At 39.5% G+C, this 248,846-nt stretch overlaps 5 protein-coding genes across 14 annotated transcripts; 4 read left to right on the top strand and 1 right to left on the bottom strand.

Moving 5' to 3' along the window:
- Positions 1-1,725: 1,725 nt before the first annotated feature.
- Positions 1,726-70,775, top strand: LOC137176120 (proton myo-inositol cotransporter-like). 3 transcript variants are annotated; one of them, XM_067582189.1, is made up of 11 exons: positions 1,726-3,129; positions 3,252-3,804; positions 15,460-15,619; positions 16,918-17,126; positions 43,869-43,977; positions 61,620-61,783; positions 61,860-61,980; positions 66,617-66,742; positions 66,934-67,052; positions 67,453-67,605; positions 68,707-70,775. In XM_067582189.1, exons 2-11 carry the CDS (start codon positions 3,279-3,281, stop codon positions 68,931-68,933), a joined length of 1,914 nt encoding a protein of 637 aa, XP_067438290.1. In that variant the 5' UTR covers positions 1,726-3,129; positions 3,252-3,278; the 3' UTR covers positions 68,934-70,775. The 3 variants fall into 3 exon arrangements, with proteins under 3 accessions (XP_067438290.1, XP_067438288.1, XP_067438289.1); XM_067582187.1 differs by having other exon boundaries at positions 1,728-3,804; XM_067582188.1 differs by having other exon boundaries at positions 1,728-3,804; positions 16,918-17,123.
- A 958-nt stretch (positions 70,776-71,733) lies between these two features.
- On the bottom strand, positions 71,734-78,920 carry LOC137176119 (uncharacterized). Of its 5 annotated transcripts, XM_067582183.1 has the most exons (16): positions 78,892-78,920; positions 76,664-76,702; positions 76,514-76,553; positions 76,279-76,426; positions 75,737-75,869; positions 75,409-75,466; positions 75,199-75,313; positions 74,971-75,104; positions 74,221-74,348; positions 73,912-74,072; positions 73,750-73,822; positions 73,618-73,651; positions 73,288-73,315; positions 73,100-73,194; positions 72,251-72,884; positions 71,734-72,110 (listed from the first exon to the last, which is right to left on the bottom strand). In XM_067582183.1, the coding sequence occupies exons 2-16, from the start codon at positions 76,684-76,686 to the stop codon at positions 71,917-71,919; spliced, it is 1,998 nt and encodes a 665-aa protein (XP_067438284.1). In that variant the 5' UTR covers positions 76,687-76,702; positions 78,892-78,920; the 3' UTR covers positions 71,734-71,916. The 5 variants fall into 5 exon arrangements, with proteins under 5 accessions (XP_067438284.1, XP_067438287.1, XP_067438286.1 ...); XM_067582186.1 differs by lacking the exon at positions 78,892-78,920 and having other exon boundaries at positions 73,975-74,072; positions 76,664-76,831; XM_067582185.1 differs by lacking the exon at positions 78,892-78,920 and having other exon boundaries at positions 74,971-75,080; positions 75,205-75,313; positions 76,664-76,830.
- Positions 78,135-95,994, top strand: LOC137176118 (ATP-binding cassette sub-family D member 2-like). Its single transcript, XM_067582181.1, has 10 exons — positions 78,135-79,198; positions 79,656-79,836; positions 80,493-80,614; positions 85,171-85,333; positions 86,143-86,237; positions 87,649-87,794; positions 88,809-88,954; positions 90,097-90,181; positions 90,426-90,551; positions 90,712-95,994. The coding sequence occupies exons 1-10, from the start codon at positions 78,257-78,259 to the stop codon at positions 90,914-90,916; spliced, it is 2,211 nt and encodes a 736-aa protein (XP_067438282.1). The 5' UTR covers positions 78,135-78,256; the 3' UTR covers positions 90,917-95,994.
- Positions 95,995-97,294: 1,300 nt separating this feature from the next.
- Positions 97,295-134,919, top strand: LOC137176117 (kinesin-like protein KIF21A). 3 transcript variants are annotated; one of them, XM_067582177.1, is made up of 36 exons: positions 97,295-97,791; positions 114,749-114,971; positions 117,314-117,496; positions 118,008-118,157; positions 118,883-119,017; positions 119,120-119,284; positions 119,679-119,794; positions 120,788-120,983; positions 121,086-121,275; positions 121,698-121,761; positions 121,959-122,162; positions 122,704-122,748; positions 123,394-123,451; positions 123,539-123,650; positions 123,800-123,988; positions 124,146-124,345; positions 124,471-124,578; positions 124,863-124,931; positions 125,044-125,189; positions 125,277-125,421; positions 125,610-125,804; positions 127,484-127,585; positions 128,188-128,353; positions 129,726-129,783; positions 130,886-130,940; positions 131,178-131,392; positions 131,585-131,758; positions 132,386-132,418; positions 132,649-132,785; positions 132,982-133,066; positions 133,179-133,268; positions 133,369-133,527; positions 133,641-133,758; positions 133,899-134,069; positions 134,247-134,446; positions 134,543-134,919. In XM_067582177.1, the coding sequence occupies exons 1-36, from the start codon at positions 97,748-97,750 to the stop codon at positions 134,598-134,600; spliced, it is 4,758 nt and encodes a 1,585-aa protein (XP_067438278.1). In that variant the 5' UTR covers positions 97,295-97,747; the 3' UTR covers positions 134,601-134,919. The 3 variants fall into 3 exon arrangements, with proteins under 3 accessions (XP_067438278.1, XP_067438280.1, XP_067438281.1); XM_067582179.1 differs by having other exon boundaries at positions 134,250-134,446; XM_067582180.1 differs by lacking the exon at positions 122,704-122,748 and having other exon boundaries at positions 97,296-97,791.
- An 11,029-nt stretch (positions 134,920-145,948) lies between these two features.
- Positions 145,949-243,226, top strand: LOC137175730 (copine-8). 2 transcript variants are annotated; one of them, XM_067581561.1, is made up of 21 exons: positions 145,949-146,256; positions 173,049-173,089; positions 175,654-175,700; positions 177,342-177,445; positions 183,147-183,186; positions 188,535-188,611; positions 202,662-202,725; positions 203,602-203,705; positions 204,384-204,488; positions 208,528-208,569; positions 210,781-210,856; positions 213,967-214,020; positions 214,267-214,328; positions 223,663-223,709; positions 224,915-225,096; positions 226,701-226,828; positions 229,455-229,557; positions 233,068-233,125; positions 233,313-233,386; positions 237,676-237,898; positions 237,999-243,226. In XM_067581561.1, the coding sequence occupies exons 1-20, from the start codon at positions 146,159-146,161 to the stop codon at positions 237,862-237,864; spliced, it is 1,695 nt and encodes a 564-aa protein (XP_067437662.1). In that variant the 5' UTR covers positions 145,949-146,158; the 3' UTR covers positions 237,865-237,898; positions 237,999-243,226. The 2 variants fall into 2 exon arrangements, with proteins under 2 accessions (XP_067437662.1, XP_067437661.1); XM_067581560.1 differs by having other exon boundaries at positions 237,676-243,226.
- Positions 243,227-248,846: the final 5,620 nt, after the last annotated feature.

Here is a 248,846-nt window from a genome sequence, read left to right on the forward strand (position 1 = left end):
CTTTATATATTTATGTATACTAAGAAAATACATAGGAAACACGTGTAAATCATGTGATATGTTGTCTGTTTTTGATGAGAACATAAATCTGTGGTAAAATGACACATTCTGAACCACTCCATGACTAAAATGAGCACTTCTTTCTTTAGAAACAATATGTATATGCTAAATGTCTTTAAAGAAGCAGCCTTTTCACCACTCAGGGGTTTTTGTTTTTGGAAGTAAATTGTTTTATTGGCATACAAAATTGTCCCACACCCCTCCGATTTCATCAGGTGGGCGACAATGATATAGTTTCATGCAGTTTGTTGTAAGATTACATGTTGGTTTTCCTCCTGTCCTCCCCAATTTTTTGAGTCACCAGCCACCACTGACTCACACCTAGGTGTGAAATCCAGCAGAGTCAACCTCTTAGCTCTCATTGGATGAGACCCGCCGGAAAGGCACAGGGATTTCCTCCCCATGGCCATGACGTCACAGAGAGTATAAACGCTCCACTCACCTTAAGCTATGTTTCCAACTGCTTGCTGGCTAACATAAAGAAGTAACTCCCGTACATATGTGACTGTAACTAGGCCATACAATCTCACCCCCCATGTGCTGACCCAACACCCCTTCTCAAATGGAAAATTATCCCATTAATCCCAGGTAAATTGTTTGCTGTGCCATAAAAAATTTGCTTTGTGGTTCTAAGCTATATGCCTCACAAGATCAACCAGGCCAAGACACAGTGGAACAGTCATCACAACAGTGATTGAAATATGAATAACTAAATACATTTAATACACAAACATTAAAAAATGTTGTATTGCCTCAGGTTCTGAAAAACAGCTATAGATGAGACCTTGGTCTGATGGTGCTAGAGGAAAGATCAGGGGTCACCCAAAGATTTAAGTTTCACTCTCTACATACTGTGAATGTTAAGAGAAAATTATATACAAATGCATCCATTAGCTTTATCTTATTATGGACCAAAATGCAATGGTCAGGTCACCAAATAGTTTGCTATGATCCATATCAAATTTTAGATAATGTAGCCAGTACTTGCCAAGCAATCTTGCTATGGTCCAAAGTGTTTGACAAACTGTCAGATTGACAGATTGACGGACATGGCCACCCTTAGGCCCTGCAAGTAGCGAGGCTAAATCAGCTGGAGTCACAATTTCCCTACATAAGACATTATGGGTTTTCACCCTGAAACCACATAGGCTCCTATGTGTACAGGAACCCTGTCCCATTATTGCCCTCCCTCTATAATGGGCCCAATCATGGACCATTATCAGGCTGTTCTCCATTTTGTGTGACACCACTGTCCACAAATCGATCCCCTCCACACATGAATGCATTTACAACCATGTCATTTCCCCAGGCTGCAGCCATGCAGCATGTTCACAGAGATGACTTTTTTCCTGTGTTTTAAGCTTAATCAATAATGGAGAAGGTTGGCAATGATAAATGCAGTGTGTGAAGGAGAGAGTGCTGAACATGAGAGACGAGGTTTTCCACACGGACGTGGACTTTGATAATCAATTAATCTTTTTTCAAGCAAAAATGTCACACATTCCCTTGTTTCAGGTTTTCAGTTTTGCCACTTTTCTCTTCTGTCTTATGTGATAGTGAACGGAATATCTTTAAGTTGTAGGGTGTTGGTTCGACAAAACTTACCTTGTGAGGCAGCCGGATTTGCGAGATCACACTAGAATTCGTCTTGTCAGGCTTCAAGTTATGTGCTTGTGTCATGAATCCAGCATCATGAATCCAGCTGCCTCGTAAGGTAAGACAGTGAAAGACGGTGATGGACAAATGGTTCATCCAATCACATGCCAAGTATTTTTTGAATGTGCCTGCCCTTTTCCAAACAGTTTCCATGGACGACTTCTCAAATGTTTCTGTGTAACAAACCATCTGACACATCAGGTTAGGACAAAACAAGCTATTTGAAGGCATCATCTTTGGCTTTTGGAAATAATATTGTGATGGGTGTTTCCACCATTTTCTGTCTCAGCCTTAATTTCACTGCAGATGATGATATGGGTGTAGCTTACTTTAGTAAAAGTGAATAATTTGATATAGTAGCTTTATTTCCAAACTGAAATTACTGTGACTCAGAAAACCATCTCGCCTTTAATCCTAAGAATCATTTGTTATTTGCATATTGTGTATGCATAGCAAAATGGATGTCATACTGTATATAAGGCAGAAAAAAACACCCCAGTAATGAAACTATCATTTCCAGTAAAAAAAAAGCACTGACATATGTCTATTTAGTTATTTTAAGATGATCAACTTGTATGTATAGAAAACGCTATCACAGATTCAGAGACACTGTTGCCCAGAATATGACCTCCAGTATGACTGTTAGAGTGTGTGATGTCCCCTGACTCTGTATAATGTGTGTTTGGGTTCACATATTCCTGTCTAACAGAAACATGAACCAGTAATACTAGAGTCAGTCCTGCAGGGGGCAGTCGTTTGCCTATTATGCCAGAGGTAGCCTGATGTAGGTAAAACATGATATGCAACCTATAAAACGTGATACATCATTAAAAAATCTACATTTATTACTTTATATAGGCTACAGGTATTTATATCTATAGCGTAAGTGTTCTATTATTTATGTTTTAACATGCAGATTTGGCTTGAAGCCCAGAAATTAAACATTTTCATCATTTTCACATATGATCAGCTGATAGTGGACAAGATGAAAATCACTATTGTCTTAAATTTCGATGGTAATTTGTGGTGGTTTTTCTATGTCTGTTTTCGGTATCCATTAAGACACTTTTTATGATTTAATTGAATCGTAGCAGAATACATTTTCCCCATATAAATGATCCACTCTCTCCACTCCAGCATCATGCTTTCAAAATATTTCTTTGCGTCATGCCGACGCTGGTAGTGACGAACTGCTCCACTACACTCCTCCTGTCTTACCTTTCCTCCCCACTCTCTCCCTCCACTTACTCTCTTAACTCTCCCATCAGGACCACGGGGATGTGATGCACTGACTGTACACACAAGGCTGGGGAGCAACTTTATTCAGCAGTCAGCGCTACTGTTTGGGAGAGGTTTTGGATAACCAGCGCGACTCTTAACTCTAAACTGAGGGGGGGTTAATTAGTAAATTGGGTGAGTGTGTTTTTGTTTTCTTCTTTGTTTTCCTTTTTTCTTTTTCTTTTTCTTTTTTGAAGCATCAGGTACAACTCAGCAGCCCTGTCCTGTGTTGTATTACCCATATGTCGCGAAAGCAGGTCGACCATGACTACAACCTGCGTAGTATGAGCAACCTGATGGGCGAGCGGTGGAAGAAAGTGAACGATGGAGGAGAGCGGAGTCTCATCAAGGCTCCGTCCAGCGCCAGCATCAGCAGCCAGGGCGCCGCCGCCGGGGCTTCCACCGCTGGTGCCCCGGCAGCTTCCTCCTCCTCCACTGGGGACCTGGAGAGGGCTGCCCGCAAGCAGTTCCAGCAGGATGTCACGCCTGGCTTCGTTTACCTGCTGGCCGTCTTCTCCGCCCTGGGTGGCTTCTTGTTCGGCTACGACACCGGGGTGATCTCCGGGGCGATGCTCCTGCTGAAGAGGGAGCTGGACCTGAGCGCCCTGTGGCAGGAGGTGCTCATATCAAGTACTGTGGCCGCGGCCGCCCTGTCCGCCCTGCTGGGCGGCTTCCTCAACGGGCTGTTCGGGCGCAGAGTGTGCATACTGCTGGCCAGCTTCATCTTCACCGTCGGGGGGATCGTACTGAGCACCGCCCCCGGCAAAGAGGTGCTTCTGGCGGGGAGGCTCATCGTCGGAGTGGGGCTTGGTAAGACTTGTGTCCCTGCAGTCTGTGATAATAGATGCTTGTTTGAGCGTCTCTCACAATCTTTTGGAGCACATATTGCACAGGGTCAGTCCTACAGTTTAGAATTAAGAGTTCTACATCTTGTTTTTGTGAAAGCAACTTAAAAAAGTTACTGGGTTAAGCACTGCCATGAGTTTTAAATGACATTTTTTAACACTAAATCACATTAGACCTATAAAGGATGAGTTGCTCTTAATTGGAAACCAGTGAAAATATCTCACCCAAGTGTCACCACTAATGATAATGTGATAGCCTGCTTTATTGATTTCCACTGCACTTGCTCTCCGTAAAAGAGTTCAGAGGTCAGAATCATCTTAAGTGCCCCTTAAAGCCCACTTTTTCCCCCACATTGAATGGGTTTGGTTTGTTGCTCACTCTCTCTCCCTCCTCTTATCCCTAAGCCTGATATTTGCAATTACTCACAGCTTCTAATTACACAGCATAGCCCTCTGCTTGCTCAATCTGCATGCCACTGGCTGTTAGACAAGTTGCTGTCTTTATCATTATCATCATTATGATTGGTATTAGATTTGGTTGGGTACCATTAAATGATAAAGGGAAAACACATTCTGAATGATAAACAGGAGACGGATGTGATCTCAGCACGCCCAAAGGAAGCCAAGATGAATCTACAAAGCAGACTGTCAATGAGGTCGCCCCGTTATACACTGATGTCAGAGTTACATTTATCTGATTGGCTGGCTGTCTGCCCCAATCCCTGCTTCCTTCCCTGCAAACACACCTTTGCACATTCCCCTTTTCTACCACTTCCTTCCCCGCATGAACATTTTTCATTCCCTTGCTTTCTTCTCCATTGAATCAGCCCTCTCTCTCTCTCTCTGCTTGTTCCTCCCTCCTCTCTGTGCATGCTTTTACATGCAACCCACTTTTTGATCAGAATTCAATGTACCCCAAATTATTTACAGTGGCTGCTGTTACTTGTGAGTCATAACCTCTGTGGAAAGGGCTGTTAAAACTGGCTTTCCACATTGATAGCACTTGTCTGCTGCCTCCTTTGAGAGTAGTAAGCGCTTTAGTCTGTGATACACGGAGGAATTACAGACCATTTTCTGTCCTTAGTCAACCACTGGGATCGGAGAGGAAGCTTAATTTTTTTATAAACATCTCTGACAGAGTGATAAGCTCTTTGTTTACTTCCTAAGCCCCTTACTACTCATGGTTGAATCAAGATTTGCCTTCTTTTAGTACCACTTCTAATACTTTTTTTGTGGTAAATGGCTTTGATTTGGATTTGGACTCTTGTTGTGTGATATATAAACTAACCATACTATACTTAGCATATATTTGTTTATCTGGCATCAGGGATGTGCATATGAAGAATGTTCATTGTCTTAATGTGTTTCTGGTACTGTAGTTAATTTTCCACCAGGTGGGAAGGTGGTGGGGACATCGCTGCTGGATGATTGGTTGCGAAAAGCAGGACATAATCATTTAAAGGGGAATTCTGGGAAAAGTTCTGTCTACACCTAGTTTGCATGTATCATAATAATTTAGCAGTGCTTGTTGTATGCAGTGTGAATTTTTCCTTTAGTTCTAAAAGGCATCCAAAGTAAGAAGTCCAGGATGTGAGAGTTTAAAGTGTGACATGATTTTAAAGAACTTCCCTTTTTTCTTGTAGGGGTCAGGTGATTGACAGGAAGCGCTTGTATAAAAACTGTCAACTCAGGTGCAATGAAATAGCAACTGAAACTTTGACCAAACTAAATTACAGTTTCTTGTGATAAGTGATCTATCTTGGGTAATTTACAAGTCTGCAGGATGCTTTTCTTACTGGACCAAAATGAAGCAATTTAGTGATTGACAAAGGCAGAAGAGTGGAAAATTAGCCCTAATATCCTCAGATATGTTGTGTGCAGACATCATAAAACTCATATTAGCCTTTCTTTTTTTCTACAACAGTTTGTAAGAAAAGGCTAGTTGTGTAAAGATGACAGCTCCGCCGCCTCTCTTTTCTCTTATCTTTCCTGTTCTGTCTCAATTCTCTAAACTTGTTTCCTCTATTTAGTCCATTTGAGTGATTAGAGAGGAATTTGACTAAAACAACCTTGGCTCCTAGTAGAGAAAACTGCTGTCACTTTCTCTGATGGAAATAAAGAGAATGTATGATACTGAGTAACCTGCCCGCCCCTTGAATCCCAGCCATCATGCCCTCTTGCACTTTCCATCCACTTGTTGTTGGGCAGATTCTAAATTTGCGCACAAAGGACATGAAGGAAAATCTTAGATATTCAGAAACATCGAAGTTGCAACAATTTTTTACACAATACTTTTTAGAAGGAAATATTTGATTAAAGGAGCTTTCAACCATTTTTATCTAATTGGTTTACTTGTCATGAGGAGTACAACTCAGCCTGTGAAATGAGTTGTATCATGACTTCAGTGGCTTTGTAGGAGCTTTGTCATGTAAATAAGTATCATAACTGTAGTGATCAGTTAGTTATCAGTCTTGGGCTTGCATATTTTACACATTTTCAACAAAAAGCTTGTGTTACAAACTGGGGATTTGCAGTTTGAAAGACGTGGCTATGTAAAAGACAGGGAGAATATAATGAAGAGACATCATTAAGATAAATTATGGGAAGTGTAGGATCTAGTGGTTTTGGAGCTTGGCCCATACTAGAGATCAAAAATCAGGATATATCTTGAGCTCTACTGCCCCAACTTTGACCATTCTTTTTAATCAGTCTCTTGTGAGTGCCCCAACTTTATAGTACAATACAAAATCACATGAGTGTCCCTATAACAGTGTGAGACCTGCTTTAATCTGGCAGATTATTGCCATTTACTTTTGCCTGCTTACTTAAAAGTACACAACAAAAACAAGACACATAGCCACTGTATTAGAGACACAGAGCAAAATTCAATTCATCTACTCTAAGTAACAAATACATGAAATGTTGCTGCTTTTTCCTTTTAAAAAAATCACTGTGCGCTTTTGATTAAGGAAATAAATGATAGACTGATTATTTTTTACTGCATTTTTTTTTAAATTTAACGCTGTCACTTTGAAGGGCACATAGTTAATGGACATCATAAACAACTAGTCTGTTACAGAGAGCAGTGACTATCAACAGGCTCTTTCAATTTGAAATGCCAGCCCATAAAATGTACTGTGATATTAAAAGAACAATCTAGTGTTGTCCTTTTTTGTTTGTTTAAAATCAGCAATAATGAAAGCTGAGGGACAAAAACAAATATTTTAATATAAAAAGAAAAAAGTATAGGTGGGGTAATTATACTGACTATTCCCATATGAGTCTGAAATGAGGTTCATTTACACATACCAGCTCTGATTGCTGATATGGGGGGGGGGGGCTAATCACCCAGGTCATTTCAGCTGTTACATTATAAGTATCCTCTCCCCTCCACCATCACCGTCTTTACCCATACGGTCATCTTCATTACACAAGTATGCACGAGCCAGGCCTGATAGATAATGAAGCACATTCTGGCATTGCAATTAGCTGCTGGAGACGCTAATAAGGCAACATTTTTCATTGCATGCAATTATTCCGGGCCGGGCTTGTCACATGCACACTCACATTTACATTACAGACGGTTCTAAGGAAAGCCAACTGCTTAGCATTTCTGAATTGAACTCACCAAAAAGGTCATCGGAGCTGTTTGTCAAACCAGGAAAGGCCATACACCACCAGCCCTGCCTCCATGTATTTCCAGCCATAAGCCTCTGGTTTGTCAGCTCCTGGTCGGTTATTGTTGAGCTGACCTTTGCATGAGCACAGGGACTGTTGTGTGATACGAGCCAACCGTTGCTAGTCTGAGCAGACAGACGATATTGAATCAGCCTGTCAGGATTGACAAGGATTTATTACATAACTCGGCAATTTCAATCAAATTAAGAAGTTTTCTTTCCGCAAAGGATATTTGAAAGACGTTTCAATCGTGAAGGAGAAATGTCCTTTTGCTAGCCATCTTGGATGTGGGATACAGCGGCTGTGGGCTTTACAATGTTGTTTTGTTTTCCTCTTTTAAGAGGGCAAAACTCAACGCTGTAACAGTGTTAATGAACGTGATCATTATCTGATATTTCTCCAGCCAAACATCCTAAAGAAAGTTGTTGGAGGTTTTCTTGTTGTTACATTATATTAGATAGACATTACAGAATTTGAAGGAAAATTCAACTGTAGTACAGAAATTGGAAAGCATCTTGTATTAAAGGATCACTGAGGTCTTCAAAATCTGATTATGTTTGCATGAATATTAATGAAGGTATAATGTCATGTTTTGGAGAGAGGTAAGCTTGTTACAAGTCTTAATCATCGTTTTGACATTATAAAATGTTTGCATTGTTTACATTTGAATTAAGGTAATAAGTTATGCCCTTGTTGGAGCTAAATAAAGGTGAAAGAACACAGAAAAGCAGGTTGATTAACAAGCTTTACCACGTTTTTTCCTTGGAGTTTTAATGTTTCAGTGATAGTTGCATCATAGACTGCTTCACTAATCTCATAGTACAAGCAGATAAGCTAGCAAGGCAACCAAAAATGTGCCAATAGACTACTAGCCTACTACAACTTCTTCTCTGTGTTTTCCTGTGTGGTGAAAGTTAGATTTAAAGGGTTAAAAGGAGTCATAAATGTGTACATTGTTGCATTTTTCTTTTGTTGTTGTTGTTGTTGTTGTTGTTGTGGTGGTGGTGTCTGTAGCATTGGTTAGTCAAATCTAAGTGCACTCATCTTCACAGATATATAATCAGATTTTCTGGCTAATTTATCTAGCTGTTGCAAATGTTAAATTGTTTTGTTCTTGGCAACAGTAGATGAAGGGTCTGGATAAAAATAGTGCTGTCACAATTACATTGTGATAACATTTAATTATGACCTGGAGGCTTGCTAATTAATTGGTTGGTTTATATAATTACTGTAAGTACAATTATTGCCCTAACTAGGTTGGAAGTTAAGTGAAGACTTAATGAGGAGTTTGTTTATGTTGATGTAATGTGGAAATCACATCTTGAAAATGTCAAGTATTTAGGAACTGAGTTGTTTTTGGTTTGACATTTGTGCTCTTAGAAGCTCAAAGTATTTCCTAAATATAAAATAACCAATTTCTTAAGTAAAGTTACATCAGAAAATCCACCACAATTGTGATAATAGAGACAAACAAATCTGTTTTTGGCAAAACCCAAAATGAAATTATGCAGACTTTATTGAATTTAATTATGGAAGGGTACAATCTCTCCTGCTTTTACCACTGAATTTAATCATCACTCACACCACTTATCCATTTGAAAGTCAACAACAGCTTTATCTGGGGGGAGTTTTCTCTTTTCCTCTCTACGCATTTTCAAGGATCCTCCATTAGTCTCTAATTGGCTTCCTCCATCACAACAGCTACTTAGTACCAGAAAATGTCCTGCATGTCTCTTTACTACATCACAGTGATGGAAGCACCAGTGAGGTATCTTTGCTTGTACTCTGATCAAATGAATCAGTCCTGAGCTTTGTACTGCGTGCCTAGAGGCTGCCTTCACAAGACCAGACAGGTCCTTTGTTTAAGTGTGCTGTGCTGCTTTGAGGCCGAGCCTGACCAGACGATGACTTTAGAGTGTGTGTGATCAGTATGTGTTTGTGTGAAGAAGGGAGTGCTGGGAGCTGTCCTTGCTGCTGAAAGGAGAGCTCATTAACGAGAAAGGGAACACAGTGCGACTGTGTTTGTAAAAGATTTGCATTCAAGAAAGAACTAGAAATCTACCCTTGTTCTGATTTTGCTTATTTCTGGTGCAATTTGAGTTCCAGTGGAGAACTTCAGAAGAATATGGATACTTGACATTGCTCCACTTCAAAATGGTGTCACTAGTGATTTGATTCAAGACATGTCCTCTAAGTAGCAATACTGATATAGGACAGAGTGACTCAGATGAAATCTGCTTTGCTTTTCACCATCTAGTAGTTCATGACAATTCAGTTGTACATAGAAAGCTTTTAGATTTTGTGACAGTGATCCGCATTACACTGTGACTTAACAGACAAGAAAAAAAAACGTAATTTAAACTTTTAATACTTTGACTTTTTATATTTTTTACAGAAAATTCTTAAAGGTCTTATTCACATAATTGTGGTTAATTGGTAATTCAAAAAAGGAAAAAAAAAGCTGTTTGGTTAGCTAGCAAGAGATGTAGTTAGCTACCATGGATGTATTATAAGAGCAGAACAAAAATGGTGCTCATTCAGTCCAATAAGAATTGCTCAGCTGGCATATACGCCAAAAAAAAGTTTCTAGCTTCTGGGTTTGCCTCCACGTTGCGCAGAATATGCACAGTGGTGTTTCCACTGCTGGCCTTGCCTGTGAGTTACCGCTCGGCCCATAGACTTTACATTGTGGTGATGCCACAAACTTTTAAATTGTTTTTCTTAGCCCAAGGAAAATGGATGAAAAAGTCAACAGTTTTACAGACTCTTAATAAGTCTCTTTTACAGTGGTGGTCTATGGGGAAAATGCTTTTTGGGCTGCAGGGGTATTTTTCGCTGACCACTGGGAAAAATTGGCTGCAGAGACCTATCCAGCTCTGATAATACATCCATGCTAGCTACAGGCACATCGCACCTGGTCTTAAAGGGATATACACGCAAATGTTGCATCCAGTCTTAATGAGATAAACAAACATTCTGCGGGTTCTGTGTTCTTCGCAGAATGCGTGTTGGGAAAAAAATAACTTAACATAATTGTCATTCACTGAAATACATGCAGGGAAGGCAAAATGCATTATGGGATCCATTTTTTTGTTTCTGTGTTGACAATTCTGTTTTTTCAGAAAAACCCTCAGGTTGGGGTTAGGGTTAGGGGGTTAGGGTTAGGGTAAGAGTTCCTAATGGGTTGTTAGGGAAGCTTTAGGAGGCTTGTGCTGCTTCCCCTGATATATGTTGCTTTGCTGGAGTTGCTTTTCCAGAATCTGTACAATGGAAATGTGAATGCAAAATTGCCATAGCCTCAATTATGAGCATAAGACATAGGTTAAAAAATATGAGTGAAATGATTACATGAGCAGCTAAAGAATTTATAAATTCTTCATTTAAAAAGTCAGTGCGACCTTAAATGACTAGGAAGTTGGATGCCGAGAGGCAAAAACACTAATTTTTACACAGTCGATGAACTGAAGTGAAACATCTACAGTATTTGACCTTTTCACTGGCCTGTAATGATATTAGCTTTAATGGTCTCTAACATATTTTTCCCATCACCACCTGCAGCAAGATGTGAAATGGAAATGATCCATTACTCAGTAAATACATCAACATCAGCTGTAGTATCTCACTTGTAGGCATATGGGCTGTCTTTGGCAGCAGGTGTGGCTCGGACAGTGCCAAGCTGGCTAAGATAGATAAAGCAGAGCAGCATGGAGGGAAAACTAGCAGAGAGAACACGGTGGAGGAAGAGGACTGGCTATATGAGGTGAATACAGATAGAGGCATTTCAGCAGATGACTTGTTTGTGTTAAGTGTGCTGAAATCTGTGCATATGTCTGCGTATGTGTGTGCATCTGCATACTGTCACATAAGTATACAAACAGACACTGTAAACACACAGACACTATTCAGCTGTCAAAAAAATAGAAGTAAAAGCAGATTTCATGGCTTTTGGTGTTTGCTTTTTCCTCTAATTAACTGCTCAGTTGGAAATCTGTCCACTGCTGTGTCTACCTGTTGAATCATGACATGCAAAGATTATTGGGGTTTCAAAAATTAAAGATCTCTTTTCAAGCATGCTTGATGAAACTGCATTCAATGATACAATATATCATATTGTTTATTGTACATACTTATTTATATTACACACTCCAACATGTGTTTTCAGTTCTTTCTGGCAAATTAGATTTCTGCTCGAGTTGAAGTCGGGCGGGGCCACTTGGGAATTACATAAGGTCACTGGAGTCCACTTGCTAATCAGGATGATAAAGGTGTAAGTTGTCCTTCTCTGACAGGTGCAACAAAGCTAACATGAGAACAAGGAAGATGTCAATCAGACAGTCTGTGCTTGCACAGTCCTTAAGTTAGTCCTTAGTCCTTAGTTAATCACATTACACCCACTGTATGCCCTACAGATATTCCCTTCGACTCTCATTCACTTCAATTGAAGCCTTTGCACTTTGATATTTTGCTGATTTATAGATCAGATTTCACCTTTTTTCAGATCTGACCATATGATTTCCTACATTGTCCAGAATTCCTTTCAGACAATCCCAAAGTAATGGAGTCTCCCAAGGTGCCGCCACAGCCTGTCAGGCAAGGGTCAAACTAGCACTAGTGAGCCAATATGCAAGCATGTTCACTGCTGGCTATGCTACATTTTCTTACACTTAGCTGTTGTTTTTTTAAAATATATATTAAAAAAATATTGCAGCATTTCAGTAGGATTTAATGATTGAAAATGATGTTTGTTCTTTGTAAACAGATAGCCCATAGAAACACTGCAATACACTGTGCTTGGAAATTAATATTTATTTTATTATATGCCTTTTTAGTACAACAACACTAACAGACTACAAAAAGCAGGATTGTTATCACAGAGCAGTTTCTGAGTATGTTCGTGTTCAGTATTGAGTGTTTCAGTTTTAGGGTTTATAAGGCTCTTGTATTGGCTCATTGTCACACTACTGTCATGTCTTACTGGGACACTTCGGTAGAATGGAGCCATTGTTAATGTTATTAGTAACACCTGTGAAAAATTCTTGTAAAACACAAGTGCAATGTGACCATACCTGAAAGGTGCCCCGTGGAGTTTTTGACTACTAATTGTGCTGTGGAGTAGTATTTTATCCATATTTTTAAACACCACATTCAATCAAAAATTAAATGCATATGATACCTCTTTGTACCCTGAAATAGGGTTTGGTCTCAAAGTTAGTGCTAACATAACATGACATGGTATTTATAGACATATGTAACTTTATAGTAGCCCTATTCAGAATAGCTCTAGGGTGGAAAAAAAGAGTACTGTATTAAGATGCAGGCCTTTGTTTTAAGACCTAGCAGCTTTGGCAGGAGCAGAGTATTCTTATAATATTTCTCAAGTACACAGCAGGCAGCAACCACAACGGCTCAATGATTAAGTGTATAAGGAAGTCTCCTAAGATGCAGCTCTTACAGTCACTGGCTGCAAGATGTTGGTTCTAAAAAACTCAGACTTGTGTCTTGACAAACCTCCCAGGCTTCTCTCACAAAATACAAAATCGCTGTCTTGTTTCTGTTCCTTAGCTGTGTGTCTGTCTTTCAGCAGGATCTCTCAAAAGCGTATGAATGGATATCCATCTAATTGGCCTAAGCAGATAGGCTTCATGCCAAAGAGCAGTTGATTCGATTTTGATGGTGATCCGGATCTTGGATTTCCGCCATCAGATGATAATCCATAACTAAGATAAAGCCTGCAGTTCCTAGGGTTATGGCCGAGAGATCATTTTGAGTGCAGCAGCAGGCTGGAGAACTGTTCAGCCTTGGCAGAGGCTTTTGGTCTGTGAGTGCCTCTCCTCTGATCATTCAACACTGAACACTGGACTAAGACTTGACCACGGGGCTTTGAACAAGGACTGGTTATTTTTCCCATGTTACCAAGTGGGAAAGAAGTGTGTTTGAGTCTGGGCGAGCAGATTTTCTGCCTAGTGTCTTTAAAAGTACATATTTTTTACCCTCAATTGTATCTTGTATCATCAAAGTGATTTTTATGTTGAGCCATTCAAATGTTGATGATGGTGATGGTGCTTCCCCAAACCACTCCACTAACTCTCTCTTCTATGGAGGTCTTGTGAAAAAACAAAAAAAGAAAGAAATCCTCCTCTCTCTTAGTTATCGATTTGTCTTCCTAGTGCTGCCACAGTGTGGTGCCCGCTTGGAGACAGCTCGGATGGTTTCCCAGCAAGTGGTTTCCATAGCAACAGGTCGCCACGTAGTCAGGGCGGCCATTGAGGGCAGGGTGGTGGCAGTAGGGAGGGGAGGAGAGAGGAGAGGAGGCAAGGAGAGGAGACGGGAAAGGGAGAGGGGTTGGGGGGGGGTTGTATAGAAAGCAATGGCAGACTATTAATAGAGCTTATCAGGAGCCAGCTGCGGAAAGCTGTGGTCTCATGGCACCTTGTCAGATACATCCTTTGCAAACACGCTCTGTTTGTTCTGTGTGTATGTGAGTACAGAAGCATGCATGTGACTGTATGTGTGTGTATGTGTGTCAATGTGTATACAGTGCGTGTGTGTGTGTGTGTGTGTGTGTGTGTGTGTGTGTGTGTGTGTGTGTGTGTGTGACTGGATGTTTTCCAGATCAGATTAGTGCAGAAGTGCCCATTACTGAGATTGACTATAGTATTTCTCTGTGACTCTTGGATTCACTTCACATCCATGAGACGTTGCTGTTGTTGATGTCAGGGTCAGAGGTTAAAGTCACCTTAGATAATACACATTACTAAAATAATGTTAATTAGAAGTAATGATGTAAAAGTCATTCAGTTTGTAAAGCACTTTTGGTTTTGTGATTTTAAAGTTGAGTTACTTTTCAAATCTTTCTGCAACAAAAACAGTATAACTTTGGCCAAAGTGATAACAGCTGAGCAGTCGAGTATGATACCGACTATGTATTTTTACAATGGTTTATATGACTTCATATGCAAAGCACCTTTTCTTTCACTTTTTTTACATTTACAGTATATTAATTAGTATATTTGTGAAACTGCCATGATACCTACAAATTTGTGACAATCTTTGGGATACAGTGAGGTAATATTACTATACTGAAATCAGGGTTAAAGCAGCAATTGTAGATTTTTTTTGACCAGCATAATAAGTTGTAAATACAACATTGATATATTATCACTTTATAGTTATTGTGGCAAACATGCTAGCAAGACACATCCAACTATTTACACATCCAACAGACACAGCAGCTTTAGCATTTATTTGGAGTGTTCGGCTATGTAGCAGCTAAATGCTCCACTGTGTTCACCAGCTGCTCACTATGTTGTTTTTCAGCTGTATCAGAGCTTTTTTTTGCTAAAAATAGCTAGGTTTTGCAGCTGGAAACAAGGGTGATGAGAATCAATCAATCAATCAATCAATTTTTATTTATATAGCGCCATATCACAACAAAAGTCATCTCAAGGCACTTTTCACATAGAGCAGGTCAAGACCGTACTCTTTAATTTACAGAGACCCAACAATTCCCCCATGATGATGATGAGACTGAAACAAAGCAGTAAAGTCTGGAGGTCATAAATCCAAAACAATGAGCTGAATGATACTAAAACACTCTGTAGACCTGAGAAGAACTGCAGAGTTAGTGATCATTTCTTTGATTTTGTCACTACGAGTGGCTCCTCTCACATTACCATTGATTCATTATTAATATAAAAATATTCATTAGTGCATCTTTTATGTAAGTTGGTCATGATTTAGCTTATAAACCTGCCTTAATGTCTTCATATGTTAGTACATACAAATAATACCAACTTCTTTTTATGTGCATTTCCTTTGAGAGCAAGCTGTGCTTTGCCGCACAACCTATATATTTATAGCTTGCTAACAGCACCTCCCGCTAACCATCACCCCTCTCTCTCTCTCTCTCTCTCTCTCTCTCTCTCTCCCTCCCGCTGTGCAGGTATTGCCTCTATGACAGTGCCGGTGTACATCGCTGAGGCTTCTCCGCCCCACCTCAGGGGTCAGCTGGTGACAGTTAACACCCTCTTCATCACTGGTGGACAGTTCACAGCCAGCCTCATCGATGGCGCCTTCAGCTACCTGCAGCGTGATGGATGGAGGTCAGACGCACACCTTTACACACTTTAACAGAGTCTCCCTTTATGATTGTCATATACTCATATATTATATTAGCGTCTTTTCTTTGAGTTTTTATCATATCAAATGCCAGAAAAAGTCAGGCTTGCTCAATCCCTGGTTCCAAATGTCAACACATGCACGGGTCAACCCCTAACATTTGCAGAGAGCAGCTGTACTGTATGTATAGTACTATAGATACAGTACGCCTCTTTCTCTGTCCTTCTTTTCTTTTTTATCTGGTACTTTTCTGCTTCTGTTTGTGTCCTTCCCTGCTGTCACAGTAAATGCGGGTTTACAGCTTTCAGAGTGTTTGAATTTAAAGTCATTGTAGATAACAGTCGTCCTTTTTGCAAGGATTTGCTCCAACTGCAGTTCTGCCTGAGATGTTGGAGATTATTTAGAAAGTCCCAGATTGGTGTGATTCATACATGATAATAGCTTTTTGAAGAGTTTAAAATATGAGTGTTGTCTGATTGACGTCTTTGCCGACGCAGCAGAAGAACAGCCTTATATGGTTGGGTTTTCTCTGCAGTAAAAATATAATCTTAACTGCTTCTTTTTAATTTTTTTCCCCATTTGTCTAGTTCAAAACTCTAACAGTTATCATTATTACAGCCTTTTCCTCCCTTGTTCACCTTCTTTGTACCCTCTTATTCTCAACCTTCCAACCACATCATTTTTTGGATTTCCATAGAGACTCTTTTACAGAATGTGTTGAACCCTGATTGTGTGCATGAGTGAATACAGAGAGCTAGTAAGAGCAATCCTCCTCTCAACAGAGTCCAGTGTATCTGTGGTTTTGTTTGGGTACATTTATTCTGTCATGATATCGGAAATTGACAATATAATTTTGGTTTGCTATCAAACATGAAGAAGTTAAAAATTCATATAATCCATGAGTGTGTGGGCACTAATGATTTGACATTCACATTTTTTTCAATGTATTGAGCTATGTAAATGTATTTTTTTATTATATTATAGAGTTAAAGTTAAATGCTAAATGTAAATGCTACTGTTATTTGGAACGGGAAAGAATCTAAATTAAGCCTTGGCATTTTCTCTAGTGTTTAATTTTAATGAACTAAACCACTTGACACTTGCAAGCAAATCACTCAACATAAATTGACGGCTTTGTGTGTCATATTTTAGCAAAGAAAGGTAAAAGAAATACAGATACGTAGCGTCCAAAAGTTGTCATTATCCAAAGAATATATATCTGAACACTTGGTTATTTGGTTTCTGAGATAATTATTAGATCTCTCCCTCCCTGCCTCTCCAGGTACATGTTGGGTCTGTCGGTGATTCCCGCTGTGCTCCAGTTCGTGGGTTTCCTGTTCCTACCGGAGAGCCCTCGCTGGTTAATCCAGCGCGGGCTGACCCAGAAGGCCCGGCGCGTGCTCAGTCAGATTCGAGGCAACCAGAACATTGACGAGGAGTACGACAGCATCAAGAACAGCATCGAGGAGGAGGAGAAGGATAGTGGAGGTGGTAAGGGGCGGAGTGGGCAGCTGATCATTTCTACTATTTGTTTTACTCCATCGGTCATTAGTTCACTATGCAGGGTATCTGCACATGTCTGAGTAAGGCCTATTAGCCTACTGTCATGGCAAAGTGCATGCAATCATTTATGCTGCTCCTGCCTGTACCTGGAACTGAAAGTACATTACAGTTCAAGGTAAGTACATATTATTAATCAACTTGATAAAACTGTCAAATTAAAGGTACCCTGTTGAGTTTTTGACCACTAGTAGTGCTATGGAGCAATGTTTTTATGACCGGGTCCCTGTTTCGTTCTGATTGACAGTTATGGTAACATGCAATTAGCCAGGTGGGAAATAGGAAGACTGCCAATCCCAACAGTGTGGGATTTAAAGTATTTTCAGCACAATGCTCAATTCATGTAGCCTCAGCTTAATGAAGCCTCTGAAGTACAATCTTTTCAAGGCATTTCATTGGTACAGAGGTAAGTGCTACAGGTTGGAGCTCATTTATCTTCTTTGTGGGACCAGAACAACAAAAAACCTCCTCCACATCGTAATCATATATGACTGTGGGAGTCGAGGGATAATTAGACTTTTTTTTTTTGCTCATATTATTAACACCTCACAGTTGACACAGTCTCGACCCCGAGCCTTGAAGGCAGCAGCCTCCTTTTCAGTCACTTTGATGTCGGCCTTGGTGAGGCTGATTAGACACTTCATGCTCCCCTCCTGCTGTGTGAAGCCTTTCCTATTGAAGCAACAATGAGTTATTCAGTTCTCTGCAGCATTCCCTTGACTCTTAGGGTGACAACAATGACCTGCCAATCAAACAGTGCCAGCAGTGCCATGGCATCTTTTCTCTGGAGTTTCTCTTCAGTTTCTGTAGGTGGAACTCCGTTGTTGGACTGTTCATCTGCAGTTGCTATCGCTGTTCAAGGTGACTTTGTAATTCCCCTGTTTATTAAAAAAAAACCTGAAAATGTCACCAATTACTTCTTTAAGTTTAAATATTTTCAATTCTGACACCCAGCACGTTACATTCTGACCAACATTGCATAATTTTTGCTTTAAACAAGGTGAATCATGGCGGTAAATAGAGATCTCTGGTAGAGTGGCACCTAAACAGAAAGTGGTTAATGTGAAAGAGTAGATAGAAAAATATTTTCTTCTTCGTGGTCAGTTATTGTTTGAGCTGACCTTCGTCTGACCACATGGAGGCTGATATGAGGCTTTGCCAGTGTGAGCAGACAGTATTGAACGAGGCTGTCAGAATGATGGCAGATTGAGGTTTATTAGCTAATATCGCTGTTTCATAACACTGCTTGAGACAATCATAAAAATTGAGACAGTGTGTGTGTGTGTTACATTGTGGTCTGATCCTGAAAACCTCTAATCTGTTTTCTTGTCCAAACCAGTCCAACCAAAGCACTCTCTTAAAGAAAGAAACACGCACACACGTACACACACTAGCATGTGCTCAGATTTTATCATACTATTTCTCTGCCATCTGTTTATGCTCGTGTGTGTGAGAGAGAGCAAAAGTGAAGTACAATTAGATCCACAAAAGAGAGACATTATGCACACACACACTCACACACACACACACAGCATATGGTGTCATAATTACTGCAGTGATGTGAATCCCTAAAACTGTCTTTCTTTCACGCCCTGCGACCTCCCTGCTATTTTCTGGAACTCTCTAACTTGATCAACAGTTCAAAATTCTTTTCTTTTTATTTCATTTATTCGTTTTCAGGATCAATGCACATTGATGATTGCCATTGTTTGCCAAAAGGCTCATTTTCAGCTGTTGTCACTTGGCCAGATGTTAAATAATCCATGAAAATAACAATGAGGAAGTACAATGATGATTGATTTTAGGTTTATTGTCCAGGACATGAAGAGCTTGTTGATATGCAGATTGAATCGGTTTTATTATTGTATCAGTGGTGAGAGACTAAATGGTAATGGTTATTATCATTAACTGCTTATTATAAAAGTATGTGATCATAGCATGAAAATAGATCAGCCAACGTTAAAATTGTATTGGTTGAATTTGTTTTTGTCCACAACAGGCTCAAAATAGTTATTTGAAGCAGAGTCGAGTCTAAGGTAAAACCAAGGTCTTTGCTTGTAGCGTCTAACCTAATACATAAACATAGTGTTGCTGAGGGGCATCATTTGCCATCAGAGCACATGAACACTTTGAAAACTACAGTTCCCACTACTAACTCCACAGATATGGAGCGTGCCTCCCTGATTCAGTTTATGGACAACCAATATCTGCAATGAGCAAAGCCTGGAGAGTAATGGAGGGAAAGAGAGAGGAGATAAAAGAGTGGACTAACACATAGGAAAGGACAAGTGGGCAAATTACCAAAACACAGTCGAAGAAGAAGAGGCTGAGGAGGGGAGAGGAGAGGAGAGTGTATTGGATTCATTCTGCAACTAATCAACCTTGACAACTGAGAACACTGTGTCTCTGGAAGGAGTGGCATCTATAGATCCCCTGGGTCTGTGTGGCCTGCAATGAAGAGGACCCTTTATCACACACACACACACACACACACACACTGATGTATAAAAACACACACTCATACAGGCAGTGGAGTGGGACTCAGTGTGTGTCCAGCTGTTTCATTTTCATTTCAGTGTCTCTCCTCCCCATCACTGTAGCTCATCCCCACAGTCATTGTTTGTTTGCTGCTTGTTATCCTGTAGCTGCTGGTTAACACTAAGCTGCAACCTCCGGTGCTGAAAATGAAGTTCCTCGAATGGCCACTTGAGGCTGCCTCCAAAAGCGAGTCAATCTCCATAGACCCACATGTTAAAATGCCCAATTTTACAGCAGAAATAAACATGTTTACAGCCTGGTACAAACAATGTTTTTTGTCTCTATAGCTAATTAGCTATAGCTAATTTCCCCGTTCATGACAACTGTATGGGGGATGAATTTTCATTTAACTCACCCGTTTAAAATTTATTAAGTCTTAAATTTATGTATAATTAAGTGCATGGCAGCTTTGAGTGACAGGTGGGTGCAGGCAAGTCACTACCATGGCGACAACATTGGTTAGGTAACGTAACCATGTTGTAACCCCAGATTCCCAGAGTACAGGCGTAGCCATAGCTGTCACTATATCAGTGTGTTTTCAGTTCATGAAAGTTAATTGTAACATTTTGGTCGCCTAAAAAAGTCTTACTCAGCATTTGGTCGTACCAGAAGACCCTCTAAGGAGTCGGCTGTTCAGTGTTCCGATAAGCAATTTTTGTTTTAATAGTTTTAAGTCTGTTTTTCGCTAGCTAAAATTAGCATTGCATTATCACAGTTAACCATAGACTGTAAATGCACCGTGTTAACCAAGCTAACAGCTAGCGTTAGGGTCAGCTTCACCCTCTCGTTCAAATATTGTTACTTCTGGCTCCAAAAATCCAAGATGGCGACAGTCAAAATGCAAACTCAAGGCTTCAGAATGGGAGTTCACAAACCAGTGGGTGACGTCATGGTGGCTACATCTATTATTTTTTACAGTCTATGATTAACACTTGACTTTAGTGTTCGTAATAGACACAAGACTTTTTACTGTTTTGTGTGGCTTTTTGGAGTGGAGCTGTTTGGCTTGAGATTGTGTCAAATTTAGGCTTCTCTGTATTTCTCTCTCAGCATGGCAGATGAACCATGGTTTAGGTCTTTCTGCTGATATTCTACTGAGTAGTGCACCTATCATTTGGTTTTGGTTAGCATGATGAACGAGGCTGGAAGATTGAGTTGGCAGACTGCCCGTGGCACATTAATTGAAAACGTTGTTCCATAATGACAGTTACTTTCCACTGAACTCACTCAGAAGCCACTTTCCATTTAAAATCCGTTTTAGACCAAAACTTTACACTCAGTGACTCATTTTTCAATGTTCCTGTCTTAATTCGTGAGCACTCTGCAGCCTAATTGGTCATAAGTTGACGCTGCATGATTCCCTAGAATAACATCAAATGGATTTCTAGTAGTGATCTGGTTATGACAGAAGAAAAAGTTTTTTTGGATGTTATTTTGTGTAAGGCATCTGGAAAGCTAGCATCAACAATCTATAGACAATAATTTATTATTGCCTTCTAGTTATCATGCTGCTTCTTTTAAAACTTGCCACTTAGTCAGCTCTGCAGGCTTAAGAGAATCTGCAGTGATGAACAAGTTTTAATTCAACAGTCAGCTGATATGTTGGATAGATTTAGAGTGTCAGTATCCTGAGCATTGGTTAATGGAAACATACAATAAAGCCATAGACATACAGAGAGAGGCTCTTTTCAGGAAAACACTGAGAGATAAATCTCATTAAGTCAATTGTCTTATTACATACAACCCCTTTGCATCTGTTTTAAGTCTACTGCCTCTAAGCATTGATATATTCTCCAAACAGTATTTACAAATCCTCCAAGGATTACATATAGAAAGGTCCAAAATTTGAAGGATAGGATATAAATGAGGAATTGATTCTCACACCTTTTAAAAAAAATAAAACTCTGATATTTTGAACTGTGTATGACGGCTTGTAGTTTGATGGTTGCAGTTCAGATGTTGGAGTTCCTGATTTGATTCAGTCATTTGTGTAAGTGTATGATTATGTATATATGTATTTTTTGCATGAATTTTGTTTGCTCTTCTATGCTAGCTAGCAGCTATAGATGTTTCATATTTGTTCTTCAGGTTTTCACTGGTTTGGTTTGGTCTTTGTTTCGAGTATCTCTAGTTGACTTGTGTCAGCTCTAATCAATGCCATCTGTACCACCTGCACTGGTCTCATTGTGTAGGTAGCCTGAGGTGTAATACGATTTGTTCACACTGAAGAAGGTGTCTATGCCGAAACATCTGTCTTTGTGCTCATCCTTGTAATTTAATAAAAAGAGAGATTTCTGAGACATCTTTCAGAGTGCGAAAGATTTTCTGATTTCTTGTGGAGCGCACCTGACAAGTACATGGAGCGCAGTGGTTTTTGAAAATAAATACATAGATGCAACCAGAGCATCTTGTACCACTCATGGGGCACATCAGTGAAGCTGCTGACAGTGTCACCACATAGTAACAGAATACATGACTTTCAGCCAGATTTAGCTCGTTTTAGACCTGCAGGGAGACAGCTATGTCCATTAGTACAGTTCTTCTCAGACATTCATACATTTTCAAACATCTCAGCGAAACTCTCAAAATTAATATAAGGAGGTTTTTGAAACTTCTAACTTTGCAATGAATCAGGCAAAAAGTGCAGACACTACATGACACAACATTATTTGACCTTTTATAATTTACTTCCACCTCTCTGCAGAAGTGCAGAATGTTGTTCGTGTCTCTCCCCATTCTCTTTTCCAAAATCAGACAAGTGCTTTGCTTTTGACGTGATGAAACCACTCTTCCTTCTCACTATCAAATTTAGCACTATTAGGTTAAAAAAACTGTTCTGTGTTCATTGTTGGCTTTTGTGAGGTCTTGAGATCCCTCACGACTAAATCCAAAGGGAAGAATCTTGTCATGTGTGACCACCATCTGTGCCACATCATTTCATGCCTGTACTGCGGGTACATTTGTAATTTACATGCTCCTTTTAGGGCCAACATACGACCTGGAGGCCAGCTGTCTCCTAGCAACCAGACAGACAGATAAGCAGATGGAGAGGACAGAGAGATTGTTAGACAGACAGATGGAGAGAGAATTAACAAGAAAAAAAACACTCTCCCGGGTTCAAAACTATTTATTTGGTTTCAGAGACTCGTGATTGGCCCAGTTATGGTCACCTGATTGATCTGGGAGCAGGAAGTTATTGTAGATAGGGCAGTTAAAGTCAGAGCAGCTGAGGTTTGAGGTTGTACAGTAAAAACGTATGTCCTTCATAATCATAGTGAGTGCATATGTTAAAGTCTGTGTAAAAGAAAATCAGAGATTTCTTATGAAACACATTATACATGTTAGAAAATAAATACTATAATAATAAAAGACTGTGAACTATGTGGTAATGAATTGTGGAGTTAGACTATTAAACTGTTCTTCACCATTTCTGTGTTCGGGATTTGTTGGGCGTGCCTAAAACGACCGCACCATGATGTAGAGGGGTGACTAGCACAAACCCCCCAACCCCAACCCCCAACACTATATAAAAACTAGAGTACTTTCATTGCAAGCTTAGCATTAGCATCCTGGTGTATGCTGCTGTCACAACAGTAGATGGAAACTCTCTGGGCAGATAGAAAGGTCTACACTTAACAATGAGATATTCTAGGTTAGCAGAGCAGTGCCATTCAATAATGGCATTGTCAGTGCACCAAGCTTTGTTACCATAAATGCACAGTCCCCAACACCCCGCTTACTGGAGTCACTAGCTGTTGTATCTGCTCCTCTCTTCCCCCATTTGTGCATGCTCTCTACTGGCTGGTGGAGCTGGGTTGATAAACGCTATTGTCATGGTATAAGCTGTTACTGGTGAATGGGGCCATTTTCAGTCAACGGTAGCGCTCACGGAGTTATTTCAAACCCAGCTGAAGCATCCATTGATGGGCAGAGTCGGTGTTAAGCTCCGGTCCACCAAGAGGGTATATCCATGTTCCACTGCTCATGCGCAACCTGTCTGCCTCTCGGTCCAGTCTCACCCTCGCTGCCTCGGGAATTCGACATGAGCGTTGTTGAGTTCAGACCCAACCCAGCTTGTTTTTCCATGATTTTGAAACCTAATTTTATAAACTTGGCAATTTTTTTAATCAGTCAAATTTGGCTGACACATTTGTGTCTGTCTGTGGTGTGAAAAACTCATAACATATTTATTATTGCTTTACACAGACTTTAATGTTGGTTGTAACTGATATCTAAATTGGTGATTGTGCAAGGAATTGTGGGACAATGAAGTCTTCAATTTGTGTCCTTCAAGAATTTGGTCCTATGAAAGAATATATGTCTCAGCTTGATAAACAAGAAACTACAAGTTTCATGTGAGTGGTAGATTTTTTTATGTGCTGTGTTATGCCAATTGTGTTGAACATGACTCCAATAAACAGTTAAGTTTGTAAGGTAATCTGCAAGCCATGATGTTAACTTAAAGAATCGAAAGCGTTTCATCAATTTGTCTTTGCTGCCCTTTCGAGTACTCATTAAGTCTGCTGTTACACTGCAGCCAAGGATTTTCACAGGAGAAACATGGTTCAGTCCTCAAACCCCATAATTAACCTTTTCCTCTGAAAGATCTGGTCCTTTGGTCTGAAATACTCCACTGTGATTGGCCCCTGGCCCGTCTAACTTGTGGTCAGTGTCTCTACTCGTGACTCAAGCAGAGGTGTAGATATTTACCTGTAGCTTTATAGTGTGTGTGTGTGTGTGTGTGTGTGTGTGTGTGTGTGTGTACTCACCTGGAAAAACAAAGGCACACCGTGCCCGCTGACATGTCGGTTACCATAGAAACAGCACTTTTCACTTCCCTTTTTTCCTCTCACCTCAGACATAACAGTGATTAAAATATATATCTCTCTCCCATCCTCCCTCTTTTCCTCTCACACACGCACACACACACTAAACACATTGTGCGAGTGCAAAAGGCTAAGTGGTCAAGAAGCTGATAATGACAGAAAGATTATTACAGAAATGACAGCAGCACACAAAACAATCACACATTATGCTACATATCACATAGAAGTCATCACCTCCTGTCAAAGTCTAGTCAGAATCCTATTAAAGCACCATTTTATATGCAATACAATTTTCACAAGTGTGTGTGCTGACATTTGCTCTGTAGAAACAGAAATCTACTCAACAGGAGTGTAATCTTCAAATACAAATTCCTCTAATCCTCTATTGTAGTTTAATAAAAGCAAAGTTTTTTTTTCCTCTAATCTTCAGGAAACGGTTTAACAGTAACAATTATTGAAGCCAAGACAACTCAAAATATAACTCGAAAGTTATGGCAGCCTTTGCAGTGAAGGTATATCAAAAGTATTCAAATTCTTTGAGTTCAATTTAGTCACAAAAACTATTTGAATGTCAATTTAAATGTAGGTTTCATTTTAGATCTTTGTCGTGATCGAAGCTGGTTATTTCCAATAAAGTATATTGTATCTGTGATTGATTTGTTGTATTTTTGGTGCTTAAACACTAAATTTGTGTGGAAGTAAGGAGTGCCTACTTCAGCTTTGAAACAAGCTAAAAGATGTGATGATGATGCGTTGTCAGTCCCGAGTCAATGAGCTCTGATTACTGTCTTTTCAGCTTGAGAAGCGGAGAGGAGAGGGGGAGTACAGGGGAGAGAGGAGGGCAGGATGGGGGAGGAAAAGAGAGGAGGGGAGGAGAGGTCAAAGACAAAGAGAAATTGGAGTGGAAAATGGAGGTGTTGGGGCAGCAATTATGATGGAGAAGCAATATTGTGGCAATATTGCAGGCTGATTCTGTCAGCCATTCTTCAAGAGAAACTTCATAGTGTACTTTATTGAACACATTGATTTCTTTGGAAAGCTTGTTCATAACAATTCTTGTTCCAAGCAACACTGATCAGACTTAGATGTAACCTTAGAAAAACAAAGGTTGTGTATTGACACTGAGTGATGACAGCAGCATCAAGCAGTATAGATCACTTCATCTACAGCTGTAAAACAGAGCTATGGGAGTTTTTTTAAGTAATAGAGGTTAAAGACAAGCAAATAAAAGTAAAAGGAAATCTACATTTTATTTATTAACATAGTTTACTGCATAAATACACCTAATAAAATTTCTATTGTCTTCTCTTTATCTTAACTTAATGAATGACAGTAAACTGGTATCAGTCAATATTCTACTCATACATGCTCCATTTAATTTTTTAGGAAGTGCAACATCAGGCTGATCATAGGTTGTTTTTTTTTATAGCAGACTTTAATAAGTCATAGTCATTAAACGAGTCAAAGCACAGGTGTATCTAGTAACAATGGCTCTGTTACATTAAGTGGTCTAAGCCACTCCAGTAAGATATCATACACAATACCAACACAGTGGAACAAAGTGGCAACTACCACAATTTGAAGCTGAAGCCAATGCGAAAGTACAATCAAGTAAAAGTGTCAAAGTCAATCATTTTTTTCAACTACTCATTATGGTCTCAATCGCTAAATTCGGGCAATATTAAGTGTGTTGGTGGTCATTTTGGAAAAGATGACCATAAGCCGCAACTCTGGGCTTCAAACCGGCTCCAATGCGAAGCAACGGGTGACGTCACATCTTTATATACAGGTCTATGTACAGAACAGGCCCATCTAAATAGAAGGCAGCCATTGCTGATGTCATTGGGTACAGCAGTGCTTTTCCTGCGATCACATGGTAAAACGTCTGCTGTGAAAATGGTGTAATGAATGAGCTAGGACAGCTAGCATGAGCTAAACATAATGATTGCAAGCTCAACAGCATTGAGGATTGAGAAAGTAGAGCTTTTATTCAGCTACCTTTCAAGTCAAGTGTTTCATATTTAAAATGGCAGTAATAGCTTTTTGTCCATTTTTGGGGCAGTGGAACAAGCTGTGAACACAACATTGACATATCATCACCTTTCTAAGTTGTTGTGGCACACATGTTTTTTTGCTGCATGTTTGTGGCTGGAAACAAGGTTGATGAGAGTGAAGCCAACAATAAAGTTGCAGGCTGTTAAACCAAAACAGTGAGCTGAAAGGTAGTAAAATGCTTTGTGGAGCTCAGGGGAACTGCAGAGTTGAGTGATATTTCTCTGTGGGTCACTACAACCTACCCCTTTTATATTAGTCACTTGATTCGATATAAAAATGTATTAATGCTGCTTGATGGATAGATTTTTGGTGGAGAATGGCTTCATACAAAGTTTGCTTTCAGTCTGCTTATCCAGTCTTAACAGATCAGTTTTTATTTGAATAGCAGTGATGAAAGAAATCACTCAATGTCAAGGACTGTTGATTCCAATTTAAAACACTATCATCACTGCATTACATAGGACAGCTTAGTAGGCAAACAGACACAGCCAGTGACCGAGATGAATGGGTATATTGTGTAAGAATAAATATGGCATCGTTTGAAAGCTATAAACGCAGAGAATGTTCAGACTGATGTAAAGTAGTGTTGCCATTACATATAAAATCACAGAATCAGTTTAAAGATAATGGTTTTTCCCTGTATTTCTTTATGGTTCAAAGCAATCTCCCCTTTAACCTGCTGTTCTGACTGACGCATGCTTGTTTTTAACCATCTGTTTCCAGGTAATTGAACAGTACAATGTGTTAGCTATCAACAAAAGTGGGCTGCATTTCTGTTCCCGAAGCACATTTCTAAATTATTAATTTAATGGCATTATAATCGTTTCTAATTCATATGAACACACAGTCACAAACACATTACACATACACCTGATACAGTAGATGTCTGAGGGGGTTTTAGCGTCTCCCTCCACTGCAGATCATTAATAATTCAGAGTATTTGAACATTTTATGAAACTCCACTGTTGCTCTGTGTCTGTTTAAATCCACGAGGATATCATAACAAGACCAAGGCCTCATATGGAGGAAAAAGTGTTTGGAGTCACCTAACAACAAGCTCAGTATCCATATAAGACGCATCCATCTAAAGTCAAGTTTATAGATTTAATTTTTGTTCAAAATTAATCACATGACCTACATGGAATAAAATGTTTGAGGTGCCTTATTTAATAAATTCAACTGGTTTCAAAGTGGGGTTAGTAGCAGTCAGCTCACATCCAAGCATCACTATTTACTGACGTAAGCTGGGTTCACTGCTCCTCACTCAAATAAGACTTAATTGAATCTAGACATGCCAGAGGCATTGTCTTCTCTGCTAATCTACTTTTCAATAAATATGCTTTCTGCTCTAGTGCTTTTCATTCCCACTTCTTGTTCCACCTCTCATACTTGAGCATTAACAAACCCAAATGGGCTTCCTGAGAAATATGTTCACAAGGGTAATATGAACAAATATTTTGATATAAGACTATTGAAAATGACACTTTTGAACAATGAGGGGATAGCGGGGGTGCAGGGTGGAGTGCAGGGATGTGAAACATCCCAACTGGGAAATTATCATGGAGGCTGTATTGGCAGAGGATGCAAAGCAAGGCAAGCTGCTCCTGATGAAAGCAGAAAGGGGAGATTAGGGAATTATCTTTCTCTTTACTTAAGTAATTGGTTTCTATCTAGTCCTACTTAGTTCTTGTAAGTCCAAAAGCAAAAGTAGAAAATGCTTTCAACTCGAGATTCATTTTATCTAATGTTCTGTTGCTGTTACAAATCATTAACTGTGCTATTCATCTGATGCAGAATTTCATTGATTTTCTGGATATTAGCAGGCACTTGTATGTCTTCACAGTGTTTATTATCTTTGTTGAAAAATCAATACATTCAGTAAACACTGAGGAGCATGGGGATTGCTTTTTTATTTTCAGCAGAAAAAAGTAGGTACGCTGACAAGTTTTGAGACATACAAATCAGCTAACAAGTCGATAATCAGAGATAAGATGATGCATAGAGAATGGTTTCCTCTGGTAATTGCGTTTTTAATAAAGATGTGTTTGTAATGGGGAATGTAATCCACTGTAACAAAGAAACAAAAGTATAAGTTTGGAGTATTGACTGTATTGCATTACAACAAAGAAGAGACCACATTGTCAAGAGGAACTTGACGGCTTAAAGGAATAATTGGACATTTTGGGAAATACACTTACACACTTTCTTGCCAAGAGTTTAACGAGAAACATACTGCAAGTGTCTGTTCAATGTGAAGCTGTGTGTCTAAAGTTAAAGCAGTGAGTTATCGGAGTTTTGTTATTATCAACCAGCGGAGGCTCCAGGAAGTCAGTTCTTGGCTTTCTGCCATGAAATTGTCATGAAATAACCCCCCTTGAAACCACAACTTGACATACTGTATTACTGTATTTAAGATGTATTTTATCTTTGTTCTTTGTATGGATAAAACAAACTAGATATAACATGTTAATCAGTGAGCATTATACTGTGTCACTGTGTGTAGAATGAGCAGTACGTTTAGACAAGCAGCATCAGCAGCAGCAGTGAGTGCTCTGGTTGTGTGTCTACACTGGAGGCGTTCAGGCACAGTGTTGAGCACAGGTCACCCAAATTTTGGAAGCACTCAGAGCCCAATACACAATCACTAGTCAGACATAAAACTGAGAATAATAGACTTGAAGCCGAAAAATACGCTTCGGGTTGTGTTTATGTTCCTATATCGCAAGGCCATTATATGGCCTGTGTATACAGCTGGTTTGATTAAAACAGGAGCGTATCTGTTCCATCAGACGCACATGAGACAGCAACATGAATGAAAACATGAATGAAACGCTTTCGGTGCAGACATGGTGTTAGAGGTGCTGGAATTTTTATACTGTTGGGCAGGCTAGCTGTTTCCTGTCCTTCCTTTTCCTTATGCTAAGCTAAGCTAATTGTTTCCTGACTCGTTTGATATTTGATAGCAGATAAAGCATGATTGTAGTATCAATCTTCTCATCTAACTCTCGGCAAGAAAGCGAATAGCGTATTTCCAAACAATGTAAACTATTCCTTTTATATTATATATGTAGCATCAGTACAGTCTGTACTAGAATAATCAGTGGAACCAAAACAAAGATAAACTTGTTGAAATTGAAAATACTTGCAACTATAAGATAAACAAGATATAATGGAAAAACATTTGGAGTTAAGAGTTTTAACAATGAATGTCCAAATTACCAGCAACATTTTAATGCCATCAGCATAATCCTAAAGATAACCAATAACCTGAAAATAAACAAATTGATTTAGGATTTGAAATGCTACCATAAATACTCTTTTTTTGTTCCTCTCACAATGAATTCCATAATTTTTCATATGTACAACCGAGTGAGATACCATGAAAACCTTCTAAGAATGACTCTCTGAAAGTGTGCGCCCATTTGTATGTTTATTTGTGTTGCCCTTTTCTGTGAAAGCAGGTTTTATGCCCCTGCTTTCAAATGCCATTTTTAGATGTGGTTAGACACTGTGCAACCTAATTTGTTTTAAGAATACTGAGAGATTGTGTGAAAACATGATTTTAAAGGTAGGTAAAACAGTAATAGGGAATATTTTGTGTTGTATTGTGATGTATTTTCAATGCATTGCAATTTTTCAACCTTGAATTATTGTCAGTAATCTTGTCAGCTCAAAATGGAGCACCAACAAAAGGAGATTTTTTAATGGCACCACTTTTCAGTTGTTTGAATCGCAAAGCACAACGTGACTGAAATGAAAGCTACTTTAACACCCAACAGTAATCCTCTGAAGATGATATTCCAAGGTCCCGGTTTCAACATGCAACGACAGCATTGAACCTATGACGCATCCAGAGATACCTTATTCAATTGAAGTGTGCTTGTTGAATTTGTATGTTTTGTGCACAGAGACCCCAGTGAGCTCTGAGTGAAATTAACAAGCACAGTAATGGTTATGACTCAAATGCTCCATTCATTAAAGTAGTTTTATTGGCAAAATTATTATACGAATAGACTTCAATGGGAAACAGAGAAATGAAAAATTCAGATGATATAGGTGACGATGCCTATGTGTCCTGTTTCTCCCAAGCCTCTCTGACTCTCTTATGTCTGTATATGTGCCTCTGTGTGTGTGTGTGTGTGTGTGTGTGTGTGTGTTTGCCCCGCAGGAAGACCCCTCTCATTTGCATTGAGGCAGGTGTGCAGCTGGGAAGTCATGAATCTCAATAACTCATTAGATTGATTACCAGCAGACTTCCAAATGGCTCCAGAAATTGTATTACTGGCCAAAACGCAAATATGGGAATAGATAGATGGATGACTGTGTGTGTCTCTGTGTGTGTGTGTTTGTGTGTGGTCATGTGCATGTCTCAGGCTTGTGAATGCAGCTGTGAAAGCTTTAACTACCCATGAGGGCATATTCATAGCAAACAGGTTTGTAGAGTATTCGCTCATTTGGACTGGCTCATTTCACCTTGTGAGAACAATACCTGTGGCATCCATAATCAAACCAAGGCATCAGAAAATATTTACATAGTTTTTTATGTGAGCTGAATGTTGAAGTCTACTACCAAGCGTTTTCTTTTACTTCATGCATAAATGCATCATGGGAAAACACCATACGGATTGATGCAGCTATTCAGCTGGTACCATGACAGTTACAGGAGCTGAGGTTGGATTTATTTTTATTACAGTAATTCGAAAATCTCTCAGAGGTCATGTTACCTGATACCAAACTGCAGATATGGGAAGATGATTTTTTGCTATGGCCTAACCTTCATCTAATTTACTTTGTACTTCACTTTATAGCAGTAGCTTAATGTTTCTATCATGACAAATTTCAAGAGAGTTTCCCAAAAGCATCTCAAGGCTAAGATGCCTAAAATCTATCTTACAGACCTTCTTAGGTTTAAGAGGTTTTTTTCCCAAAAGCATTGTAACTGAAGACGCTCTTAGAAATTAGATTATTGAGTGATTCCTACCCACTCATAGGAGGCTGAGAGCATTTTAAGAAGCTCCGCAACTTGCAGTACACTACATGTTTTGTTTAAGTTTTCATTGTTTTTGTATATTTTTATGTCTATACTTTTTTCAAGAGCACTGATATTCTTTGTTAAGTGACATTTTATGGGAAACGAGGGATGATGTTTAAATTAGAAAGTAAATCTAAACAAACACACGCAAAAATGAATTCAACAATAGATTTGCAAATTGATCTGCCAGTTTGTGTCGCCTTCCTCTCCTTCGTCTTGGATAATATATTCATCACTTCTGGCTGAGATGTCACTTCCCCCGGTGGTATATTTTCAGGTTGTATTTTCATGTATCCTGTCGTTTCTTTCTTTTTATGGCGTGTGTGTGTTTTCCTCACGATTACATACAGCAATTCTCACACAGCAATGATGACAGAATGATGCATATTCATGACACTTATTATTTTAGATTTAATATCAGATTCAGAGTCATGTCTGCCTTGAGCAGCAGTGTAATCAATCAAAGTTATGTTTCTTAAACTGGCTTCCATCCACTAACATGAATTATAAAGACTGTTTACTGCACATTAAGTTTTGTTTTCATACTGGTGTAGCTTACATTTACTTATTATTTATTATTTGTGATTAGTGTATTTTCATAATATAGCACAGCTTACATACAAGTAATATGCCAAATTAGTTTAAAATGTATTCTGCATCATCTTCATCACCACAAACAGCCGACGTTAAGAAGCTCTTAACGGCGTGAACACGCACTTGCTCTTAAGTACTGCTTTGGGTAACATTACTGTATTTGTATTCTTAACAAATGATCATTAAACTAGCTGATTTCGGCTTTGTTGGTCTGGAGGCTGATTTGTAAACATCACTTTCCTCCCAACTGGATGATATATAATATATATATTGCATCGAATATATAATTTTGAATAATACGCTTGGTCAAATATTTGCTACAATACAGATGTAAGGGTTTACAGGTTTGATTGAACGGATCAGTCGGGCATCGATTTGCTACCTTTACATTCTTTCAGAGACTTTGTTTTGAGCAAGGCTGTCTCGGCACATCAAGAACCGCTGTCTCGTCTCTGTGTGCTACAATTGTTCAGTACAAGTGCTACTAAAACCCACTCAGTTTGTCTCAAGGCTGCTCAGACAAGAGGTTGAGAGTGACTCAAGCAAAGAGGACACTGTTGAAAAAGATTTTTGACAAGATCAAATGTAAGAACTTCTTTTCCACTAAACTCCCTTTTTGTCTCCTGGTGAACATTTAGAAACATGGTGCTGCTAAAACTGTGATAGCAGCTGTGTCATAGCAGATGCCAAGTTAGAAGTTCCCTACCTTGTGCTATTATTGCAATAACACATCGTAAATAATCACAATAATAATAAAAAGTTCCTATTGAAATCATTTTAGCTTAAACATTAAGAAGTCATGGCAGTTAAAACAGCAGCGGGTTAAATATGGATGACAGCCAGTCAATTGCTGTTTCCAATGACAACAGATCCTTTTTTCCCCCTGTGGCTCTTCTCTCACCTCATTTTAACTCCTAGCACTATGGTAGCAGCTTGTTTTCCCTTCTTTCATTCCCTCTCCTTTCCTTTCTTTTCCTTTCCTCTCTTCTCATATGTTAAAATATACAACCAATTAAACTGATCAGGTTGAGATCACAAGTCACCAGCAGGCATGAAGGCCATCTTTGCACCTTGTGAAACACAGATTACACTTTGCACCCCTGCTGCTTTTCACCAGTGAGTCTCTTAGAAACGCTGATGTCGCCAATCACTCTGCTTTTGTAAGTTGTGTTTGGTATTACTCGTCTTTTACACAGATTGGCGCACAGATTGGTCCCACTGTCTGCATTGAAAATATGTGCCATCTGCTTAGTGATTGACTCTTGACTGGAGTGGAAGACTGAGAAATCATATCCCTCTTGCCATTATTATCTTTCACCTATCATTTCAATTATATTCAATTCAGTTTCAGTCATTTGTATTCAGATTTATTTTACGTAGAACGGTTCAGATGAGGCACAGCGCTCCACAGAACAGCCAGGAAATGAAATCACTATAAAGAACTATAAAGATGTAGAAATCTAGAAAGATAATGTGCAATTTCAGACCTGAGGAACAAACTTGCTGCTGAAAGTACTACCTGCTGCAAATTATTAGGTCTGGTTGGCTCAACAAGGGGACTGTCACCTGCAGAGGGAGTAATTAATTAAGAAAGTAAAGATGTTGTATATAGCACTTTTGAAAAAGTTATAAATTGATTTACATTAAAAGCATTAAATATCAAACAGGCAAGATAATTACAACAAAATAGAATTTACAAAACAGAAAAATAAATACAATACAAGTGAGTTTTTAGAAGTTCTTTTTTTAAATTGTAGTTGGACTGGATAATCTAAAGGCCAATTCATAGTTTCTGAGTCCACGTGATATAAATTTTGCCATTTGCCCCTGTCTAATGTGGATGTCCGCGCCCCACATTTCTGACTATCCACACTACAACTGCACTTGTTTCGTGTATTGTACAGTTTGCTGTTCCTTGGTCTTGTTCTCATTAAGCGGTTGCATCCACAAAATTTTCTTTTTTCGACTTTTTCTTGCTTTTCTGTCAAATACAACCAACAGAGGAACTTTACCTCTTGCACTAATGAGATCACCACCTTGTTTTCTAGTGCGTGTAATGCGTCCATGTACGCACACTCCTGATGGATCATGTCCACTGTCTGCATGCATGTTGCCAATTCATGTGGCATCCATGAATTGGCTTTAATAATAAGAGGTAAACTATTCCAAAATTTAGGACCAAAGACAGCAACTGCTGAGTCTGACCTCATCTAAAGTTGAGCTCTGGGAACATCCAGTAGACACCGATTAGCTGACCTGAAACTTTGAGTAACTATATAAACACAATTCAGAAATGTATTCAGGGGCTTCCCTTAGGAGGTCTTACTGTGAATTGTCCAAACTACAGTTTTATTTGACTTGTCTCCTGTTTTTAACATAGCTTTGTTAGTGTTAAAAAAAAAAAAAGTGCAAATACATTTTTATAAATATGATGAGCTAGGTTTGGTGTCAATCCATGAAGTAGATGTTGAGCTATTTTACTGGATAATAGAAAACTTTGACCTGCTGGGGGTGCAGGTTAAAGGAGTAAAGTCAGTAGAAGTCATCCTCTGGGGACCATGAATCTTTGTACAAAATTTGATGTTAATCCGTCCAACTGTTGTTGAGATATTTCGAGCTGGACCAAAGTGGCGGACAGGCCTACCAACAGACAGACATTGCCGTTCTGAGACATCCATGAGTTTGTCTGGTTGAGTAGAAAAACTAAAGATCCCCAAATATCTAACTGTCCCCTTAAATCCTACTACTTAAAACCTGGTGCAAGCTGCACCATTGTAAGGATATTGTGCAAGAAAATATAATGAATAGTAACAATTTTTAAGCCTCTCACAACATTTTTCAACAGTTGACAAACTCACACTGGAGAGTTTGTGCGAGTCACCGCGCTGCAGAATAAGCAGCGAGACAAAGCAATAGAGACAAATACAGAACAAAAGAGCTTCTTTCTCCGAGCTCTCCACTCCGCTGTTCCCCTGTAGGTTTTAAGCAGCTTATTAATAATTGAGCGAGGAGAGTTGTGCGATGGCAGATCTATCATGATTCCCCCTCTGTGCCTGCCAGAAGCCCTGCATGGATAGATGGATATTGAACCAACCTCTTTCACACCCCCTAACTACAGTAATTTTGGGGGCTCAGGCAGGCCAGCTGTACTATTTCACTATTTTAAAAAATAAGTGATAATGAATTTCTGCCGGTGAAAAGTTGGCTCAGACTGTAGAAGAAAATCCATACATGCAAGATAAGACAGAATTGTCGATCTCTACTGCAGAATAATATTATGTGAAATGGTTAGTGTGTGTTTTCCGTGTGTGTTTGTTTCTGCCTGATTAGGCAGGAAATGACAAAAAATAGTTTTCTTTGAACTTTTTGCTGTGTTGCTTCTCATCTAATGACAGACAGCGTGTCTGCTGGGGAAGCTATGTAACCGCTGAATAATAGAAATCTCAGATGGAGTTTAAAAATGTATGCGCGCCTCTGTGTCGTGTCCTCCTCTCAACTTCAGGTAGCACCGTGTCTCTGCCAGCACAATCTGATTCTGGGTTACATAACCAGGCTTTGACTTTTCAACACTTTCAAAGCAAAATGGGAAAAGTTAGACTGTTTGTTCATTTCCATTTCTTTCCTTGTTTGTATCATCTACTTTCTTCAGCCTCCAGGCAACAGAAATGACAAAAGCAACACGGCAGACGGACAGGGAAACCTGAAAGACAGCCTCCTGCGCTTTATTGATTGATTCCTTTGATGTGATTAGTTTCAAACCGGAGAGACGGTGGTTACAAGCAAGTGGAAACACTATTATCTTCAGTTGTGAGAGCAGCACCCCTTGATTCAAAGTTGTCTTTTGCTGCCTTTGTTTAGTACAACAAGAGTTAAGTGATGTTTTCGGGCTGCGTGAACACATTTCCAAACCTGCAACATCTTTTCATTGTTTTTATTGCTGGTGAATTACACTTTTTCATTAACTGATTAATCTGTTTGGTTGCCGAAATGTTGATTATATACAGTATATCAATCCCGAGTTTCTATAATATAGCAGCTCCATAGCCGTGGTTGTGTATCTCTGTCAGTTACTGTGTGTGTGACTCCATTCATTTATCCATCCATCCGTCTGTCTTACGTGTAGCTCCTGGCAACCGCTGGCCCCTCGGTGCCCTTAGATAAACACAGCTGCTCCACTGCGTCTGCAGACAGGAGTCTTGGCTGCTGACAAGATATGACCAGCGCCACTTAAAATGCAGTTTCTCCATAACGTTACAAGTCCAGAGAGATTCCCAATTATGCAGGAAAATCAATCGAGAGCCTTGCTCTCCAGAAAACATGCTACAATATTCTTAGATTTTGAAGCCCTATTCTGTGTTTCCACAACAGCATCTGTACTGTAATTGCTATCACGTCTGTCATATATACCACCAGATATGAGATGGTTTTACACAAATAGCTTCTTCATAATAATATCAAACCAACAGGTCACACATGCCATAAGCTTCACATATGAATACCATGCCTCCACTTGATATCAAGGCGGTCTAGTATTTAAAGAGTACAGATATGAAGGCTTCCTCAAAACGTTTGGTATAGCTAATAAAAAGGTAAAAAAAAAACTGGAGAATACACCCGGAAGACTCCTTAGGTCAGAAAATCACAGATCAAAAAGCTAAAGGACAGCAGTTTATGTTGCTATAATCTTACATAACGTCATTAAGCAGTATTTAAAATACACCAAAATCTTTACTGGCACAGAGTTTACAGTCTTTAAAAATAACCAGTAAGATGTTGTAATCATTCCGTTTCCCGTAATAATATTCAAAATAATCTAAACAGAGTTTTAAGAGTGACTTAACACCCCCTAAAACTCTTGTCTTTGCTGACCTCAAGTGGGCACCATGAGACACCGTGGCGTGCGAGCTACGAGCATGCGCAGAGGCGTTTATGGCTGTTTCATATATGTGTACAAACATAAGAGAGATTTGAATGTTCTCAGCTAACTCTTGATAAGTAAGCAAATAAACACATTTTCCAAAATTCCAAAAACTATTACTTTAACATGAAGGTATTCTTGTATAAAAGCTTGGCCTTGTATAGCTTTAAGAGACATTAAGCTTGATTACATAGTGGCTATTTAGTTGTAACATTAACATTTTAGAAACAGCAGTTTCTTTGTAATTTAGTGAAAGAACAAAATTTGCTGCACAGCAGTTCCATAAACACCCACTGCAGTGATAGACCTCATTTCTATTCTCTATTAGTGCTGACCTTCTGTTCTGATCTTGAGTGCGAGATGTCATGATCCTGCTCTGATGAGGAAGCAGAGAAGAGGTGAGAAAGGAAGTATGTGGAAGAAATAATTAGAGGGGAGATGGGGGTTGAGGTAGGAGGGCTGCAGATTGCCTGCTCGGGCGTCAGTCCTTGATTGCAGCCCGCTCGGTTACATAAGTGAACCCCACTTCCAGCCACTTACTTGCTGCGGACAGGGTGATTGAATGGATGGAAAGAGCTATTCCTGTCCACCTTAAAAGTGGCTGCATTCCTCTTTATAGACCGACTTCTATCGTTATAATTCCTCCTTTGCTTTCATCAACCGTCTCATTGGGCATCTTTGTTTCCTTGATTGGCCATTGTTCAACACTAGCCCCCCCCCCAATACTGTTGACCGTTTATTGACCCATGGATTGAAATACATTTCACTTACGAAGGATTTACAAATCAATACGGGAATCAGTAATCCTTAATCCTGTGGGTGGATCCCTGCCAATGTTCTTGGAAAGAGAGCTGCCTTCTCACTCTTAGTTCCTCTCCTCTAGTTTTCCTCTGCTGTATATTTGATTAGGCTGACTGTGCCACGTCTTTGACACATGAATAAAAAGAAACATCTGACAGGACAAGCGGAGCTAAACGAGCGCTTTAATTGGCCGTGGTGGTTGTTATGCGGAGAAGTTGGGGTGTTTCCTGAAAGCAAGTAGCCGTGGAGAAGAGCTAATTGAAGATTCCTCCACTGAATATCAAAAAGGAGGAGAAGAAGAAGAGGGAGACGTAACTTGTTCTCATTAACCTTTGTGCTTCATACTAAAGAACAAAAATGTCTTTGTCAGAAAACTGCTATATAAATATTATATGTTAATATTATTTTCCAATAAACCAAAACTTTAAAAAAAAAAAATCACATCACATCAAAAATGATCCTAAAACTGCCATAAAAATACTATATATAAATATTATTTTCCACTTTTACTGAGTAAAATTTTTTAACCATCTTTAGTCCACTGCCAAATATTCATTAACTTTCAGAATTTTAACCCTTCAAATGTCAGTTTGTTTACATAATGCCACTGTTGTTTTTTATGAGAAAAAAAAAACACAAAAAATGAATTATTTTCTGTATACTCATTGCTAGAGAGAGTTTTTTCACAGTCTGGGGAAATGTTGATCAACAACAACATTGATTTTGGGGCCTTTTTAAAAAAATTTTGTGCAGTGTCAGATCAAAGATACATCACAGTTGTAGGACATAAATCTTTCCTTCCCAAAACTGATATAAATATACTAAATATTAAAATTATTTTCCACTTTCACTATATTATTATTATTATCAAAAATTATCCTAAAATCTCTCCCATAAAAATACTATATATTAATATTATTTCCCACTTTTGCTAAGTAAAAATTTTTAACCAACTTCAGTCCTGATTATCACTACCAAATATTCATTGATTTTCAGAATTTTAACCCTTTAAATGCCAGTTTTTGAGGGAGAAAGACAGGGAGGGGGGGGAATTGTGACCTTCAGTACCATATAATTTCTATCTCTCTAGCTGCACACACACACACACACACTATGTTCTGACTGAAAACTACTGTGAATAACAGCCTGCAGATACAAAATGATAATGTTTGTTACCACGGCACCAATATATGTATCTTGTGTGAAATGTTAAAAGCATCTCAGAAATGGCATTTCAGGCTTAAGCCAGTCTAATTTTTGTTAACAGTGATTATCCATCCTCTGGACCCTTGTATGCTCAAAGTCCTCTTGCGGAAAGTGTTATTCTAATAACAGGTGTAGGCAGTAATGAAGACTGGTAATGAACACCTTGAAAAAACTATAGGATTCAGTTTCAAATCTGTCAGTGCTAATTCATTTTGTCTCCTTGCAAATCTGCAAAGTGCATTAGCTTTGTTTTTTTTTTCACTCGACAACTCACAGCGTCAAGGTAGAAATAGTTTTTCCACACACACGCACACCACTGTCCGACATCCATATTAACACACACACACATCATTTTAGTTGCATTCATTTGCTACATTGGCATGTAGTGCTCCATAATACAGCAGTAGTGCCCCTAGTGGAAACCAGGAAAATAGCATGTATTTGCCCCGTAGGGTAACATGAGAAAATATCTCAATCTGGTGGATAATAGTAAAAACTACAATTTTGAAGCCAGGTCTCCTTTGGCTACACAGTTTATTATAGACTTGTTATAGGAGCTGAGGTTGAACTTCCAAAATTTGAAAAAAAATCCACACCCTTGTCAAAATCTATGCCAGATGCTAACACAATCAAAATGATCAAAAAATCGCAAATTATAAAGCCAAAAATGTCCCTAGTGAGGCAAACACATCCCAGGCTCCCCTTGCTCACTACAGTTCAGCGTTTGACACCATAGCTCCCTCCAGGCTCGTCACAAAGTTCGAGGACCTGGGATTAAACACCTCACCTCACAGACCTCAGGTAGTGAGGGTAGGCAGACACACCTCTTCTCCCCTCATCCTTAACACCAGAGCACCCCAAGGCTGCGTTTTGAGCCCCCCTGCTGTACTCCCTGTACACACACAACTGTGTAGCCACTTTTGACTCCAACACCAGCATCAAGTTTGGTGACAACACAGCTGTGGTGGGCCTGATCACAGATAACACTTAAAAGACCTACCTGAAGGAAGTAGAGGACTTGACCCACTAGTGTCAGGACAACAACCTACTCCTGAAAGTTAGCAGGACTAAGGAGCTGATAGTGGACTTTGGGAAGAAGCAGGGAAGTACCTACGCCCCCCTTAATATCAATGGGTCCTTGTTGGAGAGGGTGGACAGCTTCAAGAACCTTGGTGTCCACATCACCGAGGGCCTGACCTGGGCACTGTATACTGACTCAGTGGTGAGAAAGGCAAGGCAGAGATTGTTTCACCTCAGATGCTTGAGGAAAATTTTGGGTATCCCGTCAGATACTGAGGAATTTCACTATTTCAACCCACCCTCACCTTACCATCCCTCCAATCATACATATATATTTATTACTATTCCTATTCTTTTTAAACTTTTTTTAATGCACAAATTGAAGGAACTGGCGGGATTACATTTCACTGTGATTGAACCTTATATGATCACAAATAAACTTGATTGACTGTACAAACAAACCGTATCATGGTCTTAGAGTGAGGCTATCAGTATTTGCTGGATTGAATGCTGATAAGATGTGAAATCAAAGGGGATCTGTGCAGGTAGTGATGGTGGAGAAATGATCACAGAGCCCATGTGGGTAGATTGACATAAGAAAAGACAGTCATGCCTTTGTAGTGAGCTTCATAGGTGTGTGTGTGTACCGTCCAAATTCAGGTTTTGTGTGTTTTACAAATGCATTCAGTGCTCAGATCTCATACGAACAGGTATATCATGATATTTATGAATTATGTTTGAATTCAGCTAATTGCACTACTATTGCAGTATGGACTAAATGAAATATACAAATAAACAAAGCAGATAAAGCTGGGTTCAATGTGGAAAACTGACATGCAATTACGGTAGTTCTGTGAGACTTAATCAGTGTGCTTGTAGCTTGCTGGTAGCTCGCTGGCTTGTTTTTCAATGCCATCCTTCTTTTTCAATATCTCATCTGATTAAATTACAGCTGGGTGGTGTTCAGCTGAGGAAATGAAGCTGTGCATTTTGTGTGTTTGTGCATGTATGTGTGCACATACAGTATTTAATCTTACTTGTGTGAATATGCTTGCATATGTTGTGTTTTTTTTAACCCTTTGGTGATTGACCTGTGTTTGAAACAGACAAAGAGAGCAAGAGAGAAAAAAGATCTTGTGTCAGTGTGATTGATCGCATCTGAACGCTTGTGTGTTTGGCTGAGTAAATTTAGCTGTTCTTCAGGCGGCCATCAGGTCTCTACTCTCTTGATAGTTGAGCTCGGCCCATGAATCCTGATTTCCCTGTCGGCTAATCAGATAACAGTCCTCTGCTCTGGTCTCTGGGGATCAACCAATCACACTCCACCAGGTTAGCACTATGGAAATGGCTCAGCCCATAAACGCATCACTTCCTCTTCACTATCTGAGTTTGGTGCTCTGCTTCACCTTAAAGATTGACTTTAAAACGGAGTTAAACTACTCATGGGAAATATACAGTAGCTTATTAAGAAACCCGATTCCAACAAAACTCAGAACTACTTATAATGTTCAAAAATAAACTTTTAAATAAACAAACTTCCGTTACTGCGAAAATAGAATTGAACAATTTCTAAAAACCATCTGATCTCAAATATTCTATGCAATATTTGATGAAATATTTGATTATTTTGGTATAGCGACAACTGCACAAATGTGTGGAGTGAGTTGACGGTTACATACTGTATATAGTATGATATTGTCATATGCTTGACCAACATCTGGCCTGGCATACATGTGAGAACTGAGTAAACTGAGTAATTTATTTTAATTACTCTGTGATACAAGACATATTTCATTATTGTTGCAGAAAATAGGCATGTCTCTATCTGGAAAGGCAACAAGAATTCTCATTATTTCTTGCCACAGAGGATATAATTGCATAAAAGATTCTGTTACATCAAGTCTGATGATTCCACATATGCATGACACAATATTTTATCAGAATGTAATGTTAGCAAAAGCATGGAGAAAATAAAGACAGATTGGGATATGTGAAACGTATGGGGAAAAAAGGGGTTAATAGAGGCTAAATGCAAGGGTTTATGAAAATTACAAGTCATAATGTTATGCTTCTCACTGCTTCAGTGCACCGCTTTTCAGCTTTGTGAAAATTGCCTCTCATTTCTTCAAAAAAGGACATGAAACGGCTTCTGCAGTGAAAACATGGACAAATAGGCAAAAGTTAAAAAGCTGCTTTCACAATATCAGAATTGAAAAGAATCAAAGATGATAATGTCCTTCTAAGAAGTGATGGGCGGCCATCAAAAAGAAAACACACAAAGTGTGTTTGTGTGGCTACAATGTCAGCAGGGGACTCCTTTACTGAGTCTGGTCTTCTTGTCAAACAGCTAAAGGAGATGTTCACTGGTCCAGAGTCCTCCCACACACAGCTGCTCCCAAATAATCAGCCTGTGTGTGTCTGTGTGTGTGATTTCATATTTGCAGGCTCATGCATCCTCGTTATGAAATGTTTGTATGTGCTTGTGTATGCACCGTCACTTGTGTATCTTGGCACAGGGTTACACCTTACCTGTGCATTTCTTTGTGTCTGTGTGTGTTCAGGCTTGTTTGTCTGATCTCTCGGCATTCTGTATGTCTACCTCTTTATCCGACAGCTCCACGCCTGTCCAGACGTTTTCTCATCCTATTAAGACTTCTATTCCCAAAGGAACCACTTGTCTGTGTATATTGAAGATCACAGTCTGGTTCTGCTGCTGAGCCAAGTGGGACTCCATGAGGCCAAAGCGGGCATCAAATATTTGTTTCATCCCAAACCAAGATATTCACCATCTGAAAGAGAGGAGGAGGCAGCTAATGTGTTATGCTGATCCTCAAGAGGGAAATTTTACACTTACACTTTCCCTGCCCTTAAGGGAGCTCAGTATCTAGGGAGCTTCCATTATGAGGACATCATAACTTATTATGCAAACCTGATGTCTAAATAATAAATACATTATGAATAAAGAAATTTATCATCAGCTAACAGAAGTGACAAGTGATTTCTGTATTTTGGGAAGCATGTTTCAATGTTGGTCCCATTAAATAAACTACAGGGATTGCATGTATTTGACAGATTAGCTAGAGTAAAAGTCAGTGGATCACCAAAGTGATCACAACTCATCCTGAAGGAGACCTTGCTGCCAGCTTGGCTAAATACTGGCTAAGAAGGCTTTGTTTTTATCTTGTTTTATCTAGCATTATGTGTCTTAAGAATGCATGATGTAACTTTATATCAAGATCTTCTCTTTCCTGATACTTCCTAAAGTATCAGATAATATGATCATCCAATAAAATGTGACATAGATTTTTTGGCCACCAAGCCAACCACTCTTCAGTCAAACCCCTAATCGGGTCCCTCTGGGTGTTTTAGATCACACCGACCTCCTATTTCATGCAGACACACATTCAATCATAAGTTACGATGTCAAGGTCTATTCTCAGATTTTAATGGCAAATTTGTCATTTAAAACTTCAAAAATTTAGAAATACTTCTGACAGTCTTGCCCTACTGTCTTGTTGCAACACCATTTCTGGTCAGCCATACCTATGTAGCATCAGGGGTCTTGTTCTTCTGCTGACATGTAGCTTGCTTTGCAATAAAACTCTATTAAAGCCTGTGTCATTTTTTGCATTGAAGTCATGCTGAGTTTGAAATTCCTGCTGTGCCTTTGCTTGTGTCTCCAGATGGCCCGGTGATCTGGCGGGTGCTGACCTACCCCCCCACACGACGAGCCCTCCTGGTGGGCTGTGGTCTTCAGATGTTCCAGCAGCTTTCAGGAATCAACACTGTCATGTGAGTCTAAACCTACTTTTAGCTCTGTCGTCCAGCACGGGTCCAAAGTTTACAGCATTAGCGTTGTGAGGTCAGTGGGTCCATCATGCAGCTTTGCATGAAACCACGTTTACTGCTGAATTGGCTTTCAAGTTTCACTATCCCAAAGTAACAGATACCCACCACTGTGTGAGCTTGCTCTGCATTTGCTGCTATTGACTACTAGTCTATTATACATTCAATCTATCAGGGAGGAGCACACTACATTATTTCAAGCCTATTATTCTCCTGGTTTGGCCATGACAACAGCATAAAATAGGACATAATAAACCAAGGACAGTTGACATTTGTAGTCTTGAAGTGACGCTGTGATATTTTATTTATGTTCATATTCATGTCAGCATCCCTGGCTGCATTTATACTGACCTTAGCCACAAAGACGTGTAGGAAAACAAAAATTATATACAGCAGAAGGTTTGTCATATTTAGGTGTAAAAACATCAACTATAATGTGGAAGTTGCCAAAAATTGTTTTTTTCTGACAGACTAGTAAGTGAGCACGAATCTGACCACACAACATCTGTTCTCCTTTGAAGCAAAGCTTTTCAAGTCCTGCCTCTGTTAGACCAGCTGAATCACTGGTCAAGTGCAATGCATGTTGACTAATGAGCCACTGTGTGTTCCCAGTAAAAGAAATGATCAGTGTCAAAAATCAATGCAGTTGCAAAATATAATGAGAAATAATCTGAATCAACGGCACAAGGCGTTATGAAAGAGGTTAATATTTGATAAAATCTATATCTGTTTCAACATTTTCTTTGAGGGTCTATACTGAAGCTCATATTCCATTATTTAACCTTGTTTTGGAAAGCTATAGAAGGTAAATTGTTGCCAACATCTCTAACCTGTACGCGCAACTTAGCAAAACCTTCGAGTTTCTTGAAAATCCTTTTGTTTATAAGCCTGTAATTGCTCAAATTTGAACCTAAGTGAACCAGTAGAAATTCTACACAGTAAGACATGCAACACACATTTTCCCACAATGATTCTAACCAAAGACAGCAGTCAAGTGTTGAGTTTTCTTGCCAGCTGACTGCTCACAGCTACAGAACTGCACTTAAGCCAGCACCTTTTACAGACAACCTTATAATAAAGCATCATCTAGAGTAACTGTAGGGTAGCATGATCTCTGCCTGAGCTATTATTGTGTTGAGAGGCTAATATTATCCAATACCTTACATACAGTACTGTACCTTAGATGTGTACAAGTTACAAGTTATGTGTACAACCTATTAAAACCTATTGAAACTGCATTACAAAAGCTGATCAGTGATTATTTATTGGTCCTTTAATGAGTGGAATCAGGAAAAACGTACCTGTGCCAGTAAGGCTTTGTGCCTTTGTCAGTTATCATTATTATATTTCAAAGTGGAGAGTCTCTACTGTTGCTAGATCATGTTGCCACTGAAAAGGAAGTTCAAGTATGCTTTTATCATTTTAACCTCCAGGGTTAATCAGAACAATGATGATACATGAATCTGTGTGTCACCGGCCTTCCCATTCAACACAAGAGATATCTAGACAGATGTACTTGGCTTAGTACCACAGTATTAAATCACAAAACATTTCGTTCATCCTTCATAACACATCACATACCGGGGATCAGCAGCCTCATCGCATTACTGCCCTAGCTTTTCTCTTTTATTCTTTTTATCTTTCCATCTGAGGAGATTGTGTCATCTGTCTCACTTCCCCTTTGAGATTAACTATATTACAGGCTCTGTAAACAATCTGTGGATATGTGCTGTTGCTTAGCAACCATCAGAGGTGAGAGCGATAGGATAAGCGTGAGCTTGTACGAGCGTTTGTACGCATGTGTGATTTAATGCATGAAATGTGACATTATGGGCTTTGTTGTGTGCGCATGTGCACCTGCGAGACTGCCTGTGACGTGTGCTGTGTGATGTATGTGCTCTCATGTGGATGTGTGTGGTAAGTAACTAACTGATAGCTGTTTGCAAATGTGTATGTTGAGATCTGAGTGGATTGACAGGTGAGGGAAGTGGATCACAAAGAAGAGAGATTCAGCTGTGGTTAGCAGAGGTGACACTCTGGATCTGTCAAAAAATCTCTTGTTTCTCTTCTGTTTCTGTCTCTCGCTGAATGTCTCTTTATTGACTGTCTACCTCTCTTACTGTATATTCATCTTCATCCTGCTGCCAACATTATGAACAGCAGAGGGGAGAGACTAAATCTGTCACGGCTCTGTCCCCATCACTCCATCTTTCTGTCTCTCTGCCAGTCCGTCTGACTGATTTCCAGCTTCTCTGAAAAGGTCCGCCTGCTAGTTAATCTGTGTCAGCACTGACCCATTTACACTGAGCATCGATATGTTTTCAATCAAGATGGTGTTAAGATTGTGTTGTTTACACCTGGCGCTAAAATGTGTCTCCGGTCTACAAATCAAAATCTGATTGTCCTTTTATTTGCAAGAATATTCACTGTGGTGAACTAAAATTGAAATTAAATACTTCATCCTGCTGACAATAATGTTTCGTTTTGTGTTGTTTGTTTGATTTGCTTGTTTTCTGGTTGGAAAAGCTTTACTTAGCTCCTGAAGGAGGACTGGAGATGTGTCCGACTAACAGTTTTTTGTACCACACTAGTACTATACCAATAAATACTATATTAGAAAGAATAATAAAGTTGGAAAGCCTTGTGTTATCCAATCATATTTCCAGAACAAAACAATGTCAAGTTATTTTTCTCTCAAACTATGAATAAGATTGTGCCCACGTCTTTCTATATGCACAAAGCAAAACTAATTAAGAAATTATTTTATTGGCATGTGTCCCTCAGGTTGTTCTGTGCCGTTGGATACGTTTATAATCAATAGAGGCTGCAACAGACAGGTAAAGGCAAGGCAAGTAACACCAAAAAACACCAGGAAAACTCACACAATATGACAGATGACCCAGGACACTAATAGGTGAAGAGCTGCAGCTGTGGAGGCAGGCAGCTGGTCAGGGCTGATGAGGGGATGAGCTACAGATGTGCAGGGCTGCCTGTGTCCAAAGCTGTTCACTATTTACTGTGTAGTCAACTATTGTGTGTTTGCTGTTTTGCTACGGAATGTCTTGTGAGAATGAATATACCCTATATCCCACAATGCAATGTAAAAATGAGCACACAATGTATGGTCACTAACGTAAGAACAAACTATGTGCAGGCAGACCAAAAAAAAAAAGATATTTTTAGTGCAATGATTAAGGAAGGAAGTGCTTTAGCTACTGTACAAGTAATTGTCACTAACAGGGATTTTGAAGAGCAATGACCAAACCAGCATCTAATGGGCCTGAAGTGACATTTGCAGGAACATTTACATGCTGTTAAATGTGCTGCAGCTCAGCAGCTAATTAGCTATCTAGCCTACTAACTGACATTAGTGGTGTGCTTTTCCCCGGCGAATGTTTGTTTGGTGGCTCATTCAACAAGCTAACATGCAGAACAAGAGCTTGTGTTCATGTTTGTAAGTTAGATAAGGAAGAGGCTTCAGCAGGAAAGCTGATGTGGGTTGTTGTTCAGAGTCTGTGGCCCTCGTGTTGTGTAGCAGGATGCTATCAGGCTCAGTGTGACCATCTGCCTGTGATAGAACACCACATTATCGCTTTATGCATGATTTGATTTGTTGTATCGAAATAAAGACTCCAACAACGTAAGCGAATGATGGAATGGTATTTCATTGAAGTAATGCAAAACTTGGAGACACAAATTAAAGAATTTAAAATATATTTTCTCCCTTTTGGTTTCTGATTTTTCCTCAAAAGAGAACACAGGACAAGTGATTTACAGAGCAGATATGTATGCTGTGGTAGACAAAAAAGGCAGAATATTTTCAGTTAGACTTTAAAAGGGGTAGATTACCATGATAACCCTATGCTGCACTGCCAGCCTGCTACAGAGCAGGTTAATCCTCTGAAGATCAGAAAAAAACCTGACAAAAGCCCAACCACTGACCAATCTGCTCACTGGAAAAACTGAGTCATCATTCCTACAGGATCCTGACGTGGACAAAAGAGTTAAAAGTGACAAATGAAGACCAATGGATATTTTTATAGGTCAGTAGAATTAGTTTGATTTCCATGATAATTATATGAAAGAACAATTTTTACACAACCACAGGTCCACTCTGAGAGATAGTTTGTCAGAAACTCTGAACTCTGCTTCTTGCACATGCAGGTTCTCATGCTGGATCAGAAAATCTGGAGTTAACAGAGCCAGTTAACTTGATAACAGCTTTGTTCGTTAATGTTATGATGTAAGAAAATATTGATCTGGTGTTCAACATTGATAAAATTTAGTTTACCATGTCTGTTCTGTCTAGCATTGCTGTCACTCACCTTGTGTACTTAACTCTGTATGCTTTGCCAACCTGTCTGTCTACCACCTGTCTTTTTGTTCCCATGCAAAGCTGCCAGTCTAGCCCCATTAGCTGGTAAAATATAAAAGAGGTCTGGGGAGCCAGTAAATCAGCCAAGTCTCCCTGTCCCCAGCTGCTTTCCCTGATTAAACCACCAGGCTGGCACAGAGAAAGACAGAGAAGGGCATTGAGAGAAGCTGGCAGGCTGGCAACAAAAAAAGCATATATTGTCTGTCACTCTGCTCTCTCAAGTTGAGCTGGGAGTTTGACAGGAATGGATTGATGGAGTTCACAGATTGTTTTTTTCTTCCTCTGAGTCAAATATGCTCACACTGAGGGTACAGTCAAGTCCATATTAGCACATTGTTTCCCTCAATGTCCTCCCTTCAGTGAATTTCAAAGTAAAAGTTTTCTTCCAAACAGTGAGCCCTACTTGTCTTCAGTAAAGGAATAAGGGCAAAGGATCAGCTGAAGTTGAAACTGAAAAGCGAACATAACCGATAAAACGAGTAAAGACAGCCTGCTTAGCCTTGAATGTCACAAATCCCCATGGTCATGAACGAATGAATGAAGAGAGATATTCCCATTATTTTCTTCTGTCATTCAGTACAGTCATCTAACAAATTTTCCTTAGATCCAACCTTTCAAATCTTACTCATTAAAGAGATAATTGCTCTTCTGAGAAACATTTGTATATCCGTGGAATATTCTTACAGATAATTGGAAAAAAAACTCCTGATATGTCACTGTGATCTCATAAGAATTTGTTCACTCCAACATGAATTCAATCAAAACAGCAGTGGAAGCAGACAGTCAGGCAGACTCTGCCTTTCTTTATAGAACAGGGTCATGGATATTAAATTATTATGAGATCTGGAATACATTTATTGCAATGAAATGTGCTCACCCAAGGCACATGCCATGATACGTTTGACCCACTGGTGTCATACTTTATGCTGTGGACTTCATTGCAGATTGTTTCCGTTTTTTATACCTTTCAGTTAGTTTTATGCTCATTGAGCGTCTGCATTGACTCTCTTGTTGTTAAAGCATGACATAAAATAAATTATAGTCTAAAAAGGGTTTTTTTGGCAACAAAATCATCAAAATAATTTGGTCTAGATCAATACTTCAGTGCATTTTTTTTAAATTCTTGATCTGTCTGTGTTTGGAGGTCAGAGTTGTTCGATAATTGGATGGCTCAGGTGCACAGAAAGGGGGAGGCGGTATACAGAGAGGGTGGCAGACTGACAGAAAGAGAAAATTGTGACGGAGGGGCTGTAAAGTAGAGCAAGGGCACAATGGAGCCAGGCCACTCTCATGAGAGTGATGTGAATCCAGTGGTCACTCATCATACAGTATCCTACTGAGATCTCTTTTCAGCCTTTACTCAACATACAGCGCACGAGATCAACAGATTTCTGTCCAACAGAAAATTTAAATTGATCAGGGTACTCTTTTCCTGCTTATACTTATAATCCTACACTTTAAATAAAATGGCAGTAAGTTTCAGAGCCATAAGTGCTTAATATTCCCATGACCATATTTTTTGAGGCCAAGGCAGACGGCTGCTATCAGCTCCGTCTATCAGCTCCAGAAAACATCTTTGAGTGAATCTCAAAGATGCTTTTTTGGATGATCAGTGCTTGTTCAGTCACATACTGTATGTGCAAATTACACTTGGCACAAGTCCACATCACATGCGTGCATGCAAATTAGTTTTCTCAGTGCTGGCAGTGTGCCGTCTAATGACATGCATTTACGCAAGCAAGTTCAGATAAACTTCATCCAAATTCTTAGCAGTGACAGTAAAACATACACTGAAAGACTGAATATAGATATAAGGACCCACAATCATAGTAAACATCTGATGACATAAACCGGCTGAGTCCACACACACACGGGCTACAGGAGAGCTACACTGCTGTTGGTCGACAGTTTGGGTACATTACATCATATGACCATCATCGGGTCAAATAACAGCAAGAACGGTGTGATTGGCAGAGGGATATGTTGGTCCCAGCACATTATAGGATGTCTAGTGACCATAGACATTATGTATTGAGTATGACAGGTATGACAGGTGAGCACAATCATGATCACACACAGCTATTTATTTATTTTTCCGAGGTATATACACATGTACACCGTCTCTCTGTGGACTCTCTGGTTGTTATTTGAATAACCTCCCTGCCCTCACACACACTCAGGCCTGTCAGAGAAGCCTGTGTGATGAGAGATGTATTTGTCAATAATACATCTCTCAGGAACTAAAGAAGTGTCAGGTGGTGGTGTGTCTGATCTGCTTGTTTTTCTGCCTGGATGGGGTATATATAAATTACATAGATAGATGAATAGATGGATACATTCTAGGATGGCACTGCTGGATTTTCTTTCTAAACTCTTCTTCTTTATCCACTTTTCCCTCTCTGTTCAGCCATAAATGCGGAACAATGTGGTACAGCAGTGGGTCAAATTAGATATCATAGCTTCCCATTAGACACTAGATCATTTTGATTCAATTAGCCACATAATCTGGCATGTAAAGGTCACTGTGGGCTGGTGGGGACTGCTGTGTGTGTGTGTGTGTGTGTGTGTTTGCATGTGTACCGTGTCTTGTCAGGGCGGGTCGGCGGGCTATGTTGACAGAGTGGTGACGGAAAGAAGGAAAGGAAGACAGAGGGAGATGAATTGAGCATGAGAGTAGAGGAAAAAGAGACTGATAGGGTAGGACAGAAGAAGAGGGCAGAGGGAGAGATGACAGTGATGGTGATGAGGCGGAGGAAGGTGCGTGTGGTGAGGTGAGGGGGGGTCGAGACAGATGACAGGCAGAGGGAGGGAGGGTAAGACAGATTTATAAAGGGAGTCAGAGAAAGGGACAAGAAATATTGAGTACAGGAGATGTGGAAGAAAAACCCTGTGTTCTTTCAGTCTGCGCAGTCATATTTTTTTGCTGTTCCTTTGATCCATTTTGTCTGTGAAAAGTTTTCCACTCTTGAGACCAGGCTTTCAAGACGTATCCATCAGGTGTAGTTGAGTTGAGGTTAACAGTCCCATAACAGCAGATCAGCTAAATATGGAGTGAGGAGTGTCGGGAGGAGTTTGTTGTGTTGGGAGTACAGAAAGTGTAGCTTAGTGTTATCTACAAGATTTTCAAAGTCATGGCTGAATATTTAGCTGATTTCAACTCGACTCTCCCGAGATTTCAGAATAAAACTTCTCTTTGAGACTTGGTTAGACACAATAACAAACAGATGGGATCAAGGCAAAGAAAAATATTTTATTTCTGTTTGGTCCTTTCTATAATGTTGTCAGACACTTATAATAACAATCAAGATCACTAAAAACAAGCACTTAGTGGGCGTACATTAATGGGGCACTATTGCTCTGTCGGATTACATTACAATCCGTTTCGCGGCTGCTGGCTGCAGCACTCTCGCTCGGTACTGGACCACTTTAAAAAATTGTTGTTTCCATTAGTCCCTTAGACACAAAAAGATGGGAAAATAGGGTTCAGGTTAAAAAATACAGAAGTTTCCCTTTAAATAAGCTATCAAACAAACATGTTCCCCTTTAAGTACTGATATCCACGTTTGTCAGTGTACAGACATATTTTTCATATCTTATGGGATATTTTGTAATATTATGTTCAGGAGTCATATCAAGCCTTACCATTAACCCCATTGATCATCTACAAACTTTCCATAAGTAGCATTTTTGAGACACATATTTCCATCAGTTGTCAGTTTTCTTGTCTGTTTTACCCTTGTGAGGTCTGTTCATGATGTGAAATTGCATCAGAAGGGAAACAAGGATGTGAACTAATGGGGAAAAAGTCAAAAACGTCCACAATAAAATGAAAAAATAGTGTCAATGGCATGTACACTACTTGCTACACTACTCATTACTACTTCCTGTTAACAATTCCACAATGCAATAGGTCACATTTTATAGATGTGAAAATAAACAGTTGGCAGCAGGCTGCTTTGAAGTGTTTTAGATGTTACATACAAAACCCTGACAAGTTTAGTCCTCATTTGTGTGTGCAATAATCAAGGAGGACTAGTAATTACATCAAGTAGTTAGCTTCCTTGGATGGTTAGCTTTACACCAAGATAACATTGTTATATCTTGGATAGATACTGACATTGACTGTCTCTTTTTCCAGCCCAGATAGCTAATCATTTTCTCTATCTGTTCTTAGTTTATCTACATTAGTTTGCTCTTTTTTTGTCTTGTCAGCCTGTTGGAAGTAGCTTTCATGTATTTCCTTCTTTTCAACCGGCATAAGCTAACGCCTGGAAGCTAGTTGGTCAACATCGTATGCTAGCCTGGAACAGCAAATACTGGGGACATGTGGTATTATTAATTCAAATAAATTCTTAGAGATACATATTGAATGTCTGTTTGCCAACATAATGGACATCAAAAAAAAGTCCAGAGAAACCAAATGTGGTGTTTTGTAGTACATATCTTTTTATAATATGACAGGATATGAGAGCTTATTCGTATTAGTGAGCATACAGTTAGACGTTTTGTTTTTGCAACACAGGCCAGTCAACCCTCACAGATGGTCCCACAGACAAGTGTCATGTTGGAAATGTCCCGAAACGCCAGTTTTACATGGTCACTCTGCTGGCGGGCCTGCAAGGAGCTGGCAGAGTTCACTCTCTTGTGTGTTTTTTGTGCACATGTTGAGAGAAATGCCAAAATCTTGTCTTTAACGTGTGACTGTGTGTGTTTGTATGTTTTCAAGTGCTCATAAGCAGCTTAATCATTCCAACCTCCCCCACTGTCTCCCGTGGAGTCACAGCCAGACCTCTTTAATGAGAAATATTCAAATTTTCCATCTAATAAAATGCACACAGAAACACACATACACCCCTCAATTTAGCACAAACATATGATTTGCTTAATACACAGCAAGATGTCATTTGTGAAGCATACTTATTGTGTAAGTGAAGTGATACAATGTGTATAATACATGCTTAAACAAATGCAGAAATTGCATGTCTTGAATGATACAGAGACCCGTGCATAATAAAGAGAACTGACTGCTAAACATAGACCAGCCTCACAGACACATGCTCATTTTGTGTTATTTTATGTTCACCCACACAGGTGTTTTCACTTAGTTTGCTTGATTAGACCTCTTTGCGTTGCTCTTCACAAAAGTAGCCTCAGCATGGGTGCATTCATTGTTAAAGAGAGGTTAATTATATCATATTTATTCTCATTTGCCAGAATCTCCAACTTGACTGGACTGGATTTTGAAAAACCTAGTTAAACTAAAATATAAAACTGCACAAATAAACGGTTCAATTATCATTTGGACCAAAGAAAACGAACAAACTGTTTGTGAAAATGTCAGTAACTAGTGGTGTTGATTGCATGTACTTGTACCTTGAGTCAAAGAATTTCAGATAACACAGATAATATGATTTTTTTTGTCCAAATTTTCCAAAATGTCCTCAAAAACTCTTTAAAGGCACTGTCGAAACAAAAAAATACTGTATGCTGATGCTCACGTGTCATTCTGGCTAATTAGACCTCTATGAAAATCGATTTCGGAAATTGATTTTCCAAGTAAATTTCACCACAAATGTTTGCCATTTTAAATACTTGTGTGACCATGCAGGGCCTTAAAAGAGTGTTAGTAGAGGCTAAGGTAGCTTCAGTCCGCTAACCTCAAGCAGAGGTGAGGAGTGGGCTACAGAGGTCTGGTAACCTCCACAACACCAAGATTTTTTTCATTTTCAAACTTATAGTCTTCAGCCTGAAGGGACATCACTTGAGGAAGTTTATCAGATTTTGTGCAGCTTTGGAGCCACAAAATACTTAGTGGAAACATCTGTAAACAAACTTTTATGTGTTGAATAGGTGAAGCTCCCCTTTAAAATAAGTGAAAACACTTGTGTGGGTGCTGCATGGATGTTCAGATCCTTTAAACGTAACCTGGCCCTTTATATCTTCATTTTTGCAAATGTAATAATTAATTGTGTGTGAAATTTTACTACTTAATTCTACATAGAGCTTTATGTATCTCCAATTTGCAGGAACAATAGCCAACCAAGTTAAACCCAACAGAGACATTGAACAAGTGTAGATTTGATTTCTGTAAACGTACTGTTAAGTGTTGCTGCTGCATGCATGATACATATGGCCATTTTGCCGCTTCATGGGGGGTCAGCCAGAGAAAGCACAGTGTATTTTCCTTCTGTGTTGATGATAGACATCTGCTGATGTTACACCTGATGCTTGTATGTGTGTGCACCGTTCTGAATCAGAACATCTAATCTGCAGTGTACCTATTTGAGCTGAGCGTTTTTTGTTCCAGAGCATAAATGTGACGCAGCTCGGCGTTCGTATGCATTCATTTGTAAAATAGGCCAGTTCCCAAGAGAATCTCCATCTCTCTCACTCTCCCGCCGTCCCCCCCACCCCCCCTATCTTTTCCTGTCTGTCCATTTGTTCTTGTTTTCACACCCACATCCCTTCTTCTCTATTTTCTCCAACCATTCATTCTTCTTCTCGCCTTTCGATCCTTTTCTCACTTCCTTCCTCCTCTCTCTCTCTATTTTTCTCTCAAGCTCTCTCACCCTGCCTCCTTCTGCTTTTCCTCACACCTCGTCATACACTCTCTTACTCAGTGAGTCGGTCACTCACTCACGCTCGTTCGTTCGCACCCACTCACTCACTACTTGCCCACTCACACACACACACACTTGCACTTGTATGCTCGCTCAGTTGTCTTCTCTCGCTGTTGCTTTACAGTTGATCCTTCCCTCCGTCTCCGTCTCCCTCTAAATCCATCTATTAAGTTACATAATTAGATCAGCGCTCCGTCAATAAGTAGCACTCTGTTAGATGATTCAATCCTATAGCTGAAGGAAACATCCCCTGTAGTTTTTCTTTCACACGTTCACACTAGAGTTCTAGACATAGAGGACAACTTTGATGAACTCTGACATGCAAATTTGCACCATTGAGGAATTGCAAACTGTCTTGATCGTGCCAATATTTGAAAGAACAGAGTGAACTGGAGAGGCCAAATGAAATAAGCTATTATATTAGCACAAGACAAATGGAGATTTTTTTCATAGGTAAATCCCTGCAAGTAATTTGGAAGTAAAGTTTTAAAGGATTTATGACATCGCCGGACTGCCATAGTGCTTTTAACATAGGAACGCCATATTTTTAAGGTTTCCATTGTATTCTCCATCATGGATTGTACCTCTGTATATTTTACAACAGGGCATTTTTTTTAAATGACCACAATGACCAAAGAGGCAAGACTCTAATCTATGAATACATATATTGCATGTTCATATTCATCTCATATATTGTAGTACTAGCAGTTAGTGAAAGTTCAACATAGTGCTAGTGAGCAGAACAGTGGGTGGAAGAACGTTATCTAGCAACAGTGCAAGACCCTCAAGTAGTCAATATATGACGGAGCTTCCAGCATCACTTATTTCATGAGAATGTGCAAATGAATTTTGCTGTGTGACTCGCAGTGGTACGACAACGCCGTAAATTCTCCCACCTTTGTTACTGTCGTTCGCACAGCCACAAGAGATAATTCGCAAGTCACAAACATGTCGATTGAAGAGTCGTTTTTGACAGTATTAATGAAGAAAAAACAGCTGAAACACTGAAATGTGCTAAACCACTTGCTGTCTGGGAAGTGGGGAATCACACTCAAAACCCAAGGGCTACTTTGGAAAGTGTTTGGCAGAAAAGTTAAATATATGCACTAAAATTCCAATGGGCGACAACATGCAAAGCAGTCCTTTTAAGACCACATGTCGTGTACTCCCAAGAGTCGGCAGCCTCCAAAATGATCCAGTGATGTGTCAGTAAATGTCAACCATGAGTCAGCGGCGTCCTCGCACCACCACCCATGTAAAATGGGAAGAACAGCGGGGAGAGATTGAAAGCATGAAGATGGAAGAGTCAACAGCGAGCTTCATTTTCATATAATAAAAATTGAGGCCTGTATTAATTTTATACGTTTTTTCACTCATCTCTTGTACCTCCACTGCAAATCCTATGTCTGTTTTCTGTGGAAATGTAAAATAGACACTGACAGAAGTAAACTGACTAAAGCACACACAATATTTGGCTGGAGTCTGGTTTCAGGGATGTGATTTATTCCACTTTTAGCTGCTGATAGGTGTAAATGACTACCTGACAAGGTGATAACATGCAATAGAAGAATGAACTGGTTCAAAAAGGTGTTTGTGTGTGTGTGCATATTTTCTTTTCCACCTCTCGCTCGCTTCACCCGTGTGCTCCCCGCGGCTATCGCTCCCATCCCACTCCCCCGTGTTCCATCCTCCTCTCGTCTTCCTGTCTCTCTCTCCTTCGCGCTGCATCCGTCTTTCTGCCTTGCTGGCCTCTGTGTTGTCACTCTCCTCTAATGTGCTGAATGAGAGGTTTCGAATCGAAGCGTGACAGGAGTGTGGATCCGTGTTTCCATTTTCAGACCGGGGTCAGGGCCAGATCACACCTTCTCTTGTTTGCTTCGCACCGTTCGCTCTGTGGGGTCTCTTATGTAAAAGACAGTGGGTGTGTCTGTGTGTGTTTGTTGGACAGAAACACAGAGTAGTGTGAGCTCCCTAAATCCACTCGATGTATGCTATTTGTTTACACAGGTAAAGATGAACACTATCTGGTCTTTATAAGACATTAGCAGTGCACTGTGGTGCTGTCCTTTGCACATGTAATTATTTTGGCTGTGTATAATGATGGCAAAGTACATATGAAAAGGTATTCTTCCTGTAAATGAGTCTGGATAACAGTTTCTCTTATTCAGAGCCATTTCACACTTGTCTACTAAATTATTTGCAGTTGTAACTGTGTAACAGTGTCATTCTTTTCTGGGCCTTTTGACTCTGTGGATTGACCCTCCAACCAAAACCACAGCAGCAACTGAACTGATTGATTGTCTACATCCGCAGTGAAAGAACTGAAATGAAATCACCATAAAGGCACAGAAGAATGGCTTCATAATTTTTATCCTCTCAGTGTGGTTTATGAAATCACTGTAGGGCAGCAAAAGTTCAGCTTTACTCACAGCAGGTCCCAAAGGTGCAGGTAATTGGACCAAATCCAGTCCTGACCCCCCTCTGACCCCCCTCTGACAACCTCTTATTAAAACCAATTCCCATTGTGAACAGAATTGTGTCTATTTAATGAAAGATCCAGGCTGCCTTTTTCTCCCACTCACAGTTCTTATGGATAAAGGATATTTTTTTTCAGCATGTACCACCAGAGACTGCTCTATTTATACATGTTTATATTTTGGACACTTGATGAGACATCTGGAACTACCTCCAGAGGTCTGTTTCATTCACGTTCTGTTTGACTGCCTGGGAGTGTTTCTTGTCACTCTGTGATGTGTGGTAATAGTTGACAAGTTGTGGGTGTTTCAGACTGAGAGGTGTCACTTTCTATCAGAGGTGACAGCTGAAAGCTTGCAGCTGTGAAAAAAAGTAGTAATAATCATCAATAATACCAATATTATGGTAATATAATGATTGGATTATTTTAATGGAACAGAAAAAAACTTTATTGTCATTCAGATTGATTACATTCACAATAGTTAACTTTCCTTATTAAGGTGCAACCAGCATCATGCACCTTTTTACACATGAACATACAAACAGTGGTGGAAAGTAACTAAGTACATTTACTCAAGTACTGTACTGAGGTACAATTTTGAGGTACTTTTACTTTACTTGAATATTTCTATTTGATGCTACTTTATACTTCCACTCCACTACATTTCAGAGGGAAATATTGTACTTTCTACTCCACTACATTTATTTGACAGCTTTAGTTACTTTTCAGATGAAGATTGGACACAATGGATAATATAACAAGTTCTTAAAATACAACACATTGTTAAAGATGATACTAGTTGTTTCCAACCATTTTGGCTTTTGACGTCTTACAAAAAGCAGTGTGTAGTCGGGGTCACATTTCAGATGTCTAAGAGTTGTTAACAGCTCCACCAAATAGTGATTTTTCCCTCTAAACTTCTCACATGGTTTCACTTCAATAAATGTTCAAATGATCAAATATTTCACCAGAAATGAAAGATCAGAGAAGAAGTCCAGAAACTGAAAACAGAGTATTAGAACTTTTTATCAGAGCTTTTTCTTCCAACCAAGGGGTCAGAGGGGCCCGACCCCTAGCTAGCTAACTGTATATAAAGTAGTTTAAACTAGCTCCACCTCCAGCAGCTACAACAGTAACATGCTGCTCTAACACTGATGCTTCAGTATTAATAATCTAATGTCATTTATAAAAATATATCAGTCAGAGGGACGAAACCACTACTTTTACTGCAATACTTCAACTACATCAAGCTGGTAATACTTATGTACTTTGATCTAAGTAAAGGATCTAAGTACTTCTGTCACTGCAAACAAAATTATCTCCCAGAAATGAACAATTTGCCATTTGGAAGAATTTTAGGCACGGCAAAGTAAATAACAAAAGTCTCTGTGCGTACCCATTAAAATGATGCATTTGCCTCCAGGGAGAAATTTCCACAAGACAAATGTGCTGCAGTAGAACTTCATGCACTGATCTCTTGCCCCAAAAATATCTCCAACTAATTTCACCTTGACACTGCGAGGTGACAAGTGAAAAATAAGCACAAAGCTAATGCACTTTGCAGATTTGCAAGGAGACAAAACGAATTAGCACCGGCAGATTTGAAACTGAATCCTGTATTTTTCTCAAGGTGATCATTACTACCTACACCGGCTACTAGAATAACACTTTTCACAGGAGGACTTTGAGCATACAAGGGTCTAGAGGATGGATAATCACTGTTATCAAAAATTAAACTGGAGCCTGAGATGCCATTTCTTAGATGCTTTTAACATTTAACACAAGACAAACGTCTTGGAGCTGTGGTCAGAAAAAATGAACATTTTGTGTCTGCAGGCTGTTATGCACAGTGGTTTTTAGTCAGAACATAGTGTTTGTGTGTGTGTGTGTGTCTGTAATCAGTAAGATGCAGGGCTGGAGATGGAACACAGCAGGCTGTACTGTTGAGAATAGAAATAGTGCTTTTAATCCCGCTGCTGCTCCAAAACCAACTCATTTCTTGCGTGCGTGTGTGTGTGTGTGTGTTTTTTCTTTTTTTTTTACTGTCTATGTGCATTTATGTGTGTGTGTCCATACAGCACATGTATTTACTGGTGTATATAAGATTACAGATGTATAATAAACGTGTCTGTAACTTCTATCACCTGACAAACCTGACCTTTGACTACTGTATGTCAAGCCTTCTAAACAGACTTTTTCACGCCATCTCATTTCTTTTTCTGTTCTGTCTGACTGGATACATCGGATACAACGGAAAAGTGAAGTGTTATTATGCAAATCTCTCAATTGAATGTCTTTTGTTTTGGGAAAGAGGGACGGAGCAAGAGAGAGGGAGGAAGCAGAGAGATAACGATGCTTTTGAAGAGCTGGAAAGCAGAATGCTAATTCTGAGTTGCCTGTAGAGACTCAGAGAGGAGAAGACAATGCTGGAGACTTTTTATTTAGTCTTTTTTTCTTTAATGAGCGTTATCTTCTTTGTATTTGTGTAGCATTCCCTCTGGGTTTTTGAATTTTTATCTACTGTATGTGTTTGTATACGTACCTCTGTGGGTGTTTTTCCCTTCTCTGGAGCACATAATTCCCTTAATGACAACTTAAATACAGTCCCTTCAGGTGTATGTGTATGTGTGTGTTTGAGGCTACCATACTTGCATACTTACTGCATGTTTTTTCTCCCTCTATCTCAGTTACATGATATCGTGATTGAAGTGGGAACTAGACCCCATGCAGGTGTCTGTATTGTCAAGCGCAGCCTGTTTAGAGCCTCTGTTGATGATGATTGGGAGTAATCTGCCTACGTGGAGCAACATGGTGCTAGAGTTGCCAGTATAATCATATGAGAACAGACAGAGAGAAAGAGGAAGAGCCATTGAGAGTGACTGGTGAGAGACTATTTATAGCTGATCGGCTAACTGTCTGTAGTAGAGTGGTTGGTACTCAAGTAGAGAGGCTGTGATTGGTGGATGAATGTTTGGTTCTCAATGAAGAGAGGTTGGTGGTGGTACTGTTGACTTGTCTTGACTAATAATTGCATTTGCTTATATATATTTTCCATTTTACATACATTTTTTCAGAATATTGTTTTGTGGCCTCTTTATTTTTACTACAAAAAAGTTACATTTAACAATTTATTACAAATTTTATCTCCTTTTTGTAGTTTTTTTTCTATATCTTCTATCATTTGTAACATTCAACTACTGTACTTGTGTACTACTGTACTACTGTAGTTATGCTCACACACAGTTTTCCTGTGCAATGAAGCATTGTTACTGCCTTTTTCCAGTGCACTCACTTTCAGTTTTAACTGCAAATAAAGTGGTTTAAACAGGAAGAAACAGCTAGCCTGGCTCTGTCCAAAGTGAACAAAATCCACCCAAAAGCACCTCTAAAACTCACTGATTAACACGTTATGTCTTGTTTGTTTAATCTTACAAAAAACATAGTGTAAAAACCACAATTTGACACTTTATGGGGTGTTATATGCCAGACTAGTTCTTGTCTAGGAGCAGTTGCCAGGCAACCAGCAGAGACTCTGGGAAGTTACCGCTCCTTGTTACTGGTTTTGTGAGGATTAAACAAATTAGACATAATGTGTAAATCAGTGAGCTTTAGAGGTACTGGTAGGCAGATTTTGTCAACGTGGACAGAGCCAGGCTAGCTGTTTCCCCCTGTTTCCAGTCTTTATGCTAAGCTAAGCTAACCGGCTGCTAGCTGCATATTTACACTACAGACATGACAGTGGTACCAATCTTTTCATCTAGCCCTCGGCAAAAAAGCCAGTAAGCATATTTCCCAAAATGTTTAAGGATTCCTTTAAATAATCTTGCTAAACTGTTAGACTTCTTTACAACATCACTGCTTGTGTTTCTTGCCCCATCTGACTTATTTACCGTGTTTCTAAATAACTGATGTGTTCCCATGTCTCAGGAATAACTTGAGTGAGTACAGCTTTATTATAACTGACGGAAACAATGGCCAAAACTATGAAAAAAAACACAGAAATTGGTTCTTTATATAGCATAGAAAAGGAGTATTTTCCATTATTAGACTGGAAAAGTTGTGTTAATGCCACAACAACAGCTACTCATTCATTTTCTTCTGTCTCTGTGCCTTATAGGTACTACAGCGCCACTATCTTGCAGATGTCAGGGGTACGGGATGACAGACTGGCAATCTGGCTGGCCGGACTCACCACCCTCACCAACTTCCTGTTTACCCTGCTGGGAGTGTGGCTGGTGGAGAGAGTGGGGCGCCGGAAGCTCACCTTGGGCAGTATCATAGGTACGTAAGGCACAAGAAGTAGGCATGTGAGAATGTTGTGATTTCTGCATGTCACGTGTGTTGGTTTCTTTGACAGGAACATGTCTGAGCTTGAGTCTGTTGGCCGTCGGTTTTCTGATGTCAGCCCAGCACAGTCCTCCCGTCACCTTCCACCCATTAGACCCCTCCGTGGCCAACTCTACCTGCTCCAAGTACCAGTGAGTACACATGTCTAATATAGCAATTACTGAGCCACAATGGACATACCGCTGCTAGATATATGAAAACGTTATTGTCTAAGATGTGGAAATTTGCCTTCGGTTTTACCATAAGATATGTCATAAAAAAATACATACTGAAATACATCGTCACAGCATACACATTCTACCGGATCCTAGTTTCATATATTACCTTGACAGCACTTTTTTTTGTATATATTTCTATTAGCTGTCGATATATGTACTAAGGTATTTAAAATCATCAACCATCTCAACCATTTGCCCATTAATCATTATTGGTTCTATTAAATCTTTGCTGTTTTGTGTGATGAGCTCTTTTGTCATGCTGATATTTATTTCTAAGGAGCTTGTTAAACACCAGTTCTGAAGAGTTAACCATGATAAAAATATAAACTCTCTCTCAGTATCCCCTTTCTGCAGTAGAGAAACCAGAGCCATATCATCAGCATACTTAAATAAACTAAAATTAGCATGATCAATCTTGAACTCATTTGTGTACACAGAGAAAAGCAGTGGTGATAAAACTATCCCCCTGTGGTGCTTCTTTGTTCAGCACAATCTCATCCGACACACTACTATCAACCATGACTCCGAGAGTGGTCAGAGAGGAAGTCTCTCATCCAGTGAATGATGCCTCCATTAACCCCTAGATCCACAAGTCTCTTCAGAAGAGTATGTATTTGCATGGTGTTAAAAGCGGAGGTAAAATCAATAAAAAAGAACTCTGGCATAGTGAGTGGAGACTTGTAGATGCTTTGCCAGGTACTAAACAAGTTTACAGTTGCATCGTCTGTGCCCCTCTGGCTTTTATAAGCAAACTGTAGGTGGTCTAAATGCATCTTCTCCACACATTCACATAAGATTGAGGTAAGTGCAGTGGCCCTAAAATTGTTTAGTTTTGAAGCTCCAGGCTTTAGGAATGGTCACAATGTTTGAAGTTTTCCATGATTTGGGTAGTGTACACGTCTCAAGCAGGTGCTGAAATAGCTTAGTCTGAACTCTTTTTAATTAGTGAGTACAATCTCTTAACACTCTACCTCTATCATCGGGCCCTGGGGCTTTGTTAGGCTTACTACAAGCCAAACTTGAGGCAATTTCATGTTCCGTGAGTGTAATTGGAGCGTATTCTGGGACAGATCTACACACTTCATCACACTCACTACAGAAGTTTATTGTATCAAATCGGCTATAAAATAAGTTGAAGTCATCAGCAAAGGATGAAGAAAGGTGAGACAGAGGGAAACGTTTCTGCTTTGCCTCCCTGCCCATCGTCTGAGTTAGACCTTCCCACGCTCTCGTAGCACTGCCTGAATAAAAACGTTTCTCTACTTTATCCTTATACGCTGTGTTCGCTTTCTTCAATTTATGTCTTAGTTCATATCTCTTTTCCTTGGCCAGTTCTGCATTCCCATTAATAAAGGCATGTTTTTTCTCGTTAATACAGTCCTTTGAGTTGGTGCTTATCCATAATTTATCATTTGGGAAAACTCGAACCGTTTTTGTGTCTCAATTCCTCCTTGCAATCATCTGTCCACAGCTTTTCCTGTTTCAGCTTTGCCCTGTATCATGGGAGTAGATTACAATGTTGTGATCAGGCTTTCCCCAAAACTGGCTCCTCAGCTGCAAAACAATGACCATTTATCATCTCCCTTCATTACCAAGAAAAAAATACCAGGCAGTTAGAGCACAATTATTCCACATATCCTGATGTTACTATCCAAACAAAATCAATTTTATGTTATACCTTTATTTGAGCCCTGAAATTAGTCCCACTTCTAACTTCCATCCCAAAGATGAAGAGGGAAAAAACAGATGTACAGTGTTTCAATGTTCAACTGGGGCTGTGTAAAGTCTGATCTGGATAATTCCCTTAATGTCACTTCAGGTTAACATAGATGAAAACACAAAGTGCTCAAGATTTAGCCATAAAAATGACTAACAACATAAAATTAAAGCAGAATTCCATGTTGTTGTTGTTTTTTAAATATTGTAGATATTAGCATGAGAAAGAAACATTCTCTTCACCTGAGAGCACTTCTGTTCTTTATAAAAGCACTCAGTTTTAACAATGTCAGAATATCAATTCAGAGCACAGGAGAACACATTCAATTCAGAGGATAAAACTCTCCGAAAAGGATCTTTGTGTTGGAGTTATTGCATTTTTTTACACATGCATTAATCCAGATTTTCTTCATTTTCAGTAGACCGCTCAGAGATGGGATCAAAATTAGTGCCAGCATATATAAAGATAAAGGTTGGCTAGAGAAGTAATAAATCAAATCTATGGCATGTAGACTCTGCCTGAAGCTCAGATTTGTGCCCTTTACCCACCTGGAAGATCAGTTCATAAAAACTGGATCTGCATGTTTAATAAGAATCTTCTTACCTCTGACATATTTATTAATGATTGCATAAAACAGTCGGTTTTCATGGAAATATACAGTACAAGTCAAAAGTTTGGACACACTCATTCTCATTCATTCTCATTGTGTCTTTACTTTTGATTGGTGTTATATACTGTGTAAATATTCATCTCTGTGTGACTTTCATCATCAAACTCTAGGACTAAATCAGCAACAATTCTCTTCATTGTCTCCATTAGTAACAAAGGGCAAACAAACAAACACACACACACACACACACTGAGACAGAGAGCCCTAGTATGTTTTCATGTGAGGCAGAGATCAGATGCCTCTCTGTCCCAATTTACTCTCACTTACACAGACACAAAATGAAACTCCTGCGTAACAATGGTCTTTCATCATTACAACAAACAACGCCTAATGGACTCTCTGTCCAGCACCCACACACAATAACGCACGCCACCACATACGTACATAAACACAAACACAGAGGTAATTTGAAGAGATGAGTGCTTTTACCACACTCTAGTGGCTTCATTGAGTTCACTTTGCTCCACAGGAGCCCACACATCCCCTCGCTGACCACGGCAACATCATAAGACCACTAGAGCCACCACAGGCCTCCTACCCTCATTATGGATGGGACATCCCATTTTAGGATGCACTCCAGGGGTCCCTGGTTGGGTTTGACTAGTTTACTTGCCTGGGAAATGATGGGCGACTGGGAGATGATTATCCATCCGAAGATAGAGGAATCCCTTGAATACATTACCTTTGAATTAACAATTAACCATTCTCTAAGCCCCGCCGATCTTTGAAAATGCGAAAAAAAGAACAACATTATCCTCCAAAGTGTTTAGCGTTCATGTCATATCAGGTTTACTGTAATTACAAGTTTCCGACTTGTAAATATCATTCACGTAAACCTCCAGGTTGTAATTACGACTGGCAAACTGGGATTTTTGTGAAAGCTCAGATATATCCGACCTGGCACTAAATAATATGGAAGTGCCTGAAAACCAAGCAAACATGAATGCTTCAGTGTATTAAACCCAAAATGAATGGCTACAATGTCATTTCGTAAATTTAAACCTTAAGACAACCAACTCAGTTATCACCTTCCTGAGTTGTCAGATGACATGAAGGCTTGCGGGTCCTTAACATGGGAACCTTTCCGATCTTTCCCATCCACCCGACATAGCGTGAATGCGGCATAATGCCTTGATTGCTAGGCTATGATTGGACAATTGCTGTTGGGGGGATGGGTTTAACAAAAGGCCAATTACATGACAATATCATATAAGTGAACTTGTATTAATTAGGATAGAATAATAAAATGCTGAGAATTTAATAAGTAAGATGTCCACAGAATAATATATGACATATTTTGGATGCTTTATGTTGCCATGATCAAACCTATACAACTTTGCCAATGCTTTACATTACATTATTTACTGTATATTTTTTAAAAGACTATACTGTACACATATTCAGATTTCCCCTGTGCATCATTTAAATCTTAGCTATAGCTGAACTGTTCCATCTCTCTCCACATTATTTACTTTAGCTTCCCTCAGGTACCAATACATGGCTTTATTTTAGTCTGGGTGACCTCAGTATGTAATTAGAGCAAGGTACCCTGCCCACAGGGAGGCTGAAGACTACAAAAATAGACCTCTGAAACAAAACACACATTTCATGCGGTTCCATCGGGATCACACCAGCAACAAACCTGACGAAGCTGCATGGAAAACATATTGTGTGCCGGTGCTTCTTTCCCAGTTGGAATGCACTCAAACCTTCTTCAAACCAACCTTCATGTCTTGTCCACTAATTTACTGTAGCACATGACAAGATGTACTTTTATTCTACTAGGACATAACAGAGAGAGACAAGACATGAGAAAGATGTAATGATAATGGATCCCACATCATTTGGATTTGGCTCTCAATTTTGATTTATCACTTCCTGTATGTGGGGAACTGTACATATATTAATTTCATTTGGTTAATGAGGCAAGGCTCAATTAGAGAGGGTGGAGTGCAGTTTCTTGTGATGTAGTACAGGCGGGTAAGTGTATTTTTCTTTAAAATTTTCCATGTTTTCCTACAGAAATCAATGTATTTTGCACAAAAACACCTAAAACAGTGTAAAGTAAAGGAATGCACCTTCAAGAGCTGGCATGCAGTACGATTGATTATGTTCAGGGAAATTATTGCTAACGCTTGTTGTGTCTGCTGTTCGGCTCGCAGGCTGTGTGAGCCGTGCATGCTGGACCCAGGATGTGGTTTCTGTTACCGTGAGAATGGCTCGGCAATCCTCACCTCCTCCTGTGTGCCAGTCAATAAAGCCTCCACTGAGCAGGCGGCATGGGGCAGGTGAGTCACAGGATACGGCGCGAGTATGTGCATGTGTTTAGGATTCAGCGGTGGGTGGGGGGTGGGGGGCGACGCTGTGGTGGGAAGACTTTTTGATAACATAGGATTAGAATGTACAGTATATTAATTGAGGTCCAATGTCAAGAGTGTTTGCCAAAAGTCCATGAAAATGTCTTTCTGCTCTCCTCCAGATGCTCCAACTCCAGCCAGATTAGAGAGCAGACCTACTGGGCCTACAACTACTGTCCCACATCCTACTCCTGGCTGGTTTTACTGGGCCTGATGCTCTACCTGGCTGCTTTTGCTCCAGGTAAGAGAGATGGTACCTCAGTGTCCGTCTGACCGAGATCCACTAACCTCTCTGTTCAGTTGCAGTTACACGTCATTTCATGTCCCTTTTATCTTTTAGCCATTCACAAATACTCTACACTGTATTAAAGCTAGAAAATGCTATTTTTCATACGGTAGTTAAGTGTTTTGTTAATCCTCCAACTTCATTTGTGCATATTCAGACCCAAACTCTTGGCAGTCATAAACCCGCCACAGGTGTTGAACAAGCAGACAAACGTTACAGCCAACCTAACCTTTGCACCATAGTCCTTTTTCATGGAAGGCATTTTGATTAGTCATGCACTATTTTTCAAGGTTTTTCGGTTTAAACTTGTCTCCACCTGACACCATGAGGCTTATCTCTTATCTCTCTCTCTCAGGGATGGGTCCTATGCCATGGACCATCAACTCAGAGATCTATCCTTTGTGGGCGAGGAGCACTGGGAACGCTTGCGCAGCCGGAGTCAACTGGACCTTCAATATCCTGGTGTCACTTACCTTCCTCCATCTGGCTCAGTATTTCACCTACTATGGTCAGTTTCTGGGCTGCAGGATTTTTATTTTTAAAAGTCTCTAAATAGACCACTTACCTTTAGAGCTTTTATTCTTTACTTTTGTAGAAGGAAGAGAGTAGCTTTGAATTTGGCAGCAAATCAATCTTGTTTCTTTATTACAAACCCAGTCACACTAAACTGAGTGTAATTTTAATCAGACGAAATACTCCTGTCAGGAACAATTACTGTCCATCAGTGCTGTCAGTCCTTATCCAATTATATCAATCCTTATACAACCTTGCAGCAAACGTTATGTAAGATGCGTTCATCCCTACCTTACGTCACGACCAGCAAGGAGGTAACAGCTGACTGATACCCTGAGGCGCTGTCAACCTTTTTTTTTACCCCCCAACCCTCTTCCATACCTCTTCAGTCAATGTGGCTCAACAGCAGGTTTCTCCTCAGACAGGAAGGAACTGACCTTTCGTGGAGTTGCCGATCGATCCATCAGGGGTGATCCTGAGATGTAGCGGGTTAACCATCTATTCGAGTTGTCATTGACTTAACAAGAATCATTCACCAAGAATGAAAAACAGCTTAAAAAAACATAATGATGTTATAAAAAATGGTGATGGTATGAGGCTATGTGTGTATTTGTTTTTTAAATCAGTGGATTTCACATTATGCATGGTTGATTGTAACATGAAAATGTCATTCCGCTTTGACAAGGAGAAAATGGTGATGGCAGTGGGCAGGAAATCTAATTAAATCTCTGTCACTGTTTCTGTACATACGCCTGTTTCTAAATGTCTCTGTGTAATTGTTGCCTTTCCCTGTTAAACCTGCTGTAATGCTACTTTGACAGGGGCATGTTACTTCTACTCTTATGTATTCGTATCCACAACATTGATATTTAATTTAGTAAAACATTTTCATCTTTCAGCCCACACACATCTCTGTAGAAGTTCGTGAGCAGTCAGCATTCAATATTAGCTGCCCTCAGGACCAACGTTTCTTTTTCTGTTGATAAATGAGAAAAACCGAGCCTATTTATAAAAGGTGACAGGGCTCTCAAAAGCCATGGCAGTGTTCCTTGTGTTTGTGGGTGTCATAGTGACATTGTGTTCTTTTGTTTGCCAGGGGCTTTCTTCCTCTACTCCAGCATGGCCTTGCTCGGTTTCTTCTTCATCTATGGCTGCCTGCCGGAGACCAAAGCTCGGCGTCTGGAGGAGATTGAGGCGCTGTTTGAGAATCAGCTTTGTTCCTGCGGCGCCTCGGATTCAGACGAGGGACGGCAGGTCGAGTATATCCGGGTCAAAGGGTCAAACTACCATCTATCGGACAACGATGCATCTGATGTAGACTAGGGGAAGTTTCTGTGTTGGTAAACTCCCTCTGAGTGTTTCAGTAGCTTCCAAGATTGCAGAAACATGCAGAGTTCTTGGGTTTGAAATTTTTTTTTTCTTTTGTGATCTGAGGAGCCACTGGTTTCCCTCACTGAGGTTCAATATCAGAGCTTAAAAAACGTTTTGCTTGTATCACTTTCAATTCAGTCAATTCAGGAATCCAAAATCAGCATCAGTGCTTTAGCAGCTAGCAGGGGTAAGAATGTTTTGTTTTCAGCTTATTCTCTGAATTGAGGGTGACAAATCTTGAGTCTCAACCATGCACCAAAATATCTCAATTAAGACATAATAGTCCTTAAGTGTCTCGCTCAAGAACACTTGGACAGGAAATATGACTGTTGAGCACACACTGCATACACAAAGTAAAAGGGACACTTCCTCTCTCATAGAGCCCACAAATCTTACTGATTTCCTTTCACAAAGGAAGAAACATAAACAAGGACAAGCAGATCAGTTATTATAAAGTATCAGGAAGATGTCCCTAATATTTTGTATATGCTTGAGAATTATAATTTAATATATGATGTTGTGCTTATCGTATAAAAGTACAGCATAACACATCCATCCTACCGCATCATGTCAGAATATGTTTCCATTGCGAACTCCATTGAAAAAGGTACAGTAAATGTGGTCTTAGAAAACAGGCGTCCACAAAACTTATGTCGACGTGACAGCAATTGTGACTCGTTGATCTATAGTACCATTATGCCTTTCTATATGAAAACACATCTCAGTTAAATGTTGTTTATGCTTGTAGCATAGCACACTTGACATCAGTTCCTCATGATGATGGTCTTATGTTGTGATATTTTTATGGAAAGCAAACACCAGAGATGTACAGTGTATTGTTCCAAGTTTAGCATACTTGTATTGTCAGTGGGTGCCTAAACAAAACCACTGACCAGTCTAGTAGCACTGAAAGAAACGTATTTTGTTGTTGTTTTTATTTCTACTTATTTTTTGGAATGTTTGCATTATTTGCAATTTCAAACCTTCAGTTTATTGCTTACCTGCCTTTTAAAAATAGCAGTTTCTAACATAGTGTGGTGAGTCCAGTTTAACATGTCCCAAAACCTGCACTATAAAACAGTGTTTTAAACCAACATGTCATGAAACATTGCTGATTGCTGGTAGTTACTAACCAGTCTGCTCCATCTATAGTAGTAAACTAAACACCATGATTTAAAGATTGAAACTTCACTTGTATTTTTAAGTATCACTTTCTATCTTTAACATGATAATATTAGTGCCTGTGTATTGTGAAGGTGCCTAATGGCCGTTTTCAGTCCAAATCCCCGACGTGGACATGTATGTATTATATCATGTTATGATAATTAGGTTCACATAGCTTTTTTTTTTACTTTACATGTACATATCTGCATTTCACCTGTGATGTAATATTATTTTTTTACTATCATTTTGTGTATTTTTTGATTTGTCTTCCTCCATAGCCTTATGTACAAATAGCAGAGCATATCATTTATGTGGTTCTCGTGTCAAAAGTCGAGGAGTAGGCTTTAGCGTAATTTGCCAGTGTTGTTTTGTAAAATTGTAAAACTGTGTGCGGTTACACCTTGTTAGTCAAATACACATAGGTTTCTGTGTAGCAAACTGTAGACAGCAGAGTAACTGTACAAGAAATTTGTGTAACAAAACAAAACAGGTGAATAAGGCGTTAACAGGCCGTTACTGTGTTCAATTAACAGATTTCTCATGGAAGATCATGTCAATTTTTGGCTTGTGGTTCTGAACCATCATGAATAAGATTTAATACCTCTTTTTAATAAAGTCTGAAATAAGGAACTGTGTAGTGACATTTTCAGTGATGGGTCAAAGTTGAATAGATGTTTGCATCAAGTATTGTGATATATTTGGTATTTTACACAGGGATTGCTATTGAAATGGTAAATCAGTATTAAATAAAGTAGTAACATATTTATCTCATAAATTGTAAGAATGTGGCATAACTGTCCTTTGAGAAACTTTTAAAACATTTTTCTCCAAAAGCAGCTTTAAAGGACCATTTTCAGCTAATTATAGTTTATAACAGCTCGTGATGGTCCCTTAAGCCAACAGGGTAAAGGAATCAAACAGTTAACACAAGTTCTGGTAATGATGAGAAACATCCTGCATATTCTGTTCATTCAGCTATAAGAGAAAGATCTGTCTTTTCTTTAAAAGTGAAGAAAAATAACTATAATTCAAAATGTGAAAGTATTGTTTCAACTGTCAAGAGTTTTGTTTGGTACAGAATCAGTTGTCTTAAAACACACAAAGTAGTTTTGTACTGAAAGTATTATTACAGATAACAAACACACACACACACACACATACATACATACACACACACACACACAAATTAAGCTGTTGCTCCATAACACAGATTGTGTAATGAAAAGTTGTGACAACCAAATATTTACCGTGATTGTTTCAGGCTGCACCTTGTCAAGAGATAATTTGGTGTTCAGCCCTTAACATCCAGTCGTGTTCACACCGTCCTCTACCAACTGGGAACAATAAATGTCTACTTATGGTGAAATGGTTGCAATTTTTTTCTATGTGAGACAATTCCATGTGTTTCTACCGTTTACGAGGAACTACAAAAATACTAATAAAAAAAGAGTGCTGTATAGTATATTTGATTATTGTTCAAGCTGTAAATGTTTTGCTAGAGTTTATATTCTATAAAAAATAAATATCTTCATGAAATCTTAACACTTGAATATGTATATGGGGAAAGAAATAAACTTATGAATCAGAGTCATTACGGCTTTGGGGCTTTATTTCACTGTCGCTATCATAACATTAAGAGCAAATGCTGAATATTTTATGTGGTTTTAAAACGAACTGTTAAATTATCTTTTGAATTAAAACAACATGCTCAGAACAGGCATGTTTCTTAATTTCCAGCTGCCCTCATCTATCTATCTACCTTCCTTCTTTCTCATCCCTCTCTCTTTCTCTGCTTCAGCAGGAGCAAAATGTCGGCTATTTCCTGAAGTGTTTCTGCCTCTTCTGAGAGCCTGTTAACTCTGGTGGTAGATGTGAGCTCCTCCCTCACTTCGTCTGAGAAGTCTTTCATCAGAGGGCCGTTTTCTTGTTGCCCTCTCTCGTCTCTGCCCTCTCCATCCTGCTCACCTAAATCAGATCGAGAAAGGAGAAAACGTCCAAAAAATGATTGTTCATTTCTTTTTGTCAGTGGAATCCCAACAATTTAAGTTCCTCTAAATTAAAACATGAAGTGACAAACTGAATACAACACATATTGCATATTATACCTTTGCCTTCAGTCATGCTCAAAACATCTACAAAGGGGTTTATGGGTCTCTGCAGGATCACTTTGCCTTCACTAATGTTTGCAGTGAATTTGTTTAATATGCCTGATAGGGAGCCAGCCTTGAATTGTGTCTTGCTCCAGGGCGTATGGTTCCCTCCACTCCTGGAGTTGGCTGATGAATCTGTGTGTGTGGTTGACTCTGCAGCAGCGTCTATGCAGCCAGTCTGCCTCCCTGTGGCTGAATGTTGTACTGACATGTCAACAGGTGGCAGGTGCAAGTTGAACCCAGGGGCTTTGCTCACGCTGTCTAATAACAGACTGCACTGAGTCGAAGCGTCGCATGTCTCGACTGTGAAAATGTTGACGGTTTGAGTTCCTGCGTTTCGCATTTCATTGGAGGTTTTCTCGAATTTGCATTGCTCTGAGATTGGAGTTTGAGAGTGAGGAGATACAAACTGAGCTGTGCCATCACTTCTCAAGTCATTCTCCATACATTTCTGATAATCTCCGGTGTTCTTTTGGGGTTTTATGTGTGGAGTGAGAGGCCTGTGTGTTGGATTCCCCTCCGAGCCCAGGTTTGGGTTTACAGTATCTGTGCAGCAGGTGTGGTCCATCGACTGACAAAATTCTTCATCCTGATATTGAGTTAGCAAAAGAAAACATACAAGCGCTTATATCAGACACTGCTTGGCTTAATGTAAGGTTAATGTAAGGTTATCTCTCTGGCAAAGTCATCATTTTTACTATTGACTTGATTTTTACTTCTATTTTTTTTTTTTATTCTTAAGTGAATCTACAATCACAGTACAATAGTAAGATGAACAAAGCATTTGCGGGTAACTTAACTTACATCATTCGAATCTGAACTAAGGTAACCTCCTCTACAAGAGTAACTTGGCGAAAATTCACAGCCATTCATGCAGCCATTGTTGTGTTCAAGGCATGCTGTGGAATATAAAAAAAAACCATCTATTCAATTTACTGTCTTTAAATGCGCAGTGGATGGATAATTACATTGGAGATGCTGAGTGGACTTACAAAAGTTCATGTCAGTGCAGTTGGAGAGCTGTGAATAAAACAGAGGTAACGTAAAACTATAATAGTCCACATTAGAAATGCACTGTATTCTCCACTCATATATACAGCTATAAAATTAAATTAACAAATGCTGTTAGAAGTGCTCTGCAGCTTGTGATGACTGTCTGTGACAACTTTGTGAACTGGTCTAAACTTTCTTAATTGTCTACTTAGTGGAGAATCTTATTATTTATTCACTTTCATTTTAATGTTACATGGCAATTACAAACTCAACCACTTAGTGGCAGTAAAAGGCTGACTTGACACATTCATATGTGTGAGAGAACTTACCTCCACTCCCATGCACTGTGAGTCAGGGACAGTTCTGAACAAAAAAACATAACAACATAAAAACGAATTCAAAGCATACTGCAAATAAATGACGACAAACTGTTTGATTATATTTGAAGTACAAACACGTACTGTGGTGCTGAAGATTTGACTGGTGTTTCCTCTTTGAGATATAGCCTTGTTTTTGCACTCCCAAAATGAGAAGCTGAAAAGAAATTCAATATTGACCTGAAGAAAAACTCACTGTGCTTATTTAAAAGATTCCCAGTGAACCGGTCGATAAGCAGTATTTACCCTCTCTATCATATTCTTCATTGCTGAAGCCCCTAAAGACATCTTCCTCAAACTGCTGCTCACTTTCTGACTGGTTAAGAGTGAAGTCCAAGATGGGGTCCTTGTCCCCCGCTTGGTTTAGAGAGAAGGTGACTTCACGTCTTGCACGGTCCCTGGCCTTACTGAGATAACAGATACATATGGGCTTTGAGTTGCACTGGTAACAAAAAGCTAAGCTAGCTAATAGAAAACAATTGTCCTGTAACACAACAGTTTTTAAATGACAAATAAAAAGAAGATAATCCATCAAAATTCCAGTGTTGTTCGCACTTTGGCTTTGGACTTCCAAACAGGACTTGGGCTGCTGTGGGTGTCTCCAGTTGGTAAAAGGTCGGGTTTGATCCACTGGACCAGGAGACACCGTCTGTCATACCTCTGGGCTGAGAGAAAGGCTGAAACTGACACAATAAATCCAGACTGGATATTAAGAGTGGCATCACACTTTGGGAAGACACTGTCACTTTTTAATGTTCATAACTTCACAGGAGTTCACTCTTGGTCCACACTACAGCAACTACTGGTGAGTGACGAAAGATTACTCTAAAATACTACTTCTGACAGGTCTGCAGACACCGAAAAGTAGATCAAGCTAATATTTTATCATGTGTCCCTGATAAATCTATATTGTTCAGATGATGCATTCTTTATGCCGCTATGCTTTCTTTACTTTACTTACTTTACATTTCTTTGCAAAATATCTCTTTAATGAAGCCAGGCAGGATTCTGGTAGGTTCAACATTGATATTTTGCTATAAGCAAAAAATATGATAACCGGTTTTGTTTCACTGGAGCTATTTTCCCACTGTAATATAGACCAGAATACAGCAGTAAAAAATTGACAAGATGACTTCTTTTTGTGTTTGCACATTGTACATACAGCATGCACCCACCAGGCAGCATCCAAATAAGGCTTATGAGCTACATGAGGAGTCGAATGTTCCCATGCCTTTGTAGTAAATGGAACTATGCAATGTTGTTAATGTGAGATATTCCTTGAAAATGATATTCTGTTATGGCTACCTCAGTCTGCTCCAGTCCCGAGGTGTCCCAGGGTGGAGGGGAGCAGTGAGGAGGTGGCTGTGCTTGTGTCTGGCCTCTCTGCTGGAGATTCAGCTGCAAGGGGAATATTCCTGAAGAGACCAATTTGAGTTGGCCTAAATTCACTGATAGTTTAAAATACGCTCATGTAAAGTAAAAAACAGACAATTATCCCATTAAATTGATCTATAAAATGCTTCACTGCACCACCTTGACCTGAGGAGGCTGATGAGGTGGAGGAGAACGGGCTGAGGAGATCAGCTCTGGGCAGCAGGTAGTCAGATGCACTGTTGTCTGAGAACGCTGACTCCAGCACCGGTGACAGCTTAGAGGACAGAAACATAGGTGACTTTTTAGTCAGAGAGTCCCACTTTTTGCTCATGTTAAGAGGAGAAGTGCCAAAGAAGAAAAGTGACGAACCTGCTGACACTTGAACCCTTGTGGAATGATGTGCTTTCTTTTTCTCGTTCCTTGAACGCTAAATATTGACACAGAATAGACAGATAGATAGATAGATAGATAGATAGATAGATAGATAGATAGATAGATAGATAGATAGATAAGGAGGTTTTAAGTATCCACCACTCTGATCTCTTTGGAGAGTTAAGTTGATGCTATTACTATATAGCTGGGTAAAGCTGACAAAATCAGACGTTACAACATTTCTAAATATCTCAACAGTTACAATGTGATCAATATTCTGGTTGTGACTCTTGGTGGTTTTAGACAATCCACATCCCAGCTCTACCTGTACAGAGGTTGGCTCTCAACCAGACTCAGCTGTGAGGGAGAGCAGGGGCTCATTGGCAGTACCAGTGGCTCATTTCTCTTATGTTTGGATCTGCGATTACAGCTGCTGAGAACTGCTACTTTAGGGGGATCTGAAAAACACAAACACTTTTTTTTATCACATCCATTTGCCATAATGAGGAACTGATGAACATGCACACTGATGGACAGACAAGTTTGTAATCTTATGTATGAAACATAGCATTTATATTTGCAGCACAGTGTTATCTTCATGTGCTCATGTATTCGAGGTGTGATGCATGTTAGTACAAAACACACACATATTTCAGTGCCAGTCAAAAGTTTGGACACACCTGCCATTCACTTGAATGAGAAAGTGTGTCCAAACATTTGAATGTATGTTATTATTTTATTAGCTTTCAGACCTTTGGTGACTTTAAGTTTAAGGGAGTTGCTATCCATTGTTCCCATAAACCTGCTTTTCAGCATCTTTTGTTAGACTGTTTGATTTGGAGCTCATCTACCAGTAAGACTTCTCACCTTTGTTTTCCTTCTTTGCAGCAATCTGGTTCACAACAAACAGGGTCACCAGGTCCATACTACCAGAGCTAGCGCCCTTGGGGGATTCTGGCAGAGCAATCCCCATGTTTTGCAGTTTCTGTTGCATTTTTCTCCTCTCAAAGAACTCCTGGGAGAAAAGAGCAAAACCACATTTAGCTAGACAAAGAACACTACAGCTGTTATTTGACTTGTGAACTGTGTTTGACTGTCTCACCCGCTGCTTTTTCGCATCATTCTTCATCATTAAGCGGTTCCTGCAAATGAGAGTTGTTGTTTTAAAGAGTAACGTTAACGTCTGCTAACGTGTAAGCTAGCTACATGCTAACATCAACTTTAATAACGACAGCTGTTAATTCTGTCTTACCTTGAACCCCCAACCCAGTTCATTTTCTACGGCTGTGACCTATCAGAGAAGTGTGAAACAACACTAATTAACGTGTGTTTGTGCGGGTTCAGATTGAACTGGGTAATATTTTTGCTGAGTAGCAGCTAACGTTGCTCAAAATATGTTAACAAAATGCACGAGGAAATACAACCTCTCACGCGCTGCGCTATTAATAAACGTGTATTTACGTGTATACTAAATTACTGTGTGACATGTATTTGCCGCAGAAGTACAAGGTAACCAGAAAATATAATATTTTTTTTAAAAAAAATTTAGTTTTTATTGAAACAAGTACATGTTTACAGCACTTTGTGTATATAACTTGAGTTTACAATCACAAACACGCCAGGTGGACTAAAGGTTGTAATAGAAAAAAGTAGTCAGAATTCCCCTACAGACATGTTTTAAGATGTATATAAAACACTACTTTGAATAATAATTTGTGTCTGATATGTTTTTCCACAAAAGATACATTATCTTGTTAAAATCCTTAAAATTACGTCTACTCCGCCTCCCTTATTAAAAAAATCCAGAATCTATGACTCTATCTATATATAATCTTCTTGCTGCTTCAGTGAGATGTTTGAACTTCACTGTGCAGAGTGATGTATTTGCAGAGTTTGACACTGGAAGGCTGTTTTCACATTCATCTACTGAAAGTAGAAAGTTTCTCTGTGCTCATTAAAAATCCAATTTTAAGGGGCGGGTGTACCAGCGTTATTTGTGACATCACAACTAGTCTGGAAGCCAATCCTGCTCCAATATTCAATTTACACAAGTGTGATGTGGAAATTTGAAGCCTCCAGTGCACAAACACTGAGAATATTTGCATATTTACAGATTCGGGACTTTCCAATGTGGGGGAGAAGGTGGAGATGGAATTTTAAGGTTTTTAACGGAGTAATTTAACTTTTTTTGTGGAAAAACTGTATCAGACACAAATCATAATTCAAAGTAGAGTATTTTATATAAAACATGTCTGGAGGGGATCTTAAGAATTTAGATTTGTGAATATGAAAGTAAATGAATCAAATAGAACTGCCAACAGAGATTCCTGTCATATTCAGTGAATCCAAACAATACATTTTTCCAAAGTAAGAATACAGTTGATACAGTAGAAATATTTAAATACAGTAGATACAGTAGATATTTTTAGATACTGTAGATACAGTAGATATATTTGTTTACGTCTATCACGGAACCAATCGTGTTTTTGTCAGGGGGCGCGACCAATGAAAAAAGACTGATGTCAAGTTAGTGGAAACAATTACAATGGGTCCGGAAGTTAAACGAATTTGCTCCCAATAAAATAAAAGTGCAAACTCAACGAAATGATTCACATATTATTGTCGAATTGGAGAGGCGGTTTTATTTTGAAATCTATAACAGGAAGTGCTGTTTTTCTAGTATTCCGCAATTGACATTAGTGCAAAAAAAATAAGCAGGATGTAGCGGTACATGTCAACCCCGCCGTCAGAAGTCCTTCTCTATTTCATGTCGACGCGGTGAGAGGAGTTTAGGGGGGATGGGTGTTGTGAGGATTGTCAGCAAGGACGACTAACGGTTGACAAAATGTCGCACATCCTGGATGCGGCGTCCAGAGTGAGATGGGACCGCTCGGCTGCGGCGAAGCGAGCCGTGTTTCTTGCGGCGGCTGCCTACGGTGTCAAAACGCTTTACCCCATCATCTGCAAGCAGCTCCGCAAAGACAAACATCCAGGGAACAATCGCCGGCTTTCCAGGACTGAAAACGGCTCCACATGTGCGGTAAAATCACAGATAGACGCGGCTCAGAAAAAGACAACCCCAGGGGTGAATGCAGAATTTTTCAAGCAGATCCTCGAACTTGCTAAAATCCTCTTCCCCAAGCTTGTGTCCAAAGAGCTCGGTTTGCTCTGCTTGCACTCGGTGGCGCTGATATCTCGGACGTTTCTGTCTATTTACGTGGCCAGCTTGGACGGCAAGATTGTTAAAACGATCGTAGAGAAGAAACCCAAAAGCTTCATCCTCCAGCTGATCAAATGGCTCCTCATCGCCATCCCGGCCACGTTCGTCAACAGCGCCATCCGGTACCTGGAGTGCAAACTGGCTCTGGCCTTCCGCACCCGGCTGGTGAACCATGCCTACCGGACCTACTTCACCGATCAGACCTACTACAAAGTCAGCAACATGGACGGGAGGCTCGCCAACCCGGACCAGTCTCTCACCGAGGACGTCATGATGTTCTCCCAGTCGGTGGCCCATCTCTATTCCAACCTCACCAAGCCCATCCTGGACGTGATGCTGACCTCCTACACGCTGATCCAGACCGCCCGGTCCAGGGGAGCAAACGCCACCGGGCCGACCCTGCTGGCCGGGCTGGTGGTCTTCGCCACCGCCAAGGTCCTCCGCGCTTGCTCGCCCAAATTTGGCAAGCTGGTGGCTGAGGAAGCTCACAGGAAGGGTTACCTGCGCTATGTGCACTCCAGGATCATTGCAAACGCGGAGGAAATAGCTTTCTACAGGGGACACAAGGTACTGTGTGCAGGGCTGGATGGTGGCAATAATGAGGGAGTCATTAAATTACTATATTATAACTATATTATCCAATTGCAATCAGTTTTACATATACACTACAACCAAAAGTGTAAAACCCCTTTAATAAATCTGTAATAGGTCATGTTATAGTATGATTCTCAATATGACATATATGCAGAATGTCCATCTTTACAAAGATATCAGTCTACATAGATGTCTTAACTGTATTAACATTTAACACCTAATTTGTTTCTATAATCCATTGCAAATCTACCATTTCCAAAGTTGACATCTTTTGATGTCATAGCATGTATATATCAATATAATTAGATTGATGATTACACTGCAAACAGGTCATTTGGTTCAAAGTTAAACTTAGATGATTTGAATAGATACATCACAAACAATGAGATGAATATGCTGCTGTGTTATCGTAATACACTGTCCCGTGCAGGTGGAGATGCGTCAGCTGCAGAAGTGCTACCGGGCTCTGGCAGACCAGATGAACCTGATCCTGTCCAAGCGTCTCTGGTACATCATGATCGAGCAGTTCCTCATGAAGTACGTGTGGAGCAGCAGCGGGCTGGTCATGGTGGCCGTGCCGATCATCACGGCCACCGGCTTCGCTGACAACGGTAGGGTGGCTGAGTGAGGTGCCCTGAACGTTTTCTATTCAAGACTCCCAATTAAATCTCTTCTGAGTGTTTGATTTGGTCATAAAACACACCAAAAGATAAGCCCTGGCTATACAGTAGATTAGAAAATTGTGATTTTTGTCATGGGGATCCTTAGTTTGTTTCCTCACTTGATTTTTTTTGCAAGAAACAAACAATATCCGACTTACACTGCTCTTGACAGTATCTGGGGTGTAGTAAGCCTAAGCCTATAATAGCTGTGTGTTTGATTCTGTGGTGTTAGCGGATTTCATAGCACACATAAGGATCATTAGCATCTCCAAACTAACAGCTACTGTTTTCTCCTCAAACAAGAGCTGATTAGCATGTGTGAAAACAGTAGCTACCTCCCACACCTCCCCGCTTGATATTTCAGTCATATAAAAATAAAGCTATAGCTGAATCCCTTTGTTTGCTGATCATTATTACTACTGTCCCGCTGTCTGTGGTATTCTTTATGCTCACAGGCTCAGGTGTGAGAATGTGGTGTTAACAGGCTCTAATCGCTAAGACATCTCAGTTTTGTAAAAGTGTCTGTAGTAGCACAGTTTCTGTGTTTCTCAGTGATCTCACTTTCTCTTCTGGCTTCTGTTTGTGTCTTTCTGTCCATCCTCTAGAAACGGCAGATGGTCAGACGCAGGTGTTGGTGAGCGAGAGGACGGAGGCTTTCACCACAGCCCGTAACCTTTTGGCCTCAGGAGCCGATGCCATCGAGAGGATCATGTCCTCCTACAAAGAGGTGAGGACATTTGGAAATAAAGAAACCTCACATCATGACAACCTACTGATCTTTCTCATTCACTACGGATTTATAAGCCCAACCTTTCACTATCAACCTTCAAATCAATAGTAGCTGTTGTATTTCCTTCTTTTTTATTATTTTATAGAGTAACATGTCTAATACAATTTCCCACACTGGGAATGATCATTTCCAGAGTCAGATTAGATTAATTTAACATAAGACAAGATCTTTCATCTTTATGCAAACAGCAAATAAAGTAAGTACATTATCTCGAAAATATTCATTTAACCACTTACGAGATTGCGTGTAAATGTTAAAGATTCAATAGAAAGACAATGAAAGACTTTAAGAGCAAGATAAAGACGTGAGGACAGTAAGAGCTGGGACAATTCTTAGCACAAGGCCAAATTTTCTGGAGCTTTCAGAAACATCATGTGGCCTTCATTAGCAGATAAAATTTGCTTAATTGTCATTCCATCTTCTGTGCTAATATATATTTTTTGGCGCTATCTGCTAACTACTTTTTCAATAATTAACCTTCAAGCTCAGCACAGATATAATTTGGTTTATTGTAGTTATTAATATTAAGTTTAGCATCTTATTTTGAAGAAAATATATGAGGAAAAGAAATGTTTCAGATGGGCTAGAGTTTTAAATATTCACATGTATGTGTGAGGATGGATGGTTGGGTCAGTTCGTAAACCAGTGTATAAGAGACTGAACAGATGGACGGATGGATGAATCAATGAGTGACAGATGCATACTGTACTGTACATCCACCTCTCTCCTTCCATTTCCCCCCCCCCCTGTGAAAACTCACCATGCATGCACAGGAATGTGTTGGAGTCCAGGCTGAAAAAAGCAAAAGAAAGAAATCACTGAATGAAAGGCCTTGTTCATTGAGGGCCAAATCCCTGATCTCTCGTTGCATTTTAATCCAAAAAAAAAAAAAAAAAAAAAATAGCAAGGCCCATTCATGCATTGTCGCTCTCAGGCTGCATTTTCAGGTCTGTAAGAGGATTTGGCTGCTGCACATTTGTTGTGAAGCTGTATTGCAGTGCGGCCGGTATGTACTTGTCTGCTTTTAATCATGAGCCCACCTGTGTTTTTGGATGGTGTTTTTCCACGCTATCCAGTAATTCCTTTAGTAACACATGTAGTATTTGAGCAAGGGTCAGTTGAACTTGCATATAATGTGTGACTCATCTGTGAACATCAGTGCTCAGCGTTGTTCAGAGGTTAGAGCCTGTGGTGAAGAGGAGGAACTGAAACTCTTTTAGTGCGAGCGTGTCGTCGTGTCAAGTCTTCTTAAAGACTTCCCATTGTCTCAAGAATCTGTAAGCATTATCTTGCCATTTTTCCCACACCAGAATGTGACAAATATTATAAAAATGATTCTTTTCCAAGTGATTTTTTTTTTTTAAATTTCAGTAACATGCAACTCTGTGGAAGAGCAGATTATGACGCCTGTCACTCCATTGCATGTCTGTGGTACAAAACTCTCCCCTGGAGGATACGAGTTTTAGCCTGCACTCACCTCTGTTCTGAATGTGTGCCGAGTACAGTAGATGTGCAACAGCAAGTCCCTGCTTGCAATTCCAAGAGATGTGCGAGTGTGCAAAAATTAACAGGCAGCAGGGATGGAGTACATTCCTGAGGCAGTATGCCCTGCTCACACCTCCACACACTCTGCCTATTTAATATAACAGTGTGTATTTGTTTGCGTGTGTGGTCAGATGGCCCTATGACATGTCCTAGCTCGTGTGAGTTTGCCACTTATCTTGTAAACTTAGCTATGTGTTTTTTCCTTTTTGTTCTACAAAGGCCTGTTTGAACCCAGTCTGGAACTGAGCCCTGCTTATTAGCTTCCTTCTAGGTGTTGTTGTTTTCTTGTTGAGGGAATTTCTCTATTATACAGAATAATCCAAGTGCTTTGTGCCCAAATAATTGCAAAGTGTGGAACCAAATGTTGAATATTTCCATTGATATTTTATACAGTTTCCTCATCATTGTCATTGTTTTGTTACGAAACGCTTAGCACAAAACATAAGCTGCAAAACATGTTGATTTTTTTATATATATATACATATATATATATATGGCATGAGTCTTAACCAGTGGGCTGTCGGGTCATTACCTTGCAAGGCAGCTGGATTTGCGAGATCACGCGAGACTCCATCTCGTCAGGTTTCAGGTTATGCCCTTGTGGCTCGAAGCAACAGCGGTTCGGACCAATCAGCGTCCTATGAGGAACTACTGGCAGTAAAAGTGGTTCAGGTGTGACGACAGCAAGAACTTAGCCTATAATAGGCGGCGATAGACAGATGATTCATCCAATCACCTGCCAAATATTTTTTTAAAGTGCCCTTTTCCAAACCGTTTCCAAGGACGACTTCTCAGATGATTCTGTGTAACAAACCATCTGGCGCGTCAGGTTAACCGGGGCATGCCAGATGTTGAAATTTTTAAGGACGACTTAAGTATGCTTGTGTGACGCTATAGAGATTCTTTTTTTTTTTTGCTTGGAAGACAGCAGAGATAGAATGACTGTTTTTTTTAATTTTATGGTGAACTATCCCTTTAAAGTGGCATGAGGCATAGAGTAGTTACATCAAAGCAAACTGTTAAATATTAGCTTAACATCGTTGTTGTGGCGTTCAGATGATGACAGTCGCTATGACTGCTCACAAAGTCACAGTCACAATCTCTTCCAAGTCATTTATTCATTAGAAGTATAATCAGATTTTATGCTTTGACAAGACAGCTGGGTCAAGTTAGTCCTCTGATATGTGTTAGACTGCATTAAATATAATCATAGTTGCAACACAGAAATCTTTTTTTAGGTATCATTTCCTGAAGATAGAGTATGCTGAAACTCTCATGTCACTGTAGGTCAGCCAGCAGTGCAACCTTGTGCGTTTGAGTGTTGACTGTCCAGAGCTCCTTCCCTCAGGGCTTAGCCTAGCTGTGAATAATCCTCCATCTGTTGATCTTTCAGCCTGCACTTCTGCATCTCTTTCTCACGTTCCCTCTCTCTCTCTCTTTCTCTCTCTCTCTCTCTCTCTCTCTCTGTCTGTCTCTTGCTCTCTCTCTCGCAGCACGTACTGGGAACATGCATGGGAATGAGGATAATCAGATATATTGGCGTGATATATCATGACCACATTTGTACTTGCATTTACTCATTAGAACAAAAAACCACAGCAGTATCCAACTGGTCAGCAAGGACTTCTGTTTTGTGTGTCTGTTTTGTTGAAAAGTTTTGTTTTTCATGTCTGCACGTTTGGTAATTTTGTGGTTCATAATTAACCAACTTAAAGCATAAATTGGTGGAGAAAACACAGCTTAGGTTGTGTTTATGCAAATCAGCTGATACAGTGCTTCCCAATAGTAACATTCAGTCACAACACAAGCTGACATTTGCGTGCCAGTGTTTAGACACACCTGTATGTGGTAGATCAAATGTTCAAAGTGTTTAAAATGGAATTTCCCCAAAGGACAAACATCTCATAACAGCGTTTCACACACAATTGTAAGCATAGCTGGCTAACCCTTAAATAATGAAATACTCATAATTTCATTCATTTTGCACATTATTTGCATGTTTTATGTTCATTTTAGCTTTTGTTTCTGCATGATCATGTGTTTTTTGGCAAGAAGTTCAAACGCAAGTCAACACAGGACTGTCACTACTTAGAAAAATATTTGCACTAACCTGTCATATAGTAAACACTAGCTTATATCTGAAGTTTTTGTCAGGATGGATCCCAATCATTTCAGAGTGGGCAGTCAACTCATTTCTATTACTTTATTTCATCCTCACTGGATGATAGAAATACAAAGTGTTGCATGTCTCCATATTTATTCCCCGTTTTTGGTCCCAGCAGAATTCTACAATAAGCTGTTGAGGCTCTTTAAAAAGAAGTTATTTCCTTCATCATTAGTCATCCTCCACTCTTCAAATATGTCCCGCCCTCATAAGACACATTTCATTTCATTTGTGTTTTGCTTTCTTCTTTTGCTTGCTTGCTTTTTTTCTTCTCTGAGCCAGTCACATCCCTGCAGCTCCACATGGTGTCCATCAATTCCCAGAACTGGTGTTTGTTGTAATGTAATCAAGCTGTGTCAACAGCCTGCATTGTCTCGCCGCAGGGTGCAACACTAAAGCCAAAGCAAGAGGGTGATTTTTCTTTGTTTTTTCCCTTCTTTGACTTTGTGAGTTTCATTCTATATATTAACAAACACAGTTACACTTGCAAAAAGTAAAGAAAGAAACACAGTCCATCCATAACATCATATCCACAGCATCAGCCACTTTGTGACCCTGGTGTTGGCTGTGCATTTTAACACTATTACATATTGTTGCACACACACACTTGTTCCCGACCTTTTTGTCAGATGTACCTGCCCTGACCTCACCACCTGTCATGGTTTATCAGCACATGACCGTGACAATGACCTCTATAACAATCTGAGCTGCTCAGGGTCACACTAACATTCCTCTGACATTTACCCAAGAATGACCTTTAACCCCTGTGTGTGTGTTTGGACAGGTCACAGAGCTGGCAGGCTACACTGCGAGGGTCCACAACATGTTTGTGGTGTTCGAGGATGTCCAGAGGGGTGTTTACAAGCGCTCCTCTCTGTCATCCACAGCAGGAGGGGAGAAGAAGAGCAAGCCTGAGATGCACATAGACGGACCACTGGAGATCAGGGGTAGGCTTATACACTGTGTACTTGTTGTACACACCTCTTTTTGTATCATAATAGGCTGAAAAAGAGAAACAGTTAGCTACCAGCCTAATTGGCCACTCCCAACTTCCACACATGCTTGGTTACTGTTGCTATGGTGGGTTGACTTTTACCACTTCCGCTGTCTGGAGCGTGGAACAAGCTGGTGGCTTTTGTCAGTTAGACCCAATGCATTGTATGCACTTAAATAACCCCGACTCAACCCAAAGTCTTTATTTTCAGCCCTTCTGCTTGCTATTTTTCCATAGATTTGATTGTCTAAATTAGAAAACATCAGCACTGAATTAAATGCATAAAGTGTGAGTTACAGTTACTTAAAATACATTTAGATCTTTAGAGCGTCTCTTTTTATTGGTTGCACAGTGACCTATGTTTTCACTTTTAAGATACACTTACTGTCTAAATTTTGTGCCAAGCAAGCCCTTCGTGGGGGAACTCACAAAACTAGAACAAGCCAAAAATTCCTAGATCTCCAACATTTCAAGGTCAATGGTCAGATTCACTGCATAAACATCCCTGTGTAAACATCCATTTGACGCCAGAATCAATCTCCTTTGAAAGAGTTGTATTAAGCTAAGAGATAAGTGAAGTGCTAAAGCGGGATTTTCTTATTTTTACCCCATAATTCCTGCTCTTTAGGTATTATCCCATCCATATCCATGCTTATGTCTGGACAGAGAGAGAGTTTAATCCTTTATCACTACTCTGATACACTGTCATTCAATTTTCCCGATCTTTCTTCCTCTCTGTCTTTCTCTCTTTTGTCTCTGCAGGTGAAGTGATAGATGTTGACAACGGCATTGTATGTGAGAATGTCCCAATTATCACACCAAACGGGGACGTAGTAGTGTCAAGCCTGAATTTTAAGGTAAGAGAGCTCAACTGTCTATGAGATTCTGATCTACTGTGTTCTGTTTTCTCATTGGAATGGGTTAAAATATGAAAGAGCAGTAAAATGATCTATTAATCTATACTTCAGCATCAAACTCTGATTTATCCCCCCTTTATATTACACTTTAACTGATAGTTTCAAATGTTCTCTGAACCTCACCTCATCATCAGACTCCCTGAGGGTTTTTGTCTGTGTGGCGTTCATTAGCATTTAAGAAGAATCCTCTGTAGTCTCATTAGGAAACAGTTACATCCTTTGGGTGTCAGTGTGTTGCGCCCCTCCAGCTGTGGGCTACCATAATGAGCTACAGAGGATTTGTGATGCTTACCATGACAGATCAGCGCTGGCAAAAGGTTTATATATCACTTTTTGAACTTTTCAGATATTATAAGGACAGCTGCCCCTTCCTGTGTGTTCTGCTCTGTTTATTCTGTTCTGTTGATCTCCCTCTCAAACATCAGAGAGGCTGAGGGTCTGCTGATCCCAGGGGCCTGTTCTTTGTTTGTGGATAATTGAGTTGGATTGATTTCATCGCTGATAATTAGACAGAAGCCAGGATTTTTAAGCTCTTCAAAGCTGGCTTTAAAATATATTTATAACCTTTGTCAGAGCCACATGTCTTTGAACTCAGCGCTGCAAGAGTGCAGGTTTATTCACAGTTAGCTGGATCGTGACAAAGATTTTTCAAGACGATCCCCCAAACGATTCTTTTGCTGAGAGGCACCAATTGAAAAACGTCAATAAAATGATGCTTTTAGATGAGAACATGTAAATTACTAAGGAATCATCAAAATCAGTTGCAATTATCACAAGTTAGCTGATAGAGAGTTGAGAGGATAATTTTAGCTGGGTAACATCATGTTAGTCTGGATAAATTAAGCCACACTTTCAGGTAGCTATGCCCCCTCATGAAGATCAATATCTCCCTGGCCTCAACTTTAAAAATGGCTTTCAAACACTGCTTGCAGCTCATGCTAACAGATCTCTGTCCAGACTAAACCGAACTCCAGTTGCCAAAACACGTGCTTGAGGTGAATACACCTGAGCACCCTGCTGACACTGTGCTTACACCCACAAGTATCATACACCAAAGGTTCAAACTATCTAGAAGTGTAAATATCCAAGAAAAACTTCTACAGGGAGTGACGGATGATATTGAGCTTTGAATCAGGCATTCATGTAGAATATACACTGAACACACTGAAAGAGATGTTGCTGATCAGTTGGTCAGTTATATGTTTGGCTGCTCAAAATAACTGACTTGCACGTGTACATATAATTACTTCTGAAGTAAAACATGTTCACTAATCTGATACTTTCTCACCATTATTCATAATATTTGGGCTACTTTTACTTTTCAGTAATAATACTGATATGATCCTTTCAGGTGGAAGAGGGCATGCACCTATTGATCACGGGGCCGAACGGCTGTGGAAAAAGCTCTCTGTTCCGGATCCTCAGTGGTTTGTGGCCTGTCTACGGTGGCCGCCTTCACAAACCTTCTCCTCAACATATGTTCTACATCCCTCAGAGGTATAGACACAAAGACACAGTCTCACGCATCCCATACTCCAATATCCCACAGCGGTGAGGGGTACTGAAACAACTGTAGGGTATGATCATTGTACTGGAGAACCCTACCAGTAATCTAATCCATTGTAACAGGACCAGTGTGTGTATGTTGAAGAGGAGGGGCTGACAAAGAGAAACCAGAGCCCTGACCACAGTGAAATATTTACCATATAGACATATTGTATCTTTTAATACTCACAGTTACAGCAATATCATTATTATTCATCCTGAAGATCCCGAAAAATGTAGAAAATGACAGAAGCTAAGTTCAGTATCATCAGTTGACTCTGTTCAGAAAGTGTGACTTAGCATGGACATCAAAATCAGCCATGTGTCCCCACAATGTATCTTTTGCTTCACTGATCTGTGATAACTCTGTTGAGTGATACAAGGTAACTAGAATCAGTGTACACAAGGAAAACAGCAGCTAATGGTTCATATAAGCTTGTTTTGTGTCACATTTTGTCAACTTTCTGCAAAAAGCTGTCAGACTGAGCCATATAATATGATGCATGTTGCCTACCATCAGTCACAGGAGTGTATGGTTAAGAGTCAGTCATCCATTGGGGACATGTGGGCAATTAAAGTGTGTATGTTCTGAATTTCTAACAAGTAAAATGATGAGGGAATCCTCCACAAATTCAAGCAGTAGGACTGTAGCGCTTAAACTGAACCGAAGTGAACCAAGACTGTCTAACGTAATCTTATCCAGGGCTGTTTAATGCTGCAGACTCAGCAACTCCCTCCTGCAGAGCAGTAAATATTTTATACATAGGATGAGATGGCCACCTGGTAGCTGTAACAGAACCCAATGCACTTACACTTTTCTATTTAAGTGTCCAAAGGTTATGCCCTTTTGTACACACACCCACATCCTCTTTTTTCAACATCTCAAGCACTTAACGAAATGAGAAGTTCACACTCTTGAGAAACACTCAGTGGATAAGGGGTGTGTTTGTGTGTGTGTTTCTCCAGGCCCTACATGTCCATGGGTTCACTGCGAGACCAGGTGATCTATCCAGATTCGGTGGAGGACATGGCTGCTAGGGGCCTTAGTGACAAAGACCTGGAGGCCATCTTGGACATCGTCAACCTCAACCACATCGTCACCAGAGAAGGAGGTACGACAGTTAGGAAGACAGCTTACAATGATGTGGAGCTGCGTGTTTCAAGTGACGATAGGGGAAGATGCAGATTGAAGATTGAAGATGCAGAAAATTGCACAGGCAACACTTTTTGACAACTTAAACCTACTTCTATAACTAGACAAAGTAACCATCAATTTGACAAAATAACTGTATAAAACTACACAAAATAACCATGGCATAGACAAAATAAACAACATAGCCATCAGACAAAACCGTAAATTTGACAAAACTACCAGAAAAAAATGGACAAAGTAACCATTAGCCTAATCTGAGTGTAATCCACTATAAACAATAAAGTTATTGACCAGTGGTAAGATCCTGTTGGTCTACAACATCAGTCATCTTTTAGTGTTACAGGTTCTGACATGTAATTTTGAAGTTGTTTAAAAATGAGCAAAATTTGCACTGCAAATTATAACCGCGGTGCAAGTTTGCCAGTGTTTTGGGATCAAACAGACTAAGGTAACATGTACCAGCCAGGAGCTTGATCTTTTGCACGTGGGTATTACTTGTATTGCCTAAACTTGAGTCGGTGGCTAATTGGCAGCCACTCCTCTCTCATTGCCAAACAAACAGGCCTATTGTTGTGAACCAACTACTGCACAAAGCTTAGTGCAGCAGGAGGTTTTAATGTATGAATGACTGCACTGTGAAAATGTTGAGAAAGGTCTTGATTGCAAAGGAACTCGCACGCATATACAGTCACAAATCATCAATCACGGATGCGGACACTCACGCGATATAAACTAACCGACAGGGATTTCCTGTCTAGTCACACCGCAAACACTAGATACTGGTCTTTCAGTGCTGTTCTCCTCCTTTATGATGGTTGTTGGTAAGAACAGACATATACAAACAACCTGTTTACATTTAAATTATTCAGTATATCGCTCAAAATGTATATTGATGAACTCTTTATGTACAGGCCTAATGCATCCACTTTAAAATAGGTCTATGTACTTTCGTAGACTCAATGCAGGTCAAGATATCTCTTCACCAATATGAATATATTTGCTCTCAGCATCTATATTTCCAAAATATGAGTATCTGCCTTTCAAACCATCGTAGTGTTTTTTTTTCAAGGTTGTCTGATGCTCTCTTCTTTACTTGTTCAGGGTGGGACACTGAGCTGGACTGGAAGGATGTGCTGTCAGGAGGCGAGAAGCAGAGGATGGGCATGGCCCGCATGTTCTACCACATGTAAGGAGGTCACTGTTTGGCAATATCTATAATTTTAAGAAGCCAAAATTTCCTCTTGAAAGGTAGAATCAAAATGAGATCAAATAATATTCCTGCAGTCTGCTTTTCCAAGTTTGTATCAGATTTTTCTACAGTAAAAGTTGGTAGTATTGTTGTTTGGCACTTTAAATGATCTTATTGAAGTATTAAGATGACAACAGGATGGATAGCGACTATTAAAACCATTCCCCCCTGTGTATGTCAGGCCTAAATATGCCCTGTTGGATGAGTGTACCAGCGCTGTGAGCATTGACGTGGAGGGAAAAATCTTCCAGGCTGCCAAAGATGCCGGCATCTCCCTGCTCTCCATCACACACAGACCCTCCCTGTGGTAAGATACATCACACAAAGCAAATCTGTTCTATGACAGAGTAATTAGCTTTTGATGTATCACCTTCTTCAGAGAACCCACTGATGAAATGGAGTTTCCCCACTTTTCAATCCGTCATGAAGTTGTAAATCGCTGATTCCTCATTCCTCTCCGCCTCCAGGAAGTACCACACCAACCTGCTGCAGTTCGACGGGGAGGGAGGCTGGCGCTTCGAGCAGCTGGACACGGCGACCCGCCTCTCCCTCACTGAGGAGAAACAGCGGCTGGAGGCCCAGCTGGCCGGCATCCCCGAGATGCAGCATCGCCTAAATGAGCTCTGCAAGATCCTGGGAGACGACTCTGTCCTCAAAACAGCCGAGGAGTGAGAGAGTAGGGGAGGGTGGAAAGAGGCCCTGGGGGGAAAAACAGACAAGAGTGGGGGTAGAAGAAGAGAGTGTGGGAGATGAAGAGGCAATGAAAGAAAAAGGAATCTGTAAGGCGAGGGGGTGGGGTTAGCATTTTTTCAGGGTTAGATTTTTTCTTTTTTTTCTTGTTTAGATTTTTTCTTTTCTTTTGCTCTGAGCCTTTCCTGTTAGAGCAGGAGAGCTCTCGACGCCAGCTAGTCTTTCAGCTCTCCTTTCTCCTCTCCCACTTCTTTTTAATCTTTCCTTTGCCCATCTGAGAAGTGAAGGGGGTGAGTGAAGTGGATTCACCAGTATTACCCCTCCCCCTGACCCCCATCACCCCGATTTTAAACGTTTGCTTTTAGCGTGCATCATTTTTCAATTTCTTACATTTGAAAGTGGCAGAACTGAGACATCTAAATTCACCAAGATGGTTCATTTTCTTTGTTTTACACAGTAGCACTTTACTCTGCTTCTAGAGGGCTGTTTTTGTTTTGTTGTGGTAGCTCGCAGTGAAATGAGGCGATAGCTGCGTTTTAGCTGGAAAACTTTTTTAATATTGAACCACTAAATTATGTCCAAAGCAGTATTCCACACCCAATCGCACTGGGTTGTGCAGGATCCACATTTGTTTTTACCTCCTTAATTTTAGTAGTTTTTACTGATCTTAATGCAACCTCTTAGTTTCGAGAGGTCAAAAGAGACTATTTTTAAAAATGTCACTATATGCCTTTGTTTGGTTTTGTGTACATACCGTAGCAGCCATACAATCCCTGTCCTTGTCTTACCTCGTCTTTGCCCTGAATTTTCTCAAACCTTTCAACCACTGGCACAGGCTCAGTTGCAGACTTGCACAGAGCCATCTTGGGTCTATTATTAGAGCGATTAGTGACGCAGGTCTGACTCCGAAACTACAGGTTTCTGGTTTATTGAACAAACACAATGAGCTAAAGAGGCCCTCTTCAGAGGAGCGAGCAATCTGGTAGTCTGGCCTGTCTAGGAACAGTCACATACTATATACTGTACATGGGTGAGCAGGTAGTCATTCAGACTTTGTTACTGTCACACCGGCCACCTGCCGCAGCTCTCCCCCTCCCGGTGTTGACACAAAACACACTCTGGTGTCTGCTGTGTGTCGGATGCCTGCTGGGACTCTGCTTTGTCAGCAGTGCTGATCCGGCTCTGTGGGTCCTTTTGAGCCTGTTGAGATGCACATTACAGCATGGCGGTACTTGACAATAAGCTGACACACTATGCCAATCAACAGCTGAGTGATTATGACACAAGAAATACTTTATTTTTCACCTTTCTACAGTGCAAGCTGATTATCTTTTAATATTTTCAGGTGTGTTTACATGCATCTCAATATTACAGATAATACTTCACATATTATTATGTTATAATACAAGAGGCCTTATTGGGTTGTACCTAATATGAGCATTTCATGATAGGGCTAATATACTGTAGAGGAGAGGTTGGAGTTCAGGCTTGTTAATAGATTAACGTCTTTGCAGCTCATTTTTGGCTCAAGGATACTTCAGCAGGTTGTTCAGCCTCTATCCTTCAGATCTTGGCTATTTACAGGAACAAAAGCAGAGTACTTAGCATAAAATTGTATGATGAGGTACTGGTGTTTATCTACAGTGGCTGTTGTCAAAGTTAGGTTGTTTTTCCTCATTTAGCCTCCATGTTTGTTACCAGCAACTTGTGTGAAAGTATGTACTGTACTGTGAAATTAGGGATTTGTTACATTAACATCATTTTGTTCCATTAGAAAAGTCATAAAAACTGTGTTTTCATGTGGTGGTTCTAAGCTGTGGTTGTGGCTGCTTATATGGTACGTTCTTTTTATAGTTCAGATGTGTTTAGGAACAGTGACCTAGACAGACTTTGCCTCTCAGATTGCATTGAATTGAGTTGAATGGAAAAGTGATAATGTGTGGAGAAGTTGTGGATGTTTGTGTCATTCATTTGCAGTCTTCAGATATCACCATAGATACATAGAGTTCTATATGTGGTTTCATACATTTCAAAATTTGCAATGTGACAGTTTGAATCCCTCAGTAAATTTCAGAAACATTTAAATGTGTAACACCACTTTAGAAACACGACTATAGTGAAATCTGTATGCATTTGTATGAGTGGTTTAGACGCTTCCACAAACAAGGGAAACATCTGTATGTAATGCTCACTCTGTACTACACACACATCTCAATCAATGTCACCTCCGAGGTTGAGTGATTGACAGTGTAATAATATCATGTCATCTCACTGGTTAACACACCACTATTTTGTTAACACGCTTCTGTTTTGTTAGCACGCCACCCTTTTGGTGCCGCAGAGAACCGACAATCAGTCGCATCATCAGCAGAACAGAAACAAGTGCACTGCTATCTTTCAAAGCATACCTTGGCTTGTTGGTATCTTCAAAGAAAGGTGTAAAGGAGTACAGGTTTTAAGAATCTAACAACTTCTGCATTATTTAATTTGGTATGAAACGTAATGTGTATTGTTGCATGTAAAGTTTTAGCAACTCCCTCAGGCCTTTTTGTGTAGTCTAAACTTGGGCTGCATCCATGATGTCTCAAAGCACAGCATCTTTGCTCCATTGAGATTTGAAACCTTTGTAACCTCCCCTCTTGGCGTTAAGCAGACAGTTCAAGAAAAGGACTTTAGATTATTTGGATGCAGCCCTGGTCTGCTAGGTAAGTGAAGGACAGATTGTTTTCCCCCAAACTGTGACTGGAGATGAAAAACTAATGAAATTTTGAAATGTTAACATGTTCCTTTAATATCTAAAGGAATAATAACTTGTATGCTCGTGATGGTCTCGTAATATAATAAGAGGACTGCGGAAAAATGATTACCCTTTCATGTGATAGAGCATCACGGGCATTACTGTAGGCCTTGAAATGGCATGCAAGCCTTTTTAACGACATTCTGTACAGAAGTTTCTGACCAGAAATATGTCATCTATTCTGTGCTGTGTTTAGTCAGACTCTGTTGACAGGAGAGCAGACGAGCCTCTGAATGACACAGAGTCTGCCAAGTGACACTGAAACATGAGGTCAGTTCAAGAGCAGACAGTGCCTGAGAACTATAGGTATGGCCATAGCTTCAATAATTAAGTCAGAGATACTTTTATGTAATCTAGAAATGTGGGATAATAAATGATGAGGTACCCTCTTGCTTAACAGAGTGCTTTTCATACTGCATATTCTGTCCAAGGATTATTAGGCAAAGAGTGGTCTGAGAGCGGATTTGTCCTCTAATCACACAACAAAACTGGGCCCAACTGAGGCTAAACTCTACATTGAGAGGTAGGGCTGGGCAATATATCGATATTATATCGATATTGTGATGTGAGACTAGATATCATCCCAGAGTTTGGATATCGTAATATCATTATGTGGCATAAGTGTTGTCTTTTCCTGGTTTTAAAGGCGGCATTACAGTAAAGTGATGTAATTTTTGGAACTTACCAGACTGTTCTAGCTGTTCTATTATTTGTCTTTACCCACTTAGTCATTATATCCACATTACTGATGATTATTTATTAAAAATCTCATTGTGTAAATATTTTGTGAAAGCACCAATAGTCATCCCTACAATATTGTCGCAATATCAATATTGAGGTATTTGGTCAAAAATTTTGTGATATTTAATTCTGTCCATATCGCCCCGCCCTACTGATAGGGATTATATGAAAATACCTTAAATCTCTCTACATTAATATTATTTATATCTTTAAAGTGACTTATGTTTTATGTTAACAGTGGTTCACATGACCACTTGTATGTAAAAGGCACTTGTAGTAGTGAACCCACGGAGAATTATCTTTTCTCAATCAACTTTCAGCTCATTTTTTGGTTATTGGGGCCGCAACTTCACTGTCACTGCTCTCATAGCATCATTTCCAGACGGAAGGTGGCCACTTTCTTAGATCAACTATACATTACCTGCTTTTTGGCAACTTAAGAGCCAGATGTTTCCCTCAGGAGTTGGTGGACACCAAAGAAAAGCTAAAAAAAGTGAATATTGGATTTACACAACTCCAGAAGAATGCTAATGTTGCTCTCTATCTGCTGGATGTGTAAATAGACTGCTGTTTGCTAACAAGTTTCCATATCAACTTCATATGCTGTAGTCATAGCCTGCTACCACCAAGTGGCCAAAAATACGCTAATGCAGGTTTAATATCAGATTTTTTCAGCCTCTTTCACATAGACAACTGTGAAACTGCATTTAGCCAACCCTCTTTTGTCATGACTGAAGTTACTCCTGGGGTAATTGCATGGAACCTCATCATTTCTTATCCCCTTTAAGAAACAATTAAAGATAGTTTACCAGTGAAGTTAGGCCCATAGTGACCTACTACACTGTATGACCCTGCTATATAATGACATCCTTACTAACAAAACCTTGATCCTGAATCTTTCTCATTCTATCATCCCTTTTGTAAGTAAGAGATTGAATGTATCTATCATGTACGATAAAGCATCCCCTAAGGTTACGAAGACAATGAATACATGTGGTCAGGTCATGCAAGTTTTCTGTTTTTTTGTTTGACAATTGATAATTTTATAATTGTGTTAGTAGTGCATGTTATTATTTTAGTGGAGTCACTTTGTGACATGGGAAAGGAGAATGTTTGAAATTGTCAGCTCAAAAGTGGTGTAGGACAGTCAAATCAATACATGAACCTGAAAAGTTCTCAATCCAGAAACCAGAAAACAAACACATGGGAAGTGGATTTAGACCTCAAGTACAGTAGTTCTCTGGTTTCTAATGTAGTGTTCAAGTTGGAGATGTATTGATTAAAATGTCCTGCACCAACATGCAGTGATTCTCCCTCAAAGCCAGCGATCACTACAGTTTGGAGTTACTACAGAACTGTTTAGAGAGAGCTTTGTTTTCAATCAAACCTCCGGTACATATACCTATTTTATATTTTGACCCCCTGTAACAGTAACCCAGACCTGGAGATCTCATTGTGCATGTGTAGGAACCTGCGTTATTTAACCTTAGAAACAAGAGAGGTACATACATCGACATAACCGTCATCTGTTCAAAAATCATGTGCTAAGGTCACTTTATGTTAAAAGATGAAGATGTATTTTCTTGTAAATAAAACAATACAGAGCAACCGCAAAGAATGGCTCATGCTGCATTCATTCATCACCATCCCTTACTTCTATGACAGGATTTACACCATTTGGAAATTACAATACCTTCAAATAATTGCTGAAGTGCCTAAATTATTGAGATATATTGAGAAATTAATGTCCTATTATTTTTTAATAAGACATTAAAAAATGGGTGCTCTTACCATCTCTTTTAATGTGGGGTTGCAGACATAAAATTAAACCTGTCTCAGTGAGCTAAAGGTCATGCCAATGCATATTAATAAGATTTATTATTAATTTTAATATCTTGTTCACAAGACCTCTAGCTTTGGAAAAAAATATGATTTCACATTGGTGCATTTTTATTGCACATGGCCAACACAACGTAGTGTGCTGCATCAGGGTAAATGATATCTGGACTTTTACCCTGGGAAAACTCATGTAATATGGAGATGATTATTACAGTGTTGACCTCTACTGGTATCTCAGTGTTTAGAGTCACTCTCCAGCTGTGTACATGAAAAGAAACTGTGTTTTTGAAGCCATCTGCTGGCCAAATCCGGTGGACACAGTACTTCAGTGCCTCCAAGAGTGCAATAATAAAAAATGGCCACAAGATGGCAGCATCCCCAAGTAACTGTTCACCTTTTGCTATTTCTGACATCATTGAAAATATCACATGTACATTCTAATCCAGTTTGGTTTATTTTTTATTGATTTTATTCATTCTTAGTTTATGTTTGACATTTTTAGGGCCTCAAATTGAGGTTTATGGTCAAGGACTTGATCTGGGCTTAAAAATCAAACCTGACAACCCTCCAGTCACCCTGATGTTAAATAGGCTACAGTTCAAGTCAATGGCTTGAGTCTGACTGTGCCTTTCTTAAGACATTAGAAAAAACTTTATTGACCAATGCAGAACAGGGCAATATCAGACAAAAGTCTGCATACACATAGCAGCTCTAGAATTGTAAAGCAAGAACAGTATCAAATATAGGTTAAATTAATTACAATCAAACATGTATTTTAAAGACAAATAAGTCTTATACAGTCATCAGCCGTGCTGTTATGAATGATAATGAATAGATAAAAACATGTATTCAGAAAAATAAATTCAGTTTGATAACCTGAAATTTAAAAAATATATTTATTTAAGGGTTTTCATTATTATTATTATTATTATTATTATTATTATTATTATTATTATTATTGCTGCAGTTGTAATGTAAACATTAGAAATGTGTGTACATGTTTCCAGTGTGAGCTGCAGACAGCTTGTGTCTCCTCTCTGCGTCCCAGCAGCTCAGGAGGAGGAGTTTGGTTACGTGCTCCGTCTTGGGAGTCAATCACACGGCAAGTGAACCGTCCACACACACTGTGCTCTACCCGGCCAGCAGCCAGAGACGATGCCTCTGAGGAGGTGACCACCGCCTGATACTCAAACACGTTTCCCCGGCTATGGAAAACAAATCAATCTGATCATAATCAGATAAAACATGGCTTCTATTTGCAGTCGCCCGAGGAGGAGGTGAGAGCGGCGGCGGTGGAGGCTCAACATAGAAGTGCTTTTCTGGGAGGTGGAGGGAGGGCGGCACACGGCGCTCTCTTGTCTTGTAAGAGGATAAAGAAGAAAGGGAAATCAAGCTATTTTTAAGCGGACTGCTAGGGGCCATCCTCCGGTGACACCATGACCAGCGGGCCGGATGAGAGCTCGGTGCGCGTCGCCCTGAGGTAAGGATGCAGCTGCGGTGGACCCTCCTCTCCCAAAGATGCTCTTGTGTCGCACCTGCACATGTTATCCCTGCCTTTATTCCTGCTTCACCATCCACCATTGGACATATGTAACTTAACAGATACTCTAATGTACCAGTGCATCTCCAGCCCATCCAATTTCCCTTTATGTCTCCCCAAATCCCCCCAAAACAAACCTCTCCTCCCCTAATTGTGCTCTTATTTTAAAGCTAATATGGAACAGACATTATTTTCTTCTCCATATTCCACAACCTTGCAGTTAATAGTTACTAGTGGTATGATTTACTCAACAAATATAGAACAGTAACACATGATTACCTGAGCTTCTTTTGTTAATACCTGCACTGCATGTACATGCTGTGTAGTGGATTTATGAATGAAGGTCTCAGCTCTGAGGGATTAGGGCAAGGTAAAGCCACCTTTACAGTGTGTCTCCTGTAGTCAGGACAACATACAGTGGCTGGAGGACACAAATGAGTAAAATACAGGATATTACAAGGCATAAGTTTTGTTTTCAGTCATAGCATTTGTAGCCTATTGTGTGTTGAGTTTCAGGCAGTTTGCATTTGCTGTATCATGCTGATCTGACCCTTGTCCCATAGGCCAATCCACACTGAGATACTGAGACTGAGATAGTCACCGCCTGGTCACCTGTTATATCAGTATGTCTAGTGTGTTTGTGTGTGTGTAACAGGACAGAACAAAAAACATCTGCTCAGACACAGCACCCACAATGAAATACATAACAAATCAATAAAGACATCAATAGACTGACATGATAGGGCGGTAGCTAAAGTCCGGAGCAGGTGCCTGTCTGTATGTGTGTGTGTGTGTGTGTGTGTGTGTGTGTGTGTGTGTGTGTGTGTGTGTGTGTGGTGTGTGTTTTGGAAAGACAATCTGAAATGTCATGTGAACTGGATCAGTGGAAGAGAGAGGACAAAAGCTGGTTCCTCTCATATTTCTCCTCCCTCTCTTTCTCTCTCTCTCTCTTTTTCTCGCTTGTTATTGTGCATTCAGACTTTGACCCAGAACTCTGTTTACTGAGCCAACTCAGTTATACTAGCCTGTGTCTCCACTTCAAAGATAATACAAGATCTGCCGGCATATCCCATTATGCACTCTGGTTGTCCAGTCCTATGTAGTCTCATTAACAAGATTACAATAATACTGTAAGATTACATTTGTCTGGCAGACTTACACGGACATAGATATGTCTTAATTTAAAGTAGTCATGTTTTAAGACATTTATAATCTTTGCAACACTACATATATACATATAATCACAAACAACATAAATGATAATATGACAAATCAGTTTACAGAAAGTTGTGTGTTTGTCTGTTTGAGTGGAAACTACCTGCTACTTTGTCCTGGTAGAAAGCTGTAGTTCATTAATTATTTTGAGAGCTCTGTCATCTTGTTTGCTAGTTGGGTTTCCACCTTTAGTCCTATTGATGGTCAGTCAACTATTCTTTGGTTTATTCTTTCAGTCATTCATTTGTCTTTCATCCATTCTTTTAGTCACTCATTCATTTAATGGGAGCTTTTGAATTTATCATAAATTATATATGAACCAACATACGTTTTCCCATGAGGAAGGTAGGTAAAATGATGTATGATTTAGATTAGAGTTGGGTTTGGTCATTGTGATACGATAACAGCGAAAAATTAATACTTCCTTCACAATGGAAACAATTGTGAATCTTGAGTCAGGGTGTGATTGTAGAAAGAGTCAATAGTTCAGAGCCTCTTCTTAGGTCGGCAGTCAGACTTGAAATGCTTTGTCACTAATCTCTGTTTCTTTTACATACACACACACACACACACACACACACACACGCACAAGGTGAGCAGATCCTTTTCCCGTCACAGAGACTACCATGACCTTACCTGCAGGCTCACAGCACTGCTTAATCTTCTTGCATCACACCAGGCATCATCTCTGTCAAAAATTCAAATAGATAGTATTTACATGAATGAGTGTAGGTCTTTGTTACAGCAGACATTTGGGCTAAAAGCAAGGAAAGCCATTGTGGAACTCATAATGTTACAATGGCTCAGTTTGTTTGAAATGTTTAACAAGTTAAACAGAGAAAACTTAAAGCTGCACTAATCAGTATTTGTATATGAATAATGGGTCAAATTATGATGCAGAATAAGAAAGGTGTGGTTCATGGTGACAAACCCACAGCAAATTATCGCCCCACTATGCAGTTCCCCTCTGCTCTGTGGAGCTTTTTAGCATCTTTCAGCTCATTGTTTTGGGTTGATACGGCCCTCAACTTGACTGTTTTAGTTCAGTGATTGCATTCTCATCAGCCTTGTTTCTTGACGCAGCAGGCACCTGTTTTCGGCAAACTAGCTCTGCTAAAACAACTGAATACTACAGTATCAGCCTAGCAACAAACAGCAAACAAAGTTAGCGGCTAGCTGGTGAACATGGTGGAGCATTTAACTGCTTAAAGGACCAGTGTTTAGGATTTAGTAGCCTAAAGCGGTGAGGTTGCAGATTGCAACCAACTGAATACCCCTCCCCTTTCAAGCATGTAGGAGAACCTACAGTACCCTCAAAACTTGCAAAAAAACATGAAAGGCCCTCTCTAGAGCCAGTGTTTGGTTTGTCCGTTCTGGGCTACTGTAGAAACATGGCAGTGCAACATGAGGACCCGCTTCTATGTAGAGATAAAGAGCTCATTCTAAGGTAACGAAAACATGATTCTTATTTTCAGGTGATTGTACACTAATTAAAACATACTTATGAATATTATATTCCATTTTTGCTGGTCTGCTCGATGCCACTAAATTCTACACACTGGACCTTTAAGTCAGATATTTCCCTTAGGAGGTGCTGGAGACCAAAACACAGCTAAAGAAAAGAGTGAATATTGGACTTACATTCATTGGGGGGACAGAAATATGACCCCAAATGAATGCTAATGTGGTTGCTCGATGTATAAGAAACTGCTAGCTAACACATTACACATATCAACTTGTGTTTACAGTTTGTTGTACTGTCCCCAAATGGCCAAAAAAAGAATCAATGACTGTAGGTTTATCATTTATCATTTATCTTAAACCTCTTTAACTAATTGTCTTGGCCACTTTACTTTAAACAACATACAGTATTATCACCTTTAAATTTAATATGGCAAACTAGTTAGCAGACAGTTGCCAATTTGCAGTAGAGATTCGGAGCAGCATTAGCATTCATTTGGTGTCGAGTTTCTGGTGACCTGGCGGATGTAAGTTCAATACTTTAGCCCTGTTTTACTCTTAACCAAATCCTGTGGGATATATATGGCCTTTTAGGTGCTAAATGTTCCATTTTTTTCATCAACTTTATCTGTCTGCTGGTCAGTTAGGTTTATCAGAGCCTTTTCACTGAGAACAGTAAAGTTGTGGGAACATAGAAGCTCTTTCAAGGAGTCTCAAGTGTAACATTTACAATAAAAACATGAAGACAAGCTAGCAAAACCACTGGAGAACAACTTTTACTGTACCTACACCTCCTTAACAGGGATATGGGATACACCCTTCCACACACCCTAGCTAACATTTTTTGTTGTGATTTTATAAATAACATTATAGCAAATCATATCAAGATTATATGATGAACATGAAGGTTCAGTAACAGATGTCATCTGTTACTGAAAGTATATTTGATTTTCACTTAATAATCACTGCAAGTTGTACCTTTTCATCTGCTACTAAATCACTCTCATCATCTCTTTGAACGTCAAACCACAGCTTTATGTTGCTGTTTTCAGCACGATTTATCGCCGTAGCAACATTCTAATTATTTTGGAGTTTCAGAGTTGCGGTGAACCTGAACCTTACAGCATCTGAAAGACTTTCATTGGTGTGTCTCCCTGGCCTGTAATAGTTTAGTTAGCAGTGTGTGTGTGTGTTTGTGTGTGTCTTTGCAGTAGTCAGCTCGCAGGTTGCCAACCAGTACCTGCCTCAGCCTGCGAGGTTAATGCTGTCTGTTAGCAAGTTCCTAATCCCACCATCCCTAAAGTCCAGAGTGATGAAACGCTTCTTTATCAGCTTAATTCTGCCTTTTTTTTTTAAAGGTAGGAAGAACAAGAATGAAAGGAGTCTGGAGCGAGAACAGAGGGAAGGCGTTTGAGGCAGTTTTTGTCATTTTGATGTATTACTGGAAAGATGATGTAACATAAAAGTCTATTTGCTCTTTAAAAGCATACAGTACTTACCTCTTGATGGATCTTCAGTAAGATTATTTAAGCCTTAGGTGCATGTGCTCTGCTGTCATTTCTGGTTTGGAAGATGTTTTTCACACCTGACAGCATACAGATGGGGCACTTCAGTAGCACATTGTGGGACGACTCAGCAAACACACACAGTCAGCGTACAGTAAGTTACTCCCTGTGTGAACGTGTTTGTGTGTGTTCCACATCTCTTTCCTTATGTAACAGCCCATCTGCGTGTGTGTTTGTGTGTTTGCACATGCCCATGAATGTTTATCTCGTCCCATACTCCATGAAAAAGCAATACAAGAAGTTAACAATTTATCCAAGAAGCAAGTCATGTTGCAGACTTTGCCTGAAGGAGCCAGTCAAGTGACTTATTAGTTTGGCAATATCCTTGAAGTGCAGCTTTAATAATTCAGAGCTTATAGCCAGAAGTAGCCAGCAGTGAGGATTCAGGTTTCATACTGACTGTTAAATTAAGAATAGTCTTTCCTCTTTCATTAGATGAGTTAGAATGACCTTTTAAGAAAAGGAAATGGAAATTGAAATGGAAATCATCTTTAAAAATTATTTTTTAATGCTTGACATAGGAGACAGCCTTTTAGTGAATCTGTTATCACGTGGAAGTAAGGGTGGGCAATTTGAATGAAGTCCTCAGCATATATGCACATACATGTCATTCTGAAATATGATATGGTACACTTTCTGGAAAAATGAACATGGAACTCTATATGGATAAAATAACCAGATAGTGATGTCTCTTTTTGGACAATTCAGCTAATATACCTGATGAATGAAGGTATTTTATCACATTGTTTCAAAATCATATAAAATCTATTGTTTGTAGATTTATACAGTAGGCTATGTATATAATGTCATATCATATTATATATATATATATAATATAATAATATGATTATGTTTAAATTATATGATATGTAAACAGTTGTTATGCAAAATAGCCCACAATGCTCTAATAAAATCCAAGATATTAAAATAATTATAGCTGAAACCATTATTCGATGAATTGATTAGTGGATTTGGAAATCCTTGAAGTATTTTTTTTGCTAGTTCCAGCTTTCAAATTTCTTTGTTTTTTCATACTAGACTGAATACCTTCGGGTTTTGGACAGCTGGTCAGAAAAAACAAGCAATTTGAATGTCAATTTCTGCTCTGACAGACCAAACAATGCATCACTTAATCTGCAAATTAATCACTAATGAAAATAATAATGTTAGTTGTAGCTGTTAAAGGAGTACGAACATGGTTAACAGTATGGCAAAATCTCTGACAAATTTGTATTGTCTTATGGTATATATTATTATATTGTCCAGCCCTTGGTGGAATAAGCAAGTCATATCTGACATCTTGTCAGCCTACAGCATTTAATGTGAAGCTAGATTTAATCCCATGAAGTCTGTATTTCCAAAATAAACAAATACTGTTTTGATATGTAATCTCATGCAAAGTGTATTGCAAATGAATTGGACAAATGCAAACTAGACCTAGTCAAACCCCCACCAACTCTATCCCTTTACTGATATCCAGATTGTCAATTTGCTATTGGCTCCTCTAAGCATCCGTCAGCCACAAGTCCCGCCCCTTTGACCTTTGTGGATTATGTTTGAGGGCAAAGGCTGTGCGCCTGCTGCCACGGTACAAAAGCATAGCGTATGCTCCTATGAGTGTGTGTGCACATGCATAAGCCCGTGTCCACTCAGGCATGTTCATGGTAAATATTCATGAAGCAACTCGAGTGAACTGAGACACAAAGCTAAGCGTGCTACACACCGTCTGCCAGCTGCTGTCATGTGATATTGCATTTACTGAGATATTCAATAACTTCTGTATAAACTAGCATGGACAAAGGCTAATTCAATATGAATTTATTTTTATTTATTTTTTTTGTTTCTCCTGGAATCATATGCTGACATTTCACTTCCAAAACAAAAACATTTTTTAATGTCCCATAAATGTATGCAAAACATGTTATTTTCCTCACTTTTTCACTGCTCTCATCTTTCATTTCCACTGATGTCCCTCGAGTGCCATCATTGGGCTGGACTGTCCTTGTCAAAAAGGAATGTTTCCATTAAGCTGGTATCAATGCTGGAGCCCATTGGTGTGTGTGTGTGTGTGTGTGTGTGTGTGTGTGTGTGTGTGTGTGTGTTATCCTCACACGCCCTCTCCTGCTGCCAGTCGGACTGACAGCCACCTTCCTCTGCCACCCTCTGACCCTACCTCCTTCCTGCCTAGCGACCTTTGACCCAGGAAGCAGTCAGAGATGTGATCAGTGACCCAGTCAGAATTTCCCTGTGGCAGCCTGATTGGGACCAGTGTTAGTCGTCACCATGGTGACCGTGGATCCTTTCAAGGCTTGGGGTGTGCAGTGACGACCATGTGAATGGAAAGGCGCTCATTGGCCAATGCGAAGAACGTCATAAGGGGGAAACTGAAACACTGAGTCAGCAGAACTCTCTCTCTCTCTCTGACCCCTCTCATTCCCAAGTCATTCCCATTGTCACTCTGTGACATTACTGCACAGCTGTTTTCACGCTGGACTTTGAGGGGAAGGATTCAAGGTCTTTGTCATACGTTACATAGGAAGTTTTCCTGCCAACCACAGGATGCCATGAATGCATCCTTTGACTGAGAATGAATGTAAATCCCCATGATCCACTGCTGGAGGCAACAGTTCACATCCATACTGGTTGGCAAAAAATAATCAGTGCCTTCTGTAGTATAGTGTCTTTGAGAAAATTACTTCGTCAAGCACACAACCCATCCATAAGTGTAATGATGCACCTGTTTTACTGCAGTCTTTTAATATCTTTAATATTTTACTATTTACAATGACATCAAACAGAGAAAAAACACAAATCTTCATATCTTAGAAGATAAATGTTTGGTTTTCTTCCTTGAAAATGACCAAAAGTCTGCTGTCATGTGGATTTTATTGGATAATTATTTATTTAAAGATCACAAGAAAATTGTTTTGACCGTCTCTTTGTGCATGATCATGAAATAATCGGAAGCCAAACTTCAGTACGTCAAACTCTGGAAACAAAAAAATGTTATGTCAAGATTACAAGATGAGATAAAAATGGTTCTTTCTTGAGACGTTTTTCATCTCAAAACACAGAGTTTGTTAGTTGCATATTGATCTATGACAAGATTACCTTTTGAATGTTGTCTATCCCTGCATACATGATACATCCTTCATTCTAAATCCTGTACAGATGAATTAGTGAGCCTCTGACAGGTTGCAGACTAGTTTCAGCTCGCTGTCTACAGAAGTGTACTGAAGACAGTGATATAATGAATTGGCCCTTGATGTCAACAGCAACTGCTTGACAATGGAGAGACTGTTACTAAAAACAGAGTCCTTCTTTACAGCAGCAGCCCATTGTTTTCCAGTCTTTTCACATTTTTCACTGTCAGTAAGATCTAGTTTTTTCTTCTCTCCTCTTGCTAAGGGCGGCCGTTAGACCCCGGCCAACAGAAGCTTATTAAACAAGCCTGTCCACACACACACACACACACACAAATACAAACACACAAGTGCACCTGCTGGCAGATGTTTGTGTGTGTATTGTTATGTAAAGGAATCATTATAGTGCACCTGAAGGCTATTTTGAAGCTCACAGACATTTAAAAGGATGTGAATGAATGCAGTGGTGGTGTGATCATGTTTCTGAGGAACAGAGAGAGAAGCTTCTCAGTATTTACACTTCAGTAGAATAGAAGCCTTTGACTGGTAGAAGAAGGATTAGGGCTGTAGTAGCTACCTGTGTGTGTGTGTGTGTGTGTGTGTGTGTGTGTGTGTGTGTGTGTGTGTGTGAAATCCGAGTGATTGCACTTCTCTTGTCTCAGTTACATGAGCAACACAGGGTCAGTAGAGTGTGTGTGTGTGTGTGTGTGTGTGTGTGTGTGTGTGTGTGTAGTACAGTGTGGTCCCTCATTAACTGCTGTTGGATAGCATCACTGCCATCAAGTCATATCAGAGGACTACAATCCAATCACATCTTCATCAAAGCACTCAGACATTCTTCAGCCGCTTAGCCTCAGATGTTATTGAGATGAGACTTTTTATTCCCCGACACATTATGAGTGCTAAAAGGGTGTGGTGCTGATCTGAATTTTTAATTTTTTCCCTCTGGGCTCACAATTTTTAAATTGAAAATGATTTCCGTTTTTTCTTATATACACAGAGATCTTACAAACGGAGATGTAGATGAAGAGAAGCATATAATCTGGAGATAGATTTTGCAGTTTTGAGACAAACATGGAGTGTGTAAATCTCAACTTCAGGGAGACGTTCCTCATATTTTACACAATCACAGACCTAAATGCTGACTATTTGTGTCCCTTGGCTCAGCTGACAAAGAAAGAAAGTTTTTGACCCTTACTTTTTACATTTTTACAAGGTTAAAGGGAAGGAACTAGAGCTGCAGTGATGATTATTAATTGATCATATGATCAACAGAAAATTAAACTGTATATCTTTGAGTTGTGGACTGTTGGTTAGACAAGTCAAGACATTTCAGGTTGCATCTTGGGCTTTGGGAAATCATGATTGACATTTTTCATCATTTTCTGACATTTTAGAGACCAAGCAATTAACGATTAATTGAGGAAATAATTGACAGATAAATCAATAAAGAAAACAGCCTAGCCTACATTACACCAGAAGAAACAATCTCTAAATATATTGTTTTCAATGCTGTGAGCACCAAAAACATAATTTACCTCCATTGTATTGGAGTTGAAGCAGAAATCGACCTCAAAACATTGGGTGAAATGTCCCTTTAAAGCAAAACTGAGCCTGCCTTTCAGGATATAGCAGGAAATGGACGTTACAATCAGATTATTTTACATTAGATTGGAACGAATCTGGATTTGAACTTCAAAGGACATCAGACAGTAGCTAACAAAGACCACAATGTCATATTTTCACAATTAGGACAAGTAAATTATCAACACAAAACAATTTGCCTTGGAGATTTTGTGTTTTAAACGCCGCAAGTCTCAGCCAACTGATGGAATATACTGTATGTTCTAAAGACAGAACAGATACAGTATATCATAGGCGTTTCATGCTGCATTATTACGCTTATTTAACGCCTCTTAGAGTTTTTTAATATCCAAAACTATGTGACTATATGTGATGAGGTCAGGTGGTGAGTCACTGTGCTGTTAGCGGTGAGGCTGTGGAGAAAAGACTCTTGTTGTCTGTTGCCTTGTGGGCTCAGATGTTCCTCTCTGTTTCTGCTGAATCACTCCAGGCAGACTGTGCCAGCTGTACATGATTATTTTAAGTGAGCCACAACAGAAAGCCAAAAAATTTGATTATTGGCGATTAGATTAGATTAGCGAGCCTGAAACATTTTGCTTTGTTGCTGTTGTCAGTGATGACGCAGGGTGATCGGCTGCATCTCCGGGGAGCGAATTGATCGGCTGATTGTCAGGAGGAGTGATGTCAGCATGGGATCTGATTAGCTGTGTTTTCAGGAAGGGTGAGATCAGCATGGTGCTGATGGAGTGACTCATCTTTTTTCTTGTATCCTCTCGATTTCTTTTATTTGTTATGTTTAATAAATTAGCAGAAGACTGATGGTTTATGTGTCTCTCTTCATTGGCAGGAGCAGATCCAAAATGGTCTTTAAAATCAGATTTTGTTTTTCATATTTCAGAATTTTACATCACAGTCATGTCTACTATATTCTAACATACTATCATATCAAAGGTTTTGTCTTTTTGAGTGTATGTTTCAGTGTTTTAAAGCATGTATGCTGTACTGCATGCACACCCAAATGTGGAACTCCTATTTGTCCGGTCATTGTTTGCCATTTTGAATTAGAAAGTCAACAAAAATATTCTTTTTTTTTGTATTCAGACTCAAAACTTGTTTTTCTTAACTTAAGTCAGAGTTACCTGGCTTCTGAAGTTGTCCTTTTCTTTGTACTGTTTGCAAATCGAAGTTAACAAACTGAAACCTCTGACTGTCCCGAAATCCAGGTGAAAGGTATATGATGTCTGGATTTGTCTCCAGTTTTGTGCACGCGTGTGTGTGTGTGTGTGTGTGTGTGCATGCGTGTGTGTAGGAGGCGTCTACAGTTTCTCAGGCTGTCACTGTAATCGCAGTAATGAGACTGAGAGCAGGAGTCTAACAGGACTTGTCACATGGGGAGAGGCTGACAAAGCCCCTCTGTGTGTGTCTGTCTGTAATGTGTGTGTGTGTGTGTATTTGAATAGGTATATATACACATATATTGGCTATACTGTGTGTGCGTGCGTCTCCCTTTCGTCTCTCAGCATCTCTTAGGAGGGTTCAGTGAACTGTATCTCATCACACTGAACTCCTCACATTGGTCACTGCCACTCAGAGGCTTCTCTTATTGAAGTTTGCTTAAAAGCTGCTCAGTTTACTTCTTTATCTCTTGTCATATTGGAATAGAACTGGTGATCTGTCATAGCTTTGATGCACCTGTTTCCCTAAAGTGACCGTAAGCAAAACAATGAACACTCAGCCAGTTTGTCACTTTGACTCAAAGAGGTCAACTAAACAACTAACAGGTAACATAAGGTACTGGTAAGGCACAGTTTCTTTAACAGCAGAGGTTAAACGTTGTATAATATGAATTTGAATTTTTAATTAACACATCATGTCACATTTGTTGCAGATATGAGACTGGTATCAACCTTCTCATTTGTCTCTCAGCACAGCAAATAAGCTTTATTTCCCGTAATGTGGAACTATTCCTTTAAAGTAATCTGTGTTAAAATTGAGATATCTAGTTAAATGATGCTTGGCTCCTTTTTTTCCTTTGTGGTTTTACTGTGCCATAGTTTTTTGTTTCCTTTTTTGGATTGTGCTCCTTCGGGTTGATTCTTGACTCCATCAAAACGACAATCCTTCCTGGATTCTGTATTATATTTGTTTATTATATATGTTGTTTAAGGGAAAACCAATGCAAGTAATGTGCCTGGCGATAAACGCTGAAAAAATCACTATGTAAACGTATCCCTTTAATCCTCCCCAGTCTGGAACTTCTTAGTGATTGTTCCTCTTAGTACCAACAGGCTGAAACTGTCATAGCAGATTAATGTGTTGAGCAGTTATTACACAAAGGTTTTCACTCGGCCTTGGGGGCCTCTGATCTGTGTATGTATGTGTGTGTGTATGTGTGTGTGTGCCTGTGAATGGGAATGTTCACATCTGATAGTTAGTATCAATAAAAGTTGTTAAAGCTCTTGATAATGTTAAAACTGGCTTTATCAACATATCACTTAAATATATGTTACTATACAGAGCAATATAAATAATAGTAAGCACCACAAGAATCACAAATCAATCTCAAACTCAAGGATCATCAAGCTGCTGTACTACCCTAATTACATTTAGTGAAACAACTCCCCAAAAACTAATAATCACAAATGAAAGTATGTGTGTTGTATGTATGTATGAAAGTGCTGAGGCCTGCATGTCTACATGCACGTGTGTGACAGCTTTAATGTGCACGTTAAGGAAGCGGTGGAGTTAAATTTCCTGGAGAAACATCCTGTGTGGAGCCTGTGTGTGTCACTCTAGAAGGTGGATTAGCGCCGTGAGTCTCCGCAGTGCTGAAGGGCAGCCCTCATTCAGCCAGGAGCTAGGAGAGTGTTTTGGGTTGAACCACAGAGTGAAGCCAGCTAAAGTCAGTCACACTAATAATATGCCAGCAGGGCGTGCTTCACACCTCAGCTGTTTATGTTTAGCTGGGATGTCTGATGCCAGAACTTGTATTAGTTGTGACTATATACACATCCCAAAAATACTCAAAATAGAGGTCCATTGTGCCACAGTGCTCAAACATCATGACTGTAAGGCTCAGACATACTGAACATTATCTATTCATTAGAAATCTAATGATGCACAACATTTATAAAAGCAAATGTCTGGAGGCAGTAGCATTGTATGTTTTACCCATCAAACACATATTTACCATTTTATAAAGCATGCTATGTTTTTAAGAATGATTTTTCAATCTTCTAAACAGCTATTGACTTTCATTCATTATAGTACACTATCAACATCTGTTTAGGGTACAATTTTGCAGTGTAATATATGTAATATGCAAACATTTGGTGAAAATGCAGGAAGTAACATGTCTTTATGTAGCAAGGCAAAAAGGAAGGGAATGGAGGTGGTGGACAGGCATATGTGAGATCCAACAATTAATGTTAGCATTTTGTACTTTCTATGACCTAAACTAAGGGTTTTAGTTGTCTCATCCTAAATGAGGAATTGTTTTGGGGAAATACACTGATTTGCTTTCTTGGCAAGAGATAAAAGGATGGATACCACTCTCATAGCTGTCTGTTAAAATGTAATTCAATTTTAAATTTTTAAATTTTAAAAGAACCATTTTCAATTTTAAACAGGCATTAGATGCTTAGCTTAACTTAACTTAGCTTAGCTTAGCTTAGCTTAGCTTAGCATAAAGACTGGAAACTGGAGGAGGAAACAGCTAGCCTGCCTTTGTCCAAAAGTTTTTAAAAAAATCTGCCTACTTGCTAAACTAAACAAAACTAAATAACATGTTATGTTTCATTTGTTTAATCCGTACTAAGTGTTAAAACGACAAATTGGGGTTTTACGGGGGTTAGGCAACCACTAGACCCCTCTCTACCCCCCTAAAAAACACTATTTGTCATTTTTACACAATTGGGTTATTGTACAGTTATACAAATGAAAGATAATCTGTTAATTAGTGGTAGTAAGCTAATAGTCTGCTGGCTGTAGCTTCATATTTAACGCATTGATACAAGAGTGGTATCTAATTCTTGGCACATTTCACAAAATGTCGAACCTCTAACTATACTCAAGTTGCCAAAATATTGTAGGAATAATCCATGAAATAAGACATTGTCATTGAATGTAATCTGTCATTTTGCAGAATTATCCAATAATTAACATTCTGTCTTTTTGAGTGGGTGAGCATGAAGTTTGTCTTCTACTAAGTCCAGTTTCTTTGCATTAATGAAAACATGGAGTCACTATTAATTTGACAACTGTATATGTGAAAATCTTTCTTTTGAAATTGGCCACTTGAAGCACCTTTAAGATCCAAGACATGAGAGACAAAGAGTAGATGTGAGCGATGCTAGTGGTGAGTTTCTGTCTCTCAGTTCTGTGTGATGGTTTTGTGATGTGAAAGACCTTCATTACCCAGGCAGATAATAGGTCTGTTTGACTGAATAGACTGTGGCAGCTTCCTAATGCAGAGATTGTCATCGATGTTTTGTCTGGGCTGTAACCATTATGTCTAGTCTCTCTCTCTGTCTCTTTATCTCTCTTTCCCTTTATTTCTCAGGCATTCCTTTTCCTCTGTAGCCCCCCCTTGTTCTCTCTATGTATGGAGGACACTGGGGATGTCGTACAAGTCTAGAAAACAAACATTGCATCACACTGTGGAGTTGAACACAAACAGAGAGCCTTAGCATTTATTCTGAATGAGGCTACAGAAAGACAGGCTTGTTCCTTTAGTTCTTCAGTGGTTTACTGATTAAATTTTACATCTTATCAAGTGTTTTCTTCTTGTTGAAGTCCATTTTTCATCACACTTCTTGTAAATTCCTGAAGTGAACAATAACCCAGTGACTTCATTCCCCAGTGAACAGTGAGTGAGTGCCTCTATTGTTACACGGGATTACAGTAATGGCTCTCTGTCAACTTTTGGGAAGGGGGCCAAAGGGAATAATGCAGATTCACTCCTCTAATGCCCTAAACCATCCTACTATTAAATCACAGTCTCCTCAGATGACCCACGACTGTTACAGTTACATCAGTTTCACCTGAAACTACCTGTATTATGTATGATTTAATGAGAAGTGCTGTAAAACTATAGGTGTGGACTTTATAGGGCTGTGTTGTTGTCACTGTAGTGTTGACATTGAAGAAAAACATGATAACTCTGAAGATTACATTGTTTACTTACATACAATATAGATTCAAATTCGGATCCTGTGATTTTGAAAAATGTGTTCAGATTGTCAAATAATCCAGTTGTGCCACTGAGATTAGGTTCAAACGATAATATGCTAAGAATTAGTACAAATCAAAGACATTTTCTGCTACTTTAGATAGGTAGGTTAAGATATTTTAGTAAAATTCTCAATTCTTCTCAGATAAACTGCACTGCAGTTCAGATTTCCCAGATAAACCAGTCAAACCCCAAATCTCCTCCAGTAACCTACAATGGACGCATTTTTTAATTAATTGTGAATTGTAATTAAGTGAAAAACAAAAAGCATGAGCAGGATGAAAGCAGACAGTGGATGTCCTTTTTACAAAGGGTAAATGTGTTACGTTGCTAACTTACAGTTCATTGTGTAAACTACAGTTTCTGTGATCATTTGGGTGATTCTGATGACCACGACACAAAGCTGAGAGTGATTATGCACTCCAGGTGTACAGTTACTGCAGGTAGGAGTGTGTGTGTGTCACCTCCAGCCTGCATCCATCAGTCCCTCCCTGGCTCTGTCCTCTTTTCTCATCAGGGCTGTAATCCCAGAGAGAGTCTGCTAAATAGCTGGGATCTGATGTCACACACACACACAATGACACCTCTGTGGATGTTTACTACTGTAGCCTTGCTAGCCTCTACTTTCTTTTGCATTCTCTTTCTTACTTTCTTTTCTTCTCCTGATTTCTCTCTCTCTCTCTCTCTCTCTCTCACACACACACACACATACATGCTCTCTCTGACCGTCCTTTCAGCCCTTTCACTTCTTCCATAGACTCTTGCTGTGATGAATGGGAGAGTCTTTTTAATGCACCGACACACACAAACAAGGCACAAATGTGTACACACACACACAAGTATTGCACACAGAATACAAACTGCATGCAAAGTATCACTCACACACACAAACAGAGTTGATGCCTGCCAGCAGAGAGCAACAATAGCAGCCATTTATAACGATACAGCTCAGAGATTCTCAGGTGTCTAGGGTATTTATCTCTTTAATGTATTCCTCATTTATCTGGCTTCATTTGACTGTATCCTTGGAGAAATGAATTTAGTGTCCACAAAACTTCCTGGAAGGAAATTTCCAGTATTTTAATTGATGAATTAATGTACTTGTACTGAATTTTTGACAACCATTTCTTCCATAGTATCTTCCAGTATTTTTGACATTTAATGTTTCCAATATGTCCAAATATTTCCTTGGTCTGCCTTCAATATTTCCACGTCTTCTTCAGGTGGACAGTGAGCTCAGTGATGATGCAGAGGGGCATCATGGGAGGAAATGATGTAATAACTGGGTTTATTTGAACGAAAGCAAACAGAGCAATTCCTTAATGAAATCCAGGGTGCGACTGTTTACCAAAAGCTCTCTCTCATGAACAGTGAGGGCACTGTGCTGTGTATGCTGCCTGCTGGAGAGTGTGCTGGCACTGTAGGGTCCTACATACACACATAAACACACACACAAACACACAGACACACTACATAGTAGCAGCACTCATCTGCCTACAGCTCAGTGAGAAATATTACCTGTCTTCAGTTCAGCTTCGTTTTTTACTATCAGATCTGTAATAATCAATCATAGTGCTAAACTATAAAAGACAGATTCTTGATCAGAGTTTTAGATTTATGTACAGACAGCTACTGCTCTTCCTCTCCCTCACTCACGGTCACAAACATCCACAGAGCAGAGTTGCCAGGGCTCGAATCTAAGACATTATAAAGTTTGTGGATTTAAGAAGATGTAACTGAGGCCCTAAAAGTTTTTGAAATTGATCTTGAAAATGTCCTTGACGGAGCTTAATTTCTAGCCGTTCTAGTGGCAGTCTATTGCATAACAACTAGTGGATGGATTGCTATAAAATTCAGTCCCTCAGAGCTCCCAGAAGATTAATCATGCAGATTTGTTGATCCCCTGACTTCTCTCTAGCACATCCAGCAGGTCAAATTTTTCACTTTTTCAGTGAAATGTCTCAACATTTACTCCCATGAAATTTGGTTCAAACATTCATATTCGCCATAGGATCAATTTAAATAACTGTAGTGATCCCCTAACTTTTTATCTAGTACCATCACTAGTTCAGAATTTTAATTTGTCCAATACTTTGGTTTGGGACTACAACTAATGATTATTTTTATTACATATTAATCTGTTGCTTGTTTTCTCAATCAGTTGATTAGTTGGTCTATAAATTGTCACAACATAGTGAAAAATGTCTGTTTCCCAAAGCTCAGGATGCAGTCTGAAATGTTTTGTTTTGTCCCAACCAACAATCCCCAACCCAATAATATTCAGTTTTCTCATCATAGAGGACTAAAGAAACCAGAAAATATTCACATTTGAGAAGCTGACTCCAGAGAATTTGGGCATTTGTTCTTAAAAATGACTCAAAATGATTAAGCCATGATCAAAATAGTTGCCATTAATGGATTTATTATCTGTCGATCGACTAATCAATTGATTAATCCTTGCAGCTCTACTTTGGTTTATCACAAATGTCATGTTTTTATAGGCAGGGCTGCTTCTTGCTATTTAACACCACCGTGTCATTTATAAGCAGCAGTCAGCCCTGCAGAAGAGAGTTAATGCTGTGTCTCCTGCTAAAAAAGATCTATTCTGGGATAATATTCCCTAGATAAGCTGAAAGCTAAGCCAAAATCAGGGTGGGCAGTTCAAAATCTAATTCTCTGTCTCTTTGTGTGTCTACTAGGATTCGTCCTCAGTTGGCCAAAGAGAAGATCGAGGGCTGTCACATCTGTACGTATGTGATGCCCGGGGAGCCACAAGTGGTCTTGGGTAAGGACAAGGCCTTCACCTATGACTATGTCTTCGACATGGACACCCAGCAGGACACCATCTACACCCACTGCACCGAGACGCTCATTGATGGTTGCTTCGAGGGCTACAATGCCACAATCTTTGCATACGGACAGGTTGGTTCTTTGCAGGTTTTGCATGCCTGCACACATCTCATGCACATGCACAAATGAATGCACGTACACAGGTTTACCTTTCAATGTAAAAAATGTAGTATGGTATGCATTTGTCACTTTTTCTTTAGCATATTCAGCAGAGCGGCATAGTACACGCGAAAATTTACATACACGCATGCACGCACGCACGCACACTTTTCCAGTTTGCATCACCCAAGGCAATGGAGCTGTGTCAAGCATTCTGAGATTTACGGCATGCAGCATGTGATATCAAGCTGAGTTCATTTCATATCATCAGACAAGAAATAAGGGAGTGAACAATCCTCACAGCCGCACCCGATCTGTCAATACACTATCAGCTGACCTGTTCCAACCTGCTGACACCACCACAGCTATATACTGGCACTAATAGATCAGCCTGAGAGGGTGAGATAGAGGGGGAGTTTTTTCCCAAAGAAAGCAGAGTGTGGCTACAGATTACTTCACCTCATACCAAAGAACCTAACTAAACCACAATATCGAAACATAATTCAGAGACATTAAACAGATGAAACCTGCCACCCCCCCCCCCCCACCTGGCAGCTCAACAGTTTGAAGGAACAGTTTGACCTTTTGGGAAATACACTGATGCAATTTATTGCCAAGAGTTAGACGAGAAGATTGATACAAACAGGAAATGCTTAGCTTAGCTTAGCATAAAGACTGGAAACAGGAGGAAACAGCTAGTGTGACACTGGCTGAAAGTAACAAAATCTGCCTACTAGCACCTCCACAGCTCACAAATTAATATATCGTGTTTATTTGATTCATACAGTGACTTCCTGCAGCAAGTCACTGCACCCAGCCGGAAGTAGCCTGGCATATAAACCCCTAGAAAACAGAAAATTGTTGTTTTTATGCTTCAGCTTGTGTGCAGATTAAACAAACAAGTTATAATGTGTTAATTTGTGACCTCAAGAGGTGCTGGTAGACAGATCCAGGCTTGCTGTTTTCAGTCCACATGCTCAGCCAAGCTAACCGACTACTTGCTCCAGCTTCCTATTAAATGGGCAGACATGAGAATGGTATTGATCCTCTCCTCTAATTCCCGGCAAGAAAGCAAATAAGCATATTTCCCAAAATATCAACTATTCCTTTAATACTCAATTAAAGCAGAAGTTGAAATAAAGTATTTTACTCATTTACTCACCCATGCATCGCAGAGAGTTGAAGATAATGCACAGCTATTGCCAGTGTACCTTGAATTTATAGGCCCATGTAGTTGTTCTTTGGGGTATTTTTTATAATTCCATTCAAATAACTGGACAAATATTATAATAAATGACACATTAAGTCATGTTGATACAAAAAAACCTCCAATAATTCAACAAATGTCATAAATGACATACTGTTAGCCATACAAGTAAGATATGAGACTCCTGCTTTTTCTCAGTTGGAAGAAAACTCTTCCGCTCTTGGGCATGGGAAAGTGGCAGCATGAAATGAAAAGCTTTGTCTACAATAGAAGAAGAAAAAGCAGCTGCCACAATGTTAAAACCAATTTAAAAAAAAAAGATCTTTCAGAAACAAAATGTGCATAGAACAAGTGAATGGAAATGTACATTCAGAGTGAGAGAAAGAGAGCAAGGTTATGCTGTGTTCGGCCTTTCATTTCTCCCTCATACAGCATCTCCTGCTGCTGCAGATGCTCTGTAGTTGAACGAAGGCAGTTAAACTTTCCCTCCTCTTAATCTTTCCCTCCACTCCTCTTCTTTCTGTTCATTATTCTCTCTTCGCATTGTTCCTGCGGCTGTTGTATTCCTGTCAAAGAGCCTTTCACAGGCCACAGCGGAGGCCACACACACACACACACACACACATATGCACACACACATAGAAATACATGCGCAAACTAGCTGTTCACACAGGTGTAGTGTCATAGAATGAAACAAACACACACTGTCTGTTGCACACACACACACACACACTGGACTCATCTATCACCACACACACACAGATACACACACTCCTGTCAGCGTCTCTTTCAGGCGCTCCAGCAGGGAGGAGAGGGGTGACGTGTGAATTTGAGCCCGATGTTGCATTCCTTTTTTGTCACCACAGCGACTACCCCATCCCCTCTGACCCCCCCTATGTTAGAGAAACTACTCAGAGCTGTACCCCTATCCCTTTTCAACCCCCGAACCCCAGAGACTTTGATTTTTCCTTCTTATTTGACATCAATATTCATCCCAAATTCCCTAAATTCCCCAAATCTGGGTACAAAACAGTACAGAAACAAGAAATATCGACTCTGTTCCCTTTTGGTAAAATAACTGATGACTTTGTCTTCTCCCCATGTCCAGACAGGTTCGGGGAAGACCTACACCATGGGAACTGGCTTCGACGTCAGCATCGGTGAGGACGAGCTGGGTATCATTCCCCGGGCCGTCAACCACCTGTTCCGAGGGATTGAGGAGCGCAGACAGGCTGCCACTGAGCAGGGCAGGCCTGTTCCTGAGTTCAAGATCAACGCTCAGTTCCTAGAGGTGCAAAAACACACAAATAAAAACTCACACCCACAAAGCACACCAAAGTTAGACATTTTCACAGGATTTAAACCAAGAGATTATCCAGTGTTTTCTTTTTCCTTTGGGTTATTGCTTCAAATTAAGGAACATTTATCCGCACTCAGTCTAACCTCTAAAAATCCACTTAAGGTCCATTAGTTAGACATAGCAGAACATGCAGACAGCAAGAAGTCAAAGGTCAGCAAAGAGTGCAGGGGTTTTCGGTTGTTAAAGCGGCCAGATGACCCGACAGCCATTAAACTGTCATTAGTCTGTCTCTGTGGTCAGCTCCTGGCTTTATTTTTAACTGCCAACAAGTGGCTGCTAACAGCTGGTGAGGAAGCAGCTGAAAATGAAAGATGAAGCTGGTAAGAGAGGGAGGGAAGTGTAGCAAATGACAATGCTGATGATGTAATATTTATAGACTATTCACACAATAATCTGCATTATCTGTTTATCATATTTTAATCCGCCCCTGTTTTTCTTCCAGCTGTACAACGAGGAGGTGCTGGACTTGTTCGACTCGACGCGAGACATCGAGGCCAGGAAACAGAAATCCAACATCAAAATCCACGAGGACGCCAATGGAGGCATCTACACCGTGGGGGTCACCACTCGCACCGTCACCTCTGCTGCAGAGGTCAGCCTTGCATCCCAACACGTCCCGAAAGCAGTTTTTGTCCAGTCCAGTCCAGTATTTGATTTGAACCAGTCATTGTTGTATGATGAACTGGTTCTCTGTGTGTAAGAGGTTCTGTATTAAAAGATAAGCCTTTTCTTCACTACCCTTTTTGCACTCATTCCAAAGCTCATTCATTCCTAACAAAGATATATGTCCTTATAAATGGGTTACAAGTAAATACTTCCACTTACAAAGGTTGGATAAAAAAAATGGTGCTGTAGTTTTTATCAAACATGACTCAAACAGGAGTAATTAGTGCATTTGCGGGGGACTAATGAGTAGTTAGGGCAGCAGAACAGTGTATTTGGGGTTGACCCAAAGTAAACTACAGTGCCCATGTTCGTCATAATGAAAGAACATATCACCTAGTGCAACAGTGTGGATCATTGATGTGTTATGTGCTAATAGTTTTTGGAGAACAATGGGGCTCTAAAGCACATAAGACTTAGATATGTCTTTCTTTGGATACACAGAATACTTGTTAGGATCGATTCATTGTTGGCTTTGTTCTTTTCAAGCTATCTGTTGACAATAAGAAAAATATAGAATATCGCCAGACTTATCCTTTAATATCATCTTCATGGGTTTTTTGTTTAGGTATGATCTTCATTCAAAGATACCTGTGATGTTAGAAGACATATTTTGTTGTCATTTCCTTCTACCCTCCATCTTTCTTCTAACAGATGATTCAGTGTCTGAAGCTTGGCGCTCTGTCTCGAACCACTGCCAGCACCCAGATGAACGTCCAAAGTTCACGTTCCCACGCCATCTTCACCATCCACCTGTGCCAAGTTCGAGTCTGCTCACCTGATAACAATGTATGTACTGTAATTTATGTGATTATTTAGTTCTTATGGCAAGTTGCCCTGGCAATCTATTTTTACTCATACAGTTATTCTGCTCTGTTCTTTCACTTTCAGGATAACGTAACAGACAACCGTCTAGCTAACAACTCAGAGATTAATGAGTTTGAGACACTGACAGCCAAATTCCACTTTGTGGACCTTGCTGGTTCAGAGAGATTGAAGAGAACTGGGGCTACAGGTGACAGAGCGAAAGAGGGCATCTCCATCAACTGTGGGCTGGTGAGGAAGCTGAGAGTTGTGTTGTGTAGACATTTTATATTACACTCTGCAGTGCAGTCGTCAGTCATAGTCATGTTAGAGAAATAAGCTTTTGCTAAATTACCTACAAGAAAATTTTGTTTTTCTTTATTGGGGTGATGATCAAGCATCAACTTGACATTCTTCATTTGCACACATATAAACGTTCACCAGTGTCTGGAGATTTTACAGAGTAAGAGAGCCCCCATGTGGCCAGAACATGAATCGCACACTTTATTTTTTGCATTAATGTGCCTTTATTTAGAGCTTTACTCAAGCACAAATTTAGTGTTGCTTATTCAGTATTTCAGCTTGCTAATTTTGCAAAATTTTATCTACTTCTTCCCCTCCATGTCTCCCTCTTCTCTTACCTCAGCTTGCTCTGGGAAACGTCATCAGTGCTCTGGGAGACAGGAGTAAGCGCTCCACTCATGTGCCTTACAGAGACTCCAAACTGACCCGGCTGTTGCAGGACTCACTAGGTGGCAACAGGTCTGTGGGGCTGAATCTTACATATTAAACACAGAATGCAAATATTGATATGGATCTTTGAAAATGGTCTACTACTCATGTGTTTTGATGCTTCCAAAGATGTAAATTATGTTTTGACCTATCAGCAGTGGGTATCAGGCTGTGCCGTCATAAATCCACTAAGCACTCTGACAGGCGACACCATTCTCTAACCCTTACCCAAATTATCTTTAAGCTGCCTTTGAATCCTACTGTAACCCAAGCAACAAGCAGATATTCATTGGCTTGACCCAGCCTAATATATACATTAAATCTGCTTAGGCTAACCTTGTTTCCTTTGGGGTTTTTTTTTTGAGTATTATTTTTACATAGTATATTTTGACATATATTTCATACAGACATATAAACCAAAGAATTAATGCCCAAAACCCGACCTAAACATACACACACATGCGCTCAAACACACACCAGAGGAGAGGGACAGAAGCAACTGACAGTAACCGTGTATCCAGGACGCAAAGCATCATAACAGTACATATCATCCACATGCAATTGTTAATTACAACCCATCAAGAAATAAGATTATACAAAACAAAAATAGGAAAAAAACCCAATCTATACATAGATACAAATATAGTCAAACTGACTCCAGATATTGCCGATATTGCAGTGTCTCCATGTGGTTAACCAAAACAAGTTCATGCAACCAGTTTCTGAGTTGGTGTCTTCCAGTCTTTGAGAATAAGTTTTTTAGCTGGCACCATGCCCATCAGTAGAGCTGTTTGTATGTGTGAAGGGAGAGTTCTGAGCCCTCTAAGCACCCAAAGAGAGCCAAGTCAGGAGAGAGAGTCCTGTGGTAAACCCCAGAAAATATTATTGACCAAATCGGGTGAATTAATGAGCAGTCCCAAAATAAAAGCACCAATGTACCATCATTTGATTTACTTTTATCACACACATTATGACCTAACTTGACCTTAGAATAATGAAATCCTTGTTTCTTTTTGTATTCAGTCAAACAGTGATGATCGCCTGTATCAGCCCGTCGGACCGGGACTTCATGGAGACACTGAACACCCTGAAGTACGCCAACCGCGCCCGAAACATCAAGAACAAGGTGATGGTGAACCAGGACCGAGCCAGCCAGCAGATCAGCGCCCTGAGGACAGAGATAGCACGACTGCAGATGGAGCTGATGGAGTACAAGACGGTGAGAAGACAGGAGGAACGGAGGGAGGAATACGAGAAAATGTACTGTAGAAGATATGAGTAGACAGATACTATGATTTTTATTGTCCTCTCTGATGCCCAGGGTAAGCGTATGGTTGGTGAAGATGGCATGGAGGGCATCAATGACTTGGTCCATGAGAACTCCATGTTACAGACTGAGAACAATAATCTGAGGGTGAGGGTGAAGGCCATGCAGGAGACCATCGACGCCCAGAGAAGCAGACTCACACAGATCCTCAGTGACCATGCCAACCAGGCCCTCGCCAAAGCAGGTGGGCACTGCGACAGGACTGTCTGAGTCAGACAAAGACAGAAATCATAAAGGGAATGTGTCAAATAAAAAATGTGTGTTTGTACTATATATGATTTTAGATATGATATTATCTAACATTTATGTATGATTTTGACTCTTGTTAAATCTGTTGTCAAGTTACTTTCTTTTTTAAATGTTATTGTTTTATTGTATTCACTTATTGATAAACTGAAGAAAACAGTTTTAAGTAGAAAAAGTTGGAAATTAGAAGTTTCACATTGGCAGCACACTTGGCAGGAAAATATATATTACTATATTATGTTTTTAAAGTGGGTAATACAGAAAAACTGTGATGTGTGTAGCAACAATCTAATTACATCTCAAAGTAAACTGAGGCTATGAGTCCATGTAAAAGCTGAAAATTGATGCCTCTGCTTGTAGGTGAAGGCAATGAAGAGATTGGGAACATGATTCAGAACTACATCAAAGAAATCGAGGAGCTCAGGTATGTAATGACCCCAATTTTTTTCTTTTTATCATAGTTTTTCTTAAGCCATGTACTGTGACCACCACTGACTTAATGTTTTACTACTTATATATGATAGGAAACCCAAACTATGTGTAGCTTGATAGTACTGTAAAAATCTTTCCAATGTTTTCTGACAGCAATAACACTTGAGCGTAACTCTTTCCCTCCCTCAGAGCCAAACTTCTTGAGAGTGAGGCTATGAACGAGAACCTCAGGAAGAGCCTCTCTCGGGCTTCCACTCGCTCCTCGCTGTACGGCGGCCCCGGCTCCTTCTCCACCTCCCTCCTGGCACCCGAGAAGGAGGCCAGTGATGTCATCGAGATGGCCAAGAGGGATCTACAGAAACTCAAGAAGAAGGAAAAGAAGAAGAAAAAGAGGTATGCGGCAGTGTGGGGATTGGAGCTTTGAACTGTCAGGAGCTTTGTGGAGAAAACTGAAAAGGGAGGGTCTAGATGTTTATCTGTTGCCACAGCGAGGGCTTCTGGCTTGGAGTGTTGTGGGTAATTATCTCTTGGCTCGCTGCATTAGCAGTATACACCCTGATGTTTATTTAATGGAGTATAAGCTGATTTTAGACAAGACGAAGGTGACAGCTATTAATCATAATGGTTGTCTGACAAGCTCTGGCATGCTGTAGCACAATGATCGTTTATCCTTTTATGTGAGTGTTTGTTCAGTACACCTGAGCATCTTTATCATCTACATCTCCATAACCAGGATACATCATTTGAGAACATTGTGTTTGTGAGAGTCTCTGCACTCACCTGGTCTTTCTTGCTGCTCTTTCTCATTCTCTCTTCCTCTTGCTAACTTCCCTCACTTGCCCCGAATTCTGCGGCCTGTCTGCCACTTCTGCCTCCTCCTCCTCACCATCCTCATCCCCATCCCCATCCCCATTCCCCGTCCTCCTCTCTGAAGGCTGAGGCGATACGAAGAGAATCACCAAGAGGTTGAACACGCCAGGTTTGCTACGTCCCATCTGGGATCGGGTCAAATACACAAACTGATTCTTTTGTGCTCATTTTGAAATGCGCCAAGTCATTGAAAGGATTTCAGTTGATTGTTGACCTAGGTCTTAACCCAAATCTCCTTTTCTAAGTTCCCAAAGTAACTAACCTCTAACGTCTTCTGCACCTACAGGTGGTTTACACTCCTGGAGGGAAGCAGCTCTCTTAACCCACTCTTACAGCTTCCTCTTAATCCTTTGTTCTTAGTCTTCACTGCACACTGCAAGATGCTGATCAGATCTCATTCTAGTTAGTGTCTCAAAAACTGAATATATGATTCGGTTCAAGAAATGACAAGGATGCTGTTAAAAAAATCCAGTTTTCAAGTCCATAGTCTAGTAGTATTTGTTCAGCAAATAACTTGCACTGTGGAACTGTGTGATAACTATTTTTGTCTTTTCCTGTGTATCATTAATGTTGCCTCCTGTGCAATTACAGTGAAATCATTCACTAACACGATTCCACATCTGCTCGATGAAGTGTGTTATCATTTGCATGTGCCCTTTACCCATCCTTGTTATAATTTAAATTGATTCCAAATCTGACTTACAGAAAGAGAACTCTTGATCTGTAGCTGGCTAACGCTGTTTTCTGTCTTCAGTGTTGTCAAAGAAGTCCCGGATAATGACCAGGAGCGAGGCACCGAGGAAGCAGATGTGGTAGGTGGACAATCAAAGATGTTCATCACAAATTACCAGGTGTGTATTTTTATCGTCTTCTCCCTGTATGTGCTTCTGCATCACCAGGAGGGCAGCGACCACGAAGAAGGCGAGGATCCTGATGGGGAGGAGGAGGACTTTGACATGGCGGGAGAAGACACGTCTGAGGAGTCTGACTCCGAAGAACTGGAGGAGAAAGGTAAAAGTCGTGAGACAGAATCGGTATATATTGCAGCAGTTTCTGGACAATAACAGAATTTATACATTCAATTTGCTATGAGACAAAGTTGGTAATAAAATGGAGGAGGCAGTAAGATCTAATTTGTGTGTTTGTGTGGGCGAGTGCAGAAAATGTGCAGGCCGACCTGGCAAACATCACCTGTGAGATCGCCATCAAGCAGAAGCTGATAGACGAGCTGGAGAACAGCCAGCGGCGTCTGCACACTCTCAAACAGCAGTACGAACAGAAGCTGTCGATGCTGCAAAACAAGATCAGAGACACACAGCTAGAGAGGGACAAGGTGTTGCACAATATGGGTAAGAGGCACATGCAAAAAGATCACCTTAATCATTGCTTTGAATGTTCATTTGAAATTAAAAGTCCACAGCTAATTTTCAGTGAATCTGGTTCCTTCTGAAAAAACAAAAACAAACTCTTAAGCTTGTCTTTCCTCCTTTTCTTGCGGCTCTCCAGGTTCAGTGGAGACATGTACAGAGGAGAAGGCAAAGAAGATTAAAGCAGAGTATGAGAGGAAGCTGAGCTCCATGAACAAAGAGCTGCAGAAGCTCCAGTCAGCTCAGAAGGAGCATGCCCGCCTGCTGAAAAACCAGTCCCAGTACGAGAAACAGCTCAAGAAACTCCAGCAGGACGTGACCGAGATGAAGAAGACCAAGGTAGAGAACAGAAATGAAATATAATATGCAATGTATTTTTTATTTTTCTGTATGTACTGTTCGTGCTTGGCATATAAGGCAGAGTAGTCTTGTTGCAGCACTGCTATTCTGTGTTTGTCCACCAGGTGGTGCTGATGCGTCAGATGAAGGAGCAGCAGGAACGCAACAGAGCCACAGAGTGCAGGAGGAACCGAGAGATCGCCTCTCTGAAGAAAGACCAGCGCAGAGCTGAGGTGAGATGGACACAGAGTTTTTTTTCTATTGTTTTATATATTATTTATCATAGTACTTCTATTTTTAGTGTTTATTTTATAGATAAACAGAGATGTAAGAGAGGATAAACCCACCTAAACTTTTTAGGCTAGTATGACATTGTGTCAAAAAAAAAAATTGAGGTAGTGAAAAGAAAATTTGTTGATATATGATGTTGTTCCTCAAATTGAAAGTTCAGTTTTTCAGCTTTAGGATCCATCTCTGTACATGACAGTTTCTACATAATATTCATCTCTTCTTACAGCACCAGCTGAAGCAGATGGAGGCTCAGAAAAGACAACAGGAGTTGATCCTGCGCAGGAAGACAGAAGAGGTGAGACAAACGCTGACACATAGAAGAGGGAAGGGTAAACAATAATGTTGGGTTTTTAATTTGTTTATTATCCTGCTTCCACTCTAATGTCCTGTTTTGTGAACTGTATCAGGTGACAGCGCTTAGGCGGCAGGTGAGGCCTGTGTCTGGCAAGACAACCAGGAAGGTGAGCTTACCTGAACCTCTTCAGGAGCAGTCGCATCGAGCCACCCCAGGAAGGCTGCAGTCCGCTGGGGCGTCCCACTCCAATGGAGCCAGGTGCAGCATCTAAGCCTGAGTACAGCTGTGTATTTTACAAAGGAGTGTTTGTTTGAAGAGTCCTAAAGCAGCAGTCTCTCTCCTCAGGAGTTCTCCAGTGCGGATGGGAAGCATCTACCTCAACCGGACAGCCAGGACCAAATGGCAGTCACTGGAGAGACGCATCACTGACATCATCATGCAGAGGATGACCATCTCTAACATGGAGACGGATATGAACCGACTGCTGAAGGTAACAGGTCATGGTACAGAATGATGTCAAGGAGAACCTTGGAAAAGAAATAGAAAATGCCAGATGAAAGCTTTAGAAATATGAGGTGAACCTATTCAAATAGTTTATATAATCAAGAGATTGCATTCAAACTTTTGATGTCCACATTTCCATTCTTCTTTCCTTTCCTCCCTCTTTCTCCTCCCCAGCAAAGGGAGGAGCTGACCAGGCGGAGGGAGCGAGTTTCCAGGAAGAGAGAAAAGATGGCAGTGGAGGGGGCGGACGCCGACCGCTCACTGGCCTCCCTTAACGAGGAGCTAGAGTCTCTGAGCGCCAACATCGACTACATCAATGACAGCATCGCAGACTGCCAGGCCAACATCATGCAGATGGAGGAGGCCAAGGTGAGGCGGTGCGGAATCTCAGGAATCTAATTACTCATAATAAATTATGTTAAGCTAGGTATGAAAGCAAGGGTTTTTACAGTTAGTATGGTCATTGTAATATTCACAGAGCACTTTTTTTAGTATTGTAGTAAATGTTTACATAGTTGGAATTAAGACAGTAGATGTGCATTTATACAGACACTTAATTGATAACATAGAGAACACTACCTCATTAGCTAGTTTGGGCCTGTACTGGACTGTCAAGTGAACAATAGGGAAATAATTGCACAGTTAAGCACCACTGACAGCTCCCAGAGCATTTTGAACTGCACTCTGACAAACAAGTATTAAGTGCTTATTTGTCAGAAGAACAGTGGCTTAATAAAACAATTACTGACAGTGCTGCCCATTAATGCTGACAAGAGTTTAGCTCAGCTTAACAATGCAGAATGAGCAGAAGTTCATAAATGTCACTTTATGTGTTATTTGAACATTTGCTCTGCATAGCCTTATAGATTCATATGGCACATTCACTCTGTCAGCCTTTTGTGGTGCTCCATAAATAGTTTTTAATTAACTATTATTGAACTTAAACAATGAGCAAATTTGAAGGGAAAAAAAAAACTGTGTCAGAAAGTGTGAGAGTGGCAGAAAATTACTGTAGTTGCTTGTATCAGATGCCTGTTTGTCAAAGTGGCTCCAAAATCCTGTGGGTGTTGTCATCAGTACTAAACTGAGGTAGCAGTGGGTGCACTGCACTAATATTGTGTGGGTTTATACGTGATTAATGTTGAATACCTGTGTGTGCAATCCCTGTTGCACAAATACCTACACATACATGCAAAACATGTTCAAAAAGCATGTTTAAATGCTATTGGAACAGTGTGGGTTTAGGATTCAGTTGCAGATGTTAAATGCACCAGCTAAATCTGATAAATGTTTGTTTCTGGATGGTAACCCTAGATTTGCAAACTCTCATAAGATTTGTAGGAAGTAGTAACTTGAACCCACACCACATATCAAGTGATCATTTTAACCCAAACCGTGATCTTTCTCTAACCCTAACCAAGTGTTTTTTGTGCCTAAACCTAACCAGACCTATCATAAAACAGCAAGACTATTTTGAAGTGGCTCGCTAGAGTTTCACAAATCTAGGGTTACCATCTAGACACAACCTTGTTAAATTCTGATTAAGTGTTTCTTCAATTTTAGTAACTTCTGGCTAGTTTCACACTAGTGAGATATTAAATTGGGTTGCATTAAAATTTGAGGAATGTGTTAGCTAGTTAAGACTTAAGTCGTGTGTAAATCAGAGAAACATTTGCAGGAAGGCACTGTAGCATCACAAACTTCATAAAAAAAAATTTTTGAGCCCAAATATTATATTAAACTTGACTCAAAACCCTTTATAAATGTAAGTATGACTCTGCAAACATGTAAAAATATGTGCGTTGTAGAGTTAATAGTATACAGTTTAGAATGAGAAGAGGAAAATATCTGATGACGCCAAGCTAACTGATGTCATTTAGGCTAACATTTAAGTAATTTTAAAGATGCTATAATAAAATAAAAAAATCAACATATAGTGGCTTCAACATACACTTCAATGAAATATTACACAAGATATATTATAAATACATTATCCTATGACTCTTACAATGCCACTTGAATGAATGTGTTATTATTCTTTGCTACAGGAGGAAGGAGACACAGTGGATGTTACCGCGGTGATCAGCTCCTGTAATCTATCAGAGGCTCGTTTCCTTCTGGACCATTTCATGACGCTGGCCCTCAATAAGGTACCTGCCACCTTCACTGACTTATGTTATCAGTGTGTCTTTGTTTGCATTCACGCACTGACAAGAGGTAAAGTCAGGTTTCTGTATGATGCAACTTAATCATACTAATAAACTCTTAAACATAATTTGACAACACATTTCTATCCAACATAGATTAACTGGGAGATAACACAAAGCTTTTGTTTTTTTATGATTCATTTGACACTTATACCCTTTGAAATAAATGAATATTGTTAGTTGCAACTTGTTCACATTTTCTCTGTTCATCTTAATCTTGCTTTCATGGCCATGGCTCCTTTATATGATTGAATTTAATCAGACTTTAAATGGAACAACTTGATTAAATTAAGCTTAAATTAGATTAGATAATTTGATGAAAGCTAATTGGTCCGGTGTGGAAATGCATTCAACCCAGCAGCAAAGAACAAGACAGATAAAACAAATGAAGTAGTGGAAGCAATTACAGCAAAGACACAGAGCCTTCATTATGTTTGCCTATTTCTGTTTTAAAAAGCTCTTTCTCTGTTAAATATTGGCAGTTTAACAGAGCAGTGTAGTAGTTGTATCGGTTTTAACCTTTCTGCTGGGTGGTGGCTTGTCAGGGTCTGCAGGCGGCTCAGAAGGAGTCCCAGCTGAAGGTGATGGAGGGCAGGTTGAAGCAGACGGAGATCAACAGCGCTACCCAGAACCAGCTGCTGTTCCACATGCTGAAGGAGAAAGCTGAGATCAACCCTGAGCTGGACGCCCTGCTGGGCAGCGCTCTGCAAGGTAGGAAACGTAGACGAACCAGTGGGGATACCGGTCTAAGCATGTCAATCACAATCACCTTTTCAATCATCTTTTCTCTCATCATATGGCATTTTATTTTACAGGCTTCAGTTTTTGTAGGTGTATAAAGAGAATTGAGAAAGAAGATTGTTGTTGTTTGGACAGAATGTGTTAATTTACTCCAAAATATTCATAAGCCTGTAAAATAAAGAGTAACCCTTTTTCTCATCTTTGGGTTTGATTTTGATTTGATTTCTGTTTGTTTTCTCTGTTGTTGTTGGTGTGAACTCAGAGTTAGGTTACCTGTCGCCAGGTGAGTAAGAGATGCATAGTCATGTGACTGTGTTTGAGAGAGCGTGGCACATGCACACTTCAAGATTTCCACCAAATTTCCACCCAGTTAAAGGAAACTATGGAATTAAACTAAAGGATTGAAAAGAACAATTGACTTTTTACAAAATAAATAGTTTAGAACATAAGTCAACATTCGGTCCTTGAAGTAGATTTTAATATCTTTAAAGTGATGTGACAGAAAACCAAATGAGTTTTTGCTTTTTTGGACACTTAGAAAAACACCTCTTAATTATATTTAGACATGCAAATGAAAAATAATATATAAAAACTGATAAAAGGATAAAAGATTAGTTGCTATGCTCAGTCTCTTACCTTTAGATTCCTGAATTTGAAGCATTAAAAACTGCTTTGGATTTCAAGAAATCTTGTATTGTGCATCAAGCCCCAGTCCTTTTAAAAACTAACCCAGTTGCAGTAACTCTGCCATGATGTGCATGATGTATTGTGTTAAGTTTTCCCTGTTACCCCACCTGCTAGTCAGTCCCACTTTATCAGGTTGTTGGTCACTAAAACTTAACAGCAGTCAAAATCCAAGTTGCATCACAACTCAAAGCTTAAGTCTTGTGTACACAGCAGTTTGTGTGTCTCCCTCAACTTTGTTTTCTTTCTACATCCGTGTAGTTCTATATTTGTGTTTTTTTTTTCCTTTCTCTCTCTATGTTCACACAGGACAAATACCCAGACACTGTAGCTCTCAGTTGCATTAAACTAATGATCCCTTATTGTCTCCCTTTATCTAAAACTAAACCTGGTGACCCCTCATTTTGTTTTAAACTGTTAAAGCTGCCATCATCATTGTGCTGTAATATTTCTGAGTGTGATTTTTCTTATGCAAGCAATTCAAAAATGAACATAAATTAAGAAAATAACATGATTTCTAGAAAATGTGTGTTTACAGACAAGCCCTTAAGGAAAATGCACATACGTTTTGCAAAGTGAGTGTCAAACATATACAGAATGTTAATGTTAATGTGTGTGTGTGTGTGTGTGTGTGTGTGTGTGTTTCTCCCCGGTGCAGAGAATGGAGATGACAGCAGCAGTGATGAGTCCACCCCCAGCCCAGCCACAGAGGGCAGGTAAACACAGCCTTAATGTACAATACAATAAGAAACTCATTACGAGTTAAGAGTTAAGAGTTTTTTCTGAAACTTTTACAATAATCAAGTCCTTTTCATGTCATAGCAGGTACAGCACAGGTGTAATTAATAACACTAATTAAGTCTGTATTCCATTCAGCTGTGTCACTGCCAGGGCCCTGGTCTCCTGCGTGTTGATTCACTGACCTGACTTACTGGAACAAGCCATCATTAATGTTATTAGACACACCTGTGCTTTCCCTGCTATGATGAGTCAGAGTGTCTGCTGTGGAAAAAAAGCCTGTTAAGTCCAGGGAGTAGTGTGACGCTTCCATCAAAGGCCTTGGTTTTATGATGTTTTCAGTTATTCTAGCGTATTAGACCTCTGCTCAGGTGGAGGTTTGACAAAATTATATGATGTCGCAAATTAACATGCACAAATGAATTGATAAAAGTTGTCCAGCATGTTCATCAAAACTAACAGGACAGTGAGACAGTGAGAGGAGGTCTAATCAAGCCATAAGTGAAAACACCTGTGTGAGTGGAACATGAGGTTTTAAGAGAACTTGCATGTGTATTTTAGTTCATTACATAGTGGAAGCAGATAGTTAGGGCTGCAACTCACATTTATTTTCATTATCGATTAATCTTCCAATGACTGTCTTTATTAATCATCATTTGGTCTATAAAACATAAAAAAACTTTAAAAATGTCCACCACAATGTCCTAGAGTCCAAAGCGATGCCATCAAATGTATTATTTTGTGCAAAATACTCCATTTATAGTAATGTAGGACCGAGAAAAGAGAAGAAAAACAAATTCATACATTTGAGAGCCTTGAACCAGAAAATATTGGCATTGACACTTTTGCTTGAAAAATGACAAATAATGGATTATGACAACAGTGGCCAGTGAAGTTCAGGATTATGGTTTACTACAGAAATAGTTAAGTAATAAAATAATAACAAAAATAAAAAATAAAACAATTGATTAATGTCATTCTCAGTAGATCGACATTACAGGCAGCAGCAGTCTTTTGCTTCACCTGATCACAACTGTTACACTTGGCATATCTGAACGAGCGTCTCTAACTGTGTTTCAGCACACTGGCATCAGATCTAATGAAGTTATGTGGTGAATCCAGACCGAGAAGTAAGGTAATGTACTGTGCATCACAATGTGACATATTATAAATAAGATATCTACTGTGTCACACTTTTGTTACTGACATGTTTCCATGTTTCACTAGTGGTAAAAGTCTTTCAATACATATGTAACAGCAACTTTTAAACTATATTCCACAATAGTAATTTTTAGGCTTTGGAATAGTTAGTAAGTGGTTTGTTGACTTGCGAGTCTGCTGATTAGTGAGACAGCATTTCTGGTCCCTTTAGGCTCGCAGGCGGACCACCACCCAGATGGAGCTGCTTTACGCCGGCAGTGGGGATCCATCCTGTGAATCCCCCACTGGAGACTTTTCGGCCCCTTTGCTCCCCCTCACAGAGCGCCTGGAAGGCCTGGCAGACATGCAGGGTCATACGGCTGGTCAAACCCCTGACCGCGAACAAACTGTTTCCCCATCTGCACTGTCTGCCAGGCCAGCTGGCATGTAAGTATTAAAGGCCCCATTTCTCTGTGGTAGACAAGTATCTCAGTGCTCTCTTTTGAAATGATGGATAGTTCATCATGTCATAATTTAGTTGATATAAAATATTGGGAGTTTTAGTCTTTAAGCAAGTTTCTTTCTATATTATGATTAGCACCAGTACAAACTGACTCCTGACACTTCTACTGTCCGTAGTTCTGGTTCCAGGTCACCTACAGGGACTGAGAGGAGGCAGCTAGAGCGCTCACCCCTCACCCGAAGGAAGATGCAAGAGAAAGGACCGACAGCGACACACATCCCAGCACCCACACACACACCTCCGGTCAGCACAGCAGAGACGAAAACTAAAGGCAGTGACTACAAATCGATGTAAGTGAGAAGTAGCAATGGTCTTTGTTTTTTAGTGATGCCCGTAGCGTGGCAAAGTCGGTCACTCTGTCAGCCCAGACTGAGATATCTCGACAACTATCGGATGCTTTGAAATTTCGTACAGACATTCATGTTCTTCAGAGGATGAATCCTAACAGCTGTGGTGATCCTCTGATTTTCTCTGGCGCATCACCCTGAAGTTGACATGACAAGTTTTGAATGGATTGTCATGAAATTTGGTTCATGTCCCTCACAGGATGAACTGTAATAACTTGGTGATTCCCTGTCTTTTCATCTACTAGAAGTTTAAATTATTGGTATAAATGAAAAAAATAAACTAATAATTTGGTTTAAATACCTGCAAAACTAATTACATTTCCATCAGCTTTAGCTATACTTATGGTAAACATGGTAAACCTTCCCTAAACAGCAAGTTAGCATTGTCATTGTGAGCATGTAAGTATACTGACGTTAGAATTTAGCTCAAAACACAGCCGTGCTCAACTACAGCCTCGCAGAGCTGCTAGCTCTGTTTCCTAAATTCAAAATTTGACCCAACTGATTTCTTTCAACTATGTTACAATATTAGACCTCTTTGTCTGATGTTATTTTGTGTTGCTTTTTCAGGTTAGAGGAGTCACCTGTATTTGAAGGCCACAGGTAATCCTCATCTCATTATTCATTTTATTAAAATGTCTAATTTTGTCTCTTTTAGGCTACTTATCTTAAAATACAAATTGAAATGTACTCTCCATTATCTCCATTGTCAACCCTCTTATTTGTATCTTATTTTAACTTTTATTTTAACTCTACACAGCGTAACCAAACTGATTAGTAAATGGAAACCAAATTCACTATGTATAGTTTTGATTGTTTCTTGTTTATTGTAGAGGTGTGATCAACCCTGTGACGACCCCTAAGAACAGCCGGGGGGCCAAATTTCAGTGCGTCTATGTAGCCGAGGGCCACACCAAACCAGTTCTCTGTGTGGACGCCACTGATGATCTGCTCTTCACAGGATCCAAAGGTAAAATTGCTTGTAACTCAAGTTGCATCATGGCACTCATTGCAATTACTGCCCTCAAAGATACATTATTAACCCTCACCATTAACTTTGAAAATGTTTACTTGTCTATATTCTAACCTGTGTGTTCATACTTCTGTATGTTTGTGTGTGTGTGTGTGTGTGTGTGTGTGTGTGTGTGTGTGTGTGCGTGTCTCAGACCGAACATGTAAGGTGTGGAACTTGGTGACAGGTCAGGAGATCATGTCTCTAGCGGAGCATCCCAGCAGTGTCGTCTCAGTCAGGTACTAGCATACTGTTGCAGAAATAGTGGAAGGGTTTAGCTATAATAACAATATTTGGATATGCTTCTTTTAATTCATTATTATTGTTTTCCCTGTTTTTGTTATATTTCAGATACACTTCCAGCCTCGTCTTCACAGTTTCCACTGCTTACATCAAAGTCTGGGACATTCGAGATTCCGCCAAGTGCATACGCACTCTCACGTACGTACACACACTCCTATTTCCAGCATCTTTGTACCTTAACATTGTGTAAGTATAATGCCTCTAATAGGTATCTGTTATACATTTTTGTGTATGCTAGGTCGTCAGGACAGGTGGGCTCAGGGGACACCTGTTCATCAGTCAGGAGTTTATCCATCCCACCAGGAGAGAGTCAGATCAACCAGATCGCACTCAACCCTTCTGGCTCCTTCCTATATGCTGCTGCTGGCAATGCTGTGCGCATGTGGGACCTCCGCAAGTAAGTTCACACACAGATTAGAGAGTTTTAGTGGTACAAACTATTTCTCAGAGGCAGAGCAGAATTAATTTCATTAATAAAACTTTGTTAAAAAAGAGTTTATTCTTCTTTAGGTTTGCGTCCACGGGGAAGCTGACTGGCCATTTGGGACCTGTCATGTGTCTGACTGTTGATAAATTGGGTGGTGGACAGGACATTGTGCTCACTGGCTCCAAAGACCGCCATATTAAAGTAAAAGACTTCACACACACACAAACACACAGAGCTGTACACACATAAATTAAATTGCATTTCTATTCGGGAGGGGTGCGCAGTTATTGAATCAAAGATAATGGATGTATCATAGATATGAAACATGTCTGTGTTTCCAGATGTTTGAGGTGGCAGAAGGTGCTCAGGGTAGCATCAGCTCCAGCCATACGTTTGAGCCTGCCCATCAGGACAGTGTGGAGTCTGTTGCCGTGCACGGAGACGTTTTCTACAGCGGCTCCAGAGACTACTACATCAAGAAGTGGGACTTGGCCAGTAAACAGCTGCTACAGGTAGTTCAGGAGCTGTCATTAGTAAACGCCTTTGGGATCCACTGTCAGTTATTGCTCAAGCTTTTTTCCCCAGATTTCAATATTTATATGTAAAATATAAACTGAGAAAACTTATTGAGAACACAGAATAAACTAATCTTGTGTCCTGCACTGACAGTTGGCTTCTGTTTCCTCTAGCAGTCGGTCAGTGCCCAGGCAGATTGGGTTAGTGCTCTGGGTGTGGTGCCAGGCTGTCCGGTGCTGCTGAGCGGGTGCAGAGGAGGGCTGCTGCGCCTCTGGCATGCTGACTCGCTAGCACCCCTCGGCGAGGTCCGGGGACATGACAGTCCCATCAACGGCCTGGCCACCAACAGCAGCCAACTGTTCACCGCTTCTGAGTAAGTCCCAGACAAGTTAATTAGCATGTTTTTTTGATACTGATTAATAGGACTTGTTGTTGGTGAACTTTTGCCGTGTGTGTGTGTTTTTAACAGTGACCGCACTGTGAAGATTTGGGAAGCCAAAGGATCTCTGGAAGATGGAGTCCACTGACTAATCATTGACGAATCATCTACTGGCCTTCACCCAATCAAAACCAAACATTCATCTCCTATAACTTGGTGAAATCTTGTATGGGAACCCAAAGTGGGTCTGGGACCTGAAACTGGCAAGTTTAGTCTAATTAAATGTAACTTCACTCAGTCTTTCAAGCTGAATGCAGTTACTGATATTTTAGGTCAAGATGGATCACCACAAACCCAGTGGAGTCTCATAAGTCTCCAGTAGGACCACAGAACAGCTGCAGTGGACAGCTGTTCTCACAACTGCAAGAGACAATGATAAAAATGAAAGTAAAAATATGGATCCTGGAGTCTCTCCTGTGCGTTCAACATTCCTCTCCTCAGTCCAGCACAAGATGACATGGATACATTCTGTGCATATTGTGATTTATGTTGGAGTTGCTGGGAAAGAAAAATCAATTTTGGTGCAACCCTTTTTACTTGCTGGCACCAAATGTTGCACATCAAAATTAAGACTGCTGAAATGGTCAGTGTACCATGACAACACTATCGCAAGTCTTACTCATGGAGATCTCTGCTTCACCAGCAAAAAGTGTGAGTCTGTCCTGTGTCTCAGTGTTCTTGTCTCTTCTATTGCTCTCCAGGTTATTTCAGGTATGTGTGCTCTCTGTAACCGAGGACCAAATAACTACTGAAACTGCGTATGGTCTTATTCTTCAGCTGTTACTGCCAAACACTTTCATGGAACAAAAGAGGCCTCTAAATCAAACATACTGTGTTCCTTTGACGGGGTTCCTACAAATGTCCTACTTCAAATTTCTGGATTTCCTTTTTTCCAGTGTCTCAGTCAATGTTTTCAGTGTTCATCAAATCAACTGCTGACCAAAATTATAAAAGTATGTGTATCAAAGCTGAACAGATTTCCAACATACTGCCTTGCAAAAGCAGACAGCAGTAACTACCGAAATAGTGAAGGTGAAAAAAATGGGAGAAGTTTGAAGGCTACTTTGGCAAACTGTGTAACAGATAATTTTTTTTAAAAAGTGCTCAGTTTCTACAAACAGAATGTTTTCTTTCAGTTTTCTTGTCCATTTGCACGGCTGAAGTAGTTAATGAATGGAAATGTAGTTTAATACAGTTTAAAAATATGATTTTAAAGTAACTTCACCTCTAGATTCAGAGACTGAGGCAGCATGTCAGCTTTTAGCAGAACTGGATTAACTGGTGTTCCTTTTTTTCTCTATTATCAGTCATAGCTACTGCCTTATTTATTTGGTATTACTAACTTAATTACTAAGATTACTAAGAGCATCAGATTATTTGATTTTAATAACAGGAAACGATTGGAAATAGTGGAGTTGGAAAATTAGCTTTCACTAGCTAGCCTTAACTAGCTAGAGTGCACTAACTCCTGTTTGTTGTTTTGTTCACTTTTCTCTGACATAATGTTTTTTATATGATAAAACAGATGTCAAAAAGTCAAATAGTGATCTTTCTGAGCAAATATGTACAGTAGTTACTGCTTTTTGTCTTTGTATGGCAGTGTACTTGTCTGACCTTTTCAAGAAAAACAGTGTAGTTAAACTGTAACTTGTAGAAACCCAAGTAGAACAGCTGTTACATTAATAACCAATAATAGAGTTGTCTCAGTGTTTCATACACTCATAACAACTTTGATATTTCACACCGAGGTAAACATTGTTTTCTTTTTTCATCAATTATGTGCTGTTAGTAGTCACATACAGCAGCTGGGTTCCTGGTTTCAGTATTCTGTAGTTGATGTGCAGGTGGTTTCCTCAAAGCATCTGTAGCCTTAAGTGGTGTTTTAGTTTCCTCTGATGAGTGGTTTTACTTTCCCGTCAGCACGCTCTCCTCTGGTTTCTCTGACATACATCTCTTAGAACTGCAGCATACATTTTCTCACTTCCCAGATTTTGATTCCTCGCATGAAAAGGTTACCCACTACCCACAGTATTTGCTTTCTGTGACCTTTAGTAACCGTGCAACACTGAAGAACTAAAAACTGGAACTTTTGCTGGCGTCTTATAGCATGCAGTTCAACACTTCAATGAGAGGATTGATGAAGAACTGTCATTTTATGTCCTCATATGGATTTTTACCATGTAGGGACGTGACTCTTTGGACAAAAGCTATTTTTCTCTGAAAAATGTGAATGTAAACCATTCATGTTGATGGCAACAATTAAGCACCTTCTAATTCCTAAGTCATGACATATGAGATACATACTTTGTTGAAGCACGTATCCCCTGAAAGATGTGTTTGTACAAGTGTTTTTTCTCAAACCAAGTGATGTGACAACGTCTCATTCCGTTCTCCGTGTACAGTACTGTTCACCCCCACTGTCTCTAAACTGCATACATGCTGCAGTTGAGCATTTCAAATATCATTCAGTCTTTTAAAATGAGCCTAAAATGCTACTATTTATTTATTTTTTCTTTGATTTTTGATTTTGCTGTTGTGTCCTCCTTATCAATCAGCATCAGAGATTTTGAACTTATTTTCATCTGAGGCCTCTGATATCTTAGCATCATAGATGATGGACTGCACAAAAATTATAGGCTGGGTTTCTCCATAATTAGAGGTGTATTATCAGTGCCTGTGTTAAATCCTAAAGTGTAGTTAGTGAGTGTAGAATCACTACTTGATAAATGTGGGCTATCCCTCATTAAAACGGTCAGGTAACCAATTTAATCATGAGTATCCTCTAAATGTATTGGAAAAACACTTGCTGCTCTGGTTTGGATATTGGAGGTAGACATTGTTAGCAATGCTACAGTCAATGGGGCTAAAATAATTGCACTGAAAATGTTCATTTTTCCAACTTTAAAGCTGTTTCCCAACTGTCTCATGACAAACTTTACCGCACAGTACTAAAGTAATATTAGTTACAGAAACTGGTTTTCGGTCCCATTGACTTGCACTTGAATTGCTGCAGAAATTATCCCCAAAAAAAGAAACAATATGAGCTGTGGGCTAAGTGTTCCCAGTTCATGATGAATCAAATAGACTGTTTAAATCGTAATTATCCTTCTAATTGTAGTTGTATCTTTTTTAAAATTTGACTGTAAATCTGCTCTTTTGTAAATACGACTGTTGTTTTCTTCCTGCTGATTCTCTTGAGCACAAGTGATTAAAATATCAGATGCTGTGTGAAAATAAATTTTAAAAATAAAAAAAAAATAAAAATATCTTTTTTGTCTTTCAAACTGTATGAATGCCTTATGACCACATGGTGGTAGTGCAGTGTAATGACGTGATGTACTGGATAAGTAGTCATATTGGATTAGAGACTCCGGAAATGTGTGTAGTTGTGAGCATTGTGTTTCTTTGTCATAGTTTAACTGCACACAACTGCTTTGAGGGTGATTTACACCATTTAATTTTTTCACCTTCCACTTGTTGAATCATTTCCATCATGACTGAAATGAATGCAATGCAATATCTACATCCACAGCTCATGAATACACCATAAAAATGACAAAAATTCAAATGAAGCAGCCTCATCATAGGAGATGGCTTGCACTCTGTCAGCTTGAGCGAGCAGCAGCACTAACATAAACCAGATAAAACCACAATATCACAATATATTTCACATGCTTTGCAGTAATGTTAGCTTACCTGTCCAATAGGAAGAGATGTAATAATTGTCTTTTAAAAAGGGAAATGTGGGAGTATCCTCATTCAAGAAAAATAACAACACAGTTTCACCATGCATACATTATACAGTATATTATCTCACAATAATTTACATAATCTCTGGATTCTGTCTGTAATCATCATTTCCCTGCAGCTTGTTTCATTCCTCCTTTAATTATAACTGCAGGCGGTAATATTGTGTCCTATGATTTACTCCGGAGGAGGAATTGCAGACAGAGACAGCGAGAGGTGAAAAAGAGCAAGAAACTCCCCCTGAAGACATAAAGGAATGTGAACAGTGATAGAAGGCTCAATATTTAACGTTGAGCTGTACTGTAGGCAGAGAAGTGTTAATTGGCCTCACAGGAGCGGAGCATTGACTTGCTGCTGCCTCACACTGTGTTGTCTGCTTTATTCTATTCTATTATGTGCTTTCAGATGACATAACACACCCCCACAATACATACTGCAACTTGATTAACTCAACTTTTTTAATTTCTCTGCTATTTTTGACAGGAGACTGATTATTTTTCATTTTGAGAAGTGTGACTGATTTGCATTGATGTCAAAATAGTATCAGCTTGCAAATCAGCTAACTACCATGTCCTCACTGTATATACATATATGATTTGCACACATACTAGTGCATATAATAGAGGATCACATTTGTTAACAAATTAGCTTTCCAACATTGTTGCTCTTTTTTCAGTGGTTCCCAACCTGGGGGTCAGGACCCCCACAAGTGGTCACAAGATGAATGTAAGGGTCACCAGATGACTACAAGGGAAGAAAATAAGAAAAACAAAACACTGCTATGCAAAATTATGTGTTTTTAAGAATTTTCTCTTTTTTAATTCTTGTGAAATACTGTATTGTATTACTGTTTCTTATAGACATACATTTTATGTATTGAGGTATTGGGAGTAGACATTGCTTTGTAATATTAATAGTGATCGCAAGTACAAAAGGTTAGGAACAACTGCTTTGAAGGTGCAAAATGAAAGAATCAGAAATTTCCTCTCATTAATGAGTTAGTGGCTATTAAGTGAGCTGCAGTCAGCATCCTGATGCTCGCACTCTGTCAGCTTGAGCGAGCAGCAGCGCTAACATTAGCCAGATAAAACTACATTATCACAATATATTTCACATGCTTTGCACTAATGTTAGCTTACCTGTCCAATAGGAAGAAAGCTCTGGGTCAGACATTACCAGACTCCATTTCTAAGCTAACGTTAGCCAGTTTTGCTCCCTGTTGGCACTGTAGGGGGTTGGGGCAGAGGAGCGTGCACAAACATCACATCTGATTTTCCCAGCAAAACCGTCCAGAGTCCTTTACGTAGTCAACAGGCTATTATAAGCAACTGAGAAAGTCGGGGAAGGTCAATCTGTTCACTCATTGGCAATAGAAAGTAATTAATACATGGTTATTGCTTCACAATTCTCATATATAGCAGCTTTAATGTATCTCCAAAATCTAAACTTTTACATGTTACTCTAACCATAACCTTATCCTGGCCTTTTAATCTTAAAGGAATACTTGGGTAAATACATGAATATGTGGGGCACTTGGGGAAATATGCTTATTTGATCCACTAAAAATGAATACAGCTAGCGGGCAGGCAGTTAACTTAGTTTAGCGAAAAGACTGGAAGCAGCAGGAAACACTAACTAAAGTTCACTAATTAACACATTTTATTACAATGGCTTAACTTGTACTGAAACAAAAATGTAAAAACAACCCCCAGCATGTAACTCTGCAAAAGTGTAAAACTACAAGTTGTCCTTTTTTATTCCATTTTTGTACATCAAACTGAGGGTTAGCTTTATTTAGCTAGCATATGGTAGTAGTCCGGGCTGTAGCTTCATATTTAACGGACAGACATGAGAGTGATAGTGATCTTCCCATCTAACTCTTGGCAAGGAAACTAATAAGCATATTTCCCATTTCCCTGTTGACATTTTGTGGTAACATTGGATTACAGTGTGACCTTGTATAGGCATATGCTTTCTATGAAACTATCAATGCCCAAAGTCATTTATATGCTCATGCAGGCTACTGCCAAGGCAGTTTATCGGGTCACAAAAATATTAATAAGGAGACACTTTCTTGGAAAACCCAAGTATGGCTTCTAGTTTTCATACATGATCACCAATTCTCTGCCCTAGCAGCTCTCTGGGATGTTTACTGTATACTGAAATTGAATGATACTTGTGTTCCTGGCACACAAGAGTACAAGCCAGATGATCCACTTTCACCAGAAATCAATGACGACTTCTCAGACGGAAAGCGTGGGCTGACAGTTCCACTTTCAGTTTAATTTTAGCGTAATCTCTGAAGAGTTTGGATCCTCCTCTAATCTGTTCAGTGAACACATTGATTGGTGATGTGTGTGGGCTTCTCTGGATGCTCTTGTTTCACAGTTAAATCTGTCTGAATAATGAGAATCTGATTTGTTCAGCTGCAGGTGCTTCGTGTTTACTGAGGGATTAAAATCAATACAGGTTCATTTCTTTGGGAAATGGTCTAGTATGAGATTTAGCCCTGTCTCTGTGTGGTTGTCGTGCTCCCTTTCAGTATTTGAGTCGAGAAGTTACATGAAAACAATGAGCAAAATGCATTTGTTGAATGTATAATTTTCATCACACTCTGCCAGTAATGTAATATCCATTGTCCTATGTATTATGTTTCCAACATTATTTAGCAATTGGTTGATGCATTAGAGAATTTCACAGTGCATTTCTCTGTTTTTACATTTAGATGAAGTCATATGATGAATCACATACTGTATGGGGATCATTAGCTATACAAATGTTTTGTTTTCTACCGTGAGCTATTCGCTTCAACTTGCGGTATGAAGAAAAACCCTATTCAATTTGCATCTCATTTCTTTGACAGCCGGATGGAGACAAACTCAAAGACAGAATCGGTGGGAGAAGACGTGTCAGAGATAGAAACAGAAGCAAAGAAAGATGTAAGAGATAAGGTGCGGGGAAAAAAGCAAGCGAGCAGGTGGTAGTTAAAGACATTTTTCTGAGCGGCAATGAGGCTCAGGAGCACAGGGTCAATATTCAACAGTCCGACTCCTATCTCTGAGCGTTCACAGAGTGAATCCTCCAGCTAAAAATACCAGCACTGCTGCTTTATGACCAGAACTGATGAGCCGTGATACTGCTGCTTGCTCTCTTAATGCGCCTACAGAATTCAACCTTGTCCCCTCTCAGTTATCAAGTAAAACAGATTGGGAAGAGCAACGTTTTAATATGCCAGTAAAAGCTCTTTAGTGTGAAATTAGAGGGCATTGCCTTTAAAGAAATGACATCCGTGCTTCATTTACAGAATCAGTTTGAGTTTTCATGTCAAGAGAGATAGCCAACAGGTAGCCACACATAGACACACTAATGGGGAATGGTAGTGAATGGGACGAAAAGCTGATAGTAACAGCCACAGTGAGCTGGTCAAGTGCTCTTATATACATTTGACAGAGGAAGCATTCAACATTCAATCATCTAATGAAAATCTCTTCATGTAACTGTAGGTCAGTATTAATTGTGTGTCAAGTGGCCGAGTGTCAATGAGTTAAGCACAGCTGAACCCTTCGTAGCATAAATGAGCACATGAGAGATGATAACTACCTGGGACTAACACTAGGGCAAAAAGAAATTTAGGTATGGCTGAGTTGAAAGATAGGAAGCCATTTTATGTAATTTAGAGTCTAATTAGTTGTCTCTCAGCTGACCCGCTGGGCTTTGTGTGTTTAAAGAGTCAGATTTACTTTATTTAATTATTATTATTTAATATTTACTTTATTTACTGAAATATTTCTTTAACTATTTGATGGATTGTCCTGAAATTTTGCACTGATATTCATGGTCCCCAGAGGATGACTTCTCCTGAATTTCTCTCTAGCAAGCAAGCAAGCAAGCAAAGTTTATTTATATAGCACCTTTCACAAACACCAGTTACAAAGTGCTTCACAGTCAAAGAAGAAAAATAAAATAAAATAAAATCAGAATAAAATAAAAAAACAAAGACACCAGTTAAAATATACAAGGAGAGCAGATGAAATAGACAAATTAAGATAAAATAGCACATACTACCCAAATGCCTGTCTGAACAAATGGGTTTTTAGCTCCTTTATCTAGAGTGAGTCTAGAGTCTACATTATCTAAGAACCTTAAGCTTGTTGGAAGACTATTCCAAAGCTTAGGGGCTACTGACTCGAAAGCATGATCTCCCCGGGTCTTAAAATGTGTATGAGGTACACTTAGAAAGCCCCGGGAGGAGGATCTAAGAGCTCAACTAGTGGTGAAGGGGTGCAGAAGGTCCATAATGTACTGTGGAGCCTGGCCATGTAGGGCTCTATAAGTGAGCACAAAAATTTTAAAATGAATTCTAACATTTACTGGAAGCCAGTGCAATGAGATTAAAATAGGAGTTATATGTGACAATCTGTTAGATTGTGTTAAAAGCCTAGCAACTGTGTTTTGGACAGTTTGTAGTGGTGTATGGAAGATTTATTAAGGCAGGTAAAAAGGGGGTTACAGTAGTCCAAACGTGATGAAATAAAAGCATGTATTAACATCTCCATTTCATTTCTTGATACCACAGACTGGAGTTTGGCTATGTTTCTCAGGTGAAAGAAACATGATTGAGTTAGCATATTAACATGTGCTTCAAAGCTCATGGATTGGTTGAAAATTATGCCAAGATTGTGCAGGCAAGACCGGGAAGATGAAGATAAGGCACCAAGGTTCTGCCTGATTGATGATTGAAGATTATCAGGACCAAAGATTAGGATTTCTGTTTTGTCTGCATTTAACTGCAGAAAATGATTTCATCCTCACAGAGCCGTGAGCATGGCTATAGACTCTTAGTCTCTAGTGCATATAAGTGTATACATTTCATGTGTTCAAATCAAACACATGCCCAGTATATACTGTGTAGCTTGTTTTTTCTCCATATTTGTAATGATTAATTAACATGAGTTTTTCTCACAATCTTCTACAGTATAACAGCACATTCTGGCTTCCCACCCTAACAGATTGGCCAAACTGTAAAACACAAAGCTGAATTGACATTTTCTCAGCTCACATCATCAGTGATTGCAAGAAGTCAAAACTAAAACATGCTGCATGGGATATGATCAAAAGCTCCAGAGATTGTTTTCTCACCTGTTGTTTCCAAAGTAGACAATGAACACTAAACCTGAGCCTTTAAGCAAACATGTGGGTCCTTAAAATACTTAGAAAAAATTAAAATTTTAACATTTATAATTCCATGACAACATGGCAAATGCCATCTGTTGATGGAGATCATGTGATATGATCAAGCACTCCAGAAAAGCTAGTAAATGCAGTTTGGTCAAATTGGTCCCTCAAATAAAAAATATGTTTTTAAAAACATAATGTTATTTTGTGGCTGGATCTAATTGTCTGGAGCCTGTATATATATTTTTTTGTCTGTGTTAAAGTATAGGAGGAAGTATAGGAATAAATACAGAGCCCCACTATACTGTATCTACATTTAGCTAAAAGACCATTAATCATTATTCAACATGAATTACAGCAGAGGTAAATTGTGCAAATAAAAATGTCCTACAAATGAGAAATATCGCCTTTTTCTTTTTTAATCTAAATTTCTTCTAATGAAATATCACTTCTACAGGGCAAAGAAAGAAAAATACATTTCTCATAAAACATTTAATGAAAGTCCAACAGTGATGGTGAATTTGTGTGCTTTGGTTGGGTCTGTTAACATAGATGCATGAGATAGTTATCGCGGTCGTGAGTAACAATTATGCGACAATTTCTTCCTAACAAATAGCTTCATGTTTTATGCATGTTCAGGGATCCAGGAGCTGAATTATGATTAATGGGTATCAACATTCTTACAGCCTGGTCTCAAAAGTTGTGTTTTTCTGTGTGTGTGTACAGCCAGTGCTCCTGTGTGTGCTGCTACTGTCGGTTGGTGTTGATGTGCTGTTTACTCACACAAATGTCTTCTGTCTTTCTGTCTGTATTCCTCCTCTGTGTGTGTCTGCAGTAATGTTTGCCCCTGTGTGTGTATGAACCCACCCACCCCACCCATCCATGTGGACAGAGCGGGTGGCATGATGTCTGCCCAGAGGTGGCGTAATGGTTTTTGCCACCATCCCACACATTCAGCCCAGGGTGTGTCGGTGGCGCATGTGTGTCTGTGTGTGTGTGTGAGTGTGTGTGTGTGTGTGCAAGTGTGTAAGACTGCTATATTTAGAGATGTGGTGGTCCAGTAAACACACTGAGTAATGCTGAGATGCATCATTTTAAGATCGTATGACTCTATCGTCTAAACGTAATGCTTACACACACACACACACACACACACACACACACACACACACATACACACACACTGATGCAACATACAGCAAAAGTGAGCAGGCACTTTCTTTCTCACCTACAGGACCGTTTCGGATACTTGTTCGGCTCTTCATGCCAAATTTTTAAATAAAAAATCTGTGGGACAGAGCACTTATTATAAGGAGGAGTGTCCTTGTACACTTATGTGCACACAGACACATAAAATAATACATTATCAGATTAATTTCTCTTGATAGCACACACACATGCTTCTTGAGAAACAAACACACACTCTTGGACTGGCGAAATAGTTCAATATACTGTAGATCTCTTTCAGAAACACACACAATGCCCTCATAATGTGACTCTCCTCCTTATCCCCTCACATTCATCATGCTATCCTTCTATTCTCTGCCAGCGGAGGGTCTCCCTTTTAGTTAATTAAATCCGATTCTTATCCTCATAGCATAGGAGAATAAGGGGGTCAGCGAGAGGAGGAGAGAGAGAGAGAGAGGAGAGTTATTAGTGTCTCCAAACAAACATTAATAATAATACTAATAATCTTCTCACAAGCTGCTGGGACAAGGAAAGTGTGTGGCTGAGGGACTGAATGTGCAGCAGCCCATTTATTCTGCTGCACACACACATACAAAATACACAACTGCTCAGTGGGTCCCCGTACCCCCAGAGACCTGAAAAATCCCATTGTCACCTGTTTTTTGGCTATTTATAGAGGGAACCTGTGTCAAACTCTAGTAGTAAGACATTAAAGGTACACTTAGGCGATTTAGTATTGCACTTCTGTATAGTTAGGGGACTTACAAGAGATACATCAAAAGAAGAATCGTCAAAATCGAAGCAGCAGAGGCTAAGATATCCTGACTTTTATCTCAATTTCACGCATTTGCTACTATAAATGTCTAGTCTCCAAACCCGAGCCAAAATAACTCCGATGACATCATCAGGGGGCCTAACAGCACGTCTTCCCCCCCGGGCCCCCTAAAAGGTTATTACGGCCATGCAAGAAGGAGGGAGGGGTGTTTCATGCCAGCAGCCCACATTGAATTGACTTGAATTGAAGTGAATGAGAGTATTGAGGGCAGGGGGAACACACACACACACACACACACACACACACACACACACACGCACACACAGAGGAAATGACAAATCTATGCACTTTTTTGTGTAATGATTGTATATCATTGTCGTTACCACCATGCCAGTGAAGCTGGAGCTGCTGGATTAAAATGAACAGAAGTCAACTGAACTGAACTGAAATGAGGAGTGAGGGGAAGGAGATGGCAGAGAGAGGCATACAGAGAGAGAGAAGAGAGAGGAAAAGTGAGAAAGACACACACATAGAGGAGGAGAAAGAGAGAAAGGGAGAGTGACATCACATCTCCCAGCCTCTCTCTCCCTCTCTCTCTCTCTCTGGTCCTCTCTCTCTCTCTCTGCCACCTTTGCTCCACTTCTCGCCGAGGAGGCGCTCAGTACAGTTTCTCGCTACGCTCCTTCATCGGCTCTTAAAAAAGGGGCTGGACCACGGACAAGAAGGAACAAGAGGAAGACGCAAAACATATTTTTGACAGGATGAACAACAGTTTCCTAAACATGGCGTCGATAGGCGACTTCGACCCGCTCAACGCGTCTATTCCTGCCACCAAAGTTGAAATCACAGTGTCCTGCAGGTAGGGGAATGTGTCTGTCTAACCTGGTTTCACTGTGTATCAGCAGGATTACGGAAAAACACTGAACCTGTACTTTAACTTCTGCCAAGTTTACGTTTAGTTTCACCTGTGCGTGACGACAACCACACCGAGAATATAGCGTGAAAAAATGTCACATTTAAACGTAACATTTGTGTACTTCTGTGTAGGCTGTGTGCTGCCACTTTTACTTCACTTCACCGCCGTTAAAGCGAGCTGTTAAACTGTTTTATGAAGACAGGGACATCAAAGAAAAAGTGTGCGTATCTTATGAATACTTTATGGTAATAGCAGTGGTTCTCAAAGTGGGGTCCGGGGACTCCCTGGGGAGTTTGAGGGGGTTCCAGGAGGTCCCCAGCAAAAAGGGGAATTTATTTTGACTATAATTCCATCCATAAATAACACAGTGACAGAATGTGTGACTATGTTGGTCATGGGTTTCATACGCTTTCTGTAATAAAACATCTAAAAGGAAAAATCTTATCAGATGGGTGTCATTGGTCTAATTTGTGTCAGATTAGGGGTCCTTGACGTGAAAACGTTTGAGAACTACTGGTAATAGCAAGCTCGAGCTCATCACAAACTATTGAGAAGCCTACTAGGAATACTAGGGTGATACCAAAGTTTTTTAATTTGATATGATACTGGTACATTTTGTTACAATATTAAGAATTCTGATACCAATACTGATCATTTCTTAAAAGGGTAGGCCTATGTGATATTTCAAAATAGGGTAATGATCATTTTTAGAAATTAGTGACAAATTTATTGCAAAAGCAAATATGAGTACAGTTAAATAAAGATGTCTGTGCCAAGAAGTGTAAGAAAATAGCCCAGTATTTTATACAAATACTATGATTAAATGATAATAAAATAAACAAATAATAACATAAATATGAATAAAATACATTGAAATACCAATAGTGCACATTTACACTTTCTTAAACATTTCTGAATCTTCTTAAACAGATTTGATTTTTTCATAGCAACTTCCTCTTTCTGCATATTCTACATATACACATACACTATTTAAGCTTCCTGGCAGCAATGTTCAGAAAAAAACCCAAAACAAAACAAACCCCCTCCCAAAACATTCATTTTCTTGCATTCTGACATTTCCTTAGAAATCAAAACAGAAAGATTGTGGCATTGTATTTACTTCATTTTGATTGCTCATAAAGATATCATATCCTATCTTTTTAAGCCCACATGAAAAAGCAAGTTATCTTTTTACGTAATCTCTTTGTAAAGTGTTTGGGGAAAAAAGTTACATTTTCCTACATTCTCACATTTCTTTGGTGCATGTTCTCAAGAGCTATATCTCATTTACTCAAGTCTTAGTTTGGTGTTCAGGAAAAGTAACATGTTAATATTTTTAGCTTTAAAGGTGCAGTGTGTAGAATTTAGTGGCATCTGGCGGAACAGACCTGGCAGAAATGGAATATAATATTCATAAGTATGTTTTAATTGGTGTATAATCCCATGAAAATAAGAATTGTTGTGTTTTTGTTATCTTAGAATGAGCCCTTTATATCTACATAGAGAGCAGGTCTCCTTCCACAGAGCCCGCAATGTTGCACCGTCATGTTTCTACAGTAGCCCAGAACAGATGAGCCAAACACTGGCTCTGGAGAAGGCCTTTAGCATTTTTCGTGAATTTCGCGCTCACCGTAGGTTCTCCTACACGCTTGAAAGGAAAGGGTGAAGGCGAGGGGTTGTAATTTGCAACCTCACTGCTAGATGCCACTAAATCTTACACACTGGTCCTTTAAGCGGATTTCGCCTCTTTCGCAACTAATTGTCTCTCTGCCTTAGAAAACAGCCTGTGCGACTGTTCGTGGCTGTGCGGTCGGCTCCCATGTCACATGACACATAGGTTTCCACAGTCATGTGACACAGGCCAGCTAAGTATATCAGGGCTGGTTATTGGCACAAACATTATACAAAAGTACTGAAAACTTAATAGCAATATTTTTTGTAAAGGAAACGATACAATGAGTAGCTGGTGAGTCAAAGTATAGCCTACCTTAAACGCTTGCCAACTTTTTGACATTTCCAAGTTTATAGTGATAACATTAGTCTATACTATCTTAGAAAAATATATCAAGTGTGATAAGGTGTTTACAAAAACACAGCTGGATGTAAAGACCATTTCTAGCATAATACAGCGATACAATGGAAGATAGTAAATGCAATACAATTGAGTGGGAATTCCACCATTACGATGAGTTACTCCTAAATATTTCCTAGCTGTGTTTCCTCTCCTTAGAGTTGTTTTGAGTGCCGTCGTTGTGTGATTTGACAGCTGATTCTTCGGTATTCTTGTTGGAGCTGGTTGGTCCCCTGTCAAAGAGAGGGCATCATTTTGGCATTTAAAAGCACATTACTTGCAGTTATGGCGTGTGAACATGTTATCTGACATGATGGAAACAGGCAGAGTAAACAGGGGACAGAGCTGGTGTGTACTTAACCCCCCCTTTGAAAGGGGTCTTTCTCTCTCATTCAGGGAGGAATTTCCACTCTGCACGCGAGCAGGGTGAGAAATGCAGTGAATGCGGTTTATTTCCGCCAGACTGGTGACCCACAGTCGGCCACAGGCTGTACGATTCACAGGCCAGACACATATGTTTTGAGACGCCTGTGTTGCCTCTGTAAAATAAAAAAGGTCACATATTACTTGTGCTCTCAGAGATACCATACACCATTAAATGCTTAGGATAAACACACCATATATACAGAAAGAGCTGCTGAAAACAGTGAAGTGTCACAGCCATGAAGCTGTAAAATAGGTTACAGTGCATTTGGATAACAGTGATGTGTACAAATAGATACCATCAGCAGTGTTATATCTCTACAGGCTATAAGCATGCTGTTAAAATCAGTTGCACACAATAGGATGTAGTGTATAGGAGTTCCCCTGTAATGACAAATGAGCTTTCATAGGAGACAGTACAGTGGGCCTGTGTAGCTGCTGATAAGTAAATGCCGTGTAATGACTGTACGTGTGCAGGTATTTGAATGAGCAGAATTTTCCTGTTAACTTTTGCTAAATCCAGAAAAACATGTTCCATCTCAGGCGGATATTCAATTGAAATGTATGAAATTGAAACTGAAAATTCTGTTGCAGTGTTGCTGTGTTAATTTTGGCATCAGTGCCTTGTTTGTGTTGTGTTTTTGTTGTTTTAAACTCAAACATGCAGGTCATACTGCAGGTCAGATTCTAATACAATTTGAATAGCTGATATATTTTGGCAGTGCAAAAGACTTCCATCCATGCTGTTGATTTCCAGTAACCGGATTAATATGAGTGCTACAAAATTAGGGTAGGCATCAAACGTCAGTCATATTCTTTTTAATTTAACGTGAATGCACAATGAAGTCCATTTTGTCAGTGTTTTCCAAAGTTTAGAAATTACATTGACTGGTCTGATGCACGCTCTATTCAAACATCAAACTTTCAGACTCTGATTGATGTTACATCTATACTACTCGGCTTAGAGGAGCGGACAGAAACCGTCTCCTGCCCTGCCTTAGTCGCTCAGTTACTGTAGTTACTGTATTTCCAGAGGGTCTCTGTGCAATCTCCTTAGTAACAGAGAGATCATGTCATATTCCAGCAGAATATATGACCATGTTTGGCAGAGTTGGCTAATGTCTGAGTCACCCAGCTCCTCGGCCCCCAGGGTGGGAGTGTGTTTTAGTGGTCGTCCTCTTACCTCCGACCCAAGAGCTGGAACGCCATGGTTACAGCCAGGTGTGTGTCCATGTGTTTATGTGTTTGTGTGAGCGCGTATACTTTGCATTTTTGTGCATGTTTCAGTGTTTTTTTTTAAAGTGGACATAATGGGTGGTGTAAAATATCACCATGGTTACTACTTTTTTAAAGTTTCCCTCTGTGTGTGTGCGTGTGTAGGGGGGTTGTTAGAGTGTGAAATCCTACTGAGGAGACAATTGCTTAAGAGAGAACAATATGAATGAGAGTCCATTGTATCAGACAGTTTGGATGATAATATGTGTAACGTGGCTGCAATGATAGTCACTGTGATAGTCACAGTCGATCTAGGATGAGAGAGAGAGCCTGAGAAAACTGTTTGAATTTTAACAGGTCATGTAATTGAGTCCAAAGTCTTATATATGAGTGTATCTTATGGAAATTAGTGCAAAAAATCTATATGGTAAATTAATTCAGCTCGCTTCTAATGCAAATCTGCTGTGTCGAAACACTCAAGTCTGATTTTAAGCTGTTTTCACCTGTTTCAGGGAAAACTGTAACAGGTAATTTGCCAACAAGTGACATAATCATCACTGGTTTTCATTTTTAATTTGATATTCATACTCATTAAGCCTCTTTAATAGGCTGAATAACTTGTCAAGATGAAGTGTGGAAAGAGAGAGCGCCGGCGAGAGAAAGAAAGACAACAGATAGAGAAAAAGGTGAGAAAATAGACGACATGAAGCAGATACTCTCATTCCAAGTAGCCCTCCTCATGTAATTGCTATATAGTTAGTTGTGACATAACCATGAAGAAATATTGAGAGATCCTCTCAGCCTGCATCTCCACATAATTCAGGTAATGCTCTGAGGCTGTGGGGGTATGAAGTAAGAGCTTGGCTCAGACTCAGCAGCAAGCTGGAGACATTTTTCTGATCGATGGGAGAGCCCGAGGTATCAGCTGTGATCAATGCGCTACAAACGCTGCCTACTGCGTCGCACAAAGGCACACACGCAAAGAAGTATGTTCACATACGCTGTACACTGTAGGTCTACGTATATGAATGATTGTACACACAAACCATTTCTCACCCGCACACAGAAGAATAAATGAATCCCTGATGCCCTTTCGTGTTACCACCTACATGTTGGAACCAGGGGGACTCAAATATTCCATTACAGTCATCGATTGGGCCGACGCTCCGGCTGTTACCTGTTTTTCCACACTCAAACGCACACACATGTACGCACAAAACCAATGCTCCTCATTTATCAAATAAGTGACACACCTGCAAAGTTCTGCTGTTTGTCTTTGTTGTACAATTCCGAAGTTAATATTGTAAAGAAATGGATATCGGTGTAACAAGGTTATACATTTCATGAGCCATTAAGGATGATGGGAGGTGCTGCGTTCTGTATCGGAAAGCTTGTTACTGTTTGTTAGGTAGCTGCATGCACAGGTGCTTTGATATATTTTGTGTTTGCATGCATGTGTCTTTGTCTATATTAACTTCTACTACTACTACTCTCTCTTAGGGATGTAAATGAAAGCAAATACATTGTTCAAATATGAGCAGATACAAAAGGCGTCTGAATTTTTGCGGTAATATTTGTCATAACTCACAAACTGCTACAATCTGCGGGAACTCTTGACATCACAACACAACTTTCAGACTTTTTCTTCAGTGTCAAAGTAATCCAGTGTTTGTTGTTTGTACAGTGTGAAAGAGAGAGTCTGTAGCCAAAGCAACATGACTTTTCATGATATAGATTTCCCTAAATGTAAACAAATAGGCTATAGGCTAAAAATTAATTACCTAACCTTACAGAGACAGGGGCTAAAACTGCTTGTTGCACACAGAGGCTGAACTGAGGAGCTGAAGAAAGAGCCAGTGTAAGATAAATAAAGAGTTTTGACTTGTAAATCATACAAAGATCTTCCAATAGAGCCTCAGAATATAAATATAGTTCTGGAAATGTGCATGCTATATCCTCTTTAATATAGAAATACAAGCCTGCCTGTCTGTTTCTTGCCATGGTCCCACTGTCAGTAAACATCATAACTGTTGACAGTAATAACTTTCAGATTTGCTCTTCTGCTCTTTGCTCTACATTCTCTCTGGTGCTGAGAGATGGGGAGGAAAAAAAGGCATCTCTTTCCTATATTCCCTGTTGCCAAAACATATTGGCTGCAGAGTAAATATCCATGAAAATGTGTTTTTTATGGTTACGGCTGGCATCCTCCTGCATGTGTGTGCTCTTACAACCAGAAGGAGAATATGAATGCTTGGTCTTGGATATGACCGTCGTGTCCAAGTGAATGTCAAGTCCTCTTATTTACTCGTGTTGGGCAGCTTAGAAATGAGAAAAAGTAAAAAACAATAGGTCTTAATAAGTCTTAATCATCGTTATCCCACTCTACTGTAACCCAGCCTACAAATTGTTCCTGACTGATTTCAGTAAAGCCTGGTTTTGAAATATGAAGAGAAGCCAAATTTGAAAACGAGGTCATATTTGTGCAGGCCCGAAGGCTGGGACACGCGACTGCTGTGATCCTAATGGATTCACTCAAAAAATGTGTCATCGTATCAGCTTCAAACCACAAGTAGTCCAGCGGCTTTAGGTGTTTCTTGTCATGCTAAATATGAGTTAAAACACTTATTGCGTAAGAGTAGTCTGTCTAATTCAGATCCGCTGTGAGTACATTACTTAAACGCTGCCTCATGAAACCGCAGGTGAGGATCTCCTCACCTGTGGAACCAATTTATACTCTCAAACATTATCTGGATTACAGCCCAGTGAATGGTGAATGGAGGCCTCCCACACAGAGTACACACAGCCTACTGTTTGAATCATTTGGCAGGCAGGGCAATCATTTGCTCGTCATGGTGTTGAAGAGGTTAATTATATTCTTTTTGAGTGGGAAAACTGGTCTAATTTTTCATTCCGCCGTTCCCTCATTGGCTGCTGTTACGTTGATGCTAAAAGCTGCCAAATGAATACCAATGACCACATGCACATGGATGAACCTTTTATATTGCTTTAACATTTGCATATGAACTCCTAGTACCAACTGCATTAGTACTCCCAAATCCATATTAATGTGCCTGATGGATAATTTAATGCTGGTCATCTAATTAGGGAATTATTTATACCTGTGAATGATTTTCACCAGGTGAATGTGATTAACTGTGATTAAGGACAGAAATCCAGCAGTACTCTGGGTCCAGGCAATCAATCAACAAGGTAAAATTGTGACATACTGTAGGAAAACATTGAAAGCAAAAGAGGCATGAGTCTTTAAGAAACTGTGGGAGCTAGTTGTGTATTTAGCTGTATTTGTTTGATGTAAACACGCTGTTGCCCATATAAACTGTAGTTGTATATTTTGGAGTCTTTGGTTTGTTTGCGAGCCGCCCATGAAACACACTGTGCTCTGTGTTTTTGTGGTACTTCTCAATAGCTTTGTTTGGCAAAGGAATTTGTTTAGGCATACAGTCTCACCTCTCTAAAGCACAATGGTGCATTCTGAGAAATAGCATGGTAACCATTATCAGCACAAACAAGTGCTTGTGCTCAAAGGAGGTTGCAGTCACTTCAAGATGTTAAAGCTGATATGATACCAATATATTTGGACTGAAGTCGTCAAGGACCCATACTCTCATCGTGTCTTTAAATGTGAACATTTTTATCCCCCCAAAATCACAAGACTTCTTGCAGAACTTTCATGGCAGAAAAGCTTCGGGAACAGCATTTAGATATTAAAACCCAATAAATAATAAGGATGAAAAGTCTCAATATGCAATTGATGTCTTACAAATTTTGTGAATCTCTGTCTTTAAGTGAAGAAGGAATACATTTTTGAGCAACTGACAATTTGTTGAATGGTTTGTGTTAGAGTTGTCCCAAGCCAATCCTACTATAAGAGAGTGATATGGTGGTAAAGCCAGGCATATTTTAGTGGATCGATATCAGCTAAAATAAACTCAAATGTCAATCCTTTCTTTACTGTACTGTGTTTTGTTCAGCTCAGCCTGCTAGTGTTGCAAAGCTGCTCTCCTTTATGACCGCTGGGTTCTACAATGCCAGCATGTGAGTAAATAGAAAAAAGTCAGAGTAGCACAACTGTACAATCACAGTGTTTTGTCACTGTTAACAAGTTGTGACCAGTTGGCTTAATGTCTCTTTGTTGTTTATGTATGTAGATCAGGAGTATGGCAGTAGACAACTGTTCTGATGAAGTACAAAATCAGTATGCACTGTAAACAATGTATCATTGTAATATTGATATGGAAAGTAATATTACACTATTATGAACACTAAGATGTAGCCTCTGGACAGATGGAGATACAATCTGCTCAGCTCAGGTCTGTAGTGTAGAGGGAATGGCTGTGAAGTCGGGCTACGGTAAGTGTCATTTCTTATAATACCAGATGTACCAGAGGAAAGCCTAGACCTAGACAGTAATATGTTGTTAAATGAAATGGGGGACTTTGTTGAAGTTGTGTTATAAGTGATGTTACTGTTGAGGCCTTTAGTGGAATCAAATCCAAACACCATTTACCATTTAAAATCCAATTTTGGAGAATGTTTATCTTGGTTTAGTGAAGATGTTAGTACAGACTATTGACTATTGAATGCTTGCAGAGATTATGAAAACATTTACATTATCTTCACTGTGTACTGCAGTCCAAAGTACAAAAGTCTGCTTTCGACAAATTAAGAAAAACATATTGATTTTCCCACTGACTGTTGCATTTTAGTCTCCACGTTAGCTTTTTAGCAATGTTTATGTGTTAATTGTTCATGAAAGTTAGTGAAAGCATAAAATACCCACATAAGATTCACTTCACTTCACATTTGACAGAATACATCATAATAACAAGATATGAGGTTTCCACATGAAAACAGTGATTGGGTTGAATCTCACCATGGGAAGCAGATAGAGGGAAGACACTTCAGGTTATTGGGCCACAGCCAAGAAAAGGATAAAAAGTAGGTTGGATAAATGTAGGTTGTGTAAGGCTGGATCGTACAAAAACAGATACAGACTTTGGACTATTGTGCCAAGATTAAAGGAAACGCTTGACATTTCAAATTGTATTTGGCCATTGTACCAATGGCCTGGAGTGATCTTGAAAAATAATCTCTCTGAAAGGATTATAAATATTCAGATTTAAGTTGCATGGTGCAATGTTTCCTGACAGTGTTTTCTTACAATTATCTTTCATCACTGACAGCATGAGGCACTGCTAGCAGGAAAGTATTTAGTATCAAGGTATTTCTTTAAGAGATAAAGTTTCATGCTAGTGTTATTCCTCCCCTGAAGATTTGACCGAAGCTCCTCTCGAGGGTCACATGCTCTAAATTGTATCCAGTGCCCCCTGTTGACTTCACACCTATTATCAGTTACTCTCTCACATTGGGGTCTGTACCTGACTATTTTAAAATTGCCAGTGTTCAGCCACTCCTTAAAAAACTCTCTCTTGACCCAGCCCAGTTAGGGAATCGTAGACCAATCTCCAAGCTACCTTTTTTATCCAAAATCCCTGAAAAAATTGTTATGGACCGACTCCTGAACTTGGTTGAGGGTCATAACATCTTTGACAAATTTCAATCTGGCTTTCACCACAAGCATAGTACTGAGACCGCATTACTAAGAGTGACCAATGACATTCTTATGCATGCAGACAAAAGTGAAAATTCCATTCTTATCTGACTAGATTTAAGTGCTGCCTTTGATACCATTAATCGTGCCATTTTACTTGCAGGTTGCATAACTGGGTTGGCATGTCTTTTACAGCTTTAAACTGGTTTCAGTCTTATTTGACTAATAGATATTGTAATGTGGATACCAACAATAATGTGTCCTCATCAACTTCCCTGCTGTGTGGAGTTCTTCAGGGGTCGGTCTTTGGACCAATCCTCTTTTCGTTATACATTCTTCTTCTGGGTCATTTGTTCAGCCGCTTTCAAGACATGTCATCACTGTTATGCTGATGATACATAGATCTATTTCTCTGTTAAACCCAATAACCTGAATCACCTGTCCTCCCCCCATGATTGTTTAGCTGCCACCAAAGATTGGATGTTTCTTAATTTCCTCCACCTAAACCCTGACAAATCAGAAGTTCTTTTAATTGGACCTAATAACTTTGCCACTGCAGTTGATCAGTGTATTGGTCCATTTCACTCAAATATCAAATCTTACAATTACAATTTACAATTTCATTTAGCAGATGCTTTTATCCGAAGCAACGTGCATCTGAGAGATGATACAACATAAGCAAGGATCTAGTCAGGAGACAACAACAAGAGTAAGTGCCATAAAGCTAAGTTTGAGTCTGATAGGACGTAGGTGCCAACAGGCAATGCATAGAGTGCCTAGAATGCATAGAAGCAGATTTTCTTTTTCTTTTTTTCAGTCTATCATGTGCAGAGGTGTTCACGAAAGAGCTGGGTCTTTACTCTATTCTTAAAGATAGAGAGGGACTCTGTGGATTGAACAGTGTTTGGTAACTCGTTCCACCACCGGGGAACTACAGAAGAGAAGAGTCTAGCTAGTGACTCAGGGCCCTGTTGTGGTGGTAATACCAGGCACCTTTCATTTGGCAGAGTGTAGTTAGCAGGAGGGAGCGTAGACCTGAATGAGGGAGTACGGGTAGGTGGGAGCTGTTTTAGTTGCTGTTTTGTAAGCAAGTGTCAGGGTTTTGAATTTGATGTGGGCAGTAACTTGGTGCCAGTGGAGGGATATGAACAGTGGGGTGATGTGCTGTTTTGGGCTGGTTGAAGACCAGCCGTGCCACCACATTCTGGATCATCTGCAGAGGTTTGAACGTACATGTGGGGAGGCCTGCCAGTAAAGAGTTGCAGTGATCACTGCTTGATATTACAAGAGCCTGTGCTAGATGTTGTGCTGCATGCTCAGACAGGTAGAGTCTGATCTTCCTGATGTTGTACAGGGCAAATCTTCACGACAAAGTAATTGAGGCCACGTGAACCTTAAAAGTTAGTTGGTCATCAATCATGACACCCAAGTTTCTTTGACTTTGCGGGCTTTGTTTGGTTGATTTGAGCTGGATACCGATCTGTTGTTGTATAGAGGGACTGGCTGGGATGACAAGGAGCTCACTCTTAGAGAGATTAAGTTGAAGGTGGTGTTCTTTCTTCTGTGCTGACGTATCGGCAAGGCATGATGAGATCTGAGATGAGACTGTGTGACAGGGATGTCTTTGTAGCACATGGTGAATGAGGCAGGCTACGTGAATAGATAGCAGAAAAGGAATAACCAATTGGTGTCCTTGCTCGGTGGACTCGCACAGGTTGACTCGCAGGTCTTTACCCAATTTGGTCTTGACACAATGAGAGCTGATGCTTCCGCTGATGCTGCAGCGCAGCTCCTCTGTTTAAGTACCAGGAAGTGTCACTGAACAGTGTCACTGAACTTTCAGATTTTCACAGAAAGGCAACAATAGAGGGTGTGACTCACGTCAGCTGACCCACCTATTGAAACTCAGAGAGTGAAACCAGGAATTGCTCTGCTCCAACAAAGCCTAACAACGGCCTGACAACAGCTTAAATCCGAAATCAAACTCAAAAACAAAGTTTCAGAAACACTCACCAACCAACTGCTATCTCCTTTGTTCTTTATCAGAGCTTGCTCTGTTTGGAGCTTAGTTCAATCTCTCTTTATAGGCTTTTAATGAAAAATCCTGCCCCTTTCAAGATTCTACTGCTAAGAATCTTGGTATCATCTTTGACCAGTGTATGACTTTTGACATCAAGTTACTAAGCTCATCCAGTCCTGTTTTCTTCAGCTAAGAAATATCGCAAAAATCAGGTGTATCTTGTCTTCTACGGATCTTGAACTATTAATTCACATTCTTATTTTCTCCCATCTCAATTATTGTATTCTCTATACACGTGCCTCAGTCAAGGTGCTCTAAATTGTTTACACTTGGTTCAAAATGCAGCCGCCAGGCTATTAACTACAACTAGCCGTTGGTCCCATATTACCCCTGTTCTTGCATCCCTCTACTGGCTTCCTGTAAAATTCAGATTAAACTACAAGATCCTGTTGATTACATATAGGCCCTGCATGCCCTTGCCGCTACAGCTACCCCAGTTACATCTCTGATCTGTTCCTCATTCCACTTCTCAACCATAGTGATCCTCAAATCTCAGCCTTTTATCAATCCCCCATTCCAACTGCAAAACAAAAGGTGACCATGCCTTTGCAGTTTTAGCCCTAAACCTCTGGAATCGTCTTCCCCAATCTGTCAGATTTGCTGAGTCTTTGGACTGTTTTAAGCAGCTTCTAAAAACCCATCTTTATAGGCAAGCCTTATTATAGATCTCCATCCCTGTCTTATGTTTTGGTTTGTATTAGTTTGGTCTGTTTCTCATTGTGCTGTGTTTTATATTGTAATTTATTTTACTTTATTTACTTACTCATTCATATTTTGTGTGTGTGTGTATGTGTGAGAAGCACTTTGTAACTGTGTATTCTAAAAAGTGCTATATAAATAATACTTTACTGACCTAATCCATTGATTTTATCGATTCACATTTTAAAATGTGCTATAGCTATTTCTCTTGTAAAACAACTACAAGAAATCTTTAGCCAACATGTCCACACAGAGCATTATGTTTTCCTCAGAGTGTGAGGGGCAAACCACCTACCTAGCAACCCCGCCTTTTAACATCACAAGTCATGACCGACCCACTATCTATTTTCAGGTCGCTCACTCCCACTCCGTCTATGGGAAGTGATTGCGTTGACCTTTTTGGCCCCATAGAGCTCACATAATGGTCCTCTTATTGAAGATGACGCTGACAACCATCACTTTGAAGCGAAGACAGGGTCGCCTGCTGAGCGCTGGTTCAATGCCAGCCAAAAGCACAAAAGGATGTGTGTGAGTGTGCGTGATGACACGACGGCCGACAGACTTTTTCTGTCTGTTTACATGCGGTTCTTAACAGCAGGGAACGCAAATGATTTTGGATGAGAACACAGTGGTGCAGGCAATCAGTGAGACAAAGCTACATTGAAGAAACTCTTCTTAGTGTCCATGAATTGATGCCATTGTCCCATCTGTCTTACACTATCTCTGTTTCTGAGCGAGGCAGAGTGTGTTTATGTGCATCTGTGGGAGTTTTGTGTGTTTCTGTGTTACAGGCCACCATACTATTCTGTAATCAGGTTTTGGCTTTTTCCAGTCAGGTCAGTAAAGATTTATTCTCTTGGAGGAAATTACTATCGACCTCTTCCCTTCTGTTGTTCTATCACTGCGGGTGGTTTTCTACATAAGTCACCAGATGGTATGGTGTGTGTCTGCATGCACTGATACATTTCATTCATTCCATACATCAAGCTGTACAGCTGCGGTGAGAAAATGGATTGATAAAGATCTGACGGAGAGGGAGAACGAGTCATTGCCAAAGGTCAAGGGCTACACACACACACATGCACACAAAGTGGTTGTATACCATCCCACTACTACTTGTGGAAGTAATAAGTGGAGGGGTAATAGGCGCACACATTGGCCTTACTCCCAAGGTTAGACAGCTGTAGTGTTATTTTAAAATGCAGGTGATAAACTTGGACACAAGGACAGACAGACACACACACACACACACACACACCTCTCAACAGCTGCTCAAAAGCAAGCCAACCTGACTCATTGTCTATTATTTACAAAAAAATCCATCTAACCATAACATTACTTTATTAATTCCAGTCACAAATGCTCATAAAAGTCATGTTAACGACTTTTATGAGTGCTATGCATTCATGTGGAATAAGACTTTCTATTTATTTTTTTCTTAAATTTGCAGTGTGAGAGTTGAGTGTCTCACAGAGGTTCTTCTGAGATATTCTTAGAATATTCCTATAGGAGAAATGAGCAGTGAGACCTGTTTACCTTTGGGTCAAACAGGTGTTAAAAGCTCTGCTCAACAAGCCATCAGAGAACGTGCTCGAGTCGTAATAGCAAATGGATTCATCAATAGTTATCAGGATGTACAGCAGAATCCTCAAGGGAGCAATTCAGCTGACAGACCTCATACGTAATACACACAGTATCTATCTGCACGTATACATTTAAAAGCTTTTAAGCACATAGAGAAATATGCACGGACACATAGCACACATGCAGTATGAAAGACTCACACACACACACACACACATTTGTGCTGTTGTACCTCTCATCAGTCAGACAGCTGATGACATTTCCAGCACACACATAAAATACGATCACATTTTGATGCTCTGACATTTTACATTCATAATGACGTAGATTGCCTCTCATGGGATATAAAGGCATTATAAAATAAATCAAAACGTCTCCTATAAAATTTGCCAGCACCAAATTTGACATTTTGGGGTGTGATATCTGGATGGAAAATTGGCTACATGTGACTGGGATTTTTCCAGGGCTGTTTCACAAAAGAAAGACGCACCGTCACACACCAAGCTCTGAGATTGTCAGTGCGACACAGATTTGGACTATTTGAGGAGTGAGATTACTTGACATACAGTAAATCACCCTCACAGGCCTGTTCACAGCCAGAGAGAGACAGACACAGAAGGGAGAGAGGGAAACTAGCCGGCCTAATGAAGTCATCTCCATCCCGGTCACATAGCACAGAGACTGTTTGAATTCCTCCAGGGATGCTGTCTCTCTCTCTGTCTGCCTCTCTCTCTCTCTCTCTCTCGTGTAGAAGCCCCCGGCCTCGGCCTTTGCATCCGAGCACGTCGTCTCTCTCACTCTCACATGCACAAACGCACATTCGGCTTGTTCTGTCGATAACAACGTGCGAAGGCCAAGGCGCACATGTAATGGAGAAAAAGTTAGATACAAAGGTTAATATGAGGGGAGTCTCCCATCCTCCTCCTCTTCATGCCCGGTCGTCGCCCACGGTAGCTCCAAGTAGCCTCATTGAAACAGTTACACAAACACACACTCACACTCCTCGTCAGTCTGTAACACGGTTATTCATACAGACAAGACTTGTGCGGATACACAGAACAAACAAAACCTCACATAGTAGTTTTTACACACACCCACACACAATTTGGCTGCTTGACATACAACATCTGAGCTCTGACATTGCAGTATGTGTATAGAATTATGACTGAGCATAAAAAGATTAAGACAAATCCAAAACAGACACATTACATATTTGACAAATAACAGCTAAAGCAGCCGAGACACTTGGCCTTTGTCGGTATTGAGCAGTTACAGGCGTTCAGTACGCAGGCCCGTGACATGTGTTGATGGAGGAAACTAGGCGAGTCGGACTAAACTGCACTGAAGGCGGTGACAAAGGCAATTAAGGTGAAATGCCACTAGCGCAGATGTGTGTTGTACATGACTGATGTGTATTTTGTTGCACATGTGTGTGTGTGTGTGTAAGCAGATAGTGGCGCAGCATATTTCAGCGTGTGTGTGTGTGTGTGTGTGTGTGTGTGCGCTGAGATGTTCTCTTGGCTCTCCCAGCCCTTGTCAAGAAGAATTAGGGCAGCCCTCTTAGAGAAGAAGAGAGAGAATATAAGCTGCTGATGCTCCCCTTCAGTGTGTGTGTGTGTGTGTGTGATTGTGCAAGCATGTGCTTTTCTTCATGTTCTGTAACAATTGAATTGGTCATCACTAGCAAATAGGATGGATCAGTAAAAATGCAAGAAGGGGGGAGGGGGAGAAGCGATGGAGAGAAAATTGGAAAAAAAGAAGGGATGCAGGTACCTGTAGCATGGTGCTCAGCGACCTGTTGAGAATATTTGAGCATGCCCAGTTGTGTCCTTTCGCTCCACATGTTTCCAAGAATATTCCTGGTCTGTTGCTAAGCACAGCTACACACACACACACACACACACATACACAGCCCCTAAGAGTCCTGCAGTGGTGGATGTGATACCGAGAAGTGCATGAAAGGCCAAGAGAATAGGACCTCTATTTAAATGTAAATGCACACCAGTACAGTGCAGGTCCCTGTTAAAAGCAGCATTTTTAACATCCCAGCTGGAAAACACTCGAATTGAACTCAGAATGTGTAAGATGTGACATTGAAAGTGTAAAAAACACATTTAAGTAATAAGAGGAAAACATGGCAGCATTTCTCATTTCTGCACCTATCATACTAGTCCTGTAGTAGATCTATGATTTTGACCATTACAGTCTTGCATGATATATGAGGTGTGTTGAATCTCTGCAACAAAGCTCAATGCTCCATTAAATAGCATTTTTGGTATTAATATTTAATGAGAGGACTCCCAGTGAGGTTAAAGGGTTTCTACTACTGCCAGGCCCACTTAGCATCAACACACTAGTCTTCAGCTTTTTGCAGCTTTTAGCAGCTTTCAGCTCATTGTTTTGGATGTCAAGTCTGCACAGGGAGGAAAACCCCCCTCTAAGGAGAAATTAAGAAAAAGCAAAACGCATTTGTAGATTATTGTAAGAGTAGCATCTGAATAGTGAGGCACAGTATTTTAGAGAGATAGGGGAGTGGAACTGAGGTCTCTGGTGTGATAATAGAATATGTGCTCTGTGCCCCGACTATGCTGCTGTGCTTTGATAGAACCAAAGTGTTTAGAATGTATGACAGAGATGTGTTATGAAGCAGGAGGCAGGACACTCGAGTAAGGCAAAGGTTCAGCCTTGTGTGATGAGGTCAGCCACGTCACACTGTTGGAGTGATAAGACAGCATTGCGAGGTGCTTAAAATGAGCACATCAGCGATAAAGTATGTCTCCATCAACAATACTACTGAACTAAAGACTAGAAATCATAGTGAATGTACTGTTTTTAAGGACATGCTTTCTTAAAGATACAATGATAATAGTTTTCAACACAAGTAGGATATTGACTGTGGTGCATTAGCGTCTTCTAAAAATAGCAACAACGGAATAATACACATATGAATGTTTTGGGTCTTCCCTTTCATAATTCTCTTTCTGTTATGTTCTGTATGTATACTGTATATGGCTCCATATACACCTGATATTAATAAGCATTATCAACAAACATGGTGCAGCCCAGGTCAAGCAAAGTGATATCATGGACGAGTGTCTTTTTGAGAGGGAAGAATTGCCAGCTACTGCTACCGCTCATCAAAGGTTTTGCTGGGATTTCTTAAGCTAGCAGGAAAAGGTGTTTATAGGTGATTTTATTCTTAAGAATGTGGTTACGCTGTACGAATTGCATTTTAACATAGTTAGAATTCGGTCACAATGCGAGCCTGCTGACCCGCCCACATGTGGTTTGTCAGATCGCATTCAGATCACAATGGATTCTGTGTGCTTTTCTATCCTGCATTAACATTCTTTATCCAGATACAGATCACGAGTTAATGCAAGGTGTACATGGGGTTTATTCATTCTGGCCACATTTCAATGTCCAAACACTGCTGACTGCCAGCTACGTCAAACAGATTATTTTCCATTCTGATGGCATTTACTTTCTGAAGTTATGGACTTGTTTTCCTTGTGGCACTGCAGCCCTCCTCATTCATAGCAGCCACAACATGTCTTGGCGAAGTGTATGAATAAGTGACATCAACACATGTCATCCATAGAAACTGAAAACCTCAGCTTCTCTCTATAAATGAGAGTGAATTGCGTCTCTGTCGGGTTGGTATTCTGTCTCTTGCTGGTGTTTCCAGTCACACATGGACTCCAATTTGAGATTACTCGCCACTGCAAAAACAGTCTCTTTGTTTTTCACCCAGCGTTATCTTTAGCTTTGCTGATTAGATCTGAAATACTGCACCTACGTATATTATGTCGAAATATTAGGTTTGACATTTGGTATTCGTTTGTTTTTGTGTATATGTGAGCGTTTGCAGTTAGGTGGTGGACACCGGAGTTAGTTGAACTGGAAAATCATTAGACCATACACAGGTTGCTCCATGTGGCTCTGTGTGTATCTACATATGTGTGTAACTGTATCTAGTTCAGTGAGATGGTGTAGTCTCCAAAGAGCCTATTCAGGTCACGGTCAAACAGAGAGAGAGACATAGAAAGAGAGAGAGAGAGAGAGAGAGAGAGAGAGAGGAGAGAAAGAAGCAGTAAAACACAAGACAGATAAGGAATGAATGCTGTGGGCTCTCACCGAGAAAACCCCTGTTCCCCCGAGAAGAGGACAGAACAAGAAACAGGACAGCAGAGAGGATTTGAAGAAATGAAGGATTCTGTGATAATAAAGAAGAGTAAGGAAGCGGAGAATAATGCAAAGTAGATGAAACACTCATGTAAGGAGAGGAGAGCTTTGAGGAAGCAGAGGTGAAGCAGAAGAAATGTGATGAGAAGTCACAGCACATCATGTATTGAGCTTGAGAGCAGTTTCAGGTATGAAAATGCTGCGGGAGGAAAAAACAAGGACAAGTGACTGAGTAGTCGACCAAAAATACAATTCCAGAGTGATATATGGTGTAAAAAAACCCAGCAACATTAAATGTCAGTTACCTGAATCTAGAGCTGATAGATAGATCAGTTGATCAACAAAAAATGAATTGCATCATTTTGAGTAATTTTTTACAAAAATAATGCTAAAATTCTCTGGTTTCAGCATCTTAAATGTGAATATTTTCTGGTTTCTTTAGTCCTTTGTGATAGGAAACTAAAGATATTCACTTTGTGGAGTGTTGGTTGGGACAAAACAAGACATTTAAGGTTGCATCTTGATCTTTGGGAAACAGTGATCGATATTTCTCACCCTTGTGTGACATTTTATTGACGAAAAGGCTAATCGATTAATTGGGAAAACAATCAACAGATCTATTGATAATGAAAATAATAGTTAGTTGCAGCCCTGTAGTACATGAATGAACTGCAGGGAGGATGACTGGTTTTAAATGAATTATTAAGCTGTGCTTTTAGAGGCCATTACGGTATCTTTACAAGATATTGATATTGATATTTTTCCAAGGATCCCTCTCCTGGAATGAACTATTTAATCTACTGTCACATCACTTCACTAATACACATTGCAGCATTCTCAGGCTTACAGACCACGAAGCTCAACACAAATACAGGAGCACTCTACGATAATTAACTAATAAGAATCGACTGAGAGTGATTAACTAATTAAGAACAAAACGGTGGGAAGCAAACATAAATTAAAGAGTAAATTAGAACATAACGACAAAGAAAATGTTACATAATGTTGATTTATTTGTAGAAAAAGAGTTATAGAGGGGAAAAGTTCTTTCTGTAACTGAAAAACTCAACTGACATTGAAGGTAATTAATTATATTACTGTAGCAGCAGCAGCAGCGGTGGCAACAACAGCGACAAATCTTGCAGTAATTTTTAATCTAGAACAGCAATTCAACCAAAGTGAGCAAAGGGACGTTGGCATTGGCATAGCAACTATACGCCACATCACCATCTGCTGTAGCTTTTAAACCCCCCCCCTCCTCTTTTTTTCACACTCTCCCACTTAACTTTTCTCCCTTTCTCCTGCCCGTGGTTAAGCCCGAGCTCCAAATAGAGTCCATAAACACAGAAATAGAACAGCTTAAGTCTCAAACACACGCACAAAAAGATGCTTCCTCTTGCTGCTCTCGCACAATTTGGGACGGCTAATTACGCTGCCTGCCAACTCTTTCACTCAACACCTGTACTGTTTGTTTCTGTGAACTCTGTCCTTTCTCCTCTCCTCTCCTCTCCTCTCCTCTCCTCCCCGCCCTCCTCCAGTGGGCTAAAAACCCAATTTATTTCAGTAGTGTAGCAGAGGGTTGCGAGGGTCCTGGGGGGCTTTTTGCTGTTGTGTCGTCAAGGTAACACACTGTCAGGGACACAGCCTCTCAAGCCAGTCCAAAAGGCAATCTGGCTGTATTCATTAATTTAAAAATAGGAGCAATCCTTATCAGAGGAGAGAAATGAAAGTATCGGAGGTGAGGGACTGGTGAGAGTGGGGGGGGGGTAAACAAGAGATGAGAGGGAATAAAATCATTGGAGAAAAGAGGAAAAACGGATCAAGAGAAGGGGAAAAGTGGGGTAGGAGAAGAGAAGCAAGGAAAGAGGTGGAAAGGTGAATGCCACAATGACCAAAGCACTGATGGCATCCCTGCTCGTCGAGTCGGGTGGAATAACAACACACACACACACACATACACACACAGCAACTGCCAGTCAAGTCAGTCCAGTGGCCCCAATTGGCTGTCGGTAGTTGCCATGGTAACCATCCCCATACTGCTATGCTGTTATCGTGAGGCTCTTCCCGTCGAGCGAATGCGAAGAGGTGTGTCTCCAGTTTGTATGTGTGTGTGTGGGGGGGGGAGAAAAAGAGAGATAACTGCCCTCTCTGACCCCACACTGAAGCTCCACCAGGTATTTCACATAATTAAAGAGTTGCCATATAAGTAATATCTCTCTGTCTGTCTCTCTCTTTATCTACCTCCCCTCGTCTATCTTTAGTCTCTTTCAATTCCTTCTTTCCCCTTTTATTAACACTGTCAGCGGGAGACTGAAGAGGCAAATGAGCATGAAGGAGCAAATGTGAGCGTGTGTTTATATGTGTTTCCCGCCCCACTCGGTGTCAGATTTCGCTTCCCGTTGCTGTGATTGACAGCTGTCGGAAGTGATGCGTCAGAAGCATGGTCAGGATGGGTCAGGACTGCGCTGGCAGCGGTTGTCCCCGGGGAAGAGGAAGCCTGCTTTGACAGCAACGTACACGCTGAGATCAGCTCTGAGATCAGCTCTGCCATATCTGCCAATTATTTTACGTGTCAGTCAGTGATGCTGGTGGTTTGTTGTGCTTGTGTTTGTGCCTACATACAGTATGTAAGTCAGAGGTAAAACATAGGAGCTAAGATTATTAAAAACATGGCAAAGGCTTAAATGTCAGAGAGGTAATACACTTGTACACCTGTACTGTATCTCCATACACCATCATGGAGCTCAGTATTCAGCTCATTTATAGCAGTAGCAGAAATCAGTGTTGGTGGGCACAGAGAAGATCAGGTGGGCCTAGCCTGTCCAAGACCAATCATACTCAATAGATTCTGAAATGCACATTCACCAAAATAGGCCATTACAGCTATACTTGCATGAATGCACCACAGAGGTAATGTTACAGGCACCAAGATGAACATTAATAGCATCTCATAGTCTGGCACGGCGGTCACATATTCACACACACAGCTGACAGACCCAGCAGCATCATTAATCAAGCGTATGGATAGAGGTACACCAGCACCAACATGCTCAATAATGTTAAAGATGACACCTGAACATAGCCTCGCATGGCAGCCACATAAACCACACACACACACAGATGGCAGGCCCAGCAACATCAGCATTAAATCCAATTGTACATCCAATAAAAACTATACCCAATAAAAAATAATATTGAAAGAGGCAATAGGCTGCTGCAGTCCGAAATTGTAAATTAGCTTACTTTTGATGATTACAGCAGGAGACGACGGGGCTTATTGGTGTTGAACACTCAAATGATTTCATTATAGTCCAAAGCTTCAGTCAGTTCTCTTCTAAAGGAGAGCAAGGAGAAAGAGTTCAGTCTGTATGTCATCATTGATGCCCTGATGCCAGTTTTTATCCGACTGACAGTTGAAAAGAATCTTTAAACAGTGCGGCTTGTTAAGGGTAGGGTGACGAGGGCCCAGGAGACGATTCATTTTGGGAAATATGTCACTGGGGCATGCATCAAGCACCTCAACAAGCGATGTAAAGGCCCTGTCTGCTGTGTGCTCTTCAGCTGCTATACATGTTCTGCATCTCCCACAGCGATGTGTTAGCAGCTAGTTAGCGGAAAGTAGGCTTCAGTACCTCTGTGTGTCCTCCGGGCTGTACACCGAGTGAAAGAGGAGGAGCAGCTCGCAATCTGGCGTTTGTGAAATGCACTGCCACTCCAAAAAATCTGGTCCATTATCATCATATGGTAAACAAGAAGCAAGAAACAAGAATTCTTTTATTTTTATTGGTAGTAGTCAGATATTTGAAACAGTATTCATTGACTGGTACTCACTGGATGACGATCCAGCAAAAAAGGCAGCCTTTTGATTGGGTGGGCCTGAGTGCCATGTGGGTGGGCCCAGGCCTCATTTTGTTCAAAAATGAACATAAAAGTTGATCTGAAGCTAATATGATGCTTTGTCAGTCTGAGTTAGTTAAATCCAGTGGGTATCTTCCAAAGTTATTCTCCTTTTAGAATAAAATTCCCCCTTTTTGTTTCCCCAGGCAGCGTTTCCTTGTGAGCTGCAGTGTATATTTCACAAATTTGAATTGCTGAAGCTTCATATAAGCTTCAGATAAAGTTTTAAAGACATTTTTGTGCCGAAGGAGGACTTTGAATTTTGTTCCGCATCACTCACTGGAAGTGCATTATAAAGGGATCTTTTAATGGCCAGTATAAACAGGATTATTACAGCAAGAAAACCTGTTCCAATGTTCATTTGGGCGCCTGAATATTGTTTTAAGGCAGACATGAAAAACTGTGAACCTGTCCTTTAAATGTGTCGCATCAATTCTGGTGCGCCAAGCAGCATCTAGTCTGCTGGAAATGTATTAGAAGAAGATGAGGAGCTCATTTCTAGAACTGCAAACCCAAACAAACCAACATGGCTAAACTGGAGTGTTTAGAAACTGATCCAACATGGCCATAATTACAGTAGAAAGAAAATACATGCCACAGGCCACAGTACTGCTACAGCTTGTTTGCTGTTAGCCTGTGGTTTCCCTAATATGTGTAATTTTCTGTGTATACTTCCTTCTGTATGTGTAATAAAAATGCATATTTGTAGGAGATTGAACTGGAAATGTAGAGGAATGCCTATAAAATGTCAGTGAGAGAATGTATCAAGTAAAGATTTCTTCAAAAATATCATTTTAGTTCAACTAAACTTGCAGTTACCTACATCTAATAGTAACCTCAATTTTCTTTGTCTAAACCACCACTGGTTAACCATTTCACAAACATGTGACATCTTTTCACATCACACACTCATAGGAACACTGGATGTGCTAACTGCTTCTAGGTAAATTGTGTTTACAGTTATGTGTCTAACATCATAATCATCTAAAGGGGATACTTTGTGCTTTGCGTCATGCGTGTTTGTGTCCTTTTACAATAATTACCTTAAAACCTGTACAGGTGAACACTTGACATGTGATTTGTCCATTGGCAGAGAAAACGTATTCACGCAGGATATTTTACATCTGAAATTTCCAGAATTTATTGTAATGGGCCACAGGATTCACTTCGCCATCTGACGTGGTGATGAGTCACACACATCAGTGTGTCTCTTTACTTACTTGTTTACTACCCAGTGAATTAACTTTTTTAAAGGATAATCAACCCAGTTTCTGACTGGTTTACTTAGGGTTTTATATGCATTTCACTATTTGGAGTGGGCTTCAGATAGACGTGGGAACAGATTAGAAGAGAAAAAACAGAAACACTTTAAAAAAAATGATTAAGCAGCAAGTAAACTAGAGTGAGAAGGCTGTGAAAGTGTTTTTTGACTGAAGGAACTAGAAAGAGTGAGAGCCAATGGAAATGCCAGATGTGGTTCTTCTTTGAGGAAGGATAAGAGAGAGAAAGAGGCTGCATCTAAACATACAAAAGCTGAAAGCCTGAGGGGGAATCTATTGAAAAAATCAATATCCTGAGAAGGAGCAGTTGACTTTATCACCGACAGTGGGATCACATTGCTTTACTTTATAGTGTTGAATTCGATCAGGTGATTGCTTCTGTTCTGAGACTTATTACACTGTCTAATATTTATATGACCAAAAGAGGCATAAAATCAAAATGACACATTACTAGTACTTTCAGGAAAACCCAACACTAAAAATACGAACACTATTTCCGTCTGGTACCTTTATTCCTGCAGACCTCTCTTTGACTCGGATGGCAGCTTTTAGCTTTCCGCTGCCTGCCTCTGGATGAAAAGAGGGAAAGGAGCGAAAGAAAAAGAGAGAGAGAGCCATGACTCATTCACATTATCCTCTGAAGTGGAAATCCTGAAAACGTGTCTTACTCACACACACAAACCACACACTCGCTCACACACAGACACACACACACACACACAATACGCCCAGGAGCCCATTTGGAGTGCCACCATGTGTGATGTGCTTTGAGCAGCAGCCAGTCATGGACTGTGGAGCCTCAAAATGTTTCTCTCAAAGGGAGAGAAGTGTATTTTAACTTGTGTTCCTAACTGTAAACCAAACTCAAAGTGGGAAATGGCTCCCAGCCAACAGCTACACGGTGGCACATTATTGTGTTTATCTGATGCATACAGCCGTGCGTTCATCTTTTGAGGTGCAAGTTTATTTAGATGGTGTTAAATGATTAAACTGGATTAGTGATTTCAGACCATCTACTGTACCTCCATCCCTTATTTTAACTGACAACTAATTGGCTGAAAAATACAGTGTTTACACTAGTTAAAGGGACAGTTCAACATGTGAAGAAGTCAATGTAAATCCACAAAGCAAGTAATTCTTCATACCAAGATGTAAATCTTCAGAATCAGGTCTCAAATATATAGTTTCATTTTTAAAAAGGCTAAATTATTTTTTTCAAACAGCTGGACGTTGTAGCTTTTAGCAAAAGTCACTCAAATAGGAGTACTGTAAAGCTGAAACAATTCATCCATTAGTTAATTAGTAGATAGGAAGAAAATTAATCAACTCTTATCCTAATACACATTTTTTTCTGTCATTTTCCAGTTGCAGGATTTGCTTTTTCTTCTATGTTATATCATTGTGAATGGAATATCTTTGGGCTTGGATTAGGGCTGTACAATATATCGATATTATATCCATATCATGATATGAAAATAGACTTAGAATAGAATCATCTTAGATTTTGAATATTGGAAATTACGTGATATGGCATCAGTGTTGTCTTTTCCTGCTTTTAAAGACATTACAGTCGCAGAGTGACTAAATTAGATAAAAAGCAACTGGGGTTCTGTTGAATAAGTTCCAACTGCTGTCCAATCACTCATCAGCTGGAGAGAAGCTGACATTGTGCTGAGGAAGCGTCTTCAGACTTTAATCAGGCTAAGCTTTAAAGCATATAAGCGGGAGTGGTTACCGCCAGTATACCATGTAAACATGTTTAATTATTGTGTCCATCAGTGTTTTTGTTGCTGAGAGAGGCGATGTGTGGATGCATAATCACAACTTGGAAAGACAACACAATAGGTAAACAGACACATATGCACTTCATATAGTCTCTAGTGGACCTGACCTGTGTGTATCTTTGGATTATGGGAGGAAACCCAAATCTGAGCCAATTTAACAAATGACTGTTTCAAATATCTCGAAGGTAAAAGTCAAATATCATTGTGCAATGTGCTTAGACATGGTACATTTGTTATGAGGTATTTGGTATAAATGATGCTGCAATTTATGCCTGAGCAAGTGTGTGAACTTGACACGTCAGACTGCGAACAAGCAGGAAAGACAGAAACGATACCGAAGGTGTTTTTTTTTTTTGAGAGCTAACACGCTCACAAGAGAGTGAGACGGAGAGAAAAATGCCATAGGTGGTGTTGATGAAATGGCAAGTTCACACAACAACAAAAAAACAACCCAGAGACAGGAACAGAGAGGTAGAGACAGCTGAAAGTGAGCTGGAAAAAAAAAAACACCCCAGCTATAATAAAAGAGGCTGTTACTGAAAACCAGCTTGCAGCCTGGAGAGTCTCCTGCTAGCGATGGTTGAAGGGCTTTGTCCGACAGCTTTATAAAGTCCCTCACAATCCCAGAGGATGAAAGGATGTCAGGAAGCATTACCTACATTTTGATGCCTTTTCTTTGACCGGGAAACATCAAGGCACGTTAAATAGATAACAGACAGTGGATTGGAGAGTGGATTCTATTCTTTTCAAAGCTCTTAACATGCTAGAGTGATTTAACCTCCCTGACAAGTTAGTGATCCCTCTCGTCTCTTCTCCACTCCTCTCCTCTCCTCTCCTCTCCTCTCCTCTCCTCTCCCTCTCCTCTCCTCTCCTCTCCTCTCCTCTCCTCTCCTCTCCTCTCCTCTCCTCTCCTCTCTACACCATTAGTTGTCATCACCATCATTCATCTCATTATTCTCAAATCAGAATTAATGATAAAGTCTCACACCACTTTCATACCAGACCATTTAATTTGCCTCAGCCCTCCTCCTTCCTCTTTTTGGGGAACATAAATTCTTCACGATTTTATTAATGTCCATCTTGGCTGAAACTCGATGCTTTGCTGAGACAGAGGACTGCACAATATATCACTAGTCTCAGAGAATATCAGCTTAGACCTAGTGTTTTTCGAGCATGAAATGAGGATCCATAAAAATCTGAATACCCATAAATAAGAAGTCTGAAACCACACTCTGCTTAGTTGTGGAACCTGAAGATAGTGTGTATGGTAGGTTTTTTTTGTGGAAGTACTCTCAAACTGTTTGTGGACATGCTTATAGGTGAAACAAACAAGCCTTTTGTGAACATGAAGCCCAGTTTGTAACCAACACGAAACCAACGCTGTGGTACTCTATTTCCAACTTCCCTAGCCTGTCTTTTTAGCTTCAAGCTCATTCATTCCCACTGAAGTCATGAATGTTTGAAAATGGGTCATGAATATATACTTTCTTTTTTTTAAAGGCTCAGTCATTTTCTAAATCAGCTGGGCACTGTAGTTTTTAGCAAATACTACTCAAACGGGAGTAAATAGTGCATTTATTTGGGAGTATTTAGCTGCGAATGTGGTGCACTAGTGTGAACGTGTTCATCATAATGAAGGAACATGTCTTTGTTGTTTGTCCACTTCTGTCACCAGCAGTGCACAGGCCTCAGTGTTGTAGTTAATAGTGTCCTACTGTATATACAGTGTTCGGTTTTTTTTTTTGCATTGTTCACACCTTGGATGAGAGTTTCACAGTGATACTGTAAACAGAGCTTGATGATAACGTGTTGACTCATGGCCAACAGAGCACATAAATAGTCTCTGTGTTAAAATATATTCACTGCCACATTTGGATGATGAATGTTTTCCCGTCACACCGAGTGAACAGTGTTTCTAACTTCTTTCACCTTTGTGTCTCAACAGAAACCTGCTGGACAGGGACACCTTCTCCAAATCAGACCCAAGTAAGAATATTTTTTTTTTTTTTGATCAAGTTTGTGTTTCCGTCATTGGATGATTATTAATTTAAATTATTAAATTCTTCTTCACAATTGGTAGAACAGGAAGGAAGCAGAGGGAAGAAGGGAGAGTAGCGAGGGAAAGTAAGAAAAATGAGAAGAAGTGTATGTTGTCAATAAAACATATAACAATATATTTACAGAAAAATAAAAAAGCACAAAAAAAGTGGAATTTATTGAAGGAAATTTAAAAAAAGAGAAAGATGATAGACAATGGATTAGGCAAGAAGGAGGGAAATGAATGTGTAAAAGAAAAAGATGAAATGAACAAAGATACAAAGGGAACGAACAGAGTTGGAATTTAATTAGGGACTGAAAGAAGGTTTTTTCTTTTGCTGTATGTAGTCGTGAGTCACTCCTTATGTGAAAGTAAGTTTTTTTTTTCCACGAAATTTGTGAGCTCGGCTTGAGGCAGGTCTGACTAATGCATGGAAGGCCAGCTAACAGGCTTCTCCCTATAGATTAATAGAACAAGTGACGATTCTGCTCTCCTCCTACAGTTAAAATCATCACAGTGATACTGTTTTCACTTGTCTATTGTACCAAGGATTATGGAAAACAATGTATTTTTATGTCATCTGCTCTGCACAAGGAATTGGAGATAAAAAGGACTAATAAAGGTTTTTAATGTCGTTCATTATCAGACGCTTTGGTGGTATTGTCACCCTAAACAAACATCCAAGGCGCTGCGCTTCATGTTGTCCTGTGTCAGAACACAATCTTAACAATTCAAGTGCAAGTGGAGCCTCATTAGTAGAATTGGGAATCTTCGGGAATGTCACGATTCAATTATATTCCGATTCTTGGTGTCATGGTTCAGTTGAGAATACATGATGGACTGAATAAATAGAGGGGGCGCTATTTTTAGGTTCTTAATACAGTTGACTGTGTGTTGAGTTCTGCTTTCTTCGTTCCGTTATTAACTAATATTATTACATAAACATATTTGTTGCATTCGTGAATTGAATTGAAGAAGATGAGAATCTCAGTTCTTATGCGAATCAGTTGTTTTTCAGCCACCTCTACAGTTCATGTCATGTTGAATACAGTGTGCGCTACTAGTCTTTATGCTAAGCTAAGCTAACAACCTGTAGCATCTACTGAAGCTTCACATATTAGCATACAGACACAAGAGTAGTGGTGGAAAAAGTGAATAAGCATATTTCCAAAAAAGTCAAACTGTCCCTTTAAAACAGGGTTTTACGGTGTGTTTAGAGTGGTGTGTAAATGCTGGAGGTATTTTGTTTTCTTTCTTCCCTGAGTGTGTGTGTCTGTCGGTGTGTGTGTGTGGGCGGGTGTATGTTGTAGGTAGGATGAGCTCGAGGGTAAAATTCATCCTTTCAAAAATACAATAAAATGAATCATTGTTATTAAAGATGATGTTAAAATATCAGGATGATTTTTTTGGTATGAACTAAAACCAACACACACACACACACACTCACACACACTCACTGTAAGAGAGCACGTCAGCACATTTACAGTAGCATTGGATAAATATGACTCAAGTTGATGACGATGACAGTGACGTACATGGTGACGTGGATGACAGTGTTTAATATGATGATGATGAATGAAGAGGGGGAGGAGGAGGAGGAGGAGGAGGAGGAGGGGGAGGAAGAAGCTCAGGCTTGACCCATACATTTAGACATGCTGTTGTGCTGAGTAGCACATGTGAATATGCTGAGCATGGCGTCTTCAGTCTGCTGATTTGAACCAGCCTGACAGGAGAAAGAGCAAGGAAGTAAAGAAAATATCTGAGACACAGGAAATACAGAGATACTTTAGATCTGTCCCTCGCTGGTAAAAATACCTTTGAAATCTAAAGAGCAGTGATCCAAAATGAAAACCAAAGTGAACAAAGGGAAAAAAAGCCCTTCAATACATAAGCCGCAAGACCGTGAAGAATCCAGACTTTTCTATTCTGTTTTTGCTTTAAATCTATCTGTTCCCCCAAATATCACCTGTCTGTTTCTATCAGACCCAAAAGAAATATTTTTGTCTTTGTGTGGGTGTGTGTGCGCACGCATATTTATATACGCTTCTTTAATTTATCTGAAAGAACATCAAAGGCTTCCAGAAATGAAGCACATGATGAGTGAGCTCAGTATTTTGCCTTTCAGAGAATTGACTTGTTTTGGGAAATTGAATGATGGCCTGAAATTATGTTTTTCATCCTCTGAAGAGGAGAATTATAATATACATGTTTGGACTTCTTGATAAAAAAAAAAAAAAACTATTAGGTGCTTTGATGTTGTTTTGTTTTTCCTGATTCAAGCATTTATGGATTATTCGCCGTATTTTGATGGATCCATAGAATATCATGACGTTTGACTTTGTTTTATTTATTTTTGTTTGTGTCATCTCCTCTCCTCCTATGTTCTTCGTTAGCCTACTGCCCAAACAGTTCAGAAATAAGGATATAAAGAAAAATCCTAATGTACAGTTGTTTTTGCTTGTGTAGTTAATGATCTTTAATGTTATTAATGTCATCTGTCTGTTCTTCACAGTTTGTGTTCTCTACACACAAGGCATGGGCAACAAGGAGTGGAGAGAGGTGAGTGTGTGTTGTCACTTAATGTCACTGATGTTCAAATAGAGTTACAACAGACTCCAGTGCTGATAAATGTACATGTTGGACAATAGTGTCCAAACATCCAGTGGCACTCCTCAAACTACACCCGCAGCATAATCCACCTCTCTGTTGTTTCTATATTTACTCAGTATGTTGAGAACAACCCCCCTTTTTTGCCAATATTCAGCTATAAATAGCAAAACAAAAAAAAGTAAACATGCTAAATAGCTCACAATGACAATGGTAACATGCTGATGATTTGCAGGTATAATTGTATATTAGTCAATTACTTTATAGACCAAATCACCGTCACGTCGTGCGAACAACAACAGTCACTTCAGACAACAGGCAGTTGATTTAAATTGCGAAGGTATGTGAACTTTGCGAATATGACTCTAAAAAGAGAACCAGAAGACAAGATGTGAAACTCTGGATGACTTTTCTATGCCATTGATTTTGCTGCAAACGTTCACCACTCTATTCAGAAGGTTTTTCTGTTTGACAGTAGATACCAACAGATAAAAGAAGATGTCAGAGCTGATTCAATAAAATTGTTAAAACAATGAAACTTAGCCAGCTTCATCTCACAACAGATATGCTGATGGGTATAAAGAACATTCAGGTTAGCTCATTTAGCATGCTAACATTATGTTAGCAATGTTATACATGTCATACATTTGGTAATCATGGTTAAAGTGCAGCTGAGGCTGATGGGAATGAAGTGTTTAGATGTGAAGCACTGGACAAATCAAAATGCTGACCAGATGGTGGAGATCACCAAAGAGATTACAATTCATCCTGAGCGGGACACTAATGTCAACACCAAATTTCATCCAATAGTTGAGACATTGCACTAAAACACAAAAAGGTTAGTGTCATTGGAGGCCAAGAGGAAAAGTCAGGGGCTCACCAAAGTAATCAGGATTCAAGCTCTGGGGACCATAAATATCTGTTAAAAATGTCATGGAAAAATTCAAATGTAATATATTCCCACTATATACTATAGTTTGTAGACTTATTGATGGTTCAGCACATACATTAATACAGCTGAACAGGCTATTTTAGAAACTGTAGATGATGTCTAATACTCACAAATAACTACAACTTGTTTATTTGTGCGCTAACGCACAACTGTACTGCAATCACCAGTGTGTTTCACAGTAATGAATATTCATGCATGTAAATGAGGGGGTTAATCTCGCAGCCTCAATCATTCCCAGTTATTCATAGTTCTGAGTAGCCCATCATCTGCATGCATTATTAATAGGCTAAGTTAAATGCCAAACCAGGACCTACCTGACCCCCCTTGACTTGATACTTCAGCTGCATTCATTATTCCAAAGCTGTACGTAATCCCCTGTAACCAGCCTCTTCCTTCATGTGTGTCCTGAGGCAAAAATCTGCTGGTGATTAGTTATTCACACGAGCCGCTGCAACTTCACAAGCGCCTGTAAAAAACTGTGATTTCTGTAAATGTTTGTTTTGTGAGTTGCATAAATATTTAAAGGACAGATTGTTTTACATCAACCCAACCGGGTGTTATATTAGATTTAGATCGGTGCCTTAGGTTTTCTCCAAGAGGTTTTGTCATGTGTCTCTTTCTGTCTTGGTTTCTCCGTCTAGTTTGGGAGAACGGAGGTGATCGACAACACGTTAAACCCCGACTTTGTGCGGAAATTCATTTTGGACTACTTCTTCGAAGAGCGGCAGAACCTCCGATTTGACTTGTAAGTAAGGTCTTACCTGCGTGTGTTGTCATTGTTATATTAATGTTTGCAGAGATTAATGCTTGTTCTAAAAAAACATGGCCACAGACACTGTAAAGGTCACATATAAGCATATAAGGTTCTGGAGTTGATCTTTCTCTTTCATTCAGTGAACATTAGAGGCCTCTTCAAGCAAAGTATCCTTTCCTTTAGTTCCTAAAATTCTGACTTCCGTGAGACCTTGGAGAGGCTCCAGATGTCACTGGCAAAATGAGGAGTTAGTAAAATTTACTAATTATTTCATTCTAGAGCTACAAGTGTGGCTGTTTTTATCATAGATTCACTGTCTGTTCTCTACAGTGTGCACACACCAGGGTTTCCTACTTTATTCTAACTGTAGAAATGTAGAAGTTGAGTTAAGAAGTTATACTGTTTGTTTAATTCACTATCTATATTAGGTTTATCCATCTTAAAATAACCATTTTTTCTCATTTATTTTTTTTTGTTAAGATAACTTGAAAACATAAAGTAGGTAAACCTAAGAAATTAACAACACCTGCTAAGTTAAAATGTCAAGAGTGTTTTCCCAGTGCTATTTATTTTTCACTTGTAAAGCAGTTTCTCTTAATCACTTCAGCTTTTACTGTTCTGCTAACAGACAAATCCAAGCATGTATCAGTGAATCATGGTTTCAAATCTATGGCTACCCTTTTTTTTTTCTTCAAATGATGTTAATTTATATTTGTAAGCCTTCACAACTTATTTATGCCAAAGAATATAAGTTGGAGTTTTTAAAGTGTAATTACTCTCAATTTACGTAAATGGAGAGACACTTAAGTAGACTGTTGTACCCAAGTGCCACTCCATTAACATTCAGCCTCCCCGTATTGGCCTCTTATGAAACATTCACAGGAACCGGGGCCTAATTTGATACAAATATGCACCGAATATTGGTTTAAAAGCTAAGCATAATGGCACTTTTCACAGACTGCACCATTTCAACGTGTTGATTTGAAATTTTTGAAAGTTGTTTTCAGACACTCATGCCAACGTCACTTCTTGTTTTTTCAGAAGATAATCAGTGACAAATGTTCCTCGACTCTACCAGAGCATGGCTTATTACAGCTGATATTTTGCTGCACTGACATCAAAAATCACCACTGTGACTTTTTCCACAGGCGGCATCTTCATTTGACTAGTTGGAATTCATCAGCATGCTCCATCAATCAGACACCAGCTTAGCAGCAATATTGGGATTGTTCAAAAAAATAATTTTGTTCTGCTGCTATTTGTGCACTTGTAAAATTAGTTTTTCTTTTAGTCTGCTGCTAATAACAGCTGCCAAGTTAATCACAAATTAGGCCTAAACTTATAAAACACTAAGATATCTAAAACTGTGTTTTTCTTCAAAGCATTAATAGTGAGCTGTTAGGAGCCGTTTAGTGTTTTTAGTGTTAGTTGGCAGTGTGATTAAGTAAAGAGAAGCATTTTTAAAAAGCTTAATCTGATTTGCATCTAAGGCCTTTGAAAATACAGTACAATCCAGTCAGTTTTGTTATTGGCTGATGTTTGTGTGCTGGATATTGATTATATTGGATATTATCAGCTTACAAAAACATTTACCAGTGTGTCCTTGTTACCAACCCGAGTGTCAGGACTTAGACACCATCGGTACACCTTTCTGTATTATTCATGATCCAGAGTGACTCTCACTTCGTTAGCCACATCATGTTATATTGCAGTACTGTATGTGTATGTGCTTTAAGCTCTATGACAACATCTCACTTTTAATTTGTGTTCCTTTGCATATGTAGCGATACAGAGGTATAAAATGCTATCTGTAAGTTTGTCTTTAGACTTATTCAGCCACCAGACTGCCTGTAAAGTAACTCTTTCTCATTTTGCTCTCAGATTGCATTCCTCATTGAATTAGGAGGGGATTTTGGTGGCTTTATTTTATTAGATGGAGACTAATTATATTATAATCTATGAACCAGGGAGCCACGCCGACAACCCTACTGGGATCTGAAAGTTATACTCTGTGAAGAGGAGTTAGTGTGTCTGCATGTATGTGTGTTTGTGTGTGTGTGTGTGTGTGTGTGTGTGTGTGTGTGTGTGTGTGTGTGTGTGTGTGTGTGTGTGTGTGTGTGTGTGTGTGTGTGTGTGTGTGTCCATGAGGGATGGAGAAGGAGAGAGAAAGAGCACAGCAATGGGAGAGATAAGATAGTTTGTGTGTTAGGGTGTGTGTGGGTACGGGTATGTGGGTTTCCGTACTGTGTAATATATGCTGTATTATAATCACCCCTGGTGTGTGTATGTGTGTGTGTGTGTGTGTGTGTGTGTGTACGTGCGTGTGTGTATAGGGAGAGTAAAAAGGTGGTTGGAACATAAACTTTCTCGCACTTCGTTGTGATTTTTTTCTCAATTAATCTTTTAGTCTATAAAATGTTAAGAAATTGTGAAAAAATGTTGCCTGTTTTGTCCAACTAACAGTCCAAAACCTGAAGATATTCAATTAACTGTCATATATAACAAAGAAAAGCAGCCAATCTTCATATTTGAGAAGCTGAAACCAGAGAATATTTGGCATTTTTGCTTGAAAAACAACTGAAACAATTAATCGATTATCATAGTAGTTGCAAATTAATTTTCTGTCAATCGGCAAAACTATATACTTCTAAAATATATTGATAATAGATTAATCGCTTAAGCAAAAATACCAAACATTTGCAGGTTCCAGCTTTTCAATTGTGAAGATTTGCTGTTTCAGATATCTTCGGTTATTGAATTGTTGGTCAGACAAAACAATTTGATCACATCACCTTGTAGTAAATTCTTTTTCAATACTGTTACAGTATGAAAATGAATAAAATCCTTCTAACTGTCCTCATATGCAAAGGAAGTGAGAATGTGGTCAAGTTCATTGTTCATTTGGCAGGATTTCTTGGTAGAGGTCATGTGTCAGTGGACCATTGTGCGCTGCTTCCTCTGATTGTACCCATGTTTGTACGTGCGTGTGTTTGTATATGTGTGCTAGTGTTTCAATATCTCAGCTGGCTGCTCTGTCACAGCAGATACTCGAGTTGTCATTTCACAAGACAAGTGTCACCGGGTCACGTGGACAAGACCCACTCAGAGACCAAAGCAAGACTGATGTGTGTGTCTTTTATGTGCACGTTCCCACTTACCGTGTGTGACCATGGTGACAGTGTTGTGTGTTTCTGGCTACGTGTGCGGTTTAGCGATGGTAACCATAACAACCGGGGTTCCGGGGATGGTGGGCGTGATATGGAAGTGGACAGATTTCCTACAGGAAAGAGAAGCGTTAAACCTTTCATGTCTACTCTGCCTGCTCCACTTGTGTACCAGGCCATGTTAAGACCCTCGCACACTTTCACACATAAATAGATTTTTGAAACTTGTTACCATTTTTTTTTCTTCAGAAATACACAAGTATTGCTCTAAAGATCTTGCAGAACATAATTCAGTCTTTGTGAAATCAAGCTATTCTATGTGCTGACCCTGACAAACTCAGGATAATAGACATCATTTTAGATACCCAGTAGTGAAACTCAAAAGTGTCAGTCTAACCTCTCCAAGCCAACAGATGGGTTGGCAACAACAAGAATTCAGGAGGGATATGTGAATAGATGTTAAAAATAAAGAAAAGAAGAAATGACTTGATTCAATGGTTTCAGTTTTGTCCTTTGACCAGAAAATGTTTTTTTTAGCGAGCAGTTAAATCAGATGTGATTGTGGATCCAAAGACAAAGTTTGATAGAAATCTTGTGTGTTTTGTTGTATAATCTTACTGCTGGTTCAGTTATTCAACTTTTTGCTTCCCACGTTCATAAAAAACAAAATCCACCTTAACAAAAAAGGATTTTTCTTTAGCTGCAGTGGTAACTTTGTTCCTTTGGCCTTCCTCTGAATCACTTTCAATAGCTGTTATGATTGATGCTGTTTGGACACTGAATTGCATTTGAATGTATCTTCTTATCAGAGAAGGTCTCAAATTGTGCATTTATATGAAACTCCAGGGGTTTTCCAGAGCAGCTATGTGAAACTCTTAAGTATTAAAAGTCATCGTAGCATTTTTGTTCTCAGGACATGTAAGGACATCTGTGTTTGTGTGTGTTCCTGGTTTGTTTGGGTAGCTAAATAATGTATGAATGCATACATGCTCTCTGTCTGTTGAGTGGTTTTTCTGAATGGAACTGAGCATCTGAGGAACAAAACAGCACGCTGGCTTTTTGTTGGTCTTTGTGTGTTTACTGTATGTGTGTGTGTTAACATTAATTTTCAGTGTGTGCATGTCTATGAGACACAAACATGCATGTGCCTTTGTAAATGTGCCTGCCTGTGCGCGCTGCGTGTTTTGTATGTGTGTGTGTGCGCGCACATGTGTGTGTCTCCTCTCATGTCTAACAGCCGTAGAAAGCAGGTGCTCCCGGCCTGCAGAGGCTGATACAGTCTGAGAAATTAGCAGATGAAAGAATGTTTCCTCCCTCGGGCCCATGAAGATGGGATCTGCGTAGAAAGAACAGTAACTGAACAGCGTACAGTCTGTATCTCCATTTTGTAATGAGAGCTGCTACCAGTAATAAATCTGGTAAAAAGGGGCAAGATTTACATGAAGAAGAGGAGGACGAATTTCACTGGATTGATGACAAAGTAGAAATGACCCCTCACAAGGAGGTCAAAGGTCACAGAGCTATGAAAATGTTTGATAGCTTTTTAAAATGTTCCCCCAATTAGTGTTGTTTGAGCATCTACCAATAGCTTAATGCTTCACCAACACAGTACATCACTCAGAGTCAATATGGACACATTTGATATAAAAGTGTTTCTAGTTTAGAAGATAGATGGTGTCTGTATGATTTGCCCAGTTAGACACTGTTGAAAAAGGCTGAGCACAGACACTAATGGTAACATACCACATGATCGCATTTAATCATTTTGAGCACTCGGTCATGCTTCGGATGAATTTAGAATCCTAATTACGCATTGTGCAACACACACACACACACACACACACACGTACACACACAGGATGTACATCATCCTGAACACTCTTGTAAAGTGAGTAAATTGACTCTCATTTCTCCCCCAAAATATTACCTGGCAATCCACTTTTAGCGGTGAGTGAAATGACCCGAGCTGTGAAATGACCTCAAATTGCTGAGTGAATGGCTCGTTTGATTGCTTCCCATTCTTTAGAGTAGCCTCTGCGCTGGATGTGCCATTTCTGGACAAATTTTTTTTTCTCTGCAAGTATTACATGAGAGGCCAGCAGTTGGAATTGAGGGATATGAAGTGTGAATAATATTCAAATATATCTCAAAAACATAGCATGATGTTCCATGGAAAATCACACCAATGAGGAGAGACGGAAACACAAAGGCGCATATTTACATATTTACTCGCTAACACCATATTTCCTGGTTTGTCTCTCTCTCACATGCACAAACACGTATCCTCTCACAATTATACGTGTGACTGCCAATTAGTCCGTTTAGTGTCAGTATAATGGAGGATGTCTGTGATGCTGGGAAGTGAAATACCCGGAGCCTCTGGCGAGATCGACGGTGACAAGCTGCTTGGCCCCATTACTGATTTACCCCGTCTGTAATCCCTGTTGTGTTCCCAGCCGAGCTCCTGTCACCCTCCATCACTTTCTAATACACTGACTCTCTCGCTCTTTTTTTCCTCTTTTCTCTAGGTATGATGTCGACTCCAAGAGTGCCAACCTGTCAAAACACGTGAGTACCAAAACTTGTCTTGATTACGTGTTTTTTTTTTTTGTGTGCGCACGCGAAGGCATTTATTTCTGTCTCTGCACACTTTTTGCTGATTTTGTTGTGCGTGTGTGAGCGAGTGTTTGTGTGAGCATGATTGCTGTCCTTGTCATTACCTCCCATTAGCCTCATTTCAGCCACATAACAGTAATCTGGCCATTACAATGAGTGTGTTTATCATCCACTGTAATAGCACATTACCCGAATGGCCTGTAGTTTATTTAGAATATCAAATAAACACTGATTTCCCCCTGTCCACCTTGCTTTTTCCCATTGATAGCTGTGATTAGCATAACTGCAATTACAAACAACAATGTGATAACTTGGTCTTTGCTGGCAAACAACAGTAGCTTTGTCCGGCCTGCTGCATAATGGGGATTGTAGTGCAAAGAAGATGCAGCTCCCACCGTAAAGTGTTTACATGGTAATGTTTGGACCGAATGACATTTAATTAGCCATTTAGGCCAGTTGTTTTTCACATGTTTGGATTATTTGGCTCTTGTTCGATGATTTGAGTAGAGTAGCATGTAGTTACTAAATATTTGTAGATGTGCTAACACCTCTGCATGCATAAAAAGTCCTGTCTGTGTATCCTGAAAGTCTGTATCTGACTAATCTTGTGTGCGCATCCCTGTTTACGTGCAATAGGCTTTTCAGTGATATCAGAGACCTGTTTGGTCAGGTGTTTGCTGACCTGGACTGTTGCTTGTCCATTGCAAAGATACCAACAACTAAAATGATTGAAGAAGCGGCAAAAACAAAGTGTACATGAGTCTCTTATAGCTTTCTGTTCTACTAGTAAAATCCTATCTGGCTGTTATCTGTAACATGACTCATAGCTCCTGTATGGCCAATGTGCAATCATGCATTCCTTTCTGTCTGTGTTCAATGTTTCTTGGTCACAGCCTGCAAGAGAATAGCTACAATATGTATACAGTATTTATGTGTGTGATTGTGTGTGTGAAAAAAACTCATTTCAAGCTGCACTCACTTGACTTTTGTGTCCCAGTCTGCCTCTGAGCAGAGCTGCGGACAGAAACTGTCACTCATGCCCCAAGGCGTCACACTCCAGCCCTGAGCTCTTATCGGTGTTTGCTCTTGAGTTTCGGGCCCGACCGGTCCGCCCACATATCCTACAGTGTACACACACAGTCACATGACTTCCTAGAGTTTTGTTGAAAGAGGTGGAGATTACTGGAAGAACAAAGAGGAGGCAGGAAACTGGAAGCTTTACATTATGAACTCATGTTATGTTGAGTATGCTAACATTTTAGTCCAAATGTTAGAAGCCCACGGTGCCACTAAATACTATTAGATGGGGGGAGGGTTCCTTTTTGCAAGTGCTTTCTTTATACTTTACAGCACTGAACAGCACTCAGACATGAATGAGTTTTAATGCTGCAGCGCTAATGTTGGTCTGCTGTCCAAAGGGAATGAACTACTAATTTTAGCTACCCTGAAATTGGAAAAAATGTATTTATTTTTCTCCTGCACATTTCCAGAGAGCCATTTCAGGACCTCAGCTGGAATAAATGTAATAGGAGTAACTGAGAACCTTTGTAGTGGCACAGGACACAAGGCTTTTATTTTCAGCCTCATTAGTGTCACATGTAACTGTGGAAAAGCATGGGGAATCACAGGAAGTGCGTTTATTTAGCCGTTATGGTCAATTACTGCAGGGCCATTATGTAGCATCAGGCTGAGTGGTACGGTACGATGCAAAAGGAAATCTTACAGCATGTACAATCAGGTTGATGTTAGTGCAGGACCATAATGGTGGTGCTTCATGGTTAGACCTTTAAACCACATACAGTACATACTGTATACATTACCATTTTACAGTATTTTTTAATTGATATTTGCTTGAATAGGTAGTTGATAGGTAATGCATCTCAGGCTGTTTTTGAGCATTTAATGATTTTTTAAAAATACATTGTTGATGGTGTATTCAGGTGTGTGATGAAGCTCTGGTCTCCCAGTAATTTGCCTGATACCACATTTTCAGAAAATTAAGATTTGGAAGACATTTAAGCCATTCAGCAGCGTACTCTCAAGTCTTGATGGCCTTGGTACAAATGTGACATTTTATATGAAGGAAAAGTGAAGAAGGTTCATTTCACAGTACACATCGCTCTTGTTATCAAATTTTAGTTCTATGAAAAATCGAAAAAGCAATGTCCTTCTTTTTTTCTTCCTCTTGATGTGATGGGTGACATATCTACCTCCAACAACTCCATTATGAGCTTCACTTTTAAGACAGCTTTTAGAGTAAGTGTTTCAGTTTTAGAATAGTTGAAAGCTTTCAAATGCACTGCTGGCATTTATTCGTCAGCAATCATATGAAAGTAAGTGAGAACAGAATGAATATGATGGTGAGAAACACCCCCTGTCTCCCAAAACCATGTTCATTCTTTCTCCCTTCAGGATATTTCTCTCCTCATTTCACATCGCTCTGTCTCTCCAGATGCGATCCGGCTCTTGTGCTTCCCTCATCTTTTCTTCTTGTCTCCCCATCTCACTGTGGCATTTTGTCACCTTTTCATTCTATTCCACTGCCATACTGTACTCTTGTTCTCTCACTTTCTTTCTATCTCTCCATTTCCCATTTCACCCCCTCAATCTGTTATTCCTCCCCCTTGCTTCACTTTCTTGAAATCAATAATCTCATACAAGAAGAGACAGCCGTGTTGGCTCGGAGGCAGCGCACTATCTAACCAGCCTTCAATGCGGGTCTCAGAGGGGAAAGCTGGAGAGCCAATCCATTAGATAGAGTTTTAACATGGGAGCTGTAGGCATACCTGGGAACCGGGTGAGAACGAGTGTGGAATATGGAGGGAGAGGTATTGAGAGAGATAAAACACACACACTCACACACAGCTCTGTCTATGCATAACGCACTAATTTGAGTCTGTATGTGCAGACAGAAAGGAAGCCAGGCTGATCCAGTGTTGTACAACAAATCCATTGTGAATATATTTCAATGCCATGTATTTGAAAATTCATTTGAAGTTGAAAAAATGCATTTTGGGTTCCATGCTTCTCTGCCCTGAGACATCAGAAAACTACCAAAACATTCGTAAAAACCCTTGGTAACACTTTTAACCACAGTAATCCTTATTGGGTTTGTAACCAATGACATTGTTAATGGATACTAAATCATTTACTAATGTAGATCAGTTACATGCCAAAAATAAGAACAATTTGAGTTGCCAGGGTGGGAAAAAAAGCTCTGGTAGGTGTTTATCCTCTAGCAGGACACTTCATCAATGGACCGTCCATCTTCTGGAAAAAAATGTTTCAGAATCTAGACCAAAATATATCTATGAGCAACTCATTAACATGTGAAACTGCTGAAGTCAAAGTATTTATGAATTGATTACCTACAGTTATAGCTGCATTATTAGGAAATAGAAAGGATAAACACCAGTTAAAAGGAATTTTTAACAACCTGGAAACCCCAAAGTTGTTCTTATTAATGACTTACACCTGCTATAAAGGCTTATATGAAGCATTAGTACAGTAGTTATTCACCATTAATAAAGCCATTAGTTGCAACAACTTCTCAAAATAGCCGTGCAGCACAATCCAAGTTTTAGGTACCAACCTGTATGCTCCATATTTCCAAAATCACTTGTAGTGCTGCAAAAAATATTAACCATCAGCCATATCCACTTCCACAAAATGCATACTTGGTAAGTTACATCAGCTACATAGCTGTCAGGATAGCTTGTCAATTACTGTCAAACCTGGTATCCCCAAATGAATTAATACAGTTTGTCATTGATAGCTAATAACATCAGTGTTCAGTGCTTTGGAAAGAAACAGGGACAAGTTTTCCAACATCGCAGTTAATGAAGAATTCAGCATAAAACTGGTGATATGCACCAATTGTTTTACAGAGTAAATCATGGACAGGAGTTATAGAAGAGCATTAGTATTGAGATCTTAATGTATATAATCATATCCATAATGTTTTTTTACCCTCTATGTGCATCTGTTTACACTACCCCTGAACCCCTCCTCTGCTTTGGATCTCAGTCTTATCCATCAGTCAGTTCACTTTTCTCGAACATTACTGAATGAAGCTACACCCACACAACTATCTTCCTCACATTAACTCTTTTTCTAGCCCATGTTGTTATATATTTAACCATTAGTTGCGCACAGACAATTCTCCGACGGACCTCATGCTGGCAACAGCCGCTGTTTGCTAGGAGATTTTTGATTTAACTGCACAGACTCTACATCATAGACGGAGGAAAAATGGTAAAAACTATATTATTTCAGGGCTTACTGTGGACCAACACATTTTATGACAAATTAAAGTCATGTGACTGCATGTACGCAACGCTGATGAGATATACGAGCTAGACAGGCAGACATGAAGCTGGGTAGATAGATTGAGATGGAGGCAGACTAACAGAAGAGGCTAATCAATGAAGCAAAGAGAATCCATTATGATAGTGCCGCTCAGAGCTGTTCCAGTCAGATATTAGAGACACTGGCCAATAATGACAAACGTTCTCACCCATCTGCCCCCCAGTAAGAGGGATGAAGACGCCATGTTTCTGTAATAGCTTCCATACATTTAGAGAAGACGTATCTGGCATCTGTATGTGTATTATAGTAATTTGTCATTTTCATGCAAACAAATTGAATTTGTTGAGCATATTGCCAGGACTGAATTATTATAAGTATGTGAAACAATTATGTGATACTGAATGCCAGATTAATGACATTACCCTAACCCTAACCTATTCTGAGGTAAATAAAGGAACTAAAACATAATTCAACAATTAAATTAATTAAAATAGCACACAAAGTACATTTTCATTGTAGGATTTATTACATAGCTTTAGTCAAAGAGGAACCTCCCTTATATTGGCAGTCAGCAACATATTTGATAAACCTCACATTTTAACTGTATTTTTTCTAGTTGGTTTATATACTCTCCTCTTTTTCTATCTCTCTCCCTCTGCCTTTCTGTCAGTATCACCTGTAAAGTTTCATTATGTGGTCGACAAAAGTGGCGATTTAATTTAGCACCAAGAATGTGGCGAGGGAGCAGAGTGGGGCAGGTGTGAGGTCTGGTGAGAGGAAGGCTCAATCTACTTGCCAATATTATCTGTCAATGGGGAATGTGGAGGTGTTGGAAAAGGTTTTGGCCTGCAGAGCTGCACTCTAGAGTAATGGGAAAGAGGTTGTTTTTGTTGCTTTGTGGCTGTGAGTAATTCCTTTTCTCAGTTTTGTTTTATTGATTGTATTTTGTCTTGTGATAATCGCAATAATGTGTTCTTTTGTTAACTCTGCAGGACTTTCTGGGCCAGGCCCACTGTACTCTTGGTGAGGTGGTTGGATCGTTGGGCAGTCGCATGGAAAAAGCTCTAGGGTAAGTAGTTGTGCTCAGACCTGCAAGTGTGCTAATATATCAATAGTGGTCTGATGAATAGTTATCAATGGTCACAACACACAATCAAATACTCTCAGATTTCCTACGGTGTATAAGGCCTTGTCAGTTGATTCTACCCACCTGCACCTGCCATTCTTACACAAAGACCTGGAAGACACAACACTGTGTATTCACCATTATTTCATTATTTATGAAGACTCTCTACCACTAAGAAATGCAAACTTGTTTTTAGAAAGTGGTCACGGAGGGGAACATCTTTCTCATGGTGGTGACCAGCCACTTAACAACATAAGAAATTATTTTGTTAATTATATCTGAAAATAACCCAATTTACTGGAATACATTTTGGGAAATAAGTTAGAGTTACATGAGGAGGCCGATACCACTCTCATATCTGTATGCTAATTATGAAGCTGATGCCAGCAGGTGATTAGCTTAGCTTAGCATAAAGACTGAAAGCAAGGGGAAACAGTTAGCCTACCAACACCTGTAAAGCTTACTGATGAACATGTTATATGCATATATATTAAGTGCATACAAAACCTGACATGTAAAAAAAACTATTTGTTGCATTAGGGGAAGTTACATGAGGGACTATTTCTTGGCTAGGAGCAGTGACTGGTTACCAGGCAACCAGAAGACTATTGTCGTGATTATGAGGTTGCCAGACAACCATCAAAGTCTCGAGGAAGTCACTGCACCCAGCTAAGAAATAGTTTCAACATTTAACTTCCCCCTAAATCCACAAATTTTACTTTCTTGTTTTTACATTTAACCAGATTTCATATGTTAGTTATCAAAATTTGGAGGTGCTGGTAGGGTTTGAACTTTAGAAAGAGACACTCTAGCTGTTTTCCCCTGCTTCCTGACTTTATGCTAAGTTAAGCTAAGCACCTGCTGGCTGTAGTTTCATATTGCATACATAAAATGAGAGCGGTATCAGTCTTCTCATCTACCTCTCAGCAAGATGAAATGTTAAACTATTCTTGAATGAATTAATCCAGTTCCTCTGAAAAAGCATAGCTGTGATGGCTGCTGCAGGTATTCAGTAGTCATTGTAAAAATAGTTATCACTTGTTGTACTCATTTCTATATTTTTTATATAAAAATTAATCATTACTCTCCAAAGAGAATTAAAGTCAGATAGATAGTTTGCTGTTTCAAAAAAGTATACAGTACCTAATTTGTGATTCATGTCAGTATGCATTCATACTCCAAGAACTTTGGTAAATGACTCTTACAGTCTGTGAGTTGAGTGCTATGAATACATCAGGCTTACTGGCCAGTAAGATGAACAAGGTGACCTGTTAACAACCAGGATCCATGACCAAAACAATATATGTCTCCCGGTCAAATGAGCTGCAGTTACAGTTCAGTGGATAAAAATGTTCCTAATTGTATAAGGTGTCAGACAGGGAGCTTTAGAGTTGTGAGGTATGTGTAGATTTAGCTAGTAAAGAAGAATACCTGCTGCTTGGTAATTGGACTCAAGCAGTATCAAGGGTGGATCTCTGACTTCTGTTTCTGGGGGAAACTAAGCTGAGCAACAGTGCATACCTAGTATGTACCTAGTAGCTGCTAATGAACATACATGCAAACAAACACGCATACATGCACATGTAAGCACCCACACTCACACACACTCTCGAGGGTATTCATACACTGAGCCTCATTACATTGATTGTATTCATCAGGCATGTGTTGGCAGCCTGTCTTCTCAGTATGCGGCAAAACATAGAGTTTGATATTTGCATCTGTTTGTATGTGTTTTCATGTGTTTCTTACACTCAGTAATGTAACATGTATCCTGTATAGAAGACCAATTATGTCAATGAGTGTGTTGTGGTTTTTAATACCTACTGTATAACACTAAAGAAGATCAAAATGGGGCATCTTTGCCTTGGGAATAAACGTACAGCCTCTAAGGTGTATTATCCATTTTTCATGCGTAGGGAATAAACACATTTATCTAAACCAGAGGACTGTGACTGAGGAAAAAAACATTGCTGTTCTTCATCTTCAATTTTTGCATGTTGTCGTTGGAGAATCACAGCTTAGATTAATGACAGACACTTCAGGTCGTTTTGTCACCCCACTCACATCAACACATTAATCAAAGTCTTCTCACACAAACTTGCAAACAACAGTCAGAACATGACATCTTGTAATTCCAGTATTTTATTAACTTTTTCAGTAGTTGAAAAAAAACACAATGTAACACAAGACAGCAAATTACAGTAAACCAAACAGAACTAATGAAATGATATATTTTTTTCTTCCTGTTATTTCAGTTTGTTCATATATCCTCCTCTATATCTGTCTAGATTTTTCTTAAAGTTTCACAGTTACCAGACAAAATGTGTGCTATAATTTTATAAAAGACTGAGGCTAAGACTGCACACTTTTAGGCAAATTTGAATACTATAATAGCACATTCTCCTTCTCACTTAATAACCCCAGACTCTTCATGCAGCTCCTCATTTGTAGACACCTCCAAAACTCCCTCTTGTCTGTCAAGCCAAAACCGTCTTTAAGCATTGTTTTCTGCATTAAAATTATGGATGACCTGAGCTGAACCATCGAGATTAGTATCAGCATTTTAAAATGTTCAGTTTCTGTCGGTATCCAGTCTTTTTTTGTAAACCATTGTACTCTGTTGAAAATGCCTTCTTTGCACTGTGGAATCTATTCCTAGCACACACGAGTAAATGATCCACAGAGCAGCACAAACAAATAAACGGCAGCCAGCAGGTTTGATAAAGATATCCACACAGACAGCGAGATGTTTTCAGCTTTTGAAGAATGATCACTCTGCTTCTATTTCAGTGACATTTTGCAGGTATACTGCATCTCTAAACATTCTTGACTATCACTCTATTTACAGATATTTTACAAAACACAATGTTAGGAGAAGGCTGCACTCCAGGCTATGTAGCTCTTCAGCTGCCACATGTAACTAAATTGGATTGGCAGTACAGATATAAATATAACTTAAGGATTAGATCGCACTGTGCAGTTGTATTATGTAGAAAAATATCAATATGAAAGCTGGACAATGTTAAAATACTTCAACCAAAAGCAGCTTTATTAGGATCACTAATTAGGATACATCATTATCTACTGTTATCCATGATCCTGCTCTTTTGGCCTCCTCTATTTCACATATTTTATCTCTCTCATAGTTGAGGCCCACTTGGCGTCCTTTCAATTGTGTCTTTTTAATCCAATTTTCTTGTTCATTTGAAGCCTTGATGAGCCTTGAGTTCTAAAAGGAGGGGAGCATTGGGGGAAATCACAGCCAAGCTGGCATTCCTTCATTGAACATTGTCAACAACATGGCAACCCGTGTGTGTGTGTGTGTGTGTGTTTTTGTCTTTTATAGTGTTTGTGCAGCTACTCCTCTTTGTTTCAAAGCTACACTGTCATCCACTTGTGTAGCAATCGCCATGGTGATCACAGTGGCAGGTTTCCCACTCAAAAACAAAGAAAGAGAGAGAGTCTGAGCATCTATGTGTATGTGTGCACCATACGTGTGCTCCAAAGTGCAAAATGATGTCGTCTACCCTGAAAGCCCCACTCAAGAAACCCCTCCCCCCTCGCTCCTCATCACACACACATGCACACACACATGAACGCTGTACAGATACTTGTTTTGTAAATTTTATATTCATACAAACAGAGAACAGCTTGTTTGCTTTCTTATTGAATAAATTGAACTCTGAGCTCCCCAGTATTCCAGCTACATTTTCCCTTGAGTGACTGTTGGCGTTGTCACATACTTTATATATTCTATTTGCTTGCTCCAGCACTGTGTTGTTGTTCTTTTCCACACAGGCAGTACAGAGAGGCAGTGTTTTCTCACAGCAAGAAGGGTTCAAATCCCACTAGGGGTTTCTCTGTGGAACTTATGGTTTCCCTGTGTTTGCACTGGTCTATTCTGGTTTGTAATACACAAAAACATGCAAGTTAGGAATGTTAGTTCTACCCCTTTGACTCTTGAGTTGGTCCCCAGGTACAGATAATCCCCAGGACAATAAGTATAGTGTAACTTCTACTGAATATTGAATTTTGGGGGGGCATTTTTATAGCAGCAACATCTAACTACAAAGGAAGGAGTCTCTGTCTGTACTGTGTGTCTGTCTGTCCTTCACTTTTTTCGACAACCATTCATCCAATCGACTTCACACTCGGTGGGTGTATTGCTGAGAAGCCATGGAAGTGCAGTGTCGGGTGTGAAGTTGTCTGGATGAGAAACTTTCAAGATGTCATTAAAAGAAAACATATAGCGGATCTTGACTTCTCCTCTCTTTGTCATATAAAAAACTCAAGACACACATCAGCCGGACATTTCTCCGTTCTCTGTTAAAAAGTTGACACTAAAATGAGAATTGCTGGTCAACCTTAAAAGTTAGTCCACCTTAAGTGAGCCTGGTCAGGTTAGGTGCATTGTTGCTAACTTCGGGGCTAACCCCCTTCAATAGACGAGTATTTTCTTGGTCTTGAGAAGCTGTAGCATTTATTAACTGGCTCACTGTAGCCTGTACTGTACATTTACTGCCAGATTGACAACTTACACTACACACGCTCATTTACACACTCACTACACACACACACATTATGCACTGCCCTATTCCTTAGCAGAGCTACGCTAATCTTGTACCTTTCACGTAGATGTCTTTTTAAGAAAGAAGAGAGGGAGGATGACTCAAAACAATTCAACAATAACACAAGGTGTTATTGTGCTCACACAGTGTGCAAGTGAAAATCATTAGTAGCCCATTGATATTAATGATTGTGTGAAATTTTTGCAGTGGCACTCACAATTTTGTAGCGGCAGTGCGCCAAATGAATACAGGGGAAACACTGACCTCAGCTGGCAGCCAATAGGATAACACAGCAGCCGCTCCCCTCTCCCTCCTTCGATTTTCTCGACTTCACACTTGGCGGGTGTATTGCTGAGGACCCATGAAAGTGCAGTGTTGAGTGCAAGCTCATTATAATCATTATAATCGATAAATTATTGAGAATTATTAAATTTTTACAGAGCGTTTCTATTTTAACTGGCACAGCTTTTCTAGCCTTTACTGCACTGGTTCAGTGGTATGCGTTGTAAATCATCTCACGTGTTGCTACTCAGCCACAAAGCCTGTACATGTGTACAGGTAGGACAAATAAGAAGTTCTGTACTTTCAAAGTTATGGAAAATAGAAGTTGTCTAAGTTGAACGTAGGAGTGCTGAGAGCATTCACGCTCCATATATTGTGACACATCACTGCTAATATGTAGGCAGCTAAAAAAAGTCGAGTGTGATTGAAATGCATGTATTAGATTAATAGATCCCATCATTTATAGACCATGTTGTTATAGAAGTCAAGAGTTATTCAGTGCAGAAATAGAAACACTGTCAACATTTATTAAAAATAAAGGCACCGAAGCCACAGCTGCTCCAGTCATTGTCTCGCTGAGGCTGTGTGTGTGTGTGTGTGTGTGTGTGTGTGTCTGTCTGTCTGTCTGTCAATCTGTGTGTTAGACTTTGTCAGACACACACCTGCAGCCTGACAAGACAGGGGGGATCTTTAACAATTTTAATGAGTGCTAATTACGGCTAATTACATTGTTCAATCAAACTCCAGTGGGCATTCAGGAGTGTGTGTGTGTGTGTGTGTGTGTGTGAGAGAGAGAGAGAGAGAGAGAGAGAGAGAGAGAGAGAGTAACCTGCAACAGGAAGCAAACACTGACAAGTACAAGTATCCTGTAACAAAATTTGGTCCATTGATAACCTGTAAATAAAAGTTTCAGTATTGATAGTGAATTCACTATCAATACTAGTGTTTTCACTAATGTCCTAAAAGTAGCTACTGTGTAACTGTTCATTCTAAGGACATTTCTTTGAAAGTATTATGTAATTTGGTAGGATATAGGAATTGTGATCATTATAGAATTTTTAAAGGAACAATCTAATATGCTAATATGTAGTTTTACACACAAAACTACACAATGAAAACTAAGTATTTTCTGTCACTTCAAGAATTGTTAAGAGTCTAATTCATTAAGAATTTTGGCAAAATAACCAACTATGTATGAACCCAAATATAATGAAAGGGCACTAACCAACTGAACCAACTTAACACTTTTTTCTGTTTTTTTCTCTTACAATTTGTACCAAACTGCACCACCTTCTCTGTAAAATCTCCTAAAGATTTACTGTTAAATACCTGCGATTTCCAGGAAATTAGTATAAAATTAAATGACCTGTAAGTGTTACTGTTTGTTTATTTGCATGTGAAAATAGTATGTGGTAGTTTTGAAAAAGATGCACACAAAAGATACAGATTTTTGCAGTAACACACTTTCAATCACCAAGAAACAAGAAACATGAAAATTGATTGTACTGTGGTAAAATAGTCCTTAGATATGCTAAGTAGCTAAGTGTGTTTCATGTTCAAGCCACTATCTTTCTCAACCACTGAACACCTTTACTAATAAATTCAGACTGAAATATTCACAGTTAGAAAAATTAAGCAAAGTTTAAGAAAAATTATGACAATACAGATCCTCTAGATTATGTTTGATGCACTGTGTTTAAGAGTTAACTTTTTCACAATACCTAGTCAGACTTATGGACTCTGTTTCATTTAACTTCATTATTAATTAAGTAATTGACTTGATTCCTCTGAAGTAACAAGTGAAATATGATTTCAGTGTGCATGTTGAAGCTAATAAATCCCTCAAGGGCACGTTTTGACTTTTAACTTCTGAAATGCATGCAACGTGTAACCCTGACTCATTGTTTGGTTAAATTTGCATGAAAGCACTCAGGTTTAGTGAATATCACCTGAGATGTTCTGCACTGAATTAGCATTTTCATTACTGATAACATTTTCGCTTGAAATAATGATGCTGGTGTTCATTTTGGAGGGTCTCTTGAAGTGAGGCAGCTCTGTCACTTTACACATCTCTCTCTCTCTCTCTCTTTGCCTCTCTGTTATCTCTCTCTGTCTCCTTTTTTTTTGTCTCTGTCTCTTTTGTTCCCACAAACAAGATCTCTCAGTGTTCATTTTAAGTGGGTTCAGGGTCAGAGAGAAGACCTGGTGAACTATAGAAAAGCCAAGTGGGCTACAATTGCAAGTACAAGTGAGCCAAGAACACTCTCTCTCTCACAACACACACACACACACACACACACACACACACACACACACACACACACACACACACACACACACACACACAAAGGCTGATAACTGTGAATACAAGCTTGATTGTAAGCATTTGCAAAGGGAGGACAAAGAAACTCTATGAGCCGCTGGTGTCACACAGATTTGATGTCAATGTTCCTTTTCTCTGAGAGAATTATGGTTATGAGTTTCTTTCCAGGGGAAAAATGTGTGTGTGTGTGTGTGTGTGTGTGTGTGTGTGCGTGTGTGTGTGCGTGTGCGTGTGCGTGTGTGTGTGTGTGTCGGGGCACCGCCAAGAATAGATTGATCCTGGTGGTCAGGGATATAATAATAATTGCTATCTCATTCAGGTATGCTCCCTTCATTGGGAATATAATGACAATGACATGTGTGCAAGGTGTGTGTGTGTGTGGATGCGTGAGCCCCTGTTGGTGCACGTGTGTGTACATGCTCATACATGGGTGTTACACTGCAGCCCAGAAGTGGCCCAGACTTAATTACCCGTCTCTCGTCAGACGCTGATTGCAAATCCATGTGTCTTGATTATAGGATTTGTAGTGTTTCCTCACACACACACACACACACACACACACACACACACACATACACACATTTACACACAGATGCATACAGGGAGAGAGCCTGATATATTCCTGAAGCACTTCTCAACTTCGGAGTGCTTTTCTATGTCACAAATAAACTAAAACGAGGAAAGCAATTTACCTACCTTTTGAAACGAGGATGAGCTTTTTCAGATCTTAAGTGTTTTGAAATGCTCTGTTTTTATGCATTAAAAATCATTCACTTCACAGTGAATCCCACACAAAGAAAAATCACAGTTACACAAAAAACTTCCTAGCTTTTTTCACATCTAGAAATATGTTTTCTCTTCTTATTGTAGAGTAATATATTACCATACACTAGTGCTAGATGTCAGCAAAAATCTAAAACATTCACATTGATTACAGCAGTTCAAGAAGTTTAATCATGTCATCTTTTTTCTCTACATAGGTGGACAAACTCATTATCCCAGAGGCAGTTTAGTCACATGCATACACACTGATGGCAGTGTACAGTTCATAAATCTGTGTGTTGTGCAGCATGATTTTTTGTCCATATGAAGGATTTGAGCTGCTCCCATCACATTGTTTGTCTGTATGTATGTGTATGTAAGGCAAACTGTGAGATACATTATTCATCCAGTAACTATGCAATCCTGACAGTCGCCACCCATGCATCATTTTAAGGCAGATCTCTCAGCCAGAATAATAGCTACGGCGCTCTGAAAAATAGAGGAGTGAGAGCAAGCATTTGAGGAAATAACGAGCAGAGGAATCCCATTCGATATCCCGCCTCGGGGGCCACATCTTGACAGAGTTGTCATAGCGACACAGATTCTGGGCGCGTGTCTGGCGACAGTGGCGGGTGTGTGTGTATGTGTATGTGTGTGTGTGTGTGTTTGAGTCTTTTACCATTTCCTCCAGCATCTTGTTGCAGTCAGATGACTTTATTGTGCTTTTAAAAAGTTTCCTCTCCTCCTCTGCCATCATGGCAATAAGTGTCACAGATATACTGTACAACCCAAGAGGAAAATAGAACAGGAGGTAATAAATCTCCCTTTAATAATGTACATAATCACCATGGATGTCGTATCTTCATGTGAAATACTCCATTGAGACTCTTTGTATATGATATAACTGCTGAGTTGGACAACACCCTAAAGTATATTTATCAAGTGTAGCTTCTTTATTATATTTCAATTTCAAAAAAGAAAAAATTCAAATAATAGAGAGTTGACTTTAAAGTCATGAGTTACTGGTGTGTAAAAATACATTTTTCAAACACATTGTCTTATATCGATGGTGTGAAAGACACTTTTCCTTATTTTAAAAATGACATTGAACACATTTTATTAGAGTGAGCTCTATGTGGCCAGTGGTGGCAGAAGTATTCATAAAAAATACTCCATTACTATTTAAAGTCATACATTAAAAATATGAATTTAGTGTAGCAAGTAAGTATAGAAGTATTTATATAAAATACACAGAATGTACCAAAAGTAAAAGTACTTATGGAAGTTATGGAAAAAACTGGTTTATGTAGTTCATGTAGCTTTTTACCATTGTAGTTGGTGGAAATAGTGCTAGATTTAACTACTTTACTGTAAATACTGTTGGGTACTTCAGTCTTTAACAATATATCATATTTCATTAACTGATCAGATGTTTTGTATGTTAAATCTTCTACTGCAAAGTAACTATAGCTGTCAGATTGATGCAGTGGAGTCAAAAAAAAAAATCATTCTGAAAGGTAGTGGAGTATAAATAAAAAGTAGCATTAAATGAACATATTGAAGCAAAGTAAGAGTACTTCAAAACTGGTCTTAAGTACAGTACTTGAGTAAATCTACTTAGTCATATTCCACCACCACAGAAATGTGTAATTTGATTTTGTTTGGAGGCGGGAGTGCAAGAACTTTCCTGGTGTGAAATAATGCTGTTTGATGAAGGGTCATGATACCAGTAGCTCATATGGCTGGTACAGTACATCACGCAACCCACACAGCTCATTATGTTTAATCAGCTCTCCCTTTTTTTATAGTCTGTTTTGCCCTTTGACACATACAGCATGTTGTGTCAACAACTGTTTACATTGCTGCTTACATTTTATGCTGCCGCTTTTGAACTAGATGCCAAAGAGAAAAAGAAGTCGTGATATTGTTGCGATTAGATTTGATTATAAACTACCAGTATATTTAAATATTCTCTCGTTCTTTTATTTGGGATCCTCATGGTTTTGGCGAGTCTCCAAACTTGTCATAAACTTGTGTTTATCTTGATGCTAAATTTGCTCAGTTCTGAGTCAGTAATGAAAATGTTCTTCATAAAGGTGGGTGTTATAAGCCTTACCAGAAGAAGTCTGTTATTTCATTTTGCTCATGCACGTTAGTATTTGTAGTCATCTGGATGGTAAAACTACTGGCTGGTGGAGGAAGTTAATAATCCAAGGGCACACCTATGCAGATGTTTAACAAAACTCTCCTTCAAGTGGTGTTGTATCATTACACAGAGTGATTTAATACTACTACTTTAAAATACTAAAAGTCATTTTAGTTGGAGTCACTGACCAGACCTTCTCTGGTAATGCTAATGCTATCTGAAAGGAATTTCTGTGACATCAGTGCTGATACAATTTATCAGACTGGTTTTAGGTGACTTTTTTGTGCTTGTTTTATTCCAAAACCCAACACCAAGAGCCAGACAAAGCTAACAAGAAGTCAAAGGATATTTTCTGTTTTTTCAATCACAAAAGCAAGCAGTGGTTCTCTGTAATAGGAAACATTGATTGTATCTGCTTTTTTAAGGTGGATGAATAAGCTCTGCCTTGCTTTCTATCACTCTTTCTGGCTATTTCACAGTGTTTCAGTATAAATTGGTCCCAATCAGTCCTGCTCTGAATATCTTACACTCACTTTACACATCTAATGCATACAAATTATCTGACCCCACTTCCCTGTGTTTTCTGACAAGAAAGGAATTAACAAAGCGAGAAAGGAGAAAAAGTCTTCTCTATCCCTAAAGGGCTATCTTCAGATTTCTGAGAGAAGGGTATTGCTTTTGCAAAAAAAAAAAAAGAAAAATGCAAAGAATCGGTTCCAGGATCTATTTCATTTTGATAAGTCTGCCATTTCAGAAGCACTTTCCTTCCAGTTCCTTGTGCGGGAGTAAAAGGAGACTTGAATTACATTCACGCAGAGGTCCTCGACCCCAATTCTGGGCTGTCTAAATGACAGCCTGAGTCGATTTCTGCCAGGTGGGAATCTCAGAGCAGAGCTCATCAGACGACAGGCCTCTTTGTCAGATTGCAAGACCTCTCAAAAGTTAAGTCAAATTATGTTGCCCTGCTCTTCCTCCCACACATGGGTGACTTCCTTCCACTGCTTATTCTGGTCAGAGGATAGTAATGGGAGTGGATACACCACTATCACTATATAATACACTATACAAGTCTTTAAACTTACTTACACATATACAGTATATCTTTAACTGTGATACAACTGTATAGAAAAACAAGCATTTAAAGAATTTCATAAATGTTTTATATTGATATTTACCAGTGTAAATCTCAGTACCAATACAGCTTATGTTGCAGAATAAATTAGTTAATAAATGGACATTTGCACCGAACCTTTCACATCTAGACAAGACAAGTAAATAAATAATGATGAAAAGAAGATGTGTGTGTGTGTGTGTGAATGAGTGACTGAGAGGCAAGTTTACATAAAAGTACTATATATTTGCAGTCCATTTACAATGAAAGCTAATATAGAGAGGTAATTACTGAATGTAAATCCATTTAAATATTTGCTGAAAACAAAAGTTGTATAAAAAATTAGGTTTTTCTTGAAAATCTTAAGGATTAAAACTTATTAGATTAGATTTTACTTGAGAAATCTAGCTATGGAAATGTAAATACATTATTACCAGAAAAAGGAAAGACATCTGTGAGTTTCATTAGTAAGAGAGGATGAATGTCAGCACTTAAACAACCTGCTCTTGTCTACTTCCTAATGTACTAAAGGAAAAAGTGTTTCCAGTTTTAAACAGTCAGTGTGTGTTTTTGTGTGTATAGTTGTGGGAGGAGTTGTAAATGATGTCATTGGATTCACCTACAGGACCATGACGTTTATCCAGATAAAGTGCGTACACATTCACATACGCACCCAAATACTGCATCACCTATTTCCACTTTTACCACAGCTGCAACGTTCCACTTAGGTGAAACACACCCATACACACACCACTAAGGACAACATTGGCACATTTACATGCAGAACGGTTCACTTGTGCACACACCCACACATAAACGGACACACTGTGCCACAACCACACACAAACCTAAACACCTCACTCTCAACAGTGTGCCTGTCTTGAAAATTTTTGAGGCAGTGTGAGAAAGTGAAACTTTCCATGAGGTTTGTTTTCCACCAGAGTCTGAACAGGGCTACACTCATAGATGTGACATCAGGTCTTACTTCACATTTAAGGGTGTGTATTTTTCAGTCAGTGATGAAGCAAAATCTGACCGAGTACAATGGTATTGAGCAGGTTTACTCAAGACAAAACACATGTTTTGTGGAAATCTTCCCTATGTCACCCTCACCCCACCCCCACAGTGTGTAATCAACCACAAATTAATGAAAAATGTCACAAGACTGATTGTGTTGCTTTTTCGGGAAAGAATCTTACTCCTTTCTCGTCTCCTGCGGTCAAGACATCACAGCAGTGAATAGGCACATATTTTACTGTGGGTCAGTGTGGGGTGAATTTCATGAATGTCAGAATGCACACATGCAGGGTCCCATCCTGCTGTGAAAAGGTTACCATCCAGCCTGGAACCTCATCTGGGATGTGTATAGAAATAGTCCAGATGACATCAAACATGCTGGATATTTCCATTGACTCCTCTTCTAGTTTACACTAACTATATTACAGTTATGAACTGTGAAATGTCTTCTGATTTCTCCACATTGTCAGGTGAATCTTTGGCATTGAGCTCAGTGAACAGCAGAGACACTAGGGGAAGGCTCTGGTGTGATTAGAGAGCAAGGGCACATGTAGAGTAAGCAACGTGGTCATGATCTAACAAACAGGAATTAAAGTGTACATATTAGCAATAATCAACATATCTTAACTGTAAAATTGGTGTTTCTCAAGGATCAATACTGGGCCCTATTTTGTTCAGCTTGTATATTAAGGAGCTGCATTGAGTCTGCCCATCTGTCAACATACAAATGTATGCTGATGACACAGTTCTTTATGTACATGCTAAAAACAAACAGCAAGCCACAAACATACTAAATGCAGCCATGGTCCATGTATTTGATTGGTTGAGCAGTCATGTTTACACCTGATCATAAACAAAAATGTCTATGTTTTTCTCACGGAAACCCAAAGAGACTCACCAACCTGATGTTTTTGTTAAAGGAGAAAAGCTCAAGGCGGTGTCTGATTTTAAATATCTAATTCTAGATTCAAATCTGTCATTTAAAAAGCATGTTAAAAAAGTGGCCAGTACTTTTACAATTACAAATTACAAACATACCTAATGCTAGAGATAGCCAACCTCTTTATGAATGCTATGATCTTCTCCCACATAGCATTCTGTCTTACAAGCTGGTCACAAGCAAGCATGACAACTTTGAAACCAATTGAGTCCCTTTACAAACAGACACTAAAGACACTTGACCGAAAGGCCAATAGCTATTACCATTACCATATAGTACAAAAGTATAATTTATTTAATTTAGGTAGTTTTAAACATTTTGCATTTTACAAGGGCTCGCACCTCCCCCACCGAGCCAGTTCATAATGCAGAAGGATAGTAGCAGCAGGGCAAGAAGGGCAACTGTATTGTTATACAATACAGATGTAACAAGTTTGGGCAAAAGTCTTCTCAGTCAGAGCTACCCACTACTGGAATAGTCTAGCTATTAAATTAAGAGAGAGCACTAATTACCTAACCTTTAAACACAAACTTAAGATATAGCTTAAAACAATGTATCTCTCATGTATCTCTCTCACTTCTGTAATGTGTTTATGTATTGTATTGAATTGTATTGTATTGTAGCATTTGTTGAAGCATTGTATTGATGACATTAGGTCACTAATTTGTAATAACCTGCGCAGGGACTGTGGATGAAAATTAGCTCATTAGCTAACTCTGGCACATTTTCACTGATATGGAAACTGAAATGTTGATTAATGTGCACTGCCCCTGGTAAATAAATAAATAAATAAATAAATAAATCTCCTAACCTTTTGTTGTGGTGTGTGTTGTGTTATCAACAGAGGCATTCCAGGAAAGAAATGCGGGACCATCATTGTGAAAGCTGAGGAGCTTAACAACTGCAGGGTGAGTGTCAGAAGCTGGCGATGATGAATATGCATTTTCTGAAATGTTTATGTGTTTTTGTGTCTATTCATATGTATGTATCTCTGTCTCTCTATCTTTTCTGTATCTGTTTTCTGATCTGTCTTTGTGTATCTATTCCTTTCTTAGTGTCACTCATGCATGTGTCTCTCTTAAGGTTTCACCTCATTTGTATAAGTGGGCAAGACATTTATATTGGATGATTCAAGGGATTATAGGTCTGAATTTTAGTGTTAACAATAGAAATGTGTGTTTGTTGATACACGTAAAGTTATACTTGTTAAGATGGTGGTAGATGCAGGTGGTAACTGCAACTGTGGTTTAATACTACAGCAAACACTCTTTGAGCAGCTACTTTGCCAGAACACATATGCATTGTAGGTAAGTGTAGGTTGGCAATATGAATCCAGGGCATGAATGGCAGACTCTGCCACTAACAATGAAAATGACTATATAGGTTATAACCAAATGTAAATAATTGAATGGCCATTGCTGTAATGAAATGCTTTGGTTTTAGTCTGCCAGAATCAAAGAGAAATAACTTTTTCTCAACTGTTCTCTACCAGCATACCACAGCAGTACAGGCAAACCCAATTGAAAAGATATAGAAATACCAACTTTTCCAAAAGCAGAAGCTTCAATAGCCCACAATTTTCTGGTATATCCAAGCATCTAAAAGTGTATTTTAGCTCTAATGAGACTTTTCTAACTGACTGACCGGCTGACTGCATGGATAGATCGGTAGACTTAAATAAAAGATTCTGCTTGTTTATCCAAAGCATAAAAAGACTGAGTAGGTGTGCTGTCCATATGCATTTTTTATACTGTTTCTTGTCTTTTTCTATCGCTGCTCATTAGGAATCAGTAATGATGCAATTCTGCGGGAACAAGTTGGACAAAAAGGATTTCTTTGGCAAGTCTGACCCTTTCCTGGTCTTCTACAGGAGCAATGAGGACGGCACGTGAGTCACCCTCCTCTTCTTCCTTCAAACTTCTTCCATCTTCTTTTCTCCTGTTTCATGTTTGGTTTAATCCTTCCCAGCATCCAAAGGAAATTGGTTTCATTGATTTGCCTCAGATCAAAAGTTGTGCTGCCTGTTAAAGCATGTGTGTGAATTGCATGTGGGGCTGTTTGCGCACAACGTGTGCACGAATGTGTGTGTGTGTGTGGAAGCAGGGAGGCATTGAGTAAGTGCAGTGCTGTGGTATGTTCACAAAGATTTTTGTGTGTGTGTGTGTGCGCGAGTGTTCGATCCAGCTCTGTGGGCTCTTTTCCGTCCTGTAGTGTGTGACAAGACAGATAAGACCTTGTGTACTGAGGGCAGAAGATAGCAAGTCCTCCTGCTAGCCAAGGGACTAATGAAATTATCTCTTCGCAATGTGTGTCTATGGTTTGTGTGTGTGTGTCAGGACAGAAGTCTAGCATCCACAGCCCTCCACTTCTACTTTAAGTTAGCGGAAAGTTGTATTTTTTTCTTTTTATCCCCACTAATACGTGTATTTCTCAAGCACACTCTCTTTCTTTTTTCACTTAACTCTCCTCTCTATTTCCTCTCTCTCTCCCCACAATTCTTTTTTTTTCTCCTTCCTCTGCTTTTCCTTTCCTCACTACCTCTGTGTCTCCTCGTGTCTCTCTGCAGGTTTACCATCTGCCACAAGACAGAGGTAGTAAAGAACACATTGAACCCAGTGTGGCAGGCCTTTAAGATCCCCGTTCGGGCTCTTTGCAACGGTGATTATGACAGGTAAGTCTGTTTTTTAGATATTAGATATTGTGGAACAGAACAACCCAGACAACCCTCTGAATCATCCGAGTTATTTTCAGAATCCAACATCAAACAAATGTCATGCAGTGTAATAGATTTGTTGATACGTTGGATGGATCAGCAGTGTCTAATGGCCTCTTAAGGCTGCTTAACACACAATGTAACATGGCTGGGTCTGTTTGTCTCCCACCATTTACTGAAAATCAATCAGGTGCTTGTGTTCCATACAACTATTATGAACTTCAGTATGTTTTTTTCAAATGATAAAAGCTATATTCCTCTGATCCAGAACCCAAAAATTCGCAATATTAAAGAGGGCACTGGACCATGTAAACAGCTCATATTGTTTTATTGTATTATTTTGATATTCTTTTCTGTAAAAGATTGTATAACGCATAGTTTGATTTTGCTAAGCGATTTAAGCCCCCCAAAATAGTCAAGCTTTATATAAACTGTATTTCATCTAAGTCTATACTCTCATACATTTCAATGATGATGCGATTTCGCCTGCCTTTATATAGCAGCATAATGGTCTCACTGCTGAATGAAGCCAATAGCTGCAGTCTTATCTATATGATCCATATAAATTACAGTCTTTTTGGCAGATACGCCTGTAACTTTATTTTCTGTGGTATATTTAGTTCACTAAGGTCAACACAGAAAGAGCAGAATGCCACCAAACCTCTTGTCATACCAGGGGAAGGTGAACAAAGAGCCAAAAAGCAATATATTCCTTTAATGTCAGCCACCAGTATTTATTTTGGTACCACAACAACAAGTGTCATCCTGCCCTCAAACACACAAACACTCTCTCCATTTGCTTTAATAAGCCTATGATCATAATTGCTCTTGTGCCACCTGAGTAAGAATGTGGTACGTGATTATGTGGCTGTTTTTTGAGTCATTAGTAAGCAGAAAAACAGGAGATGAAATTGTGTTACGATGAACTAATTTGAAAAATTGGCAGCGTTTGACTGGAGGCAAGAATTTGTGTGTCTGCTCTATCAAATATCTTGCAAATTTGAAATCATTTAGGAGAGATGTTTCTCTAAAGGACAGGTGAGGAACGACAGCACTCCCTGACAGCAGGCTGGAATAAAAGAAGGGCTCAGGTTAATATATCTTTATCTGTCTGGAGGCTTTTGGGTCACAGCAAGACTGTGACGAACAGCTTTACTGATCTACGGTATGTTCAGCTGTGAACATGAATATAACATGAAGGTTCAAGACTATCAGTACATCAGCCTACAGTCTCAAAGTACAACATCTGCATTAAAGAGGGTCACGATCACTGTCCATGGTGCTGATCCTGGGACTGCCTGAAATGTGGGAGCTGTCCATGGCACCTCACCATTCTAGACATCTTATTGTTGGGAAACTCTGCACTTTTGAGTTTTGTTTTTTTGTCACTAGTCTAGCTTTTTTTTTTCTTTTGGTTTGTTTTTCTTGTTGCATCATGCATGGGGACTGGTTTTTTATTTTTTTATTGGTAACACTTTGTTTTATGGGTCCATAATTAGTAATAAATCTAATTTTTCTAATAAATAGGAATAAAAATTAAGAATTAAAGGAATTAAAATAATTAATTTCAAGAAAAAAATCCTAGCATGGAAATAATTGTGTAATTTGTTTCTAATTACAGGTAAAATGGGATATATTTGCTATAATTTGCCAAGTAAATATTAATTAATTATTCATTTGTTATTGAAAATGTTCATCTCATATATGACAGAAGATTTTCACATATTTTGCATGTTCAGTTGACCAGCAGTGCAGTGACTTAAGACTATTGTAACCGTACTGACTTAACATGGTTTCTGTTTAAGTACCAAGTTACCGTACATTAACTGAAACATCTGGAAATTACTGAAGAATATCCAAAAAAGAAGGATCTGTAAAATAAACCTTTATTTTAACTTAAGTATTGCCTCTTTAATATACCTGCTGTAACTTAAATATAATTCAAATTACTGTGTCTTTACAATATTTTGCATTACTAAAAGGCGCTCTTCTTGTGAGGGACACTGTCTCAGGAGAAGTCAAACTGAGAAAACAAATAAAAGAGCATCTCTCTTGTGTCCGTGATATGTTTGTGTCCACCTCCAGTGTCGATAGCAGTCATGTAGTGAAAAAGGCACAAAGGAGTGGACAATAGGGTTTGGCTTAGCTTAGCTAGCAGACGACAGCATTGATCTGAAGTTTGGTCCAATAAGCTTATTAGGGGAGTTGAGTCACACCATGTGTTATCAATGGGAGACTCAGGAAAGCCACAGTGGACTGCACACACACAGTATACACACACACACATACACAGACACACGATGTGTTCAGTCTGTCTCTCTGCGGCCTGTGAGAAGAGATAAGGAAGAGCTCAAGCTGGCAAACAATGGAGAACTGTGTTTTACTGCTCATAGGTGCACTGAGGAGCCTGTGTTCTCTCTCTCTCTCTCTCTCTCTCTCTCTCTCTCTCTCTCTATCTCTCTCTCTCTGTCTCTCTCTCTCTCACACACACACACATATACACACGCACGCACACAGAGTGAAGACATAAGTTTAACAAGTGAAATCATTGTCAATTTCCTGTCACATCATCAAAGCTCAGAGTGATGGGATGTTTCCTGCTGAGATGTGGCATAACACTGACTTAATAAGACACACACCCATAAACACACACACACATCTACGGGCAAATTTATGCAGGCAGCTGCGCACACACTGGTCTCTCTCGAGAAGAAAGTGTTTTGCGAAACCAGGTCTCATCCATCCCCAGAGTGCCAAGTCTCGATGCTCAGTCAGCCAATTCCCACCCCTTAACTTTATTACTGCTTTTCCTCTAATGTGCATCTGGCTCCCTGTGCAGCTCTAAAGCCCATTAATGATGGTTTGTATTTCCACTCCCTCTCATACTGAAAGATGAGGAGGATGGAAAAGTACAGTTTTTGCTTGGGTGTAAGAAAGTTGTCTGAGTTGTAGAGTAGCTGCGGTAAGAAAACAAAGTCAGACAAAAGTCATGAAATACTGCTGTGTGTTCACAAACCTTTACACGTGATATTTACCAGTTTTAAGGCTAACACAGTGAGTTAACAGTACAAGTGCATTCATTAATGAAAGTCAATTCCTTAAGCTATTACTAACTTATGCGACTCTTCCAAACACCATGATACTGCAGTGTAACCTGTAGTCTGTCTCCACTTCTCAACTAAGACAAACACCTCTCTTCTCTCTCTTTAACCATTTTGTCACTCTGACCATTTTTTATTTATTTTCTGTCAGTTTTTACTCTTTTTTTACATTTCCTCTTACTCTTTTGCCTTCTCCCTGTCTTATTCTCTCCAGCAGAGTGCCTTTTGATCTCTGTTTTAATTCCCTCTCTGTTCTATTATCCTTTAGCCTCACCCCTCTCGTTCTCTGTGTATTGCTCTCCTGCTTTTGTCAGAGAGAAATGACCCCTCTGTTGAAGATATTGATAGATAGAGTGAGCGCAGCATATCTTCCTCTTGCAGACTATTCAGTTGGTTTTTTTTTTTCCATTTCCTTGTGAGCTATAATGGGATGCAGAAATAGATGTATTTGGAGATGAGGAGAGCATATCACCGGAGGCAAATAAAGTGACAGGCAGACAGTGTGTTAGAATAAAGATAAGCTGCAGAATGGATCTGTGTCTCCGAACGGGTCCATGACAACAATTACAAAAGAAATTAGCATTCTTCTGATCAAGTGTTAGACACAACGTCAAGTATAGAAGATATTTATCACTTTGAATGTGATTATACTATGTCAGGTTTGTTGAATTCTGGAAATATATAGAGCCAAGTTGACTTTTTATTTTATTTTAATGTCCAGCAACATTATCATGGTGTTGCATGTTGCAGCTAAGCATTGGTAGTGTTTCAAGAAATGTGGAAATGGATATCAGGATAAACATGTAACTATCTCTTCCTGGATAGATCCATTATTCAGGAAAAGAAAAACAAAGTTGTTTTTTAAACCTGATCCTATCTGGTGCTTCTCCCAACAGAACAATCAAGGTTGAGGTGTACGACTGGGACAGAGATGGCAGGTAATTCCTCTTTTTCATTTAAATGGTTTTGGGTTTTTTTGTAATACAGATGTCAAATAACCATTTAAATTACAGCCTGCAAACACACACTTTGTTGGTTCAATTCATAAGTAACTACTGGACAACTGATTTGGTGAATAGGTAACTGGCAATTTGCATAGATCTAGATGCATGACTGGACAAATGATGTTTTCTTCTGATTCAACACCTACCCAACAGCTTTTGGGTACTTTGTTAACTAAAGTAACAATTACTAAGAGAAATCAAGACAAGTTTAGACAGTTTGACAGTTTAGAGTTTTCAACATCTGTTGTGTTTATGCAGGCAACTTATATAGTTATATTTTCATTGTTTTTTTAAACACAGGTAGCTTAACACTGAGAAACAGCCAGAAGGCAAGTTAATGCTATCAAAGTAAGCTGATAGCTAGCAAGTTAGCAAGCTGATGCTAGAAACTTTTGATAAGTTTGTTGTTTTAATAGAATGAGAAGGAAACATTAAATTACAAACAATTAAGACCAAGACTTATTTCCACTGTGGTCCTTAGGGAGAAGAGACATTCACATGAAGACAAAGATAATGTTATGAAGAGAACATGGATGTATTATAAGTGCTGGATACCTGGCCAAAAATGGTGCCCATTCAATACAATACGAATTGCTCGGCTGGCGCATATGCCAAAAAAAGTTTCTAGCTTCCGGGTTTGCTTCCACGTTATGCGGCCCACTGAATATGCCCCGCCTGCGAGTTCCCGCTTGGCCCATAGACTTTACATTGTACATCGTACAAATGTAAAACCTCCATTGATCAAATATTCATTATAGAGTCATAATTGACCTTGTTTGCAATTCGAAGTGTCCTGACAACAGTTTTACAGACGTCTCTTTTATAATGGAGGTCTATGGGGAAAATGCTTTTTGGGCTGCAGGGGAATTTTTTTGCTGCAATATCATGAGTGACCACTGGGAAAAATTGGCTGCAAGGCTGAGTGGCAGAGCCCTATACAGCTCTTATAATACATCCATGGAAGAGAAGCATTGTGTCTGTAAACTTCTAATTACGTTAGCAAACTAGCTTTGTTAACATTAGCTTGCTTGCTAAAATGTTTTAGCTACTGTTTCAAGAACTTTGTACAGTGAGGTTACAACAATATGTGGACGGTTAACATTACATGAACTGGCTGGCGTAGTTTTATGTATAAAGTTAACAACTGTTTCACCAACTGGTGGGAGGTTTAAGGGAAAGTATAAGGCTTTACATTTATTTTTTAACTCCATTTAAATGATTCAAGTAACAGTATCATTAATTTATGTATTCAGTTACATTTTTTACTTGTCTGATAACCTTTTACATTTTGTCAGTTTTGAGGCTCCATAGCTTGTAAGATCATGAGCATTTGGATCTTATTTTACAGATAAGGATCTGATAAGCCCAATGTTAAAACTAGTAAACAGAGATAAATAGACAGCAATACATTTCCTAATTACTTTAGCCTACTTCTTGGCTTGATTACATTATCATTCAGCACATGTTAGCTTCCTGTGTACAGCTAATTTAATCCAAGTCACACATAATTAACACAAGTCTATGTTTTCAGTAGGTAAGGAGGCTGGGTGCAGGATCGTTACAGACTGACTGCTTAATGATGAGTCTGGAGTCTGGCTGGCTGACAGTCAGACAAAAAGAAAGGAGAATTTTCCTAAGTGACATTTGTCAAGCTGTAGTTCAACAGGGAGTTACTTCTCCATTCTTTATACTTTGCATTCTATGCAGCATTTTATCTTTTAGGGGGAACACAGTGACATTTTGGTTTCATGGTTTTCAGTGGAACTGTTTAATGCTGATCATTTTAACAAGTTTGGGTGAATTCAGCAACAGTGTCACTCTAAACTTTTGTTTTCTCCATGTACACAAAAATGTCTGCTGTCTTTTTTCATGTTGGTGTTCATACTCACTAACAACAAACCTCGTTGTTTCTCTGACTTTTAAGTTACATAAGTTGTCTTTTCTGGGACTGAAGCAGTTCAGTTTAAAACTCACATCACATCAGTTTGTCTTTTTTACCTCACATGTTGGGATCGCCACTACATTTTGGTCTGAAAATAAGATAAAATAGGATTTGTTGTCAGACAGTGTTACTTTTTAACGCATTCCTTTTGAAACTCCCCTCCTCCTCGTCCCTCTCTCTGCCTCTCTCACTTCTCACTGCAGTCATGACTTTATCGGAGAGTTCAGCACCAGCTACAGAGAATTATCCAGAGGGCAGAGCCAGTTCAACGTCTATGAGGTGAGTGTGTGTGTGTGTGTGTGTGTGTGTGTGTGTGTGTGTGTGTATCTATGTGCAAGCTTCTTTGTACATGTGAGACTGTTTTCAATTCAACTCGGATTCTCCTGTCCAAACCAGTGTACAGGTCAGAAGATCACTCAAAATAAATCTATATCTACCCACAGTAATTGGAATGATAATTAAACCATTTTCATTAGTCACTTTTTCTACTGAAGATAACTCAAACCAGACAAAACAATTTTCTCTTGAAATCCAACAGAGCAAATAAAGCACATGTAGCACATGTTACTCATCTAAAGATGTGAACTGAAAATAAATGCCATTAAATGCCATTAAACGTAAAAACAAACGGCTTTAGCTTGGGGCAGTGGAAACTAACAGAGCATAAATAATTTAAATGATGATTTGATCATGTAATTTTCCATAAAAATGAACACAAACCAGATGCTGAAATGTCAGACTTCAGAGCAGCATTGATAGTGTTATTGTATTCACATGAGTTATGAGGAATGGAAAATTGTTATGTTGTTGACACAAAAAACATGTAGCTAACTACATGACCAGTCCAAAAAGAGAGGGTAAGAGACAGAGAGAGAGACCTCTAGTCTTATATTTTTATATATGAAATTTTATCCAGTGGTGACACCGCCTGCCCCTGCCCACATCATAAAAATATATCCCATCTCTGCAACATTTTATTTGGGCACCGCCAGGCCCAAAGAATCCCAAATCCCATTTAGGCCGTTGATCCCGAGTACCATTGTTTCAAGGCAAGTTGTATCAAGGCTCCAAATGTATTTTTTCAATGTTTTCTAGTAGAAGAGATTATATGTCCCCTACAATCTCAAATATTATACTGTATTAGAGATGAATAATCAATAGTGATATGAGCTCTCACAAGACAACCAAAATCTTCAAATCCTCTGAAGAAATAAAAGTTTTTAAAGTATGAAAGTATGAAATTATGAAATCAGTGTGGCACAGGAACCATGTTACCTAATAACACCGCACTGGAATCTCCCACCTGAGAAAACCAAAGCAGAAGAAATCCTATTTTTTTCTCTCCCCCATGTTCCCTCTCTCTCTCTAACAAACACACACACACACACACTGACAGTTATGATGGATCGCTGGCTTATCTTCTCCCAGGAAGAGTCAACACTTTCTGATTAACAGTACCACACAGAGTGGAGAGCACACAGGGGACTGTCATTTTAAACAGCTGCTGTTTGCCTAATAGCTCTCAGATGTGCACACACACAGAGGCACACACATGTAGAGTTGCACACTGACACACAATGACAAGTATGTGAGGAGCAGCAAAGAGATAGAGACACACACTCGCAGACAACTACAGATATGCGCACTCACACAAAGTAATTTTGTGATTTCTGGCTTCTTGAATCTGGTTTCTCCTCAACTTCAAGCAGACTTTGCATTTCCAAAGGCTCGTATCTGTGTGTGTGTGTGTGTGTGTGTGTGTGTGTGTGTGTGTGTGTGTGTGTGTGTGTGTGTGTGTTACGACCAGGTTTCAATCATTGCACCTCACCTCCAGAGGCAAACGTGTCCTTGTATGTACCTATTGCAATGTTGAACCAAGGAGAAATGCATGAATCCACACATTTGTATGTTGTTTCCCTGAGGTCCTCTTTTTCTGTTTAACCTTGGCATAGTTTAATTAGACCATAAAGCTCTGATATAAAAGCCCAGATGCAGTGTTTGGGATTCAAAGGGAGTTTCAGGTCTGTTTCTGGCTGCTCCCAACATCACAGAAGCAATTGGATGTTTTAATGAGCTCAGGCCTCAGCATGAGCAAGAAAGTGGATTTAGGGGCATGGCTCAAAGAGTGGCTGTTTTCTATTCTGTTTGCAAAACAATGGGGTCTCAAAGCAATAGGGAAAGCTGGTTTTAATGCATAGGAATCTTTATTTTTCCGAGGGAGGCTGACTTCGTGCCTGTTACATATTCATAAAGTCACCCAGACTGAGCTGTTCCTGTTGAAAAGTTATGGGTTGAGTGCAGTGCTCGAAGGCATGTTCATGGTGGTTTTTTCAGGGGAGTGTTTGATGTATAGAAGCATGGAGAGAGGGAAGGAGGTATGTAAGTTGTACTGTACATGTAAATAAATATTAAAGCAGCTGTAATCAATTTATTTGCAGTGAATCACATGACTGCTCGCTCAGTTCTCCTCCGCTCTACAGAGCTGTACTGCTTTGGTTCACTGTTAAAGGTCACTTTTAACAGCAGCAGGAAGCTGTTTTCAGCAAAAAAAAAGCTCTAAAAATCCACTCAAATAACTGCAGAGCAACAAATGGTAGAGACAAAGTCAGCCACTATCTAGCTGGTGAACATATTGGAGCATTTAGCAGCTAAAGAGAGAAAGGAGTTGGTGGTGACTCAAAACAAAGCTAAAATGAGAGTGAATAATGAACAGTCATCGAGTGGCCAAAAGCAAATGAATCATGCTGGATTTATAAAGTAGACAACTGTTTGCTAACACATTCACAACCACACACACTATTACCAGACACCTTTATACATTTCAGCTTTCATTTGTCCTCACAACCTGAAACGTAAGCTAAGTCAAAACTTATTTCTCTTTAGCAGATTTAGGCTAAAAAAGTATTTTGTGATTCTTTTCGGTGAAAAGATGAAATATATAAAGAATTTATAAATAATACTTATGTGGCCACACACAGGTTAAAAGTGTTTGCTGCTGTTCACTGTTTTTACTTGAGCTGGATGCACTAGCATTAGCTGATTCTAGCATCATCACTGCTACTGTATACATCAAAATTGTAGCATTCTTACATCGTGCAGTAAATTCTTCATGTTAGATGGACTTGCTTCAGGCTTCCATATTGCAAACTTTATGCATTTATGTTTATGCATGTGTAACAGGTGAAGTATTGTAGATGGAAGTGTAGTATTGGCCCAAACTTTGCTTTCAGGAATTGATGAGGAATCAAATTTCTGCGTCTTATGAATTCGGAGCTGATTCCAATTCTCAGTACCTAACTCTATATAACACCAATGAAAAATTGCGAAGATTAGTAAAGAAATAATTACATAGATTTTGGACTCACAAGAGATGATCCTGTCTTTTTCAGGTGGTAAATCCAAAGAAGAAGGGGAAGAAGAAAAAATACCTCAACTCTGGAACGGTGAGGCGACATCCATCAAATCAAATGCATTGTTCTTTCCTTTGATACATTGACTTTCATAGACTCTACTACAGCAGGTTTAGACTGGTGCTTGTTTCATACTGCTTAATGATTAGTTTTGTAATTTGACCAGTCGTTGTATTTGCTGTATTAGAAAGAATAAGACACTTAATTTGTGCCATCAGTGGCAATACTTGAAAGTCATTATCACTGACACAAAGCTGATTGTGCCCCTATCTATTACAGGTAACACTGCTGTCATTCCTGGTGGACATTGAAGTCACCTTCCTGGACTATATCAAAGGAGGGTAGGTGAATGACCATGCATTCATTAAACGCACACTGAGAGGTTGAGGTTGTAGTCCTTTAATGAGAAGCGACACGCTGAGTATGGCAGTCCCTGTCCCGATAATAACCCCATCGTGACTCAGTGTCTTCAATATGCCAAAGATAATGATCCCTCAGTGTGAGTGAATCAGATGGAAAAGTGTACATTTGCATGTGAGAGAAAGAAAGTGAAAGAAGAGAGAGAGAAAGAGAGACTGACAGATGGGGCGACCTGAAGTCAGGTACACAGAGCTCAGGCGCTCTAGTGTGTGTCCGTGTCCTTGTGTGTAATCTTGCATTGTGTTTCAGCACTCGCCCGTGCCATTTGCCTCCGCGTGTGCTTGCGTGTGTGTCTATGTATATGTGTTTGTGTACGTATGTTGCTCAGGAGGGTTGACTGTGTGCAACCAGGCATAGCATGAATGCTCACCTACACATTTGCCTTCATTAGACTCACAGAGGGGGAGACTGTCAAGAGAGAGAAAGGGAGAGTGTGTGTTTGTGTGTGCGCACGTGAAACTTTGGGGAACAAAAATCTACATTTTCATCTTTTTATCTCTCTGTTCCTACTGCCTTTATAGCTGTGGTTTTCATGTGTTACAGAACGTCAGCTGGCTTTAACTTTGTGTCTAGTATTAAGATAAAATACTAAATAAAAAAGACTGAGAGTAGAAGTTTGTTGCCTATGTGACAAACTTTCGAAAGAAACAGCTAATAGCTTTTGTCCTGGCTGTTGCTCTTCTTAAAAGGATTTCAAAAAAGAGGTAGCATACAGCTTAGAGAAGAGGGGTAAAAAGCTGGCCAGAAATTACTTGAGCCAGTGAGAGGATTATCCAAGAAGCCAACACTGCCTACAGTAGACTCACTGCAACACAAACAATTTAATGGATTTCGCCTGTAAAACCTGCCTTAAACTTTGACACATTGATTAGTTGAACACTTTCGTTCGTTCTCACTGCTCTCTTACACGTGAAGTCGATTTCAGCCACAGTAGGCAACTGTTCCCACTGAACTGTTTCCACTGAACACCGCCTGCCTGGCACCAAACAGCTGGCAAACATAATGGAGCATTTAGCTACTAAAGAGCCAGAGGCAGAAAGGTTTACCGTAACTTTACTACACAGGAGTCGAATATGGAAGGAAAAGTGTGATATGTTCTGAATTATTTATCAGCTGACTTTATAACCCGCTGGAATGCAATGCAGGCATGTGTGCTGTACTTGTCAGCATGTACATTGCTCTAGGCATGAATTTACTATAGACACTTTCCCTCGTACACAAACACAGCTACGATGCCAAGAGGCTGCAAGCTACAGGACCTCAATCTCTGAACTCTGAGGCAGCACTGAGTCGACCTCAACCTCTACCTGTTATCAAACACACACACACACACACACACACACGCACACACACACACACACAGAGGAAGATGAATATATGATTTTATCCAAAGTAATATATGATGGTACAATGTATGTAGATGTGAATGTACAGTGTGGTTATTATGTGCGTCGATATCGGTTTTTTGAAGACATATTCATCTTTTAATGACATGATATGTTCTGTCTTATTATCAGCTTGTCAGTCATCTGTGAAGCACTTTGAACTGCACCAACCTGTATGACAGGTGCTTTACAAATAAAGTTTGATTGATTGATTACATCGAAATCCCTCTTTGTGTTTACCTGTTGAGCTGTGGTGGAAATATAGTAACAAATAGAGGAACTTTGGCACTGAAAAGACTGTAACATTGAAAGATATCTACTTGATTTGACTCATTTGTACAGCTGAAGCTTCGTATTTTATCCCCCATCACTTATATTGTAAGTGCGTTATGAAGGAATCTAGAAATAGCCAGTATGAACAGGAGGAATGATTACAGCAAGAAAAACATGTTTCAATGTTCATTTGGGCAACTGACTGTTGTTTTAAGACAGACTTGAAAAACTGTGAAACTGTCCTTTAAGAAGATAGAACTGAAGCTGCACATTATATTCATGTGCTAAGAGTGATTAATTTGCATGACAGTCAGGGTTGCTATATCGGACTGCGTGCGTGCTGGCTGTGAAATGCATGCGTGTACTTTCACCACATGTCCTGGCGTATGTTTACTTGCTCTGTCGCTAACTGCTAATGGAGAAATCCCATCTAAGACCACATTTTCAGCAGCACTGTCAGTCAGAGAGCACTTTGAAACTCTCAGGAAGAGTGTTTTTTTTGGGAGGGGGGGGGGTTTGGCTGTGCTTTGGGAGTGTGAGCTGGTCGCTGTTATACGCTTGTGTGGCTAAATGAAGTGCCAAGTGCTGTCTCACAGTTTGAAACCTAAATGGCCTGTAATGGTCCAGTTGCACTTACTCCAATTGCATAATGGGCAGACTGCACAGACACCCTTGCTTGCACAGGCAGACACACACCCCCCTAGGTGCTTTCTCACTCAAGCATTTCCCTGAAATCCCTGTTGTGTCTCAATCTTTCTGGACTTTCTGCACAGGTATTTTGTCATTTCCTTTTATCTCCTCTCAGCTCTCCTCCCCACTGCTCTCTTATCTTCTGATTTGCAGCTCTTTATGCAGCTTCAACCCAATCAGCTAATTGTTCATTTGGACCTAATTAGGAACATGATCTGCTGACAGCATTAGCATAAATGACTGATTTGAGAAGGCTCCATCTCAATCCAGAGCGACACTGCTCTCATTCTTTTTCATCCCCTGTGATAAAGCATTAGTACCACCCATGGTTTTCCACAAAGAGGCTGCTATTCATGAGCATGAGGATAAAAATGAGGAATTGTTGACTATATCTTTCATTTGGAGTCATGCCTTTGATGGGTGCCATGTCACTCATAGTGACAGATATTGTTTTCCCTTGTTTTGGTTTGTGAATTGAGTATTGAAACCAGAATAGAAGCAGGAGGGAACTCTGCTCGTATTGAGAGGTTATCATTAGTGAAAGGAGCAGACGCTCAGAATCAAGACAAAGATTTGTGAAAAAGCACCCAAGATGTTTTTTTTCTGAGTATTTATGTACAGTACCAAATGAACAAGCACAATACAGCTGCCAAAATCAATGTTTAATTCAACTTAATGCAGGTATGTTTATCTCTCCTCTCCTCTCCTCTCCTCTCCTCTCCTCTAGCTAGATGAACAGTGTCCATTCAGCAACACCTGTTTGCATATCATCAGGAGAGGTCACATCGCACAACCTCTGATGCCGTTTTTAGGCCACTCATGCAGGTGCACTCATGCATACGTTTCCCCCTGGCTCTTAAATATAAGACAAAGAGGACTCGTGATCATTTTGAAACACCTTTTTGTCTTAAATGGAGCATTTTCACTTTGTATATTTGTACTTCTTTACAGTGCAAACAGCCTTTTGAGACTGCCTGTCAAGACTAGAATTCAGTTTTATTTCCCCTAAATGGTGATATCAGTAACCGTAAAAAGACATAATGTCATGACAACTGGGCTAACCTCTCCTTTGTTTAAGTATGTAAGTAGTAAGTTGTTATGGTTCTGTCCCAGTCTGGCTCTATATCCCTCCAGCAGTCCACTAGATACCATGAGGATTTTCTGCCTGTTTAAGACTGGACTGACTGGGAGGAAGGACAGATAAGAGGTTACAGATTATATTTAAGGACTACTTGAGATACTGTTGCTTTCTACATTGACTCTTGTTGGAACTAGCGCTTAAGTCAACTGAAACACTAGTTATGTTATTCAGAGCTGCAGTTGTCTTTTAGTTTGATTTCTGTTGTTTCATGCAGCCTTAACATACAAGCCACTCCACTCGACAGTTTTATTAATGACGGTTTATATATGAACAGTTTTGTGCATGGTCATATTGTGGACTTTGGCTTATGGATGGGGTTCTGTTTTTGGTTTGTCCTCGGCCCTGAGCAGCTATTGTTCTTTTGTGTTTTTCCCCTGTTTTCCCTCCACACCTGCCCTGCATACAGCCTCATTAGCCCTGCCCTGCTCCTTATGACTTCCCAGTCTATCAACTCCTTTCTTGTTCTCCTGTTCCACCTGTACCTCATCTCCTCGTCAGTTCAGTTTGTATTTAAGTCCTGGTTTGCAGTTCGGTTTTGTTGGATACTTTGTTTTGCTTAGTTCTTCACTGCATTGTTCAGTTTTGCTCTGCTCAGTTCAATTTAGCTCTGCCTGCACTTAAACCAAAATAAAGAATTTGTTGTTTGTTCTTCAGCCCTGCTCATCCTGCAGTCTCTAGCATTTGGGTCCACTTGCTCCGCTCCACCTAACATAAGTAGTAGTGGTATCATCAGTGGTGACTACTGTCTCCATAGCAGCCCAGTTTTATAGCGGACTGCTCAGGAACGAAAGAAAGAAAGAAAGAAAGCATGTGTGCTAGGAATGGAAATGTTTTATTCAAGTGAAATGTGTCTTTGTGGCTTTCAGATGTGTCTAACCACTGTAGATTTTAACAGATCAGTTATGGACTGTTACTATTAAAGCCCCTATGTGAATGTTTCTGACTAAGGCAACTCCTAGTTGTTGTATCACAAAAGATTGTGCTGCAAATAGCAATGCATGTTAAGACAGTATAATTTGAAAGATAGGGGTTTTAAAGAGTAATTTAATACCCCCTGAAAATCTTGTTTTTGCTTACTTCCAGTGGATAAACGTCTCTCTTTACTGCAGTGATGTACAGGTGTACTCCAGGACACTGTGACATCACTGTTGGACATGGTTGCAGGTGCAAGAGAGCACACTTCTGATATAACTATATAGTTAGAAACAGTTCTGCCTTTAATGAATTGAGCATATCTTGCTGTCCTTATTCTGTACATATTTAGTGTTAACTGCTAATTCAAAGCACTGTATTTTATTTAGGTAAAATTGAGCTAAATGATATTGATCATGTTTGCCAGTGTCTTCTCCTGCAGTAGTGAAAGTGGCTTTGCTGATGCGTAAGAGATAATCTTTTTTTAACTTCTTGAAAGGAGATGCTTTCAAGATTTAGGAGAGACATTAGCATCAAGCCTCTTCAGTCTGCAGGAAAGCTCATTTGAATGTTGAGTGCAACCTCCTCATCATCCCTCCCTGCCGTGCGGTATTTTGTCATATTGGTTCCTAGCTGAGTCACTGTAGGCTTTAACAGCGGGGTAAGATCAGTGACTGACAGAAAACCAGCTGGTGAAGAGGCATCCCCTCTTTCACCACGTACATATTATTATACGTACTGTACTTTTTTTTTTTCTTCATTTCTTGCTCACGGATTCTCTCTGTCTGTGGTTATAAGGCAGTTTCTCTGGCACTTACCACATGTTGTGTTGTCTCCAAGATTCAGACGCTGTTGTCCGTATAAATGAAGCAGGTGAAAGGTGTGGGAAAGGTGTAGTCGTGGCCACAAACATACTGTAAACACACTGAAGCACGCAGGTTTATTTTATGACACACAGAAAAAGAAACACCAGGAAGACTGGCATAGACTGTATCTGAACAGGGAAAGTAAAAGTGGACAGCCATCTTCAGTGTGCAATTAAAGCAAGGCACTTAGTCAACCATTACTCAGTGGAGCTGTCGAGCAGCCTTAATTAAACCCTTCAGTTTCCAAACAGAAGAGATTAGAAAGCCTTCATAGATCAGTGAAAAATTATTAAATCTTTGTTCTACTTTATCACATTTAGTCAGAACAAATCAAAATGATTGTGAGTGTGTTGAAATATTTACTCTCAGGTAAAAGGTTTAGCTGACTTTAGCGAGTGGTGGATTGCAGCAATTTAAGGCCAATAGAAAAAAACTCATCCTTGATAAAGGGGTTGGAGAAGTTTCGCTGTACCTTCAGGACACTGAATGATAAGGTTTGGTTTTTAAGGCAGGCTAAGCTCACATCTCTCCCTCTTCTGCTGAAGCCCAGTGATGCGATGTTGTGTTTAAAACCACTGCCTCTGGAAATCCCTTATCGTACCAGCCAGAACATTTTTCTGCCTTTCTGGTTTGAACCTGTTCTGCACTAATGCTTTGCTGCAGATCTCCTTTTGCTCTTAAGATAATTTGTGTTTGTTTGTGTGTGTGTTTTCAGTAGAGGAATGTACTATAGCTACAGCTAAAAACAGATATCATTTATTTATTTAGTTAGCGCCAGTGGCGAGCGTTGTACCTCCTGGTGTTGTCAGCATAGTTTAAGATATCAGGGCTTGTTTTCCTCTTTGACAGAACCAAGTATCACAATAAGACAAAGCCTTTTTTTAGCCTTTTTACTCTGTTGTGTGTTTTATATAGTGTGTGTTTGGCATCGTGTAAGCTGACACCCACAGACAGGAATGTAAGTCTGTGCCTTGAAATAAACCACAGAAACAGACATTTTGCCTTACAGCCTTTATTGCCAAATTTATGTCCTAGTTTTTAGGGACAACAAAACTTAGTAAGTTTGTGAAAATGAAGCTTTTTTTTTTTCATTTTACAAATAAAACACAAGAAATGACTAATAAGGCAGCAGATTCAAAGTAAACACTGACAAGAAAAACATGGATATAATTGTCTAAAAGGCCTTTAGGATGGAGGCCAGCGTGGATGATATCCAGGAAAAATCCCAAAAGCCAATGAACTGATGTCTGACTCAAATTCCTGCCTGATTAATGCAGAGGATATTGTTGACCTTTTGGAGAGTGTCCTGTGTTCTGCTCTGGATATTAATATTCTCTCCATATGGAGTCAAAATGATGATGTCAAACATTTAGGGGTTCACTTTGTTCACTGACTTTGAAAGGACCCTGCTAATGACACTGAGTTTTACAATCCCATAACACAAATCAATTTGATGGTGTTGTTGATTAATATAAATGATGCCACAATTACAACCCACTCAACCCAGTGGTTTGGAAACTATATTTCCTCCTTTTGTCATGACATACTGTTTAAATGATATATTATGGTTGTGACTCATAATGCTGATATGATGACAGTGTTATTTTCCTGCGGTGATGTTGCACCGTAACGTTTCTAATCAAGCTTTGCTCCCCTCCTTTTCTCTGTCTTTTGTCATTTTTTTATTGTCCGTCCCCCATTTCACCTTGTTTCTCTGGCAGTGCCCCTCACACTCACACACAATTGGAGTCCCTCTCTCAAACTTTGTGTGTGTGTGTGAGACTTATAGAGTGGGAGAGAAAGAGGGCATGCATAATTTAGGCTGCTAGGCTGCAGCGTGTCTGTGCCAGCGTGGGGAACTGGACCAGAATCTGCTCGGATCTCTTCTCTCTGCTCCCTTGTCCTTGTAGCTGTCCCCTAGCAAAACTACTTTACTGGAATTTTCTCTGTGTTTTCATTATAGCAGGGGATAAAAGAACCTTATTAAGCAGTCACTGTTGGGTGAAAGCCTTTTATCAACTTTTCAAGTACTAAGAACATCCTTGTTCTTTTGCTGATGACAAAGATTTTTGACCTGATCCAGTGGTGTTTTAGAGAGGTGGGAACATTGTCTTCACTAGTAGAGGAACTGTGTAAATACTATTCCTTTTTTTCCCCCTTTATTTAACCAGGTAAAGTATTGAGAACAGCTTCTCTTTTATAACTCTGACCTGGCCAAGATGACACAGTCAATCATTACAAAACAAACAGCCATAAAAAAGGATTACAGAAAGACGATAAACAGTATGTAACACAGTAATATCTATTTACAGGTATTGCTATTCACAGTGTCAAAGGAACAGGAATATATTAACAGTGGTGAAAATATCCATAGAAGCAGATGGTGAACATTTGCAGCAGTCACAAGAATGCACAAGTGTATTCATTATGTATATCATTATATATATATTCAGTATATTAATGAAGTGTGGACATATGGGGGTCTTGCAAATAAGTGTCTTGTGACGCAATTGAAGTGACAAGTTTTGTGACAGATGCAGTTTCATACCGTGTTATATTTTTTCCATCTTAAGTTAACAGACATCACAGAAAACATAGCAAGTATCTTATGTGGCTGTCTGAGATCGTGATTTCCCTGAATTTAAAAGAAAAATGACCTGCCTGAAATAATTCATGTACTTTTTCCTATTTGTAGCCCACATGTTTTTGCAACAAATATGTAAGTAATACTATAAAAATAGAAAAGTCTGAGAGAACTTGACATAAGTGAGTTTAGCTTTGAGTGTTGTTTGGGAGCATAAAGTATGTGTAGGCGTTCTTCTCGTCTCCCAATTTCTCTTAATTTCTTCTCATTTTTCAAGCTGAAACTTTGCTAATACCAGCATGCTAACATGAGAAGGCAGCTCATTACCCCCAAACCTTCTGGTGTTTCTGTGTCTTGAAAACCCCATTCATGTGTTCTGATCATTAAACGTCTCTTGAACTATTTCTTACCTCTCTCCCTCCCTCTCGTTCTGTCCCCTCTGGATGGGGCCCCTCGGTGTCCAGGCACAGTGCCTGATAGCTTCACACGGCCTGCTGAGGTGACACTGATGACGACCCGCTGGCTGCTTAAAAACGCCTCAAAAAACACATAAGACGTACGCAAGGTAGACAGGGAGGTTTTTGTGTGTTTGTGTGGCAGCGGGTGAGGATTGGTGTGAAAAAGCTATGACAGGCCGACAGAGCGCCCCAACCACATCCTGCTCCTGCAGGTTAACAAGTTAGGAAATGGTTTGATAGAGAGAGACGTGCCACTCTTTCATGCTGGGTGCTGTAGTGTGTGTGTGTTGTTTGTCTCCATCTTGTTTCATCTCTCTCTGATAATGCTTGTTTTTCATAATTTTTTTTCTTCATAATTTCTCTTGGTGTCAAGTTTATGTGAGGCAGAGCATAAGTTGAAGAGCGTTAAATCAGGAAATAGCTCGTGAATAGCTAGTTTTACTTGCGAAAATCAAAATGTAGAATATGTAAAGACAAAAATTTATTGTCTAATCTGATATATGACCGTAACTACTGTACTGTACAGTTATGTAACTTTAAGTAGAGGCTGGCTGTTTTGCAGGTTACAGTTCAATATATTTGAAGTTTGGTGGAAAATCAGGTTGGCACATGCGGCTTTCACTGGTGCAGCTGTTAAGGAATGTGTGTCTGTGTTCTCCATTTAAAAACAACAACTTTCTCCTAAGCAGCGCCATGCTCTTGTTTGGTGTGAAAGCCCAGTAACTCGCTGTCTCCTCATTACTGTCACAGCTAAAGGGCAGGAGGAACTCTGTTTGCACTCCCAAACATTGATCACTTTAACCTGATTACGGCTGCAGTTCATTTCTTCTGATTGTATCTTGTTGCATCACAGGTGTGTGTGTATGTGTGAGAGAGAGAGAAAGATAAAGAGAGGGACCAGATGACTGTTGATTAATGAACCATCTCTCTGCTTTTGTCTTCCAAGGACCCAGATTAACTTCACGGTGGCTATTGATTTCACAGCTTCCAATGGTGAGCCTTTTTTTTCAACACACACTCACTTTTAATGTGCACATACACACACACACACGGACTTAGAGACCCGCATTAAGACACACAAAGAGCGCTGAATGCCTAGGGAGTGTTTATTCCAAAATATGCAGATGGGGAATCAAGTGTTTCCTAATAGCCCTCTCCATCACACCTGGCAGCTAAAGCTGAGTGCAGTAACATGCTATGATGGCCGTGATTAAGGACTCTGTTATCCATCTACCCTTCAGCTCTGTCCTAGCAGGACAGGCAGCACCAATACAGCCAAATCCTATTAAACTGAATGAGAGCTTTCAGACAGTGAACGTGAAAAAAAAATGTGTTGAGGTGTACTTGATCCTGTCTGGCTCGTACTGAGATCTCAATTCTGGAGGTCAGCGGTTTATTAAAAAGCAGCTGGAGTAGCGACATGAAAAGTCAGGTACAAAGAGATCAAAAAGGGTCATATGCATATTGTGTTAATATAATTAGCAGCCAGTTATCTTCCATTAGTGATGCAGTGATGGATTTAGAGGACCAGTGCATGTTTTGGTGTCATATAAAATCACTCAAAGTGAACCACAGAACCACTAGAAAACTATTTGTTTTTTATGGAAGCACAGGCAGCTGTATGAAACCACAGAAGTGTTGGAAAACCCTCATTTAGAAGTTTAACTAGGTTTTTAAATAGTGATAAAGCTCCCCACGAAGCACCATTAAGCCCACACATTAAAACTTAATTGGCTCTAATCGAACATGTCATGCAAACTCTGCTGTCTCCCAAACGTCACAATTGTTTCCAACAATAAAACTAATTTTCACTAACCTTTCCAAAAAACCTTTCCAAAAATTCGACTCTCCACACTGTAACCACGGCACCCTCAAGATGAATCACATTATTCAAATCTGAGGCTTAGTCATTAAATACATTTTATTGGCTGCAGATGAATAAAATCTAATTGTGTTCTCATGCTGTCGGCTGAGGGATATTATGAGTCAACCAGAGTTCACGTCTGGTTTTATGCAATAACAAATAGTATCAGTAAACTGTAATCAAGTTAAATCAGTATATTTCAGGACAGTTAGTAACTTCAGGCTTTGATTATGTTGCTACCATTGTTGTTTAATCATAGTTTAACACTGAGCCTTATAAATATGCTGCCTCTGTGTGTGTGTGTGTGTGTGTGTGTTCCCTCTGTCACAAACAGGTAACCCAGCCCAGCCCACCTCGCTCCACTACATGAGTCCCTACCAGCTGAATGCCTACGCCATGGCCTTGAAGGCAGTGGGGGAAATCATCCAGGACTACGACAGCGATAAGATGTTCCCTGCCCTGGGGTTCGGAGCCAAGCTGCCACCTGACGGACGGGTGTCCCACGAGTTTGCCTTGGTGAGAGCAAGAGAGGGTGGGGACAAGGATACAAGGATGAAGGATAGGGAGGAGAGGGAGAGACATAAAGGGAAGATAGAGTTGAGATGTTCCCTGCATTGGGCTTTTAAACCATATAACTCCACCTAAAGGACAAGTCATCTATGACTGGTGACTCATGAATTAGTGTTGGAGAAAAAGAATAATAGGGGGAGGGAGAATTTAGGATTTTATCATAACACAAAAATGTTATTATTCACACTTTTCAATGTGAACTGGCTGAATTGTCCCTTTCTCTTTGTTTGTCTCAAAGACAAAATTCACTCTACAGTAGTTAGGGATGGTTTTCAATACCCTTTAACATTTTAGATCCTGTTCCCAGTTGGCAAAATACCCAGATCCGTTAAGCTTTGACGCTAACAAATCACTTATCAAACCTGTTATCTCTTCTCACACCTTTTTATCAGCAAAGGAAAACATGTAGGTAGCAGGCTTCTCATTTTTATCTGAACATCACTCTCTGGTTAAAATAACAAACAGCAGAGACAGATTAGATCAGCTGTCACTAATTAACGTCAATTCCATAACAGCTAAAATGAAAACACGTCAATTTATCTCCCAGTGAAACTTCAATGCGTATCATATCAGCATTTTAATCTGATCAATTTAATAGTTCTGAATCAGGATATGGAGTCAGTCGGATACACTGAATGTGTCAGATACGATTCATGAATGTCATATGTTCTGCCGCTCATCTCATTTTCAAGTTGTGAACATTAATTAGGCTGCTCTTGTGTTTCTGCCAACAAAAGATGATTAGACACCTTTGAGCTGTTGTTATTTTAGCCTTCTTACTTAAGAATTCAATTAAATTCAATGCACTTTCATGACCTCACAGCTAAGCTGGTAGAATGGTTGAAAGGTTAACGTAATTAGATAAGGGATTCGAAAAGGGTTTGGATGTCAATTCAATGAAATTCTATCAAACACCATCCATATAATTAGTAGACTACAGCACTGATAAACTGTCCTCGATGCACTTTGATTTGTTGGATTCATGTGTTGCTCAGAAGTTTATTCTTCTGTGGTTAACAGGGAAAAATTAGTTACTGTTAATGCAGCAACAGAGGAGTTTTACAGCTAATTGTGTTCAACTATCACAAACATCAGCATCTAATGTTAAATTTTAATATCATTGCCTAAGAATCAAAGAACAATTTTACACCAAGGAGAACACAATACCAATGAAATGCTGCTGCAAGTCGTTTGTTCTGCTGGAAAGACTGTTGCTACCGTTGTGCTGTTTACCTCCAAGTAAAACCTACAACAAGCTGAGGTTAATTCTTTAGACAACAGTTAATAAGAGGATAACATAATACACTGACTGATGAAGATGGCTAATTTTGCCTTTAAGGCTGAGTGTATGCATTGCATTTACAGTTTATCTTTGACTTTTTGAAACTTTCCAGGTAAAGTTTATATCCCAGCAGGTTTTCCTAAGCTTGGGTACTAAAGACCTGATCAGTGACCCAAAACAAACAATTATCTATTAACCTGTTTGTTCCATCTGCTTCATGCATCTGAAATGAATCCTCTCCTCTCTTCTTCTCTTCTCACTAATGTAGAACGGGAATCCTCAGAACCCTTACTGTGCAGGAATCGAAGGCGTGATGGAAGCCTACTACCAGAGTCTGAAATCAGTTCAACTCTATGGACCCACCAATTTCTCCCCTGTCATCAACCATGTGGCCAGGTAACACACACAGTTTAAAGGACCTAATGTATAAAGTTAAGACTCAGATGAAGACACAGTGGTGTTGAAACCAAATCAGTCAGTGTGCTCCAGTCTTTTCTCATCTGAAATTTGCAGTCCCTGACCTGAGTAGCACCTGATTCAGTTGCATATTGCTGAAGATGCCCGGAGAGACCCTTTCTCTTTAATGTATTAAGTGTTTTTCAGTTTTCATTATACCACATGCACGCTATTTTACACTTGCATATTATCTATCTCTGCTTATATAATGAACCTGAAATCATTTGAGTATGTGTGAAAGAACACTGAGTACATTTAACTGTGATTGACACTCAACACGTGTTCTCAGGTTTTCTGTAATAAGCTCTCTGCAGCAAGTGTTGCCAGGTAGCTAACAAGAGCGAGAGGGAGGGAGGGATGAAAACTGGGAACACAAACAGAGAAAGTACATGACAGCTGATTGCATGTTTTGTTTGTGCCTGTGTGTCGATGGAAACATAATTCATGCCACAGGAAAAGCCAGGCAGCCACGTGATCGAGACAAAGTTCTCGAATAAAAAAAAAAAAGACATTAAGAAACTATTCATGCAAGCGTGTAATTAAAGAGATGAACTCAAGTGAAGGCTCTCATCAGGTTAATTTGCACATTTAGAAGATGATTTACTGAAATCTCAATTTGTGTAGTTACACATGAAGAGGCAAAGGCGGTCTGGAGGGAAAATGTGACATAAGCAGTAATACAGAAGCATCAGTTTGCTCTTATTTAGCCTGTAATGTCACCTTCACTCCCTTCTCCTGAATCATCTCTTCTTTCCATCACGCCCCCTTTATAAACTTCTCTTTCCTTTCCTCCTCTCTCTTGTTTTTTATTGGCAAGACTAATCACTAAGTTCTCATAATTTTTCTCTTTAAAGGAACAGTTTGACATTTTGGGAAATAATTCACTTTCTAAATGAGAAAATCCCTCCCACACTCATGTTTGTTTGTTACGAAGCTGCAGCCAGGAGACAGTTAGCTTAGCGTAGCGTAAAGAGTGGGAGCATGCTTGAACAGTTAGTCTGGGATTTGTCCAAAACCACTAATTGACACGTTTTTTGTTGAATTTGCACAAAAACCGGAGTGTAAATTGGAAAAATTAAAAGTTGTTCTTGTTAACTTCCTGGAGCCTTTTTCTTTTTACACTTTTATTTGTCTACAGATTAAACAAACAAGAAATAATGTGTTAGCTAGGTGGATATTATTACCTTTGGTCAGAACCAAGCTAGCTGTTTCCCCCTGCTTCCATTATCTATCCTACGCTAAGCTAACTGTTTCCTGGCTGTAGCCTAATATTTAATGGACAAACATGCGTATGGGAAGAAAGGTAAAAAGTGTATTTCTGAAAATGTTCAACTAACATTCCTACCAATTCTTTCAATTTCTCCTTCTGCTTCTTTTCACATCTTCTCTCTTCTATTCTGTTTTGGTTTTTTTGACCTTTCTATGCTGCATTCTTTAACTCTGCTCCTGGTTTTCTTTATCTGGATCATTATCTGTCACTAAAACACAGAACAGAAGAAGCAAACTGTTTTTTTTTTAATCCATACAGTACGATACAGTAGCTGCATTCTCCATAAAACCTCACTCCTTCATACCACATCTCATTAACTTTGTTTTGCTACAAGATTTAACTTCAACAATCAGTTCAACCCAGTCAGATAAGTACCACACTAATCAGCAAACATCCTCCAAACCTCATAAAAAAACAACTCATTGTAGATGCAGTACATGTAGCATCTTTCTGCAACTGCACTGCCTTTTTGTCAACATAAAAGCCACAAGCATGCTTTTGTTATCAAGTACAAGCTCCTGTCATTACCCTTTTTTCTCCCCACCCCCCTCTATAATCCCATCCCCTACATCTCACCTCCACCTCGTTAGCTGCCCCCATATTTCAATAATAACTCCCTTTTTCTCCGCTTTTACTTGCTTCACTCCCACCTGCAGCTTAGTAACTATTCACTTTATTTCTTCTCCCCTGCTATCTCTCTCTACCACTCTTCAGTTGTTGCCCTACGTCTCCGTCTTCCTCTATCTGCAGTGTTGTGATCATCTACAGTGAGAGTTACTCTCAAAGACAATCTCCAGAGGGAGGAGATAGGCGTTCACATAGATCTAACCTTCTGGTGCAGAGAGGTGAAGCGTAGCAGAAGCAGAGGCGACTGAAATAATCTTGTCTGTGTGTGTAAATATCAGTAACAGTGAGTTCACGATTCACATGGGAGTGAAAGGTCACATTGAACATCGCAGAAGAAATTGAAAGCCATATTGAGCTGAGGATTTGTAGAATTGACATATAGATGTACTGAGAGAAGTACTTGACAGATTAAGATCCTCCAGAGTGGGTGGTAAGTGACATTTATTCAGTGAGGAGAATATTTTTCAAAGGATGTGTAATGCCTAATTTCTACTCAGCTATGTTTGTGTACTATTTAATTCGAGAACAAGCTAACTAGTTTAATTAAAACTACACCCAGAATGATGCTAAATCTGCTCAAACAAATGAATGATCATGGTGAATAAATGACACAAGTATGGTAGCACAAAAATAACGACAAAGATGTTTTTTGTGTGTGTTTGTACATAGGTATGCAGCCTCAGTTAAGGATGGCTCCCAGTACTTTGTGCTCCTCATCATCACAGATGGCGTCATCTCGGACATGGCCCAGGCCAAGGAGTCTATTGTCAATGTAAGGGCATCTTTTGTAGCTGGTAACAGCTGACCCTACACTGTGGCCCACTGTGGCTTTATTACTACTAATAATAACTAGACTGGAAAGGAGGTATACCAAGCAGCACTTAATTCAGAATTGAAGGCTCACTGACCTGGAGTATTTGGAAAGCCAAGAGCATGGCTCAATAAGGTTTAAATAGGTGATTTAAAATGCATTTCTTTGCATGTTTGGGCAGGCCTCCTGCAGTAAATACTGCCTTAAACCATGGGGACTGATAGAGTCTGGGTCGCACCAAAACTATTCTCAGTAAATCATTTTACACCTCATTCAGGAGTGATGAATTGTCTCTTACCTTAAAAACAGTTCAATCAAAATGTTAAAGGCAAAAATACAATAAATGTACAATCAAATCCCTAACTAATAAATCTCAATTTAAATAACTAACTTTATACAAAAAGATGGAAAACAATGTGCTTCACAAAAGACAAACAATAAAAAAAAGTCAGAACATTAAAAACAAAGCAGACAAATGAATGAAAAAAGTACATTTTAACTGTAAGATAGACTGTGACTGCTTCTTTTTTTAGTGTCAGGGACAATACTGATCGATCAATAGAGAAAAACTGCTGTTAACTGCTGTAACTGAAATGTAAATGAGCCAGCGTTAGCCTAAAGGCTTATTTTCGTCTGTTGTCCCAGACCAGATTTTGAAAAGGCAACCTAAAATTAGAATTAAATGACTGATCTTTTAAATGCATGGTACACAACATAATTAATATGCACAGACTAATACAGTACACATTCACTAATCAAACAAAGTCACAACAAAATACAGAGAAGTAGTAGAATACATACTTAGTAAGTTAAGTTAAAAAAAACATGCAAGGAAAAGGAGCAAAGTCAGATGTATAATATGCAAAGTGGCAAGAGGGATTGTTAGGGTGGTGTGGCTGGATCAGCTGTTTTTTTTATTTGCTCCTCTTTTTTAGCTGGACCAGCCACATACGTGCCATATAATTGTGTCTGTCACTGACTGACTGTAGTGATGTGTCGGTTATGAACGAATCGTCTCTATGAGCCGGCTCCTTTAAGTGAACGATGGCAGCCAGCTCCCATCTGAGAGCCCTTTTTTTTTTTTTTTTTTTTTTTTATTTTTGTAAATTAATACAAGACAGAATAATTAACTGCTCGGCCACGAACACTCCATGCACTGACTGATTGTTGTGTTAATGTGTATGTGCATGCAATCAATCATGTGTGATGACAGACGGAGATCATACCATCAGGTTAAAAGCAGGTGGGGGGACTGATGGCCTATAGTTCTGAGGGATTGTAGCTGCCCTGTGTTGTTTTCTCTTTGATTTACCCATTTCAATTAGCATTTTTAACACTGACCTGACACTGTTTTGGATAGTTCAATATAAATCAAATGCTCAATAAACATGTTTAATAGTGTTTGATGTTTTTACATTATTTATGGTTTTTATACCAAAAATTATATGATTGCTTAAATATGAAAAAAAATGAAAATGAGCAGAACTGTCATGGCCTGAGAACTAATTACATTTGAGCAAAAATGTGTCTCTTAAATCCTTGTCGTCTTACTTTGTTTGCTCCTGAAAACAGAAATCCGTCTTTGACTGAAAGATGGAAAACCACCGTGTCAGTATTTCCTAATTAGGCTATTAGGCGAATGACTGACAGTTTATACCGACAATGGAATCACTACCTGGAATAAAAGCTCAGATTGTTAGCCTTACAAACGAGTAATATTAATCTACCAGATCCATACAGCACAGAAGTCTCTGAGTGTACATAAAAGTGAGGGTTGTCAATTGAAATCAGCTTTTCAACTGTTTCATATCGACATTCCATTTTTATCCATCTATATATCCACCTTTCTTTGCAATGCCAGCAGAAATATGATGTGACCAGGGAGCCTATACTACTGTTGTTTTTTAGTGTTGACCATGCAGCTCTCACTTTTGACAGTATGTTATTCACCCTCAGTCCGTCCTCTCCATCACAGTCATAGCTTGCTCCTGAGGGATGCCAGAGTGCAGTGGAGAACACAAACAAAATGAACAATGAACAGCATCCATTTGAGAAGGCAGTGATCCATCTCAGGACTTTGAAAGCAGAGAAAAAGAGGAGAGGAGAGGAGAGGAGAGGTTGAGATGACCAAAATGGTAAAGAGAAAAGGAGGTGACGAGTAGAAAGGAGGTGACAGAGTTGTAGTAAGAAGAGAAAGAAGAAAGAGACGAGCAGAGGGCAGTAGAGCTTAAAAGAAGACCTTTACTGAGGGGAACAAAAAATAAACAAGATGTTTTAATTTACTTTAGTTTAGTTTATTTGCACAGCAATTACAGTGCTTCATGGACCTCTTGCATACTTGTTCAATATGGTTTTTTCAATGTCATCTCTTTTGTATAATTTTGTATATGGCACTTGGAGAATTTCTGTTCCATTTAAAAATATTTTAGATTCATCTTTAGAGTAGGATTTGTTTTTGTTACAAAAGATCATGTAGTTACATTTATTAATGTTGAAAGTAAGTTTATTCAGCTGAAACGCTTTACACTCTCTATTGGTGTTTTGAAGTATGAAGCTATAAGATTAGTGTCATCTGCAAATAATATTGGGAGAAGATTTGCACAGGTCATCGCCAAGTCATTAATGTATATTAAAAATAATAAAGGGCTAAGGATAGAACCCTGGGGTACCCCCAAAAGTATTTTTAACATCTTAGATATGCAACCATTAATGGATAAAAATTGTTCTCTATCATTTAAATAGTTAATAAGCCACTTGAGAGCAACATCCTGCATAACATATTTATTAAATTTGGAAATAAGAATTTTAAGATTGACAGTTTCAAATGATTTGGTGAAACCTAAAAGACACCAAGCACATTTTTTATCATCTGAAGCAGAAGAAATATTGTTGATAAGCTGCAACAGTGCTAGTTCAGTGAGTATTTCTTCTGAAAACCATTTTAATGGTTATAAAGGATGTTTGAGAATCTTGTATAAACAAATTTCTCCAGAATTTTTGAAAAACAGGGTAATATAAATACCGGACGATCATTGCTTTTGATAAGATCATCTATCACTCTGCAGCCTGAGGTCAACACATTTCTCAAACACACTGCACATACACACCGCTGGCTCTCTCCTTCAGCACACGCTCTGTGACACTTACACATACACACAAACACATGTCATTTGTAAGCTGTCAGTGTGCTCAGGCCATGTTGTTGATTCTCTCGTCTCCAGAATTATTCACTGTGATGTCTCGACCCACGCAGCACTGCGGGAGGTGCTGTAGAAAACACACACATCAAAGATTCACACACAAATGCGTACACATACTGTATATACTATACATTCAGGCAGGCGTGCACAGTGATATGAACACAACATGATGAAGACAAAGGCCCCACATGGATGCCATTTTTCACAACAAAAACATTTTTTTTTTTGATTCATGAAATATTTATTGTGCCTCTCTGCTCCTCTCCCGCAGGCCTCCTGTCTGCCAATGTCAATCATCATCGTGGGGGTGGGACCCGCAGAATTTGATGGTAAGCCAACAAGATCTTGTGAATAATGTTCATGTGCAAGAAACATCTGTTTCTGTTTTATAGAATCGATGTTCTGGGGGAAATAAGCTCTACTCTGGAGTTGTTGGTCCTCCAATGACTGATTAGGCTTTTGTTTGTTTTCCTTTTGAGTCTCCTCAGCCTTATTTATCCTTTTTATTCTCTTCAGCCATGATTGAGTTAGACGGTGATGAAGTCAGAATCTCATCCAGAGGAAGATATGCTGAGAGGGACATTGTTCAGGTACACACTTTTTTTTCTTTCTCTCCAACAATTCCCCGCTCATTTTTTACTCCTCTTTTATGTACTGTCAGATTTTTTAACTGTCTGTCATCTAAAATTAAATAATTTCCAAGATAATGAATTAGTTCTGCCACTCAATTCTACATCTTTTTTTTTTCTTCCTGATGAGTTATATTAAATGTGACTCTAATTTTGACAATCATCCGCACTAGAAATACCAGTGCCAGCTTACTGCCAGTCATCTTGATTGAGGTATAATTTGATTAAAAGGATAAGGCAGGCGATATTCTAAATGTTTCTTGTCAACAAAAAGACCAAAAGCAACAATGAATTGGACCTTCTTACAAGTATTGCCTATGTATCCAAAGCCTGACATATCTTTGTGCCATATAGCTTCATTGTTGTCCAAAAACTATTAAAAACACATCAATGAAATGAACCACCGCACTTGGTTACATGATCCTTCATTATAATGAACAAGAGCACTGTAGTTTATTCAGAGTAACTGTACATAAACTGTCCTGCTGTACTGTAAATACTCACTATTGTACCATATGTGTATTCATCCGCAGCTGAAAATAGTCCCCAACAAATGTACAATTTACTCCTTTTTGAGTAACGGCAGTGCCCAGGTAATTATGTAGCCTTTTTAAAAAATGGCTCTATATATTACAGACCCGTTTTTCAAAGATTTACATCCACTCCGTTGATTACAACTGAGTGAGTAGTATCCAAATCCATCCAGTGAAGATGAATTGATATTTGACAGCTTCGGAGGACATTAATCCCCCAAAATCGCAACTTCACAGAGAATTTCTATGGAGGTGCTGTGTGCAATCTTCGTTACTGTATTTTTGAAGGTGATTAGCGAGAGAACACCTGAGTCCTGTCTAGGCGTTTCAACTCTCACCATGCAGATAGACACCTGATCACGTCGATCCTGTGGCACACCAGACCCCAGATGGCAAGACCGATGCACAAACGCACCTCAGTCAGTATCTGTGAAGGGTCTGCCAGATCTCTGCTCCTGTGTCTTTTCTCAGTTTCTCTTTCTCATTAAAGTGGACAAAGGGAGACTCTCAGCTGGAGCCCTCTGGCCTAATGGTGTTGTTTAAAACACCCACAGGACAGCGAGGGGTCTTCAGTCATTCAGACACAAGGGACCTGTGCAGTGCACAAGGGACAGAAGAAAAAAGATGAGACTTTTTTACCATCAGAGGCCATCTTTTACTTTGCTTCTTTGGGCAGTTTTTCCAATAAATCTTCCCATAATCTGGGATATGACTGGAAAACAGCCACAGAGACAATGAATTTATTGAAAGAATGCTGGGATTGGCTGCTAAAATCCACACTGAATAGTTTAAATTTATTCCTTCATCCTATCAATCATCTGTTCATCACATTCATACCTTTATTCATGTTCTTTATTTCTATCCTTGTTTGTTTTGCTGCAGAGGATCAGCCCACAATGACAAGTATTACTTTATGTCAAGAGAGGAAATGCAAACATTCAGAGTGAGCCTTTTGTATGGTTGTGATGCGGCAAAGTCACGTTTTTCTCTGCCACTTCGCCACTGTCATATCTCGCTCCCTCGCACCCTCCTTCAGCCCACGTGGGCGAGGGAGGCACGCTCGTTAGTTGGTTTTCTAACAAGCTTAAGTACACACACACACACACACACACACACACACACACACACACACAGACACACACACACACACACACACATACATACACAGGTGCTCTATGCAGAAAAGATCAGGAAATGGTGTGAAACTAAGTTTCAGTACTGGAACATTACACCAGCTCTCATTATCAACAAGCTAATACCCCCTGGTGACATGGTGAGGTTTCCAGCACAAATTGGCCACTTATATGATGTTGTGATTGTGGGTGACAACAGCTCAGTAAGTAAATGAAATGGCCTCATACCTGTCATTTAGTTCAGCAATATCATCCATGTAAGGGGCATTCCATCTGAGATGGTTTGTTACACGAGTCTTCACCATTATAACAGAAATATACTCGCATTTATTTAATCTGCTCACAGCAGGTGCATTAGGATTGTGAAGGAGGCAGCGGCTTTCAGATGTAAACAATGAGTTGCAGCAGGGTGGCTAAAGATGGTTAAAGAAGTCAAAGTGTCCGAGGGCTTTTCAGCAAGACATAGAAAAATGTAATATTAGTGTGGATAAGAATGTTATGTCAGTGCTTGTTTTGGGTGGCGCTCACAAACAAACAATGGCTGATACAGTAGCTCTGATGACCTCTAAGAGATTTTAGTGCATTCAGCCAGCTACGTTACGCCAAAAATTATACTTGTAGAATATACATAACCGCTAAATTCACTGTTGTGTTAAAACTTAAAACTGTGATATTAAAGGAAAGCTGCCTCTTTATTGTAACCCAGGTATCATTTTTTGTAGTTTTGTCCGTAAGGCAAAGTAGTTGCTAAGACATGGGAACAAAACATAATTGCTACAACAACTTTCATTAATCTTCATACAGATTGTCAACAAGACATCAGTTAAGGCAGATTATCTGAATCACTTTATTTGGAGGTAAAATCAAACAGTGTGCACCTGAAATGAACAGTTTTAAGATAAGAAAACTGTGCAAACCTACAGTAGATCAAATTTGAACCAGGAAGTCGATCTGCAAACTGGTATGGATATCCACAACAAACAGTTGGGGTAATAATTATACCACTTCTTTTCACTTCCAAATAAATGTGGCTCATCTGGGGGTTTGATTAATACCTGTCTAATTGTCTGACTGCTTGTATTTCTTGCCCTGTCAGTTTTTTTATATATACTACCATTATTTATGGAAAGCACCCATTTTGTCATAATGCGTGATTTGCTAGATTAATATAAATGTTTAAAACTTTGTCATGGAATTAACTTCCCCCATTTGAATCTGCACAGGTTCAGCCTAATATTGGATCCCAGTAATAATTTGATCCAAAAAATGAGCTAGAGCATAAATGTATCTTAGTGTAGCTGCTAGCTCCATGCCATCTCCTCTTTTGGTCTTAAAGCTTGAAGCTGGGCAATTTCACACATCAGCAGCCCCAAATGGCATCATTGGACTTTAATAGCTAAACTTCTCTGTGAAAACATGATATCACTAATTTGCACATTCTTTGTATCTACATTTGCTGCTCATCTCAGTGACCTCAGGGATCAGATTCTCCTCTAACTACTGTTGAGCAGAAAGTGTTGATACTCAGCCATTCCTGTGTGCCGGACAGCCAGACACCATACTTTCCTTTCAGCAAATTGGGCAAATCTGCAGCTTCTTAATTAGGGTAGACCTCTCTGTAGGAGCACCAATTTGTGATCTAGGCTGTGAGATGGTTATATTCTTACAAAAATAATCTGGCAGTTCATAAGAGCTTCTTCTACTTAAAGTTGTGAACAGAGCAACTTGAAACTAAGAGGATGACTTATGTTGTATCATTTGAATTCTTTCTTTGAATTTCTTTCCAATTTTTTGGGCTCCCAAACCAACTGTCTCTGCACTTGTCCTTTCCCCTCCACATCTACAACTCTCCTACTCCTCTCAGTTGACCATTTGCTAAGCATAGGTACTATTGCTACACCTCTCAAGTCTTCCATTCTCGTACAATACATACACAATTTACAATGATAATGGTGGCAGATTTACCACTTGGACTTCTTAGTAATTTTTGAAACAATAGGTCTTTGATTTCAGACAGAGGTAGACAAACGGGATGACCATCGATTTTGCTGGCGGAAATGACAATTGTCTATCAGCTGTAGCTAGTTAATAATGACACTAATGACATTTTTAAACAACAACCCTTTAAAAGGATCCTTAAATATGCCCTTCATAGCAACATAAATCATGGTAAAAGCCTGAGGCTAAAGCTAATGGGTCACAGGCAAAAAGTCTCAGTTTCCATCTCAGTTGGTGACCCATGTTGAAGGCATGGCAATAAAGAAACAGCATTGTTCTTGTATTGCATTGTAGAGCAAGCTAGCACTAGTATCTTAAGTATGTTATTTCATTCCAACATAACCCTGTTTGCCTGCTTTGCTTCTACAGTATACCTGGACAATATTCATATTTCATAGTTAGACTCACCAATTACTCTGACAAATGTACAGTAACAAGACATTGAGGAAATACTTCACAGTGGATGTGCTATTGATAACAGCTTTAAACGTTACCTGTAACTCCACAAAATTTGGTTAGTTGATGGTTCGTTCCTTAGCCTTGGGAGTCACTTGAACTCATGTTTCTTCTCTCTCTTCCTTCTCAGTTTGTCCCATTCAGGGACTACATCGACCGGACAGGGAACCATATCCTGAGCATGGCCCGGCTTGCCAAAGATGTGTTGGCCGAGATCCCCGACCAGTTCCTCTCCTACATGAGAACCCGCGGGATCAAGCCATCACCGGCGCCACCTCCCTACACACCACCAGGGCAACCCCTCCAAACCCAGATATGAGGAGCAAGCAGGAGAAGGGTTTTGGAATCAAGAGGTTAGCTGAACTGACTTAAAAGCGTGAAATACTTCCATTTCCTTAAAGCCACTCTCCATGCCTTGGCGTCGTGGATCACGGTGGTCTTTCTCGTGTTCAGGAAGCTGCATGCCGGGCCAGGAGAGTGACACTTTTGAGGACAGGAAAAGCCAATGAGAGTCTGTTTACTTCCACTATCAAGCATTCCCGTTACTGTCTGGAATTATTTTTTAGCCTGGGAAACCTGGACAGGCTTTGAAGTCTGGATTCAATCTGGAACAAAAAGAAGGAAGGAAGAACAGTTTTTTTTGAAAACATGGTAAAGAGAATGTCTCCAGACAAAACAAAGGAATCACTTGATCTTAACTGAACACTTAACTTCTCCTGTAAATAATTGGACATCTGTAACTTCTTTCTGTCTCTCTTTCTATCTTTCTATCTCTCTCCAACTCACTCATTGTTTACAGTAAATGCTAACAAGGATTTTTACTGTTGATACTTTTATATACACATAGTTTCAATATGAAGCTTGTAATATTCTCTCTCTTTCTCTATCACACTATCTCGCTCTCTCTCTCTCTCTCTCTACTTCTCTCTCTCTCTCTATCTCTCTCTCCTGACTGGCATGTGCGTCAGGTAGCAGCAGTGCAGGTCCTGGTAGCCCTTCTGTACCGTACCGTACCGTGCTGTACCGTACTGTACTGTATACTGGTGTTTGTATTAACCTTTTGCATGAGTGTAGCCTCAGTCAAGTGCATGCATACTATAGTGGCCCTGCACTACCTCTTCTACCCATCTGCCTGTCTACCTGTCTGTCTATGGGGGGTGAGTGTCTGTCTGCCTGTATCTCCATCTGTTACTTCATCCTGTCTGTCTGCACTGCTCTCAGACCTGAGAGGTCTGATTGTCTGCCTGTCTGTCTGCCTGTCTGTCTGTCTGTCTGTCTGTCTTCCTATAAAGCTTTTCCTCTTCTCTCTCTCTGTCTCTTTCCTGTTTTTTATGCTCCCATCACTTTTAATAGCTATGTTTCCATCCAACCATTTTTTCCCTCCTTTGCAAGTTCTTATAGATGAAGTGAACAGAAAAAAAAAAACATTTTATATATTTTCTTTGGTTTACTTGATAAACATTTTGGCATTCTGAAATATAAAATATCCGTCTTTTCCAAAAAGCCAGTATGTGCATTATTATCATTATTATTATTGGTCTCAGATGAAACCATGAAATATGGGCAACATTAGCAAACATTCAAGCAACATTTTTACATTTAAAAAATTGTTGTTGTTTTTTTGCCAAGATGATTCAGCATTTCAATTTTTTTTTAATTTAACTGTTGAATGGAAACATAGCTTCTCTCTCTCTCTCTCTCTCTCTCTCTCTCTCTCTCTCTCTTTCTCCCTCTCTCCCTCTCTGTGTCTTTTCTCCTCCAAACTGCCTTGGCAATAGGATGCCCACATGCCCAGGGGTTTTGTCTCATTGTGTCGTCTACTGTAACACCACATCCCTGCCCATGTTAAAAACGACAGCAGCTGCTCTCAAACTAAATACAGTTTGAGCATAAAGAGCCCAGAGGTCAAAAATGCAGAGAAAAACACACTTTCCCTATGTTGGCTTTTTTCGTTCCAATTATTTTTTTGGGTGTGTATTTTTTAGTGCACCTTTTAGCTTTGATATAGCTTTTTATATGTTTGTTTTTATGATGTGCCAATCATGTGTAAAAGGATGATTCGTGCGATTCCCGTCAGTTGCTGACGATTTCCGAGAAGTTTCCAGTAACACTGAATGATCGTTTCTAAAATTGTCTAATTGTCTAAGAATGAAAGAGAGCTGTTTTTGTCATGAATGTGGAAAGACTGAAGCTAAAAGTGTGTTTGTGTGTAAATGAGATGCGTGTGTCGTGTGAAAAAAATATCTATGTCAAAACATTACATGGAATGTTTAAAAAGTCTTAAAAAAAAAGTGGGAACATTTTAACATTGGATAGTAAGCACCAAAAATGTGATGCAGTGATGTTAAAGCTTACATTTGTTTTTGTTGTATCAACACTCTGAAATACTCTTAAAGCTATGATTTAGCTCCAGGTATGCTTCATGTGACCAAACCTAATGGTACAAGCATTTGTTTATTGTTGAGCAGATGTTTCCAGGTGTTACACGCCATTTTTACACATCCAGTTACCACAGAAAACCAGAGAGTATCAAAGTGATTACCCAAAAAGCACTATAATGCTCATTAATCTATTTAATACATAAATAATGTACTTATAAAGTGTTATAAATACAACTTATACATTATTACCTGAATATTGTGTTCTGCACAATACTCTGCAATTTTAAAACAACATGCAGTATATTCTGTTTAATGTTGTACTGTTGATCATTTTGTTTGGGAGGGACACAGCTAATTTTTGCCCTATGACCCTCTAGCAGGTTAATATGGCCCCGCTATCAGGGTTTAAGCCTCAAAGTTAACCAATCACACAGTTTTCACAATTTTACATTTTTTTTCCATTGTACAGTGTGACAGAAAAGAAATGTACAGCTATGGTAAATTAGCAATGGATCATAATTTTAAACTGTATTCACCTGGTTGGTTTGTTTCAGACTAATGTTTTCTACGCTCTGTGAATTTCCAACAGTGAAACATTTGCTTGTTGCTCAGCTTCAACTCAGAAGAATTTGTTTTGAATATCTTGCTGCCTTGTCTAGTTTAGAAATAGGTAAAACTTGACATTCCCAAGTTCATCTTTCTTTCCACACAACCTCCCCATGTATTTCCACTGTAGCAGAGTGCCAATATGGTTGGACTAAGTGGTATGTGTGTGCGTGTGTGTGTGTGTGTGTGTGTGTGTGTGTGTGTGTGTGTGTTTGCTTAGTACTGTAGGTACAGTCACACTCCTGCAGCCACCCACTGTGTTCAAAGCGTAGCTGGACACATCATTAGGACTGCAGGTCAAAATAAGGAGCTCATTACTGCCTCAGAAGATATACTGTAAAACTCACAGTCTCCAAACTGTGAGAGATCCCGCAATGCAGGGGTCAGAATTGGGTTTATTAGAGCTGTTACTGATTGGAAGGGCAGGGAAGTGATTTTAAGGGGGGTGTGGGATTATCTGCTCGGAGCCAGCTAAATTTTTGATGTTAGTTCTTGGTTACAATTCAGCACAAATCCCCTTTGGTGGACACAAATTACTGTATGTGAAGATTACTTTGTTATATTGTGGCAGGTTGAAAAACTTCAGTTAAGGTTTTGTTCATGGGTAAAACAGAAAACATTTAAAGCAAGCTTATGTATCTTTTTCTGAGCAGCAGCCACTGTGGGCACAAGAGACAATTACGGAATTACGTTAAAGGAAAACTAATGTCTCTTACTATTTTATTTTTCTTTTAAATGCTAAGATAATGGTTTAACATTAGCACAAGTAGACACAAAGAGTAATGAAGCCAGCAAACTGACTAAGTTATAAAGCAATATTTATCTAAAGTTTGCTAACGTTAGCAAACATTAACCACCTTAAGCTAGTGGTCAAGTAGAGAGTTTATTGACTTGAGCAAGAGTGAATTTTATTGCTCATGAATTTAAGTTTTAATTTCTAAAAAGAAGAATATGTTCTTTCTTTTCTCAAAAGATACATTGTCAGACAAAATTCAAACACAACCCACTTGAAACAATTTGACACAGGGAGAGAGGTGTAAGTAAATATGTTCACCTTTCTACCAACTTCCATGTTGCTCCAAGTAATTGCAGCAAAAAATGTTTTCTTGAAATCTTTGTTCTTGATAATTGGTTGGCCAGATTATAACCCAGGATTCTGCTGTTACCTAGTGGAGATATTACATAAACAGCCTACAGGATGCCCCTTTCATGCTAACTGAATGGCAAACTACCTCCTGTTTCTAGTTGTGTGTTCTTCAGCGAATCCTTTCAGGGTCTAAAAATGCATCTCTTACTTACTATTAAATTGACATGACAAGGCTTGTCAGCCAGGGCAGGACACTGTATGGAAGCAAAAAGACGCTGTAAGGATTTTTTTTTTTTTCTTTTTTGAATTTATAATATTTTACTATGGAAACCATCTATCTGAATGTAAATGGTTCATGTGAAATTTCATGAAGGTAATTTCAACTTTTGCAGTGTTTTTCCCCCTGTTTTGCTTTTTTATTTTTTATGTTTTTGTTTTTACAAGTTCACAAATTCAGATCCACAAAATGATATTGCCTATTCGAATAATGTATTCAAGCTGTTCAAATTTAATTGGTCATTTTCAGATCAAAAAGTCAGGTCAAAAAAATCAAGTTGCAGAAATTGGATTAGTGAAATTCAGACACTAAAATTCAAGATTAAAAAATTCGAACTTGAATATCTGGGCTACCAAGGTGAGCTATCAAGCCTGAATGGAATCAATTAGACATCTTCTATCTTCTGGAAATTTCAAAGCAAATTTCCAACCATTTTAATTCAAATAGATGAAGTAAAATATTTCAGTGCTATAATATCAGTGATATTTAATTTTCATCATATCTTTAGTTTCAGTATGTATTCAGTCGCCTATAAAAATGTAAATTTTCTTTGGCCTTTCTTTGCTTCCATACACGCAGACATAAACACATTTATTGCCGTAGTCATTGCTGCCAGTTGTTTTGTGCTGGTGTGCTGCAGGTGGATAATTATGATTATTATTTACTTGTTAATCATAGTGCAACAGCTCACTAACTTTGTCAAGCTCCATGAAACCGCGAGTGTGTGTGTGCACGTGCGTCTGTGCATGCATGTGTTTGATATAGGTCTACTTTGTATGTGTGTGTGCGAGTGTGTATGATTGCCTCTGAGGCGCCTTTTATAAGAGTGTTTTAATAGACTATGTGAGGCGTTAACACACATAAGATCTTTGTTTACTAAAGCTATCCAAATAATATATTGTATGCTCGTCATATCTTCTTAACAATGTGCACTATGTTTGCATGTACAGTTTTACAAAGGATGCACCAGTTCCTTTTGTTAAAAACTGAGTGTTTTGAAATATAAAAATCTATATGAAAATTAACTGTACAAAATGGCCTTAAATCTCTCAATGATTTTCTTGGAATTGTGCGATGCCTTCTTCAGAAAAATGAATTGTTTAAGGAACTAATCGTTATCTATTTTGTGTCAGTGTTTCTATTGCTTTCTAGTGTATTTTTCTTTGCACAAGTTCAATTATGGAAAAAAAAATGATCTTGTACTTTTTTGAAACCGTGATTAATCAGAGAAAGCATGGCTGAAGTACTGATTGTCTGATAATACATATAATAGATGACTATTTCTGTATCGAACTATGGATTTTTAAATAAATATTCATATTAAACACAACATTTGCTGGAGCTAGAGTGTTTTTTCTTTTTGGAGCTTGTATTTTCTCTACATCTTTTCCCCTTCCTCTAGTGTTTGCATTTTCTGCACCATGTTTGTCTTTTCTCTCCTCCCCTCTCTCCATTCATAGCTTATTAAGACTTACATCTGGTTTGCTCCCTCTGATATGATAATTATAATACAAGAAAGTCTTCCCACTCCAAAAAGACACAAAACAACACGGACACAGGACCAATGGCATTGAGCCAAGCACTAAATGCTACTGCAAAAACATAAAGAACATGTCACATTTAGTCATCTCAAAGGTATCTTTCTGTTTCTTTAGAACCAGTCTGATTTACCACCCAGTCCTGGTGTAAACTGACTCTGTTCTCTGCTTGCTAACTGTTTCTTTATTTCTCTGTTTTTATCTCTGCAATTAATTGGCACCTGTTTCAAGAGGCAATTAGTAAGAATGTCAATGCATCGTGACACAAAAATACCAAAATACGTGGTGTTTATCTGCTGGGGGATGATAGGGCTTTTCATCAGTTCTCAATAACTCAGCAAGCTGTTTCACAAGTGCTGAGATTCCTGATTTTCTACAGTCATGATCTAGCTTGTTTTCTGTTTTCAAATGAAAACTATCAGAACTTTAGGATATTCTATCTCACTCCTGCCACTCAGACTGACAGTAGAGTTACATAGTTGTGCTGCACAAATATACATCCTCCTACTCCTCACTGAGAGAGGTTAATGAAGGTCATTGGTTACTTAAAACTTTAAAGGAATAGTTTGACATTTTGAGAAATATGCTTATTCACTTTCTTGCTGAGAGTTAGATGAGAACATTGATACCACTCTCAGAGAGTGGTATCGACCTTCTTATCTGAACTAACTCTTGGCAAGAAAGTGAATGAGCCAAAATGTCAAACTGTTCCTTTAAATGCAGAGCATGCATGTCTGTAATAAAAATCATTGATAAAATCAGTATTCAGTATTTGAATCTTTCTATATCTTTTTACTTTAAATTTTGATTTTTAGTAATGTTTATTCCCTTAGAAGTATGGAAACTAAAACAACTGATAATTTAATTAATTAAAGTACAAATTTCCTGTTTATGTCACCATACTACAACCAACAGACAAGTCGATTCATTTTGTGTGCAAATGACATCAGTTTCCTTGCTTGTCTTCCAAAGTTGAATGAAAAAGTGATTTTATCCATGAAAAACCTGGTTTACTTTTTAGAGTTCTTTTGTGATCTATCTTTTCTGCTGCATTACTGATAATTTCACCTCTTCGAGTACGTATTCACAACCAAAGCATTTGAAAACCACTATTCTAGGGGGCCTTGACATTTGGTTGTTGTGATGGAGGGAGTTAGGTATTTGTTCTTCAGTTCATGTTGCTGTTTTTGTTGCCACTTGCATTAAAAATAATAAGTTGAACAATCAGCTGCCAGTCACATAAAAGTATTCGTGTCTATTACCACAACTTTATTGGCCTTTTGCTACTGAACACACTCGCAATCATAGCAAAACACCACATGGCTGCTTCACCTTCCACTGACTTCTTATTCAGCCTTTCTGATAACAAACTTCCTACAGTCCGCTTCCGCCTCATTATATATCACGTACATTCACTTTCAATCACTAATCCCCTTATGTCTGAAAGCCGCAATTAGCGCCATTCCTGCAAACTCCCACACACCGTGCATCTGTTTCTAGCTTGATAACAAACACAAGATGCCACTTCGCATGCTGTGTGTTGATTTGCTGTCACCATCAGGATGTCACCGTGGTAAACAGCGTGTTCCATAGGGGAAGATGACAAGTCAACAACATATGGATTTGTTGCCAATTATCTCCTTGTGGAACAACACGGATGGTGTCAACAGGGAAACTTCAAAGTGGACTTTCTTGTAGAAAATGCATGTGTGCTACTGTGATTATGAATTAACAAATCAATAGACCAGACTGGTATTTTTTCCTGTTTTAAACACTTTGATTACATGTTCAATACATATGGGTGCTGACCATTTTGCAAGTAAATGCTGCAAGATTTTAGAGCAGTTGTTTTTGGTGCATTCAGGTACATGTAGGAAATCTCTCAGTTATGGATTTGAGCATATCTTTGACATTACAGGAATTGATGGCTTGTCTCAGGCAAATTAAAGTAAGGCATCCACTGTAAATATGTCCACATTATGTTTGTAGTCAAAACGGCTGATTGTGACAGGGGAAGATGCAATCAAGTATGCGCCCAGCGTCCTGCTGTCTACAGAGGCCCCAATCAATCACCATCAACCCTCTTGTGTATATTAGATAGATGTCAGGTGTAGTCTCCATCAATTTCTTCCCTTTATAAACATGCTCATAAATTTAGAGAGCGGACAAAATTGGCTGATGAGTTTGCCTTACTACAGATCCATATTTGCATATATTTGCAAAACAAATTCACTCAGTCGGCTTCACATTTGGCCCCCGCTACAAAAAAATCAAGTCTGAAATTATGGATTGCTTGGCTGAAGTGAAGAGAAATTAAAGCTCAAATGAAGTTTTAACAGGCATGTGTGTGATAGGACAGCGAGGGAAGGGCTTCATATGAGCAAAAATTAAATCACTGTTTATTTATTTATTTACAGACAGGGATCTGTTTGACAGGGAGGATGATGGAGAGTCAGTGTGTGTGTGTGTGTGTTTGTGTGTGTTTGTGTGTCTATGTGTGTTTGTGTGTGTGTGTGTGTGTGTGTGTGTGTGTGTGTGTGTGTGTGTGTGTGTGTGTGTGTGTGTGTGTGTGTGGTAATATTGTGTCTTTATTCCGTCCAAACTAGATTTATTTTGTCTTGATGTAAATGTCCCTCAAACACAGTATTTTTGAATTCTGTTTTTGCTGGTAAAACCTTTGAAAGCAAATATATTTACTTGGTAAAACAATGATACTTACTCATTAATGCCTGTCCTCATCCTCTGTGACAAATATGATACCATCATATTAATTCTGAACCACATAAAGTTTTAATATCTGATATTTAATTCTCATTGTGTATATATTATTGTATTGCTGTACTACTGTACTGTAGATACTTACGATGAGAAAAAAAGAGCCACTTAATAAAAGATGTATGGATCATTATGGAGAAATGGAGCAACATGTAACATGTTTTACTAAATATTCTACTCCAGATTTCATGTGGGGTGTGACTATGAACACAGTTTGTAAATATCCTAGTAAGATTTTGTTAATAAATGTAATTTGACATGTTCTGTAAAACAATATTCTGTTGTAATTAGGGCAATTCCTTTAGCACTGGTGTATATGATAAAAAGTATGGTGTCTTATTCGATGACTGTTCTGACAATACCATCTTTGTATATAAAGGAATTTGACTTTAGAGACAAGAAAATGCATAAATAAATATATCAGGGAGGCTCTTACTTCTAATTCTCAACCCTTAAAAAGGGTCAAATCATACATATACTGTATATTTATTACTATTCCTATTCTATTTAAACTCTTCTTAATGCACAAATTGAAGGAACTGACAGGATTACATTTCACTGTGATTGTACCTTATATTATTACAACTTGATTTATTGATTGACTGTTAAAAGATGCAGGAGCCTTGTGGGTGGAGGTAAGTGGTCAGGGAACTGCAGCTCACCTGGTCTGACTGCCAGCTTCTTTACTTAAGACAGTGGCAGTGACTCAGTCTGTGGTTTCAGCCATAATGTTGCAGACAGCATCCTCACATGTTCCTATTTTATTCTGTAGTTTCTTTTCTGTCTTTGTTGGATTAAACTAAACCTTTTAGTTACAAACTCACATGTGGTCTCCCCCTTTGTTCCTCTCCGAGCAGGTGTTACAGATCAACTGGTTTTCTTCTTCTGTTTTGCTTTACTGTGGTTGGCATGAATGTGCATTACTGCCATCTGTTAGAATGTAACAACTTCACAAAACTTACTATTTACACTGTCCACCCAAAGTGATCTCATTCACGACATTTTCCATTCTGTAACCCAGACCTAATTGCCCGAGTTGATGCAAATTCTTCCCACAGTGTAACATCTAGATCTTCTCCAGATATGTCCACAACGTTCAAGTATCTTCTGGCAGTGTCTCGCACCATCTTGATTCTTTCCAACTTCCCCTGTATTTCAGCAGTGCAATTCATGAGCATGGCAATGAATGCCAAAAATCTTTTCTTTTAGATGCTGATATTCTGATCAGCTCCATTTCTTTTTGCACTGCCACCATCTCTTTGTTACTCTCCATTCTCTTTGCTTTGCTTTTGCTTTGCTTTGATGTTTGACAATCCCTTTTCTGCTCTGATCTTATTCACTTTCCCTTCTTTAATTCTTTTTGGACACTGCTGATCCCGTATCATGATTTCCCTCACAGTGCAGACACTTTACTTTATCAACTATGTGTATCTCCACATTGCAGTTGTCCTTTCTACATCTCCTGACTCCTCTACATACTGCAGCAACATGTCTATATTGTTGACAACGAAAACATCTGAGAGGAGCTCTCTCATATGACTTCACCCTGTAACACACATAATCAAGGTGCACCCTTTCTAGCAATTTCCCTTCGAAACTCAAACAAACAGAATTACTGTCCTCCTTTTCAGAATCTAGTAATTCTTCTTGCCTCACACACACCTGCAACATCTCAAAATGACTCAGCCTCTACTGACGGTGGCACGCCACTTATCTAAGTGGGAAACAATCCAAACTGCTACCATCTTCAAATGCACTAAATCATAATGGCTCTATCTCTATCTCTATCACAATCTACGATAACAATCCCACTTCTAGTTATCAATTGATTGCTCAACTTCAAATTTCTCCCTTACAAACTTTTCGTTCCGACCACATATTGATGCTTGAAAATACCCTCTGTTTTTGTCACGTCTCTCATCCCAATGAGATACATCTCCTCTTTTCTTGATTTCTGACTGGAATCACTTGAGTGACTTCAACTATTCTTCTACCTCTTCTATTTTCAATCCCTCTCACGTCCTCATTTTCATTTTTAATTTTGCTCTCCAACTCTTGCTTCAACATAATTTCCGCCGGCCCACTGGCCCACAATGCTTTGCCATTCACTTTAGAAACAAACTGAAATCAAACCAACTATTTCAACGACCTCAACTGGTTTTCCTGTTAACTGGTTACCTTTGTAAATGTTGGGGGATTCTTATGGTGACAGCAGAAGTTTAACCATGGAGAGGAAACATAGCTGACCTTGCGAATGCCTTAATGATTCTATATATTGTTTTATTTTCTTCAGAACAAAAACTCCCCACCTGGGGTTTGATACCAGGTGTGAAATCTTAAGGAAAACTTACAGTGCATTGTGCTAGACCACTGAGCCATTGCAGCTTTCAGAATAACTCATACACCCAAACACACAGCCTATGTCAAAGCAAAAACAACCACATATTAACTTCTGGATTTAAAATACCTCTACTAGATTAACTCGGACCACTGTCATTGCAATGATAGCAGCCACACAAGTCCACTTAGTTGCGTCTCTGAAGTTTAACATTTTCTGAAGATCAGAGATTATAATGTCTGCTTAAGTTTTGGGGGAAAATAACTAACTATAATCGTGTGATGTTTGGACTGTGTCCT

Source organism: Thunnus thynnus, chromosome 23 (genome assembly GCF_963924715.1).
Source record: "Thunnus thynnus chromosome 23, fThuThy2.1, whole genome shotgun sequence".
Taxonomy (NCBI): Eukaryota; Metazoa; Chordata; class Actinopteri; order Scombriformes; family Scombridae; genus Thunnus; species Thunnus thynnus.

Excerpts from the sequence above, each read along its gene's own strand:
- LOC137176120 (XM_067582187.1), top strand. The coding sequence starts at position 3,237 with ATGTCGCGAAAGCAGGTCGACCATGACTACAACCTGCGTAGTATGAGC. Across the intron at positions 43,978-61,619 it reads TCAGGAATCAACACTGTCAT|GTACTACAGCGCCACTATCT; the intron begins GTGAGTCTAAAC and ends TGTGCCTTATAG. Across the intron at positions 67,053-67,452 it reads CCTGGCTGCTTTTGCTCCAG|GGATGGGTCCTATGCCATGG; the intron begins GTAAGAGAGATG and ends TCTCTCTCTCAG.
- LOC137176119 (XM_067582183.1), bottom strand. The coding sequence starts at position 76,686 with ATGAACTGGGTTGGGGGTTCAAG. Across the intron at positions 75,105-75,198 it reads ATCAGCCTCCTCAGGTCAAG|GCCAACTCAAATTGGTCTCT; the intron begins GTGGTGCAGTGA and ends CAGTGAATTTAG. Across the intron at positions 72,885-73,099 it reads TTAGTTCAGATTCGAATGAT|GATGAAGAATTTTGTCAGTC; the intron begins GTAAGTTAAGTT and ends ACTCAATATCAG.
- LOC137176118 (XM_067582181.1), top strand. The coding sequence starts at position 78,257 with ATGTCGCACATCCTGGATGCGGCGTCCAGAGTGAGATGGGACCGCTCG. Across the intron at positions 79,199-79,655 it reads CTTTCTACAGGGGACACAAG|GTGGAGATGCGTCAGCTGCA; the intron begins GTACTGTGTGCA and ends TGTCCCGTGCAG. Across the intron at positions 85,334-86,142 it reads CGGACCACTGGAGATCAGGG|GTGAAGTGATAGATGTTGAC; the intron begins GTAGGCTTATAC and ends TTGTCTCTGCAG.
- LOC137176117 (XM_067582177.1), top strand. The coding sequence starts at position 97,748 with ATGACCAGCGGGCCGGATGAGAGCTCGGTGCGCGTCGCCCTGAG. Across the intron at positions 128,354-129,725 it reads GCTGGGCAGCGCTCTGCAAG|AGAATGGAGATGACAGCAGC; the intron begins GTAGGAAACGTA and ends TCCCCGGTGCAG. Across the intron at positions 134,070-134,246 it reads CCAGTAAACAGCTGCTACAG|CAGTCGGTCAGTGCCCAGGC; the intron begins GTAGTTCAGGAG and ends TGTTTCCTCTAG.
- LOC137175730 (XM_067581560.1), top strand. The coding sequence starts at position 146,159 with ATGAACAACAGTTTCCTAAACATGGCGTCGATAGGCGACTTCGACCCG. Across the intron at positions 223,710-224,914 it reads TGATTTCACAGCTTCCAATG|GTAACCCAGCCCAGCCCACC; the intron begins GTGAGCCTTTTT and ends TGTCACAAACAG. Across the intron at positions 233,387-237,675 it reads CTGAGAGGGACATTGTTCAG|TTTGTCCCATTCAGGGACTA; the intron begins GTACACACTTTT and ends CTTCCTTCTCAG.